Source organism: Mesoplodon densirostris, chromosome 16 (assembly GCF_025265405.1).
Source record: "Mesoplodon densirostris isolate mMesDen1 chromosome 16, mMesDen1 primary haplotype, whole genome shotgun sequence".
Lineage (NCBI taxonomy): Eukaryota > Metazoa > Chordata > Mammalia > Artiodactyla > Ziphiidae > Mesoplodon > Mesoplodon densirostris.
In genome coordinates this window covers 44,935,397-45,165,730 of record NC_082676.1, presented here as the reverse complement: position 1 = coordinate 45,165,730, position 230,334 = coordinate 44,935,397, and the positions used below count along the sequence as shown (strand labels likewise).

General features: G+C 50.6%; 19 protein-coding genes, 1 long non-coding RNA gene and 1 other non-coding gene across 48 annotated transcripts; 7 read left to right on the top strand and 14 right to left on the bottom strand.

Moving 5' to 3' along the window:
• The first annotated feature begins 6,760 nt into the window (after nucleotides 1–6,760).
• Nucleotides 6,761–11,868, top strand: TLCD3B (TLC domain containing 3B). Its single transcript, XM_060120590.1, has 5 exons — nucleotides 6,761–6,885; nucleotides 7,738–7,821; nucleotides 10,524–10,758; nucleotides 11,186–11,281; nucleotides 11,581–11,868. The coding sequence occupies exons 1-5, from the start codon at nucleotides 6,761–6,763 to the stop codon at nucleotides 11,866–11,868; spliced, it is 828 nt and encodes a 275-aa protein (XP_059976573.1).
• A 1,028-nt stretch (nucleotides 11,869–12,896) lies between these two features.
• C16H16orf92 (chromosome 16 C16orf92 homolog) lies at nucleotides 12,897–13,778 on the bottom strand. The gene is made up of 4 exons (XM_060120592.1): nucleotides 13,715–13,778; nucleotides 13,245–13,403; nucleotides 13,040–13,127; nucleotides 12,897–12,918 (listed from the first exon to the last, which is right to left on the bottom strand). Exons 1-4 carry the CDS (start codon nucleotides 13,776–13,778, stop codon nucleotides 12,897–12,899), a joined length of 333 nt encoding a protein of 110 aa, XP_059976575.1.
• A 7,786-nt stretch (nucleotides 13,779–21,564) lies between these two features.
• DOC2A (double C2 domain alpha) lies at nucleotides 21,565–26,006 on the top strand. The gene is made up of 11 exons (XM_060120585.1): nucleotides 21,565–21,596; nucleotides 22,281–22,558; nucleotides 22,918–22,997; nucleotides 23,218–23,292; nucleotides 23,423–23,532; nucleotides 24,810–24,936; nucleotides 25,018–25,077; nucleotides 25,152–25,315; nucleotides 25,446–25,527; nucleotides 25,617–25,713; nucleotides 25,802–26,006. The coding sequence occupies exons 2-11, from the start codon at nucleotides 22,294–22,296 to the stop codon at nucleotides 25,945–25,947; spliced, it is 1,206 nt and encodes a 401-aa protein (XP_059976568.1). The 5' UTR covers nucleotides 21,565–21,596; nucleotides 22,281–22,293; the 3' UTR covers nucleotides 25,948–26,006.
• INO80E (INO80 complex subunit E) lies at nucleotides 25,521–35,717 on the bottom strand. Of its 4 annotated transcripts, XM_060120589.1 has the most exons (8): nucleotides 34,820–35,717; nucleotides 34,592–34,662; nucleotides 34,326–34,378; nucleotides 31,432–31,510; nucleotides 31,220–31,331; nucleotides 30,725–30,841; nucleotides 27,513–27,605; nucleotides 26,859–26,939 (listed from the first exon to the last, which is right to left on the bottom strand). In XM_060120589.1, exons 1-7 carry the CDS (start codon nucleotides 34,898–34,900, stop codon nucleotides 27,534–27,536), a joined length of 585 nt encoding a protein of 194 aa, XP_059976572.1. In that variant the 5' UTR covers nucleotides 34,901–35,717; the 3' UTR covers nucleotides 26,859–26,939; nucleotides 27,513–27,533. The 4 variants fall into 4 exon arrangements, with proteins under 4 accessions (XP_059976570.1, XP_059976571.1, XP_059976569.1 ...); XM_060120587.1 differs by lacking the exon at nucleotides 27,513–27,605 and having other exon boundaries at nucleotides 25,521–26,939; nucleotides 30,725–30,790; nucleotides 34,820–35,716; XM_060120586.1 differs by lacking the exon at nucleotides 27,513–27,605 and having other exon boundaries at nucleotides 25,522–26,939; nucleotides 34,820–35,713.
• On the top strand, nucleotides 35,081–38,308 carry HIRIP3 (HIRA interacting protein 3). Its single transcript, XM_060120584.1, has 7 exons — nucleotides 35,081–35,688; nucleotides 35,766–35,886; nucleotides 36,007–36,121; nucleotides 36,361–37,382; nucleotides 37,484–37,652; nucleotides 37,736–37,834; nucleotides 37,921–38,308. The coding sequence occupies exons 1-7, from the start codon at nucleotides 35,624–35,626 to the stop codon at nucleotides 38,082–38,084; spliced, it is 1,755 nt and encodes a 584-aa protein (XP_059976567.1). The 5' UTR covers nucleotides 35,081–35,623; the 3' UTR covers nucleotides 38,085–38,308.
• A 395-nt stretch (nucleotides 38,309–38,703) lies between these two features.
• Nucleotides 38,704–56,484, bottom strand: TAOK2 (TAO kinase 2). Of its 2 annotated transcripts, XM_060120583.1 has the most exons (19): nucleotides 56,394–56,484; nucleotides 53,155–53,321; nucleotides 52,905–52,976; nucleotides 52,714–52,815; nucleotides 52,171–52,216; nucleotides 51,942–52,038; nucleotides 51,680–51,793; nucleotides 51,482–51,573; nucleotides 49,334–49,427; nucleotides 49,157–49,238; nucleotides 48,187–48,354; nucleotides 47,752–48,012; nucleotides 47,391–47,552; nucleotides 45,842–46,207; nucleotides 45,554–45,757; nucleotides 44,991–45,230; nucleotides 41,670–41,882; nucleotides 40,528–40,710; nucleotides 38,704–40,445 (listed from the first exon to the last, which is right to left on the bottom strand). In XM_060120583.1, exons 2-19 carry the CDS (start codon nucleotides 53,284–53,286, stop codon nucleotides 39,924–39,926), a joined length of 3,150 nt encoding a protein of 1,049 aa, XP_059976566.1. In that variant the 5' UTR covers nucleotides 53,287–53,321; nucleotides 56,394–56,484; the 3' UTR covers nucleotides 38,704–39,923. The 2 variants fall into 2 exon arrangements, with proteins under 2 accessions (XP_059976566.1, XP_059976565.1); XM_060120582.1 differs by lacking the exons at nucleotides 38,704–40,445; nucleotides 40,528–40,710; nucleotides 41,670–41,882 and having other exon boundaries at nucleotides 43,132–45,230.
• LOC132476954 (uncharacterized) lies at nucleotides 56,253–57,616 on the bottom strand. Its single transcript, XM_060079212.1, has one exon. The coding sequence runs from the start codon at nucleotides 57,408–57,410 to the stop codon at nucleotides 56,253–56,255; it is 1,158 nt and encodes a 385-aa protein (XP_059935195.1). The 5' UTR covers nucleotides 57,411–57,616.
• A 267-nt stretch (nucleotides 57,617–57,883) lies between these two features.
• On the bottom strand, nucleotides 57,884–93,423 carry TMEM219 (transmembrane protein 219). 4 transcript variants are annotated; one of them, XM_060119955.1, is made up of 6 exons: nucleotides 93,234–93,423; nucleotides 67,565–68,019; nucleotides 67,282–67,471; nucleotides 60,635–60,864; nucleotides 59,021–59,190; nucleotides 57,884–57,980 (listed from the first exon to the last, which is right to left on the bottom strand). In XM_060119955.1, the coding sequence occupies exons 1-5, from the start codon at nucleotides 93,349–93,351 to the stop codon at nucleotides 59,053–59,055; spliced, it is 1,131 nt and encodes a 376-aa protein (XP_059975938.1). In that variant the 5' UTR covers nucleotides 93,352–93,423; the 3' UTR covers nucleotides 57,884–57,980; nucleotides 59,021–59,052. The 4 variants fall into 4 exon arrangements, with proteins under 4 accessions (XP_059975938.1, XP_059975940.1, XP_059975939.1 ...); XM_060119957.1 differs by lacking the exon at nucleotides 93,234–93,423 and adding an exon at nucleotides 69,058–69,154; XM_060119956.1 differs by lacking the exon at nucleotides 93,234–93,423 and adding an exon at nucleotides 68,808–68,917.
• LOC132503494 (uncharacterized) lies at nucleotides 68,939–81,792 on the top strand. 2 transcript variants are annotated; one of them, XR_009534620.1, is made up of 4 exons: nucleotides 68,939–69,024; nucleotides 79,911–79,993; nucleotides 80,338–80,369; nucleotides 81,326–81,792. It is a non-coding gene; the product is annotated as an uncharacterized LOC132503494 (long non-coding RNA). The 2 variants fall into 2 exon arrangements; XR_009534619.1 differs by lacking the exon at nucleotides 68,939–69,024 and adding an exon at nucleotides 78,412–78,489.
• A 4,472-nt stretch (nucleotides 93,424–97,895) lies between the features above and the next one.
• Nucleotides 97,896–111,634, top strand: KCTD13 (potassium channel tetramerization domain containing 13). Of its 2 annotated transcripts, none has more exons than XM_060119961.1 (6): nucleotides 97,896–98,324; nucleotides 99,743–99,912; nucleotides 107,413–107,502; nucleotides 107,592–107,644; nucleotides 108,323–108,518; nucleotides 110,353–111,634. In XM_060119961.1, the coding sequence occupies exons 1-6, from the start codon at nucleotides 98,081–98,083 to the stop codon at nucleotides 110,587–110,589; spliced, it is 990 nt and encodes a 329-aa protein (XP_059975944.1). In that variant the 5' UTR covers nucleotides 97,896–98,080; the 3' UTR covers nucleotides 110,590–111,634. The 2 variants fall into 2 exon arrangements, with proteins under 2 accessions (XP_059975944.1, XP_059975945.1); XM_060119962.1 differs by lacking the exon at nucleotides 110,353–111,634 and adding an exon at nucleotides 108,942–110,308.
• On the bottom strand, nucleotides 108,619–114,912 carry ASPHD1 (aspartate beta-hydroxylase domain containing 1). 2 transcript variants are annotated; one of them, XM_060119958.1, is made up of 3 exons: nucleotides 113,811–114,912; nucleotides 112,307–112,420; nucleotides 111,354–111,551 (listed from the first exon to the last, which is right to left on the bottom strand). In XM_060119958.1, exons 1-3 carry the CDS (start codon nucleotides 114,688–114,690, stop codon nucleotides 111,442–111,444), a joined length of 1,104 nt encoding a protein of 367 aa, XP_059975941.1. In that variant the 5' UTR covers nucleotides 114,691–114,912; the 3' UTR covers nucleotides 111,354–111,441. The 2 variants fall into 2 exon arrangements, with proteins under 2 accessions (XP_059975942.1, XP_059975941.1); XM_060119959.1 differs by lacking the exons at nucleotides 111,354–111,551; nucleotides 112,307–112,420 and adding an exon at nucleotides 108,619–108,700.
• Nucleotides 114,913–116,761: 1,849 nt separating this feature from the next.
• On the top strand, nucleotides 116,762–135,159 carry SEZ6L2 (seizure related 6 homolog like 2). 9 transcript variants are annotated; one of them, XM_060120389.1, is made up of 18 exons: nucleotides 116,762–116,840; nucleotides 117,769–117,900; nucleotides 118,782–118,871; nucleotides 119,216–119,355; nucleotides 119,639–119,840; nucleotides 124,491–124,676; nucleotides 125,484–125,652; nucleotides 126,297–126,460; nucleotides 128,185–128,385; nucleotides 128,845–128,983; nucleotides 129,821–130,017; nucleotides 130,137–130,331; nucleotides 132,695–132,886; nucleotides 132,971–133,162; nucleotides 133,645–133,683; nucleotides 133,873–133,990; nucleotides 134,117–134,213; nucleotides 134,686–135,159. In XM_060120389.1, the coding sequence occupies exons 1-18, from the start codon at nucleotides 116,762–116,764 to the stop codon at nucleotides 134,713–134,715; spliced, it is 2,562 nt and encodes an 853-aa protein (XP_059976372.1). In that variant the 3' UTR covers nucleotides 134,716–135,159. The 9 variants fall into 9 exon arrangements, with proteins under 9 accessions (XP_059976372.1, XP_059976368.1, XP_059976370.1 ...); XM_060120385.1 differs by having other exon boundaries at nucleotides 118,572–118,871; XM_060120387.1 differs by lacking the exon at nucleotides 117,769–117,900 and having other exon boundaries at nucleotides 118,572–118,871.
• A 2,260-nt stretch (nucleotides 135,160–137,419) lies between these two features.
• LOC132476375 (putative protein T-ENOL) lies at nucleotides 137,420–140,265 on the bottom strand. Of its 4 annotated transcripts, none has more exons than XM_060078287.1 (4): nucleotides 140,122–140,265; nucleotides 139,580–139,668; nucleotides 139,130–139,274; nucleotides 137,420–137,507 (listed from the first exon to the last, which is right to left on the bottom strand). In XM_060078287.1, the coding sequence occupies exons 1-4, from the start codon at nucleotides 140,150–140,152 to the stop codon at nucleotides 137,428–137,430; spliced, it is 345 nt and encodes a 114-aa protein (XP_059934270.1). In that variant the 5' UTR covers nucleotides 140,153–140,265; the 3' UTR covers nucleotides 137,420–137,427. The 4 variants fall into 4 exon arrangements, 3 of the variants coding, with proteins under 3 accessions (XP_059934270.1, XP_059934271.1, XP_059934269.1); XM_060078288.1 differs by lacking the exon at nucleotides 137,420–137,507 and adding an exon at nucleotides 137,803–138,082; XR_009530134.1 differs by lacking the exons at nucleotides 137,420–137,507; nucleotides 140,122–140,265 and adding an exon at nucleotides 137,803–138,082 and having other exon boundaries at nucleotides 139,575–139,765.
• A 436-nt stretch (nucleotides 140,266–140,701) lies between these two features.
• CDIPT (CDP-diacylglycerol--inositol 3-phosphatidyltransferase) lies at nucleotides 140,702–145,764 on the top strand. The gene is made up of 6 exons (XM_060078285.1): nucleotides 140,702–141,168; nucleotides 141,268–141,402; nucleotides 142,142–142,295; nucleotides 142,734–142,815; nucleotides 143,402–143,483; nucleotides 143,603–145,764. Exons 1-6 carry the CDS (start codon nucleotides 141,126–141,128, stop codon nucleotides 143,746–143,748), a joined length of 642 nt encoding a protein of 213 aa, XP_059934268.1. The 5' UTR covers nucleotides 140,702–141,125; the 3' UTR covers nucleotides 143,749–145,764.
• A 5,496-nt stretch (nucleotides 145,765–151,260) lies between these two features.
• On the bottom strand, nucleotides 151,261–174,547 carry MVP (major vault protein). Of its 3 annotated transcripts, none has more exons than XM_060120306.1 (15): nucleotides 174,473–174,547; nucleotides 166,492–166,624; nucleotides 166,100–166,295; nucleotides 160,587–160,710; nucleotides 160,349–160,480; nucleotides 159,351–159,445; nucleotides 158,872–159,108; nucleotides 156,883–157,164; nucleotides 155,782–156,026; nucleotides 155,485–155,682; nucleotides 154,128–154,514; nucleotides 153,245–153,361; nucleotides 152,932–153,058; nucleotides 152,217–152,405; nucleotides 151,261–151,514 (listed from the first exon to the last, which is right to left on the bottom strand). In XM_060120306.1, exons 2-15 carry the CDS (start codon nucleotides 166,614–166,616, stop codon nucleotides 151,296–151,298), a joined length of 2,673 nt encoding a protein of 890 aa, XP_059976289.1. In that variant the 5' UTR covers nucleotides 166,617–166,624; nucleotides 174,473–174,547; the 3' UTR covers nucleotides 151,261–151,295. The 3 variants fall into 3 exon arrangements, with proteins under 3 accessions (XP_059976289.1, XP_059976291.1, XP_059976290.1); XM_060120308.1 differs by lacking the exon at nucleotides 174,473–174,547 and adding an exon at nucleotides 174,333–174,394; XM_060120307.1 differs by lacking the exon at nucleotides 174,473–174,547 and adding an exon at nucleotides 173,942–173,971.
• A 556-nt stretch (nucleotides 174,548–175,103) lies between these two features.
• On the bottom strand, nucleotides 175,104–177,948 carry PAGR1 (PAXIP1 associated glutamate rich protein 1). Of its 2 annotated transcripts, XM_060120310.1 has the most exons (4): nucleotides 177,810–177,948; nucleotides 176,962–177,463; nucleotides 176,679–176,761; nucleotides 175,104–175,303 (listed from the first exon to the last, which is right to left on the bottom strand). In XM_060120310.1, the coding sequence occupies exons 2-4, from the start codon at nucleotides 177,441–177,443 to the stop codon at nucleotides 175,104–175,106; spliced, it is 765 nt and encodes a 254-aa protein (XP_059976293.1). In that variant the 5' UTR covers nucleotides 177,444–177,463; nucleotides 177,810–177,948. The 2 variants fall into 2 exon arrangements, with proteins under 2 accessions (XP_059976293.1, XP_059976292.1); XM_060120309.1 differs by having other exon boundaries at nucleotides 176,962–177,946.
• A 37-nt stretch (nucleotides 177,949–177,985) lies between these two features.
• On the bottom strand, nucleotides 177,986–181,717 carry PRRT2 (proline rich transmembrane protein 2). The gene is given in 5 exon segments (XM_060120311.1): nucleotides 177,986–179,312; nucleotides 179,314–179,420; nucleotides 179,423–179,576; nucleotides 179,933–180,906; nucleotides 181,591–181,717. Coding segments are annotated over 4 exon segments (1,218 nt in total). The 5' UTR covers nucleotides 180,842–180,906; nucleotides 181,591–181,717; the 3' UTR covers nucleotides 177,986–179,264.
• A 1,103-nt stretch (nucleotides 181,718–182,820) lies between these two features.
• On the bottom strand, nucleotides 182,821–187,922 carry MAZ (MYC associated zinc finger protein). Of its 4 annotated transcripts, XM_060078538.1 has the most exons (7): nucleotides 187,837–187,922; nucleotides 187,121–187,207; nucleotides 186,181–187,037; nucleotides 185,708–185,771; nucleotides 185,261–185,432; nucleotides 184,225–184,449; nucleotides 183,833–183,919 (listed from the first exon to the last, which is right to left on the bottom strand). In XM_060078538.1, exons 1-6 carry the CDS (start codon nucleotides 187,870–187,872, stop codon nucleotides 184,247–184,249), a joined length of 1,419 nt encoding a protein of 472 aa, XP_059934521.1. In that variant the 5' UTR covers nucleotides 187,873–187,922; the 3' UTR covers nucleotides 183,833–183,919; nucleotides 184,225–184,246. The 4 variants fall into 4 exon arrangements, with proteins under 4 accessions (XP_059934522.1, XP_059934523.1, XP_059934521.1 ...); XM_060078539.1 differs by lacking the exon at nucleotides 184,225–184,449 and having other exon boundaries at nucleotides 182,821–183,919; nucleotides 187,837–187,920; XM_060078537.1 differs by lacking the exon at nucleotides 187,837–187,922 and having other exon boundaries at nucleotides 187,121–187,380.
• A 727-nt stretch (nucleotides 187,923–188,649) lies between these two features.
• Nucleotides 188,650–203,558, bottom strand: KIF22 (kinesin family member 22). Its single transcript, XM_060078047.1, has 14 exons — nucleotides 203,474–203,558; nucleotides 196,191–196,386; nucleotides 194,741–194,868; nucleotides 194,496–194,650; nucleotides 194,060–194,269; nucleotides 193,749–193,979; nucleotides 193,465–193,618; nucleotides 193,203–193,338; nucleotides 191,134–191,302; nucleotides 190,449–190,617; nucleotides 189,997–190,064; nucleotides 189,028–189,240; nucleotides 188,875–188,934; nucleotides 188,650–188,784 (listed from the first exon to the last, which is right to left on the bottom strand). The coding sequence occupies exons 1-14, from the start codon at nucleotides 203,556–203,558 to the stop codon at nucleotides 188,737–188,739; spliced, it is 2,022 nt and encodes a 673-aa protein (XP_059934030.1). The 3' UTR covers nucleotides 188,650–188,736.
• Nucleotides 203,559–213,160: 9,602 nt separating this feature from the next.
• On the bottom strand, nucleotides 213,161–214,551 carry ZG16 (zymogen granule protein 16). Its single transcript, XM_060079211.1, has 3 exons — nucleotides 214,497–214,551; nucleotides 214,181–214,313; nucleotides 213,161–213,479 (listed from the first exon to the last, which is right to left on the bottom strand). The coding sequence occupies exons 1-3, from the start codon at nucleotides 214,549–214,551 to the stop codon at nucleotides 213,161–213,163; spliced, it is 507 nt and encodes a 168-aa protein (XP_059935194.1).
• An 8,058-nt stretch (nucleotides 214,552–222,609) lies between these two features.
• On the bottom strand, nucleotides 222,610–222,714 carry LOC132477217 (U6 spliceosomal RNA). The gene has a single exon (XR_009530236.1). It is a non-coding gene; the product is annotated as a U6 spliceosomal RNA (small nuclear RNA).
• Between the last annotated feature and the right edge of the window lie 7,620 nt (nucleotides 222,715–230,334).

The window sequence follows — 230,334 nt, the reverse complement described above, 5'->3', positions numbered from 1 at the left end:
AGTAAAACTAGGGCCTGACCTTTACCAGCTCATGGCCGAGGACTCTTCCCTTCCTCATTCTCTGTTCCAGGGTAAGCCACAGCTACGGAGGAAAATGACTGGCCCTCAGCACCAGAGGGACCTCCCCTCTTATTCCTGCCTCTTCCTCCCCTTTCCTCCCCTCCTCTCTGCTCCCAACGTGAAAGGCAGCAGTCATGTTGACCCGAGTCTGAGTCCAGCTCTGCGATTTACTCTGCAATCCCAGGACAAGTCATTTAATTTCTCTGATCCTCAGTCTTCTCAGATATAAAATGAGGAACTTATTCGTAAGATTGTAGTGGTGCTTAAATGAGAGAAGGTAGAGAAAGTATATTAGTATTTTAGTGTCTTGTATACTGCAGGTGCTCATGATAATAGCAGCTAACAGGCCCTGAATGCTGTGTGAAGAAATTTATCCATGTTATCTCTATTTCATCCTCTAAATGAGCTTACACAGGAGTAGGGAAGGTAACGGGGCAGACTCCAGTCAGGCTGCCTAGTTTCAAACCTCAGTTCAGTAGCTTTTCACATGTTTAACGGCTGTCTACAGTTCTTTCTTTCTGACTGCATTGTCTGCCTTTTAAAAAGGTGCTTTCCTCATAACCCCACATAACGTCTTTGGCTTACATCATATTGGCCAGACCTCTAACTACCAGGGAGGCTGGGAAATATAATTTTTTAAGTAGACACATTTCAGTCTCCAACAAAATAAAGAAGGTGATAAGGACGATACTGGTTAGGCAACCAGAGTCCTCGTCTTATCTCGCTCTTGATTTAACCTTGAATTTAATTTTCAAAGGCCTATCCAGAGGGGGGGAAATGGAGGAAACAATTAAGAACAGTTAACAGAGATAAGCTCTGAAAATGTGGCTGAGGTGTCTAAATTGTAGTCAATGATGTTTCGTTTCTTTTTTTTTTCTTAACCATTCAGTTTCTTTAGGAAATGAGTTTACGAGTTTTCTATATCTGTTTAATATTAGAGAGGCCAATACAGTCAGAAAATAGGGTTGAAAAAAATCCCACCTCATTAACTCCCTGACTGTGTAACCTTGGTCAAGGTACCAAACCGCTCCGTGCCTCTGTTTTCTCATCTGTAAAATGGGTACAATAATAATCCCCATTAACAAAGTTGTTTTGAGGAAATGACTTGATATTTTTAAGCACTCGTATCAGTGTCTGGCCCATAGTAAATGCCATATAGTTAGCATTTAATGAGCTGGCATTATTATTATCCCAACTTCACAGATGAAAGAACTGAGGCCCACAGAGACTGGCCAACCATCGCTCAGGGAATGGAAGAGCCTAAGATGGTTTAGCATTTAAAAAATTCCAGGGCATCCCCTAGCGGTCCAGTGGTTAAGACTCCGCACTTCCACACATTAGAAGAGTACGCTTTGAGGACGGGTACCTGTGTAAATGCCCATGATCCATATAAGGGCATTCCCAACCCCCCAGAAGGCTCCCTGGGGTCTCCTCTCCGTCAATACCTCCCCCAAGTTAAATGCTGTTCCGATTTTTCACAGAAGATATTTTGCCTGTTTTGAACATCCTCCAAATGGAGCCTTACAGTATGTTTCTTTTATTATCCTTGGAGTCTGAATTTGAAGTCCAGATGGTCCCACCCTAGGAACTGCCATCTTAACTATTATCCTGTACTGCCTTTTAAAGCAATGACTACTTAGGCTGCTCTCATTTTCCCCACCTCCTCATCCTGTCCCCTCTTTCAGCTCCACCCCTGAATCCTAGCTGTGCTTCAAGCCATCAACGAAAGCTAATTAGTCAATTCTGTGTTAGAAGGTACCCCTCCCCCCGCCCCCCCCCGCCCCAATGCACGCCCCGCCCCCCAGCAGGCACTCTCCAGGAAGCATATGATAGAGCACATGTTGTCAAGAAGTGGGCCAGTGGGAAGATGGCATATTCCAAACCGTCCACCATTCCACCAATAGGAAGGTGATGTTCCTGCCCCCTCCCACTGCCTCTGTAGAGCTGCCTCCGCCTCATGCCCTTGCAGTTTGACGCTTTCCTTGTATCCTGAGAAGGTCCCCTCAAAGCTGCTTAAGGGGTGCAGGATGGCAGGCCCTGACTCCCTACATCTCTCCTGGGCCTTCCTCACACCTCCCCTCCCTGGAGTGGATGGGAGGGGAGGCTCTTCCAGACAAAAATAACATATATGTAAATATATATGTTTTCAGAAGTTTTCCCATGTTTTGTTTGTTTCTTTAATGGGATAATGCTTTGAGTTTTCTTTTTCTTTTTAAAGAAATATTATTTTTAAAAATTCAGTTATCTTTACAATTTGAACACCCCTCGTTCCTTTTTTTCTGAGTTCTGGGCGCTGATGAGAACCACCAGCCTCCCTCTCTAGCCTCCACCTTGCCCCTCCGAGGTGAGGACCTAGGAGAGGGGAGAGGTGACACAAAGAGCTTGCGGTCGGGGGACAGAGGTTGGGATGGGGTGAGTTAAGAAAGAGCAGGCACATACTTAAGAGCTGAAAGAGAAAGAAGGAATTTTAAGGTGTGAGATGGACTGGGGGGTGTAGACCAGCTTCAGGAATTACAGGGAAAATGAATAAAAGTGTAGGAAATGGATTGATAACCCAAAATTAGGATGTCCATTTGCTCTGGATGAGGCATATTTAAAGTGCATTAAAGATCTCGAAGAGATTGGGGAAGAGCTACGCCTGATGGCTTTTGATGGTTATGAAAGATGGATCCCATAGGCCTTGAGTTTCTGGGGTGAAGGGAGGGTCTGAGGGACACTGTGTTGAGGTGTTCTCACAGCCATCTTTTCTCACCTTCTCTACTCCAGACAGGCATGACCCTGCTCTTTGTACTGGGCTGCATCTTCTTCCCGCTGAGCTTTGCTCTGCTCAGCTGGGGTCTGCAGAACCACTCCAACCTGCGGATGGAGAGACCAGAGGCCGTTCTGGTGGCATCCAAGTAAGAGGACAGGGTGAGGGCATCCTTCCTGGGGCCAGGGCTGGTGGAGCTGATCTCCTACTTTCAGGAAGAGTTAGTGATAAGAGCAGAAGCAGACTATGCGTGTATGTGAGCGTGGGTGGGTGGGAGATATAGAATCAAAAGACACTGGCTATGGGATCTCTTGCAAGTCATTTAACCTCTCTGAACTTCAGAGCCCCCATGTAAACCCCGTGGGTTTTTTTTTTTTTTTTTAGTAGGTGTTTTTAAATTTATTTATTTATTTATTTAGGGCCGTGTTGGGTCTTCATTTCTGTGTGAGGGCTTTCTCTAGTTGTGGCAAGTGGGGGCCACTCTTTTTTTTTTTTGGCGGTACACGGGCCTCTCACTGTTGTGGCCTCTCCCGTTGCGGAGCACAGGCTCCGGACGCACAGGCTCAGCAGCCATGGCTCACGGGCCCAGCCGCTCCGTGGCATGTGGGATCCTCCCGGACCGGGGCACGAACTCGCGTCCCCTGCATCGGCAGGCGGACTCTCAACCACTGCGCCACCAGGGAAGCCCCGGGGGCCACTCTTCATCATAGTGCACGGGCCTCTCACTGTTGCGGCCTCTCCCGTTGCGGAGCACAGGCTCCGGACGCACAGGCTCAGTAGTTGTGGCTCACAGGCTTAGTTGCTCCGCGGCATGTGGGATCCTCCCAGACCAGGGCTCGAACCCGTGTCCCCTGCATTAGCAGGCAGATTCTCAACCACTGCACCACCAGGGAAGCCCCAACCCCGTGGGTTTAATAAGAATACTCACCTTCCATTCTCCGTGGAGATGTTGTGTGAGGGTCAGGTGAATTCACGTCTGTAGAATAGGGGTAGGGAATTCCCTGGCAGTCCAGTGGTTAGGACTCAGTGCTCTCACTGCCAGGGGCCTGGGTTCAATCCCTGGTCGGAGAACTAAGATCCCACGAGCCTTGTGGCCAAAATAAAATAAAATAAAATAGGGGTTGCAAACTCCCGCAAGTGACACAAGAGATGTAGGCTCTGTGGGGACTGTGTGAGCTGGAAGACTACTTTCATCCCATCCAGTGGGGGCAGCAGCTGCTCAGCTCCAGCCAGACATCATGGAGTTAAGAGTGTGGCCCAATGTTGTCTGACCTCCTGATTTTTTTCTTAAAAGAAGTTGAGCTTTTATGTGAAATCTAATTTTTAAACACTGACAAATAACTTAGAATTTAAGAAAATACTATACTGGCAACACCATACTGGCCAAACGAAACATGTTTATGGGCTGGCCTGGGCCCTTGTGCTGCAAATCTATGGCCTATTTGACAACAATTAGTAATATAGCTGTGAATTACCACCAAACCTTAGGGAGGAGAAGGCAGAACTTATCTGGGTGTCTGGAAGACAAAAAACCCATCTCTATCTGCTTTAATGCCCACTATCCAAAATGAAGCCACAGCTCCACCAGGTCTGTGGCCCTCCCCACAACTCAGCACCACCCTGCGGCCTTGCTCATCTTTGGCTCTGGAGCTATGCAGACATGGGTTTGAAAGCCAGCTTTGCCAATTCTCATAGCTAGGTTATCTTGGGCAGGTTTTTTTGTCTTTTTTTTAATCTCTAAGCCTCAGGTTCCTGTCTATAAAACAAAGATACTATCATCTGAGAAGATTAAATAAGAATGAAATAAACCACCGCACCCCGTCCCCAGCACATAGTAAACACTCAGGAAGTTGGGTCCCTTTTCCCCTTAAGTGATGCGCTGAGGTCAGGAAGCTAGGTCCACTATTGTCTCTAAAATTGTCCCCCACTCTTGCTGCCTAAGGCCAGAGACCTCTCAGGGTCTGTTCCCCCAGTACGACACTAGAGGGCAGCACAAAATTGCAAATCCCAGTCCTTCGGGGAGGTGATGGCATGGGCTTTGGACAGGCAAAGGCAAATCCTAGGGTTACTATTGAGGCGTATCTTAGGACAGGCTTGGAAACCAAAGTATGGTTTGGGTAGCAGGGCCCCACGTCACGCAGAAGTCTACAGGGTAGTTGGTTTCAGGACGAGAAGGCCAAATTCCAGGGAGGCAGCATGAAAGGGTGAGAAGCAGCTCAGAGGCCAGTGTGGTTCTGGCGGGGCCTCTGACCTGCAGCGGGACTCTGGTCAAGTCACTGGGCCTTGGTTTCCTTGCAGTGGAATGAGGGGCTTGAATCAGCCAATCCCCAGGGTCCTTTCCCACATGGAAATTGGGCTGTGAAGTTGCAGAGGAAGGGGAGCCAGGAGCATAATAAACCTGAAGAAAAAGAGAGTGACCAGGGCTTAGGGGAGGCCAGGAAGCCTAAAGGACACGGGCAGAGGCATCATCGGGCTTGAAGTGGGTGTTCAGAGAGGCAGCGCTTCCCCACTCTCTTCAAACCCTGCTGTCTAATATGAGTGGTTTCTTGTGTTTTCTGAATTATGTGACCTTGGGGAGGGTCACTGAAGGCCTCAGGACCATTTCTTGACCTGTAAAAAGGGGACACATGTGGTTACCTCAGTGCTGTTACAATAGTTAGAGATCATAGGACAGTCTTGCGGCGGAGTTGGGACCAGAGGCACCACATGTATATACACCTCAGAGTTTCCCTCCCTCCCACTGGGGTGAAGGACGTGGGGGTCTCTGAGCCCAAAGGATATTGTGTTGAGGTGTTTTTATTCCCATCTGTTCCTTAAACTCATCCTTCAGAGACAGCAAGATGCACCAACTTCTCCTGCTCACCCCTCCAGGGAATCCTCCTTCTCTCTGCGGAGTGGGTGCCCCTAAGCTGGGACCCCAAGGCCGCTGAGGGACACGTGTTGAGAGGCCTTGGCAGAGGAGGAAATGGCAGGCATTTGCAAAGTACTGGTGGGAAACGGGGTCAGGCCCATCTGGGGGCCCAGGGCCTCCTCCCAGCTGGCCAAGGAGCCCCAGGCCACCTCCCTCCCCAAGAGGAGAGCCGACCCTCCCCTGGCTCTCCCAGGCCGACCCTCCCAGGCAGCCCCCTGTGCCTGCCGCAGCGGCTGTCTCTTTAAGGGCCTCCCCCTCCCTCTTTCTCCGCTCCCCCCCACCTCTGTCGCAGCCGCTGCTGTGGTTCAGAGCTGCATGGAGAGATGCTGCTGCAGGTCCGGTTTCTTGGTGTCTGGTCGGTGCCATCATTTCCCTCCCCCTCCCTTGCCCTCCCCAAGCTGGTGACTTCCCGTCCCCCTCCCCCTCCCCACCGAGGGGGCAGGGGGCTGGGCACGAACTCTCCATAATGCCCCGTACAGCCTCTGGGCCGGGCCGCGGGGACTGGGGCGGCAGCGAGAGGCGGGAGAGCCGTGCTGACCGCTGACCACTTGCCCGGCTGCTCCTCTGTCTCCCCTCCCTTTCAGAGCTGGCACCACAGTCCCACCCCCCACCTCCCACCCCGCCTCCTCGGGCCCTCCCAGCCTCTCCACGTAAGCCCCCCCGCCACCTGCCTCTCTCCCTCCCCTCCCCCATCCGCATCCTCCTCGTCCTGTACCCCCTCCCTCTGTCCTCTCACCCGGTCCTCCCCTCCTCGGCTCTCTCCCAACCCTCTGGCTGGCTTTCTCCTGCTCCCTTTCTCGGATCCTCCCTGTCCCCGGTCTCTCCCCATTTCCCCAGTCTCATCTAACTCCCTTTCTCGGGTCCTCTGGTCTGACTCCCCAGCCCCATCCCGTCCCTGCCCTGTCCCCTTTGTGCCCCTTTCTCTTTCTCTCTCTCCTTCCCCGGCTTGGCATCCCTTCTCCGCCTCTAACTCCCTTCAGCTCGGCCTCCCTGTCCCTTCCCGGCCGCTCGCTCGGCTCCCTGCCCGAGGCCTGAGCACCATGCTGACCCCGATGGTGGCTGGAGGGGTGGTGTTCCCCGGACTCTTCCTGCTCTCCAAGAACACGCTCCAGCGGCTGCCCCAGCTGCGCTGGGGGGAGGCCGACGCGGTCATTGTCTCAGCCAGGTAAACTGCCTCCCTTCCCCGCCGCCCCAGGCTCTATGGGGATGGAAGGGACCCTTGGCCTGGTGGGGACTGGGGGCTCCTGATGTGGTCGGTGGGCTCTACCTCCAAGCTTCCCTCTCTCCTCGCTGCCTTACTTGCTGTCCCGGGAGACCTCATCCAAACCCAGCCATCTGGTCTACTAGTATTCAGACTGCTCTCCCTCCCTTTTCCATTCACCCTCCCACCCTCCAAAACAGGTCCGGCCTGTGACTAAAACATCCCGATAGGATATTAGAGGGCAAGGCAAGGGGCACAGAGCTGTGTGTTATTTGGGGCATGTGTTTGGGGGAATGAGGGACAGAGGAGTGAACAGTGGAACTCTGCACACCCTGGAATCCGGGCCAGAGTTGGGGTGGGGAGCGTGGTGGCAGGCAAGGAGAGAGCGGGAAAGTGACCAGGGGGAATCAGAGGCAACCGAGGGGCCCTGGGATAACCTGCACGATGACTGGGCAGCTGAGTGGTGCCAGAACAGGCCCGGGGGCTTCCCCTGCCATCCTGTGCTGTGCCCCCCCCTTCCCTGGAAGGGACACCTTGTCATCAGCCACTCGTGCTCAGCAGCATCTCACCTCACGATGACCTCCCTGGTGTCCTCCTGAGAGGAAGGCGACTCAGTGTCCAGTGAGGAATGGGTGAACAGAGGAGTAGCAGCCGGGCCAGTCCAGGAGCCTGAGGTGGTGTGGCTGAGTCCCGGGCAAGGCAGCCTTGGGGAAGGACGGGCGGGGAGCACCCAAGAAGTGCAGCAACTGGTCAGTAAGGAGAAGAAACCGAGGGGCGCGTCCCCTCCCTCTACTGCTGCTCCCTCTTCCTCCCTAGGCTAGTGTCCTCTGTCCAAGCCGTCATGGCCTCCACAGCTGGCTACATCGTCTCCACCTCCTGCAAGCACATCATAGATGACCAGTAAGTGCCATGAGACCACCTTAGCCCCCGTTCCAGCAGCCTGTGTGTATGTGTGACCCCTGAGTACCCCAGATCATCTAGGGGACTCCTTCAGTGGTCCCCAAGCCCTTAACTTGAGCCTGAGCAAGTCAACTGCAGTAGCTGCAACTCAACACCCAGGGATAAATTTATCCACATCCTGTCCTTAAAGGTCAGAACCAGGAGGAGAGGGAGTGGGGAGCAAAAAGGATTCTCAAAGCAGCTCCTAGGCTTCCCGGCCTCTTGGATCATAGTAGGTTCTGAAGGTTGTTTCCTCCCGTACCTCCTCCCACCCTTTCACCCCTCGGACCCCATTTCCAACCAGCACCCAACTGGGGTGCTTCTCTACTCATGCCGGGCTCACCCCTCCCCTCCTCCCAGAATCCAGGTGTCCAGCCCCAGCTCTATGCATGAGAGGGACAGATGACACAAACAAGGCCACCAATGGTTAGGCAGTGGGGTGGAGAGTGGAGGGTGAAGAGGCCAAAATTTGGCACTGGGAGCTGCTGCAGTGCCTGGTGCTTGCCAAAACCCCAGGCCTGAGAGGTAGAGCAGGAGGAGGGAGGAGAGGGGCCCTGTCCGTGGTGCTGACGGGCAGCTCTAGGTTGACCCACGGGCCGCCGCCACAGAGTTGCTGGTGAGGGTGCTGATGACGCCCCACGCTTAACTTCTGGTCCTGTTCCCCTCCTCTGGTGGCTGCTGAGCCCCAGGGACGTTGTCTGGATGCCCCAACCTAGAGACATTCCCTGTTTCCCTCGAGTTCCTTCATCTGTGAAGTGAGGTCCATCTCTACCTGGAAGGGCTGCTGTGAGGAGGAATTGACTTGTGTGTGTCTAATGCCTAGAGCAGCTCTGGCCACACAGAGTGGATGCTAAACTCTTTCTTCAGACCCCCACCCCGGGGACTTGGCTTCCTCTTGTCCTCTCCCCCCATTCCCACCCCTGGGTCCAAGATGAGGCTGGATCCCCACACATTCCCTTCTCTCGCCTTCTTACAGAGGTCACTTTTCAGTTCTTAACATTTTCTCCCCTGCCCCACCCAGTCTGTTCTTGTCCCTCCCCGCTTAATCCTCAGGTGGGTGGGAAGGATCAGGGTTAATCCAGGGGCGACAGCTGTTCCTACCTCTGAGCACCTAATTGCTGAAGAGGGTGGGAATGGGTTTAACCCTGCACACTGAAGCCCAGGGCCTGGAGGGCCTGGAGCCCCACAAGCTAGTGGTGTCACCGTGTCTGCTGTGGCTGACTCTCCAGGCCACTCTCTGCTCTAACTTCTCTTGGGCCAGTTGGACCCCTTTCCACCTTCCTGCCCTTCGTCTCTAACCTGGGCCACTGCTTCCTCTCCTCTCTCTCTCCCTCCTGGTCACACACTCCAGCATGGGTCTCTGCTTCTCTTTTCCTGAAATCATCCCTGCTAGAGTGGGCTGCCTGTCCCCTTCCAGGCCAGTCTTCCCCAGGGTTCACCTTCTGTTTCCATCTCACCCCTGGTCCTCAGCTGCCCTGCCCTCAGGTCTCACTCCACTTCTCCCTTCAGCAGCTGCTCTTATTTTGTCCTCATATTTGCGTCCCTTCTGGCTGACTTTGCTTTCATCCCTCCACCGAGCTGGGCGAGTTCCCCTGGGCCTGCCTCTTCGACGTCCCACCCCACCTTGGACCTGTCACACGACTACGGATTTAAGAGAAGGTGCTTCGTGTGCTGACTCGAGAAGAAAAATGCAATGTTGCGTATTCATGCACTTTTCATTTTTGTTTACTCTCTAAGTGCATGGAACTTTCTCTGCTCTTGACTCCTTTTGCTCAGCGTTTTCTCCTTAATGCTTGGCTGTACCTGAAAAAACAGGAGATGGGGCCACATTCAAGCAGAGCAAGCACCGCTGACGGCACCACCAACTCCCCAATGGGGCCTGTCTGTGACCCCTGTCTCGAATCTTCTAGCGGACAGCAGGGCTGAGAGGGAGGGCTGTGGATCCAGACTTCTCATGTTTGTTCCTTGGTCAGGTTACCTAGCCTCTCTCACCTGTAAAATGGGGTGACAGCCATGCCTACTTTTTACAGGCTTTCTGTGGGGAGTAAATAAGTTTGTGCATGTAAAAGATTTAGAATATTACAATAGTGCCCGCATGAAATAAGCAGTCAATTAATGTCAGCCAATATGCTCTCTCCCCACCACTCCCAGAATTACTCTTCTGCTGTAATGCGTCTTGATCTCAGCTGTTTCTCAGATCTGGTCTGGCTTGTTTTCTCACTCTATCTCGGCCCTCAGGTCTGTGGCTATCTTCTGGTCTCTCTTCCTTTTTCTCCCACCATATTGCAGAGAGAGAGAGAGAGAGAGAGAGAGAGAGAGAGAGAGAGAGATGGAGAGAGAGAGAGAGAGAGAATATGAGTAAATGAATATGAAGAATGCCACCCATTCCTGAGGTCAGTCGGTGTTTGAATCCTGGGTGGGTCCTGAGGTCAGTCGGTGTTTGAATCCCAGCCCTACTGCTTACCAGCTGTGTGATAGTGTGACCTTGGGCAAGTTTTTCACCCTCTACCCTTGTAACTTGAGAGTCCACTTCTGTCTCAGGGTTGTTACGAATATCACCTGAGATCTGACTCCCGTGATGCATCCAGCATGGACCCCGGCACCTGGCAGCTGCCCTGTCCATCCCCTTTCCTCCTTGACCCCCCTTTCTCTCTGCCCAACAGACACTGGCTTTCCTCTGCCTACACGCAATTTGCAGTGCCCTACTTCATCTATGACATCTACGCCATGTTCCTCTGTCACTGGCACAAGCACCAGGTCAAGGGGCACGGAGGGGACGAAGGGGGGACCAGAGCCCCGGGCAGCACCTGGGCCGTGGCACGCGGCTACCTGCACAAGGAGTTCCTCATGGTGCTCCACCATGCCGTCATGGTGCTCGTGTGCTTCCCACTGTCGGTGGTGAGTGGGGCTGCTGAGAGCCGGGGCCCCGTGTCCTGCTCATGCCAGCACTGCAGGAGCCTAGGAAGCCCTGGGTCCAGGTCCCAGCAGCAGGGCAGGCCCAGGATGGAGGGCCCCATGGAGGGGTTAATGAGCTCCAGCCCAGCCCCAAACAGCAAGAGGGTGGATCGCACCCAGCTGTGGTGCTTTGGAGCTACAGTTACACGCCACTGCCTCTGAGACTCAGTTTCCTCATCTGTAGTATCAGGGATACCATCTCACCTGCAGGATGGTTGGAGGGATACGGTGAGTTAGTGCTCCCAGCTTAGCTACTGTTCACCTGTGCTCAGACTTTCAGAGTGAAGCATCCCCAAAAGTGACGGGGGTTGGGGGGCAGGCGCTGCCCAGGAATCGCTCAGGACAGGCTGTTTCCTTCCTCTCCTCTCAGGTGTGGCGTCAAGGCAAGGGAGATTTCTTTCTAGGCTGCTTGCTGATGGCAGAGGTCAGCACCCCCTTCGTCTGCCTTGGCAAGATCCTAATCCAGGTGAGAGGGGCGCTGAGGGTTTTGAGCGTGACAGGAGGACCGGGGAAGGGCGGGCACTTTTAGGGACCCATTGGAGATGCTTTAAAGGACAGGTGAAGAGTCGGGGCTATAACGCGGGGTATAGGGGAGGCGTCAGGGCGGAGGGGGGCGGGTGGAGAGGAGCGGGGCCTGGGGCCCCTAACCTGGAAGGCAAGGCAGGGAGGTGGGCCGAGGGGGAGGTGGCCCAGGGGCTGAGCCGGGGGCGTGGCCGGAGGCGCCCCGCCCCTCACCCCGCCCCTGTCTGCCGGTCCCGCCCGCAGTACAAGCAGCAGCACACGCTGCTGCACAAGGTGAACGGGGCCCTGATGCTGCTCAGCTTCCTCTGCTGCCGGGTGCTGCTCTTCCCCTACCTGTACTGGGCCTACGGGCGGCACGCGGGCCTGCCCCTGCTCGCCGTGCCGCTCGCCATCCCGGCCCACGTCAACCTGGGCGCCGCGCTGCTCCTCGCCCCGCAGCTCTACTGGTTCTTCCTCATCTGCCGCGGGGCCTGCCGCCTCTTCCGGCCCCGGGGCTCCCGGCCGCCCTCCCCCTGTCAGACCCAGGACTGAGGGTGGGGCCGGGGGCCCTCCCCACCCCACCCCTACGCCGTGGGGACAGGGCTCTGGGGCTGCTGGGTGGGGGGGGAGGAGCCAGGGGCCTCTTGCTCTGACAGTCCCCGGGAACTGACAGATGGACTCCGAAGGGGTGGGGACACGTCCCCTCAGGGGCTGAGGGCTGGGACCAGGTGAGCTGGAAGGCAGGGAGAGGGGACCTCTCCCTACAGTGCCTGAACCGAAGGTCGACCCCCTCCTGCCTAGCCCCTGTCTCCATCACCTCCCCCTGGGCCCTGGAGAAGCGAAGGAAGAGGAAGAAGGCGCACCCCTTCCCAAGCGCTTAGGGCTCGAGGCTGTGGGGAGCCTGAGGGGACCAGGACTCACAGAATTGTCGGGGAGGCCCTGCTGCCAAGGCCATGCCAGCCCCCCTGCTGCAAACTCCTCTCAGCTCCCTGTCACCTGGGAGGGAGGGGACACCCTATCTAATGCCCGTGGGCTCGCTCAGGGCTGGCCGTCCCCACTGCTCCTCTCCAGGGGAGGCCGGCCTGTGGAATCTTATTTATTTTATTAATTCGTCCAAATGCAAACTCCTTTGTGGGTGTCGGGGGAGGGAGGTGGTTGCTACCCCCCAGCCTTCCCAGTGCTGTGCAACCCCGGGGGCAGGTGGGGGGCCACCCGGTCCCTTCCCCATTAGGCTGCACATCTTGCCCTCGGGCCCTGGCATGTCCCTGGTGCTACAGACCTCTCAAGGCTTCCTCCAGTCTGGGGTCGGGGGACCCTGGGAGGTGCTTTACAGACCGCTAATAAAGACGATCTGCGTGAACGCCACCAAGGCCCTCATCACCCAGTTCTTTGGGGCTGGGAAGGGAGCAGGAGCCTCGGGATAGAAAGCACAGTGACTGGTTGACCGCAGGACGGGGCAGGACCCCCCGGCTGGGTAGCTGAGCAGTCAGGGAGAAAGAAGCAAGGACTTTTATTCAGCAGCAGGAGAGGGGGGCGGGTATGGGCACTGAGGGCAGAGTCCAGGGCCCTCGTCCGGCTTTTTAGGCTCCTTTCTCACAGCTCCTATGGGGTGTGGAGATCAGAGGTGGGAGGTCACGCCGCCGCCTCCCTGGGCTTTGGGTCCTTCAGCCTCTCCCAAGGAAGGTTGAATTGGGCGGGGCTTGGGGAGGGGGACAGGCCTTACATGTGTGTGCAGAACTGGAAAAGCAGGAAGAAGAAGGCCACCACGAGAGCGCCCACCAGGATGTGATGGAAGAGCCTGGATTTGGAACCTGCTAGACAGTGAGGTTGAGACAGGGGCCCTGGACTCACCTCCAACCAAAGGGCCAAGGGCAGCTGTCCTCCAGGCCCTGGCAAGGAGGGCAGCCCCTTGTCAAGCTGGGTCATACCTGAGTTAACAAAGAGGACAGGTCTCTCTCCAATGAACTGGGCCAGGGCCAGGAGCCTGGCTTGGTCCGAGTCTGGGTAATCAAAGAAGTCAGGTCTGTCTAGGAAGAGTGGAGACTCTGCTCCCCGGGCCAAGGCCTTGGCATTCTCCAGGCTGGGTGCTGGGGACCCGGAGCAAAGTCTATGAAAGAGCCAAACAGACCCGTGCCCCCCACCCAAGAGGCTGAGGCAGACCCAGGGCCTGGCCAGGCCACAGAGCCCTAGTACAGCTGTGGAGGGCCTTGATTTTGTTCCAGGAACTCCTTGAGGGTCAGCTGAGCTCTCCATGGGAGGACCCATGCCAAGCAGGGGGGATGGGAGAGAAGCATGGAGACAAAGAGAAAAGCCCAGGCTTGGCCTCCCAGCCTCTCAGGGGCAGGCACTCCACACACCGGCCTTCCTCCTTCCCACTGTTCCCAGGGCAGCTTCCCACCTGATTCTACGGTCCCCAGCCCAGCCAGCCACATCCACACCTGCACCCACTGCCACGGCCTCATCACTCTTCCACTCCAGTGATGGGGTGAGGGCTCTGTGATGTCACTGCCCAGAGCCATTCTGATCACACACTCTAGGGTGAGGGGAGAGAGAAAGTGCTAGGATCTGGAATCCTTCCCCCCAAGCCTCCGAATCCAAAGGGAAGGGATTGGGACCCACAGAGCCTTTGGGTTGATGCTGATGATAGAGCAATAACAGTGGAAGCCCCAGGATTTACAGATAGGGGGACTTGGTTGGGCAATCTTGCTGAAAGCCGGGACTAAGGAAAGCTGCATTCGTATAGCAGGCATAGTGGATTCGCGGGGGGAGGGGGGACAGGGCTAAACATCTCCACTTACCCCTTGGATTGACCACAGATAGCATTTATTGAGCACTTGCTACTATGCCAAGTACTTTAAATGGACTGACTCATTTAACCATCACAAAATCCTATGAGTTAGGTACTGCTGCCCTCATCTTATAGAAGAGGGAGACAAGGCATAGATGGGCAAAGTGATGTGGGCAACACACACTTCCCATTGGCATGTATCTTCCTCCCTGAGCCTACCCCCTGCCTCGTGTCCTCAAATGCAGGGGCACAGGGGTCTCCTCCATGCCCAAACTCTGTCTCTCGCAGTGCTCAGCTGAGGACAGCCCTGGGGTTAGCAACCTAGACAAATAACAGACATTTCCACTAGGTGGCAGCAGTGTCCACGCCCGCCTGCTTGTTTCCCTGTTCTTGCCCAGGGAAGGCACAGCTCCCAGGCTCCAGGCCCTCCTGCCTCATCCCATCAGGTTGCATCAGGTGCTGCAGGGAAAGGTACTGCAGGCATGCGGGTTGTCAGAGGAAGTCCCCTGGCCCATCTCGGGGCAGGTCTCTTGGTCATGCACAGAGCCTTCACGGGCTCCCCCTCTCTGGGTGGACTCCCCCTCTCTGGGTGGGCTCCCCCAAGGGCCATCCCATTTCCCCTTTCTAGTTTCTGCTTTTCCCATTTGTCACTTCCCAACGGCCACTTTCACTCCTCTTCCCCCCACCCCACCAGTGGCTAAGAATTAGCTCCCTTCTGATTGGCAGGTGGGCCTATCACATATGTGTCCCGCCCCACCCAAGCCCAAGGACACTTCAGGGTCTCCTTGGTTTTATTACACAGTTGCCTATTCAGCAGCCTCTGACAGTCCCAGTTCCATGACATGCCCCACGCCAGGCATGTGTCTGTGGCGTGTATGAGGTCCTCTGTCCAATGGAAGGAGGCTCCTTCCTCCACTGGATTCGTACCCCTCATCTTTCCGATCCTCAGGGACTACCCAACCATTCTCCTCACAGCAACCCTGGGAGGTACTTGTTAGGGTCAGCTTCTACTTCCTAAACAAGGAAAAGGCGCAAAAAGAAAAAAAGGTTGGGGGCGGGGAAGAGGAGACAGACTAACATCTATGGGGCCTCCTGCAGGACTGGCTCTCGTGGGCCTCTTTTCCCTGCACTTATCTCTTCTAAGAAAGAGGAAGTGATTTACCCAATGACACAGGCATGTGAGGGGCAGCAGGGACTCAACCTGGTTCCTGGCTCTGGCCCAGGGCTCCCTCCCCAAGTCTGCATGCAGCTGCCCTTGGGGGCTTAGCTGGGAGACGGGGTCCTGGGAGAAGGGGTCTAGAGCCTTTAGCCTTTGGAGTGGATTTGGCAGTTTCCTCCATTGCCTCAAAAGAACACTGCTGTCCTCTCTACCAGAAAAGGTCCTTTGCGACAGCCTTCTGTTTCAGGCCATCCTGGATAACCCCGTGGTGAAGCTGGGCCTGCCCAACCCTAAAGCCTTACTAGCATTTGAAGACATGCTCGAGAACACTCTGAGCAGCACCCAGTGGATGAACGACCCCGAGACGGGCCCAGTCATGCTGCAGATCTCCCTCATTTTCCAGACCCTGAACCGCACGTAGGCCGCGTGCTCCAGCCTCCGGGCCCAGGAGGGGGGCCTCTTACTTCCCAGAAGAGGGCTGGGAAGAGCGGGCAGACCCTGGGGTGCCCCTGGGCTGGGGAGTGGAGAAGGGCAGGCCGGAGGGGGCCCCACCCTGGGTGTTGGGCACCCGGGCCACACTCGTGCTTGGATCTTCCTGCTGAAAAACCTCTGTGGCGGCAGCGTGCTCGGCCGTGCCTCTAGCCTCTGACAGTGTTTACAGACAAGGTCGTCAACCCGGGCAGGTGTCACCTCCCTTCAGTGTCCCTCTGGGCTCTTGAAACGCTACATGAATTGACCTGTAGGCGCTGCTTGTAGAGTCCACTTGTTATTTGAAAGATGGCATGTTTCAATCCAAAGTGTTAACGTCAAGGGTACTAACTTAACTAGAACATGCAGACGACTTTTCTTTAATAAATAAATTCCCCTTTTCCAAAAAAAAAAAAAGAAAAGGCCCTTTGGACACAAGCAGTGAATTATCCATTCATTTATTCATCCAACCATTAAATAAATGTATTGAGCCCCTGTTATGTGCTGGGCTCCATTTATGGCTTAGATAGAAATCACCAGGGCATGGTCTCTGCCCGCGGGGACCACAGGGGAGAGAACTCAGGGATGCACATCGTTAAGAGTATAGACAGGGCTTCCCTGGTGGCACAGTGGTTGAGAGTCCGCCTGCCGATGCAGGGGACAGGGGTTCATGCCCCAGTCTGGGAGGATCCCACGTGCCGTGGAGCGGCTGGGCCCGTGAGCCATGGCCACTGAGCCTGAGCGTCTGGAGCCTGTGCTCTGCAGCGGGAGAGGTCACAACAGTGAGAGGCCCACATACCGCAAAAAAAAAAAAAAAAAAAAAAAGCGTATAGACAGACAATCCCTAAGGGGCTGTCTACACTTGCTGTCATCGCTCCCTCACCTTTAGTGTATTCTTCAAACCCTTCAGACCTGGCTTTGTTCCTCCCACTCCACTGAAGCCACTTTGGCCAGGTCTGCCAATGACCCCATAACTTGCCACATCTAACGATTACTTCTGTCATCTAACGGTTTGTTCTGTCTCTCAGCATCCCTGCCTCCAGGCATGGGGGCCACACTCACCAGTTTTCTCGACTCCTCCTCCTCTGAGCTGCTCAGGCTTGGACCTTCTCTTTTCTATCTATACCCTCTCTCCCTAGGTGATCTCATCCAGTCTCATGGCTTTAAATACCATCTATATGCTGGTGACTCACAAATGCATATTTCCAGCCCAGCCCTCTCCTCTCCTCCAGACTCCCCTACCCAACTTCCTGCTTCATGGCTCTGTATGTCCAAAAACATCTCAAACTCAATAGATCCCAAATGGAGCTCTTGATTCTCCTATCTCAAACCTGCGCCCTCTTTCCCTCGCAGCAAATGGGCTCACTATTCCTCTAGATGCTCTGCTCAACACAAAAACCTAGGAATCGTCTCAAACCCCTCCCTATTTCTCTCCTGACAAACCCATAATCAAGACCTGTTGGCTGGGACTTCCCTGGAGGTCCAGTGGTTAACACTCCATGCCTCCACTGCAGGGGGCACGGGTTCGATCCCTGGTCAGGGAACTAAGATCCCACATGCCACGTGCGGTCAAAAAAAAAAAAAAAAAAAAAAAGACCTGTTGGCTCATCTCCAACCTAAATCTCAAATCCATCCACTTCCCTTCCCCTCCAGTGCCGCCCCGACCCCCTCTCATTCAAGCCAACCCTATGTCTCCTCTGGCTTATTGCAACGACCTACGGACTGCTTGATCTCTATTCCCTCTTCCCCCAGCGAGAACAAAGCAGAACACGTGGATCCACTACTTAAAACCCTCCAGTGGCTTCCCTTGGCTCCTGTGTTATTTTGAACTTCTTACCCTGATCTGCGAGACTCTTGCCTACCTACCCACCTCGGGTTTTCCCAAGTTTCCCTTCCTCAGCACACCCCAGCCTTTGCACACACCTCTGCCTAGGACGCTCTTGCCCCAACTTGACCCAGTAATTCCTCCTCATCTTCCAGGTCTCAGCTGAGATGACACTTCCCCTGGGAAGTGAACCTGAGTTTTCTGACCATCCCCTGTCACCGCATCAGTCTGATTGCACTGGAGTTGTCTGTATTTGTCTGTCTCCCCTACAAGCCTGTGAAGCCAGAGATCATTGACCTTGGACATAGCCGTAGCACAGTATAGAATAAGTATTCAATAAATACTTATTGGCTTAATGGATGGATGAAAAGCCTTTCCACCTCTGGACAAACCAGGGCTCAAAACTGTCTGTATTTTCCCCTGCAACTGGCTGGAACTCCAGCCTCATCCTTGCCTTCCTGCAACAAGGCTTTCTGGAGGTGAGCTGCTGGGCCTGAGCTAAACCCCAGGAGAAGAAAGCAGTACAGGAAGCAGGGCTGGGCTTCTTGCCCAGCTCGCCCCTCCTTTTACTGCAGGCCCAGGTCTGCCTCTCCCCAAACCCACCTGCTCCTGGACGGTGTCTCCCTTAGTCTTGCCTCCTCCTTTCTTATACTGGAGAACCTCAGAGGAAACCTAATTGTTGCCTTTATCTAAAAAAAGATATTATTTTAGTGTATTCTTTTGAGTAGGTAACATATGCACATGGTACAAAATAAATCCTCTTCCTGTCCTCCCCTGCCTCACAGCAGCCTCCTCAGAGGTCACCATAGTTACCACTTTCTTGTGCAGCCTTCCAGGAATAATTTATGCACAAATAAACATATATAAGCGCTCTTTTTTTTTTATGGCAGCATTCCATTCATGCTCCTCCTTATCTTAGTTTTTTCAGTTACCATGAGATTGTGAAGATGATTCTGTACAAGTACATAAAGGGCCTCTTTCTTTGTCATGGCTGCATGTTATTTCACTGTATGAAATTCTCATAACTGATTGAACCAGTCGTGGACATTTAGGTTGTTTCCAGTCTTTTGCCATTGAAGACATGCTGCAGTTAATAGCCTTGAACTTCCATTATTTTGCTCATGGGCCAAATCCTAGAAGTGGATTTTTTGGATCAAAGAGTCTGACAGTGGCTATGTAACTGAAAGTGGGGTCCGGCTGCTTGCTGCGCAAGAGCCAATAAAGGAGCAAGGTTGGTGCAAAGGAAAGTTTGCTTTATTTTGGATGCTGGCAACCTGTGGGGAGGGTGGACTCCTATCCAAAGGGCGACTCCCCCCCACTGCAAATCAGTGGGCAAGAGCTTTTATAGACGGAGGGAGGGGGCTACATGCAGGAACAGCACAGTCAGCTCTGACAGTCATGTTGAAATTTGTCCTGCGGTGGTCTGATCAGTGTCATCTTGATTGTTTTAAGTACAGTTAGCCTTTAGTTCCGGGGTTGATTGTTCCCATTTCTTGGAGGCCAGTTCTTGGAATTGTGGGAGCTTATGTCATGGCTACAGTCTGGTCATCATGTAGTTAACTTCTTCCACCTGGTGCGGGTTTCAGTATCTACAAGACAGCTCACTGGAGATGGCTCAATATTATCTATAGCCCTTGAGAAGGAACTAAGGGTCCTTAACTATGCTTAATGACTAAACTATTATTATTTAGTCTTGCTGGACTGTTTTCCTTTGTTTCTGCATTTTCTCACTTCTCTGATTAAACGTATTCTTTGTTTATTTATTTATTTATTTTAAAATTTATTTTTGGCTGTATTGGGTCTTTGTTGCTGCGCCGCGGGCTTTTCCCTAGTTGTGGCGAGCGGGGGCTACTCTTTGTTGCGGAGCACGGGCTTCTCATTGCGGTGGCTTCTCATTGAGGAGCACGGGCTCTAGGCGCAAGGGCTTCAGTAGTTGCGGCACGCAGGCTCAGTAATTGTGGCTCGCGGGCTCTAGAGCGCAGGCTCAGTAGTTGTGGCCCACGGGCTTAGTTACTCCGCGGCACGTGGGATCTTCCCGGACCAGGGCTCGAACCCGTGTCCCCTGCATTGGCAGGTGGATTCTTAACCACTGCGCCACCAGGGAAGCCCTAAACTTATTGTTTGGCTAAAGTTTTCCCACAGACAAAAGGCAGGCTGAGGACACGGAGGGGCTAAGACCATAGGGTCCTGCTCCGTTTCAGCTACCGAGGTGGTGCCCATTTACTCACAGCCTCACCAACACTGTGGTTAACATTTGCTTTGAATTTCACCATTTGATGGGTGACAAGTGGTATCTCAGCATAGTTTGGTTTTACATTTCTCTTACTTTAAAAAAATTGGCGTAAAAATCCACATATGAATGAATAGTTATATCTTAGCCGTTTTCAGGCACAAAGTTCAGCAATGTTAAGTATATTCACATTGCTATGCAACCTAAAATCACAATATTTAGTGATGCCAAACTAGTGCCAGGCCTAGCATGCGGCAGCCTCTGCTCCCCAGTAGTGGGGGAGACAGAAATGGAAACAGACGTGACAAACCAGCACCACCAGGGCTGAGGCTGCGACAGCACTGGAAGCTGGGGGCTGCGCTGGGGGTGGGGAGATGTTCCAGTAAGTCTCTTAGGAAGAGGGGGTCCGGGATGACCCCTGAAGAAAGGAAAGATCTTCCAGGCTGAGGAACTTGTATGAGCAAAGGTGCACAGGTGTGAGAGATCCAGGTGTGTTCCGGGAACCGCAAGTAATGGTCCTGAGAGCCAGCAAGATGAGCACGGGGGATGAGATTAGAGAAGTCAGGGTCTTGGGCTGAAGGGCCTTGAAGGTCACTGTGAGGACTTTGTCATTGGGGGCTGGCAAGTTTTGGACAACGGAGAGCCAAGATCAAAGGCTGGAGTTAGACCAACAGGCAGGTGGCAGGGCTCAGGTGAGAGACAGCAGAGAGGGGAGGAAGGCCTGCAGGGCTCTGAGGCATTCAGAGCGAAACCCCACGCTCCGCTCCACCTGAGGGTCAACTGGAGATGGGAGGGTGAGGGAAGGCGGATTCCCAAAGGAGATGCCATCCCTGAGAAGGGGACTTGGACCCTCGGGGGCTGGGTTGGGTCACAGGAGAGAAGCCTGAACAACTAAAGGAAGGAGGCGTGGGGGGAAGCCACAGCCTCAGGCCTCAGACTCTCAGGTTTCCCAGCCAGGGTCCGAGACCCCGAGATTTCAAACCAGGGACCGCAGGCGGATCAGACCCCCTTCCCCAGCCCGCTCCTGGGTCACTGCGGATCTCTAAGCCCCGCCCCCACAGGCCCCGCCCCTACGGATATTTGGTAGGGGAGGGCCAGACACCCCGCCCCCTCCTCCAAACGCTCTCTGCGGGGGAGGGGCATAAGGACGCGCGAGGTAGGGGGCGGGGAAGGAGGAGGAGCCGGCGTCGCCACGGCAACTAGGCCGGTGGTCTGCACTGGAGACCCGGGAGAGAAGCTAGGAGAGAGGGGCGGAGGGAGGCTCCGCCGGCTCGGCGCGGGGGCGGCGCGGGGAGGAGTTGGGGAACACCGGGCAGTTCTCACTGTGGGTTCCTGGCGGCGCAGGGAACCCGTGTGTCTGCGAGCGTGTGTGTGCGAAGTTCTCCAGGGTGAGTGTGCCAGCGCGTGTCTGGGTTTGTGCATGACTGTGGTGTGTGCACGTGGGCACAGGCGTGTGCGCGGGAGTGCCCGTGCAAGATGCGTGTGCCAGCCTGCCCGTGAATGTGTGTGCACCCGTGTGCGCTCCTAAGTGTGCCCGGGCGGGCGCCGGCGGGAGAGTCCCGCCCCCTCCCCAGCCTCCGTCCGCCCCTCCCCGCCCCGCGCCGCCTGCGCCGGCTGCATCCTCGCCTCCACCTCGCTCACCCCCACCCCCTCCTCCCCGCACTTTCTCCTGCTCTCCCTCCCTCTCGGCTCAGACTGCCGGACTCGGCGCTCTTCTCGCCGGCCGCCCTGGGAATCGCCGGCTGCCACCGCCCAGCTCGCACCCGCTGGCCCCCCAGTGCTTGGGCACCTGTTGGAGGCGCAGAGACAGGTGCAGGGGGCTGGGCTGCCGGGGGCGAGAGGGTGAGGGTGAGTGTGTGTTAGCCTGTGTGTGCCCCTGGGGGTGTTTAGCTCTCCGAAGGCTGTAATTTCTTGCTCCTCTGGAGAGCCAGTTTCAGGAGGAGGCATCTGAGGCAGGGGTCCTCACCTTGGGTGGCAGCGGATGGGGGGCCCAGGCAGGCGGGCAGATCCTGGGGCTGAACGAAGGGACAGTGGGAAGTGAAAACCTAAGAGGTGGGTGACCCCCAGACCAGACAAGCGCCTGGTGCAGAAGGATAGTCAAAGCCTCAGAGAGACAGAGGAGGAGGCCTAGGGGGCAGCTTCAGGGGTAGGCAGGGCCCAGGGCAGACAGAAGCCCAGAATGAGGGGCTGGCACTGGGAAGAGGACAGAGGGACAATCTAGAGGAAGGTGGGCAAGGCTGAGGTGGAGCCAGGACCTATCTGGGGGGAGTGGGCTGGCAGCCCAGCCCCGTGGAGCACAGCTTGGGGTCTGGAGGGCCCAGGCCTTCTGCCTGCCCGTCAGCGGGCACAGGCTGCCCTCTCCCTCAGCACCTAGGAAGGGAGGCCAGTGAGGGCCCACAGACCCCGGCGGGTGCCGCCTGGCCCTCAGCCAGCAGACGGGTAGGTTTGAGAAGTCAGCCCCGGGCTCAAGCTCACTCGAACCTCCCTCCCGCAGCCAGGGGTGCTGCATGAGGGGCCGCAGGGGCGACCGCATGACCATCAACATCCAAGAGCACATGGCCATCAACGTGTGCCCGGGGCCCATCCGGCCCATCCGCCAGATCTCTGACTACTTCCCCCGCCGGGGACCAGGACCTGAAGGAGGTGGCGGGGGCTTCGGAGAGGCCCCTGCTCATCTGGGCCCCCTGGCCCTGGCACCCCCTACAGCCCTCCTTGGGGCCACCACGCCCGAAGATGGAGCTGAGGTGGACAGCTATGACTCGGATGATACCAGTGAGTCTGTGGGCTTGAAGGGCCCAGGGTGCTAATGGGGGCCTCCAGGCTTGTGGGAAGGGGATGGGGCCCTGCTGGGGGTGGGGAGGCGGCGGGCACCGCCACCACAGCTGCAGTCAGAGTGGAGATTACAGGTTCAGCTAGGCTCAATATTCAATATTTCTGCTGAGGCACTCAACCACCCACAGAGCACCAGTTGCAGCCCAGCCAGGGACCCAGACGTGCACACACAAGCAGGCTGACAGGCACAGACACGCACAAACCTTCACAGCTGGCACACGTAGCAGGCCTGCCCACCTGTCTCTCACACACACCTGTCTTTACACACGGACTCAGGTTGCCTCTTCCCTCTTCTCCAGCCGCCCTGGGCACGCTGGAGTTTGACCTTCTCTACGACCAGGCTTCCTGCACTCTGCACTGTAGGATCCTCAGGGCCAAGGTGGGTACTCCCTGCCCCCCGAGAGCCCCGGCCCTGTTTGCCTCCTACCCTGAGAGGGGTGCGTTTCCATCCTCCCTTCCCTTCCCCAGGCCTGACTCCTGCTCCTCTCCCAGCACCCATCTTGGCTCTCCAGCCCCCAAGGGTCCACACTGCAGAGAGAGAGGGAGGGAGGGTGGGCAGGCTGCAAACTCACAGCTCTCTTCCCTCCCCTCATCCCTAGGGCCTCAAGCCCATGGATTTCAACGGCCTGGCCGACCCCTACGTCAAGCTGCACCTGCTGCCTGGAGCCTGCAAGGTAACGGCCTCCCCCTACCCTCGCCCCCCAGCCTGACCCAGCTTGTGGGTCTGCCCCCAACCTTCGTCTGCCTCCAGCCTCTGTGGGTCTGGGGGACATGTACTGTGAACACTTCGTCCCCACACCTAAGGCCAATAAGCTAAAAACTAAGACTCTGAGGAACACGCTGAATCCCGTGTGGAATGAGGACCTGACGTACAGCGGAATCACAGATGATGACATCACCCACAAGGTGCTCAGGTGAGGGGTCCGTCCTCCCGGTTACCAACGAGTCCAGCTCAGCACCTCCTTGGGGACAGCTGTCATTGGAACCTTCTTTGGTTGGTCGACCCACCTCCCATTAAGCCCTCGGATGCTGTAGAACCATCAGTGGCTCCCTGTCCCCTTCGGGAGCAGGCCAGAATGTTCCCCTGGGTTCCTGCCCTCCAAATAGCTCCTACTGCTCCTCCAACAGAGGACCGCCCTCTTGCGACTGGTCGGATTCCTGTCTCCTGACCTTTGCCTGTCGTGTCTTTTCCTGCTTCCTCTCTCTGCCGGCCTAAATCCCACTCATCATTTGAGGCTTTGCCTTCTCCTGCAATCTCTCCCTGCTCACTGAGACCCCTTCTCAGAGCCCCTGACTTAAGTCAGACCGGTGCAGCAGAGGTCTGCCCATTCTGCTGCCCGTGTCTCCCTAACATCTCTAAGGAGTGGACAGAAATGGGAATGAGGCTTAGGGAGGTTAAGTGACTTGCTCAAGGTCATGCGGTTGCTAGGTGGCGGAGCTGGGAATTGAACACCTCTGCATGACACAACTGCTCGAGAGTGTCACAGCAGAAGCCAGGGAAAGGGGCTGCAGACCTAGACGGATGGAAGTAAAAGCAATAATCTCTTAATTGCTGGGTTCATGAGTCTCTCCCAGGCTGGCTCCCTGCTCCACACAGGAAAGGACAAGGGCTCTAGGGGGAGGTATGCGCTCCTGGTCCGACTCCTTCAGGCCCTTCTAGCTCTTACATCCTAGACCCGTGACCCACATCCACCAGTGCACACCCTCTGCATGTTCAGTTGGATCCTGTCCCCAGGCCTGAACGGTGTGTGTGTGTGTGTGTGTGTGTGTGTGTGTGTGTGTGTGTGTGTGTGTGTGTGTGTGTGTGTGTGTGTGTGTGTGTGTGTGTGTGTGTGTGTGTGTGTGTGTGTGTGTGTGTGTGTGTGTGTGTGTGTGTGTGTGTGTGTTTTCCCAAGATTTGTGAGGGCTTCCTCAAGGAGCTGAGCAGGTCCTAATGGGCCAGGGACAGCCTGGGCAGCTGGAAAGGGAGGTGCAGAGGAACAGGGCAAATCAAAGCATCCTCCCCCAGCTCCGGGCCTGGTGCTCCCCACACAGCCCTGAGGCAGCCCATGTTACAAGTGAGGTGTAGAGTATTTAGGGTAGAGCTGGGACCAGCCTCGAAGTGTTCAGACATCAGTCGGAGGACCTTTCTCCCAAACTGGAGTGGGGCTCAGGTACCCCAGGGGGCCTTGACCCTGCAGTTCCCTACCAGGATCTCCGTCTGTGACGAAGACAAGCTGAGCCACAACGAGTTCATCGGGGAGATCCGTGTACCCCTCCGCCGCCTCAAGCCTTCACAGAAGAAGCATTTTAACATCTGCCTTGAGCACCAGGTCCCGGTCTGTGCGGGGCTGCGGGGTACCACGGGAAGGGGGCCCTGGGGAGATCAGGTTTCCAGAACTTTCTCTCTGCCCTCTCAGCTGGCTTCACCCTCTTCCATGTCTGTGGCGCTGAGGGGCATCTCCTGTTACCTGAAGGAGGTGAGCCACCCACAGGGACTGCATCTGGGCGGGAGGTGGTGAGGGTGCCAGCTGACGCCCGCGTCTGCCGGCAGCTGGAGCAGGTGGAGCAGGGGCCTGGGCTGCTGGAAGAGCGCGGGCGCATCCTGCTGAGCCTCAGCTATAGTTCTCGGCGCCGCGGGCTGCTGGTGGGCATCGTGCGCTGTGCCCACCTGGCTGCCATGGACGTCAATGGCTACTCGGACCCCTACGTCAAGACGTGAGCCCTCGCCCTGCCCCGAGGCCCACCCTCCCCTCCCCAGGGACTTGCCACCAGCCCCATCCTCTTCTGGGCCTGGCCTGTCCCTGACTGATCTGCTCCCCCACCTGTCCCTCCTCCCCCGCGGCAGATACCTGAGGCCGGATGTGGATAAGAAATCCAAGCACAAAACATGTGTGAAGAAGAAGACTCTAAACCCGGAATTTAATGAGGTAAATGGGGCAGAGGCCAGAAATCGAGCGGGGCTGGGGCTGGGAGTGGGGGCTGCGCCTCATGGAAGGTGTCGCTTGCCCTGTCCCAGGAGTTCTTCTACGAGATGGAGCTCTCCACTCTGGCCAGCAAGACTCTGGAAGTCACAGTCTGGGACTATGACATTGGCAAATCCAACGACTTCATCGGTGAGGGAGGAGCCTGCTGGGTGGTGCTGATGGAGGGCAGCCCGGCAGTGAGCCCGGCCCTGATCTTGCCTGCCTCTACTGCTCCCAGGTGGCGTGGCCCTGGGGCCAGGCGCCCGGAGAGAGGCCCGGAAGCACTGGAGCGACTGTCTGCAGCAGCCGGACGCAGCCCTGGAGCGCTGGCACACCTTGACCAGCCAGTTGCCCCCAGCAGCCGGAGCCCTGCCCTCAGCCTGAGCAGGACAGTGGCTGCCCAGCACAGGACCCTTAGGGCTGGGCCCAGTAGGCAGCCTTCGCACGAGTGTGTTGCACGTTTACACGGGGTGGAGGCCCCACCCCGCACTACTTGTCTTGTTTCGTGAGCGTCTCCGTGACTGTGGGTCTGTCTTCTTGTGAGGGACTGTGGAGATCTATATTCACATATGCAAACTTCCTCCTGCCTGACTCGCTACAGCAGACAAATATGCAAACCACCCATCCAGAGCGCACCTGCAGGGGGGATCCCACAGTGCCCCTGCCCCAAGGACCCGGCTGCTGTTCCTCTCTCCTGCCTCTCCAGGCTGCCCGGCCCCCTCCCCTCCAGGGAGGAGGTCGGATTAGGGGGGGTTTGGAGGAGGAAGTTTCCAAAGATGAAAATGATACACAAAAAAAGAACCACTCCTTTAATGCAGAATCTTCATTAAAAAACACCACCACCGAGCCCTGTACAGCTGCCCTTTTAAGTGGGGGGCCACCGCAGGGTCTCTGCCTCTCTGAGAGGTGGCAGATGCTCCTGGCCACTCATTTAAATAACTGTCCCCTGGATTGGGCTGGGATGTGAAGGCAGGGCCCCTGCCCTCCCTGGAGAGGGCCCACCTTCCGGGGGACATTCATGCATGTTTACGCCTTTTCTGATTGTGTCAGTGGCCACAGCATGGCAACCGGGCGTCAATAAACGTCTCTGTGGAAGCTGGGGGCTCACGTGTGCTGACACAGAGGGCGCTGGGCAGGGGGTCGGGCAGAGGGGTTCACTCCGGGATGTCGATCACCAGGTCGTCATCCCCGTCCAGGGCGTCGTCCCCGCTGCCCGCGTCGCTGAACATCTGCCGAGGGACGGCGCTCAGGATCGTAGGGGGAGGCATCTTGGGTGGGGGCAGTGGGGCCAGGGCTGCCCCCACGCCGGCCCCAGAACCCCGGCCTGGGAAGGTCAGCGGCCCTCCCACGGGGCAGTCGGGGGGTCCTACCGCCATCTGCAGCAGTGGGGAGAAACACAGGGAGGGCCTATCAGGGAGGCACTGGGACCTCCAGGAGGCTGGCACTGCCCCGTAAGACAGTTCCAGGGGATGGGGAAGGGGGCAAAGGCTCATTCAAGGGGTAGTGGACACAGCCAGACCAGCCACGGCTGGAATCAGGGAGCCTGCCCCACCTCAGCCCTGCAGAGTCTCACACCAGCAAGTGTGTGGGGGTGAGGGGTGGTGATGGAAGTGCTGATGAGGGTGGCGGTGGAGGGAGTCTCACAGGAAACCAGGAGGGAAAGGCTGGGCCCTGCCCTTGCCAGTAAGGCACTGTGGCTGCCCCTGGGATAGCAGCCAGAGCCAGAGCCAGAGCCAGCCTGGAGTGCCTGCCTGCCCGCCTCCAGGCACCTCCAATACCACCTGCCACACTGGCCTCCTCTCCCTCCTGAGAGGCTCACTGGTTCGGTGGAAGGTGTCAAAGGTCTTCACCCCCTGCCATGGGAGGCTTCTACCTCTTGTATCTGGGAGGGGCCCCTCTTTGGGATCCCCACAGCCACCGGCCTAGGCCAGGCCCTCCTCTCAGCTCACCTGGGCTACAGGACCAGCTTCCTAACTGGACTCCCTGCCTTCAGCCTCTCCAAGATCCAGCTCCTCCTCCGCACTGCAGTCAGAGTAAGCTCTCTAAAACACAAACCTGAGTGTGTCACTCCTCTACTCGGCCTCCGGCTCCTCGTTGCACTCAGGACAGGCACTGCCTGAGAACACGCCAGTCCTTCCACCTGGACTGTCCTTTTCTATTTGTCAAAGGTCCTGCCTTGTGCTCTGAGGCTGGGAAGTGGCCTCTGTCCTGCCCAGCCCTCCAGCCCCACCCCTGCCAGGTCCTTCTGAATCCTTCCCAGAGCTCTGTGGGCCTCCTGCTTTGCCTGTGGGCACAAACTGAGCACCTACTATGTGCCAGGTGACTTCCATTAATGATCTCTCACCATTCCGACCACCCTGGAAGGGAGGAGAGGTCATCAGCCAGAGGAGGAAACGGAGGCTTGGAAATGGAGGTTTGAAAGCACAGGCCTGCCAGGTCCCCACCAGGCAGAGTCCAGTCTGGCCCTGGGTGGGGAGATGGCAGTGGTCTTCACAGTGGCCCTTCTGATTGCCTTAACACATTCGGGCCCCTGTGGCCTACTCTCTGCTTCTCAAGGCGGGCCCCTCAACGCCGCTGTTCCTAGGGTGGCATGGAGGGCCAGAGTGGGTTTGTAGACAGACAGGAAGCCCAGCTCTGAACAGCGCCCTTGCACCCAGTATCAGGCACTCACGTGCACACACGGGAGCAGATGCGCACGCACGACTGAAAAGGCTGGCGGCATGACTGTCCCCCTCCTCGGGCCACCACCTTTTGATTACCTACCCGAGGCCCCATGTCCTACCCCTGCTTGGACTGACTTCATGGCCTCCTCAGCGTGACCCACGGTAGCGAATGCTTATCTGTGGCGTACTAGGGACAAGGCACTGGGCTAAGTGTTTTCTCTCTCTTAACTCATTTTATCCTCACAACGACCCCACAGAACAGAGAAGCAAGTGGAGGCTCCGAGAGTTAAATGATGCGCCCAAGTCGCATGGCGAGTGCGTGGAGGAAACTCAGCTAAAATGGGTGAGGCCCAGGCTCCTGACTGACCTGCTTCAGTCTTCACAGCGTCCCCTCCCCTCTCCTCACACCACCACACCCAGAAACTTCAGGGACCCCCACTCTCCTCACAGGACACCCAGCCTTCTATGACCTGACCCACCCTATCTTTGCTACGCTGTTCGCTCTCACCCCTCCGGCTCCAGCCCAAACACCACTTTTGCCGCGTCCCGCCTTCCTTCCACAACTGCCTCAGGCTGAATATCCAAATCTCACCCTGGGCTCAAATGTCACCTGTTCTTTGAGGCCATCCCTGATTTATCCCCTCCCCCATGCACCGCCATTGGTTTGGGCCCTTTCCCCCTGCCTGCCCCGAACTAGCTCCCTGACACGCCTCTGCATCTCGAGCCAGCACTTCAGAGCCCTGAACTGCCAAGCGCACACCACGCCGCACCTTCACGCTCGGCTCCAGGTTTCTCTGGCCCGTGCCTTCTCCACCAGTCCGCCCGGCCCAGGAAGCAGAACCCCTGCCAAGTAGCGTGAAGCAGGAGCTGAGCAGTATCGTCACCCATTATCTACTCATCTTCCAGGCTCAAGGGCCAAGGTCATGCGGGAGGAAGTGGCAGAGCTGGGGTTAAAACTCCAGAACCCACACTCCTAATCACCACAAGCAGGGCTCCCATTCCACTTCTGGCTCCAGAGTCTCGAGTCTACAGTTCACCCAACTTGAGAGCTGCCAGCCCGGTCCTTATTTCACTTTGACTCAGAGCTGGAAGGGCACTGTGCCTTCCGTGTCCTCATCTCTCCCGGGGCTCAGGGTGCAGAGACCTCTTCTCCTTGCCATCCACCTCCCTGCCCGTGACTTCCAAATACGCCCCCCGTGCGGCCCAGGCTCACGTTACCCAGTTGTCTCGTTGACATTTCCAGAGAGCATCTCAAGACATCCAAAGCCAAACTCACCTTCCTTCCCAAACCTGTTCCTCCCAATCCTCCCCGACTCAGAAAAGGGCCACTTCTTTGGCTGCTCAGGCCAAAACCCCTGGAGTCACCCTCAACGCCCCTCTCTCTCACAGCCCACACGGCTCTTCCTGGGGCTCATTCTTTGAAAGAGACCCATCACCCACTTTTCACCCGTCCCCCTTGCTGCCTGGTTGACTGCAGGAGCCTCCTCACTGGTCTCCCCACTTCCATCCTGACCCCCCACCCACCAGCCTATTCACTGCAGTGTCAAGCAATTTGCTTAACACGTCAATCAGATCAGACACCCCTCTGCCCCACCTTCTCCAGTGGCTCCCGTTTCACTCACAGTACCAGCCAAAAACTTCCCAACACCTCCGAGGCCCTCCACAGCCTTGCCCCCTCAGGTGCTGTTCTGACCTGCTCTCTGGTCACTCTCCCTCTCCCTCTCCTCCGACCACACTGGCCTCCTTCCTAGTCCTTGAAGAAGCCGAACACGTACCCACCCCCAGGGCCCCTGTGCTGGTTCTTCCTGAATGAAACACTTTGCAGAGAGCCAGAGGGCTTTGCTCATTTCCTTTAAGTCTCTGACCACCCCACTGTAAATATCAGCCCCATGTACTCTGGTGTTTTCCACGCTCTTTACCTGAATCTATCTTTCTACACTGTCACCTTTTTATCTTGCTTGTTTCCTGCCTACCTTCAAGAACGTGGGCTCCATGAAAGCAGGGATTTCTGTTTTGTTCGCTATTGTATCTGCAGCACCTAGCACGGTGCCTAGTACACAGCAGATGCTCCACAACACTTGCTGATTACACATGGTTTGATCACTCACTTTACAGACACACAATCTGAGACCTAGAGGGTCATGGTCACATGGTTTTTAAGTGGTGCAACCTTGACTTGATTCTAGACCCCACAACTCTGCCCCTCCTTGGGGGCTGCCTGGCAGTACAGAACACTTGTGAAAATGAGCCTGGCCCCCAGCCATCTTCACTCTGAGCTCCCCCAGCCTGGGCCTGCCCTGACTGGTCTCACAGGGAGCCTGTGAGCCAGGACTTCTGGGACCCGCCCCTCAGTGCCTAACCCTGGGCTGGGTCCCCATCAGCAGCAGCCCCAAATCAGCCCTTCGAAGTTCTCGGACAGGCCCCCAGCCGTCCTGAGCCTCCCTCAGGTGGCTGTCCTGCCATTCTGGCCCCTCCCTAACGTCCCCCAAACAGGGTACCTTGAGTTTCCGGGGCAGGCGGGGCCGTTTCTCCCGCTTGGGCCTCAGGGGGCTGGGCTCGGGCAGCTGCAGGGCCAGGTAGTCAGAAGGGAATGGGGGGTAGGTGGGGGAAGCCAGCTGCAGGCAGGAGTGAGGGGATGGAGATGGGAAATGGAGTGGATGGGGTGGGGGCAGAAGGAAGAAATGCAAACAGGAGGAAGAATGGAAAAACAAGAGATGGTGATGAGTGTGGCTCCTGAGAACAGACGGGAGGGGACAGCAGCAGGACTGTGTCCTGGGGTCTCCTCTCCTCAGTCACGCCTGTCCCCCGTTCCTACACCAGAGAGAAGTAGGCAGCCCCGACTCACACCCCTCCGAGGGACGCTTGCTGGCCACACCCAGACAGATGTTCTTGGTGCTGGGCTGGCTTCACCCTGAGGCCTGGACCCTCTGCCCAAATGATGCCCACCTTATTCCCAGGCATCTGACCATTTCCCACCCTTGACCCCAACTCACCGAGCTCAGGTATGGGGAGGGGGCCCCAGAGGCCTGAAGGGGAAACCCTGTTGAAGGAGGCAGGGAGAGGCTGGTGGGGGAGGGGGCACCCCCCAGCGGAGGGCTTCTCTTCCTGGAGAAAGGACAGGGGAGGGGGTCAGAGGCAAGAGGCAGCCCAGGTACCCTCTCCAACCCCCCCCACCCTCCAGGGAAGAATGATGGCTTCTTCTCACCTCTTAGGGACTGGCGTGTCCGACAACTTGGGTGTCCCCTCTGTCTCGCTGTTATCTGAAGATGCAGTGGCATCTGAGTCTGTGAGGGGGAGGGCTGGTAAGTAGTGGGTGGGAGTCCCGTCTACCCCAGAGGGGCATAATCTCAACTCTACGGAAGGGTTCTGGGGAATCTGAAGGGCACACAGGTGCTATTCTGGGGAGGCCCACAGCTTCCCCAGCTGCTTAAAATGTCCTTTATGACCTACTTCCTGCCTGGACTCCTCCACGGTAAACATACTGTCAAGCATTTTCTATGTGCCAGGCTCTGAACAGGTGCTTGACATTCACTGCCTCTCCTTGTCTTCAGAACTATCCAAGGAGGAAAGGGAAGACGTCACCTCCGCTTTTCAGATGCAGTCACGGAGGCTGAGAGAGGAAGGTGTTGGACTGGGACTTGAGCCCAGGCCTCCGACTCCTGACCATTTTATGCTATTCTCTCCTTATTCGCCTCTAAGCTGTCCAGCGCTTACCTCTGCCCCACTCCACATATGCAGGGTCCTGGTAATTTGCCCCCCAAGTCTCTCCTACCTTCACCCACTGCTCCCCATTCCAACTGTCATGAGGTCAGGTCACCACCATGTCAAAATTGCCTGCTAAGCAATCTCACCTCTCCTGCCACCCACTGTCCTCCCCAACCGCAGAACAACCTAAAACACAAAACTGATCATATCCTTCCCAATGCCTGGAAGCATTTGAAGTGCTTCTTAATATAGCCCCAACCCACCTTTCTGGTCTCCCAACCAAACTGTATTCTTCACATCACACCAACCTATTTTCTCAAAACCAAAATTCATTCCCCAGATTTGTGCCTCTATCTAGAAAGCCCATCATTCACTTAACAGATAACCATTTGCACGTAAAATATGCTATTCCCGATTTCTCTGCTCAGATAGATTCTTTAAGAAGCAGATTAAATGCCACCTCTCTGAGAAGTCTCCCAGAATCCCTCAGGCCCAGTTGATGGCTGACTCTTCCAGAACCCTCTACCCTCACTGGTCAGGGCTCTCCTCACTCTGCTAGGACGTGTCATATGTGGGTGTCTCCCTGACCACACTGTGGGCTTCTCCAGGAGATAAGTGGTGGCTTATGTCTCTGGCTCTTGTTTCTCAACTATATCCCACTCTGATCATAAACAGGCTGGGTTCCCTCAAGCCTCCTATCCTGAAGTCCCCCTCCAAAAGGAAGTTTAACTGAAAGACCTCCAGGAAGGAACACGAAGGCAATGAAAAGTTAGAGTGAAAGCCAAATGTTTTGCCATGACCTACATGAGTTGGCTCCTACCTACTTCTTTGACCTCATCTACTGTCTTCCTATAATATGTAAATAAATAGGTGTTGCATGTTCTAATAAAACATTATTTACAAAAACAAGCAATCTGGGGACTTTTCTGGTGGGGCAGTGGTTAAGAATCCGCTGGCCAATGCAGCGGGCATGGGTTCGATCCCTGGTCCGGGAAGATCCACATGCCGTGCAGCATCTAAGCCCGTGAGCCGCAACTACTGAAGCCCGCGCGCCTAGAGCCCGTGCTCCACACGCAACAAGAGAAGCCACCGCAATGAGAAGCCCGCGCACCGCAACAAAGAGTAGCCCCCACTCGCTGCAACTAGAGAAAGCCAGCGCGCAGCAATGAAGACCCAACGCAGCCATAAACAAACAAACAAACAAACAAATAAATAAAACAAAAACAAGCAACCTGGCTGTTTGCTGACCCTTGCTCTAGACACTATGGAGAGAGGTGATTGCGTGTGACATGGCTTATGAGAAAAACTGGGCCACAAAGGCCCACCTTAGGACTTTTTCAAATTGTGGGTATCAACCCAATAGTGGGTCACAAATTCAACTTATTGATTTACAACCAGCATTAAATGGAAAAAAAAAAAAGCAGTCTAAACAGTATCAGAACTGCACATAGGGCTCTTAACATTATTTCACTAAATTTTGTTTTATAAGCAAGTAAGTACGTGGGGGTTGGTCACGATATAAAATATATTATTGGTTATAAACCGTGCTCAAAAAAAGTCTGAGAACAGTGCTTTATGTGCTTCAGCCCTTCTCCTCAAAAAACCTGGTACGTTTTTACCTCAGGGAATCTGCATCTGTGACTCCCTCTGTGGGAAATCTCTCACTCATCTTCATATCTTCTTCTTACCTAGGTCCCAGCTCCAACATTACTTCCTGAAAAAAGCCTTTCTTGAATTCTTTATTAAGATGTTGCCTGCCATCTGCTTTTGTATGGTCTGTAAACTAAGAACGGCTTTTACATTTTTAAATGGTTGGGGGAAAAGAAACTCCAAAGAAAAATATTTCATGACGTGAAAGTTTTATGAAATTCAAATTTCAGTCTTCATAAATAAAGTTTTATTGAAACACAGCCATGCTCACTTATTTACACCTCACCTATTGCTGTTTCTGCACTACAAAGGCAGAGCTGTATAAGAGCAACAGAAATTGTACGTTCTGCAAAGCCTAAAATACTTATTACTTGGCCCTTTACAGAGAAAGTTTATCAACCCCCGTTCTACTCCAATCACTACCACGTAACCCTGATTTTCTTCCTCAAATCTAAAATTCTAGTTTATTTCTTTGCTTACTTACTACCCCCAACAAGAATACAAATTCCAAGAGGCTTTTATCCATCTTGGTTACCACTGTATCCTCTGTGCAAAGCTCATTGCCTGAAATACAGCAGATACTCACTCATACTTGAGTGAAAGAATAGTGAGGAGGAGGATAAGCGACTAGGCTTAAGAACCATTGGAGGCTGTATTGGCCTCCGAGGCCTAAAGGGAGGGCCCAGGAAGCTTGCTGGAGTGCCAGGAGCATGTCCTCCACCAATTTTTCATGACCTTGCTCACCAGAAGAGTCTTCATCCACGTTCTCGTACTGCAGAAGTCGGTCTAGGAGGAAACTGAGGGAAGGGGCGGAGAGAACCAGAGTGTTTATTCCCATCTCTGCAATGTTCTCCAGGGCCCTCGTCCCTTCCAGCTGGCCTGTTGGAGCCTCACAACAGCTCCGAGGCAGGCATCATGCATTTGTGGCCCATTCCAGGATGGGGTCCGAATGCAGATCCATAGGAGCCACATCACCCACTGGCCTCCCTCCTCCCCTCAACGTGTCTCACCTCTTGTCCCGGGACACCTTCAGCAATTTCCTCTGCGCCTTCCTCAGCTCCTCCTGGAAGCACTCGTGTTCCTGTATTACGGGCAAGGTGGGAGCTGAGCCAACGGTCGTCCGTAAACGGAGCCCGGACGCCGGCCACAGCTCACCCTACTCTCTTCACACAAAGGTAAACTGAAGTCCTACGGGCACCAGGCCTCACCCCCCACCGCCTTACCACCCCAGCACTCACGTAGATGAGGAATTTGAGCTTCCGCTTCAGGTTCCGGTATTTCTTCTTGTAGTCCACTTCGCCGTCAGCCGGCCCGTTCATGACCCGCCCCGAGAGAAGCGCCCCAGCACTGGCCGGGAGCCGGGCTACCCCGAGCCGGCTCAGCCCGGCCTCTCCCACCTCCACTTCCGGAGAGTCGGCAGGGCTGTGTCCGCTGGGACTACAACTCCCGGCGTGCCCCGCGCCCAGGGATCGGAACCACACCGGCAACCCTCCTGGGGAATACCGGGAAAGGAACGTTGCTTCCAGGGGATACGCTAAAAATGGCGCCGCGCCGACGCGATGATGTCACAAAGATGGCGGACGCTGGAGGGCACCCTTACTGATTCGAAATGTGCTTAGCGATTTGAAGCCACGAGAAGACATTCCTCCTGGGGTTCCTAGTCTCCTGGCGAGGACGCCCTTTTCCTTCCGTCTTTCAAAATCACAGATGCCTAGTTGCTGCCCGTGACCACGAACGGAGGCAGCGTCGCGGGTTGATTGTTACATCCAAAGGTGTAGCCGGTTCCCAATCGGTTTCTAACGAGAATTCTCCTTCAAAAGAGATTCGTTCTAAGAAAAGGAAGGAACCGCGAGACTCTCCAACTGCTCGGGGAAGGCAAGTTTTGTCTCGTAAAGTTCTGGGTCCAAGCGGCCCGTAACGGATACTCAACGGTCCTCCACCTCACGGCGCCACGATACTGCGCGTGCGAAAGCTCCTGTCAAACGCGTGGACGGAGGCCGAGAAGAAAAAAGGCGGGAGCCGCCAATATCAGGTGGAGCAAAATGGCTCGGGAGAATGAGATGCAGGAGTTCACCCGTAGCTTCTTCCAAGGCCGCCCGGACCTCAGGTGCACCGGAGGTTGGAGGCGGGGTTGTAAAGGGCAGGGGCGGGACGGGGACTCCGTCGTGACACGTGTTTCCGCAGCACGCTTACGCACTCCATCGTGCGGCGGAGGTTCTTGGCTCACGCGGGCCGCGACCACCTGGAACCCGAGGAGAAGCAGGCGCTGAAGCGGCTAGTGGAGGAGGAGCTGCTGAAGATGCAGGTGTGGGCCCGAGCCTGGGCCACCGCAGGGGAGGGGGTTGTGGCCGTGGAGGAGGGGCCTGAGAGCGGTGGGGCAGAACACAACCTTGGTACACGTGATGCTCTGTTGATGCACACACAGGTGGATGAAGCCGGTGGCAGGGAAAAGAGGCTCGACGTTGCCAAGAAGGCCAAGAGGTCTCCCATCCCCTGCCGTGACCCAGCGAGAAAAAGGTTCCGTTTCAATTCGGAGTCAGGTTAGTGCCTTGTGCATAGTTGGTTCATGCTAAAGGTATTTATTGTGCGTGTGTTATGTTCCAAGGCCTTAGGTGAGGGTGCGTGGCCCGTGAGTCAGGAACCAGGAACAGGGTGGACTGAGAGCTGTTTCCTACTGCCCTTCCCTCCATCAGAGCAGGATTCAAGGCAACCAATCCCAAGTGGAGGGAGAAGGGACAGGAGGAACCTGTCCCAACCTTCTCTTCTCTCCACATTCCAGAGCCCAGCTCTGCAGCCTCCAGTCCAGACTGCTTCAGCCTCCCAGCAAAGAATGGGATGGCAGCAGAAGTCAGTCCAGCCGAGGATGAGAATCCAAAGCGAGCCTCAAAGAAAGCAATTGAGAGCAGTGATGAGGAAGAACAGCAGAGGGACCTGACTGCAAAGATGGGATTAGAGAAGGAGGTGAAGGGGAGCAGTGAGGAGGAGGAAGAGGGCTCTGCCAGAAAGAGTAAGGTCTGGAAAGAAGAAAGCAGTGAGGAAGAGGAAGATGAGGAAAAGGAAGAGAAGGAGGAGGAGGAAAAGGAGTCCAAGGGCAGGACTAGGAAGAAGCCTGGGACAAAGAACAAGCAGGCACCAGGCAAGGCCTCAGCCAGTAGGAAACAGGCCAGGGAGGAGAGTGAAGACAGTGAGGAAAGTGCCCAGGGGCCAGGAAAGAAGGCAAAGGGAAAGAAAGGAGCTAAAAGCCACCAGGAAAGTGAAAAGGAGAGTGAGGAGGAGGAGACCCTAGCCAAGAAAAAAGAGAACAGAGAGGAAGAAGAGGATTGGAAACTCACAGCCCAGAGCAGTGGAGGTCAAAGGTCCTCCTCTCCGGAGGAGAGGAGCTGTAAGCAGAAAAGCAGGGCAGCAAGACTGCTGGGATACCCGGGGGACAGAGAGGAACAGAAGGGAAGATCAGCAGCAGGCAGCGGGGATAGCAGTGGGGAAGATGAAGAGCCCCTAGTGCAGAGGAAGAGCAAAGACAAGACCCAGTCGAAGGGTGGGAAAAGGCAGAGTGGAAGCAGTGAGGAGGATGGGGAAGACAGCTGGAGGAAGATGACACCAACTACTGGAAAGACAGCCAACGTGGGCAGTATCAATGGCGAGGCAAGTGACTCGGAGAAGGAGGTGAGTGACAGCGAGGCAGAGGGGACCCCCAAGAAGGAGAGGAAGAACCGCTCTTCCAAGAAGAGCTCCAAGAAAGGCAGGACACGAAGCTCCTCCTCCTCTTCCACAGATGGCAGTCCAGAACATAAAGGCAGGAAGGTGAGGGTTGAAGATGGGGTGGGAGGCTACCATCAAGGAAGAGGGAGACCCTGACTCAAGCCCAAGAGGCTTGGCCTTCAGCTGCTATCTTCCCTTGCCAGGCTGGCTCTGGTCGCCCTGGTGAGGACCACCCGTCTGTGATGAGGCTAAAGCGCTACATTCGGGCCTGTGGGGCTCATCGAAACTACAAGAAGCTGCTGGGCTCCTGCCGTTCACACAAGGAACGCCTGAGTGTTCTCCGGGCAGAGCTGGAAGCCCTGGGCATGAAAGGTGAGGCTGGGCGTGCCCTGGGGGCTGCAGGAGAAAGCCTTGGCTGCTGGGCAGGAGAGGACCACGAGCTTCTTCTGCCCCAGGTAACCCTTCCTTAGAGAAGTGTCGGGCCCTGAAGGAGCAGCGGGAAGAGGCAGCTGAGGTAGCCTCCTTGGACATTACCAACATCATCAGTGGTTCAGGTGAGGGGCTTCCTTCCACTCTCCAGGAGCAGATGGAGCATGGACTTTCTCAGAGCACTCATCTCCTGCTTTCTCCTCCCCTCTAGGCCGGCCACGCAGACGCACAGCCTGGAACCCTGCAGGAGAAGCAGCCCCACCGGGGGAACTATACCGCAGGACCCTGGACTCAGAGGAAGAGCGGCCCCGCCCCCCACCCCCAGACTGGTCACATATGCGTGGCATCATCAGCAGTGATGGCGAGAGCAACTGAGCTCCCCGTCCCCAGGACTTTCCACTTGTAGAAAGCATATATAGCATACCCACCCCCAACTCTGCCTGCAGAGCAGAAGCAGCTTTCTTCGGAGAAGACTCCCAGCTCCCAGGGACACAAGTTATTGGGATTCTACTTCTCAGCTTCACATTCCCAGTTTAAAGTGTTTACAGGGATTTATTTTTAAAGACTCAATAAAGGAGTGTTTGAATCACCTCATCAAAACTGGTCCCCCACTCTCACCCGCTGTACTTTGGTCCAGGAAGCTGAGGAGTAGCCACTGTCCCCTTGATCTGGTTCCCTTTAATTTCCCCCAGATTCTCCAAAGAAAGTCCCAGCCTCCTGACCCTGCCATCCAGTCTGCCACCAGGCTTAATTCAGAGTGTGGCTGCTTTCTCCAGCCTGACCAGTGGGCCCCTCTGACCACCCCGCTTTTATTTATTTACTTAGGCCACGCTGTGTGGCATGTGGGATCTTAGTTCCCCAATCAGGGATCAAACCCTTGCCCCCTGCAGTGGAAGCAGGGAGTCTTGATCACAGGACCACCAGGGAAGTCCCTGACCACCCTGCTTTTAGTCTGATAACCTAAAGCTTAGTTGGGAGGAAGATCTGAATAACTGGCCTTAAGAAGAATGTGAAGCACAAAATGAAAGGTCTTGGGAACAGCTGTTGTTTATGTCTTTCTTCCCCTTTCTGGAAACAGCCACTTAGTCCACGGGCTGACTCTTTCAGCCTTAAAGCGGTGGGTACAGGGTCTAAACCTGACCAATCAGAGCACCCCAGGCCTCTGGCTACAGATCAAACCAACGAAGTCACTTCAAGATTGCTGGAATTCTTGCTGTTGAGGTTGTTGGTAGGTTGTAAGGTTGGAGCTGCCAGGGGCCTGTGGGTAAGGTGAACCTTCTGAAAATGTGAAGCCAAAGCAAAGGGAAGCAGAGGTCCAGACTGATGACTTCCATTGAAGCTCTGGATTCAGTCATGTCCAAAGTCAGTAAAGTCACTGAAATTTCTAGTTACACAGCCCAGTGAGTTCTTTTTAAATACAAGTAACACTATCACCTGCCACTGAACATTCCTTAATATACACCTTAGACAGAAAAGGTGAGTCCTGGGATCTGTTAGAATAACCAACAGTTTATTAAAAGCTTGCCATGGGGCTCTGTGCCAGCCCCGTAGCTGGGAGGGGCTCTCATGACTGCCCCCAGGCCTGGGAGCAGCCCCTTCTAAGGTTCTTATTTTGTTCCCCTGCCCCAGCTCAAATCTCAATTAAAAAAAAAAAAAAAAAAAAAGGATAAAGGACAAGACGGCACAGGACGTCAGACAGCAACAGGGGAATGGAGAGACCCAGGCATCCTGACCCCAAGACCCCATCCTGATCTTTCTTTCAGGAAGAACTTTTCCTCCCGTTCTCCCCACCCCAGGCCCCAGACCTGCTCCGTCACATTCCAGGTCTGGGGGGCCTGGCGTCCCCAAGTCCATGGCCCCATTCCAGGGGGTAGTATAGTTCTCTTTATATAATATATCTAGACCCACCCTTCCCCTCCCCCAGGGGACTAGATGAATATTTGACACGCGTATCTCCCTCCTTTCCCGAGGCCGTGATGGAGAGAAACCCTGGCACCATGGTGGGGAGGCAGGGGCTCCTGGTCAGCCTTGAGGCACCTATGCCCAAGCTGGCCTTGGGCCACTGGCCAGCCCAAGAAGCTCATGAGATGAGGTCTGAGGGGAGCTGGAGCCAATTTCCCGTCCCCCACCCTTGGGTGGACCTCAGGCTTACAGCCCTCCAGGATCAGGCTCCACCCACCCCTGCCTCATTCATTGGCTTATCCACCTTGTACTTCAGGAATAGAAGTGGGAGGAACCATTGAGGATGTGGGAAGCGACACTGGTGCTGCGGCTCAGAGGCCCAGGCACTGCAGCAGCAGGTGGGCCCACACTGTCACTGCCACTGCCTCCCGAGGCTGCTCGTCGCAGGGGCTGGGGGCTGTTTCTTAGCAGCAGCAGGGCCCCACCACGGGGTGTCCCACTCTGTGCTGGGGGCCCCAGCCAGCTTGGGGGACCCGGGGGAGCCAGGAGAGAGGGCTGACGCCAGGCTGGGGGGGGCATGCCTGGTGGAGGAGGGCCATGGCTCCAGTGCGCCCCTGAACGGGGAACAGGACGGGAGGGCCAGGCGGGGGCAGGGGGTGGAGCAGGATAGCCCTGGGCAGCAGCCTCAGCTGGGATGCCCCCCAGCGCCATACTGGAGAAGCCCAGCCTCATGCTCTCAGCATCGAAAGCCTCGATCTCACGGGCCTGCCGCTCGAGCAAACTCCGGATTCGCTCTGAGCGCCCCGTCTGCAGGGCCAGCAGCTCCTCTTCCACCTGAGGCACCCAGAATAGAGGTCAGAGGGTCTGGGGTGGGGGCTGCCCTCCCCACCCCATCCTGGAAGCCCAGCCCTCTTACCCGCTGCTCCAGCAGTGCCCGCCTCAGAGCTACTCTCTGCTCCAGCTCCCGTAGCTCCCTCTCGTGTTGACTCTCCGTGCGGATCTTGATCTTGCTCTGGTAAGCATTGAGCAGCTCCAGCTCCTGTTGAAGCTGCTGCCGTAAGGCCTGGAACTCTGCCTCCTGGGTCTCATCAAGCCGCAGCTAAAGATTAGGTAGAGCAAGTTTTCAGGGCCTCCTCCCCTACCCCCACAATCCTCCCCTGCCCCAGCAGGCCTGGGCCCTCAGGTTTCAAGAAGCAGCCAGTCTCAACATCTATCAAAATGAAAGGTCATCATACCCTGTGACACAGCAATTACACTTCCAGGAATTTATCCCCCAGGTATACTTGCACATGTGCTCGAAGGTGTTCACTGAAGCGTTGTAATAGCAAAATACTGGAAACAACCTAAATGTCCACCAGTAAGGGATGGGTTAAATAAATTATGGTATATCCATACCATGGAAAACTCTATGCTCTTAAAAAATGAGATATGTGTACTGACATGGAAAGATGTCCAAGAAATACAAGGTGGAAAAAGAAGTTAGAGACCAGTATATAAAGTATCATTCCATTTTTGTTTAAAATTTTTATATAATTTTCTAAATATGCATAGGAAAAAATCTAAAATACAATTAATTGTTAACAACAGTTACCTCTGAGAGGTGGGTTAGGTGAGGGAACGGCAATGAATAAGGACACTTTTACTTTTTACAGTGTTATTTTAAGTGGCCTATTCCAGTGTGATGTGTGATCACTTTTAGAACAGCAACCTTCAAAATCCTCCAGAAGTCTGGGCAAATTGGCCTGAGGGCCACAATCATTTTTATTTGTTCCCTGTTCACAGATTAAACTAACTCAGGCCCAGGAAAAAATTACAGCCACTCTTTCCTTGGTGGTTCTTGGTGGAGTAGGCAGGCTGGCTTTGTCAAGACCTTAAGAAAATACTTAAGAGAAATAATAAAACCATTGCAGAGAATACCAACAGTGGAAGAATATCTGAGTTTCCCAAGAACAAAAAGCCCTATCTCTGTCTACAGCCCCCACCTGCAGTGCCCACGGCTAAACTGGAAATACAAAGGCCAACCTCCACCATGCTCCCTCCCTGGACCCCAGGCCTCACCGCCTGTGAGCTGAGCATCTCTGAGATGGACTGGTCGTACTGCTCAGCTAGGATTGCCAGCTTGCGGGTCTGTTCTTCCTTGAGCCGCTTAAGGAGGCTCTTGTGCTGAGCTTTGGGCGTGGTCTCCAGCAAGTGTGCCCGCAGAGCCTTGTACTGCCGAGTCTGGATCTTACACGTCTCCTGGAACTGCTTCTTGATCTGCAGCTCCTTAGACTATGCAGTGGACGGACCAAGGGGAGATGGGGGCAGGGGGAGGAGGAGGAGGAACAACCAGGGGAAAGGGAGAAGAAAGAGAGGAGGAGAGGAGACAGAAGCAGAGACAAGAAGAGGGAGAGAAACAGAAAACATGTTAGACAGAGGGGGCGGGGGGAGCTGTATACAGACAGACATGGAGAGGTGCGATTGTGTTGAGAGAGATCAGAAAGATTCTCAATGGGCAAGAGATGCAAAGAAAACAAGACAGCTTCCAAGAGCACGTTCACAGAGTTGGGTGGAAAACTCACAAGAAACAGCAGGAGAGTTCATGGACAGGGAACTGAGAATCTTTAGAGTACTGAGTGCACACAAGAAGCTTTGACCATGCAAAGAGGGAGAAAATATAACCTAGAGATAGACGCTTGTGAGCAGATACAGAATATGCACAAGTGAGAAAACTAAGTCACTCAACACACACATGGAAGACAGCAACACAGCTGAGGAAAGACAGAGGAAGTCCCAGGTTCATCACCTCAGGGTGGGAGGGAGGGAAGGATAAGCACCAAGCTAAGAAATGGATAAGATGGGTGGCCCCATCTCGGGCCACATAAGGGAAAGGGGCAAAGGAGGCGGCCAGAAAGGGCCCGACAAGTTCAACAGGCCAGCAGCTGCCACCCTGACCAGATAACCACATTCCAGCCCGGCCCCTTGTGTACTCAGCTCCCACTCCAAGCCCACAACCAACCCCATTTCCGCGGCCCCCACACTCTGTCTGGGCCCCCAAACTCACCACCCCCTACTGTGGACGGTTTGCAGTCCCATCCCCCCAGCCCTCTAGGGTAATGCCTGACGCCAGGAGAGAAACTCAGCTCCCAGACAGAAGGCAACCACGTAGGGAGTGGGTTGGGAGGAAAGGCAGTGAATGAGGACAAAAGGACCCAGAACCTGAGGACTCTCGGGGAGGAATCCACAAACAGGGGAACTGTGGGACCAAGAAGTTCTGGGGAAGCTCAACAGGGGCCCAGACCCCTGAACTGGTGGTGGTCATGGTGCAACGAAGCTATGAAGGTAGAGAGGATGAGGCTGAGGAGTGAAAGGGGTTGAGATAACGTAGATGGGGTGAAGAGGTCATGGAACTGGGGGCCAAGGGTCCAGATTGGGGGCATACCGGGGAGGCTAGGCGGCAGGACAAAGCAGACAGAGGCAGCCTGGGCCAAAGGTACAGTTCCGCTCAGATATTTTATTTGTGTTTGTCTTTTTCTTTTTTTGGTGGGGGAAAGGGGACAGGTTGGAAGGGAGACAGAAAAACAAAATCAAAGAGAGAAAAAAAAAACATGACTCTTCCCACCCACTGCCACCCCTGGCCCCAGGCCTGAGTCGATGAGGGTGAGGATGAGCACACACAGTGGGAGAACAGCAATAACTTAGGGTGTGGGGGGGAGCATCAGGAGAACACAAAATATAATCTCCGGACTCCACGGTGGAGGAGGCTGCCTGTCTAGAGGCCCAAAGGGCTAGGGGGTGAGGTGGGGAAGCATACCGAGGAAGGAGTGGTAAAAGGGAGGAGAGGACTGGGACTGGAGAACTTCACTGAGTAGTGGGAGATAAAGTGCTCAATGCTCTAGATTTGGGCTGGGGAGGAGCTAGAGTTGGTTACCTCCAGGGAGGCAGGGCCCGGGACTGGCGGGTTCGGGATCTCCGCCCAGCTAGAGTCTCTGGTGGTGGTTGGTGGGAGGCAGGGGGGCCTAGCCGGCGCTGGCTGCGTGGTAGCAGCCGGGGGATACGGCTGGGCCGCTCACCCCGAAGCAGGCCCCAACTGGCCAGTGTGTGGATGGCCCAGGGGGGCAAGCGGGTGGCTAAACCTTGGCTGGCCCGTGCCAGGCGCCAGTTCCAGCCTTTGCACAGGGCCCAAAACCTTGCCAACAGGGCTAGTGGGTGTCGGGCAGTGCGAGGATTACCCCGCCGGGGCCCAGGGACAGGCAGACGGCTGCGGAAGCCATCCTTGTTGGTCTTGGGGTAGAGTGCAAATAGGCCCCGATCCCCCACGGCCCCACAGCCCTGTAGGGCCCTGAAGGCCATGGGCGACAGACGCAGCAGAGCGCGCAACCAGAGTCGAGAGATGCCCCGGCGCATCCGAGGGCCCTGCTGCCGCACCCATTTGCCCCCAGCTGCCAGAGCTGCCAGAGGTAGAGCCAAGCCTGGCCAGGCTAGGAGCCAGGCAGCCCCAAGGCCCAGAGGGACACCCATAAGACCTCGACGCCAGCTCAGACTGAGGACGGCCCCCAGTGCTGTGCCCTGAGCCAGGAGTAGGAACAGACTGGGGGGCAGGTGCAGAGCTGTACAAAGCAGTAGGTAGGAGGCCCCCAGGCCCACCAGCCCCACCTCAAGGGCCAGCAGGGCTGCCTGCAGGCCACCCCCACCCTGGGCCGCCAGCAGTGGGAGCAGCAGCAGAAGTAGTAGGGGCAAGAGGCCAGAGGAGGACCCCACTGCAAAGGAGAGTCCAGCCAAGAGGCCATGGGACAGGAGTCCAGGGAGCTGGCTAGTAGGGCTGGGCCTCAGATGTGTTGGAGGGGGTTCAGGGGGGATGTCTGGTGAGGGACAGCCATCTCCAGAATCCCTCGGGGTCCTAAATGGAGCACCCTCCTCCTCTTCCTCCTCTTCCTCAGGGACTGGGGTCAGTGTTGGACCCTGGACCCAGCCAAGCTCAAACTCCTCATCCAAGAGGCTACCATCCTCCTTCCCCCACAACCTCCATTCCCCGGATGCCTCCTGGCCCACAATGCTCCTCTCCTGGGGTGCCGGGGATGGAACTCTAAGCTCCTCTATCTCCTGCTCAGGTAGCCCCCAAACTTCTTCATCGACCAAGCTCCTATGTTTCTGTGGACTGGGACTAGGGGTTCCTGACTCTTCCCCCAATATCCTCTGCTCCTCTGGCTCCAAGGCAGCCCCTTCCTTCCCCAGAATCCTTCTCTCTGGAACTGCTTCCTCCTCCTCTCCCAGAATTCTTTGGTCTGCCTCCTGGCCAGATGAGCAGGACTGCTCTTCTCTAGGGGTGCCTGTGTTAGGTGGTCCCAGAGCCCCAGGAATGGGGAGCGGGAGGCCCAGGGGACGCTGGCCTGCACGTACTTTGAGGCTCTTGGGCTGCTGGCGAACCTGGGCCGCATGCTTCTGCCGCAACTCTTGCTCACGCCGCTTATTGTACTCCAGCTGGTTGCCCAGCTCCGTCTGGTGCTGCAGGCGGGTGAGCTCAGCCCGTGTGCGCTGTACGGCCTGGAGCTGCCGTAGCTCCAGCTCCCGTGTGGCCTCATGCTGCCGTAGCAGCAATGCACACTCCAAGTCCTTCTGTGTCTGTTTCTTGTTCAAGTCCTGAGGCAAAAGGGAGGCAGGGCCCAGAAACTGGTCAGAAAGCCTTGTTGGTGTCAAGGAAGTGAGAGCCCCAGGACTCCTTGACAGAGGGAGCCGAGGGTGGGGAGATGAGGGGTATAGATGAGAGGTGTAAGGGAGCCAAGCTCCTAGCTGGCCTGGGAACTCTAGCAAGGTCTAGTGGGCACGAGAAGCGAGAGAGGTGTTGAAGAGAAGCCAAGCTGTGACACGAATGAGGGCAGAGGGGAAAGACAACCACAAATGAGGCAAATGGAAAAGGGTAGGTGCCTGGGATCTGGGAGGGGAACTGGGAGGGGGTGGCCTACCTCTCGAAGCAGGTCCTGGTCCAGGCTGTGACGAGCCAGCAGCATCTTGCGCTTGTACTGGCGACACTGCAGCTCAAAGTACTGGCGCTGCCGCCGCAGCAGTCCAGCCTCCTCCTCCGCCTGGCACTGCTGTAGCTGCTCCTTCTGCCGCAAAAGCCACTCAGCCTTCTCTCGCTTGGGTGTGCTGGGGTTCTCCTGAAGCTCCTAGGCAAGGGCAGCAGGAGAGCAAGGAGGTCAGTCCCGCCTCAACCTCCATCAACCCCACCCACTGCTGCAGCCCTATCCCACCTCCTTCAGCTGCTCCTTCCGAAGTTTGTAGGTTCGCTTCTGCGCCTCCAGCAGGGCGGCCAGCTCCTTCTTCTGCTGCCCAAGGATGTGCTGCTGGAACTTACGCTCCTCAGCCTGGGCAGCTCGCGCCTCCTTCTCACCGATAGCCTGGTGCCGCCTTGACAGCTTTTCGGCCTCAGCCCCAAAGCCAGCCCGCTGTGCCTCGAGCTCCCGCTGCAGCCGCGCACTGTGCTCCTCACGCTCACCCCTCAACCTCGACTCCAACGCCAGCAGCTGTTTCTGGTGCTGTCGTCGCATCCGCTTATAGCCACTCAGCTGCTCCCGCAGGGCTGAGTCCTGCTCATGCTCCTGGATCTGACGGCTGACCTGGGGGCGGGCGAAAGGATGAGAAGTGGGGCACAGCCCTGGCCCCCATTTTATTAACACACAGTCTTCGTGCCCTATGGGGGAAGAACGTGAGTGTTAGCCTCATGGGTTTAATTCTCATCTGATATCTTCCTCACACGTAACCTCTCTGCGCCTGCCACCTCAACTGGATCATGGCGATATCTCCTTCAGAGGTTGGTGAGACTGAAGGAGACAAGAAAAGGTGCTGAGCACAGGGTCTTGCATAAAAGTAGGAACAATTCAGATTAATTCAAAAGAATAAAAGAATCAGACAGACCTGGGACCAGATCCCAGCTCTGCCACTTACTAACCATGTGACCTCAAGCAAGTTAATGCTGCTAAGCCTTAGCTCCATTAAATGGGACAATAACACCTCCTCACAGGGGGCTGGGGAGATTAACTTTGATACCTATGTAATAGTGTCTAGAACACTCTGAACCAGTAAGTGATGGTTCCTTCCCCTTCAGCAAACACTGAAGACCCTTTACAGCTCAGATACGGAGCCAGAATATGGACCATGGAACACTGGAATAACAAGAACACTGGGCCTGGATGTTTTCATCTGAAGTTTGAGCTCAGATCCCACTGTCAAGGGGCTATGTCAATGTACCCCAAACTAGTCCAGGTGGCCAAACCCCTGGAGATCACAGACCTCTCTGCACAGTACCACAAAGCACCAAGCATCACAGGGTCTGAAGAGTTGTCCTAAAAGAACAACCAGCCATAAGCAGAGGCTACAAGAACATACTAGACCAACCAATGGCCTCCAAGGGGACCATCGAAGCTTACAGCTAAACAGGAATGTAATCTAAAAGTTTATTAAAAGTATGGACGAGGGCTTCCCTGGTGGCGCAGTGGTTGAGAGCCCGCCTGGCGATGCAGGGGACACGGGTTCGTGCCCCGGTCCGGGAAGATCCCACATGCCACAGAGCAGCTGGGCCCGTGAGCCATGGCCGCTGGGCCTGCGCATCCGGAGCCTGTGCTCCGCAACGGGAGAGGCCACAACAGTGAGAGGCCCACATACCGCAAAAAGAAAAAAAAAAAAAAAAAAAAGAGACAGCAACACAAAGTGAGGGTGGAATCCGGACTTAATCATATGCCACAGGGAGAAAGTCATTTCTGGACTTAGATAGTCTGGGGCACCCAGGATGGCTGCACTTACCAGGGAGGCAGTACGGATGGTGGCAAAATGGTCCCGGTTGCGGCAGTAGGCCCGTCGGCGGGCAGAAGAGGTGGTGGATGTGGGAGCCGGGGCTGCAGGTGGCTGGAGAGGGCCTGGGGTCATCTCTGGCTGGTAGGGGTCATCATAGAGGTTGTCAGAGCCCTAGAGGAAGGGAAGGTGGAAGGAATGCCCAAGGCTCAGAGGTCAATGGGCCCACAGGGAGTTCCCTGGAGACCCAGTCAGACTTAGAGAAGGAGCAGTCACACATGGGAGGGAGAGCAGGGAACCAAGGCGATTCCTGAGAAGGAGAGCTGGGGCTCGGCCCTGCCGCTGTCAGGCATACTCAGGGTGAGCTGCATACCGGCAGCCGGTGGATGATGGAGCTGTGGGAGGTGACTGTGTGCTCGCCCTCCTGCATCATGGCCATCTCCCGGGCTTCAGGGCCTTCTTCTTCCTCCTCCTCCTCCTCCTCCTCCTCTTCCTCCTCCTCATTGTCAGAGGCATCTGCTAGGCTGTTGACTGAGCTGCTCTGGCTGGAGGCGCTGATGGACATGCTGGGCACTGAATGGCTACTCTCTAGACTGGTCAGCGTCCCGGCCCGGTGCATGTAGGGCTCTGCCTCCTGTGGACAGGACACAGGCTGTTGGGCAGGGAAGGTGAAGGACAAGGGATGTGCATACGGAGGTAGCACAAAGAGACAGGGGGTATGGAGAAGGGTGGGGAGGGGCGCCAAGCAACCGCTAGGAGGCAAGCACAACATGGTGGTGAAGAAGGGTGGCAGGGCAAGCCGGGTCACCTCCTCCTCCTCTGGGGCCTCAGCACCAGGGCCATTGGGCGCCTCTTGGAACAGTATCTTCTTCATTTTGCGGTACTGCAGGTTGTCCAGCTCCCGAACAGCATCCTTGGTCCTCTGGATTAGGTCCATGATGACTGTGGGTGGCCGCTCCCGGAGCACAAAGCGGTGCTGGGGGAAGAGAACACTGAGGCCTGCCGCCAAGCACCTCCTGCATCCCAGTATCCCGTGGATCTTGGCACTCCCTCTGGCCTGAGGCACTCCCCTGGGGCCCATGCCCACCACAGGTTGATGCTGGCCTTGATCCAATCCCTCCTCCTACATTAATTTTTACCTCCCCGTCTCTACTCCCCACACAGTCTCTTGTTCCTCCAGGCATGGCTGACCGGCAAGAACAGCCAGGAGATCTGGATTCTAGTCCAGGTCTTCTATCAAAGTGCTCTGTGCCCCTGGACACATCATGAGGCCTCTCTGGGCCTCATAAAGCATCCCACAATTATAAAACAAGTAGGTCAGGGTAGACAATCTAAGTCAGTTCCCAACTAGGGGTCCTTAGGCCCCTATGGATCTCTGAAGGGAATGGGGGCCCCTCTACTTTTGATAACTCAAAAAACACCTAAGGGAAATCATACATTTACCCACGACAAGGCTACACAGGCTTTTGGCTTGAATTACATCAGATCAGTGTGGTAACCCTGGTTATTGCACACTGGCCAGAAATTCTGGCTGGCAATTATATATATCTTTGATTAATAAAAGACAGGAAAACAAATGATTACTTAATAAATAAAGGCAATGTGGTAGACAAAATCTTGCAAAACACAGAGTCCACTGGGCACTGGGAATGGGGGTGGGAATTCATAAATGAAGTTCTCAGTGGAGGAAGAATCAGGAATCACTAATTTCACTGAGGGGTTTCTGTGGCTCCAACAAGCTACAGTTCTAGGAGAATGCTAGGCCAGTGAGCCCTCACCTTCAGAAGAACCTCTGAGGTTGGTCTGTCTTGAGGGATTTTCTGAAGGCAGGAGTCGACAAAATTCCGGAAGTACTCAGACCTAGAAGTCATAGCAGGGTAAGGATTGGGAGGGCGTGAGCCAGGCAGCCTTACCCCTGTGGCCTAACCCCTGGGCCCAGGAATCCCAGTCCTCACCAGTGTCCTGACTGGAGCACGGGGGACTCGTTCTGTGCAATGTGGTATAAGGCACTCATCGCATTCATGTTAAACAGCGGTGGTTTCCGTTCCGCTACAGAGAAAGGTCAAGGGGGAGAAGGTGAGAGGTGGCAGGTGGGCAGAGGAGACTGGAGTGGAAATCAGAAGACTTGGGTTCACACCCCAGCTCCCTGACTTCCTCACTCCATGACCCTGAGCAATTCCCATAATCTCAATTAATTCCTTCCTCTGTAAGACGCAGCACCCATCCTCTCCACTGCACACGGGTGGAATAGGTATCAAAGAAAATAACACATGCAAAAGCACGAATGAAGGCAGAAGAAAGCACATTCAGTTGCCGGCCCAACTAATATTTATTAGGTGCCAAATCAGAGCAAAAAACTCGCTTAAGTATTACGGGAAAGATGAAAAACAATAGACAGGCCCTGTCCTCAAGGAACTTCCAGTCTAATAGGGAAGATTAAATGGGATTGAACAAATAGCGTCAAGTTCAAAGTGCTAATTGGCACAAGAGGAAAACAGGTAAATGGCTGGGAAGCTGGGTGTGTGGTGGGACTTCAAGCTGGTACATTCGCAGGGGATTCAGGGAAGCTATTTTGGAAAAAGGGATATTGGAGGCAGGCCTCAGATCAGAAGTCACAAGCTAGAAGCCCCTTTGGCCCAGAAAAATGCTTTGTGTTGGTTTTGGTTTTTGCCTAAAGAGTGATTTTTAAATTCTGATAGTAATAATGAAATAATAACCTAAATTTCCAGTTTCTCTTAAAAAATTAGATCTGGTGAAATGGAGCCTACATTCCTGCATAACAATGGGCTGGAGCTAAGCAACAGCTGCCCTCTTCAGGTGGGAACAGCAACCTCCAGTTTGTTGTAGTCTCCTCCATATTGCTTCCCTGATACTGACTATCAGTTGCCATTTATAATAAAGATTGATGGGTTTTTTTAATAGTAGAGAAATAGTTCCCTGTACCCATGTCTCTACCAAAAACTAGGAATAAAATGGACAGCTCTAGGTTTTTCTTATACCTGGCCTGCTTCACATATGTCCACCGCCTATCTGGTCATGGCCTTAAATGGTAAATGTAGACATGTGTAGATGGAGGGAAAGGCAAGTCCAAATCTCCAACCTTGGGCACAGGAAACAATACAAACAAAGGTAATTAAAAGGAAAAACTCAGAACTTGTTAAGAGGAAAGCCAGCCTTTAGGAAGCAGAGCCTTTAGCTTGGTGTAAGCAAGGATGGGGATGGCTTCAGTCTTGAAGGCAACGGGGAGCCACTGACGGCTCTGAGGAGAAGAGAAAACAACAACACATCTCTCTGATGTAAAAGAGACTGGAAGGAAGAAGAGGCTGGCAGTGGGAGAGATCACTGCAGGAAATCGTTGGTAAGAGTAACTGATAACTTCTCTTTCTTGGGCAACTATTTTGTGCCTGGCACCGTGTTGGGGGCTTTACAAACATTATCTCACTAAAACAGTTGTTTCAATAGCATTGGCTGGCGGAGATGAGAACCTCAACATGGCTTCAAGACCTCGTGAACTCACTGAGCCGAACTCTCTGGCCTTATCACTCACTGTTCTTTGTTAACACATGCAATATTCCAAACAACTGAGGCTAGTCTCAGCTCCCCAGGTATGCTCCTCTGTCTGGAATACTTTTCCCTACAGTCTTTCAAAGCTACCTATTATTTGTCTTGTGGTTGTTTAGAAATCTCTGCTACAAGGAGACCTTCCTCAGCCCCTAACTAGTTTTTTGGTTGTACTGCTCCCGTATCTTCTCCATTCAGCTTTTCTTACATTTAAAGAAAACATGCCTATTTCCTCAACTTGAATGGAAGCTCCAAGAGGGCAAGAACCTCATTCACTGCTCTACCCCCAGAACCTACTAGCACAGTGCATGGCACTCAAAACAGACTTAGAACTAGAGCAGTGGACAGGAAAAGACGCTATGAAACCTTCAGGTCTAAGAAACGGCAGGATTTGACAGCTGCCTGGACTGGGGATCAAGGGTAGACTCAAAATGGACAGATGCTTGGAGGCCTCAGAGGATGGGGTGGTGTGGGGATAGTAAGAAAAACAGAAAGGAGTGGAGAGAAAAGAGGATAAAGAGCCAAGAGGAGAATGTCCTTACCCAGCTCGATGCAGGTTATGCCCAAGGACCAGACATCCACCTTGCCATCGTACTGCCCCTCATCCATTGCCAGGATCACTTCTGGAGCCATCCTGGGAGAATGGTCAGGAGAGAGAGGCTAATCACCCGCCCAGACCCTGCCAACTCCTGCTCCCAACATCCTGGGAGCTCTCTCCATTCACCATCACTCCCACTCACCAGTACGGGGTGCCCACGAAGGAGTTGGCAGGTGCCATGATGGATGCAGAGCCGAAGTCCCCCAGTTTCACCAAGCCTGGCTCTGACAGCAGGATGTTTCCAGCCTTCACATCCCTGCCAAAGGCAAAGCACAAAGATAAGACGTGCGTCTCAGAAAGGCTGGGCAGGGGCTTTTGCACCAAGTTTCCAAGAAGACTGGAGCCCAGCAGAATGAGTGGTGTAAAGAGCACCCCCTCCCAGCCATTGTCAGTGCTGCTTGTACCTATGGATCATGTTGTGGGAGTGCAGATAAGCCAGGCCCTGAAGGGCCCCGTGGGTCACAGCTGCAATCTCCACCTCCTGAAGGGGCTTCTTGTGCACTGGGGAGTAAGGGAAAAACATCAAACTGAGGGAGCCCAAGGGTGGGACTGGAACTATCTTCCCTTAACCCTTCCCCTATGGCTCCTCTGCCCTTCTCCCTTCTCCCACTTGTTGGCCAAAGAATCACTTACCTTCTAGAAGGTCAGAAGCTGAGCCCAGGCAATACTCCATCACCAGCTATGGAAGGGTCAAGGGTCAGAGATCAGCAGATCTGGCCACCCCTGGCCTATCTCCCTTGGAGAGAGATCCAAAACAGAGGGCCTCCTTGCCTAGCCTCTACTCAAGCAATGGTCCCAGGGTAATAACAGGGAGAAACGACAACTGAGGAAACGAGAGGGTGGGGAGAAGTCCCTGGAGTCAGGGCCTCCCTTAGAAAGATCCCAAGACATCACTACCATCTCCATCTGAATCCCATCGTTCAATCTGCAGCTCTCCCAGCCCATGTGCCCCCTTTCAACTGCTAATAGTTTATGTCACTCTTCAGCCTCTCCCTCTGGACACACAGTGCTGCTTATGAGTTTGTCTGAGGACTGCAGAGGTTGGGAAAGATTTCCTCCTTCCCAAGATCTGCCCAACAACACCCTGAACAGGGCCCACCTGAGAGACTAGACCAGGATAAGGATGGGCCTGAGTACTGAGTACAAAGATCAGGGCAGAGTCAGGGGCCAGCTCACCCAAGCCGTGTGCTCCCTCAGGTAACAGCCCCGGTACTGAATGGTATTGGGATGCCGGAGCTTCTGTAGGAACCGCACCTCCTTGATGATGTCCTGCCATTTCTGAAAGGTCAGGGGAGGAGAGGCTTACTTAGCCTGCATCTTGAGTCTGGGGTCCCCTGCCTCCTACCAGTCTGTCAAGCCTGACCTACCTCATTTGACTGCTTCCCACTATAGGACATCTTCTTGATGGCCACCACCTCACTATTCCGGACATCCCGGGCCTAGAGGACCAGACCAGAAGGTAGTGAAGGCCCCCAGTGAGCACTGGGTAGCAGGAAGACTTGCTGGCCCAGCAGGAGAGGGCAGGAAAGCCTGGTGTAGTGGAATAGTGTACAGGGCTGTTTGGAGGTCCACAGCAGGAAGACAGTCCCTGCCCCACCCTCCCAAGCCTCAACTCACAAAGTACACAGCTCCAAAGCTGCCATGGCCAATTTCCCGGAGGTCAGAGAAGAGCTTTTCCGGGTCATCCTTGAAGAAGAGCTCAGCCACATCAGGGTCCTTCAGGCTCCCGGCCCGGCCCCCAGCTGGCATGGTGGCCCCTGGGGGCCCTGAGAGTGGGGCTTGACCTGGTGAAAAGATGGGACTCTTAGAACAAAGATGGGGCTCTCAGAGAGAGAAAGGGCCCGTCCTCCCCTAGTTCCGATGAGGGGGAGGCACTACCAAGGAAGGGCATGGGGAGATGAGGAACAATATCAAAGCTCAAAAAAAAGAAAAAAGAAAAATGAAGTTGCCCTGGCAATGACTGCACTAGGGCCGGGTCTCTGGAGTCCCTAAAACTAAAGGAAGACTGGGAGTTCAGCATCCTCACCAACCCCTCAGCCCTCAACAAGTTCCGTTTCCCTACAACCCCTAAATCTCCCCTCAAGAATAAAAGATTCTGCCTCCCAGCCAGAACCCCAGATCCCCAAGTGTCCTGTCCCACAAGTCCCACGTCCCAAATATTTCCAGGTACCTTCCTGTTCCCCTTGGCGTTGAGGCCCCCTCCTCCCTCAACCTCTCACACTATGGAAGAGAGCAGGAAACAGCCAAGGCCGGAGGCAGTGGAAATCCGGCCATTGTTACAAGTGGGTACTGGCCCACAGGGGCCAGGAGACTCGCTCTCAAAAAGGGCTAGGGACACTGTGGCAAGCAGGAGATCTAGAATGGGAAGGACAGGGATAGAAATGGTGTCTGGCTCTGGGGGCCTGCGATCTGGGCTGCCTTACTTGTCCAGTCCAATGGCACACGCAACACACACAGGTACAGGACATTTGCAGTACAAAGAACGTTTATTAAGCATATATAGTAAGCACCTTACATGCATTATCTCTCATTCAATCCTCACCACAACCTTATGGTGTTACTATTACCCCTATTTTACAGATGAGGAAAGGCACTCAGAGGGGTTAAGTGACTTGCCCAAAGCTGGTCCTCTACCACTATGCTTTCAAAATAGCCCTATGAAACAAGCAGGGCAGGATCAGGGTCACCATTTCATGGATGAGATCGCTGAGGCATAGAAAGGAAGGACTTCTCCAAGGTCAGAGAACAGGATCTTCTCCTCTCCAGTCAGGCCTGTGTACTCATTACTGTCTCAACAACTCACCCCAAGCTCAGCCCCCTTCTTTAGGAAGCCTCCCCTGACTACCCCAAGCCCTTGGGGAGAAGAACTCCTAGAGCACCCAGCCAGAAACGTACTGAAAACTCCAGCAGTACATCAGAGCCAAGACCTCCTGAGGGGATTCCAAGCCAAGCTCCTGGATAAGCACTTGTTGGAATTTAGGCACAAAGGAGTTTTTCAGCAGAGCTCAGCTCCCAGGGCAGAGTTCTAGCTCCTTAAAAGCACCTAACAATTCAGCACGTAATTATATTCTGTCACACATTGTTTCCTGTTGTGTTGTTAATTTTGTCTCCTCAGCCCCACTGGAAGCTGGAGGGCAAGGAGTAAGCCTGACTCCCTGGTGGGCCCCCAGGGTGCAGAGGCCTCAGAATAGCCTGGGAGATTGATTGATTGCCCTCAGCCCAGCCCCAAGCAGCTCCCAGGCTGCTCAGAGCAGGCCCCTTTCTCCATTCTTCTGCCAGCAACCCTGCCAAGCACCCCTCACCCCCACCACACACCCACACACAAAGGCAGGTGCTCACAACTTGCCAAAGGAATCTTCTTGACCTCTTTACCAGCACCCAACCAAGAATGCCAACTGAGGACCCCAGGTCACATATAAGAGATGCCAGCATAACATCATAAGGGGCCTCTTCCTCAAACACCAAACATTTGAGTGATTACCAAGGTCTGTGCTAAATCATAACCACCTTCTAAAATGGACAATGTTACCTCCATTCTACAGATGAGGAAACCCAAGCCTGTCCGCCCTAAGCTTCACTACCGGTGCATTTCATCTGCAATATACAGCAACAAGGCTTTGAGTAAGTTCCTTACACTTGGTCTTCTCTTCAGTAAAACGGATTACAGTGTGGAGCTGTTGTGAAATTTTTAATGAGATCTCGTACTTAGGAACACTATGCAGACACTCAGCATATGGATTTTTCCTTCCCTGCCTCCAGAGTCGCCACGACAAGGCTTTAATACTTTGGGGATCATCCTACCCTTCGGCAGCTTGGCTTTAACTGTTAAGAGACACCACTGTCATTTGTCAGAAGAGATGGGCCTCTCAGGAACCCAGGCCAAAGACTGGGATCAGGGTAAAGATGAAGGTCACAGTGGAGAGAAAAATCCATGAGGCAGAAGGCAGGGGCCAGAGCCTCCCATCAGGAAAAGCTTCTGAGTATAGGCCTCCTAAAAAGGAAGCTCTTCTCCCTTCCATTCTTAAATCTCACCCCAATCCATTCTCTTCTGGACCCATGGCTAAACCTAGGCACAGAAGAAAAGAGATGCCAAGAGACAGGTATGGAGCACAGGCAAGACTTGTTCAAGGACCTGGGTTCCAATCCTATTCTGCCGCTGTGTGACCTTGGGCAACCTCTCTGGGCCTCAATAGCCTCAACTGTAAAATGGGAAGAAGGCAATAAAAGAGCCCCCTCACCAGATGAATGAGAGGGGGAGAGGTCACAGAAGAGAATGGATGTACAGCACTTTGTAAATGATAAATTGCTTGACAAATTAGATTACTTGTACCATCACAGCAAGAGGCTGGAAGGTAACAATAGTTGGGGGAAATACTGCCAAGCACCCCTAAACACAAATGCACATATACACTTCCTTGAAAGGACAAGAAACCCAACCAGACCATGCCTAAAAAACAGAGAAGCAGACCCACCATGGGGACCAGAGGCACGGGAATTAACACCCCAGAGGAAAGAGAGTTATAATCACGAAGGGGTAGCTGTGAGGGAGAAAGTGAACAGGGAGAAAACCAGAAGGGTGCAAATCCATCTGATTAGCTCAAGCACCTTAGGGTGTGACCCCCGTGACATCAGAGACCCTGTCACCTGAGGTCCCTCATCAACCAGACATAATGAAGGGAAAAGGAAGGGGAAGAGGGTGGCAGCAGAAGGCACGGCTAGCCAGAGGCTGACCACTGGCCCAGCTCGGCTTCCCCATCCTGGGGAGAGAGCCTACCCAGGCCCAGCTTCCCAGAAAGCAGCACCCTTTCTTCGCAAGCTAGACACAGGGACCCGCGCCCCTGCACCCCGTGTCTCACCTGGTAGGGGTCACTATGGTGCCCCAGCGCCTCCGCCTCCTCCTGGGGTCCTCCAGCGGCTCTGCCAAGCAGGGAGAGGGGCAAGGAGACCTTTCCCCTTGCCACCTCTTCCTCGGCTTTCGCCCTTCCTAAGGGGCGGGCCCGGGAAGCCTCCCCTGGAGGGGAGGGGGTGACAACCTGATCTGACCTCGCGGTCCAGTCCTCCTCTTCCTCGAGGGCGACAGTTGCTGAGTCCCGGATTTCTGATTGTGGGGTCTGAACTCCAGATATTTGAACAGGGGGAGGCCGAATCTGATATTTGAACTCGTGGGGAATGAACCCCGGATACTGGTGCACGCAGGGTCCTGAACCCCAGATATTTGAAATCCTGTGAAACAGAGCCCCAGGTTTAGAGAGGTTGGGACCCGAATCCCGGATATCTGGAATCTCAGGGGCTGAGACCCGGATATTTGAGAAGCGTGGGGTCAGGCCCGGAAATTCGGGACCGAGGGGACTGAGCCCCAGGTCTTCGGCCACCGACAGGGGGCCTACCCCGAGGACGTCCAACCGCACGGCCCCTCTCACGCCGGGGTCCGAGGGTGACAGCCCCCACTCCCGCCCCGGCCCCCTCCCTTTCTCCTTCTCTTCCCCGAGGACAGCTGAAAGACTGTAGCTAAGGGCGGTCCCCGTGCCCTCTCCCCCTCTCCTCTTCTCAGTCTCAGCCTCTCCGCACCACAGCCCCAGTCTCGTCCCAGTCTCCCTCTCCCTCTTCCTCCCAATTCCAAGATGGAGACCGGGCGGGAGCGCGCAAGCGCGGTATGGACGCCGGGCCAAGGGGGCGGGGCCCCAAAGGAAACAGCCCCGCCCCTCTCTCCTTAAGGATGCGGCCAGAGAGCTGGGCAGCAACCCAGCCAGAGTGCGCGCGCGCCCCGCCACGCGGACCCTGGGTGGGAGGAGGTGGGGAGCAGGGCTAGTCTTGGAGAAGGAGGAGCCCAGCGCGCTGTCCGACAACTGGTGGTGGAAAGAGCTGCCGCGCATGCGCTCGCCCCGCCTTAGCGCGGAGCCCGAGCTTGTTGCTAGGGGAAGCTTTGAGGGGGCGCGGGTGGAAGGAAATAAGAAGCCGTGATCTGCGCCTGCGTGCAGGGTAGAGGTTGGGAGGGGTAAGGGAAGACTGCTACTGGGCGCGGAAAAGGCGGGAAAACGGACTGTCCTGGTTAGTAACTATCCAGCCTGGTCGTGGGCTCCCAAGTTCGAGGAATCTTTGCTGAGAAAACTCAATCTGGCATATCCCTTCAGGAGACTGAGGCCCTTCACAGCAGCATGACCTGCACAAGGTCACAATGCATTTATGTCAAAGCATTTCCATGACCGTACCCAAGAGCTGCAGTAACCTTATGCCCTATACCAACCCAAACTAGTGTCAACAAGGAAGAATTCCCTAAACCTCCCGAGACTCTCTACCTTAAAATTCCCACCTCAATCCAATCCCCAATAAACACCCTGGGAAACACTGGACAAAAAAACCTTTTATTTCCCCCACATTCCAGCTCTCCACTTTTGTAATATCTCTTCCAACTCAGAATCAAGGCCCAAGAAGTTGATTCACACCTGGAGAGAAACAAAATAAACAAACAAGGCAGGTCAGAGGGCCTTTGGAGGAAGCTCTGGTATGGCTGCAGAAATTGGGGAAGAAGCAGAGGAAGTGACAACTAGAGATAGGTACAGGCACTTATTCCAACTGAGATGGCCTCAGGATCCCAGGATCTGCCAGGAGCCAGAAAGCCTTCCTTTCCCAGTCTGCTCAGATCTAAGAAAGGCTGAGAGGGTTCCACCTGTTCCCAACCCAAGTAGGTGGCTGGAGCAGTCAGGCCTAGCCCTAAGCAATATAAGCAAAGTTGATCTTGAGGGTCCAGCTCCTCTGGTCAGCACCTCCCCTGGGTCTGAGCTGTTTCCTCTTCTCCCACAGTTATTTCCTAGGGCACAGCAGCCAGCTGAAGCTGAGAACAGTTTAAGAGCTGGGTGCACAATATATGACTCTCGAATTATATGAGACTCACCTGAAAGGGTGAGATTTTTTTATAGAATGTTTTTTTTTTTTAACCTTAGTGAGCTGATGGACTAACCAGTTAGCCAGTATGTCCTACCCCTACTTTGGAGGCTGTGTCCCTGCAAAGATCCTGCTAGCAGAATCAACTTTTTCTAATGCAATGATGGCTAATGTAAAAGATCAGGTGCATGTGAAGTGCTTGGGCACATAGTATGTGTCCAGTTAAAGGGCATCATCAATCCTTTTGAGCAGTTCAAGATGAATTTTACAAAATTTGCATCATAAAACTGGGTATCAGAATTTCAGGACAAAAGCAAGACAAACATGATTCATATCCAGGACACATCATCAAATGTGAACCCCCTTAATTCACCGCTGTTGCCAAAAAGCTTGGATTTTGAACTACAGCTATGGATGAATCTTAACATCAGAATGTTAACTGAAAGAAGTCAGTCGCAAAAGAATATGTATGATTCCACACATATAAAGTACAAAAATAAGTAAAACCAAACCATATTGTCTAGGAAAAGCTCTGTCTCAGTTACAACTGCCACTCACACCCCATCCCCTATTCCCACAGGACTGAGTCAGAGAACCTTACCTGAGAACGAGACGGGAACTAGGCCAGTGCCCTCAGAACCGGGTTCTAGACCAGTGGGACTCCCGGCGTGGGTGGAAGCACACAGCAGTGAGACAGCAGAGAAGGCCACAGAAGAGAAGCAGGAAGGAGCCCAAAACCAGCAACCTAGAGCCACACAGAGCCAGCTCCTCCTAGGGGTAGGGACAGGAAGGGGAGGAGGAATGATGGAGAGAGAAGGGACTGTGGAGAATCTTCCCTTGGGAAGATATCTTAGATACCCCCAGCCCAAGGGCTATAGAAAGAAGCCTCCATGGGGGAGAGGGCTCTCCACATCCAGGGAGCAACTAAAGGGAAAATTCTATTCTTATTTGCATGCAAGCTAACATTTGTCTCAATGGTCTACAAACCGCTTTCTTGCCCAAACATATAAACTGAACCCCTATAATGACTCCAGGAGATAGGAAAGTTCACTATTGTCTACATTTTGAAATGTGCAAGCAGGGCCAGGTCTGGAAACCAAGGTCTCTGATTCCAAGCTCCCAGGTCATGCTCCTCACCAGGGTCTTTGCAAATGTGAGGGAACAGTATGAAGCAGCCTCCTAACTGGTCTCTCTCCTCCACTTAGCCAGTCTTGTCCACCCAGCACCAGTGACTCCCATGGCCTGCAGTATCAAGTCACAGCATCTTAGCCAGGCCTCACGGTGCCTCATGACCTGGCCCCTGCATCTCTTTTGTCTCTTCCCCTATGTCATGCCTAAGCCTTCGTCGTGGAGTGCTCCTGAAGCCTGAACACTTTTCAATCCCTAGGCCTGTGCTCATGCTGGTCCCTTTGCCTGGAATGTATCTCCCCTCTCCTGAACCGCCTCTACTGCATTCCTGCTCATGTCTTGCTCATTCTTCAAGGATCATCCTGACAGAGCAGAATGAGCCTGGGACGTGGAAGTCAGAAGGCTGTAAGTTGCAATCCTGGCTCTGCCACTTAACCAGTTGTGTGGCCTGGGGCAATTCACTCCCTCTAAGTCTGTTTCCTCATCTGTAAAATGAGATAATAACAGCTACCTCATAACAGCCTTAAAAAGGCTATTTTAAGATCAAATGAGATAATGACACTGAAAGCACTTAGTAAGGTATAAACTACTGTAAACAATTCCCTTTTCTTAAATGCCACCATCTTGGTGAAGCACTCTCCATAAACGTTCAAGTCAGAGTTAATTGGTCCTTACTCTGTTTGAATAACACTTTGCTCACACCCCTATGATAGCAATTAGCCCATTCTGCCTCTTATTACAGCTTCTGAATTCCTTTGAGGTGAAGATCATGTTTTATTGTATCTATAGACAATTGTTAATAGTAATCGCTGTCATTTATCCAATCTCTATTATGTACCAGGCACTTTACATTCATTCTCATTTATCCTTATTTGTTGGTATTAGGAGAGAGTATCATGTTTTCTATTTTACAGCTGAGGAAGCTGAGGTTCAGAGAGGCCCACATGCTTGCTCAAGGCCACAGAACCTCTGAGGCAGGATTATAAAGCCTGTGCTTTTTCTACTAGGTAAAATTGCCTCCAGAAGCCATCAAGACACAGCATTCAGCATGGCAGTCTATGAAACCCCAACAATCTGAGGCTCTTACGGAGGTGAGCAACTTGGTGAGCACAAGACCTTCATGGCTCCAGACACTGACACACTCCTCAGCCATCCTAGGGCTCAGGGTGGCATTTCCTGCTCCCTCTTCCGAGCAGGACATGGGTGGCTGGCTGGAGGGCAGGATTCCTGGAGCAGCACTAAAATACAGGCAGGTTCCTGGTGTCCTTTCTGTGGTCACCCTGGCTGTAATGAGGACCAGCTCTCCTGCAGAAGATCCTATGAGAGGCACAGGGGAGGAGATGGAAGAAAATGTAGGGTGGGATGGGAGTCATCAATCTTTAGACAGCTATTCATTTATGTAGGCTTCCTACTGTACCAGGTATTTTGGCATTGATTCTATTCAGTAAAGTCCTCTAATACCATCATTTGCATCACTGAGAAATGAAAATAGCTGTGTACCGATATAAATAAAAATTAATTTAAATTAGCTCACAATCAATAAAACAATCATACCAATACTCGGAAAGCTGCAGCAAAACTGGGGTAAATACACATTGCTGATGTCAATTTGTATAACCTAGATCGTTCTTTTTAAGAAAGCAGTTTTCCACTACTACCCAAATCCATTAAAAGGTTCACATACCATTTCAAATTAGTGGGAAAGGGATGGCCTACTCAGTCAATGGCCTTGGGACAATTTCCATTTGGGAAAAAAAAAGTCAGACTCTTACCTCACACTATAAAGTCCAGATGTATTCAAGACCTATGCAAATAAACTAAAACAAAACAAAACAAAAACCTAAGCAAGTATTAAAACAAAACACAAATATTTTCTAACTTTAAAGTGGGAAAGAAAGGCCTTCCAAAAAAAGACACAAAACCTAAAAGACCGTGTAGAGGACAAGAGCAATAAATTTCATAAAAACTAAAAGCAATGAAAGATAAGTTCTATCTTATCTTAAACTATACAATTAAAGTTAAAAAAAGAAGTCACACAATGGCTGAAAATACCTATAACATATTTAATTGGCAAAAGGATTTACTATCCAGAATGTAAAAAGATCTTCTAAAAAAATTCAGAAGATAAAGACAAATAACTTAGAAGAAAAATAAGTAAAGGATATGAATGGGAAATTCAGAGAAGACATGAAAATGGCCAATAAACCTGCAAGAAGATGCTCAACCTCACTAGCAATCAGGAGAAAGTAAAACAATCAGGTAATTCCTTAGACCATTAAATTGGTAAAAATTAAAAAGACTGACAATAACAAGAGTTCTTGAAATGTGGAGAAATGCGTGCTCTCCACTGGTGACACTTTTAGAAGACAATTTGGCTGTTTCTGTTGCAATTTTATATTTATTTATTTGTTTGTTTGTTTGTTTGCGGTACGCGGGCCTCTCACTGTTGTGGCCTCTCCCGTTGCGGAGCACAGGCTCTGGACGCGCAGGCCCAGCAGCCATGGCTCACGGGCCTAGCCACTCTGCGGCATGTGGGATCTTCCCGGACCAGGGCACGAACCCGTGTCCCCTGCATCAGCAGGCGGCCTCTCAACCACTGCACCACCAGGGAAGCCCTCTGTTGCAATTTTAGATGAAGACAGAGAAGGACTGAGAGGATGCCCACCAAACTGTGGACTCTGCAGAGAAGGTAAGCAGGACTTTTACATTTGCTTTGTACACTTCTGTGTAGTCTGAATCCACAATAAAATGAATTTGTGTATTAAAAAAAAGGTCCATACTCTTTGACTCAGTAATACCACTTGCAGAAACTAATCCTAAGAAAAAGATTCAAAAGAAAAGTGCACAGTATACCAAATGTTTATTGTGTTTTCATAAAAAATACCAGAAAATAATAAAAATGTTTATCAATAAAGAAAGCATTAACAAATGATGGCCTAACCAATTAACAGATCAATTTACATCCATTAAAATAATAATGTTCTGGCCATTCAGTAATACAAAAAACACGATGTCATGAAGTGAAAAAAGAAATACAAACCAGTATATACATCATAATTGCAACTGAGAAACATACATGTAAAATTCAGTAAGAGAATTCCCATTCCCCTTTCTTCTATGTTCCCCTGATCAAATCTGTCACCAAATCCTGTCCATCCCACACTTCTATCGACTCTCTCAAATCAGTCCCCTTCTTTCACACCACTGTCTTAGCTCAGATAAGTCACCTTTTTATCGCAACCACCTCCTAACTGGTCTTTGTGCATCTGGACACATTCCTTCCAGGCAGTCAGCCAACAGAGTATGATCTTTTAAAAACAAACAAAAAAATCTTTTAATAACAAAATTCTATTTTCCTGATCAAACTCTTTGAGGTAGCCAAATATCCTGGATAAAGTCCAATTACCTTGTCTTGGCACAAGGGACTCTCCATGGGATTCTGCCTGCTTCTTCAGACCCATCTCCTGCCACTCATTCAACACTCCTTCCCCTGCACCAGTCAAACTGAACCCCTGGAAGTTCCTAAATGTGCCATCATAATCCCATCTGCATGCCTTTGCATATGCTCTTCCCTCTGGCTGGAAGGGCACATTCCTAAGCCTCCCTCAAGCCTCAGCTCAAGCCCCGTATCCTTGGAAAAGCCTGTGTTCACCATCCCTGCCTGATGGACTTCTGAGTACTCTCACTGTACCTTGTGTTCTACTGCACACACTGAAAGGTGTTTACTTCTGTTCACATCAGTATCCTTGCTAGATTGTGAGTGACTTGTGGTGAGGATCCACATCTTACAGATCTCTGTATTTCCCATGCTTGGTACATAGTAGGTGCTCAACAATTACTGATTAGATGATGCAATCATATGTGATTACTCTCACTTGGTCCAAAAATCTTTGATGTTATAACTTTGTTTCTAACCATGAAGAAGCAGAAACTGACAAGCTGATCCTAAAATTAATATAGAAGTTCAAGGGATCTGGAATAACCAAAACAATCTTAAAAAAAAAAAGAACAAAGCTGGAGAATTCATATTTTCTGATTTCAAAACTTACTACAAAGCTACAGTGATCAAAAAGGTGTTGTGATAGGCTGAGGGGAAGATGGCGGAAGAGTAAGACGCGGAGATCACCTTCCTCCCCACAGATACACCAGAAATTCATCTACACGTGGAACAACTCCTACAAAACGGTGTTGTACTAGCATAAGCATAGACATGGATCAGTGGAATAGAACTGAGAGCCCAGAAATAAACCCATATGTCTATGGTTGATTGCTTTTCAGTAAGAGTGCAAAGGCTATTCAATGAGGAAAGAATAGTCTTCTCAACAAAACGTGCTGGGACAAATGAATAGTACCTGCAAATGAATAAACTTGGACTCCATCCTCACACCATACACAAAAAAATTAACTCAAAATGGATCACAGACCTAAATGTAAGAGCTAAAACTATAAAATTCTTAGAAGAAAATACAGGAAAACCTATATTTAGTGACTTTGGGTTAGGCAAAGTCTTCTTAGATATAATACTAAAATCACAAGCAACGACAACAAAAAAAATAGATAAACTGGACTTCATCTAAATTAAAAACCTTTGTGCTTCAAAGCACACCATCAACAAAGTGAAAAGACAACGCAAAGAATGGGAGAGAAAGTCTGCAAATCATACATCAGATAAGAGGCCTGGATCTAGAAAGCATAAAAAAAAACTCCTAAAAGTCAATAATTAAAAGAAAAATTATTCGATTTTTAAAATGGGCAAAGACTCTGAATACACATTTCTCCGAAGAAGATATACAAATGGCCAATAAGCACATGAAAAAATGTTCAATATCATTAGTCATCAAGAAAATGCAAATCAAATGATGCAACCGATAAGGGCTTTTTCCAAAATATACTAACAGCTCATGCAACTCAAACCAAAAAACAAACAACACAATCGAAAAATGGGCAGAAGATCTAAATAGACATTTCTCCAAAGAAGACATAAAGATGGCCAATATGCACATCAAAAGATGCTTATCATCGCTAATTATTAGAGAAATGTAAATCAAAACTACAATGAGGTGGTTACCACCTCACACTGGTCAGAGTGGCCGTGATTAAAAAGTCTACAAACAACAAATGCTGGAGGAGGTGTGGAGAAAAGAGAACACTCCTACACTGTTGGTGGGAATGTAAATTGGTGCAGCCACTATGGAAAACAGTATGGAGTGTCCTTAAAAAACTAAAAATAGAGTTGCCATATGACCCAGCAATCCCACTCCTGGGCAGCATATATCCAGCCAACCATAATTCAAAAAGATACATGCACCCCTATGTTCATAGCAGCACTATTCACAATAGCCAAGACATGGAAACAAACTAAATACTACTCAGCCATAAAAAAGAATGAAATAATGCCATTTTTCAGCAACATGGATGGACCTAGAGATTATCACACCAAGTGAAGTAAGTCAGCAAGAGAAAGACAAACACTATATGATATCACTTATATGTGGAATCTAAAATACGACACAAATGAACGTATCTATGAAACAGAAACAGACTCACAGATATAAAGCACAGACTTGTGGTTTCCAAGGGGAAGGGGGGGTTGGGGAGGGAAGGATTGGGAGTTTGGGATTAGCAGATGCAAACTACAATATTATATATAGGATGGATAAACAACAAGGTCCTACTGTATAACACAGGGCACTATATTCAATATTCTGTGATAAACCATAATGGAAAAGAACATGAAAAAGAATATATATATATATATATATATATAACTGAATCACTTAGCTGTATAGCAGAAATTGACAAAACATTGTAAATCAACTATATTTCAATAAAATTTAAAAAAAAGAAAATGCAAATTAGAACCTTAGTTAGGTATCACTTCACACTGACTAGAACAGCTATAGTCAAGAAAACAGGAAATAACCAGTGTTGGTGAGGATGTGAAGAAATTAGAACTCTCATACACTGCTGGTAGGAATATAAAACGATACAGCCACTTTGGAAAACAGTCTGGCAGTTCCTCAAAAGATTAAACATAGGGACTTCCCTGGTGGCACAGTGGTTAAGAATCTGCCTGCCAATGCAACACAGGTTCGATCCCTGGTCTGGAAAGATCCCACATGACGCAGAGTAACTAAGCCCTTGTGCCACAACTACCGAGCCGCACTCTAGAGCCCGTGAGCCACAACTACTGAGCCTGCGTACCTAGAACCCGTGCTCCTCAACAAGAGAAGCCACCGCGATGAGAAGCCTGCGCACCACAATGAAGAGTAGCCCCTGCTCGCTGCAACTGGAGAAAGCCCACATGCAGCAACGAAGACCCAATGCAGCCAAAAATAAATAAATAAATAAATAAATAAATTTATTAAAAAAAAAAAAAAGATTAAACACAGTTACCATATGACCCAGAAATTCCACTCCTAGGTACACACCCAAAAGAAATGAAAACATATGATAGTGCAATAACTTGTACATGAGTGTTCAGACCAGCATCGTTCGTAATAGACAAGAAGTGGAAACAATCCAAATGTCAATCAACTGATGAACGGATAAATAAAATGTGGAATACGTGTATAGTGAATGCTCTTCAGCAATGAAAAGAAATGAAATACTAACATATGATACAACATGGATGATCCTTGAAAACATTATGCTAAGTGAAAGAAGCCGGTCACAAAAGGCCACATATTATATGAAATGTCTGGAATAGGCAAATCTGCAGAGACAGAAAGTAGTTATTCGTTGCCTAGGGCTGGAAGGTTAGGAGAAAAAGGGAAGTGCATGCTAATGAGAACAGGATTTCTTTGTCAGGTAATGAAAATGGTCTAGAATTGACAGTGGTGCTGGTTGCACACTTTTGTGAATATAAAAAAGCCATTCACTTGTACATTTTAAACAGGTGTACTTCATGGCATGTGTATAACTTACCTCAATAAAGCTATTATGTTTTTTACATAAAAAGAACAGGAGAAATTGTCCTGAGTCTATATAATCAGACACATTCCTTTTCTCTTGCTCTCTGATCACACACATGTACACTTGGCAATACAGAGCCCTACTCTCACCTGGCAATATGCGTATGTGTGCCTACACACACATACACCTATTGACTCATAGGAGAATCTTAGAACGACAGTGTTGGAAAGGACCTCAGAAGTCTAAGAATTCCACCTTTCTCTCCTCCTTCTTCATCTCCACATTTTTTAGATGAGGAACTTGAGGCCAAATCTCACACAGGAATTAATGGCACCCTCTGACTCACTCTCACTCATCATCTTCCCAGAAGACTCTAAGCAATTTGGGAATGGAGGATGTCTGATTTTTCTGTATCCTTCATAGCACACAGAGCTGTGCTAAGCACACAACAGGAACTAACGACACCAGTTTAAATAAATAGAACATGTTTCTCTGATATCCCTGAGGAAAAAGAAGGTGCCTCTAACAGAAGCCCCAAGGGATGAAGAGGGTTGAGAAAGAACTTTAGGTCAAATCTTGCCCATCTCATCACACCTCCAAGGATAGAATCAAAGAACCTCAAAGTTGGAAGGGGAGAGAGAAAACATTTATAGAGACCCTACACAGTGGCACTGTGTTCACTGAAAGTATCTAGTCCTATTACAGCAGAAGTGACTAACGCCCAGAGATGTGCCCAAGGTCACCAGGATGGTGAGGTCAGGGGCAGGGCCCACCTCTGAATGTTCTGATATCCAACCCCACAGTCCTCCTTGGTCTCACCTTTCAATCCCATACGACTACCCTGGACCTGGGCTTGGAATGTCTGGGTCTTGTTCCTGTCTCGATCATCTCCAAAGTTCAAGGTGGTCAGTAAGCCCACGACGTGAGACCCACGCCACTTCCCTTTGACTGTCCCATTCATGGGGCACAGGGTCAGCTGGCCAAAAGATCTCAAGAAGGAGACCCAGTCCTGTGTGCAAAAGGAAGGTGGGGAGAGGTGAGAGGAGATCAGCAGCAAGAGCTGGCCTGCAGGGGAAGGATGAGCAGGAGGGTGAGTACTCACCTGAGGGATGTCAGGGCTGCGCAGGCCAGTCTTGTGGGTGAGGAGGAAGCCACCAAGGCCCAGGCCAGAAAGGCCAAGAAGCAGCAAGATCAAAGTGGCACAGACCAGAGGTGGGTGGTGCGCCAGGCAGAGATGCAGGTTGTGCCCTGCCTGGCAGCTGCCCATGGGGAGCAGAGGGGTCTGGGCCTCCAGGGAGAGCCTGCTGGAGGACAGGAAGGGAGACCTGGACAAGAGCCTGCCAGTAAGAAGGCACTTACCCATCTTATTCAAAGGAAGTGAAAGCACCGAGAAGACAAGGAACTTGGCCAAGGCCACACAGCCAGTTAGTGGCACAGCCAGGACAAGAACCCAAGGCTCTTGACTCCAAGTGTTCATCTCCAGGCACCACTCAATAAATGTTTGCTGCATTTCATTTCTGAAGTAATCAAGGTGGAAGCAGAGCAGAGCACGCTGTACTGGAAAAAGGAATTCGAAAATGAGAATTCTCAACGGGAGAAGTTCAGGAAGCAGCTGTTCTGGGGCTAGGGTTTGGCTGAAGAACAGTTCCAGCTGATAGCCCAGACAAGGGAAGCATCTGATGAAAAAGAACTCCACTTTGGAGCTAAACTCAATTTGAGTCCTCCTCTGCCACTCACTGGCTATGTGAGAAAAATCAGCGAACCTCTGCGAGCTTAAGAATCTGTGAAATGGGAGTTCTAAGAACATCGAGTAGTGAGGACTAAATGGAGCAGATAAAACAGTTTGCATAGTACTTGGCCCTGCAGGAACTGAACAAATGTCCATTTCCTTTCTATTCCTCTGGGTCATATTGATCTTCAAAACCAGATGAAGCAAGGCAAAAAGACTGTGGGGAAAACTGAGGCTCGGGCACTTTAACAAAGGAGTGGTAGGGCCAAGGTCTGAAACCCGTCTCCAGCTTCCAAGTGGAGTGCGCTTTCCCTGGCGAGAAGCAAGAGCCTGATGAAAAGGAACATCTGGAAGGCAAGATAAACATTTGGGATGGGAGAGAAGGAGGGCTCCAGGGAAATGCAGGTGTCACAAACGCACAGCCCTGGCCCTGCCTCCCGTCCCGAACATCTGTAAAGGGGGGGAAAGGTAGGAAGGAGGAGGATAGAGCCTGAAGGTCGGCGGCTGTTGGTGCACCTAGGCCTCCCCTCCCCCGCAAAGCCCCTCGAGCAGAAACTCAACACCCATATCCCTTCCCGCTGTAGCAGCGTCGAGTCCGCCCGCCTCTCGCTCTCACCGCTCGCAGCCGGGCGGAGGCCGGCGCCCCCCGCGACGTCACGCGACGAGTCGCGAAGGGGCGGGGTCCGTGCTCCCACCCACCCCACCCCCAGTCTGCGGGATTCGCATGCGCAGTGCCCACGCGGGCGGCCGCCTCGCCCCTCCTGGTCAGGGTGGGGGCGTACCAAGAGGACATCCAATGCAGGGCCAAAGGGGAAAAAATAACACCACGGGAGGTGAGTAAAAGGGAGAGAGGCAAGGTAACTAACCCTAGAGACGTTGTGAAACTGTCAACTCTCCATCCGGAGAGACCATGGGGGGCATTTCAACGAGACTCGCGTCGCAGGCCATTTTCTTTTGCTCGTCTCCCACCCGCACCAGTAGCACAGCCCAGCCGCGCCCTGGTTCCGGGTAAGGACTTGGGGTCCGCCCGGGGGCGGGGCTCCGGTCCTAGGACTCTGGCCTTCCGGGCTGGCCTTGGGGTTTGGGTTCCGTTCTTCTCTGCAGTCTAATAGTGTTTAACGTGTACACCTCACGCTTGGTCCCTGGCTTTTGGCGACTCCTTAATGCATAGCTGCCAGGATCCTACATAGATCTGCATAGATCCTACAGCTGCAAGGCTGCTCAATAGAGACCTCTCATTTCACTTCTGCCCGCATTTTAGAGATGAGAACACGAGGTCCATCTTAACCTGAAATAGCAGGACACGTGGAGCCAAGAACTTTGGGTTCAAATCCTGACTCTGTCCCTGCCCCTACATAAGACATAACCGTGCTCTTCTGGGGACTGAGTTTACTCCTCTGTTAAAGGGGATCATCTTATCTATCTCACTTGTTGGATAGGAAGATTAAGAGGTAAAGTGTGGGAAAACATGAACCCACTGAGCACACAACCAGCACTGGACAAATGCTGTTTGAAACATAATCTGAGTATTCAATTCTACTGGGGCTTTCTTAAAGCAGAGACCATATCCTTCTGTACGACCACCCAAAATACTCTCATATATGGTCAAATGATATTCAACAAGGGTGCCAAGACCATTCAGTGGAGAAAAGCTTGTCTTTGCAACAAATGGTGTTAGGAAAACTGGATATCCACGTGCAAAAAAATGAAGTTATTAAATTCTTACTTTACACCCTATGCAAAAGTTAATTCAAAATGCATGGAAGGGGACTTCCCTGGTGGTCCAGTGGGTAAGATTCCTGGCTTCCACTGCTGGGGGCACCAGTTCCATCCTGGTCGGGGAACTAAGATCCTAAATGCCGCATGGTCAAAAAAACAACCAAACAAAAAAACACCCCAAATTCATGGAAGAACTAAATGTAAGAGCTGAAACTATACAACTGTTAGAAAGAAACATAGGGGGAAAGCTTCATGATGTTGGATTTGGCAATGATTTCTTGAATATGACACCAAAAGCACAGACAGCAAAAGAAAAAAATAGATAAACTGGACTACATCAAAGTTTAAAACTTCTATGCATGAAAAGACGCAACAGAGTGAAAAGGCTATCCACGGAATGGGAGGAAATATTTGCAAAATGTGAATCTGCTAAGGAGTTAATATCTAGAATATATAAAGAACTCCTACAACTCAACAACAACAGCAAAACCAACTTGATTAAAAAACGGGCAGGGGCTTCCCTGGTGGCGCAGTGGTTGAGAGTCCGCCTGCCGATGTGGGGGACGCGGGTTCGTGCCCCGGTCCGGGAGGATCCCACGTGCTGCGGAGCGGCTGGGCCGCTGAGCCTGCGCGTCCAGAGCCTGTGCTCCACAATGGGAGAGGCCACGACAGTGGGAGGCCTGTGTACCGAAAAAAAAAAAAAAAAAAAAAAAAACGGGCAAAGGGGCTTCTTGGTGGTGCAGCTGTTAAGAATCCTCCTGCCAATGCAGGGGACATAGGTTCGAGCCCTGGTCGGGGAAGATCCCGCATGCCGCGGAGCAACTAAGCCTGTGCACCACAATAGTTGAGCCTGCGCTCTAGAGCCCATGAGCCTCAACTACTGAAGCCTGCATGCCTAGAGCCCATGCTCTGCAACAAGAGAATCTACCACAATGAGAAGCCCACACAGCACAATGAAGAGTAGCCCCCGCTTGCTGCAACTAGAGAAAGTCTGTGTGCAACAACAAAGACCCAACTCAGCCAAAAATAAATAAATAAATAAATTAATTTTTAAAAAACGGGCAAAGGACTTGAACAGATATCTCTCCAAAGAAGATATACAAATGACAACACATAAGAAGATTCCCAACACTACTAATCATTAGGGAAATGCAAATCAAAACCACTATTAGATACCACTTCATAGCTATTAGGATGGCTACTATCAAAAAAAAAAAAAAGAAAAGAAAAGGAAAATAACAAATGTTGACAAGGGTGTGGAGAAAGTGGAACCCTTGTGCATTGTGGGTGGGAATGCAAAATGGTACACCTACTGTGGAAAACAGACCAGTGTATCTTTGAAATTTTTTAAATAGAATTACCATATTATCAAGCAATTCCACTTTGGGGCATATACCCCCCAAAATTGAAAGTAAGGTCTCAAAGAGATATTTGTATACCATGTTCATAGCAGCATTATTCAAAAGACATAAAAGGTGGAAGCAACCCACGTGTCCATCAACAGATGAATGGATAAAAATATATGATATATACATACAGTGGAATATTATTCAGCCTTACAAAAGGAAGGGCATTCTGACACATGCTACAACATGGATGAACCTTGAGGACGTTATGCTAAGTGAAATAAGCCACTCACAAAAAGACAAATATTACATGATTCCACTTATATGAGGTACAAAAAGTAGTCAGATTCATAGAGACAGAAAATAGAGTGGTGGGGGAGAGGGGAATAGGGAGTTATTGTTTGATGGGTCGAGAGTTTGAGTTTTGCAAGATGAAAAGCATTCTGGAGATGGATGGTGGGGACCACTGCACAACAAGGTGAATGTACTTAACATTACTGAATTATACACTTAAAAATGATTAAGATGGGGCTTCCCTGGTGGCGCAGTGGTTGAGAGTCTGCTGCCGATGCAGGGGACACGGGTTCGTGCCCTGGTCCGGGAAGATCCTGCATGCCGCGGAGTGGCTAGGCCCGTGAGCCATGGCCGCTGAGCCTGCGCGTCCAGAGCCTGTGCTCCGCAATAGGAGAGGCCACAACAGTGAGAGGCCCGTGTACCACAAAAAAAAAAAAAAAAAAAAATGATTAAGATGGTAAACTTTATGTGTATTTTGCCACAATTAAAAATAATGATTAAAAAACCTTGGGCGGGGGGGACTTCCCTGGTGGTGCAGTGGTTAAAAATCCGCCTGCCAATGCAGGGGACACGGGTTCGATCCCTGGTCTGGGAAGATCCCACATTCTGTAGAGCGACTAAGCCTGCGAGCCACAACTACTGAGCCCACGTGCTGCAACTACTGAAGCCCACACGCCTAGAGCCCCTGCTCCACAATGAGAGAAGCCACTGCAATGAGAAGCCCACGCACTGCAATGAAGAGTGGCCCCCGCTCGCTGCAACCAGAGAGGGCCCGCGTGCAGCAACAGACCCAACACAGCCAAAAATAAATAAATTAATTAAAAAAAAAACCTGGGGGGGATTTATGGCACAGTCTCCTAGGATATAGTGGGTGTTTTATAAATGCCATTGATTGTTGCAATTCCAAGTGTAGGAAGTATTTTCTTCTCAAAGGAAAAATAAGTGTGGCTGTCAGAATTTTAGAATCTAGGAATTGGAAGGCACTTAATAACTGAACAAGTTCAACAATACCACCACCCTCCTTTATTTTCCAGATGCTAAACTGATGTCTGGAGAAGTTAAGGGACTTGCCCCAAGTCTCCCAGCCAGTTAAGCCTCAGCCAGAACTAGAGCCCAAGTGTCCCAACACTGAATCCAGTCCTTTCCCACTAAATCCTCCTTTGTCAGCCCTGCCAGGAGATCTCTCCTGAAAACCTACAAAAGTCTCTGCCCATTCACTCTCAGTCATGTCCAGCCCAGTCTGGGCCAACTAGGTAAACTTTCCCCAGTCTTGATCTAGTCTCCCCACCTGCACCTCAGTTCCTGGAGTACTATGTTCTCACAAGCCCCAGGTTTTTTTTTATAGTTTGAGCACAGAGTATTCACTCAGTAAATATTTGTTGATTAATTTACTAAAAACAGCTTCATACAAGCCAGTTTCCCTGAGAACTCACCCATTTTCAGTCTCATTTTATGGTTGGGAGCATGTCTGCCCATGCTTGAATGTTTGTGAAGTTTAGGTTAAAATGTAAAAGAAAGTTTATTTGGTCAACAGTTATTTTTTTAGTGCCTTCTATGGTCCAGGTACAAAATTAATATCCAAATAGCAAATATTTTGTTAATGCTTCTACTTAATGACAAGTCTAATTTGTAGGGTAAGATAAGGCATGAAAGTGCCCAGTAGTGCTGGTATACAATAGGAAGTCAAGAAATGATTTCCCCCCATTATTCTTGTGCTACAGAGTAATTAGGCGTATTTGGACAGCAGTTTCCATAAATGACAATAATTGATATTTACTTGCCAAACCAAACAAATCCTATGGACCGGTAGAGGCAGACTGGTTAGAGCAAGAAACTGCCTTGAGGTCTGAGAATCAGGGTAAATGGATGTGAACAAATGTCTTATATATTTAAAAAAAAAAGTTGGAGGAGAGCAGGTGAAGACACAAAAATTGGTTGCACACTATAATGCTCCAGCATTACACCAACATTCTGAGTTAATCCACTTAGCAGGCCCTCAAAGGATGTTATTGTGGAAACCTGGTCCTAGACATGTTTAATATAACCAAGGTCACACAGATAGTAGGTGGCAGAAGTTGGCTTATGATTCAAGCTTGACTACAGCCTATCATGTGAGAATCAGAAAGCTGATGGATAAGGGAATCGACCAGTTCCTTGAAAGGAATCTCAGGAGGGATTCCTCAATCACTCCACAGTGATAAATTCCTCTCAGAGCTCTGGCCCAGATAAAGCTTCTCTCAGGGATCTGTTTGTTTTTTTTCCTTCCAAATTATTGTCTTAAAATTTGGGGGGACTAAAGACCCTTTTGAGAATCCAATGAAAGCTTTTCATTTAGTCAGCCAGATATTCATTCAGTAAACATCTGTGAGCTGCCAGGCTCTATTCTGTGAGCTAGGAATACAATGGTGAACAAAGTATTCAGGATCCCTGGCCTCCTGGAACTATAATCTGCTTCTGGACCCTCTCCCTGGAAAAATGCACTTTCATCTAAACATTTGCATGCAGTTTAAATCAGTGGAACTTCAGTCCTCTTGGAGCTCATCCTTGGACAAGAGCCCCTAGATACTTAATAACGTTCCTTCTACCCTAGTTACACCTCAGTTTTGTGTTTAGTTTCATATCAGAACTGCTTGATAACATTACTGCTTTCTCCCTTTATGACTTGGTTTCATCCATTCAATCAACCAATTCATTCATTCAATAAATATCTGAACACTTGCTAACTGCCAGGCACTTGGTTAGGTACTAAGGGAAGCCATATTTCCTACCAATGAAATGCCTTAGTGAAAGAGGCAGACACACAAAAAATTATGATAAAATGTCTAATACTGTAATAGATATATAATCACATAACATATAATAACAATAGCTACCCACTACTGAATAACTTCTAAATGGGTCAAGCATTTAATGGCCTTTAAATGTTACCTCGTTCAACCATGCCAATAACAAAATATTATCCCTACTTTACAGTTGAAAAAACCAAGGCTTAGCAATGTTAGGAAACTTGCCAATGGTCTCCAGCTAGTCAATAGCTACATGTAATACGCACACACACACACACACACACACACACACAATAAAAATATTGGAGAAAAAAGGAAAACATGTCTATAAGCCTGGGATAAGAGATACTTTCTCAAGCAGGACACATATATACAGAAACCATACATGAAAAAATTGATAAACTTAACTGTTTAAAACTTCTATATGATTAAAAAAACATGTAACTGAGAAGTGGGAGAAAATAACTGCAATATTTATTAATAGTCAAGAGATTAGTAGTAACTGATATGTTGTCCCCCTGAGGTAAAATTTACATAGTGTGAAATGCACAGATCTTAAGTATAAAATTTCATAAATTTTAACAAATGTAATGCCCATGAAAACACCTCAATCAAGATATAAAACACTTGCATCACTCCCAGAACTTCCCTCATTCTCCTTCACTCCCTACCTTCTCTGTCCAAAGGCCATCACTATTCTGATTCTATCACCAAATCTTTAATTTTTTTCCTTAAAATGTCCAAATTCTCTTACTAGGTTGTAAGTTTCCTTAAAGGAGGACCTGTTTCTTTTTCTCCTTTAGGTTGTGTGTGTGTGTGTGTGTGTTAAAATATATATAACATAAAATTTGCCATTTTAACCATTTTGAAGTGTACAATTCAGTGGAATCGGTTACATTCACAATGTTGTGCAACCATCACTACAATTTATTTCCAAAACTTTTTTATCACCCCAAACAGAAATTAGGTAACCATTAAGCAATAATATCCCCCCCCGACCCAGACCCTAATAACCTCTTATTTACTTTCTATCTTTATGAATTGCCTATTCTAAGATATTTCATATAAGTGGAATCATAATATTTGTCTTTTTGTGTCTGGCTTATTTCACTTAGCATCATGTCTTCAAGGTTCATCCATTTATAGCATGTGTAAGAATTTCTTTCCTTTTTAAGGCTGAGTAATATTCCATTGCAGATACACACTACATTTTCTTTATTCATTCATGTGTTGGTGGACACTTAGATTTTTTCCACATTTTGGCTATTGTGAATAATTCTGTTATGAACACTGGTGTACAAGCATCTGTTTGAGCCCTTGTTTTCAAATCTTTATATGACTAGGAGTGGAATTTCTTGGTTATATGGTAATCCTATGTTTAACTCTTTGAGAAACTGCCAAACTGTTTCCCACAGCAGCTGCACCATTTTACATTCCCACCAGCAATACACAAGAGTTCCAATTTCTCCACATTCTTACCAACACGTTATTATCTTTTTGATAATAGCCACCCTAGTGCTTTGGAGGTGGTATCTCATTGTGGTTTTTATTTGCATTTCCCTAATGACTAATGGTATTGAACACTTTTCACGTGCTTATTTGTCATTTGTATATCTTATTTGGTTAAAAAAAAAGATATTAAATTGTCTAGAAGGACACACAGGGCCAGTCATTAACTTTAGAGAGGTAGGTGGCAGTAGTAATTTTGCTTTGTCCTAAAAAGGAATTTATTTGTTACTAATGTAATTTGAAAACAACTTCTTTTTCATCAATGGCTTCAGTTAGTGTATGATTAGTGTATGATGATGCTATACACTAATGATTCAAAAATCCCTATCTCTAAGCCATACATTGAAGTTTAATGTCCACATTTTCATATTTTTACTATAAAGCTCCATTCATTCAACATACATTTGTTGGGTACCCACTGTGTGCCATGGACTGTTCTAAGTGCTGGGGATCCAGTAGTGAATGTAACAAACAGATCTCTAGGCTGAGGAATTTATATCTTTATTTACACTTGGTGTCATCTAGGCACCTCACTTAGCATGTTCAAAACTGAACTCAGGGAGTGACATCAGTGAAAAGGACAGAGTAGGTACCTCTAGTAGCCTATACCTCCCCAGAATTACTGAAAAAACCTGGGAAAAACTGTCAGAATGAACATATCAGAACTCTTGGAGATAGTCAAAGGTTTATAACAACTAAGTGAATGCTTAATCAAGAGAAAGGTCACAAAAACAGGGTAGGAGAGCTTTGTGGTGTTTTAATGTTAGCTTTGCTCCATTTCCCTCCTGGCACAGTGGCAGTCTTAAAGATAGAAGCCTGTGCTCCTGGTTTGGGTATCTGGCCCCAGAGACAACCGAGTGAATCTTGTTCCCAGGAATTATGTTTGTTTGTTCTGACCTACCCATGGGTTCCCTGAAGAACTGATGCACCTGTTTTGCCTAACTCAGAACACTCTCAGGGCAGAGACATACCTTCATGGAGAATATTCCTAGAAAACATTAAAAGCCAAATGAACAAGTCAATGCTATCCAAGACAAAAGAGATCAGGTGAGACAAACAAGAGATATACAAAACTCCAGAGAGGAAAAAAAAAAAGGGAAATGAGGATCTTTGGTAAATAGGGCTTTGAAAAGCTCCCACATCCAGGACAGGATGCATGCTCAGAAAATACCTGAGGGCTTCCCTGGTGGCGCAGTGGTTGAGAGTCCGCCTGCCGATGCAGGGGACACAGGTTCGTGCCCCGGTCCGGGAAGATCCCACATGCCACGGAGCGGCTAGGCCCGTGAGCCATGGCCGCTGAGCCTGTGCATCCGGAGCCTGTGCTCCACAAGGGGAGAGGCCACAACAGTGAGAGGCCCACGTAACAAAAAAAAAAAAGAAAATACCTGAGAAGACCATAGCTTTCACCTCTGGCTGGTCTTTAGGTTCAGCACAGCAGGAAGTGAAGGCTAAGACAGAGCTGTAAATGGCCTGGTTAAGTGTTGAAGGAGTGCACCAACACAGAGACAATCTGAAAAGACCTGGAAAGTATTTTTTCTTTTCCTCTCCTCTCTTCCCCACCCCCCTTTCTTCTCCTTTTCTCTCTCTTTTCTCCACAACATAATTTCAAAATGTTCAGTTTTCAGCAAAAAATTAGAAAGCATGCAAAGAAACAATAAAATACAGCCCATTCACAGGAAAAAGAAAGTAATAGAAACTGTCCCTGGGAAGCACAGATTCTGGACTTACTAGACAAAGACTTTAAATCAACTGTCTATAATGTGCTCAACAAGCTAAAGACATGGACAAAGAACTAAAGGAAACCAGAAGAACAATGTCTCAACAAATAGAGAATATCAATAAAGAGGTAGAAATTATAAAAAAAAGAACTAAATAGAAACTTAGGAACTGAAAAGTACAATAATGTTTTTAAAAAGTACAATGATGTTTTAAAATGTACACAGAATTTGTTTTAGTTGGGTATGATAAGACAACAGACACAGAAATTAATGTCACGAAAGGAGAGGTTTTTATACTCAGAGATACCTAGAAGCAAAAGGCAAAGCACACCACACAGGGCAACATGGGGAAGCACCAGGGTCAGTCAGGAGGCAGTGGGAGTGGGAAGAAGATGTGGGGCAAGAGCCCCACATTTTCTGGAAACATGAGAAGGAATGGATGAAGCAGGGAAAGCATATTCTGGATTGGTTAGTTTGAATAACTTCACTGGGTTCTTGGGTGTTGGAGCTGTTCCTGTTCTCTGGTATCTGGCCCTGGGGTGATTAGGACAGAGGGATAGTGGCCTAGAGTGTAAGAGATTTGATAAAGGAGGTGGTTGGGGGTATAGGCTTTGGCTTGGTTGATTTGCATATGAAAGACACACTTGCAGATGAGTCCTTTACTCTCTCTAGGAACTGGCTAGCCCTGGGAGGTGCAGTATCTTCCAGGTCAGCAAGACCCCAAATGTCAAAGCATCAGGAAATACTAAAATGAAAAATTCATTAGAGCAGTTCAACAGAAGATGTGAGCAGACAGAAGAAAGAATCAGTGAACTTGAAGATAGGTCAAATGAAATTATCCAATCTGAGGAGCATAAAGAAAAAAGAATGAATGAAAATAAAGAAAGCCTGAGAAACTTGTGGGGCACCATCAATAATACCAATATGTAAGTAATGGGAATCCTACATGGAGATGAGAGAGAAAAAAGGGCAGAAAGAATATCTGAAGAAAGAGTAGTTGAAAATTTCCCAAATTTTATTTTTATATATGTGCACCCAAGAAGCTTCATGAACTCCAAGTAGGATAAACTCATAGATCCACACTGACACGTTATAATCAAGCTGTCCAAGGCCAAAGCTAAAGAGAAAATATGGAAAGCAACAAAAGAGAAGCAACTTGTAATGTACAAGGGATCTTCAATAGATTAATAGCCAATTTCTCATCAGAAAACATGGTAGTCAGAAATCAGTAGGATGACATACTTAAAATGCAGAAAGAAAAAAACTAAGAATTCTATATCTTGCAAAATTGTCCTTCAAGAATAAAGGAGGGATTTCCCTGGTGGTCCAGTGGGTAAGAATCCACACTCCCAATGCAGGGGGCCCGGGTCTGATCCCTGGTAGGGGAACCAGATCCCATATGCATGCTTCAACTATGAGTCTGCGTGCCACAACTAAGACCCAGCGTAGCCTAAAAATAATAATAATAATAAAGGAGAAATTAAGAGTCCCACATAGGGGCTTCCCTGGTGGCGCAGTGGTTGAGAGTCTGCCTGCCGATGCAGGGGACACGGGTTCGTGCCCTGGTCCAGGAAGATCCCACATGCCACGGAGTGGCTGGGCCCGTGAGCCATGGTCGCTGAGCCTGCACGTCCGGAGCCTGTGCTCCGCAACAGGAGAGGCCACAGCAGTGACAGGCCTGCGTACCGCAAAAAAAAAAAAAAAAAGGCAGAGATTCGCAGAATGGATTTAAAAAAAGAAAAATCTATATGCTATTTACAGGAGACTCATTTTAGATTCAGAGACACAAACCAGTTGAAAGTAAAAGGATAGAAAAAGATATTCCATATAAATAGTAACCAAAAGAGAGCCAGGGATGGCTATGCCAACATCAGACAAAATAAACTTTAAGTCAAAAATTGTTTCAAGACATAAAGAAGAACATTATATATTGATTAAGGGGTCAATTAATCAAGAAGATATAACAATTATAAACTTTATACACACCTATCAACAGAACTCCAAAATATATGAGGGCATGGGACTTCCCTGGCAGTCCACTGGTAAGACTTCACGCTTCCAATGCAGGGGGCATGGGTTTGATCTCTGGTCGGGGAACTAAGATCCCATATGCCACAGGGCACAGCCAAAAAAAACAAAAACAAAATACAGGAGCCTGGAGCTCCTGCCATAGCAGCAACGTACACTCCAAGTCCTTCTGTGTCTGTTTCTTGTTTAAGTCCTTGATTAAGTTCTAGAGATGGATTGTGGTGATAGCTGCACAATATGAATGTATGTAATGCCACTGAACTGTATACTTAAAGATGGTTAAAACGGTAAATTTTATATTCTGTGTATTTTGCCACAGTAAAAAACTGGAGGAAAAAAATGAAGCACCGACACATGCTACAACATGGATGAACCCTGAAAACATTATGCTAAGTGAAAGAGGTCAGACACAAAAGTGCACATATTGTATTATTTCATTTATATGAAATATCCAGAAATGGCAAATCCATAGAGACAGAAAGCAGATTAGTAGTTGCCAGGGGATGGGCAGAAAGGAGACTAGGAAATAACTGCTTAATGGGTTTAGGGTTTCCTTTGGGGTGATGAAAATATGTTGGAACTAGATAGCTGTGATAATTGCACAACACTGTGAATGTACTTAATGCCACTGAACTGTACTCTTTAAAATGGTAAATTGTATATTATGTGTATTTTGCCACTATTAAAAAAACTGAGCTTATTACTTTTCCTTAATATATACTCCTTTTACTGCATCTTCATCTCAGGTAACAGGAGAACCATTGACCCAGTCTCCCAGGTAAGAAACCTCTGAGTCAGCCTTGACTCCACCCTCTCCCTTTACCCCACCCATTCCATCCACCATCAGAATTGTCTCTGGTACCCTTCCCCTCCTCTCCATGCCTACTGCCTTTGATTGTTTCAGGCTCTCATCTCTCATCAGGACTACTGCAGCTATCTCCTAACCCTTCTCACTGCCTCCAGTTTCTCCTCCCTTCAATACATCACGCACATTGCCTACTCAATTAGCTTTCTAAAAGAGCAATCTTAAGGTTCCGCTGCCCTCCTAAAGACCTCTGCTGACTCCAGGAGAAAGTTCCACCTCCTGAGACATCCTTCACAACCTAGCCTCAACCACCCAGCATCATCTTTCCATTTTTCACTCCAGCCACATAAACATCTTGCGATTCTAGCTATTCCACACCACCATAGTTTAGGCTAGCACTGTACTCTTCATGGAACACACTTCTACCTTGTACACAGTTTCTCTTTCTTCAAACCAACCTCAAAGGTCACAGCCACTGTGATGTTTTTCCTCCACCCTCAGAATTGAGCCTCCACCCCCATCATGCTTCCACAACACTCCTTTCATTACAGTACACGGCACCCTGCATTTTAACTTTCTTGTAGAAAATCTATCTCCTTTGGGTTGTGAATTCCTGAAAGGCAAAGACTGTGTCACATCCTCCTCATCTCTATAACCTCAACACTCAACATAGTACCTGGCACATGGTAGTCTAAAAATGTTGGTGAATTCTCTCTCCCATTCCCCCCAGCAACTGTTCTAAATCTCTCCCACTCTCCTCAAATCCTTTTTCCAACCTCTGGAACGTCCATCTGAACTGTCAGCAGATGACCTTACCAGAAAGAGGCCATCACTTATGAAATCCTTTATCATCTACACTTGTCACACACCCCTTCACCCTACATACCCTGCATACCTGTCCAAACTTTCCTCCTTGTCTCTGTTCACAGAGGAAGATGTGTCCCTCCTCCAGCCCAAAGCCAACCCCTCCACTGTGCTCCAGATCCCCTCTCATCTCTCATTGCTTCCTCAGTCATCCTTCTCGGACTTTCCTGTTGGTGCAGTGGTCAAGAATCTGCCTGCCAATGCAGGGGATACAGGTTCGAGCCCTGGTCCAGGGAGATCCCACATGTAGCAGAGCAACTAAGTCCGTGCACCACAACTACTGAGCCTGCACTCTAGAGCCCACGTGCCACAACTACTGAACCTGCATGCTGCAACTACTGAAGCCCGTGCGCAACAAGAGAAGAGCCCATGCTCCGCAACAAGAGAAGCCACCACAATGAGAAGCCTGCGCACTGCAACGAAGAGTAGCCCTTGCTCGCTGCAACTAGAGAAAACCTGCACGCAGCAACGAAGACCCAATACAGCCAAAAAAATAAAAGAAATAAAAAGAAATATTTTTTTTAATGTTAAAAAAAACAACTATATTCCTATTAAAAAAATCATCCTTCTCTCCTTTTCCACCCATATTCATTCAGCAAATATTTACAGAGCAACTCTTTGTGTCTGGATGCTGGGCTTATAATGGCGAATGAGTTAGATAATGCTCCAGACCTCATAAAGCTTCTACTGTAGTGAGAAAGATAGACAAGTAAATCTGAAATGGATATAAAGAAAATGAACATGAAGATACAGGGAATAAGAGACAGGTCACTTTAAATAAGAAGATCAGAGAAGGTTTTTTTTTTTTTTTTTTTTGTGGACGTGACATTTGAGCTGATGCCTGAAGGATGTGAATGAGTTTTCTGTGAAGGTCTGGGGGATGAGGATTCCAGGTAGAAGGAACAGCAATGCGAGGACCCAGAGAGAAAAAACAAGCCAAGGTTGTCTCAATGGCCTATAAGGCCCTCCAAGCTCCATCCCCCTACCATCTCTCTGACCCCATTTCCTACTGTCCTCTCCCTCCCTCAGTCCACGGCCCTCCTTGCTGCTTTTCAATTATGTCAGGTCTACTCTCATCCTAGAGCCTTTGTGCTGCTGGCTGTTCTCACTGCCTGCAGTTTTCCTTAGATATCTGCTTGGCTAACTTGCTCACTTTCTTCAAGCCTTTTCTCAAAGGTCACCTTCTCGACAAGGGCTACCCAACTACTTTACTTAAAATTGCTATTCACGTCCCCCTCCACCACAGACACTCCTGATCCCGTTACCCTACTTTGCTTTTTATTTTTCTATAGTGCCCATCACCTTGTAACATACTACATAATTTATTTATTCATTAAGTCTACTGTTTACTGGCTGCCCCCTCACTAGAACATTAACTTCATGAGGGCAGGAATCTTTGGCCACTAATGTATCCTAAGGACTCAGACAGTGCTTGGCACATAGAAGGCGCTACACACAAATTTGTTAAATAAATGAATTCTTCAGAGCTTATTTCAGATATCAGGTTCTTCACAAAGTTTTCCCCAGCTGTGAACAATCCCCACTTTTCCCCAAACATGAAATTAACCCCTCCCTTCTTTGGGCTACCTTTGTACCTTGTACCACTGTTGCATTTTCCAGATAATATTATAGTTTGAAATAAAAAATTACAGTTTGTATGTCTATATCAAGGCAAGGTTCGGGACCCATCTAATTTATTTCTACATTCTTGTAGAATTATTATTATTTATTTTTTTATTTTTTAAAGGTTAGGAGAAGCAGCTGAGATGACAGCTAACCTGACAGCCCTGCTGCTGCTTTTTTTTTTTAAATTAATTTATTTATTTATTTTTGACTGTGTTGGGTCTTCGTTTCTGTGCGAGGGCTTTCTCTAGTTGCGGCAAGCGGGGGCCACTCTTCATAACGGTGCGCGGGCCTCTCACTGTCGCGGCCTCTCTTGTTGTGGAGCACAGGCTCCAGACACGCAGGCTCGGTAGTCGTGGCTCACGGGCCTAGTTGCTCCGCGGCATGTGGGATCCTCCCAGATCAGGGCTCGAACGCGTGTCCCCTGCATTGGCAGGCAGACTCTCAACCACTGCGCCACCAGGGAAGCCCCTAGAATTATTATTATTGCCATCTCAGGGCCTGGCAATAATATATGTGTATTATTTTGATGAATAAACTAATAAAGCCACACCAAGATCAAAAGTCTGGAAATACTCTGTTGGTGAGGTTGTGGGAAAATAGGCCTGCCCATGATGTTGATGGGAGTGTAAACTGACTGACTTATGCTCTCTGCAGGACAAAGTGAAAATATCTATCAAGCTGAACATAAATTTTGACCCAGAAATTCTACTTTTAGGAATTTATCACATTTACTCATTCAAGTATTCCAAGAAATATTACAAAGATATTCACTGAGACATAGTTTATAATATTAAAAAAAAACTTAATTGTCCCACCAGTAAGGCCTTATACAAATTATGGTATATCCATAATAGAATACTACTCTGAAGCTGCTATATGGGATGAGACATATCTATTTGTACAAACATGGAATAAGCTCCAAGATATGTCAAGTGGAAAGAGTATAATGCAGGGAAACGTATAGTATGCCAATATGTGTGTTTCACAAAAGGGAGAACATTAGGTACACACGTGCTTGTATGTACACAGAATATCTTGGAAAGATAAACAAGAAACTCTGAACAGTGGCTGCCTCTAAAGAGGAGGACTGGGGCCTCCCTGGTGGCGCAGTGGTTGAGAGTCCGCCTGCCGATGCAGGGGATACGGGTTCGTGCCCCGATCTGGGAGGATCCCATATGCCGCGGAGCGGCTGGGCCCGTGAGCCATGGCCGCTGGGCCTGCGCATCCGGAGCCTGTGCTCCGCAACGGGAGAGGCCACAACAGTGAGAGGCCCGCATACCGCAAAAAGAAAAAAAAAAAAAAAAAAAAAAAAAAGAGGAGGACTGGAGTATTAGAGGTCAAGGTGAGGGGAAAACTTATTTTACACTGTATACTCTGCTACTGTTTGAACTTTTTATCATATATATTACCCTTCCAATAATAATTTAAAATTTTTTAATGATAAAAGAAGCCTCAAAGGTGCATATTGGGCAAGGATGGATAAGGATTCAACCCTCCATTGCCTTAGGTGATTGATTGATAGAAAAATGTCGCATCATTTTTAGGACTTTCTGTCTTCAGTCTCTCTGTCTCTCTCTCAGTGAGAAAGGAGATAAGAGTGGGACTGGAGACTTGGACTGGGAACTTGATCTTGCCACTGAGCCACTCCTTGAAAGATGGTGGCCATGGCCCACTGGACAGTATCCAAAGTATCTTGATTCAGGTGTTAAGATCCATATATTATGTGAGAGGCAGTCAGGGGTTCCCTGTAGTGGCTATATTCTGAGTAATCAGTCTCTTCTACAGTAAGGCCCGGACTGACATTATGAGCACAGGAAGGCTGTATTGAGCCCAAGAGCCAGCACTGGCCAGGGGACTCTGGGCTGCAAAGGGCCTGGGGCTAGCTCCAGTCCTAGGGAAACTGTTTTGTCATGCAGGGAAACTGAGGCAGAAACCTTGGCCCATGAAGCAGAGGAAAAGGGAAAGGCAGGGGTTTGATGGGCTTAAGGGTTCCCAGGGCTCACCTCAGGTAGTCAGAGGAAGGCTAAAGTCCCTGGGCTTTTTGGAGAACAGAGTGAAGGATGTATGGTGTGAGGAATGGCAGGCATACAGAAAGGAAGTGAGTTAGTGGGGTATAAACCATCACTTAGCCTAAAGCCTTTTTTGTTCCTTCCCATCTTCACAGGCCAAAGCAGATATCATAGAACTGGGTCCCTTGCTCCTATGATTCCAGGGCTGGCAGAGTCCTTAAAGATATTTTAGCCAACGTCCTGAGTTATGCTAGAATCCTTCTAGGCTCAATTCATACACTCACAGAACTAGCAATGCCCTCAGAGACCACAGGACCTGGTATACAAGGCTCTTCTGCTTTCTTCTCAGGAGAAGCAGGCCTGGAAGGATTTTCCCCACAGCCTTTCTCTGCCAGGCTCAAGTCCCAGCTCCCAGTAAGAATCCCACACCTGAGACAGCTCCACTTTCTTCTCCTCCAGAGCCAGCTTAAAGTCAGGAGATGGCACAACGCTGAGAAGCCCAGAAAGTCCCCCAGATTCCTCTGTGATCAGGCCAACTTCATTAAAATGAAATTTGTTCCCTGAGGATTCGATCACGGAGGTGTTATTGTTTGCTTGATCACAGTTCCTATGGCTACCGTGAGAAGGGAACAGGTATACATCAGCATCTTCCTGTAAAATAGGGATCTGACCTCATTTATAGGCAAACAGGCAGCAGTCAACCTTGTAAATGGCACACCATGAATAGAATCAAGAGAGTTCTGAATGATTTAAGTAGAAAAGAACATTAAATGAAATAGTACATGTGAAAGTATGTGTTCTATCCCTGGTTCAGCATACATCCTGAAGCTGTTAACCATTCACAGCAGTATCAACCTTCATATCCAGAGGGGAGATCATCCAACTGAAAGGTTACAAACTGGCAGCCCTCAGGCCAAATAAAACCCATAAACCTAGTTTGTATGATTTCATAGTACTTAAAACTTGTTTGGGGAGATTGGGATTGACATATATACACTAATATGTATAAAATAGATAACTAATAAGAACCTGCAGTATAAAAAATTAAAATTCAAAAATTCAAAGAAGAAAAAAACTTGTTTTGAGTCAACTTTGAAAAAATCAGTATCTTTTCGGGACTTCCCTGGTGGTCTAGTGGTAAAGAATCCTCCTTCCAATGCAGGGAATGGGGGTTTGACCCCTGGCCAGGGAACTAAGATCCCTCATGCCACGGGGCAGCTAAGCCCGCCGGCCACAGCTGCTGAGCTTGCGCGCCTCATTGAGAGAGCCCGTGTGCCGCAAACTACAGAACCCACACACTCTGGAGCCCACGTGCCACAACTAGAGAGAGAAAACCCACATGCCACAACTAGAGAGAAGCCCGAGCACTACAACTAGAGAGAAACCCATGTGCCACAAAGAAAGATCCCACATGCCTCAATAAAGATCCGCGTGCTGCAACTAAGACTGGATGCAGCCAAAAAAAAAGAAAGAAAGAAAGAAAGAAAATAAATAAATTTAAAAAAATCAGTATCTTTTCAGTGAAAAAAAGTCCAATTTGCAGTGTCAATGCCCTCCTGTCAAAGGCTATCAAAAACAAACCTATAATTCAACAAAGTTGGGTTTACTGACTCATTGCAATGAGGGAGACCACACAATACGAGAAACTGTGAGGCATCTCAGTAAAAGATGTTGTAAATGACTTATTACAGGATTTGAGCTTGTGTTAGGTTTCTGGGAAGGATTCAAGGAAAGGGGCTTTGTTCTGATTTGGATGCTGTGAGGAGGTGGGGAATAGTTCTATGATTGGTATCTTAAAACTTTTTATCTAAATGGTGGGAAGAAAGGAGCAAGATTAAAGCTATCATTGATAAAGAAAGTGAAGTAATTTATATTAGGCGGGATAGGGATACTTGGCATTTCTGTTGTTTGGATAATGTTCTTGTTTTTGACTGTGTTCAGACATAACGACAGGGTGGTCTTGTTTTTATCTTGATCCATCACAGTGACAGAGTGGCCTTGTCTTTGTGATATTGGTGTTCTGTCAAATTGTTTATGTTTATCAAGAGAAAACAACAGTCTAGCTGTGAGTGTCATACTAGCTCCTATCAACACCAAGGCCTAGATGACAGTGCCAGGCCAGCTCCAGGCTGTCAGAGGATGCTTTCTCTTTCTCTGTCTCCCTCTTAGCCAAAGGCAGATGGAGTCAAGCCTCAGAACTTTAGCCTACTAGCCAGCTCTTCACCATTGCCAAGATTTTGTTCATCAGGAGACTGTCAAGAGAACATCTATAGTGAGCCTATGGTTAGTCTTTCCTTCTCCTATTGTTGCAGAATGAGTTCTCAAATCCTCTGACATGATGATGGTTGCACAGTAGCATTTAAAACTCTGACCAGAATACATCAGCCACAGGAAATTACCAGAAACTAAACAGTTATTAATCCTTGTAACAGATCCTGAAGACAGGGGCCTAGAGTATCAAATCCAGGCAATGAAAACATGTCCCAAAGTCCAGCTTGCCTTTTTTAGCGATTCAAGTGGCTTTTTTTTTTTTTTTTAGCATAGTCACAGGCTGCTCAACTTGACCTGTATTTATATAGGTGCAGCAAGCAGTGTTTACCAAAGCATAAATTTCCCCTTGGTTAATGAATTTAAATTTAAACTAGTTGTTGGGCTTCTGAGTAGAAGTTGGCATTTATGATGTCTGCTGAGGTTAGAGGCAAGATTTGGATCACCTTTTCCAGTACTATTACCCCTCTCTGGGAAGTATAGCTCATACAGCATACATGATAATGAAGTAGGTTATCCCTCCTGGGAGTTCTCCTGAATAGCCTGTTCTTGAACAGCCTGCCTCATTTTGGAGATTTCTGGAGAAGTGGTAATTTAAAATATCTGAAAGGCTCTTAACCATTACTCTGAATACACAGGATAAGTTAGAGTGCAGCAGACAGGTAAAAGCCTGATGTCTGCATAGGAAGTCGGACCCTACTGAGGCATAGGTTGTACTGGGAGTACCTAATTTTTGAACTATTGAGGTGGACAGATTCCTTGAGTGGAGTTACATAGTGCTTGCAAATAGGTTGGAGTGTCTCAGAGGAGAATAGACTATTATAGCAAAGATAGCCCCAACCTTATATCCCATTCTTGATGACCTAGGTTTTATGGGTAGGGTTATAATGACCTCAGCAGAAGCATTTCGTTCAAGTACAAGTTTGTAAGACTGAACTTTGGAATTAATTATGTGAGAAAAACTTAAGACAAGAAAGGACTTGTAGAAGGATATCTACCTTCTGAAGTGTTTGAAGTTATTACATTTTTTTGTCAGCAGGATTAGATGGGGAGGCAACGGTTCCAGGAATGAGTTAAATTCAGAGCAATACCTAACGTCTGAGAAACACACACCGGCATATTTTTTTTCCTTAAGCAGTGAAAGGAGACCACAGGGGGTCAAAAGTAACAGGAAGAAGATAGGGAAGACCATATTAAGATAACTTTTAATCAGTTAAAGAGGATGTTAAAGACAATAATAGGCAATATTACTAGGAGAACAAAGGGTATGGAAGAGGGCACTGAAGAAGCAAAAAATCTTGTTCTGCAGAAGCTATTCACATGTGCGGTTAGCACCTTTTTCCTTCATCTTGGACAGAAGCTGCCCACAGTCAGCAGCTTCCAGAAAATGTCTAACAATCCTCAGTTTGAGGTCCCCCAATGGACTGGATGCCCAGTACTCTGGAGTAAGTGATGTACATCTTTTCACTTCGGAAATATGAACCGAAAGATCAACAACTTGGAGTTTTATTGTTATGTCAGTTATCTGTTAAAGGTTCTTTTTGTAGAGGCTCAAGGGCAGTTTTTTTCTGATTCTTTTCCAGAAGACCAAATCTCCAGGTTTCAGATCATGCAGAGCTGCTTAGGTGGGTGTTTTGGAAGTGCAGCTTATATCTATTGGTGCTAAATCTGGAGGTATTATATGAATCCCTGAAGAAGTTAGTCATGTAACTATAATGGGGTCAGTCTAGGATTGGAAGTGATTCCTAAATGCATGGAGCAGTTAACTCAGAAGGAGATAACCTGTGGGTCCTGGAGGGACCCACAATTGATCTTATTTTATCAAGGGCAATGGCAAAACTTTGGGTTTCTGAGAGTTTTGATAATTATGAGTTTTTTCATTCCTTTAGTTCTCTTTCTTTTTGGTGAAGATAGTGGATGATATGGACAGTGTATTTTCCAAGTAAAAGGTATAAAGAATTTTTTAAAAAAAATAGTACCAGTGAAATATGTCTCTTTGTTACTAGAGAAATAAATTGAGACCCCTTTCCCCAACGGTGGGAATTTAAAAATCAAGCAATTTTTTCTCTGCTAATATGTCCATAGCTCTCCAGCAAGAAAAAGTCTCAATCCACCCTGAGAATAAACAATAACTAGAACATACTTATAGTTTATTTGGAGGTGTTCACAGAACCTCAAGGCTTTGGTTCTTGTCCATGTCCTACCTTTGCAGTCTTACCATGAATATGTCACTGGCTGGTAAGATGTGCATTGGAAAATCCTCAGCAATACCCTTAAAGTTACCCCCCACCAATGTTGGTTCAATGTTGTCAATTTATCTCTACTATTCAGGCAATATCAAGAAGCATTCTTGCTAAGCTCCATTTTTACTATGGCTACTTCCTTAGATAACAGAAAAACATCTACAAGTTTTTAATTTGCTGTCCATTTTCTACAGACTACTATAGATGTCAGGGAATCTCTCTTTCTTTCTTTCTTTCTTTTTGGATTAAAAAAACTTTTTTGAAATAATATTAGATTCACAAGAAGTTGCAAAAATAGTATGAAAAGGGTACCATGTACCCAGTTTCTCCCAGTAGTAACACCTTACATAACTATAGTACAGTATCAAAACCAGGAAATCGACATTGGTACAATCCACAGACCTTATTCATATTTCATCAGTTTCATATACATTCATTGCATTTGTGTGTATATATACAGTTATATGCACACATGGAATTTTATCACATGTAGATTTGTGTAACCACTACCACAATCAAGATACAGAACTGTTCCATCACCACAGAGATACCTCGTGTTATCCCTTTATAGTCACACATCCCCTCTCCCCACCCCACCTCGCCCCAGGCTTGTCTTAACCTTTGGCAACCACCAATCCATTCACCATGTCAATAACTGTGTAATTTCTAGAATGTTGTATAAACAGAATCACACAGTATGGAACATTTTAAGATTGACTTTTTTTCACTCAGTATAACTCCCTTGAGGTCCAACTAATTTTTTGCATGTATCGATAGTTTGTTCCTTTTTATTGCTGAGTAATATAGTAACCAATAGCTGAGAAGCCTAACAGGAGACTGTGAGGCAACCCCAAAATTAACAATAGAAGAAAGCTGTTACCACTCCTGGAACTAGAGGAACAAAGGGCAGTGTTACCAGATCCCAGAGCCAGGGTCACCTGTAGAAGCCAGAATTGTGGCCAACCTTTCTTGTGGGAGCTGGACCCACGTGAGAGCTATTGCCATAATGGGGGATGATACTTAATGTGGAGATGGGAGTTGGGGTGGAGGAGGGTGCTGGTAGAGAAATGTCCTGGCTTCTCCCTTCCCCCTGCTTTTCATTCTCTTTCCACGGACTTGCATTTGCTGAACCAACTGGAAGCCAGCTGACGTGGCTGCCTGAGACAGGTAGCCTGCAGCAGTCACCTGCCACAAAACTGAGCGCATCAGGTTTTGACAGTTCCCTAACAAAGAAAAACAGCCATGGGCTTCTCCTTCTTCACATTAGGAGGGTGGCTGGGTTTACAGAGTTGCAGTGATGGACAGTGATATGTAAAAGGAAACAATAATATTTCACAGGCAGATAGGCCACCAGCTGAGAAGTACTGAACATTTTCTGTCAACAGAAGAATCTTTAGAATGGGTAACCATTTTAGTTAGTAGAGACCTTAGAACTAAATCAAGGGAAAATTTCCCATACTCTGCTATTGTTGCTGTAGTTCTTAGATGAGGCATCTATGTCTTGGCTACTGAGTCTAATAAAAAACTGAAATAAGCAGTAAGCCTCTGATGATCCCCATGTAATTGACCAGTACCCCAAATGCTTGTCCACACTTTACATGAACAAAAAGGGAAGGGGCTTGTGAATCTAAAATTCTGGAAACAGATCTTTTTGTAGACAGTTATCATACCAGTCTTTGTGCTTAAATATGTAGGCTTTATTTTTTAACTTGAAAAGTATACAATTCTTGACATATATTCATATTAATATACTTTACTTATGTGTAAGTAACTTAGAAAGATAACCTCTCTTTTCAATTTATTATTATTTTTTTAAATTGTGAGTTTAGTAGACCAAAGAGCTCTCACAATAGTTTTGAATTAATTAAATTTGGTAAATTCCAGATAAACCTAATGATTCCTATTGTTCTTTTTATAGAAAAAAGGAGCAGATCTTTGTGCTATTTGATGGCTATTTTAGGAAACCCAAACATAGTTTAGGCACAAAAAAAAATATCCTAATAGTTTTATTAGTCTAAATTTGGGGCCTGAATTTAGGAAAGGCAAAATCAAGAATAGTTGTAGAGGAAACAACATATAAGTAATAAATAAATATCTAAAGAAAAGATATATTTATAGGCAATATTGTAAAAACACACAGCAATGAACAACAATGGTTATTAGGAGCTTAACTTTAAAAAAAAAAACTCTTTTCAAAAATGATTTAAGGACTTCCCTGCTGGCGCAGTGGTTAAGAATCCGCCTGCTAATGCAGGGGATACAGGTTCAAGCCCTGGTCCTGGAAGATCCCACGTGCTGCGGAGCAACTAAGCCCATGCGCCACAACTACTGAGCCTGCGCTCTAGAGCCCGTGAGCCACAACTACTGAGCCCACGTGCCACAACTACTGAAGCCCATGTGCCTAGAGCCTGTGCTCCGCAACAAGAGGAGCCACCGCAATAAGAAGCCCACGCACCGCAACGAAGAGTAGCCCCCGCTCACCGCAACTAGAGAAAGCCTGCGCACAGCAACGAAGACCCAACACAGCCAAAATTAATTAATTAATTTTTAAAAAATGATTTAAGAGTATGTCAAAAAGCACCAAGAGTTAATAGGATATTTTTAGTGACAAATAGGAAAGAGTAGACTTTCCCTGCTCGCCACAACTAGAGAAAGCCCATGCATGGCAACGAAGACCCAAAGAAGAAAGAAAGAAAGGAAGGAAGGAAGGAAGGAAGGAATGAACGAACGAACGAATGAACTTCTACTAGTCTGGACATTAAAAAAAAAAAGCCCCAATTCTCATTTTCCTCCTTTTATATATTATTCATGTAACAATTTTCAGTAAATGATTTATTAATAAACCTTTACATATATGTGTATTTAGGCATTCACAGATACATAAATACACAAATAGGTAATAAATTGAAAGCCTTAAAACATTATTAGGGACTTCGCTGATGGCGCAGTGCTTAGGAATCTGCCTGCCAATGCAGGGGACGTGGGTTCAAGTCCTGGTCCGGGAAGATTCCACATGCCACAGAGCAACTAAGCCCGTGAACCACAACTACTGAGCCTGCGCTCTAGGGCTCACATGCCACAACTACTTAGCCCACGTGCCACACTACTGAGGCCCACACGCCTAAAGCCCATGCTCTGCAACAAGAGAAGCCACTGCAATGAGAAGCCTGCGCACCGCAACGAAGACCCAATGCAGCCAAAAATAAAAAAGTAAAAAATAAATAAAATTTTAAAAAAAAGATAAACAAGTTCTGGGGATGTAATGTACAGCATGGTGAGTATTTTTTAAATTTCCAAAGGTAAATCATATATTAAAACTAAGATAATTTACTTAACTTATAAAATCAATATAAAAAGTAAAAAGGTTTAAATCATAGGAAAACTAACCCTGATCTTGTACAAACCAAAATATTGTGCTGGCATTATTTTTACATGGCAAATTAAAATGCAAATACACTGGATCACACCAAAAACTCTTCTTTTATCTTGGAACTAAGGCCTTATTTTATCTATAACTATAATTACAAAGCCTATTACATAAATATACTTTTCAGAGCCCAAAAAGGAAACATATATAGTTTAGCAATTCTTTCAGACATTTTTGATTACAGTTGACCCTTGAACAACGTGGGGGTTAAGGAACTTAAGAAACAACACCCCCCAGTCCCCCACCCCCCAAGGCACAACTGACCCCCTCCTCAAACTTAGCTACTAATAGCCTTACTGATAATATAAACATTTAACACATATTTTTTATGTTATATGTATTATATAATGTATTCTTACAGTAAAGTAAGCTAGAGAAAATGTTATTAAGAAAGTCATACCAGGGAATGACTGGTGGCGCAGTGGTTGAGAGTCCGCCTGCCGATGCAGGGGACACGGGTTCGTGCCCCGGTCCGGGAGGATCCCACATGCTGCAGAGAGGCTAGGCCCGTGAGCCATGGCCGCTGAGCCTGCACGTCCGGAGCCTGTGCTCCGCAATGGGAGAGGCCACAACAGTGAGAGGCCCGCGTACTGCAAAAAAAAAAAAAAAAAAAAGAAAGTCATACAGAAGAGAAAATACCCTTAAAGTACTGATTGTATTTATTGATACTGATACCATGTTTACATGGTCTGTTTACAAGATGAATCATCTGTCAGTACCTACGTCAATACTGTCTTATGTTACACAAAACATTGTAGATAGTAAATGTATTAGTAACACTAGACATCAAAAATGAAGACAGAATTCCCTGGTGGTCCAGTGGTTAGGGCTCCATGCTTCCACCGCCAGGGGCATGGGTTCGATCCCTGGTCAGGAAACTAAGATCCTGTATGCCGCACAATGCAGCCAAAAAAAAACAAACAAAAACAAAAGATAGTGTGAAAAAGAAATTTATATTTATTTACAGATAAAACGATTCATGCATTGATAATGAAGCAGCAATATGACTGCCTTCTGGTAACCTAGTGTAATCGATAGTGCCATGTATAGTCTGTAAATGTTTGTGTGTGGGAGTTTCGATAAATTTTTACTTCTTCTTTATATATATATATATATTTGGCTACGTTAGGTCTTCATTGCTGTGCATAGGCTTTCTCTAGTTGTGGCGAGCGGGAGCTACTCTTTGTTGCGGTGCGCGGGCTTCTCATTGTGGTGGCTTCTCTTGTTGCGGAGCACAGGCTCTTCTCTTGTTATGTGCGGGCTTCAGTAGTTGCAGCACGCAGGCTCAGTAGTTGCAGCACGTGGGCTTCAGTAGTTGCAGCGTGCAGGTTCTAGGGCGCACGGGATTCAGTAGTTGTGGCTCACAAGCTCAGTAGTTGTGGCTTGCGGGCTCTAGAGCGCAAGCTCAGTAGTTGTGGCACAGGTGCTTAGTTGTCTGCGGCATGTGGGATCTTCCCAGACCAAGGATCGAACCTGTGTCCCCTGCATTGGCAGGCGGATTCTTAACCACTGCGCCACCACGGAAGTCCCAAATTTTCCCTTTTTATAATAGATTTGGTATATTTTATGATAGTAAATGATAAAATACACTAGTATCTGTTTATAATTTATGCATTCATGATATACCTTTCTCTTAATTTTTTTTGATATTTTTAGGCTACATGTTTTCTCAAATTGTTACAAATACCCCCCACAATTTTTTCCAATATATTTACTGAAAAGAATTCACATATAAGCGGACCTGTGGAGTTCAAACCCATATTGTTTGAGGGCCAAATGTATTTAACTGGATTGCGCACATTCAATGAAATATTTTTTTGATAAGTTAATCTTTAAACTTTTCCAAGAGAAGAAAATGGACAGCAAAAAAAGTGAGAGGGAGCTACTACAGACAAATATGAAACTATCACTCTAAAAAGCTAATCCATGTTCCCTCTGCAAGTAAAGATAAAACAGTTTAAATGCAAAAACCCTCCAGATTTTGACATATACACACAAACACACAAAGAGTGACATTCCACCTAATTTTAAAAATATCTTAGGCACTTGGCAATTTCAAACAACTATATAATTTAAAAATCAGTATTTATGAATCTCCAAAGTAGGGAAATGAAATATCACCTATGTTAAACAAAATAATCTCTTTTTGACAACAAAGACAATCTCCTCATGAGGGTTTCTTATCTTTTTGTTCTAAGGTAACTCTCAAATAAAGAATCTTGTTCTTGTCCCAAGTTCCCCAAAATGGCCACTGCAATTCTAAATTGTCCCTAGTGAAATTGGGTCAGTTAGAAAGATAAGGGTACGAGTTAGTGTAATTGTGAGAAAACATGAAGGAATCAGGTTATTTGGCCCAGTTTTAGTTGAGATAAGAGTTCATAAGGCCAGTGCTGTGCAACCTTGTATCTCTAGAACTTGGCCAAAGACCAGTCATCACTGATCAGAAGCCAGAGACAATGACCTGATTCTCGGCAGAAGAAATGAAAAAAAGGAGTTCTCAGGGACACAGACAAAACTGAGGAAGAAGTACTTATAAAGGTTTGGAATGGCAACCTGAGGCAAAGTTTATTCAAAGGACACTGGTTTGAGGATACCTTCTGAATTCCACAGTCTCCAGGGCTGGCTGTAGGACAGACTTATTGGGACTTGGTTGATGGAGTGATTTGTCTGGTTAATTCTGATAACAAATGACACTCCAGCATGCTAACTAGTTACATGACCCCTGAGCGGCTGGCATCCCCAACTTCTTAGAGGGATAAGTGGTGTTCAGCCACCAGAGACTGAGCAATAAATAACAGATTCATGTTGCCCTGAGACATCCAGGGCTACATACACATCCTTTCCCTATAGACTTTTCCTCTTATAGACAAACAACATTCAAAACACTAGATGGGGGGAACCATGGGAGCAGATAGATGTAGAAAGCCAGAAAACAAATTCCCCAAGGAAAAATAAAAATCTAATTGGATAACCAAAAAAATGGAAGAGGACCTTACTCCAAGGAAAATAAACAAAATAATCCCAACACTCAAGGGTCTCAATGAAACATCAGAGCTCAATTCAGCAAGAACTTACCTCCCAGCCATGGGCAGGATGGCACCTCAAATAGTTAGAGACACGAGGGGTCTCAGATGTGCACATTATTACCAGAGTCAAGGGTTCCAGTCCAAGGTAGTGAGGGCCTCAGCTGAATCTCTGTGGATCCTCCATTTCTGATAATGCCCTCCAGCCAAAGACTACCAGGAACACACCTGTAGTAGAATGAGGGAGACCGCACACCATGGGGAACCCATTCTGGGCATCTCAGCAAGTGCATATTAAAAAGGACTTATTACAGGATTGGGGATTGTGTTAGATGATTTTCTAGGAGGGTTTGAGAAAGGGGAGATTTCCTCTAGGTTGGATGCTGTCAGGAAGTGGGGATAATTCTGTTTTCTTTCTTTTTTTTTTTTTTTTTTTTTTGCAGTACGCGGGCCTCTCGCTGCTGTGGCCTCTCCGGACGTGCAGGCTCAGCAGCCATGGCTCAGGGGCCCAGCCGTTCTGCACCACGTGGGATCTTCCCGGACCAGGGCACGAACCCGTGTCCCCTGCATCGGCAGGTGGACTCTCAACCACTGCGCCACCAGGGAAGCCCCTTTCTGGTTTTCTTAATAATTCTTATCTAGAAGTTAGGAGGAATGGATCAGTGCCAAAGCTGTAGTTGGTAAAGAAGCAGCAGTAACTCAAACTGTGGAGAGGGTTGTGTTTGGTCATTTTTGTGGTCTGGACAATGTTCTCGTTTTCGTGTTCAGGCATGATTATGGAATGGTCTTTCTCTCCATCCATCAGCGACTGGTTTTGTCTGATGTTGGTGTTCTGTAAAATTGTTTATGCTCAACAAGGCAACACCACAGCCTAGCTAATAGTGCCAGGCCCCCTACTGGCAACACTGAGGCTTCTGAAGGAAGAGTGCAAACTAGCTCCCAGTTGTCATGAGCTGCTTTTCTCTTTTTCACCAGCTACATTTGAAAAATCAGAATTGGCAATCCTTTTGGTAAAACATGGGCTCTTCCAGTCACCACAGGACTCATGACTCCCCAGTACCTTGTAACTGGTCTGCCCCACTCATTTACACTCCTGCCTTGTCTCCTGGCATTTAAATTTGCACCCCTCACTAGCAGAAAAGGAACCAAGCAAGCCCAGAGAGAAGTGACTTGCCTGATCATCCAGTGAACTGATGGCAAGGCGGAAACTACAACTTTGTGTTTAGTTTTCCCTCCAGAGGATCCATCTGCTAGACATTCAGGTCGATTGTTAAATCTCTGAGGTATCAGCCTCTCAACTGAATGTGGATGGGATCGGATAAAAACACTTCTCACCACACTTTATCAACAACGTGTTCCCAGCTTACTTCTCCTTTCTTTAGGGGTTGGGTGTCTCACGACATCGGCTGGGATTCTAAGGCCTTTGCTCAGCTGCTCCAGCCACCCCTGACCTTCTTTCTGCTTCTCAAATATGCCAAGTGTGTTCCGGCCTGAGGGTCTTTGTATTTGCCCTTGGCTCTGCCAGTAACTCTCGGCCCTCACACCTCCACGGGGCCGCTTCTTCTGAGCTTCAGCTCAGTATCACCTCCTCAGGGAAGCCTTCCATGACGACCTTACCTGCTCACACCCTGCATGCCCTAGCACTACCGCCATCTCCTCTGCGAGGCCACATCCCTCTAGCCTCCTTTAAGTGCGTCCCTTGGTGCCTCTTTCGCAGCTCCCCTCAGTCTGTCAAATGCGCGGGGATGGGAGGCGGGAAACTGTGCCCAATCCCCTGCTTCTCTGGGCCAGTTTTCCCTTTACGCCCACGAAGCGCTCTGAGAGCAGAGACACGCGGCGGAGACACCGGTTTCCACAACAGGCTGGTGGCCAAGCGCCTACTACATCGGCTCTCCAGGACTGGCGCCCGGACCGCACTTCCCGCGGCGCCCTGCCCCGCCGCAGCCGGCGCTCAGCACCTCCCCCAGCCCAAGGCCACTACGCATGCTCCGCACTTCCGGCCCCGCGAGGTCGGGGGCGGGAGCTTGACGCGCCTGCGCAGCTGCTCACCCGGCTTCCGGGCGGTGGAGGCGCTATGGGACTGAGGGCTAGTGTCTTCGCGTAGCGGCGGTGTAGAGGCGTGCGGGCCCAGAGGTCCGGCCCGAGGGCTCAGGACCGGGGTCTTTGGGAGAGGCCGGGGGTCGCAGAGAGAACCTAGGATCGCTGCCCACCGCCACCACCAGGCATGTCGGCCGAGGCCTCGGGCCCGGAGGCGGCCGAGGCCCCGTCCCTGGAAGTCCCTAAGCCCTCAGGTCTCGAGCCTGGCTCCGCCGCCTACGGTCTCAAGCCACTGACCACGAACAGCAAGTACGTGAAGCTGAACGTGGGCGGCTCGCTGCACTACACGACGCTGCGCACCCTCACGGGACAGGACACCATGCTCAAGGCCATGTTCAGCGGCCGCGCGGAGGTGCTCACTGACGCCGGAGGTACGCGAACTGCCCTTGCTTACTGTCCTGCGTCCTCCAGATCCACGTCTCCCTTTCTCGTGGTCTTTCCTAGCCCAGTCTCCTCATGTCCGTTCTCTGCCACCGTCCAGTCAATTCATTCTCACCCCCTCCAGCCCCCACATCCCGTCTCATCTCGCCTGGCTCGGTCATGATCGCCCTCCTCCCCCGGTCTTTACCCCCAGCAGTAGTAACCAACATTCATGGACATCCCTCCCCCCGCACCATCCCCCTGCCCCTCCAGCTACTCTGCCGGGCGCTGTAGTAAGTGATTCAACATGTCAGCTCCCAGTTTTCATGACTGCTTCCCACTGACTCTCCCACCCTTCACGCCTCAGCTCAAAAGACTTGGGAACCAGCCCAGCTGCCAACATCCTTCCAGGCACCCTTCATCAGTTTCTTCCACCTGCCCAGCCTTTTGTTCCCCTCTCTACCTCAGCGCTGCCAACAGCCATCCCCGAGAGTTGGAGGATCTTGTCGGTCTCCGTTCCCCTAACGCAGGTTCCTGTACACTCTAGGACTCCATCTGTAAATACAGACTGTAGAAGGAGAGGGCAGCTTTGGGTTTGCCAGGGACGCCAGAGCGGAGAGTGGACAGTTCTGTTTGGCAGGCGAGCCCCTTACCTTCCCGAAGTGTTGCATTCAGGTCTGGGCCCCATATGCCCAAGTGGAACCTTAAAGTTTGGTGGCAGGGTTGAGGGTGGTGGAGGTGGAGTGGATTCAGAAGGGGTTAACGAGGGTTGTGAGAGCAGGAAAGTAAAATTTGGGGAGGTAGAGCTCAGCCTTCAAATACCTGAAGGTGAAGAATTTATTTGTTCAATAAGTATTTGTAAAATGCCAGTGCGGGAGATAGTTTGGTACACAAATCTGATAAGCTAAGCCTTATGGAGTTTTCTTTTTTTGTGGGGGCAGGGGGAGAATAAGCAAGTAAACATGCTAAAACAAAAGCGAAATATGTAATTTCAGATAGCAATAAGTATATTATGAAGACTAGAAGGAAGAATATATATCTTTATATTCTATGAAGAATATAAAGGTTAAAATGGTAGTAAACTGGACGGTGGGGTGGACATTCTAATTAAATAGGATGGTCAGAATTAGCACAAGAGGTTAGAGGTTTATTGATAAGGTAATCTGTACGAACTCTCTGATGGTGAGAACCTTCTCAGTGTAGCACAGACTTGGGAGGGAATTAATTCTCTGTGGCTGGCTGTGTTAAAAAGGGGCTTATGGGAGAACTCACTGGAGATGTTTTAAAGGGATTTTCTTAGCTATGGCACAGGCTTGAGACAGATCAGTATTAAGACTTGTGGCTTTTGAATCCTTCTTTCATAAAAATTCAGTAGCTCCACAGCCTTTAGCAAAGCCATCCTTCCTCCTGCCTCTCCCCACTGCACCAGGTTGGGTGCTGATTGACCGGAGCGGCCGCCACTTTGGTACAATCCTCAACTACCTGCGGGACGGGTCCGTGCCACTTCCTGAGAGTACCAGAGAACTGGGGGAGCTTCTGGGCGAAGCACGCTACTACCTGGTACAAGGATTGATTGAGGACTGCCAGCTGGCACTGCAGGTGAGGGTCCCTTCCCCCCGTCCTGAGTCCCACCCCTATGCTCATGTCCCTGGGAGAGCTGCCCAAGCAGTTAGCTATTAAGATATTAAAGAAAAACAAAAGGAAGTCTGGGGCACTGCCTGGAGGAGTTGCCTCTGGCCTGGCTCTGACTGGCCATGACACCGGAGAATTTGGGGGTACTCTCCTCTGCATTTCTGCTCTCTCAGGCAGGGCCCCCCTTACCACCTCATGCCAAGACTACTGCAGTGGTTAAATGACGACTGTCTCTGTTTCTTGCTGTTTCTACCCAGCCAATCCAGCTGTTACACTAGCACCTGAATAATGATCCTTAAACACAATCCCAATTTATTCTCTCCCTTGCTCAGAAATCCCAAATAATGCCCTTGTCCCACTAAGGGAAAAAAAAAAAAATCTGAATTTAAATTGGAATATAATGACCTCCATGATCGGGTCCTATCCTGGGAGGCAGCATTCCATCCCTCCCAGGGCTTTAAATAATTCTTTTTTTTCTAGCAGTGAAATACAATAGAAGCAGTCACACCCAATAAAACAGGGTTGGGGGTTCCAGGGCCCCACCTGCTGGGCTTCTTTTCTGGGGATCTCTTAGGATTCTTTTTTTTTTTTTTTTGCGGTACGCGGGCCTCTCACCGTTGTGGCCCCTCCCATTGCGGAGCACAGGCTCGGGACGCGCAGGCTCAGCGGCCATGGCTCACGGGCCCAGCCGCTCCGCGGCATATGGGATCCTCCCAGACCGGGGCACGAACCCGTATCCCCTGCATCGGCAGGCGGACTCTCAACCACTGCGCCACCAGGGAGGCCCCTCTCTTAGGATTCTGAGGAGAAGAGTTTGGAAAGCACAGCCAGGAGATATGGGTTAAGTGTCACCTCCACCGCAGCTGACTGAGTGACCTTGAGTGAGTCAGTTCCTACCTCTGACATTCTGTTCTCATGTTCCAAAAGATAGGGAAATGAGAAAAATATGTGCAGTGTAGTGAGTTTCACATAAAGCCTTTTATTCTGTTCTATTTTTACAATGTTAAAAGTGTCCTTTTATGATACAATATTAATAGGAGATTGTAAGAATTTCTTTTTTGATGCCCTTTATATTCAATATATTAAAAAGTGGCAACTATGAACAAATTTCTGTTATCTTGGGGAATACTTATTGGACCTTGAAATCCAAAAGTATAGAATTCCTTTGGGCAATATCCATGTTTTTCAAGCTTTTTGACTACATCTCATAGAGAAAAATGCATTTTATACTTGCATATATATGACTGAAATAAGTTTTATAAAATGATACTTTTAGTGAAATACACTCTGAGATATTCTGTTTTCTTTCTTTCTAACGCCGTTTGGGACCCATTAAATTTATTTCATGACCCATTAGTGGGTTACCACTTGCAGTTTAAAAAACATCAAACTAGATGATTTTGGAGGTGCATTCCTGTTCTGTAACTTTACATTTATCTAATGTTATCTCACATCCACTGTGTGTTAGGATTGGTTCTGTTACCTTCTTGTACCCCTGTTTGACATAAAAAGAAACATGAGGGAAGCTGGGGATATATTCAAGGTGAAAGAGCCGGTAAGCAGCAAAGCTCAGAGTCAACCCCAGGTGCCTGACTCCCAAGTGCAGTGCTTTTTCTTCTGTGCTCAGCTGCCTCCTTTCCAAGCTTCCCCGAGACCATTCTCATTCCCCACTCCACTCAGCTAGAATATGCTTGCTTGTTTGGAGGTTTTGGGTTTGGAGGTTTTTGTTTGCTTGTTTCTTTCTTTCTTTTTGGCCCCCCCGCGTACCATGCGGGATCTTAGTTCCCCGACCAGGGATTGAACCCGTGCCTCCTGCAGTGGAAGCTGGGAGTCTTAACCAGGGAAAGCTGGACCACCAGGGAAATCCCGTTGTTTTTAAGATTCTGGTACAGAGAATTGAGTTCACCATACTTCTCAGTGTGTGGCACTTAAACATCATTAGTCTATGCAGATCTTTTCTCTTTTTATTTTTTCCTTCATTCCCAGTCCCCTGCCCACTTCCCTTTTCCCCATAGGTACCCTTCCAGTTCTAATGTTTTAATATATTTCCTTGGATTATGTTTGTACCGTTAAAAAACTAAAACATTGTTTTGTATACATATGTATTTTAAATTTCCATAAATGTCATTGAGCTATGGATTGTGTGTTCTGTTTCTTAATTCAACACTTTTTCCAAGTTCTATTCATGCTGCTGTATGTACATTTAGTTCTTTGCTTCTGACCGCTGCACAGGGATCTATGGTGTGCATTCAACCATATTTTATTTATACATTCCCCTGAGGTTGGAAACCTAGATTGCTTCCCGCTTCCTGCCCCCACAAACGATGCCACCATGAGCATCTTTGTACGTGTGCCCTTGTGGGCCCTGGGTCAGTGTTTCTCATGATTGTAGCTGGGAGTGGAATTGCTGGGCCGCAGGACACATGCAAACGAATTTCAGCAAGTATCATCAGATTACTCTCCCAAATGGCTGTAGCACCTTGTACTCTTGATGAGCAGTGCATAAGGAATCCTGTTTCTGCATATCCTCAGCAACTCATGGCATCACCCAGCATTCTAATTTTGCCAATCTGATGGTATAGAGTGACTTCATTTTAATTTGCATGCTTCTGATTACTAATTAGATTGAGCATTTTTTCACATACTCACTAGCTTTTTTGGTTTCCCCTTCAGTGAATTGCCAATTCATATTCTTTACCAAATTTTCTACTGAGTTTCCTATCTTTTTCTTGTTGTTTTGCAGGAGATTCTTACATATCTTAGCTTAGTTCCTAGGGAGAATTAAGCCCTGTTACTCTAAGGCATGTATTTTACATAATAAATTAACTTCTCCTGTGCATCTAGAATGGTGCTATTTATCTGACATTCTCAGAAGAGTTGAGAAAATAGTTACTCAAATTATTTGCTGGGTTTTGATATTCAGTGAGGAAGCCCAGTTGAGAAAGTCTGTTTTAGATAATAATTTCTAGTCAGTTTTAGATGTTGCCAATAATTTCTCTTAGAATGTCACCTGTCTGTGGCATCTGTTGTTGAACAGAAATTATTTTTTTAAATTATAAATAAATGTTTATTATTTTTAAAGCAGTCTATAAGTATTGTAGAAATTTAGAAACCACAGATCATCAAAAAAATAAAAGCACCAAATATCCTTCCAGGTCTTTTCCTGTGTGTGTGTTTGCCAAAATATGATTATGCTCTATGTGCTGTTTTGTAGTATGCTTTTTTTTTGTTTGTTAATAATTGCCATCTTTCCATGTCAGTGAAATTTTATGTAACATCAGGGGCATATACCAATTTCTCCATTTGTTCCAGAAATGTCTTTTATAGATGGTTCATCTAAACCAGGACCCGATCTAGATCCTTGCATTGCATCTGGTTTTACGTTCTTTTTCCAACCCAAGCAGTCCCTTTTTTCTCAAGATACTGACTTTCTCATAATACTGACCATCAGTTGTCCTTCACAGTGACCTACTTTCCAAATTCGCCTGATGTGGTTTGTTACCCTACCCTATCCTGAGTTTTCTCTAAATCAGATAGTAGATTTTAAAGCTTGATATTAAACATTTTGGTTGGAAAACATGTTAAGTAATGTTACATATATCATACTGTGTTATATCGAGACCTACAATGTTGTTAATATGACCCATCATTAGTGATGCTCAGTATTGGCCCCTAGATTCAGATGATGATGGTTTGATCCCTCCATTGTGGTTACATTTCCTTGTTGCTAACTATAAAGTAATTCAGGCATTTTATGAATGGCAGTTACCTATCAACCACACATCCATTTATAATTCTCACCTGAATCAATAATTTCATTAGGGTTGTAGAATAATTATAATTCCTTCAACATTATTACATGAAATTATAAAGTCATGCTTTTCATTGTCAACTGGAGAGATTCTTGATTTTAATAGAGTCACATTCCTCTTTTTTTTTTCTAATGGTGTATCCTCTTAGGATCTTGTTTAAGAAGTTTATTCTACATTTTTTATTAGCTTTATAGTTTTACCTTTTGTATATGGAATTCACTGTTGTAAATGCGAATTATGAAGGGATTCAACTGTTTTTTGTCCTCTGTGGAGTGAGCTAGTTTTCTCAATGCCATCTACTACACAATCTGTGGTAGCCAGCATCCAAGATGGCCACCGGCAATTCTTGCCTCTTGCTTATTCAGGCTCTTGCTTAGTCCCCTCCCACACTGAATAGGGCTGACCTATGTAACCAGTAGGAGATTGCAGAGATGATAGTGTGTGACTTCTAAAGCTAGGTCATAAAAGACCAATAGCAGTTTCTGCCTCTCTTGGATCACTGACTCTGGGGAAGCCAGCTGCCATGTGAGCATATTCAAGCAGCCCTAAGGGAGAGGTCCACTTGGTGAGGAACTGAAGCCTCCTGCCAACGGCCAGCACAGACTTCCAGCCAAATTGGTGAACTATCCCAGAATTGGATCCTCTAGGCCCAATCAAGTCTTCAGATAACTACAGCCCTGGTCAACATTTGGACTCCAACTTCATGAGAGACCCTCGGCCAGGACCACCTAACTAAGCCAGTCTCAAGCCCCCAACCCACAGAAACTGTGTGAGATAATAAATGTTTATTGTTGTTTTAAGCTGCTAAGTTTGTACTAATTTGTTACCCAGTAACGGATAACAGATTTTGGTATCCGGAGTGGGGTTCTGCCATAACAAAAACCTAAAATGTGGGAGCGGCTTTAGAACTGGGAAGAGGGCAGAAGCTGGAAGCACTTGAGAACAGTGTTAATAAAAGCCTATAGAGCTTTAAAGAGTATTCATAGAAGTCTGATGACCTTTGAGGAGGCTGCAGTGTGGAACATGTTTACTGGAAGGGGGTGGAAAGGGGATCCTTGTTATATAGTGGCAGAAGTAGCAACACTGTCTCCTACAGTAATGTAGAAAGTAGAAAACATACTAATGATCTGGGTGATCTAGCTAAAGAAATTTCCAGATAGAATGTTGAAGTGCCACAGGTTTCTTGTTGCTTATAGTGAAACAGAAGAGGAGAGGGTAAGCTAAAGGAAAAATAATTGAACAAAAAGGAGCCAGGAATTTTGGGGGCTTGAAAATTCCCAGTCTCAGATAACAACTGATGTTAAAATTAGCAAATGGCTTCCAGGCAAAGATCAAACACAGGGCATTCTCAGTAAAACATGGTCTAAAGATGAAGCTGAGGATGTGATTGTAAAATCCTTTAAGACCTCAGAAATATCCAAGAAGATGCCTCAGAGAACCATTCAATCAAATAATAGCACTTCTAAGAAGCTTAAGGCTACTGTCAGGCAGCAGTCTCAGCATAAGCCTAAAGTAGAGAAGAGCTTATCTCACAAAGATGTGTGGGTGAGACTTTTGTCTAAATGAACTGAACCCCAGGACTCACAAGACACCCATTAAGTTTTTAAGAGAATTATATCGGCAGAAACACTGCCAGCTTAGACTGGAAGGGACAGAGACAGTACAAGAGGAGAAGAAGCCTTTGGACCCTCGAAGTTCTACAGGCAGAAAGCAGGCTAAGGAAACTATGGAGCTGCAAACACGGACTGTCTTTCATGGTAATGGAAGGATGACTCAGGTCAGAGCCAAGAGCCATAGAGAATCATTCCTGGACAGGAGTAGACATCAGAGAGCTCCCAATATTTGTCCAACTGGATTACAGAATTTCTGTGAAGCAGTGACTTCTCTGTGCCTCCTGCACCCCTCCTCACCTTTTGAACAAGAGTGTTTATCCTAATGCCTGTTGCACATGTTGCATGTGGAGTGTGTGGAAGAGATAACTAGTCTCTAGTTCACAGGTCATCAGATCCAGAGAAAATGTACCTAAGGAGCTATAGTTAAGGAACACCTCCCAAGGAGCATTGTCCTCACCTGAACCTGATTTAGATGACCAGATTCTGTACTTCAGTGCTGTAATAGGATGAGACTTTGGGGGATCTTGGGAGGGGGTGAGTGTGTTTTGTGTATGGGAGGGATTTGAATCAATGGGAGCCAGAAGGTGGACTGTGGAGCCAGCCTCCAAGGCAGTCCCCAATGATTCTTGTTCCCTAGTACTCATTGCCTTGCGTTGTTCCCTCCCACACTGAATAGGGCTAACAAAACTAGGTCATAAAAGACAGTGAGGCCTCCACCTTGCTCTCTCTTGGATTATTTGCTCTGGAGAAGCCAGCTGCCATATTGTGAGGACACTCAAGCAACCCAACGGAGAGGTCTAAATGACAGGGATCAGATATTTCCTGCCAATAGCCAGCCTGAACTTGCCAGCCATTTGAATAAGCTTTCTCAGAAACAAATCTTCCAAACCCAGACATGCCTTCAGATTACTGCAGCCCCAGCTGACTTGACTATAACCTTGTGAGAGACCCCATGCCAAAAACATTCAGCTGAGCCACTCCTGAATTCCTGAATATCCATTCTGACCCACAGAAATGGGTAATAAGTATTTATTGTTGGTTTAAGCTGTTCAGTTTGGGGACAGTTTGTTATATAGCGATAACGAATACACACTTGCCCCACTGATTTGTGATGTTCTCTCTATAAATATCAGTTCTCCTATGTACACCAGTCTGTTTCCAAGTTCTCTATTGTGTTTCATTGTTTTTGTTTGTTTCTGCAGCAGAACTACATTGTTTTCATTATTATGGCTTTGTAAGATATTTTAATATCTGGGAGGGTCAATCTCTTCTCTTGCTTGACTCTTTTTAAAAATTGACCTAAGTAATAGTAGACTTATTCTTCCAAATTAATTTTAGAAAAAGTCTTAGGAGTTTCTAAAAAAAAAAATCTTCTGGAATTTGTATTAGAATTGCACATCTAGTTTTTAGGTTGGGAGAGGTGAGAGGGGTTTTGGCATGAAGATTCTAGAAAGCAGAGAAGAGGAAAGAAACCTATGTGTCTGGTTCTGATTCTCCCTCCAATCTTCCACCTAGCCCAGTTCATTCGTTCACCAGATATTTATTGAGCATCTACTGTAAATTGGTACTTATTGTCTAGGAAGAGACCATGAGCAAATATACCAAAAAATGAGAAAATGTGAGGAACTGAGTGCCATGAAGAAAGTGAACTGATAGTGTGAAAAGGAAGTAGAGGAGGCTGCTTAGCCAGGGAGCTTAGGGTGGAGGACCAGCACCCTCCTAGGGGCACTGTTTGGGTTGAGATCTGAATGGTATGAAGGGGCCAGCCATGCAACCGAGTGCAGGCTGTTGCCGGCAGTAGCAGCTGCAAAGGGCCTGGTGGGCACAAGCTGGATGCGCGAAGGAACAGGTAGGGCTGAAGTCCAGCAGGCAGGGGAGAGTGGTAGAGCCGAGATCAGAGAGTTTGCATCCTGCAGTCTTGTGTGGACTACTAAGGAGTCTGGATTTTTTCCCCAAAGGCAACAGCAGTTTTTGAAGGCTTTTAGGTTGGGGAGTGAGTGACCTCTGGTTGTGCTGTTAATCACCTTCCGCTTCTTCTCCAGCAAAAAAGGGAGAACCTGTCCCCGCTGTGCCTCATCCCCACGGTGACATCTCCCCGGGAGGAGCAGCAGCTCCTGGCCAGCACCTCCAAGGTGAGGCCCCTGAGCCCTGTAGGGTGGAGGCTGGGGGCCTATCCTGGCAGCCTGACCCCCACCCTTCTCCATCCTTTCTCCCCCAACAGCCCGTGGTGAAGCTCCTGCACAACCGCAGTAACAACAAGTACTCCTACACCAGGTGACCCCCTCAGGGGCGGGGAGGTGCAGTGGGTGGAATCCTGGGCTCAAGCACAGCTCTGCTCCTGGCCCAAGGGGAGGATTATGGCCGCATGGGGGTGGGTGGGGTGGGGGGGCAAAAAGAATCCTGCCTGGATGCAAATTCTAGCTCTGCCACTTACCCACTGGGTACTTCGGACAGGTCATTTTCACTTCTGAGCTTCAGTTTTATCATCAGTAAACTGGGGTCCAGGTGAGGATTAGATGATAATTACTAGCATTTCTTATAAGAGGCATGGCTCTAAGTGCTTTACATATATTTACTCACATAATCTTCACAATTGTTTGAAGTAGGTATTGTTGTGATCTCCATTTTACAGATGAGGCAACTGAGGCACCGAGAGGTGAAGTAACTTGCTTAGTGTCACTCAGTTAAAAAGTGGTGGAGCTAGGATGCCAGGTGAGGTAGCTTGGCTCCAGAACCTGCATGGGGTAGCCACTCTGCTTTGCTGGGATTTGCTGAGCAAATGCTGCTTCCATTCTGAGGCCTCCTTAGCCTGGCCCCAGGGGTGGAGGAAGCTCCATTCTGGGCACCAAACTCCTAGGTAGGACTAGAGTGCTAGATATCTGGGCCCCTAAGCTTGGGGGAACAGAGGGAGGAATCCAGTTGTGCTGAGCCTCTTGGCCCCCTGGTCCTCAGCACTTCAGACGACAACCTACTTAAGAACATCGAGCTGTTTGACAAACTGGCCCTGCGCTTCCATGGGCGGCTGCTTTTCCTCAAGGATGTTCTGGGGGATGAGATCTGCTGCTGGTCTTTCTACGGGCAGGGCCGCAAAATCGCCGAGGTGTGCTGCACCTCCATTGTCTATGCCACGGAGAAGAAGCAGACCAAGGTCAGAAGGGGTTCAGGGCCTGGTCAGGGAGGGCTGTGGTGGTGGGCAGGACGAGCACCCTGGACAAAGGCAGCTCAACAGATCAGGCAGGGGAAATCCATCACCGGAGTTCTAAGTTCTGGGGTCTTAGTTCTGTAACCTTGGGCAAGTCATCTGGCTTCTGTGGGTCTCTGCTTCTCTACCTGTGAAAGGAGGGTGTTGGATTAGAGTGGGGTTCTTAATCTAGGCCAGTTGGGTTTCAAGCCTATCTTGAAAGAGTGTGCAGTTTGGGGAGTGGGTATGCATTTTTCTATATAGAAGAACCATAGTTGTCATTAGAATTTCAGAAGGCTCCATGACCCAGAGTAGGTTCTTAAAAGTTCAGGTGCTTAGAACACACTGAGATTGTAGGCCCTGAGTCATTAACATGGCAATCATCAGCAGATACTTCCTGAGCACTGCAAGAGGCTTGAAATCAAGGTGAATAAGATGCTGAGTAAAGTACAAGCCCTCTGTCATGACGTCTGGCCCCTGAAGATCTTATCAGCCTGGTCTCTTCTGACCTTGACATGAAGGATGTGCCTCAGATACAGTGGAGATCTTGAAAGTCTCTAAGCACCCAGTGCTATTTCACACACCCCTACCTTTGCACACACTAATCCCTCTTCTTAGAATTATTTTTCCTCATTCCTGTCTGCCTAATGGACTTGTGCTTAATCTTTAAGACCTAAGCCAAGCATCACTTTCTTTGGGACACCACTCATGAACTTTCAACCCAACAACCCCAGACAAAGTTGGTCATACCCCCCTGTCAGCTAAACACAATGTTGATTGTAGTCTGCTGGGGATGGGGGAGTAGGAGTGTTTACTTCAGCAGCAAGGAGTTAGCTTCTTGAGAGTAGAGCGGAATCTTTTTTTTTTTTTTCCCCTATCTCTGTAGCACTAGCCAGGCCTTTATCACGCTGCAGAAGCTAGGAAACATTTATTGAATGCATGAATGAGTGAATAATCCAGTTTCCAAGTAGCTTCCTCTGTAATTGGGAAGACAGGAAGATAAACCAGTAATGGGAATGCAGCTTGTTAAAGTTTTTTTGTTTATATTCCTCCAAGCCACACAAGGGGAACCCCTAACTACCTCTTCATCCCTTACTACTCTCCTTCACTCTGCCTTGTTGCTTTGGCCTTGCGCTGATCTTCAAATACACTAAGCGAATTCCTGACCCCAGAGCTGTTCCCTTCCCAGACTGATCTTTCTCGAGTTCTCCATCTGGTTCCTTCCCTCCTTTCCTTTGGCTATTGGTCGGCTGTCACCTTCTCAGTGAGGCCTTCTCTGAGCTCCCTCTTTAAAGTTGTAACATTCCTGGCCGTGGCTATCCCCACACCCTTTTCCTGCTATAATTTTTCTGTAACATTTATCGTCATCTGACACTTTGTATCTTATTACATGTATGTCTGGGTCCTCGCCCTAGAATGTAAACTTCCTGCGGACAGGAACTTTGCCTGTTTTGTTCACTGCTATATTCCCAATGCCCAGAACAACACCTGGTACAGTGCAGTAACTCAGTAAATATTTGTCAAATGAAAAGATATACAAAGAGACTTGGCAACAAAGGACAGAAAACAAATAACTCTCTGCCTGACTTCAGAGCTGGACCTTGAAGTGTAAGTGTGACTTAGCTGAGCAAAGAAGTTGCAAAGAGGACAGTCCAGGCTAAAGGAAACTGTGACTGCAGAGGCTAGGAGACTGCAGAGGCTATAAGAGTGGAGAGACAGTGCAGGAGCAGCCTGGGGGAGGGGATGGCTGCGTAGTAGTCAAGCCAGAGGGAGGGAGCTGGGGGTTGCTGGCCTTTTGCAGGTGGAATTCCCAGAGGCCCGGATCTTTGAGGAGACCCTGAACATCCTGATCTACGAGACTCCCCGAGGCCCAGATCCAGCCCTCCTGGAGGCCACAGGGGGTGCAGCTGGAGGTGGCGGGGCAGGCCGAGGGGAGGACGAGGAGAACCGAGAGCACCGTGTCCGCAGAATCCATGTCCGGCGCCACATCACCCACGACGAGCGTCCTCATGGCCAACAGATTGTCTTCAAGGACTGAGCTTTGCCCCGAGTCTTCCTCTGGCCGCTGGGACCCAGTCCTTCTCTCTCTTCCTCCCCTTCCCAGACCTTTGCCCCGGCTTTGCTGGCCAAGTCGTGGGTCCTTCTTCCATCCCTTCATTGCATGGTACAGTTCACTTTGGCCCTTTTCCATCCATTCCCACCTCATTGCTAACCACAGAGTACATTCCAGCCCCTCCCCTCAGAGGCCTTCAGAAGGCCTACATTGGTTCCCTCCTCCCCATCCTTGTCCTGCCCTCTTCCCTCACCAGCTGGTTTAGAAGGATTTAGAATTCCCTTTGTCTTTTTTTAGTACATTGTACACACCAAAGTGTCAAGCCAGCCCTTAAGAACACCCACCACATTCTGAGCCACCTCCTCACCATTGTGCAGGGCAGTTTGCTTCCCTCCTGCTTCCCCACCATCCTCCCTACCTCCTTAACTTTGTACTAGGTGGGCCTGGGCCTGCACCAGGTCAGCATCTTTTCAATTTTTTTCATATTATTTATTATTATAATTTTCTATTAAATTATTGAAATAAAGTTGAGTTGAGGGTCTGGTGCTGGCTCCCAGGGAGAGGGCCAGGTATATGGCCTGTTAGGGAGGTGCCTGGCTAGTTGGATGGGAGAAGACACAGACCCCTGCCCCAGCCTTTCCCTGGGCTGGTAGCTGGGAAGAAAGTAGTCAGGAGTTAGGAGAGGATTTAAAAATCTGTATTTCGGTGTTCACTGGCCGGTTCCCACCCTCAGCCCCACCCCACCCCCTGCAATGGAGAGGTGGTCCTGGCTACCACTCAGGCCATCCCCAAGTGCAGCATCTCTCCAGCCCAGATGTCTGAAGGGAACACCTTCCTTCAAGGGTCTGGTGCGAAGACAAAGTCGAGGGCCTGGCGTTCGGCCCCAGCCACGTTGGGATGCCAAAGGTCCACGATGAAGACCACTCGAGGCCCATCTTCGGGAGAGCCTAGGGCACATGCGGATGGAGACAGCTGAGCAGCTGACGTTAAGTACTTACATGCCAGGGCACTCACCAAATACTCATAAATGCAAACACTTTGTAAATAAGTGCCAGACAGTGTTCTAATCCTTTACGTGTATTAACTCTTAATCAGCAAAACAAACTGTGAGGTAATACCATAAGTATTCTCATTTTATGCAGAGTAACTGAGGCACAAAGAGGTTAAATAACTTGCCCAAGGTCACCCTGCTAATGCCAGAGGTAGGACAGGAACCCAGGTGGTCCAGGCCCAGGGTCTTGTGCTATGAACCACTGTGCTGTGCACTTACATTAACTTATTTAATCCTTGCAGTCACTTGGTAAAAGAAGGTGGTTGCCCTATTTCATGGGTGATTGGAGAAATCATGTGACTTGTTCAAGGTCATGCAATTAGAAAATGGTGGTGTAGGACAGGAAGCCAGTTGGGCCCGATTCTGCAGCCTCTAGTCTATTCCCCTTCACTCTTTTTTTTTTTTGCGGTACACGGGCCTCTCACTGTTGTAGCCTCTCCCGTTGCAGAGCACAGGTTCCGGACGCACAGGCTCAGCGGCCACGGCTCACGGGCCCAGCCGCTCGGCGGCATGTGGGATCTTCCCGGACCGGGGCACGAACCCGTGTCCCCTGCATCAGCAGGCAGACTCTCAACCACTGCGCCACTAGGGAAGCCCTCCCCTTCACTCTTTAGTCACTCATCCCTCCTAGCAGAATGGGAGCCCCATTACCATTATGAGCCATGGTATGCAGGAAGGAGTCATCCACCAGTAGACAGTGTCCCTCAGCCCAGCACTGGGGCTCACCGCCGACCACCAGCTCACAGCCAGGGGGGATCTTCAGGCCTGTAAGAGATCCGGGCCTCCAACATTCCTGCCTCCATCGAAGGGGCCCACCCCATTCAGTCAAAAAGCAGATCTGAGAGTCTTAAATGCCAGGTTCTATGGTGGTCCCTCCTCGTTCTCTGGAAGGTGACCCACGTAAAATTACAATACAGTACTGGATGAAAGAAATGCTAGGAGACAGAAAATGCAGTGCAAAGCACAATCTGTTCTGTTTCAGAGAAGAGGGAAAGCTTCCTGAAGGAAGCAGCATCTCCTCTTGGGCTTCTGACAGTTTAATTCAAGAACCTACTGTGTTAGGCCCTCTCTCCCCAAAAGGTATAAAACATGGCTCCATCCTGCCAAGGACCACACAGTGGGGTACAGAAAACTGAGGAGCCAACTTAAATGATGGGGAAGAGGAAGACATTCCAGAGGAGGTGTGGCATTTGAAAGTGTGAGTCCTGAAGGCTACGTAGGAGTTTTCCATGAGGTGATAAGGGGGAAAGACATTCTAGGTTAACAGCGTGTGTGTGGCATCTGCCAGGATCAGCCAGAAGGCATTCATGATTTAGGGCATGGTGGGAGGGAAGGGGAAGAAGGGAACAGGTAGGAGATAAGGAGAAAAGATCTGGCCTTGCTCCAGATCTCTTCAAAGCCAGGGTGCTTTGAAGTGTAGAACACATTCAACTGGTAGCACAAGAGATGATTGTAGGCAAAACAAAGTCATGGCATTAAACAACAATCAGAAAACAAGTCTTTTTCTCTCCCCATTTTCTTTCAATCTCTAAAACATTGAAAAGAAAATCTCAGTTTGTTGCTACCATAACTTTAACATCCCCCCTAACATTGCCCTTTTTATGTTTATTTTTTCTTTGGGGCCACGCCCTGCGGCTTGTGGGATCTTAGTTCCCCCACCAGGGATCGAACCCAGGCCCTCAGCAGTGAAAGCACAGAGTCCTAACCACTGGACCACCAGGCAGTTCCCAACATTGCTCCTTTTTAAAGGAGGAGAGTGGAGGCTTCAGCCTCAGACTAGGATACTTTGCTAGAATTTTTAAAGCTTTCTTTTTTTAAGTTTAAACTTATTTTTATGAATAATTCCTATTTAGGTCAAGTAATACTGATTGTCATTTTTCTATAAAGATTCCTTTTAAATAAGTAAAACAAAACATTGTGGGGAGTCAATATGAAGAAACAGTACAGGTGGTAAATGACTATGGAAAAGCTTATGAAGATGGTTTGCAGATCATTGAAGCTCAGGAAATGCTGCTGTGGGCGACAGGGAGTCAAGGAAGATTTCCAAGAAAGGCATGATCAGAGTCACAGTGTAGAAAGCTATGATGGCAGAGAAGAGAGTCTGGAGGGGGAATTGTGGAGGCGAGGAAGCTGTCTGTAAGCAGCATCCACTTACCCAGGTGGCATCTGACTCGGGCATTGGTGGGCCCACAGCGGCCCTCAAGCCGGGCCCCAGGCAGGAGGACGGAAAAGCCAGCATTGCCGAAGGTGTTGGCACTCATAAAGCTTCGCAGCCCCCTCAGTGCCCGATAGGCCCCCGGGCACCGGCGGCAGTTGCTGGGTTGGCACCGGCCTGCTTGGTATAGCAGGAGCTGGTAGCACCCAGGGGCCAGTGGTGGGGACCAGCCCCGAGGCAGAGGGGTAGTCCCTGAGAAGTCCCAGCTCACAGCCCCAAAGTCCCTCAAAATGGCAGGGAAGCTGCTCTCCAGGAGCTCCACATCATGCCGCTGGGCATCCCGTGGCACGAAGGGGGCTGAGGGCAGGTCTGGCAGGAAAAGCAGGCCTGGGCGCTGAATGCCCAGGACCCCTGGCCCTCCCCCAGGGCCTGGGCTACCCTGAGCCGCCCGCCTCACCCTACCCATCCCTGCCCAAGAGTAGCGCCTGGCGTAGGCCCGAAGGCGACGGCTCACTACGCCTTCTGTCCTAGGTCCTTCCACAGACTCCCCAGAGCTCCGTGGGCTTGGTCTGCCAGCCTCAGAGCACCCTCCAGGCCTACCACTGACAGCCCCAGCCCGACTCCCAGCCCCTAGGGCCTGCATATCTTGGGAACCCAGGCGGTAGCAGTACCAGAGGAAGAGGGAAGTGAGAGCTCCAAGGAGCAGGGTAAGGGCAGATGAGGCCAGAGGCAATGGCCATGCAGGCATGATGGGCAGGGAGGCCCTGGCCAAGAGGCCTGGGGCATCTTCCAGACCCCAGTTCCCTTGTCCCCCCAGTTCTCCACTGGTTCCTTCCATGGCTGCTCCCTGGTTACACCCTGGGCTGTTTCCCTTCCACATTCCTACTCTTGGTTCTCTCTCCTTCTGAGGTCCTCTCTCCACCTTGTACCTCCTGCTTTCTCGCTTCCTTCATGCACCTCTAACTCTCCTTTCCTTCCTCTCCTTCTGCCTCTCTCTCCTCTCTCCTCTACTTCTTCTTTCTCCTTCCAACTCTCTCCTCCTCCTCTTTCGCCTCTTTCCTCCTCTTCTTTCTCCTTAGAGCAATTTCCTCTCTCTCCAGTTTCCTGCCTCTCCCGTCAGTCTCTCCTTTCCCCACCCTCTGTCTCCCCGTCTCCTTTCTTCTCTCCTCCCTCCACCACCGCACCCCCGCCCCTCTTTTCGCTCCCTCTTTCCCTCCCCGCTCTGCCTTTCCTTCTAGCTTCCCCGGACAGCAGTTCCTACCCCACCTGGACCCGCAGCCCTGGGAACCGCAACCAGCAGTCCTCTGCAGCGACTTCTCTCTTCTTCCTCCCCCTCTCTCCTTCCTGCCCTCGCTTCTCTCTCGACCCGACCCACGGGTTCTCTCTCTCTCTCTCCCCCTTCCCCCACTCGCTCCTTCCTTGTCCCCCACTCACCCTGACGTCACCCTCCCCACAGTCCTCTCAGCTTAGCTACCCCCGCCCTCGCCCAGTGGCCACCGCAACTCAGCCGGGTTGGGGGTGTCGTCTCCGGATTTGCCACCCCCGGCCCCGACGGGGCGCCACGTGGGGCTCAGGGGGCACAGCGCCAACTTCCAGCGCCCCGCAATGCGAAAAGAAAGGGCGGGGCCTGAGAGGGGCGTGGCAAGTAAGGGGCGGGGCGAGCGCGCGAACTGATGGACAAGACCGGCGCTCGCAGACTGCGGACAGGGACGCTGCGGCCTGTCCGTGGGTCAGCCGATCCTTCGACCAGTCGACCTGTGACTCCACCTCCCCCTTCGCCTTCACAAGAGCCAACCCCCGGCGGGAGCCCGATTGATAATGAAGGCGGCTTCAGCCAATCGCCTGCAGCGCCGCGGGCCGGGCCATCTCAGGCGGGGCCGAGAAGAGCTGTCCTTTCTGGTGGTGCTGAAAAGGGTTCTCCAGCGGTCTTGCGAGATGAGGCCAGGAGAAAAAAAATCAAAGTTGAAGCCGCCAGACAGCTGGCTGGGGTCATGTACGTAAGAGGAGGGATCTCCCCTCCCCAGATCCTGGCCTGTCACCCCTTAGACTTCTCACAAACGTAGGAACTTGTCATTCTTCTGGAGGAGGAGGTAGCGCATTCCACATGAGCTTCTCTGAAAGGGTCTGGAAGAGGGCCGGGGGCATATTGGGGGCGCTGAGCAAGCGCAAACCCAGCTATGCTGCCCCTCAACACCCTGGGAAGAGAACATTCCGTTTCCAAATGTTCTGGAATGGTTGCGGGAGGGGGCATAATTACTGCTAGGACCAGAGTTGCCTTCGTTTCCCCTAGGGGCCGTGGGAGTGAGGATTACGACCCTGGCTCATGTGGTCCCTCCTTCCTCCATCTGCACTTCCTCCTCCTCCCTCCCCCCACAGCCCCCAAATAAATCCCAAGCCCCTCCCTTCGCCCGTCCCCAGGATCTGACGTGGGCTCGACACCTTTCTCAGCTCTCCCTCCCGCAGCTCCAGTGCCCGAGCCTCGGCTCTCCAGGTTCTGCAATCCCCTCCTCTCCCCGCCAAGCCCCACTAGAGCACAGTAGGGACCCTCCCTATCCTCGACCCCACCCTAGGTCCCCGGAAGCTGTTTTGCCTCTACCCACTCCCCCAGCTTAGAATCCAGCCAGCCTGGCGGACCCAGGTGCCTGAACCAGAGGGTAACCCAGGCGACCCAGCTCCTTCGCCCTTCTTGGCCCCACCCGCTGCAGCCGGAGCCGCGCCCCCTCTCCCGCAGACAGGAGAGCAGAGGACAGAGGAGACTGGCCAAAGAGGGGTGGGCTCCAGGCGACCCCCAGCCCAGTTCTGCCCCTCCGTCCCAAAGGCAGAGACATTGTCTCCCTTGCTAACTGCCAGTAGGAAAAAAAAATTATAGGAAAGATAAAAGAAGACGGAGGAAAGGTGACAGCTAGATTATTTAGGAGAGGCGCAGAGGAGAGAAATTGGTGTGAGTCGCCATGGGGACTCCCAGGGCCCAGCATCCGCCGCCTCCCCAGCTGCTGTTCCTAATTCTGCTGAGCTGTCCCTGGATTCAGGGTAAGGACTTGGGTGCGTGGGGTTGGGCCCCCGGGAAGGCCCCCAGCGGGGTCCTATACCTTCCTTTCTCCGAACATCCTGCGCCTTCTGAGCTCCTGGGGGAGGGGAGGGGCACAGCTGACGGAGAAGGGGCAAGCCAGGGCTTTCCAGCTTGCACCTGGAGCCCCTAACCCCATATATTGAGGAGTTGGGGAAATTAATGAAGGGAGCTTTTAGCAGCGTCTCAGGGATTAAATCCAGGAAGAAGGGCTGGGGACGTTGTGGCGGGGCGGGGTGGGGGGGATGTCTGCGGAGGCGGCAGAAGCAGGCCGGGTACCAGGGTGGGAGATGGAGGTGCCGGGAGAGATGCCAGGCGCAGCACACACAAATATTCTTGGACGTATGGACAAAGACAGATGAACAGAGGCAGTGCTCAGAGGCCAGATATTCAATCCCCAACTCTGACCCCCCAGCGAGACTCCAGGGAAGGGGGCAGAGACTGCAGAGAAAGAGAGGGAGGGAGGGAGGGAGGGAGGGAGGGAGGGAGGACCACACTGCAGAGACAGAAACCTAGAGAGAAAGCTGGACACTGCAGAAGCAAGGGCTGGGAGGTGCTGCCAGACCCTCCGCAGAGCCCCGGGGTTGGGGGGAGAGCATCACCGAGGGGAAAATGAAGGTAGCGCCCTTCCTCTTCTCTGCCTGCTGGCTCTGTCCGAGGTGCTCACCGAAGGCCCACACAGCCTGGGGGAAAAGGGAGAGAGGAAGGGGTAGGAGTGTGATGGGCAGCTGGGAGCCCCTCCTCCAATCTTGGCTCTCAGCCCAGTCTGGGACCCTCTGAGCTCCTGCTGGCCCAGCTGACTGAGGAGAGAATAAGAGCTCTGGAAAAGATCTTTCTGGAGAAGGAAGGAGTGTGGGGCAGTGGAAGAGCTCGCACAACTTCATCTCCCAGGTCTGCCCCTGAAGGAGGAGGAGGCACTGCCGGAGCCTGGAAATGAGACCCCCACTGTAGCCTCTGAGGCCTTGGCGGAGCTGCTCCATGGGGCCCTGCTGAGGAGAGGCCCGGAAATGGGCTACCTGCCGGGTGAGGCCCCCAGAGTGGCAGGAGCAACATAGAGGCAGAGGGAGGGACATTAATTCAGGGAGATGGGGAGCCAGGCCAGTGAAATTCAGAGAGACAGAGAGAGATGGTTCGAGAGAGTCAAAACTGGACATAGACAGAGAGCCAGAGAAATTGAGGTAGAATGATCAAGAAACAGCACAGAAAAACAGACAGAGAGAAAGACAGATGGAAACTCAGAGAGCCAGAATCAGAGATAGAGTGGAAAAGAGACACAGAAAGAGAGAGAAATGCAGAGATTAGTAGATCTAGAATCATAAAATCAGAGAGGGATAAGAATACTAAACATAGACCAAGAGTTCTAGAGAGTGCAAAAGAAAAAGAGGAAAGAGAAAGGGGTAACCAGGACAGGGAGCCAGATCTGAATGGGGAGACAGAGAGAGAAGCTCAAGGAGGCTGTCAGAGGGGAAGGGCCTGGACAGAGAGAAGAAAAGAAGGGGGTGGGGGGCAGGCTGTGGAAGCCTTGGGAGGAGGGGGGCAGTTTGGGTGGGGAAGGGAGAGGTGGGGGGCCTACGCCTCGTGGGGGAGGTCTTTTGGGTTCAGTGGGGAACTCGCAGTGTCTCTCAGCCCTGCTCCCCAACCAAGGCCCATCAATGTGCTCCTCCTGTTCCCTGACTTCCCTCGCACTGTCCCAGGATCTGATCCAGACCCCACACTAGCCACCCCTCCAGCCGGCCAGACTCTTGCAGCACTCTCCCTGCCACGGGCCACTGAGCCGGGCACAGGGCCTCTGACAACAGCCGTAACCCCTAAGGAGGGCAGGGGGGCAGGCTCCACCGCGCCGGAGCTGCTGACCCCGCCCCCAGGAACTACGGCCTCGCCCCTTCCCGGTCCCGCCTCCCCAGGCCCGCCCCTCGGGCCTGAGGGAGGAGAGGAGGAGACCACGACCACCATCATCACCACGACAACTGTCACCACGACAGTGACCAGCCCAGGTGAGGTGATTGAAAGGGGATGTGGGAGAAGAGGAAGGTGTGGATGGGGGAGAGGCTTCCGGGAACATGTGGAAGAAGAAGGGGTCTAGATGGGAGAGGGGCTTCTGCTTAATTATAATAAAGGCTAGCATTGATACACCCTTACTATGTGCCAGCACTGTTCTATGTGTTTTATCTCTTATGACAGTTGAGGAAGGGAGTTCTGGGCACAGATGGGAGAGTGAGCATTGGATAAAGATGGTGAGGGGTGCTGGGGAGAAGACAGATGAGGACCCCCAGGGTTACTTGGCTGGGAGGGCAAGAACACAGAGATTCTCTCAACCCCAGCACTTATATCTCTTTAGTTCTGTGTAATAACAACATCTCCGAAGGAGAAGGGCATGTGGAGTCTCCAGATTTAGGGAGCGCGGCCAGCCGCACCTTGGGGCTCCTGGACTGCACGTACAGCATCCATGTCTACCCTGGCTACGGCATTGAGATCCAGGTAACCGGACTTAAGCATATGATTGTGAAACCTCCCAGCCCTTCCCTCCAGGCCCAGGGGTGTGCACGGGTTTGGCCTAGGAGCCAGAGAACTTGTTTTCTGACTCAGATGGACCTATTTTCTGAGGATCTCACAGACTCTCCTAAAGTTCTACAACTTGGCCAGAGTTACTGTGGTTCTTGGTCTGCTACATACCGGGGAAAGGAAGGCAAGGGGCGGGGGAGCTTAGGGGGTCACACACCCTGGCTGACTTCCCTGGTGGGTCTGAGTCTGGCTTCTTTAGGTGCAGACGCTGAACCTGTCTCGGGAGGAGGAACTCCTGGTGCTGGCTGGTGGGGGGTCCCCAGGACTGGCCCCCCGACTCCTGGCTAATTCCTCCATGCTGGGAGAAGGACAGGTCCTTCGGAGTCCAACCAACAGGCTGCTCCTGCACTTCCAGAGCCCACGGGTCCCAAGGGGTGGTGGCTTCAGGATCCACTATCAGGGTGAGGAGTTTGGAGTGCTGGTGGGAGGGCAGGGGCCACACTGGGCACAGGGAACATCTTTAGGAACCTTCTGAGCACAGGGTAATGTTGGGGCCTTTTCCTCCTGACTAGGACCATGGGGGGTAGAATCCTCGGAGGAAACCTATACACACTTATCTCACACACTCACAGACCTGTGCCTGGGTGTGCACACATCCAAGTGACAATTCATCCATTCACTCAGCAAATGTTTATTGAGTGCCCACTTCATACTGGCCCTGTGTTATCCTTGGGGAGAGGAATAAACAAGCCAGATGTAAAGGGAACTCAGAATCTAGGTAGGGAGATGGACAAATAATCAGGATGATTATAATTCAGTGAGATAAGGACCCCCATCCCTATGATGGAGGAACCACTGTCAGAGGGAACAAATGTCAAAGGGACCTAAATTTCGCCTATAAGGAATATGGGGACACCTCCTTGGAGGAGGCGATGACGAAGCTGACACCTAAGATGAGTTATAGCCAGGGGAAGGGTGGGAGGGAGAGAAAGAGGAAGGCCGATGTCTAGGTGGATGGAAAAACACGTTCCAAGACCCAGAGAGGAGGAAAAATATGACCCCCTTGAGGAGTTGAGATAATTCAGCATGGAAGAGAGAATTGTCTTAGCTGTGTGACCTGGGGTGAGTTACTTAACCTTTCTGTGCTGCATTGTCTTATCTGAAAAATGGGGATCATAATACTTACTTTGTGGTATTATTAGGAAGATCAAATGAATCAATACACGTCAAGCGCTTAAAATAGTGTCTGGTACGCAGTGAGGGCTCGAAAATGTCAGTCATTGCTATTACAGTAAAGCACAGAAAGTGCTGGGGAAGTAGGCTAAGAGGCTAGACTGGGAGGTAGGTTGGATTTGGATGACAAAGGGCCTTACCAGCTTCAGTGAGGAGTCCTCGGACTACTTTATCCTGCAGGGGAGGAGGAGACACTTTGAAATGTTTTAAGCAAGATAGTGACAGCCTCAGATTTGTGACCTAAAAAGATCCTGCTGACTTCTGGGGGTAGGAAAGAGGGGATGTATCTGCGCATGCTTGCATTTGCAAGCACCCACCCACAGACAGCCTACACACACGTGTACTTGCCTGTGTGTATGGAAACCTTCCCACGATGCAATGTACATTCTAGCATACACGTGTGCATGAGGCAAGGGGCCCAGCCCAAGGTCCCATTCCAGACACTGCTGCCATCTCCAAAGCCCCTTCCTTTGCTCAGAAACAGAGAGGGAACTGTGTGTTGGGCCAGTGTCCCCTTCACTTCACCTCATGGCCTTGCTGCCCGCTTGTGAGCTCTGCTGACACCATAACCCTTGTGACTTTATCCAGGACACAGACAACCCGTATCCCTTCCTCACACACTCTCCAGCCTCTCCTGAGGCCTCTGCTCTAGACTTGCCCCAGGAGGTAAGGCGTGCACGGTGGAGGTGCCCAGCAGCAGACCTACTCCTGGAGAGACCAGTGAGCTGGGGGACATGTAGTTAGTGGTCAGGGCCCGGTTGTTGGGGAGCAAGGGCATGCCTTGAAGGCCCAGGGCTGAGGGCTGGGCTTCAGGTATTATAGGATGGCTTCCTGCTGGCTCCTTTAAGCAGCCACTTCCCTAGGGAATTGAAAATAGGACTCTTTAGACGAACTGGAACATTTGAGGAAGCAGGGCTATTGCATAAATGGGCCTTCATTACCTGCCTTGGTCTTCCCTGCTCTGCGGCTTCTGCAGGCACCTTTGGGACGGAGGCCCTGTTTAAGCCCTTCCCAATTTGCACTAGCTGGGCCCTCCAGTCCACAGCGGCCTCATTAGCTTCTCTGGAAGGTCAAAGGCTCCATCACCCCTCACCCCAAGTCCAGCAAACTTTCCCATTTACAAAACTCTTTCATCAACTCTTGTTTTGGTTGCTTCTCACAGCAGCCCTGGGGGTGGCCATTGTCAACTCCATCTCTGAGAGGAAGACAAAGTCTCAAAGCTTATATGGATTGCTCAGCCACCAGCAAATTCATTGCAGAGTCAGAAGTCAGATCCCCAAGTCCCTGACCCCTGGTCATTTATTAATTGAAGCTGAGGGGTGGGAGATTAACATTTTCTGAGTACTTTCTATGTTCCAGGTGCTTGATTCCAGGTTTCTTTTCTTTAAGGCCAATCCTCAAGGATAGGAATTGTTATTGCCATTTACAGATGAAAGGTGAAGTCACCTGCTCAAGGCCATACAGCTAATAAGTTGTGAAACTAGAACTGGAACTTAGGTCTGCCCATCTCCAAATCCAGTGCTCTTTGCACTGTTCCACATTGTCTCTTGGCGGCATCAATTGATCAGCTAGTCTAGGTTTTTAGGAGACAAAAGAAAAAACATTTGATTCAGTCTCACAGTGGCAATAGGCGGGTGTTAATGTGATGATAAAATTATGCATGTGGATTGTGTATAGGCAAAAAGAAAAAAAAAACTAACTCTGTGGGAAAGGGGAGGGGTCAGGAAGACTTCCTGGAGGAGGTGGTACTTAAGTTATTCCTTGAAAGATGAGAAAAAGTGAGAAGAGAGCCTTTCAGGTAGGGGAAATTGTGTGGAAAAATATGGAAGTGGGACTGTAAGGAGTCACAGAACTGTATCGTGTAAGATATATGGGCCGTGGGTGCTGAGAACTGAAGCTGGATGGGATGGGCTGGAACCAGTTGTGGAAGGGGCTTGAATGTCAATCTAAAGCATTCAGACTTGATTCTGTTGGTCGTGGAGAGCCATCACAGAGGCTAAAGTTTATTCAAATCACTGTGGGGTTTTTTGGTTTGTTTTTTGTTTGTTTTGTCCACTGCTCGGCTTGCAGGATCTTAATTCCCTGACCAAGGATTGAACCCCTGCCCAGCAGTGAAATCGCCAAGTCCTAACCACTGGACCACCAGGGAATTCCCAAATCCCTGTGTTCTAAAAGGCTGTTTTTATGTCTATCTTAGTAGACCATGAACTCCTGAAGGCAAGGCCTCAGTCTTTTTCACCTCTGACCCTAGGACCCAGCCAAGGAAATGCTTGTTGAATTTTGAAACAGGGAGAGACCAGGTCTCTTACAGAATCACTCAGGACTGGAGAGTCAGAAAAAGCAAAGGCCCAGGCAAGCTGGACCCTCTGCTAACCAGAGCCTGCCCCTTGTACAAGACCCAGCTTTGATGTACTTCCTCCAGGAAGCCCTTCTTTTTTTTTTTTTTTTTTTCTTTTTGCGGTATGCTGGCCTCTCACTGTTGTGGCCTCTCCCGTTGCAGAGCACAGGCTCCGGATGCGCAGGCCCAGCGGCCATGGCTCACGGGCCCAGCCGCTCCGCGGCATATGGGATCCTCCCAGACCGGGGCACGAACCCGTATCCCCTGCATCGGCAGGCGGACTCTCAACCACTGCGCCACCAGGGAGGCCCCAGGGAGCCCTTCTTAATGAACTCTGCCTAGTCTTAAACAGACACACAGACACACAGACACACAGACACAGACACACACACACACACACACACACACACACACACACAAACAGACACACAGAGCTCTGTCAGGATCAAGTTCAGAGTCTATCACTGATTACCAAGTCACTTTCTATTTGTTTGTTTTATCTCATATGTTTCCGCAAGAATTTCAGGAGGCTTTCAAAAAAGAATGCAAACAATAAGATTAAATAGAATAAGTAAGAGGGAGTTCCCTGGCAGTCCAGTGGTTAGGACTCAACGCTCTCACTGCCAAGGGCCGGGGTTCGATCCCTGGTTGGGGAATTAAAATCCCACAAACCGTGTGGCGCAGCCAAAAAAAAGAATAAGAGAAAAATTGGCACCAGATAATGCTTATTACATTTGAAAAAAATAGAATGTGGATAGACAAGCCATTGTTACTAGGGACAAGCCTCAACCTGGTTCTGGGCTTCCTAGCAGCCAGTATGAAAAGACAGATTACACAGTTCTCATTGCAGGAAAAAAGACAAACCAGTTCCTTAAGGAAAGCAAAGCTTTCCCTAGCACTTCACTTTCACTGGGGGATTCATTTAGGGGACACTGGGTATTAAGGTCTTTAATGACAGAATAGTCTGTTTCTAAAGGAGTTTCTTGTGACTCCTCTGGATGAAAGCTGAGGTTATAATACCACAGTGACACCTCAGTGGAAGAAAGTCTGTGTGTGTGGAGGGGAGAAAATGATCTGAGGCACTTAATAACTTGGAGCCTCAATTTCCACACCTGGAAAGTGGGTCACAGCCTTTCTCTGACTACCTCAAAAGCACTGCGTGAACTCATTTTGGAAGCTGAACAAGCTCTGCAAATACTATTTGCTATTATTAGAGCTGAATGGGGTTCAGAGTGGTCAATTGATTTGCCTGAGTTCACACAGTAAATGGGTGCCAGGGTCCAAAACTTCTTTGAGTCTCAGGTTTCTCATCTATAAAATGGGGGCCAAAGTGGGTAGATTACAAAGATTAGGGGAGATAAGGGATGTTGACATTACCTCTTCATGAGACAGTGTGTCCATGTAAGGACTCCAGTATGGAGCCAGTTTGTGCCCTGGAGGGTGAGGGGGACCTGGAAAGAGGGGAGGAAATGCTGGGGAACCAGTGAGAGAGGATGGCCTGGGAGAGTGAAACCTCCTTCTCCTGCCCTGCCTGATCCAGCCTACCTCTTGAGCTGCGGCTTCCCTCCCCGGCCAGCCCATGGGGATGTGAGTGTGACAGACCTTCACCCTGGAGGCACTGCCACCTTCCACTGTGATTCGGGCTACCAGCTGCAGGGTGAGGAGACCCTTATCTGCCTCAATGGTACCCGGCCAGCCTGGAGCAGTGAACCCCCCAGCTGCATGGGTGAGTCTCTACCACAATAGGTGTGGTTTTCTGTCCTGGGAGCCCCACTGGAGGGTCCTACCTTGGGGGTCTCTATCTTTGGGAACACCCATCTTGAAGGGGTTTTTACCCTGAAGAGTCCCTATCCTGGGGTCTCCATTTGGAGCTCTTCACCCTGAGGGTCTCAATCCTTGGAGTCTCCATCCTTGGCGGGGGTGGGCTCTCCATCTGGGGAAGTGCCACCTCGGTGGGGGGGGGGGGTTCCTTTTTTTTTTTTTTTGGCCGTGCTGCATGGCTTGTGGGATTTTAGTTCCCCGACCAGGGATCAAACCTGTGCCCCCTGCAGTGGAAGCGCAGAGTCCTAACCAATAGACCACCAGGGAACTCCTGGAGGGTTCCCATTTGGGGAGTCACCATTCTGGAGGTCCCTGCTTTTGGAGACTCCTCATCCTAGAGGAAACCATTCTTGGCGTCTATATCTGGGGGTGTCTATCCTGGAGAGTCTTCATCCTGGGATCCTATCCTGAGTATTTTCCATCTGAGAGCTTCAGTTTGGGGGACTTCCCCATAACTCCCCACCCCAGGGTGTTCACATCTGGGGAGTCTTCATTTTGATGGAATCTCCATCCTGGGGGGTGGTTCCATCCTAGGGTTTTTCTATTCCAGGGCTGGTTCCTCACCTGGTAGTGGCCTGAAAAAAGCCCTGGGGTGAGCCTGTAGGGCAGAGGTCATCCCAAGGCCAGGTCCCAGGCAAAGGTGTGGGTGCAATAGCTCTGCAGATGGGAAAAGGACAAGTCACCTTAACCTGCCCCCCCGCACCGTCCACAGCATCCTGTGGTGGCACCATCCACAATGCTACCCTTGGCCGCATCGTGTCCCCTGAGCCTGGGGGAGCTGCAGGGCCCAACCTCACCTGCCGTTGGGTCATCGAAGCAGCTGAGGGACGCCGGCTGCACCTACACTTTGAGAGAGTCTCCCTGGATGAGGACAATGACCGGTGAGGGTCTGGGCCTCGCGTCAGAGGTCCTCACTTCAAGGAAATAGGGAGGCTGCAATAGACAGTCAGACAGACGGGGTGGGGGGGGAATCCCAGTTGGGACCTATGTCAAATGCAAGTTAGTCCTTCCTCTTTCTTAGGCAGTGTAGCTGTGCAAACTGAGACAAATCACTTAACCTCTCTGTGCTTCAGTTTTCTCATCTGTAGAATGGAGATAATAGTACCTCCCTCTTAAGGTTTCTGTGAGGGCAAATGCATTAAGATATGTAAAGTGCTTGGAATGGTGCCTAGCACACAGTAAGAACTATAAATGTGTTTGCCATTGTCATCATCATTATTCTCACCCTTTATCTAACAAACTGGTATTCCAGCTCTGACATTAGTTGCTATGTGTAGCTGGACAGGTTACTTACTCTTTCTGTGCCTCAATTTTCTCATCTATAAAATGAGGGATAATAATAGTATCTAACTCAAGGGTACTTGTGAGAATTAAGTGAGATAAAATGTGTAAAAGCTTAGAAGAGTACATGGCATATAGTTAATGTTTGAAAATAATAGCTATGAAATTAAGTTAGGAGAGCAGGCAAGAGGTGAGGCAGCTTCTGAGGGGAAGCTGAGCTCCTGGCCACCTCTGTCCATCCCAGGCTGATGGTGCGCTCAGGGGGCAGTCCCCTATCCCCGGTGATCTATGACTCGGACATGGATGATGTCCCAGAGCGGGGTCTCATCAGTGATGCCCAGTCCCTCTATGTGGAGCTGCTTTCAGAGACACCTGCCAATCCCCTGCTGCTAAGCCTCCGATTTGAAGGTAACTGCCCTTCCCCTGGGGCCCCAACTGCCGCACCTTCCCCTCTTCCTACACCCAGGCATGGTCACAAGCACATAATCCATCTCTGCTTATCTCCACGTTTGGATTCCTGAAAACTGACTTGTCTCCCCATCCCAAATCGACAAGGACACATTCTAATTCCCCGAGGTGGTCTTTTCTGCTTAAGCTTCAGGTGTGGCTGGATCCAGGTACACAGCCAAGAGACCATTTACTTAAATCTCTCCATTCTTTCCTCTTGGTTGGCTTCATTCTCAGGCAGACTCTCAGTCTGTTGCGTACCTAGCAGTTACAGATTTACATACCAACAACTTTAGTAACTCCATCAGAGAGAAAGCATACCACTTTCCTAAGAGCTTTAAAAAAAATGCCAGGAAAGACTTTCATTGCCCTGGCTTAGGTCATCTATCTATGCTTGAGCCAATCACTGTAGCTAGGGGCAGGTGGTGTTATGATTGGCAGATCCACATCACATGGCCATCCCTGGTTGGCTCCAACTGAATCTCATGGACTGGAAGTGGGGAGGACATGTGACCCAAAATGAAAATGGGAGTGCTGTTAACAGACAAAGGGGACTGGATGCTGGACAGGTAGGAAGGAAGGAAGTCGGTGATCACGGGAGGAGGCATTTGAACTGGGACTTAACAGGATAGAGAGAATTTTAAAAGAGGAAGATTGGGAATGAGCATCTCAGGTGAAAGGAACAGTGTGAGCAACAGTAAAGAGGTAGAGAAAAGCCTGTTATGTTTGGGAAACAGAGTTTCACTGTGGCTGGAGCAGAGGATTTGTGTAAACAGTAGCAGGAAAGAGACAAAGAAAGTAAAATGCTCAGAGATGGGAGGGGCTAGTTTCTGGTATGAATCAAGGGAGAAAGGGAATTGGCACTTGGCCCTGATGGATGCGTAGGATTTGGACATGACACCTTACCAGGTTAAGTAATGGTGAAACAGAACAGTGGATCTGAAAAATAAATTGCATTTTAGATTCTGAGAGTGCAAAGAGAATTTCTAGGTTTGAGGCCTGCCTCCATAGTTGTGGGCCACTGCTGCTCCATGGGCTTCAGACTCTTTCTGTATCATAGGCACCTGAGCCTTTCCTGAGTCTAAGATATGATCAGATGGGCAAAAACTAAAACACTCTACAAATGTTAATTTTTTTGCTGACTTAGAACAAAGTTAAAACTGAGTAGCTTTTGTGTTTGCCTCACTTTTGGATTCTAGCCACAGTATGGTTAATCAGGGTTGATCAGAAACCAACGGTTATATTTGAGGAGCAAACACACCTACGTGAGCCAGGTCTCCCAAGGCACCGTTTCCCCCCACCCCATTGCAGCTTCCAGAGCCAAGTGACTCTGGCTGGGAATCAAGTAATCTGGGCTTGAGGTCTGGTTCTGCCACTGCCCTACTGTGTGACATGGAGCACGTGGCTTTTTGTCTGTGGACCTAGTGTCCTAATCTGTAGAATAGTGGCTGGGACTTGACTGATCTTGGGGTTTCTGTCCAGAGGCCAGGGAGCTAACATAAATATGTGAATGAGGAATGTTAGGGTTTGGGGGAAACTGGAGAGTGAAAGCTAAGCCCAAGGACATTCCATTTTAAGTAGCCCACTGCGGGACCAAACCACACTTGAATTCAGCCTGGTTGCCCAGTCTGAGATCCCTGGAGGCCTGTCCTAATGCTTAATTCCTGTGACTGACTCCTCTCTAGCCTTTGAGGAAGATCGCTGCTTTGCCCCCTTCCTGGCACATGGCAATGTCACCACCACGGACCCTGAGTACCGCCCAGGGGCACTGGCCACCTTCTCGTGCCTCCCAGGATATGCCCTGGAGCCCCCTGGCCCCCCCAATGCCATCGAATGTGTGGATCCCACAGAACCCCACTGGAACGACACAGAGCCAGCCTGCAAGGGTGAGCCCGCCGCCTCCCCGCCTCCCCAGGACATCCTTCAGTTCACAGACTACCCCCTGAGCTGGGGATCCTAGGAAGGCCGTTCAGGAAGGAGACCCTAGTAAACTTAGGATCAATCCCTGTCCCTTTCAGAGGCTTAGTTTTCTTAGCTGATTAGTTGATGGGCTTGTTACAGAATTCAGGAGTCATAACCCAAATATCTTCAAGAGCTAGAACTGGAGTTGGGCTAAGTCAGGGATTGGGTGGTGATGCATAGGCTGGAGACGGGGCAGGGTTAGTTAAGAGTGGGGCTGGAGATTGGACACAACAGGACTAGACGTGGCAAGAATCAGGTGGGTAATAGATAATAGGAAACCGGGGAGGCAGTCTGGTGCACACAGTTGGGAGTGGTGAGGATTGTAGCGAAATAGAGACTGCATGCCCACCTGGGTCCTGAATCTGACACCCTTTCTATCCTAGCCATGTGTGGAGGGGAGCTGTCAGAGCCAGCTGGTGTGGTCCTCTCTCCGGATTGGCCCCAGAGCTACAGCCCCGGCCAAGATTGCGTGTGGGGTCTGCATGTCCAGGAAGAGAAGCGCATCTTGCTCCAAGTTGAGATGTATGTTTGAGTACCGCAGAGGGTGCAGTGGGTGTGGGCTCAGCCAAGTGTGGTATGACAATGCACTGGCCTGCATTATGAGCCTGGCTGGCTCGAGCGTCTACACGAGATTCAGTGAATATATGTTCGGATGAAAGAAGTGGCTAAGGATTCAGGATGGGGGTGTGGGACATCAAGTAGACCCAGGTACAAATCACTTATTGGTCAGGCAACCTTGGACAAGTAAATGGGGTAATGCAGCCTTCCTCGGGGACTATTGTGAAAAAGGGGCTCTGGCCTGAAGTCACTCTTTGGCTGTTTCTGAGGCCCCCGTGGAGTGATTTCCAGGGACCCAGGCCCAAGCTGTTGCATCAGCAGCATCACACAAGGTGGGCATGGGTGTGGGGGAAATCCAGTGAGCTACTTTGGTGTGAGGTGGTCATGTGCCTGGACAGAACCAGAAGTGGGCGTGGCTCAAAAAGCTTGTACTCGGTTGGGGCCTAGAGTTGGCCTGGGTGGTAATGAGCATGGCCTGTGATCGGTCAGAGCTGGAGTTGAGCCTGGCTGTGCGTCACCTGGTGATGGAGGAGGGACTAGGAAGTGGGAGGCGTCAACAATGATCAGGGTTGGGGATTGGGAAGCAGGAACCGGGAGGAGCCACAGACCAAATGGAACCTGGAGCGACTAGCGTGGAGGAGAAGCCCATAACTGATCCAAACTGAGGGCTGGGACAGGAGAATGTAGGGCGGGACTGGAGAGTAGGTAAGGTTGCTAATGAGCTGAGTTAGTGATTGGGCAGAACCAGATGGGAAGGGCCGATCGTAACCCAGCCCCCATATCTGGTCCCACTCCCTCCAGCTTGAATGTGCGCGAAGGGGATATGCTGACACTGTTCGACGGGGACGGTCCCAGCGCCCGAGTCCTGGCCCAGCTGCGAGGGCCTCAACCGCGCCGCCGCCTCCTCTCCTCTGGACCCGACCTCACGCTGCAGTTCCAGGCACCGCCCGGGCCTCCAAACCCGGGCCTGGGCCAGGGTTTCGTGTTGCACTTCAAAGGTACAGAGGCCTAGGGTCCCGAGATGCGAAGGGGTCCCGCAGGTCAGAGAGGCCCCCGAGGCTGGAAGGGCGCCCTGGGTCGCAGGACAGCCTCCAAACTCGCCGTCTCTCCCCTGCAGAGGTCCCGAGGAACGACACGTGCCCCGAGCTGCCGCCCCCGGAATGGGGCTGGAGGACGGCTTCCCACGGGGACCTGATCCGGGGCACTGTGCTTACTTATCAGTGCGAGCCTGGCTATGAGCTGCTTGGGTCGGACATTCTCACCTGCCAGTGGGACCTGTCCTGGAGCGCAGCGCCACCCGCCTGCCGAAAGAGTGAGCCCGGGCCCCGCCCTAATCCTCTCGTGGCTCCGCCCCTGCCCACCTGGGTTTCTCGACTCTGCTTGGGCCGTGAGGGTGCAAGGGGTGTGGGCTCTGCTATGCGCCCCGCCTCCGTATCTTCTTGTTCCCGCCCCTGTTCTGTCTGGACCCATCCCTTCGCTCAAGGTCCTGCCTAGATCTTCCTCAGGCCCCAACCATACGTCCAGTGGGTTCCACTCCTCTGTTCCTCGGTGTCCCGAAACTTTACCCTCTGGTCCCCACTCTCATCTTCCTAGGGCTGCATCCCTCTCTCTTGCACTGTTCTGGGTCCTGAACCTGGTTCTTCTGGGTTCCTCCCCCATCGTCTCCTGGCCCTGCCTCGGCCCAGTCTGAGTCCCACCCCCCTGCCCTCCTGCCCCCTGCCTGCCCCGTCATCTCTTTTCTTGTTCCAGGGCTTGCTCCAGTCTCTCAGTCCCCAACCTTTGACATTATGGGGAGTCACTTTGCAGGGGCCTAGGCTTGTTAGAGAACTCGGTTTATTTTATTTTATTTGCTTTTATTTTAAAAATAAATTTATTTATTTATTCATTTATTTATTTATTTATTTTTTGCTGAGTTGGGTCTTTGTTGCTGCACGAGGGCTTTCTCTAGTTGTGGTGAGCGGGGGATGCTGTTATCCTGCGGTGCACAGTCTTCTCATTGCGGTGGCTTCTCTTGATGCGGAGCATGGGCTCTAGGCGTGTGGGCTTCCGTAGTTGTGGCTCATGGGCTCTAGAGCGCAGGCTCAGTAGTTGTGGCGCACGGGCTTAGTTGCTCTGCGGCACGTGGGATCTTCCCGGACCAGGGCTTGAACCCGTGTCCCCTGCATTGGCGGGCAGATTCTTAACCACTGCACCACCAGGGAAGCCCGTCGGTTTATTTTAATTCAGTTATTAAAGTCCCATGATGTGTTGGGGCTGGAGTTATGCAGAGGTGTTGGGGACTCTCCCTACCCTGACAGAGCTCACAGTCTGGGACAGGGACAGATACTTAACTCAGGATATTAGAGTGGTAACCGCTGGGTGACTTCAGGCAAGGTACTTAACATCTCTGAGGCTTTGGCTTCTTCCTCAGTGAAGTAGGAATAGAGGATTGTGAAAAGCAAATGAAAAGCTTTTCACGTTAGTGCCTGGTGCAGGTAAACAATGAGTAAGTAGTAGTTGCTATAAGTATGAAGAAGGGCTGTAGGAAGAGGGGTGGGTTAATTGTCCCAGGGATAGGGCAGGAGATTTCACAGAGGAGGTGACATTCAAAGGAGCTGGGAGAATTTATCTTTTAGAAGAGCAGAAAGGGGTGGCATCTTGTCATTTCCTCCAAAGTTTTGGAAGCCTGTCACCAGGATATGGGATTGTAGGTCTTTCACCTGGCCCCTAGGAGCAACGGTGGGACCAATGAGGATAAGTTTCAGGAAGCCAGATTTGGACTGGACACAAGGAAAACTTTCTAGTTGACACAGATCCCCATCCCTGGAGGGAGTCACAGGATGTCCAATCTGGAACCCAGACAGCATGGGGCAGGGACAGGAAGGGATGGAAGTGGGGCCCAGAGGGGATAGGGCGTGGCCCAGCTGCCCAAGACTCAGTAGGGAACCTGCCCAAGGCAGCACATGGAGCCTTCAGCTGAGCTGAGACCTAAGTCTCTGAATCTCAGCCCAGTGCTCCCTGGCTGTGACCCTGAACAGTTCCAGCTTTGCCACTCCCTGGCTGAGTGACCATAGACCAGTCATTTGACTGCCCTGAGCCCTGAGCCCCGAGCCCCAAGGGAGGTGATAGTGACGCTGACCTCTCAATATCACCAGGGTATATGATATCATGTTTGTAAAACATTTTAGCGAGGTGCCTTGCGCAGGTCTATATATAAGAAATGGCTTTGACTGGGATTCTTCCACAGCAAGGTTGTAAACAAATGCCCGCAGAGGCCAGGCAGGCAATACAAGTGAGCAGAATGGGCTGGGGATGATGGGAATGAGGGGAGCAGGAGGGCTGGGCCCCTCTAAAGAGGGCAGCTGCTCTTCTGCTGATGATTTGCCATGCAGGGCTGACACGGTTGGGATTTAGCTGGTTTGCTCTGGTTGAGTGGTTCAGTATTTCAAATTTCACCCTAGGATGGGGGCCCAGGTTGCCCCAAACATTCTGTTTTCTGGAAGAAACCTGATATGTAAAATGCATTGAATTTTAAGTTTTCCAACTCCTGCTCGTTCATTCTGAGGAAGGAGTGGGAGGTGTGTGCAGAGTGTTGCCCAGAGGAGATGGCCCACGACTCAGGCATCTCCCAGCTCTAAGCTTCTGGCAGATCTTTTAAGGCCCTGGCTCCCCCTGACTTTGCCCTCCTGCCAACAGTCATGACTTGTGCCGATCCTGGTGAGATCACCAACGGGCACCGCACCACCTCAGATGCCGGCTTTCCTGTTGGCTCCCATGTCCAGTATCGCTGTCTGCCGGGGTACAGCCTGGAGGGGGCGGCCGTGCTCACCTGCTACAGCCGGGACACGGGCACGCCCAAGTGGAGTGACCGGGTCCCCAAGTGCGCCTGTGAGTCTGGGGACACCCTAGGATGGGTGGCTGGGTGGCCTGCTCAACAGTGCAGCTGGCCCATGACTGACCTCTTCCCTGCAGTGAAGTACGAGCCGTGCCTGAACCCCGGGGTGCCAGAGAATGGCTATCAGACATTGTACAAGCATCACTACCAAGCGGGCGAGTCTCTGCGCTTCTTCTGCTATGAGGGCTTTGAGCTCATTGGCGAGGTCACCATCACCTGTGTGCCCGGCCACCCCTCACAGTGGACCAGCCAGCCCCCACTCTGCAAAGGTGCCTGGGCAGGCAGGGCAGGAGGGGGCACAGCAGTGTCCAGGACGTGACAGGGCTGGGAAAGTCAGGTAGCAAATTCGAGACCCTGCCGAGCTCCCCATTCACCTCCTATGGGCTCTCATCATCAGAGGTATAGCCAAAAGCCCTGGAGAAGTTCAAGGTCATGGAATTATCCTAAGGGAAGTAGTAGAGGGGGCTTTGGCTTGGCAGTCCCTTGCCCTCTGGATAAGTCTCAGTTTCCGTATTTTTGACAAATCCTACAGACCTGGTTGGTTTAGACTGCCCAGGAGTCTGGAGGAGGAGGACCGAGGCCCTGCTCTGACTGTTCCTCCCCTGTCCCCAAGGGAAGGATCGAGTGTAGGTTGAGCAGAGGGCAGAGAATCCAGGCTGTCCAGCCCAGCCCCACTGGGCTCCCGGCCCTCTACCCAGCCTCCTTCCCTCCCTGGCTCAGACCCCGTCCCCTCCTCCTCCTCTCCCTGCAGTGGCCTATGAGGAGCTCCTGGACAACCGAAAACTGGAAGGTCAGTGAGGGCACAGGTGGAGACCCAGGCCTGGCCAAGTTGGGAGGGCAAGGCAGAGGCCGGGGGCAGGAGGCCAGGCCCCCGGTGGGGTGAGGCCCAGGGTTCAGGGTTCAGGGCCCAGGGCAGGAGGCTGGGAGAGCCCAGGGCTGGGCCCAGCTCCAGATCACTGGCCTCTCCTCCTCCTTCCAGTGAGCCAGACCACCGACCCGTCACGGCAGCTAGAGGGTGGGAACCTCGCCTTGGCCATTCTGCTGCCCCTAGGCTTGGTCATTGTCCTCGGCAGTGGTGTTTACATATACTATACCAAGTAAGTACCTAACTCAGGGAGCTGCTGGCCAGGGCAGACGTCCTGCCTGCCTGGCACAGAAGCCCAGGTGAGGGGGGGTTGGGGGCTCACTTCTCGATAAGCCCCTCTATCTCCTTCCTTTCCCAGGCTACAGGGAAAATCCCTCTTCGGCTTCTCGGGCTCCCATTCCTACAGCCCCATCACGGTGGAGTCAGACTTCAGCAATCCACTGTATGAAGCTGGGGTGAGCCATTTCCCTACCCCTGGAGTGCCACATCCCTCAGCTCCCCTGGGACTCCATAACCTTCTCTCAAGGTCTTTGTAATATCTGTCTTGGGAATTGCAAACTCAGCTGCCTACAAAGGCCATGTCAATGAACAAAGCCAAGTCAGGTGGGCCAATCGGGAGTGGTGAGGACTGTGACCAACTGGAAAGCTTGTGCCCCATCCAGTCCATGGAGGAAACCTAGGCCCAACTGCCAGATCTTCCAACTGTTCAAGACAATCCAGAAATTTAGACTTTTCTGTGACTTTAAGATACTGTAGGATGAACCAAATACATCCATTGGCCAGATTCAGCCCCATTCCCACCCCATGGTCCCCAAACTCCCAGTGATCAATGTTATTTTAAAAAACACAGAGTCTTTTCCCTTCCTTGTGGATGCCTCCTCCACCTCCGTCCCATTCTAGTGACTGATGCCATCTCTCTGTTTCCAGGATACACGAGAGTATGAAGTTTCCATCTGAACACCAAGACTAAGGCTGCAGGACCCAGGACGCCCCTCCTCTCCTCATTCTGGGCAGGAAGGAGTACAGGACCTGGCCTCTGGCTCCCTTCCTCCCTACTGTGTAAATAATCTCCTGGTCCCACGAGGGGGCTTTGATGGCCCTGGGGACCCTACAGTAAATAAACCAGCATCCTGTGCCCAAAGCCTCCTCTTCTCAGTTGCCAAACAAGGGGTCTGCCCCCCACTCACTCTACCCGCTTTTGGACCCTAGGAGGGGAACTCAGGCTCTGATGCAACTCCTGGGGCCCCTCCAGCTCAGGGCATCCCACAAGGACTACCCAAGAGCTCTGCTGTTCCCTTGGTCATGAAGGCTCTGCCCTTCCCAGATGCTCTGTCCCCGGGCTTAACCTCTGACCCTTGGAGGGTCAGAAGAAGAGGGACGAAGGGGAGAGCTGGGACAAGGCCCCTACCCCCTTCCTGCCATGTCCCCTACCCACAGTCTCCCCACCTTTGCTTCTGGATTTTTGTTTTTGAGCAATAAACAGAAAATCTCCGTTTGTAACTGGGCTGGTGGGGTGTGGGAAGGTGAGTCATAGAGCACTGGAGACGGTGATGGTGGCCTCTCTGGAAAGAGGGCTGGGGAGAGGGGAACACTTGGGGAAAAAGATGGAAATTTAAGATTGCAGACAGGGCAGTGTTGAAGGGGCTGGCCTGGGGTCAAAAAGCCTGACTTTGGGCTCAGCCTCTGGAGGAGCAGCTGGGCCCACTCCTGGCCTCAGCAGTCTCTCCACAGGGCTTGGCGTTTCCAGGCTCTTCTACCTGGGTGATAAATGACAGTAGCTGCCTCTCCTCCTTCACTGTTTGGCAGGTGACAAACAGCGTTCAATTTGTTTCATGACCAGTTGACCTAGAAGTCAACCCCCTTTTGAGAAATCTTGTACCCATCCAAGTGTACCATTTTTTTCCCCCAATCTTTTTGGCATTTATTTATTTTTGGCTGCGTTGGGTCTTCGTTGCTACGCGTGGGCTTTTCTCTAGTTGTGGCGAGCAGCGGCTACTCTTTGTTTGGTGCGCAGGCTTCTCATTGCGGTGGCTTCTCTTGTTGTGGAGCAAGGGCTCTAGAGCGCGGGCTTCCGTAGTTGTGGCGCACGGGCTTAGTTGCTCTGCGGCACGTGGAATCTTCCCGGACCAGGGCTCGAACCCATGTCCTCTGCATTGGCAGCCAGATTCTTAACCACTGCGCCATCAGGGAAGTCCTTTTTGGCATTTTAAGCATATCTGCCGTTATGTGTCTACCAAGTATTAGATTTGCAGCTTTTCATAAACAATGAGCTTGTTTGGTTTCCCACGGGTGTCCTTTTCTACTTTACTTTTGAACGTTATAGGGAATTTACAGCCTGTTTGTCTTTTTTTTTCTCTTTTCTCTTTTCTGCATTGGGTCCTCGTTGCTGCGTGCAGGCTCTCTCTAGTTGTGGCAAGCAGGGGCTACTCTTCGTTGAGGTGCTTGGGCCTCTCATTGCAGTGGCTTCTCTTGTTGCAGAGCATGGGCTCTAGGAGCGCAGGCTTCAGTAATTGTGGCACACGGACTCAGTAGTTGTGGCTCGAGGGCTCTAGAGTGCAGGCTCAGTAGTTGTAGCGCACGGGCTTAGTTGCTCCGCAGCATGTGGGATCTTCCCGGACCAGGGCTCGAACCCGTGTCCCCTGCATTGGCAGGCGGATTCTTAACCACTGTGCCACCAGGGAAGCCTCAGCCTGTTTGTCTTAAAGTCTTTCTCCAAATCAACTGCATTTTCCTTAATTAAAATTTTATAATTAAATATAATGAAACATTTTTAGGACACTCAAAAGAGGATTGGATTTTAGAACACGAGGCAAACTGACCTTGATGATAGCCTAAGTTTTTTTGGCATTTATTCTGTGCCAGGCATTGTGATGAGCACTTTGTATGCATTATGTTTTTAACTCTCACAAGGCCCTTGTGAGACAGGGACAATTATTCCCATTTTTCGGATAAGGAAAGAGAGGCTGGGAGATGTGAACTGACTTCCTTAGGAGGCTCCAATAAGTGGCCAGACTGGGATTTAAATGCAAACGTCACAAAGCCTACTGCACTGCCTTCTGGTTAGTAACAGGCATGATGTGTTCCATAGCCATGCGGCTCCAAAACGTGGAGGGGAGACCTCAACACTGACACTGGTGGCCGGAGGGGCTCCTCAGAGGCAAAGGTGGACCTTCTCAGATGCCACAGGCACCTTAAGGTGCTGGAGTTTGGCTGGGAGGCTGGGTCTGGACCCATGAACTCATCTCTGCCAACAGGTTGATGGATAATAGGTTGATATCTGCCTGAATTAAAGCCATTCCACAGGCTTCCCTGGTGGCACAGTGGTTAAGAATCCACCTGCCAATGCAGGGGACATGGGTTCGAGCCCTGGTCCAGGAAGATCCCACATGCCGTTGAACAGTAAGCCCGTGCGCTACAACTACTGAGCCTGTGCTCTAGAGCCTGCGTGCCGCAACTACTGAAGCCCGTGCGCCTAGAGCCCGTGCTCCACAACAAGAGAAGCCACCGCAATGCGCAGCCTGCACACCACAACGAAGAGTAGCCCCCGCTCTCCACAACTAGAGAAAGCCAGCGCGCAGCAATGAAGACCCAACGCAGCCATAAGTAGATAAATAAATAAAAAATTTAAAAAAAAATCCATTCCAGGGGAATTCCCTGATGGTCCAGTGTTTACGACTCCACGTTTCCACTGCAGGGGGTGCCAGTTTGATACCTGGTCTGGGAAGTAAGATCCCACATGCCACGTGGTGCTGCGAAAAAAAAAAAAAAAAGAAAAATCACTCAAAAAGAAAAAAAAGCCATTCCAATAATATGCCCAAGAAACTAACACACCATTGTAAAGCAATTATATTCCAATAGATGTTAAAAAAAAAGGGAATAGGAACATTGTAAAACAATTGTACTCCAATAAAGATGATTTTTTTAAAAAAAGGAATAGGAAATAAATAAATAAATAAAATAATATGCCCACATATCTGGCAAAAAGGGGGAGGGGCACTCCTCCCACATCACCCCACAGAGAGCACTGCCCAGCCTGAGAGGAGGGAAGGATCTCTGTCACTTTATTAAAGTTTTTGATTTCTGGTGGTGTCCTTGCTAGCTGAGGGTGGAGAGGTGTGTGATGGTTCCAGAACCCTTTGGAGGCTTCAGGGGTGATGTTGCTCATGACCAGGAATCACCCCAAAACCGAACTGTTGAATGAGTTGTGAAAGAGGAGCTTTGATGCATGTTCTAGAGGAACAGAGCAGGGGGAGGGCACGAGAGGCCAAGAGCAGCACCAGAGTTGGGATCATCCTCCAGATGTCAAGTTGCTAGGCAGAGCTACCTAGAAAAGAATAAGAGTCTTTTGACTTTAGATTCAAGGTTCATGTCTTTTAATCTTTCCATCCTTCACCTATCCATCCAACCCCTATCCCCCATCCATCTATTTATCCATCCATCATTCCCCACCTATCCATCTATCCATCCACCCACCATTCTCTTTCCATCCATCCATCCATCCACAAATCTACCCATCATTCCCTATTCATAACAGACACCTAATAAACATTTGCTGAGACTTCCCTGGTGGTGCACTGGTTGAGAAACCGCCTGCCAATGCAGGGGACACAGGTTTGAGGCCTGGTCCGGGAAGATCCCACATGCCGCGGAGCAACTAAGCCTGTGCGCCACAACTACTGAGCCTGCACTCTAGAGCCTGCGAGCTGCAACTACTGAGCCCGCGTGCCACAACTACTGAAGCCTGCGCGCCTAGAGCCTGTGCTCCACAACAAGAGAAGCCACCGTAATGAGAAGTCCACACACCACAACGAAGAGTAGCCCCCGCTCGCCGCAACTAGAGAAAGCCCGCGTGCAGCAACGAACACCCAACACAGCCAAAAATAAATAAATAGATAAATAAATAAAATTTTAAAAGTCATTTAAAAAAAATAAAATAAACATTGCTGTCAGTTCCTTCTCTACCTTCTTCATGAACCCCTCTCTCCTCCTCTGCCAACCCCTTACTTGGAGAGGTTCTCCAAGGCTCCATCCTCAGCGCCCCTTATCTTTCTCACTCTGCACAACGCTCCATCCCCCCACCCCACCCCCCACCAGGGCAACTGCACACCCTTCAACTGCCAGCTTCCTCCTAGATCAGATCTCTATCACCAGCCCAGACCTTGTCACTGAGTTCTGAAGCCATATTTCCAACTGTCTACAGAGCATTTCCACCTGGAATTCCCAGGGGCCCCTCACACATCATCTGTCCAAAGGCAGGAGTGTGCCTGCCATGCCCCAGGAAGAATGAGAAGGCTGGCATGACTGGCAGCAGGGACTGGAACTAGGGGTATCGGAGGGTCTCTGGACACAAGGGTCCTGGCGTGGGGTTCACCGTGTTGGGATATCTGAGTCCCTTGGTCTTGTGTCTGTTTTTCCTTGATGGGCACAGGATTCATGTGGTAGGCAGCGACAAACAAGGCCTCGTCAGTGAGTTCTGTGCTGATCTGTGTCAGGAATTCCTCAGAATGGGAAACCTTCTGGAAAAGGGAAAGACAGAGGGGCTCAGCCTGGGAGTTCCTACACGGGAGTCCTGGGTCTGGAGGCTCCCAGGCTGCAGGCTCTGGGTCTAAGGAGTCTGGTATTGGACGGCTGGGTCTTGCAATTTGGCCTGGAAGGTCCTGGAAGTGGAGGGCAGCCTTTGGGGACCTCAGGGGCCTAGTGCTGGGGGCTCTGGGCTCAGGGCTGAGGCTAGAGTTTCCAGGCTGGTGGTCTCAGTGCCCTAAGCCTAGGAGCTCTCCACTTCACCCCCACCCCAAGAACTCCTCTCCAATGCTCACCGGACCTTCACCCAAGGAGGCTGCAGAGGCTGTAGCTTGGGATTGCCCGCTGCCCCTTTTCTCCACATTCCTGGTAGCAGTGGATGCCATCCCCCTGGGGACAGTGGAAGCTCAGGTTAGGCTGCGAAACCAGCCCACTTCTCCCAGACCCAACACACCACCATTCCCCGCGGCCTTGGAGAACTGTGTCAGTTCTCTCTCTGAAAAAAAGAAAAAAAAAGAAAAGAAAAGAAATCGTTGCCTTAAATCTTCCTGGGGAAGGGAGGAGGTGGGACTCCCACAACACCCGCCTCCCGCCCCCCTCACTTCGCCCAGCAGGGGCCTCTCTTCCCTTCTCCCCACCCAAGACCCTTCCCAAGACAAGGCAGCCCACTTGCCGCCCCCGACCTGGCAAATGGGTCGAAATCTTGGGCTACTCGGCAGGAGGGGAGGCGGGGAGGTCTAAGGAGCCCTTTTATGGGCCGGGGGCCGGGGGATTTGGGAGCTGGGGAGGAAGGTTGGAAAGAGGGGAACCCGGATTGGCGCCGCTACCCGTTGCTATAAAAACCTTGGCGTCTGCGGAGGTTCAGCAGCACCATTGCCAGGAGACTAGGGATTCTAGAACCAAAGCTGGGAGGGCATTTTCCCAGCTTGTCGCATTCGCTCCTCCGGCCTCTCCTCCACCCCCTTTAGGTCCCTCCTTGGGGGCAGTGACCCCCGCGCCAGTGGCCTTGAGAAACTTGGGAAGATCACGTAGGGTGGAGCCTGGCACCTAACCCTCCCACCACTAGGGGCACGCGAGAAGCAACCCCACCCGAGGCCGCCCTGCAACCTCCCTGGCTGTCATCTCTTGGCGTGGAGCCTGCGAGAGAAAATGGGGGCGGAGAAAGGGGGGTGGGGAAGAAAAAAGTGTGGGCTGTGCCAAATAACCTGGCCTCTCGGGGGTGCAAAGAATCGGGAGGGCGGGATCTTTTTTCCTTATCTTTGTCTTCAGGAGTCATATCCTCCTCAGAAAGGAAAGTAGAGACATTTTACCTAGGCCTCCTTCTCTTTTGACCTCTCCTTTTAAGTTCCTTCCTTTGCTCAGCGTTGATGGTTCTTTGCCCCCTCTCCTCCCTCTGTACTTTGGTACGAACCGATGGAAAGGGGCGGAAGGAAGAAAAGGAAAAGGAAGAGGGCAGGTCTTAAAGGGGACGCAGCCATTTCTTAAGCCTCTTCTTCCTTTCTCCAATTTTTCAAGGACGAACGCTGAAGAGTAGGTTCCGGAAGCTAAGCACAGCTGGAGGAACAGGGGCCGCAGCTGGAGGCACGAGCGCCGGCGGGGCAGGCGGAGGCCAGCGTCTGCCCAGAGGAAGGGCGTGGTGTGCGCGCCCTCTGTGCCCCGCGCACTGCTGTGTCGGCCCATGTTACGGCAGGCAAAGAGCTTTAACATCTGGGACCCGGCTGGGGCAGCGGGGACCTGCGCGCAGTGGGCGCGGCCGATGAGCCGGGCTGGAGGGTGAGCCTTCTGCCGGGGCTGGGAGAGAGCTGGCACCTCCAGATAAGGCCCAGGGCGGCCAGGGGACCTCCGCGATGCCAGGCGAAAATATCTTCCTGTTTGTGCCTAACCTCATCGGTGAGTGCTACCCGCGGCTCCGGGCCGAACGGGAGGGCTAGGGGCCTTGGGCAGGCTCCCTGATCCTGCCCTGTCTCCCCCCGCCGTCTCAATCCCAAGGTTATGCCCGGATTGTCTTCGCCATCATTTCTTTCTACTTCATGCCCTGCTGCCCTCTCACGGCCTCCTCCTTCTACCTGCTCAGCGGACTTCTGGACGCTTTCGATGGACACGCTGCTCGAGTCCTTAATCAAGGTGACAGACACCTTTTCTCAGCCAGCCTTGAGACCCAACAACCCTCAGCCCCCTTTTCCTGCTTCCTCAGGACCTCGGGGTGGGCGGGTACTCGGGAATCAGAAGGCTCTGTCATTCCCATCTCTGTAGAAAGCAGAATAGAATGGCTGATTTTGTAGCAGAAGGAATTTAAGCTCGCTGTGGAGAAGAACTCATTGATAGCGAGGGGTGTGAGATACCAAGACCCGGCATGGCAGTGCAAGTGCTGGAGGCCTCTCTGAATAAAAATCCATTCAACAGGTGTTTTGGGGGCATCTACTGTATGCCAGGCACAAGCCATAAGGATTCCAGAAAGCATGTTTAGAGGGAGGATGGAGAGGGAAGGGAGATGGTTTCCGGAGAGATGATTAATTTTTTAATCTGTTCTTCAGACCCACCTCTAAGACTTCCCTAAGACTTCAGGTCTCCTTGTCTTGAGACCTGGGTCCTTGGTTCTGGGATTGATGCGTTGTAGTGCTTCCTCACTCCCTTCTACACTGTTTTCTCTACACTGCCATGCTTCCTTGTTTTATGGTGTGGTGACCCTTGACCTTTGACCTTCGTATTCCAACGATAGCAGTCTGCTTTCCTCCCCAGGCAGTGGATTGTGGGCCTTTTCTCTCTTAGACTCTGCATCAGAGTGATACACTAAATATGGCCTCTGTCACAGATCCATTGCCCCCTTACAGCCCCCGTCCACCTAATAGTTGCCATTTTTCAGGAACCCGATTTGGGGCCATGCTGGACATGCTGACAGACCGGTGCTCCACAATGTGTCTGTTGGTCAACCTGGCCCTGCTCTACCCTCGCGCCACCCTTCTTTTCCAGCTCAGCATGAGCTTGGATGTTGCCAGCCACTGGCTGCACCTCCACAGGTCAGTGATTCTGGGGGTGTTGACTGGTTGAAGAAGACACTACGGTGGGGAGGGGTGAGACCATATGGGAGGTGTCTTCAGGCTTCTTGGGAGGTCTCCTTTTTAGCTTTGCTTTGTTGAAGGACCCTGGGCAAATCGCTGAATTAGCGACAGTCCTGTTTTACAGTTGGATTAAGTAATCCCTAAAACCCTTCTGAGGATTCCAAAGAGTTAACATCCCTTGGGAAGGGGCATGGGGCTTTTGAATCCTGATTCTTCCCCCAGCTACCCAGCTAGGTAGTGTGACTTCGGGCAAGACAGTGGTCCTCAGCTGTGCCCCAGTCCCTCCTCTGTTCAACAGAGGCAATCCCAGTACCTACTTTGTGTGGGTTGAAATGTGGATTAGGTGGGCATTCGTAGTAATGAAAGCTCATGGATTCCGCCTACTTTCTCCCCAAGTTCTGTGGTCCGAGGCAGTGAAAGTCACAAGATGATTGACCTGTCTGGAAATCCAGTGCTTCGCATCTACTACACCTCCAGAGTGAGCATTTGCTGCCCCTCCCTATTCACTTAGCTTACGGGCAAGTCCTGGGCTGAGCCCTGGGCCCAGGGTGGGACTGGTGGGAAGGGCTCCTGGGCTGAGCCCTGTGAATTGCTGGAGAAAGCAAGTGGGCCTGAGGCCCAGGTGCGCCCAGGGAGAAGGAACTGAGTGGCTTGAGGGGAGACGGAGGGAGGAAGAAGCCAGAGAGGTGTGCAGAACCAGCTCTCAAAAGGCCTTAGGCCGTGAGAAGGAGTGTAGTCTTTACCCCGGGTGGGCTCGAGGGTGTAACACCTCCAGGTAAGGCCCAGGGCTTCAAGGGGGCAGCCCTGTAAAAATATCTTCCTGTTGGTTTGTAACCTTGTGGTGTGGTGAGTGCTGCCCACAGCTCCGTGCGGAAGGGGAGGGTGAAGGGCCTTGGGTAGGTTCCCTGATCTGCCCTGTTCCCCCTATGCCCACCCACATCCTACCCGTACCGCCCTGCACCCCTCTTTCTGCAGTACAGTTCCTGGCCCCCCGGCCCCTAGTTGGGGGATCGGGGGCACTACCCTACCCTCTTGCTTAAGCAGCCTTTTTGCTGTCTGTGCAGCCCGCTCTGTTCACCCTGTGTGCTGGAAATGAGCTCTTCTACTGCCTCCTCTACCTGTTCAGTTTCTCCGAGGGACCTTTAGGTAGGAGATGAGGGGCTGGGCAGGAGGATGGGAGGGGGTTGGGCCTGCCCGGGGAGTCGAAGGCCCCTCCCTCACCCACATCCTGTTTTCTCTGTATCGCCCTTGCTCCCTTCCCACAGTTGGCTCTGTAGGTCTTTTCCGAATGGGCCTCTGGATCACAGCCCCTATCGCCTTGCTCAAGTCCCTCATCAGTGTCATCCACCTGATCACAGCCGCCCGCAATATGGCTGCCCTGGACGCAGCAGATCGTGCCAAGAAGAAGTGATCCTGGAACCTCCAGCCCCTGGCTACCCACCTGCCCTGGGAGTCTCACTGTGCCACGCGGCACCCCTGTCCCTCCTAGGAGGTCCCAGGCTCACGTCTTCCCAATGTGTCGTCCAACCTGCTGGGAAGGGGGACCAGCCTCTTTGGTGATGTCATGTTCTCCGTAATCCTGGGGACGAGTCCCACCCCTGTGATCTCCAGGGACCTGGACTTCAAATCAGGAAGGATGCTCAGGAGGCCCCACCCACACGGGCAGTGCTCCCGGGGCCCCAAGAGAGCTGTCTGAGGATCGGGCATAGTCACACCTGCTGGCTCAGCCCTGGGATCTGGCTTGGCTGAGACCTTAGGGACACTTGAGTAAGGGAGGTGGGGTAGGGGCCAGGTTTCCCAAAAGGCAGGGGTTCAGACCTCTGCCCCTGGCTAGATAGAGGAAGCCTGTGGGTACCATGGCCCAGAGAGAAGGTGCTGTCGAGATCCCCATTGCAATCTCTGTCCTGGCTCCGAAAGCCTTGATTATAAAGGCGGGAACATCACTGTTCTGGACTTGGTTTCCTTTGAGATAGTCCTGGACCAGGGCCTGGGTCGAGGGGAGCTTGGGGGAAAATGATGATCCATCTGGATACTTTGCCCGCAGTATTTTACTGGCTGGCTCCTTCCTGTCATTCCTCAGTGACCTCAGAGAGATCCCCTCCCTGCCACCCAAGCGCATTCCATGTCCTCTGCCCACCTGCTTTATTTTCTTTACAACACCGTCACTGGCTATCTACCTTTACTTGTGTACCTGATATTTTCTACCCTCACTAAAATGTAAACTCCACGAGGGCACAGACTCTTCTTGTTCTTTCTCTATCCCTACAAAGAAGATTAACCTTGACCTGACATATCGTAGCGGCTTAAATACTCACAAATAGATCGGTTGGTTTCTCAGAGTGTGGTCCTTAGACCACCTGTGGGATATTTCTTGAAAATTCAGCTTCTTGGACCCTGTGCCAGACCTTCAGAGTTGGAAATTCTAGGGATGGGCCTAGAAGTCTGAAGTTTTAATAAACTCCAGCTGATTGATTATTCTTCCCAGTTACACTGAGAATCACTGTTCCCTCTTAAACAGTTTTTTGGGTACTTATCATAGGAGACATTGTCCCAGGCATCTGTCCCTGGCAGCTATCCCTGCTATCTGAGCAGAAAGCTGTCTGGCACCAGCTTTCTTTTTAAGACTGCATTGAGCCTACCATATATGCCAGACCCTGTGCTGGGGCTTCTTTGCAGATATTACTTATTTTGTCCTTGTAATCATTTAGCCAAGAGGGCCTCATGTCTGAGAGGGCTGAAATTTATCAGATGTGTATTGAGGGACTTCCCTGGCAGTCCATTGGTTAGGGCTCCACGCTTCCACTGCAGGGGGCACAGGTTGGATCCCTGCTCAGGGAACTAAAATCCCACAAGCTGAAAAAAGATGTGTATTGAGCTTCAACTGCTCTAGGCCCAGGGGATTCAGTGGAAAGGAGGCCACAGTATAGCCAGAAAGGAGATGATGCAGTTAGGGAGGTGCTTGTTGGGGGATAGGGTTAGAATGTGCTGTAGTGCTTTGGGTGTCTTAAGTAGAAATCTGGTAGTAGTAATTGGGGCGGGAAGGGTTAATGCAGAGGAGAGGATTGATTCTCAGCTGAGGGAGCCGGGAGGCCAGAGAGCGCCCTGAGCAGTTGCCAAATGGAAGCGACTGATGTGCTGGAACACCGAGCACTCGGGGTTGGTGGCTGGAGAGCTGAAGAGAGGTGGGGTGGAAGCCTGCGGCAGTCTGAGGAACCCAGGAGGGCTTTTGGACTTCACCCTGAGGGCCACACGGAGGTGCTGAAGGAATCTTTCAAAATAATGGGTAAATTATTCACATGTCAAAATAGTAAATTGCACACATTACAGAAGGATGACGAAGTCTCCTGCCACTTTAAGCTCCCAGTTCTCCCCAGAGGCAACCACTGCTACTCACTGATTCCGTGTCTAAATAAATTCTTCACGTCTACGCGTATTCTGTATTTTAAAATTCATTTTATATATTGGCTGGTCCGCTAATGAAACCCAGCAGGACCCTGTGGGGCTCCCAGGTACAAATCCTTTCTGTGTCTCCTGTTTCTTGTTTGTAGGAAATAGGCTTCATTCAGCCTCCCTGACCTTCCCTGAGTTCCAAAGGGCAGGTTCAAACAGTTGCTAATCAGAGAAGGGAGGGAATGGGGAAACAGGGGAGGAGATGTCAAGAGACAATAGTGCAGCCTTGGGGCAGGGTCCTGGTTCCTCCTCAAGGAATATAGGTAACAATATCTTTTTTTTAAATTAATTATTCTACTGCACGCGGGCTTTTCTCTAGTTGCAGGGAGCTGGGGGCTACTCTTCGTTGCAGTGCGTGGGTTTCTCATTGCCGTGGCTTCTCTTGTTGCGGAGCATGGGCTCTAGGCGCGCGGGCTCAGTAGTTGTGGCTTGTGGGCTGTAGAGCACAAACTCAGTAGTTGTGGCGCACGGGCTTAGTTGCTCCACGGCATGTGGGATCTTCCGGGACCAGGGCTCAAACCCGTGTCCCCTGCATTGCCAGGCGGATTCTTAACCACTGTGCCACCAGGGAAGTCCCAAGATAGGTTATTTTTAACTCATGTTAAGGCCTAATCAAGAGCTCCTGACTGGGAGCTCCTGAAGCAGAGATTCAGGGACTCAGGCTCCTCCTGACTTACAGTTCTGTGATTTTCAACACAAAGCTTCCAAGAGCACCCTGCTTGCCTTCATCTCATGCAGGCAGAGGTGCACCTGGAGGACTGCCCGAGGCTGGTTTATGGGAAGGCAGGGAATTGGCACGTGCTACCGCCACTCCCGTTCCATTGGCTGCAACTCAAGTCACGTGGCCACATCTACATGCAGGGGAGGTTGGGAAAGAGATTAGTTGTGGGACTAGGAGGAAGAGCAGATAGATTTGGTAGGCAGCGTCTTACCATACAGAGTGTGGTTTTGCTGTTTAAAGACAAATTTTTCTCATACAAGGCGTACTTCAACAAATCAATTTATTTGGTATTCAACCAAAGAAAAGCCATTTGCTCCAGGGCTGGAGGAAAACAGTCTGTGTTGATCTTCATCACAGATCACACCATTCTGTATTTAATGGGCAATTTAAGGGAACTTCAAGGATAAATGTGGTACCAAGGGACTGACTGAGAATTGGGCTCCGGTGTGAGCTGGAACTCCACTGTATTTCCAGCAAGGCCTGTTTTCCAACCACAGAAGTATATCTTGTCTCCCCCACTCTACAATAAGTGCTGGGGAGACAGTGAAAACCTGTCTTCATTAAAAAAGCTTCTATTACCTTATTGGATTTCACAACTTTATGAGGTACATGTAGTCAGGATAGGCTAGATTATGCTGTGGTAACACCCCCCCCCTCCGCTCCCCTGCCAAATCTATTACTTAATACAGTAAACATTTCTCCCACCTGCTGCATGTCTATTGCAGGTCAACTGTGGCTCTGCTTGGACATTTTTCTCTGGGACCCAGGCCAATATTGGAATATTGCTGGTTAACATGGACAAGGAAGAAGGATGGTGATGTCACTCCCTCTTAGATTTCATTGGCCTGAATAGGTCATATATGTGGCCAAGCCCAATGGCCATTGGAGATCTATGTGGAGACATCAAGTCATCAATTGGAAATGAGCTTAGAGCTCAGGGGTGAGATCAGGGATGGAGAAATGGATTTTTGAATATAAAGCCATGAGACTGGCCAAGAATGCAGCTGAGTAAGAGAGCAAGGCTCTGGGAATTCCCCGGCAGTTCCGTGGTTAGGACTCTGCACTTTCACTGCTGAGGGCCTGAGTTCAATCCCTGGTCAAGGAACTAAGATCTCACAAGCCGCACGGCATGGCCGAAAAAAACCAAGGCTCAGAGTGACTCATATTTAGCGGCTGAGCAGAGAAAGTAGAGCTGGCCAAGGGAACTGAGACACAGCCAGGGAGGTGGATAGAAAAGTGCAGCAGGCTAGGTCACGGGAGCCTGGGGTGGAAGAGGGGTGGCCAACTGTGCTGAATGATGGGAGAGGCTGAACGAGAGGACCTAACTGCTGGGTTTAGCAACAAGGGCATCACTGGTGATGCCGAACAGAGCCATTTCCATGAAGCAAGGGGTGGAGCCAGAAGCTAACTGGAGTGGTTTGAGGAGATAATGAGAGGTGAGGCATGGAAACTGAGGACTTTGGCCGTGAAGGAGGACATGTGGCAGCTGGAGGGAATGTAGGGCTGAGAGAGGCGGTTCTCCGTGGGAGGGAGCAGAGCACGTTTATATGCTGGCGACACCGATCCAGGAGACGGGGAGAAGCAGACGGTGCAGGAGAGAAAGGAGGTGGGGACGGAGGAGTGGACTCTGAGGACCTGAGGAAAAGGGGGCGAGCTGGGGTCAGCGGGACACGGCCTCCGTGGGAAGAGGAGGGAGGACAGAGTCCAGATGGGGTCGTTTGTTACATGTGATGCTGGAAAGGGCCTTCCTGCCCCACGTGCTTCTACTTTCTCAGAGGTGAGAGAAAGTGGGCAGGGGTGTGGGAGGTGGAGAGGAGAGGGGGTGTGAACAGCTGTTCTGAAGGGGATCTCACGCAAGCTAGACAAGCAGAGCCAGAAGCCCTTAGGTCTCTCGAGATTTTGTTGCCGTGAGTTTCAAATGAGATCAGTCAGTAGGTGGTGTGTTCTTCCTCCAGGAACACGCAGCTGGTCAGGGAGGGCGGAGGGGGCAGTAGCTGGTTCAAGTCGGGATGGGGCTTTTTCCACTGAGTATCGTGGGGTGGGGAAGAGGCGAGGAGGGAGGGAGGGGTTTTTTTAAATTGAAGTATAGTTGATTCATTTTTTATTTTTTTAGCTCTCATTACTTAGGATCACTTCTCATACATAATCTTAGGCAATCAGTCATGGAATATAATTTTTAAAACCTTTACCCTATTGCCCCCCTACATCTAATCCAGCTTCCCCTCTGGCCACCCCAGGGTGAGAGAAGGGAGATTGCCATCCAAAGACATCTGGTTTGGAATACAGGGGGACAATCAAACATCCTCAGTGGGATGTCAGCGGGGATCTGCCACCACTCAAAACTCAGCCCTTATGTGGTCTTAAATTATTCCTGGCTGCTCCATGTAGGGGCAGATCTAGGCAAAATTGTGTAGTCTGTCAAGTCTGGTTTCTGCACTTCTTCTGTGGCCCCCAGAGCTGCGCTGCTGTTCCCTGCAGCTGAGTCCTCCCCTGTGGCTTGTGCTTCACAGGCAGCTCTGAATCAATATGATGTTAATTTCTGCTGTACAGCAAAGTGATTGTTATACATATATATGCATTCTTTTAAAATTATTCTCCATTATGGTTTATCATAGGATATTGAGTATAGTTCTCTGTGCTATACAGCAGGACCTTGTTGTTTATACATCCTGTATATAAAAGCTTACATCCGCTACCCCCAACCTCACACACCATCCCTCCCCCAACCCCCTCCCCCTTGGCAACCACAAGTCTGTTCTGTGTCCGTGAGTCTGTTTCTGTTTCATAGGTTCATTTGTGTCATATTTTAGATTCCACATATAAGTGATACCGTATGGTATTTGTCTTTCTCTTACTGACTTCACTTATGATCATCTCTAGTTGCATCCATGGTGCTGCAAATGGCATTTCATTCTTTTTTATAGCTGAGTAGTATTCCATTGTGTATATGTACCACACCTTTTTATCCAATCATCTGTCGATGGACATTCAGGTTCCTTCCATGTCTTGGCTATTGTGCATAGTGCTGCTAGGGACATAGGGGTGCATGTAGCTTTTTGAATTATAGTTTTGTCTGGATATATGCCCAGGAGTGGGATTGCTGGACCATAGGTTAATTCTGTTTTTAGTTTTTGAGGAACCTCCAAACTGTTTTCCATAGTGGCTTCACCAACTTACTTTCCCACCAACAGCATAGGAGGGTTCCCTCTTCTGAGGGAGGTTTTGACTGAGAATGAGTGAATTACACAACAGACGACAAAATCGAAGCTGGGCAAGATTGAAACGAAATGGGCGTGGGGTTCAACGTTGAGAAAGTGGTTGAGAACAAGGTCACTGAAGCCTGGAGTCGGAGGAATGTTTGTTGGAAGGCGAGGATGAGGCGGCACGAGTTGATTTCAGAGGTGCTGTGGTTATTAGTAATGACAAGGTCAAAGGATGGCCGTGGTTATTAGTAATGACAAGGTCAAAGGATGGCCACGGGAGCCGTGGCCAAGACAGGAAGGAACTTACCCTCCATGGGCAACCTTACCTGCTGTCACTTATCCCCAGAGGCCCTTGGCTATAAACAGTGCTAACACAGCACTTAGCACATGCCAGGTACCAGATGAAGAGCTTTAAATCAGTTACCTCTCCTAAGGGAAGATGTAGGGGATTTGCAGGAAGCAGGGGTGGATGAGCTGACCCCTTTGCCTATTCTATCCACACTGAGATGACACCACCAAGTGCTGTGGGCTAAAGACAGCCCCCGGCCCCAACCAGCTCAGACTTGAGTGGAGCTACTGGTCACCAATGCAACTCGAGCTGGAAGGAGACAAGAGCTCATGGGGCCAGGGCCCAGTGGGGGAAAAGGAATAAGACCCTAAAAAAGCTTTAACCCTGCTCAGGAGGGGAACTGCTGGCCCATTTCACAGATGAGGAAAAGATCAGGGAGGTTGCATTCTCGTTGCACAGCTAGTACACCCAAGCTTCTCTCTCTACCTCGAGACTTTTTTGCTTCCTCAGCAGAGACCAGGCAGGCCTGGCACCTACAGCTCTACCTGGGTGGGAGTGCTGGTGCACCTTGCAGCCTCCATTTGTGTGCCCAGACTGATTGTACCTGGATCCGTCCCCCAAATAAGGGCTCCTCACTGATCATGGGGGAGGGGGAGAAGGGGGCACCCCTTCCTCAGTGCTCCGAAGAGCCCAAATCAGAAGCCCAGGGAGGTGCTCCAGTTCCTATGGACCTGGTGCAGTAACTTCCTCTCAGATCTGACACCCCCATCTGAGAAGGGACGCATGCACAGACGCCACGTGCAGGTGTGTGATTCAACCAGCAGGTGGCGCCAGAGAAAGCCTCCCAAGTGCCGGAGGTGGGGAAGCCAGGATGGATACACCCACAGCCAGAGGGTTAAGACTCCAGAACTCCCAGGCCAAGCTGGGGTCTGGGAGGAAAGGGCAGTGAGAAGAGATGGCACAGGAACCATCCCAAGGGGTACAGGCCCATCCTCTCACCTGTGGCATCATCTCCCCCAGCTAGCGTCTAGGAAAGCTGACTGCCAAAAGGATAGTCTGGCTGTTTGGCAGCCAGATTTTGGGCCCACACTCCCATCAGCCTGACTGGGTTAGTCTTCTTCCTGCCTCAGTTTCCTCTCCACTTTACAGATGAGGGTAGCCTCTAGTAATTATCAAGATTTCAGGGGTACCTCTTGCCCACCACCATTAAACTCCCTTGTGATGTGGACTTACGGCAACAGAAGAGGGTTTAAATGCCCAGAAGTGTCCGTTTTATTTGTCAGTGCAGTAGGGAGCTAAGGCATGACCTGGTTGCTTCCAAGAGTTAGAGGGCCAGTGGTGGAGGGGAGAAGCAAGCCCTCGTGGGCACTGGGCCCCGAAGCTGCCTTCTTGGCTGTGGGCTGGGCCTCAGACCCGAGCCCCAGCAGACCCAAAGCTGTGTTGAAGAGGTTGATGGGGGCAGAGCCATCGGTGATGAGGGTTGATTTTAGGCCCAGGCTCTGGAGCAGTTTTACCTGGAAGGAGCAAGAGGCGGGCGAAAAGATAGTCAGACCCTGGTCCCTTCTATCATCCCCTCGGCCGCCTCTCCGGGGTGGGCTGCCCCCCTCTCTGGTCTGACATTGTAGCCCAAGCCATCCTCATAGGACTAGTCAGTGACAAGCAAGGAACATAAGGGGAGCCTGAGGGTTTCATCCCCTCCCAGGCCTCGTGGGCCTGAAAGCTCTGGGAGCTTTCAGCCAGGTTGCAGCCGTCCAGTCCTTCCTGCTCCTTAAATGCACCAGGTTTCATTCTTTGCACTTGGACCCTCTCCTGGGAAGCCCTCGTCGACTCTACAGAGCACTTAAGTATCCCCTCTTCAGAGGGGCCCTCCTTCCCCAGCTAACTTGACATGTCACCTCCCCCTTCACCATATCACCCTGTTGACTTCTTTCGAAGGGCTTGTCACAGACTGATGTCCCATCAGTTTACTGCTCTCACAGGAGCTTCTGCTCACTGCTGAGTCTAGTACTGTGCCTGATAGGACACCATGCTCGAATGACATGGGATACAGAGACGGTCCAAGTTACCACCTCCCCTCGCCCGTCTGTCCCCGACATCTTTCTAGGTGTTGTGTTTGCCTCCCCGGCTCTGCCTTCTTGGTTCCAAATATGGTCCCAAGACATACACACAAAGACATATACACACACACCCATGCCTGCACTCTCCCCCCACCTCACCTGCATCTCCGGTCCTGCCACAGCGAGGTCCCTGATGGTGCTGGGACCCAGGGCCTCTGTCATCTGCTTGAACTTCTTCACCTCTACCTCAGCCAGCTGCTGGGCCTTGCTCACCTCCAGCTCCAGCTGGGCCCGGGCATAGACCAGTTCGAGCTCTCGCACTTTCTTTACTCGCTGGAGCTCAGCCTCCTGGAAGGGGAAAACCCAGCATTCTTTTGATCGTGTGGCCCCTGGACATGTCCAGCAAGTCCCCCAGCCAGCAAACCTGAGGGAATTCAGATGGAGGGGATGGAACGGTAAACTTACCACCATCAGTTAGGGGTGAACCCTGGCTATGCCACCTTTTAGCTAGTGACCCTGGGAGCCCCTTAATTCAAGCCTCGGTTCCCTCCTCTGTAAGATGGAGAGAACTCCTACCCTTAATGGGATTTCAAGCATTAAATAAGATCTTGCATGTAAAACACGGGCAATACCTAGCATGAAGTGGGCCAGTATTGGAGCACATGTCTGTAAGACGGGTGTAATCATCATCCTTACCTTCAAAGCAGGTATTAAGTAAACTGAAATAGGGCAAAAGACTTTGTAAACCACAAAGTATTTGGACAGGGCTTTCTGTTAGGGTACTTGGTTTCCCACATGGCTTCAGGGACTGCAGCCATCTGGCTTCTTCCAGACCCCAAGGCCACACCCTTCCACGGGCATCTCCCCCACTCACCGTCTCAATGGCCAAGGCCTCTGCCTTGAGCTTGGCCTGGATCACGGAGCCTTCTCCCTCAATGCGCGCCGCCTCTGCTCGGGACTCGGCCTCTGCCTTGGCGGTCCCAGTGCTCTCCACCGCGGTGCTGGAGACGGCACAGAGTCAGGGAGACCCAGGAGGAAGCCCAGCCCTGCCCTCCTCTGCCCTTGACTTATGCTGTAGCAGCACGAGGATGCCTGCGCGCTCACGCACGCACGCACGCACACACACCCCTCGCATCAGCTGCTCTTCCAAGGACCCCTGCCATCTTTTCTTCTAGTTCTCCACCCACCTCAGAGCCTCCAGCTCCAAGAGCTCCCTGCGAGCTTTTTCAGCTTCTGATTGGTCTAAGATCTTCTGTCTCTCAAGCCGGCCGCGGGCTTCTTGTTCTAGTCTCTGAGCCTCGTGCCTGGGTGGGAGAGGGGATAGGTAAGACGCTGGCATGGGGCCAGAGCTGCAACAGGAGCTCCAAGGGCAGGGACCACTGGCCCATGGGAGGCCCTTGACGTGCAAATGAAAGCACAGCGTGTGCACTGTGCAAGCCAAGTGCGATTCTAGGTGCAGGGGCATGTGGCTGTGACCGTGAGTCCTGCTTTCACACGAGTTACTTTCCAGTGGGGAAAAAAGGACAAGTAAACAGGGATGATTTCAGACAGTGACAATCTCCTTGGAAAATGGGTGCTACAATAACATGACTGGGCAAAGAGGGTGCTGCTTCAGTTGGGGTAAAAAAGGGCTCTATGACGACATGACCTTTGGAGGCCAGAAGGAGCCTGCCCTGAAGCGCAGGGAGAACATTCTGGCCAGAGGGAACAGGCAGTGCTGAGTTCCCACCTTGAAGAGCAGAAAGGAGCTGGTGGGCCTGGAGCATGTGAGCCTGGGGAGAAGGCTGGAAGGTGAGGAGGGGGAGGCAAGGCTGGACCCCAGAGTGCCTGGAGGGCCACAGATACGAATCTGGGTTCCAGCACAAGCAAGGTGAGAAGCCACAGAAGCAGGGGTGGCATCTATTCCCACCTTAAGTAGCCCAGGCTCTCTGCTGGGTAAGGAGGACAGCAGGCTGACCACCAGGGTGCCGTGTTACCCAGGTCCTGGCAGCAGGCTAGAGACAGGGACCCTGGAGAGGTCGGGGCCCACAGTGGGCATCGTGGAGAGCCAGGCCCCCAGGCCTCACTCACTTGGCAGCTGCTTCCTGGGAGTTGGTGGTGATCTCAATGGCCAGCTGGACGCTGCGCTGCAGGGCGTCCCGGGTCCTCTGGTCCACGGGCTCCACCGACTGCACATCCACACTGCTGACCACCAGCCCATTTTGGGGGAAGACAGCCCGGTCCCGGGGCTGGGGCAGGGCCATGCTGTCAGACCCCTTGGTTTCTGGGGGCTCAAAGCCAAAGACAGCAGTGCGAATGATGTGGGCTGAGTTCTTATGGAAGTCATCAAAGGTGACAGAGGCCACAGCCCCTCGCACCCGGGACGCAATGGCCTTGCAGGCGTCACCCACGAAGTCGGGCACTGAGAAGAGCTTGGCCGTCTCTTGGGGGTCCTTCCGGTCACTCAGCTCAAAGTGCCTGTGAGCAAAGACAACTCTCTCATCTTCCAAAAGGACACTGACACCCACCTTCTGTGGTTGGGAAGGGTCTCACGACAGAGAACGCTAATTAGCATCTGCTATGTGTTAGGTGAAGTCCTAAGAAACTTACATGTTCCCATTTTATTTGCTCAGCCACACTATGAGGTGGGAATGAGCATTACCCCCATCATAGACAAGGAAATAGAGGTCCAGAGAGGTTAAGCGACAGACCCTAAGTCACATAACAGGTGCCAAGCCAGAAAGTTGAACCCAGGCAGTGTGGCTCCAGGGTCTGTGCCCCCAAAGATATCAGTGCCCAGCTGCCTTTGTCACAGTCCTGGCCACTCAGTCAAGAGGTGAGAAACGCGCTTGGGAGTTGTTGAGTACTGCTTCTGCATCTGACTTATCTCCCCCAATTCTCATCACTGCCATTTGAGCTCTAACTATGGACCGGTCACAGTTCTAATTCTCACAGCATCCTTTCCACAGCCCCATTAAGTTGATGGTTATGTCCTTAACGTCATTTTACAGACTGGGAAACTGAGGAAAGCACCCAATACTTGCCCAGGCCCACAGCTAGCAAACGGCAGGGCTGGGATGCACACCCATCAGCCTCAGAGTACTTGCTCTTGACCACCCGGCCACTCCCACCAGTTGGGTCTGATTAATCTTTTTAAAACCTTGTAGTTACATGTTTGGCTGAAGTCACGCTAGGAGTTTAGCTGAGGAGTGTCCTCCTGCCGTTTCCCCCCAAATTCTACCCCCAGGTGAGCCCTCATCTTTCCTGTCGTTCCCCTTGGGCGTCAGACTGGATTTGCCTGAACCCCTGGGTTTCCTCCTTGACCGTGGCTTGGAGTCAGGAGTTCTGCCCTGATTGTGAGCTCAGCACTCGAGGTGGCATCTCTTCTCTTCAGGGTGCCCCCGGGGCTGCACCAGCAGGGGCCCTGGCCCTCCCCTCTGCCCCTCACCAGTTGTAGGCAAGCTGCAGCTGGAGCCTGGCGTGGTCTGCGGTTTCGATGGTGATGATGTCCGTGAAGAAGTCAGGCCCCAGCAGCAGGCAGAGCACGCGGCGGGCGTGGGGACGCTTGGGTCGCCCAGCCGAGAGGGACAACACTGTGAACTGCTCCTCGGGACCCAGCGACACCAGCTCTGGCCCAAAGACCACGCTGCAGAGGGAGCCGGGAGTCAGAGGCCCGGAGAGGTTGTCCCGCCGCAGCCCCACACGGCGCAGCCCCACACGGCGCAGCCCCCAGGCCACCGCTCACCGGGCTCTCTTATCCCGGTAGTCGTACACCTGCACCGCGGCATTGTGGGGCACACGGTAGCTGACCACGTGGGTCTTGTTCCGGGGGGCGGAGGGCCTAGGAGTCTTGCATGTCTCTTTCTCACCCCTGTCCGCCAGAGGGTCCTGCCCCTTGTTCAGCAGCTCCTCCACCCCCGGAGGCAGCTCCTTCTCCCACAGGACTTCATCCTGGGTCAGCATGTAGGTGCTCCCGATCACAGCACGCACCTCAAGAGAGGAAGACGAGGAGGAATGTCACCGGCAAAGGGAGGAAGGAAAGAGCCCTACTCAGCATCCCTAAAGCGGAACTGGTCCAGGAGGTAGGACAGCATCGTGGTTAAATGTGGCCTCGGGAAGGAGGCTGCATTCAAGTTCGCTCTCTGCAAGTTCTGTCACCTTTGGCAGCTCTCTCACCCGTGTGCAAAATGGACATGATAGTGGCAACCTCATAGGGTAGAGGAATGAATGACATCTCACATGTCTAGTGTCAAGAATTTGGCATATAGTAAGTTCCCGATAGTATTTCTTCTGGAATCTTCCTTCATGGGGCAGCCTGGAGGGCATCCCAGGGACAGATGCAATCCTAGGAAATAGGTAGCACACACTAACATTTCCTAGGATTCTGAGCTCTGCTTGTAGGTTGGATTCTTAAAGAGGTTGGAGATGTGGTCCTAGGTCTAACCAAGATCAAGGTTTAGGTGAGAGGCAGAGAGGAGGGATTCCACCAGGAAAAGGGTATGGGAGGGAGGTCAGGTCTTACTGTTCCTAGGCCACATCCCAGTCAGACCTTTATGCCGGAGGCCAGATCTGCAATGGGGACTAAGTTTCCATCTTAAAATCTGGTTCATCTTCTTGCTTGAGAGCTCTAACATTTGAAATTAGATATTTAAGACAAAGGGAAGGCAAAAACTCCAGAGAATGCCCTCATATTTAGCAGCCGGCTGGCTTGGATGCTACTGGCAACACTGCTGAATCCCTTCTGTCACCTCCACCATGCATCTCTCCATCAGCATCACCCACTTGCCCAGACCAAGCCACCACCAGGGCCACATGGCAGCGATGGTGCCCATCCCTCAGTTCTTACCCTTCCGGTTTTGACATCCTGCACGTAGATGCCCTCGTTCTCATCCAGCGGGATGGCCTGACGCTCTTCTACCACCTCCACCTTGGCAGGTGGCACGTACTCCAGGGGTCCACGGATGAGCCAGCGGTCCCCCGCCTGGTGGGAGACCTTCTCCTCGCCCTCCCCCTCTTCCAGGGGCCGCAGGGCCCTCAATAGCAGCCCCTGCTGTTCCGACAGCACATATACGTTCTGGATGCCTCGTTCCAGCTTCTCCCCGGGCTGGAGGAAGAAAGACTTCTCCCCCTAGTGGGGAGAAGCGGGTCAGGAGCAGTCGCCACCCAGGGCTGTGGGTGCCTCTGATGGTACCTCCTTCAGCTCCATGTGACCATGGGCTTGTGCTGAGGACAGGAGCCCACAAAAGCACCCTCCCCACACTTACATCATACAGTGAATCATTATCTAGACTGTGAGGGACTCTACAAATGCCTGTAGATCTGGTCAAACCTGCCCTGGGACTTCCCTGGTGGCGCAGTGGTTAAGAATCTGCCTGCCAATGCAGAGGACACAGGTTCAAGCCCTGGCCCAGGAAGATTCCACATGCCACGGAGCAACTAAGCCTGTGTGCCACAACTACTGAGCCCACGTGCCACAACTACTGAAGCCCGTGTGCCTAGAGCCCGTGCTCCACAACCAAGAGAAGCCACCGCAATGAGAAGCCCGCGTGCAGCAACAAAGACCCAATGCAGCCATAAATAAATACATTAATAAATTTTAAAACCTGCCCTGAAAATTCTGTAAACTGTCAAGGTCTGGGTTCTCACAAGCTCAATAGTTAAGAATTAATCTATTATTGCTTTATTTCTCCCATACTTTGTTGCCTTGGGATGGTGTAGTCCAGAGTTGGTAATCTCTGATCTTTGGGCCAAATCTGGCCTGCTGCCTATTTTTAATATATAATATAAATACACATATGTGTATATATATATTTGAGAAATAACCCACATATTAGAAAATACACCTATTTAAAGTATACAATTCAGTTGTTTTGGTATATCCAGAGCTGCCCAACATCACTACTGCCTAACCCCAGGACATTATAGTCCTGAAAAGAAACCCTATACACAGTAGCAGTTACTGCCCAGCCCCACCCCACACACTATGCATGGATTTACCTATTCTGGACATTTCATGTAAATGGAATCATACAATATGTGGTCTTTCACGTCTGGCTTCTATTGCCTAGCGTGATGCTTTCAAGTTTGTCCATGTTGTAGCACATATTAGAACTTCATTTTTGATTTTTACCTTTTTTAATCATTTCAAGAACATGAATGCCCTCAACCCCAGAAAGATTATCTATCATCCTTTTGACTGATATTCCATTGTATGGATATACCATATTTTTCATCCATTCATCAGTTGATAGACATCTGGGTTGTTCCTATTTATTCTACCTCCTGTTTTTGCAAATAAAATGTTACAGGAACACAGTGGCACTGGTTCGTTTACAAGCCGTCTACGCTGCTTTCACGGCACAACAGCAGAGTTGAGTAGTTGCAACAGAGACCATATGGCTCACAGAACCTAAAATATCTACGATCTTCACAGGAAAGGTGTGCCCAGCCCTGCTAGTCCCACATATAGTTCAGAGAGGGGATGAGGTAGAGGATGCAGAGAAGGGTAAACCAAGAGATTTGTTTGATGCAGGATGACAAAGTTTCCAGAGCAGAGGGATGTGGAATATTAGAGAGAGTTTCCAGGTTTACAGACACAGTGCAGGGCCAGGGAGGCACTCACAAGAGAGGCCATGTGTGACCTCAGGTCAGGGATGCCAGAAAGATCAATGAGACAGTGTCTCAAGGGATAGAGACAAGTGTGCACAGAGGGAGCCAAAACAAGCTTGGTGTTTCGAGAACATGTACCGAGGGGGGGAGGAGGGCAGGGGCTGGGGTCCAAGGGCCTTAGGCCACTCCAAAGGCATTCACCTCTGGGTGAGGTGGAGACACTGACCTTGACCACACGCTTTTGCCCCAGCTGGTTCTTGCCATCTGGTCCCACCGGGTCGAGAATCACACAGTAGTTGTGGGGACCCAAGGTGGTGATGGACACGACCCCCATCACCTCCTCATAGACATCTGGTACGTGGGCGTCTGTGTCCTGCGTGGTCACCAGCCACTCCTCCCCAGTGCGGTGGGTCACTCCCCTGAAGTCTCGGAAGTTCTGCCGAGCCCGGAGGTGCAGGGCTGTCTGTAGAGCGAGATGTCGGGGGGTTTGAATAAACCCACCTCTAACTTCCTCGGGGGATCTGGGAACCCTACTGGCCACTAAATGATCCAGGTCTAAGTGACAGTGTCTACCAATCCAGGAGGACTCCTTAAACCCTTTCAGGTGACCCAGGACACTCCTCAGGTGACCTTATTTTCACATTCTCTGACACCATTCCCTGCCACTCTGAGAGTCTCCCACCCAGGGTCCTCCAGAGCACAAACCTTTTCCGTAAGGATCACAGCATCCACCACATCGAGAACCTCCTCAAACACTGCAGGAAGGTACGCACCCACGGAACGGACCAGCCATTCTTCTCCTGGGCCAGGGGCAGAGAGGCAAGGGTCAAAGGTCACACAGCCTGTTCCCCAGATGCCCCTTCCTGCAGCCTAGACAACAGGACACCCGCAGAACTTTGTGGGCCACTTTGAGATGCCACTGCCCCTATGCTCAAGGGTCTGACAGGAGTCATTGTTTTCCTTTTTTGAGGCCAGAGGAAAACCAATCCCTACCCAAGAAAGATTAAAAAAAAAAAAAAAAAAAAAGCCCTTCCAAGTGCCCAAGTTGCTACATTCCAATACTCTGCTAGGCCTTCTCTAAGCTCCAAAGACCGACTTTTTTCCTTCCCCTAAAATGGGCAGAACTGCCTTTATTATAGCTGCAGAGGTCATTGAGCCTACTGGAGAAGCAAGAGTGCTGGGGGAAAAGTTCCAGTCTGGCCCTTCCTGGCCATAAACCCAGGCCTCAGTGATGTCATAGGGAAAATGGGAGTCGTGGTGCCTCAAGGTTGTTGGAGGACTAAAGAAGTTACCGTTTGTAAGGCATTTGAACCACACCTGGCTCAGTAAGCACGGCCTTTGTGAAGACCTTATTTAATACATCACATTTGTCAAACACAATTACTAGTTGTATATGAACACCTGCTTTGTTGACCTAGGAACAGACATGGCCGCTGCCCCCAGCTCATGATAAAGGGTTGGGGGGAAGAAAAAGCCATGTCAGCATGATCGTGATCACAGGATCCGGGTAGAGCCTCCTGAAGGGGGTGCGGGGAAGCAGCAGGGGGCAGCCCAGAACAGCTGGCAAGAGATACCAGGGAAGCATTTCCTCCAGGCTACAAGTGTCTACCCCCAAACTTCCCCACTTCCCCTGTGGTTGAGGCACGGCCTGCCCCCCCAATCCCACCCACCCACCCACCGTCAGCATCCCTTCAAGACCCCACCTGTCACTCTCTCCTTCCCCTCCCGGTCCCAGCATTCCTTGCGGGCCCTCAGCCGCAGGGCCTGGTTCTGCTCGATGATTGTTGCCTGAATGATCTCCACAACCTCCACCTCCTTCCGGGGGATATACGTGCCTGGGAAGGGAAGATGAGATGGGTGTTGAAGGTCAGAAGATATCAGGGATAGAATGCGAGGGCAGGAAAACTCTGACCCTGACCCGGCTGGAGAGGAAATACTTACCAGGTCCTTCAAATAGCCACTCATCTCCTGCCACCACCTTGTCTCCATTCTTATCCTCAAAATCCAGCAGCGCCTTAAGATGGAGGGCGGTGTTGGGCAGAACCACCTGCAGTGGGGTGATGTCCTAATAGGGGAAGAAGGGGGGTCACGGGGTATTCAGAGCTGGGACCCCTGGAGTCAAACCTGACACCGTGAAGGTCAGAGTCCACAGCATCAATCTCTCCACGTCCCAAAATAAGACTCCGAGTGTAATGTACAAGGTAGGTGTGCCCCCCAAGCCATCTGGTCTGAAGAGCTAAGATGGAGTTGAGAGCAAGAGGCTGCCACTGCTGATGGGCCAAGGACACACCTTCCTCTGCAGAAGTGCTCAGATCTTGTTATGAACTAGAAATCCAGGTGGGAAACTGGGTAGAGGGCTTGATGGGAGATGTGGGAGAAACATCTGAGAAGCTGAGTAAGTGAATATCTCATGGCCCAGTGTGCACTGGGGCTCTCAGGAAGTATAAGGTGGTGGGAAAGTATAAACTTCTATAACAGGCACATTTGAAGCATGAGGCTTTGTTTTCAAGGTTGCCTCATGGTCACAAGACAGCCATTGTGCTCCAGCCATCACATCTCCTTCCATCAGGAAGAGGGACCCAGCCACAAGCTGCCAAACCTTTTTAGAGGTTTGTACAAATATTTCCTACAAATAGGATTTCACTTGATCTTTGATCTGAGGGAAGCAGGAAGGCAAGGAAAGAGGCTCATAGAGGCTAAGGGACATGATCAAGGTCACACAACGAGTAAGAAACAGAATCAGGATTTGAACCTCAGCCTTATCGAAGCCTACCTGCCACTCCTTACACCAACTAGAGTAGCCCCCTGGGAGGAGAAGCTCACATAACTCTACTTCACCCACCGACCACACTCTGGGTTGGAGAGGCCAAGCTGGAGGTTTACTGCCCAGGCAAGCCTTTGCCTGGACACCTTCTATGTGCACGGCGCTCGGCTGGTTGTGGTGGAGTCAAGACATACCCCCATCTTCGTGGAGCTGAGGTTCCAGTGGGTGATAAGACAAACACAGACCAATGCCTCCAAGCAGACTGTGGACTGGGTCAAGGGGAAGAGGTTGCAGAAATCCAGGTGAAGAAGTTAGGAAAGGCCCTCAGAGAGTAGCATTTGAACTGGGGCTCAAAGGAAGAGCTGGCTTTTGATATAAAGGTGTAGAAGGAGGAGGAGGAAGGTGTGAGCATTCTGGGAAGAGCGTGTAGTCCAGTACGGTTTTCATTTCTCACATATACTCCATCGTCACTTCCTGTCTGTCCATTGCAAATCCAGGTCCACCTTTATCTATCCCTGCCACACCCTCACCTAAGCTGCCAACATCTCTTGCCTGGATGATGGAAATATCTTCCTAACTGGTCTCCTGGCTGCCTCCTTTGTCTCCTTTCAGTTTGTCCCCGCTGTTACAGGCTTTCAGCTTGAGTGACTAGGTCCAGTAGTTATCACTAAGTGAGACTGGGAATATGGGACAAGAACAGATTTGGGGGTAAGGGGAAGTGTTAGGTTTGGATAGCCAGTATGAGGCGACTGTGGGACATCTAGGAGAGGGCTTCCTATAGGCAGCTAGGGGACTCACAGCCTGTAGTTCCCAGCTGAGGTATAGAGTTGGGTGTCTTCAACACAGACGAAGTGATCAAGGCCATGGAAAAAAAAAAAAAAAGAAGGCACACAGGATATTCAGGACAGAACCTGAAGGCAGAGGGGATGGGGAGAAGATGGGGAAAAAAAGATGTCCACAGAGTAAAACACAGACAAGTTTTAGTAAGAGGGCAGATCAACAATGGACGTGGCCAAGAGGGTCTGTGAGACACAGAATGACAGTCCACTGGGCCTACACTTAGGATGTCTTGGGGTTTTGCCAAAGTGGGGTCAGCGGAGGTGGGGGGCCAGATGCAGGGGCTTGTGAGGCACCAGGGCAGAGAACATCAAGTTGTCAAAGTAAACAGGAAAGATTGTAAAGCAACTATACCCCAATTTAAAAAAAAAAACTAAATAGGAAAGAGAAAGCAGATAGCTAAAAATTAGATTGACAGGGCCATTCATAAAAGCCCATACAAATTTAGTGTGCATATCCTGGGACCCAGAAATTCTTATTAGTTTCTACTCTTAAAACAAAAAAGAAACTAGGGCTCCCCCGGTGGCGCAGTGGTTAAGAATCCGCCTGCCAATGCAGGGGACATGGATTCGAGCCCTGGCCCAGGAAGATCCCACATGCCGCGGAGCAACTAAGCCCGTGTGCCACAACTACTGAGCCTGCGCTCTAGAGCCTGCGAGCCACAACTACTGAGCCCACGTGCCACAACTACTGAAGCCTGCATGCATACAGTCCGTCCTCTGCAACAGGAGAAGCCACCACAATGAGAAGCCCGAGCACCGCAATGAAGAGTAGTCCCCGCTCGCTGCAACTAGAGAAAGCCTGAGCACAGCAATGAAGACCCAACACAGCCAAAAATAAAAAACAAACAAATAAATAAATTTATAAAAAAAGAAGAAAAAGAAACTAGCATGCACAAGGAAACACACACACAAGGATATTCACCACAGCACTGTTTTTCCGTATAAATTGGACACATCCTAAATGGTAACTCAGGAGAAGGGCTGAACCTCTATCTATCATATGGAATTACAAACAATTAAACAAGAAATGACTTATGCACCAAGATGAGAAGTTCATTCAAAATACACTGGCAAGTGACAATGTGCTAGCCCTTATGCAAATAAGTTATAACCAATACTTTTTTGGATACATACTTACATGGATGCACAGATGTATCTGGAAGTGTATACCCTGAATGGATGACAGTAGATACCTCTGGGGATGGAGAGCAGATACTGGTGGTGGAAGTCAGACAGGACTTTACAGTCTTACGAATGCATTCTTTAGATGAAAAATGTGCACAAGTAAGCCTTCAAGGCCAGAAAAGGATGGAAGAGGCAGAGCACGTTTATTGGCCAAGAGAAAGGCGCCAGTAACGGAGAAGTTAAAGACAGGAGAGAGAAGCTCTAGGTGGGGATATAAGATCAAGAAATAGAAGGATGCGTCTTCCTGGGTCCACGGATGCAGGGGAACCTCCTAGAGGCTCCAACAGGTAGAAAGGAGACACAGGGAAGGAAAGGGGACACAGACCCAGATCCTTCCAGATGGCCTCAATTTCTAAGTAGGTGACCAAGCTGTTTGAGAGTGAGAGGGCAGAAAACAGGAAGAGAGTCGAGAATGATCAGTATTTAGAGACATGCAGGGGGGAAAAGAAGGGAGAGAAAGCTGGTTGGGAAGGAAACATTAATGAGCAGGCTTGGGTTGGAATGAACCACTTACCCCACTAGCTACTTATAATACTGCTGGGGTGGATCTACCTGAGTGAAAGGACAGAAAGATCGGGGTGGAGGGGTAACACCGATCGAGGACAGGGTTTGGGCGCAGGTCTAGCACACGAAGAGCGTGTGTTAAAACGACAGGGTTCCGCTGGGGTAGGGAGAGACCAGGAAGAGAATCTGAAGGAAAGAAGTGGGATTCAAAAGCCTGGAGGCAACATGACAGCAGAGGAGGACTAGGAAGGGGAGACTGATGGCTAAGGAGGAGCTGGGTTTAATTTCAGAGGTGGGGCAACAAGGACCTACTGCATAGCACAGGGAACTATACTCAACATTTCGTAATAACCTACAAGGGAGGAGAATCTGTGAAATAGATATGTATGTATGTATAACTGAATCACTGTGCTGTACACCTGAAACTAACACAACACTGTAGATCAACTTTACTTCAATAAAAAATATAAATATTTTAGCTAAAAAAAAAACTTCAGAGGTGGGGCAGGTGCGGGAATAAACCACCCAGTCCAGAGTGGACATGGCACTGGGCAGGACTGAAGCAGAAGATGTGAGGGCCAGACTTGAGGTCAAGAAGGCCAAGATGTTGACAGGGTTATCGCATGGACGTTAGTGAGGCTCCCAGGAGGGCCGGGGAAGGGAGGCCCGAGCCAGGTGGCGGCTCAGTGAAGGGAAAGAAAGTGGTGTGGGTAGGGGCCAGTGCCTCCAAGGAGGGCGAGTGTCGACTCTCTGGTAGAAAAGGAACATCTTGGTGGCACTGGGCTCAGAGGAAGGGAAGGCCCTGCCTTCCTGGCCTGGAGCACGTGGGGTCTGAGAATAAGCCGCTGTGAGCTGGGGCCGCCGGGGGAAGCACAGGTTAAAGAGGCAGCGATGAGGAAAGCTCTCCACCCTAGGGAGCTTTTTTTTGTGTGTGTGGTACGCGGGCCTCTCACTGTTGTGGCCTCTCCCATTGCGGAGCACAGGCTCTGGACGCGCAGGCCCAGTGGCCATGGCTCACGGGCCCAGCCGTTCCGCGGCATGTGGGATCTTCCCGGACCGGGGCACGAACCCGCGTCCCCTGCATTGGCAGGCGGACTCTCAACCACTGCGCCACCAGGGAAGCCCCCCTAGGGAGCTTTTAAATGCTGGTGCCCACCCCTCCAAAAAAGGGGGAGTGCTTTCCCTGGCGGTCCAGTGGTTAAGACTCCATGCTTCCACTGCAGGGGGCACCGGTTCCATCCCTGGTCAGGGAAATAAGATCCCACATGCCACGTGGCCGGAAAAAAAAAATTCTGGTGCCAGACCACCCCCAACAGCTCCCTCCAAGAGAGGGATTTAGTTTGTCTAAGGCAGAACCTGGATATGGGTGATTTAATTTGTGACAGGTTGAGACTTCATAAGAGTTGCAAGAATACTACAAAGAATTCCCTTACACCCTTCATCCAGATTCCTTAAGGGTTAACATCTGAATCATTCTTCACCACTTAGTATCTCCACACACATTTTCCCCAAAGTGCCTGCAGCTAAGTGGACAGGAATGCCTCAAAGCTCCGGGGTCGTGCTCTTATGCTTCCAGGATCAAGAAGCACTGCTTAGTAGAGAAGCCCAGAGTAAACAGTGTAAAACGGCAAGGAGGTGAAGGTAAAGAAATGTTACAGAAATGAAGGCGGGGTGCCCTCTCACTCCGGCCCAGGGCCTTAGGGCAACATGGACGAGGGCCTGGCTGGCACTACAGGTCTGTGATGACTTCCCATGGAGCAGCCACAGGCGTCCCGAGCCTGGGCCTCACCTGGTCCACCACTGCTGTCACTGCCCACTGGCATCTGGCACTGTTTGAGAGAATGAAGTGCTTACTCTTGGCACAAGTCATTTAGTGTCAGACTGGCCAGGAGCTTCAGGCAGGCTCTGGAGCCTGGAAGATTAGGTCCGGAGATGGGCCGACAGCTCTCAAAGGTCTGACCTGGGCATGTGAAGAGGAAGGGGATGTTTGGGGAAGGTGAGTGGAGGGTCAACAAGTCAATTCTGTCCCAGTGAGAACCAGCAAATGTCACCTCCCACCCCCTCCCATGGCCCCAATTTGTTTTCCCTCCAGAAAGCAGTGCTGAGCCCTAGGTCAAGGTAGCAGGACAGGTAGAGCGGGTACGGGAAAGGTGAGCAGGTACCTTTTCCAGCACCTCCCCTGGATACAGGGGGAAGGGGTCCTGGGCCAGCCGGATCTCTAAGTCAGCGTGGCGGAGCCGTACTTGTCCTGTGACGTCGAACAGCACGGCGTTCTGGGCGTCCCGGGCCACCGGGTTGGTTACTGTGCAGTAGTGGCGTGGGGGTATCGTCACCATGTGCTTGGGGGCAAACAGGACCCTGTTGGAGGGTGAGAAGCAGTGTGAGGACCCAGGGGACCCCCCGTTCCTATCCCCGAAGGAGGCGGCGAATGAGAAAGAAAGCTTCCTGTCACCCAAGCCAGGGAACAGGAAGGAGGAGATGGACGATCATGCCAGCCAGGCTACCAGGCCCTCCTTGGCCCCAGGTGCCCACATAGCCCATTCCCAACACCAACCTCTCATTGTCCTGCCGGATGTAAGTCTTTGGCCCGACCTCCACGTGGGACACGTTGCTGTTCTGGTCCAGCACATGGATGTAGTGGTATGGTGGGATGCGGATGATGGACTCTTCAGCTGCCATGGTGACTCCTGAGCCCAAGGCAGCACAGAGTGTGAAAGACAGGTGGGGAGAAGACAAAAGATGAGTCCAGGGGGCTCGGGATGAGGTGGGCATGAAGACTGGCTGGCGCTGGGGGAATGGGCCCTTCCTCCTCCGGCTCAGATTATGCCATCCTTCACTGTCCCCACACCCATCTGTTCCTTTCTTCCCACCCAGGGCAGCCCATCCAGACCCCACCCCTGCCAAGAGATGCTTGATGCAGTTAACCACAGAAGCCCAGGGTTCTCCGCCAACTCCTTTCCCTCATTCCCATCTACTTTACCTCCCCCAAGCTTCCTGAAGTACTGGGAGGGGCTTAAGCTCAAAACTTCCCCAATCTCTAACCCCCAGAGTGTAGGAGGCGGAAGCACACCAAGCTGGGAGAGGTGGTCAGCCTCTGGCGGTGCTGTGGGTCTTCCCCAGCACAGTGCGGGGCAGAGGCTCTGAAGAGCTCCCTGGCTCCTCCAGGGGCAGGCTCCTTTATTTCAGGGGATCCCAAGGGCCCCAGCTGTATGTAAACATTAGCCCATAGCCCAAGAATGTTTGCATGATCTTTGCAGCCCTCCCCCCTTGTGCTTTAAGCAATCCTGGGATGAACTGTTTAGATGTGGGCCGCCTCTCAAGGAAGGGGTCCCTGATGGAACTGACGCTCCCATAGAATCAGCTGGATTAGAAACATCACAAAGGGGACTTCCCTGGTGGTGCAGTGGTTAAGAATCTGCCTGCCAATGCAGGGGACACGGGTTCAAGCCCTGGTCCAGGATGATTCCACAAGCCATGGAGCAACTAAGACCATGCGCCACAACTACTGAGCCTGCGCTCTACTGCCCGCGAGCCACAACTACTGAGGCCCGCGCGCCTAGAGCCCGTGCTCTGCAACTAGAGAAGCCACCACAATGAGAAGCCCACGCACCACAACGAAGAGTAGCCCCCACTCGCCACAACTAGAGAAAGCCCGCGCGCAGCAAAGAAGACCCAATGCAGCCAAAAATAAATAAATTTTAAAAAATTAAAAAAAAAAGAAACACCAGAGTATTCTAGTCCTTTCCTCCCCAGTTCTCTGTGGTCTGTTGCCACCTGTGACTCCCTGCCATCATGGGTAGGGGTGGGTGGGAAGGAGAAAGCGAGTAAATGAGTACTGCATTCTGTCCACCCCCACCCTAACTGCTTCTGAATCCTGGGTGGTTACCTCCAGTGCTTGGCCTGTTCAGGAATGTCACACCACCTACTTAAACCCCATGCCTGCCTCCAGCATGCCTTGGACTTTGGACATGTCCCCTGGAGTCACACAAAGGGAACCAAGTTTACTAAGTGATTCAAAGCCTTGCCCTCCGAGACTCTGGTCCAACTTTTTTTTTTTTTTTTTTTTTTTTTAATTTTTTGGCCATGCCTGCATTGGAAGTGCAGAGTCTTAACCACTGGACTGCCAGGGAAGTCCCGGTCCAACATTTTTGAAGCCACCACCAAAAAGGAGTGGTACCCCATCTAGTCCACCATCCATCCAGCTTCCAAACTGGGTGACAAATGTGAAGTGAGAAGGAGGAAGAGGGAGTGGCTTGGCACAGGAAAAAGAGGCCGGAGCCACAAAATTACAGAATCAAGGCCCAAGAGTTTTACTTGATCCACACAATCTGTAAAATTTCTTTTGTTTAGAAATTGTGAGTTACCACAAACTTCCAATTCCTGCTTCTCTTGAAGAATGAGGAGCCAGGCCCTACATTCCCACGTGGCAAACTGATGAGAGCCACATAGCAGCTGAGCCCTTTAGACAGGCCACAAGCTTTCCTGCTTAACCATAGTCCCCACCACTCCCAGTTGTCTTACCCCTGGTGCTGATGCACTCACATCACCTGTGTGGCTCCTCTCTAAAACCTTCCAACTCAGCATCATCCAAAAGGACTTTCTACAATGATGGAAATATTCTTAATCTGTGCTGTCTTTGGACTGACCACATGCAGCTATCGAACTCCTGAAATGTGGACAGTGTCACTGAGGAACTAAAATTTTAATTAATTAGTTATTTTTTTTCAGTTCAAACTCATTTCCTTTTTTTTTTTTTTTTTTTTGGCGGTATGTGGGCCTCTCACTGTTGTGGCCTCTCCCATTGCGGAGCACAGGCTCCGGACGCGCAGGCTCAGCAGCCATGGCTCACGGGCCCAGCCGCTCCGCGGCATGTGGGATCTTCCCAGACTGGGGCATGAACCCGTGTCCCCTGCATCAGCAGGCGGACGGACTCTCAACCACTGCGCCACCAGGGAAGCCCTCATTTCCTTTTTATTAAAGTCCAAGTTATGTTACATGGTTTGGTACTCAACAAAGGAAAACTTGTTCAAATAAGGTAATATGTTATCATCAATATTTCCAGGCGACTGTTTACAATCAAGTAGCGCTATCAATAAATTCTCGGGAATCCCATCCATGGGGTTTACACTTTGTCAAGGCCCAGTTCCTCTGGAGTGGAGATTTTCAGTTCTTTTAAAGTTGGTCTAAGTTCCTGGATGACATAGGGTAGATTTCCTTATGAGGTTCTGCTTTGTCCTTAACAACCTCTAGGATGCGAACTGCACTAGCAAAATCATTTAAGCGTCTGCATGCCTGCAAAGCAACATCAGTGATTTTGGGTTCTGGAACCAGATCATAGCCAACAATCGTGTTCATCCCTTTACGCAATTCCCAAGCATCAATATCTGGCTTATTGAAGTATGTCACCCAGCGAGCAGCAAACTCCTCCATCTGTCTCATGTGACCCATGGGAGTAGCAGCGAATTGACTGGGTAACAGCGGCGGGACCCGGGGGGCTGGTCCGGGAGACTGACTGCTGCTACCGAGCAGCGCAGCGGCAGGCAGCAGTGCCTAGCATAACAGTGATGGCGGCACGCAGGTTAAGGCTGAGAAGCCGGGTGTGAGCTCAAGACCGCTTGGGAGCTCGTGTTTAATTTTAATTTAAGTAGTCAAATGTGGCTGGTTGATCCCATATTAGACAGTGTGGCTCTAATTAGTTGAGTCCCAGGTAGGGACAATGAGTCATTCAAGGCCACACAGCAAGTTGGTGGTACCATCAGGATGAGAATCCCGATGGAATGCCTGGTCCTGTTTCTCTCCAGTGGCAGTGCAGTACAATGGTTAGGGGCATGGATTCAGCCAGACTACCTGGGCTTATTTACAATTCTGATTTGCTGCTTTGCCTGGTACTGTTTCCTAATGTCTTACCTCATTTTCAAAGAGGTTACAGTTTTGATCTGTTTTCTTGGTACACTTTCTACATCAGGGGGCTATTATTCTGCTCCTCATTCTTTTTCTTGCAACTTTGTATGGGATTTGACCTTGATACTTTTCTGTTGCCTGTTTGTCAAGTTAATTTCCCTTAACTTTTCTAACATCAGAGCTCCCTCTTCTGTTGATTTCAGGGAGTGTTTGAAAATCCAGGTGCTAGTTTTCTGCTTTCTGTTCTCCCCACTCTTACCTGGACCTTCACTTTCCTTCCTCTCTACTGCCCATCCTGCTCAGCTGTGCTTCCATTCCCCAGGAGAGGGCCCCACAAGAGCACCCCACCCGCACCCTGGGGCTAGGACTGCCTGCATCTTGGTTCTAACCCTTACTGGATGGGTGATCTCAGACAAGTCCTTTGCCCTCCCTATACCCGTTTCCTGGCCTGTGAACTGGGGATAGATAGGTCATCAACCCAACGTATGTGGACTGAGTTAATCATAAAGCGCTTGGAACAGAGACTGGCTCTTAGCAGCACTATGTGTGTGGCTTACAGCTGAGGGCCAGCTTCCCTATCCAGCTGGAGGATGTGACCTAGCACCAGAGGCTCCCTACCCCATCTGGCATCTCGGCCTTAACCCTCACTTGTTTACTGATCAGGAAGGTGGCAGGTTTTTGTGTCACCCCAGCTGTGGGCCTAGAATAGCAAAGGAGCATCTGACAGCCCAGTGAAGCCTCTTCCTGGTTCTCTGCAGGGCGGAAGCCTGGCCAGGAAGCCAGATGGGGGAGAGGAAGGGCTAGGGCTGCAAGAGGAGGGTCTGTGCGGCCCCACGGGGAAGATTTAAACTCTAGAAGGCCACACAAGGCTGGGAAGCAGCCTCCAATGGCTCCTTTGGACGATCCCTCACCCCCTACGGCTGAGGCCTCTCTACCATCTGTCACCCCAGCTGGGCCCAGTCAGGGGGGCCGAGAGCTTCGTTCGCCCAGCTCACTGACTCAGCTGAGAGTCATCCTTAAAGCTAATCAGGCTGGGCTCCTGCCTTATTCCGAGGCCATGCCCTTGCCAACTACCCTTGTTTCAGTACCAGGACCCTGTCTCACCTCCCTGATCACCCACCTACCCAGCCCTAAAGCTGTGCCTTCCATGTAAATTCACCTGCTAAGTTCACCCAAGAACAGGTTTTGCCTTTTCAATCTTGCCATCCCCAGAAGTGAGCCTCACTAGAGGTCTCTCAGAGATCCAGGGGGACCACCTGACTCAGGCAGCATGTTTGTGTCTCAGATTTAGACTTCCGTGGTTTACCAGATAACGTGTACAGTTAGAGCATTTCACTTCCAACATACCAAGGTCCTCAAAAGACAACGGCTGGGGCTTCCCTGGTGGCACAGTGGTTGAGAGTCCGCCTGCTGATGCAGGGGACATGGGTTCGTGCCCCGGTCCGGGAAGATCCCACATGCCTCAGAGCGGCTAGGCCCGTGAGCCATGGCCGCTGAGCCTGCGCGTCCGGAACCTGTGCTCCGCAACGGGAGAGGCCACAACAGTGAGAGGCCCGCGTACCGCAAAAAAAAAAAAAAAAAAAAGACAATGGCTAAGGATCATGTTGACCTTTGGAAGGTCCTGCCCAGCCCCGAGTTTGGCCCCAACTCCCTAAATTCATCGAGACCTCCCTTCAGTGTCTGCTTCCAAGATCTGCCCCCTAGTCTGCTCTCTGGGTACCTGTCCAACCTTGCCTGATTACATTGATCCTCATGTGTCACGAGGCTCCTGCCAGAACCAGTCAACTTTTACCCAAAGTCTCAGAGACCAGTGGCTCCCCCACTGCACCCCACACACCAAGAAGGGAGGGGTAACGGCTAGATGAGCAGAGAACAAAACAGCCTGTAAGAAGAAGCTGGCTTCATCCTCTAGTGAAGAGGCAATTCTTGCCGTTTTGGCTCAAGAGTAAACTTGCTAGAGCAAAATTTAATTAATGGATGAGTCATATCATTACGTATCAGATTTTCAGTGTCAACTGTGAGTGGCTGACAGTGAATCTTAAACAGCAGATGCCCAGGCGACCAGCCACACTGGGTATCGGTCTGCAGCATCAGCATCACCTGGAAGCCTGTTAATAATGCAGAATCTTGGGTTCCCCCGACCCGAGAGCTGCTGAATTAGTCAGTATTTTAACCAGATCCCCAGTGATTTGGGCATACATTAAACTATGAGCAGCTCTGGTCTATAACAGCCTCTCAACTCTGCCTGGCTGTACATCAGAATCACCTGGAGATCTTTTAAAACCACCCATCTCTGGGGATTGATTTAACTGGTCTGGAGTGGGGTCCTAGCATTGCTATATAGAAAAGTTCTTCCACTGACTCTAATATATAGCAAAGATTGAGCTCTGTCACTGCCAATACGACCTCGGGCCACGTGCTAGCCTCCAAGCCTTACTCTCTTAGACTGGAGTGGGAATAAAAGTGACTGTTTCCTGGGGTTAAAGGGGTTAGAGACTGGAGCATGTCTAATACACAGTAGGAGCGCGACAAAGGATAGCCTGGAGGAGGAAGACCAAAGATGAACCCAGATGGCAAACTGTTCCTCAAAAGCAGGGAATGTCATGTATTTTCCCCCAGTTCCTCACCCTCAGGTCCAAGTAGACCCCCAGCCAGCACAAGTCCCCTTGTCCCAAGGCCTGGGCAGGCCTGAAGTTGGAGGAAAGGTTGGAGACAGCCTTGCCATCATCACGTCTATCAAGCTTAGGTTTAGGAAAATGCACAGGAAATTCAGGACAGGGAACTCATCTTTGCAGTTTCCCTTCGCTGATTTTAAACATTCTAGTCTTTGTTTAGAGAATGCAAGAGTCACATTTCTCAGGGACTGCAGAGAGGCTGTTTTTACCAGACAGCTTCCCAATTTAGGAAAATGATTTCCTGCTTTGGAGGACTATAGTGGAAATTCTTGAGACTTTGTTTCACATAAATCACTTCTTTAGTAGCAGCAAAGTTTTAGGACCTTTTCTTCCTAGGAAAAATCTTATCTGAGCTCTAGCCCAACTGGGCCACTTTTCGGGAGCAGCAGCTTTTTCTGGGGACAGAACAGCTCTGCCAGCTCAGGATGATGCTTGTCCTATTTCTATCCTACCTCCAGATGCTGCCAATTAATGCCAGTCATTGAAGGCGAAGATTGGCTAGATTGGAAATGACCCAGGAACCAGGTTTCAGAACCCCTGTTTTCTAAAATCGCCCAATCATAGGACTCAGCTGGTCGTATTGATGCCCAGGCCTCACCCCAGACGCACTAGGCTAAGGTTTCCAGGAACGAGACTCTGGAATTTCTATCTTTGGCAAGTGCCCCCCGCCCCCATTACAGCTCCCACTTATTAAGAACTTAATCTGTGCCAGGTATTGTGTTAAATGCTTTTAATTAACTCATTTCATCCCCCTAAGAACCTACAAATTAAGGAATTTGCTCAGGATCACACAACGATCAAAGGACGGAGCCAGAATTCCCCCTCAGGTATCGTGACTGCAGAGCCCCCAGACCAAGAAGTAGTGTGGTCTCCGGCAAAAATGGCAGTAAGATTCTAAACTAGAACAAGGACTTAAGGACCTGGGAGGGGCTGGGTACTCTCCAGGAGACAGTGCCAGTGCAGTTCAAAGGTATCTTCGGTAACCCAGGAGAGCAGCACCCAACAAGGAGGCCAGAGTAACCTTGAAGCTCCCTGGCTTTCCCTGGGCCAGCCATTCAAGGTGGCTGCCCCTAGGTTCCCATGGCTTTAGAGAGCTGCCCTGTCCAGAAAGCCTCGCCCTCAGGGGAGGCTGAGTATACTGTGTGCCAAGGGTGGAAACAGGCAGAAGTTTCTGGCAGTTGGCACCCGTGACAGCCAGCCTTTCTCCCCATAGTATCTAGGGGCCCACCCAGACAGGAAGCAGAGAAAACAGGGCACACCTGCCTCTACTACTATCCCCCAGCCCTCCATGCTGCTAAGATCCCCAGAATCTTAGAAGCATGGCGGGTCCAAGAGAGCTTCCCGTTTTCACTTCCCAGTCCCAAAAAGAAAAAAAAAGAAAAAGAGCCTTGTTCACCAAACTCCATGCCTTCTGGAAATCAAGCCTACCTTAAGATTACTCTGCCAATGATTTCTCAAATGATCTGCAAGTCCCACAGCTGGCATAGCCCTCAGTGGGGTAATAGGAAAGCTTCGATGTCTGCAGAGTTGAGGAATCTCAACGGGGACAAGTCACATTCTAAAAGCTCAAAGGGACAGGCCAGAGCTCAGGTCCCCAGGCGGAGTCTAGCAGGGACCAATCTCACTTCAGGAGGGAGTCTAAATGAACTCCTTAAGTTTCCTCTGCCCCTACTGCTGATGGGGTAGCTTAAGGTCAGAGAGGCCTGAGATTTGGAGGGGTGAGGGTGTTGGCAAGATGACACGTTCATCTACCTTTACTTCAGAAGCCAGAAAAAACTCCAAGGAAAGCAAAGCCTCCCAAGCCTAAGCTTTCACCCACCTTCTCCCGTTTCTGGTTCAGAGACCACCTGCCCCGGATGAAGCAAGCCCTAGAAGGCAGGACAGAGCTAGAGAGGGTCTTGAAGGACACAAGGTCCCACCAACTGGTTTGGGGCTTTGAGGCCTGTACGAAGTACTCACATCCAGAAGTGTGGCTGGCTGCAACAGAGTCCTCAGATCAGGAAACTCCTTCACCCAGCCCTAGAGATGACTTCCCAGTAGGGCAGGGCAGACTTGGGGGTGGGGCTTGGGCATTTAAAGGGCCCTTGCAGCTGGTTCTCATTTGTTTGGTTTTGTTTTTTTCTCCTCTGGGCTGCTCCTACTGCAGCTGAAGGCACTGCAGCTCATTCAGTGCTCAGGAATTCCCACCTCAGAGCCAGCTGGCTGCACTGGCATGGCACTGGGAAGGGTCCTCGGCCCGAGGCAGGGGGCAGGTGCTGACTGAGTTCACTTCTACCCCATCTGGCTTTAATTTCCCAATCTGGGTGCGTACAATTTTGCCTCTCCATAGCTGTTTCGGTTCCAGCTGCAGTCCCTCCTCTAAGAGAAGGTAACTTGGTATTTTTTATTTTAGATTCAGAAAATTCAGCCCAGGTCTCCAAAGAGATGTTCAATAGAAAACATAAACACATACACGTATGTCCTCTTTCTGGCAAGGGGCCGTGTTGGGAGCTTGGAGTGTCTCTCCTCTTCCCAAGTTTCCCAGCGGCCTGGGTTAGGGAAGAAGGGCCAAGGCCCCAGCAGGTAGACTGCACCCTAAGGGCAGCAGCACTCAGTATTTCCGCTGCCGGGGGAAGAGACTACTTCCTGAGGACCGGAGCGGGGGGCTGGTGGGGCTGGCATCCTCTGAGTCTAGGCTGAAGAGGTCCCTGCCAGTACGAAGGATCTGCTCCTCCAGCTTCTTGTGTCGCTTCATGTCTGAGAGGACCTTGTCCAGGCGCGCTTCCCGTTTCTGGCTCCGGGCTGAGCTTCCTGGAGAAGGGGAATGAGAGAAATGTGGAAGCGAGTGAGGCAGCGTGCACCAGACCTGCCTGGATCTTACTAATCACTTGGGGAGCTCACTGAACAGAGATTTCCAGGCCTGTCCTGGAGGTTCTGAGGTTTAGGGAAGGGGCCTCAGATGGGGTGGGCAATGAAGATCTGAATTATGAGAAGGGGCTAGAAATATGAAGACTGGGGAGGAGCATCCCAGGTAGGGGACGAGCAAGTGCAAAAGCCCCAGGGCAAGAACAGGGAGGTCTGTTCAATGAGAAATGTAGAGCTGGGGGAGACAGGAAAGATAAGGCCAAAGATATGACCTACAGGCCACAATAAGGGGTTTGGATCTTTTAGTTTACATGGAATCCCTGGGGGGGGGGTTGGATTCTCAGTTGACACACTCATACACCACCATCCCCCCACCCCCCAGAAATGGAATCCTTTGGAGAATTTAAAACAGAGAAGTGACACAATTTATGTTTTGAAACATAAACCCGTCTCTGGCTGCTGAGGCTGGCGACAGGAAGACCAGTTAGGAGCTACCACAACTATCTAGGCAAAAGAGATGGTGGCTTGGATAAGGGTGCAGGCAGAGCTCACAAGACTTGCTGCTGGCTTGAATGCTGGGGTAAAAGAAAGACAAATCAACACTGGCTCCGAGGGGGCACTGCCTTGGTGGCACAGTGGTTAAGAATCCGCCTGACAATGCAGGGGACATGGTTCGAGCCTTGGTCCGGGAAGGTCCCACATGCCGCGGAGCAATTAAGCCAGTGTGCCACAGTGTGCCGCAACTACTGAGCGTATGCTCTACAGCCCGCGTGCCACAACTACTGAAGCCCGTGTGCCTAGAGCCCGTGCTCCGCAACAAGAGAAGCCACCGCAATGAGAAGCCCGCACACCGCAACAGAGTAGCCCCCGCTCGCCGCAACTAGAGAAAGCCCAGGTACAGCAACAAAGACACAAAGCAGCCAAAAATAAATAAATAAATAAATTTATTTAAAAAACAAGCAAACAAAAAAGGAGTGGCTCTGAGGGTAAATTCTAGGAAGGCACATGGGATGGGAAACTGGGTCAGATTAGGAGATGTACACAGTAGTGTAGGGATGTGGATCTAGATAACAATGATAATGACTTGGCCTTCTGGGGAGACTGAGGTCAAAGGAATGGGAAGCATGGGAATTATCTGCGGAAGATAGGGGACCACCAAAGCTGGAAGGATGGCACCACTGGGTGCATGCTCTCTCCTGAAACAAGTTCTGTAGATATCAAGGCACTAAGCAAAGGCATCTTTTAGGGAGTCACTTTCTGAGTAAGTGGGAGCAGAGGCCCTTCACCGCCCCCCCCCCCATTTCTCCCCTCTTGTCTGTACCTGGGGTGCGTCTCCGGTCAATCAGGGAGTCCTTTGGTGTCACTGGCTCATCATCAAAGTCAAATTCTGTGGGCATGTGCGGTCTGGGACAGGGGGATAGAGAGTGGAAGGTGAGGGTGGTCCCCCGCAAACACCCACACTTCTCCACAGCCTGCTGGCTCTTCCTCTCCGGCTCTCTCCCCTCCCTCCACTTCCCATGCTCCTGGGTCCCACCTCCCCTCCCTACTTCCTCCCGGCATCAGGGGAGCAGCCTCAAGGACAAGGTGTAAGGGTATGCCCTCACTTTTCCTCTTCCTCCTCTTTGGCCTCTGGCTCCTCATCGGATCTCTCCTCTTCACTCTGGGCCTCAGGTGTGGGTGGCCGGCGGGGTAGGATCTCAGCCTGTAGCTCCAGGGTACCGTGGGCAGCCAGCAGTTCATAGAGCCTTTGGATTTCCGAGGGGGGTGGCATCCAGGACTGCCCATCCGCGGGCAGCTCCACCTCTTCATCGCTGCAGGGCACGCACCAGTCCTCGGATTCTCCCTTGGCATGCTCTTCCCCCTCAGTGCTGGGGGCTTCTCCCTGCACCTCCTCGGCCCCGGACCCCTCATGCTCAGCCTCCTCCCGGCCTCCTTCCCCCTCTTCCTCGGCTTGATCGGCCGAAGCAGAGGGGCCTCCGGTATCCTCCACGGCCAGAGCCTGGAGGCCGGAGGTCACTTCCCCTTCTTCAGACAGAGGCGCCGCCGTGGTGACTGCAATGTCTCCATGGCCCCGGACAAGGGACATATGTCACTAGGGAAGGGGCCCTGCGATGATAGGAGATGCTGGAGTACTGAGCTGGGGATCCCCCAACCCCAAGGGTTGGGCTCCCCAGGGGTTTAGGGAATGTCTCTCTAACCAATCAGGCTCCAACAGCAGTCCCTGCGGATAGACCGCCTGTTCCCAAGAGGGGGCGCTCCGTCCCCTCCAAGGACCCCGCCCCCACGGATCGAGATCCGGTACTCCGGTGTTCCCAGGGACCGGCAGAAACCACTTTCCAGGCGGGAGGGGGCGGACCCGCTCTTCTCGCCTTGATACCGCCCCTCTCTACACCTGGATCCGGCACCCTCTCCCCAGAACTCGAAGTTTCGCCACCTCAGCTGCCATACGCACCTAGGAGCTAAGGCCCGCCTCCCGGGCTGCGCAGGGTCACAGTACGCAGGCGCACAGAGATCGCGCGGGAGGCTCAGTTTTAGTCAAAGCTACTTGGAAGAGGAAAGCAAGGGAAGGCTTGCACATGCGCAGATAGGCGCTCCGGAATGATAGGCTTCGGCCCATAGTAAAGATGGCCACCGGGGCGGCGCATGCGCAAACCACCCAATAGGTTCTGCCGAAAGGAGGCAGTACCTCGGGCCCCAGCGGCGCACGCACGTACGGACCAACGGAAGCTGGAGGCGAGTCTCATGCAGTCTCCGTTTATTGGTGTTTCAGACTCATGCAGCATCCGGCATACAAAAAGGGAGAATCTGTTTGGTGTATCCTTTTGTTTTGTTTTGCTTTTAGACTTTTAGGTTTTTTCCCTACACTTTTCTTTTTCTAGGGGGAAAAAAAACCCCGCCAACTCGGAACCGCGTTGTGGTTCGGTCCCCGCCCCTCAAACCTCTCTCGTCCTCTTAAAAAATAATCATAGACCTCTCCGCCCCTCCCTTGCTCCCTGCAGCTGGGAGCTTTGGTCCTATTTTTTGGGTTCTTTCGTTACAAAGCACGTGAATGACCCCAGCCCCAACGAGTTCTCTGATTGGGTTAAAAAGCCCAGGTCGGGTAGGTCAACTCAGGCTGACCGGGGAGGGTCAACAGCCGCGCCCCTCCCTTCTCCCAGGTGTGTGTTCGGAACAGTACTGGCCACCCCTGCACAAGTCTCCAAACGAGGCCTGGCTTGCCAGCGCTGCGACCCCGAGGCACCATGGGGGCGTCCGGACCTGGGTGGTCCCAGCTGAGAACAGTCGGAGCCCGGGCTAGGGAGCCCTCTCCTGACACTGCTCCCCTCCCCCAGCCTGATCTAAGTGCTGGAGTTTTTGCAGAATGAACGGTGGAGGAGGGTGGAGGAGAGGATGCTGAGGGGCGATGAGGCAGCAGGAAGAAGAAGGGGGTGGAGGATGTGGAGAGGTAAGGGAGATGAATAAGGAGAGAAGGAAGAAAGGAATGGGGGAGGATGCTGAGACAATGAAAGTTGGGAAAGGGAGACCAGGGTTGAGGTGCAGGAAATTCTCGGGAGGTTGTGGTGCAGGAAGGTGGGGAGAGATGCTGGGAGGCTGAGAGCAAAGAGAGTTTGGGAGATGTTCAGGGAGGTTTCCAGAAGTGCAGGGATAGGGAAGCCAAGAGGCTGGAGGGGATGCAGGCAGGAGTGCAGGGAAGTTGGAAACAGTGCAGGGAGAAGGGAGGCCTACGGTTGGCAGAGGAGCCTGGCAGGATGCAGGAGCAGGAAAGAAGCTGTAAACAAGGCCGCTCAGGCTCCCTTGGTCCCTATGGGTGCGGGCCTGGGCCATGGATTGGGCTCCCCCCAGGGGAGGATGGGCCCAAGGCAGCTCCCAACAGGAAAAAAAGTCTTGGAATGCAGGGCAGAGCCCCTCACTTATACACTGTGGGAGAGGAGAGGGAGGGACAGACAGAGACAGTTGGGGGGGAGGGGAGACAAGGAGAGACAAAGAAGTAGGGAGGACAGACAGGAGAGATCAGGGGCAGGGATTAGTAAAGCTGCCCTTGCCAGCCCTTCCATTCCTCCCGGCCTGTCCCAGACCCCCACTCACCGCCTAAGTTGATGACGCAGGAGGCGATGATGATGAGGACCCCCCCTACCAGCGCCACGATGCTTAAGAGCTTGGCCACGCGACCCAGACGCTGGGCCCCATCCACGTCCCCCTGCTGCAGGCTGTTCCGGGACTGGGGTTAGGGTGAGGGGTGGGGGCACCAGCCCAGCCGGGATCAGGTGTGAGAGTCGTCCAGAGGAGACAGGCCAGTTGGTAGCAGTGGTTAGGGGAGGAAGGGGATTGGAGAGGCAGCAGGAGGAGGGCACAGGTCAGTAAGGCTGTGTGAAATGTCTCAACTTCCCTCCCACCTGAAGGGGTAGGGCTCAGAAGGTGAAATCCTAGGAAGAGGCAAGGAAAGGCCCTGTAATTGGGAAGTGAGGTCCATGCAGAGAGGGGAGGGAAGGCAAGGTTACTCCTGGGGCTCTGTCCCAGCACTGGCAGGAAGCTGGGAGCCACAGCAGGCCTGGGCCAGGGTCCCTTGGGGCTCACCATGACGGCATAAGCGAAGGCCACGATGTTGACAGGCCACATGGGGCAGAAGCAGGACAGGATGGCGAGGATGATGTAGTCCCGAGGTTTCTGGGTGCCTTCACCCCCCTCCACCCCAGACCCTGCCAGCTGGGAACTAGGGTGGCGGCTCAGGCTACCTCGGGGAGATCCTGAATGCCCACTGTGAGCCCTTCCTAGTCTATCCTCCTCAACCAGCTGCTGCAGCACACGGGGTGGAGCCCCATTGGCTGGGGGGGGTTTTGTTGAGGGTGGTGAGTGAGGCTGGGGGGCTGGACCCCCTTCCCCGTCACCATCACCAGCCTTCAGGGGAACCACTGCCCCATTCTCCTGCTTATCTCCCACGTTCTCAGTCAGGACCTCAGAGGTGGGGTCCTCCTGGGTAGGGGGCTCTGGCTGAAGGACTGGCTTGGAGGCGGGCTGGGAAGCTGGCTGGGGGTCTGGCTGAGGGTCTGGCTGGGGGTCCAGCTGGGGAGCAGGCTCTGAGGCTGGCTCAAGTGGGGCTGCGGATTCCAGGTTGGACCCCTGGTTTGCAGTGGCCTCTTTGCTCACTTCTGGTTTAGATGCTAGCTCTTGGCATGTTTCTTCGGTGCTGGAGTTGGCCTTTGATTCCTCTCCTGGGCTTGAGCTGAGGTCTCTGGCCTGAGCTGTTTCTGGGGCCACGGTTGGGATCTCTGTGGTTTCTGGAGCCAGCCCAGCCTTGGGCTCTTGGTCCACAGGGGCCCCAGTGATGTCTGGGCCTGGCTGCAGGGTCTCTGGCTCATCTAGGACCCCAGCTGGGATCTGGGGAGGACCAGTTCCGGCTTCAGAATGGCTAGGCCCTTCTCCCTGGGTCTGGGGACCCTCCTCTACCCCCTTCATCTCAGAGACCTCAGAGCTGCTGGCTGCCATCTTGAGATAGGAGAGGGGAGAGGGCCTCTGTGGGAAGGATAGAGCAGCAGAGACAGCAGCAAGTCCTGGAATAGGAGGAGACAGGCTTAGTGTGAGGAGGGAAGAGGTAGCTCTCAGCACTGCAGCCCAAGAGGGCAGTGCTCCTATCTCAGGGCCAGCCTTGGGCTGCCTCTGGGGAAAGGAAGAAAAGTTGGGGTTTCCTTTGCGTTGGGGCGGGACATCTCTGGGGAGGAGTGCTCTGCTCAGTCTTCTGGTTAGAGAGCCCTGGGAAGATGAACCCTTTTGTAAACAGGATCCTCCCCATGGTCTCTTCCTGGGTCCACCCAACAAGATCCAGACTCTCAGATCCTAGTAGATACCACAGCACCCCCAAATCAACAAGCTGTTCAGAGACTCATGCACTCCGATAGGCAGACTGGGCAGAGAACCCCGAAACTCGCATTCCACTCCCTCTGCATCCATCCTTCCTCCCTGGGCGCCCAGCGGTGCGGTTTGCTTGATGCGCCTTTGGGGCGTAGACGCCCGCGCCCCTCCCTGGGGGACCTGGGCATCTCCTCTGAGCCCCTTCCCAGCCCCTCTCCCAGGTATTTCCTCGCCCCCGGGGGACCGGCGCCGCTTCCTCCCATTGGCGTGGTGCGCCCAGCACCACCAGCCAGTCCGCCAGGCGCCCGAATTCCCGTACAGCCCTCCCGGCGTCCGCTGTCTGTCCGTACACTCCTACCCGCAGCCTCAGTCCATTCCCGTCTCACCTCGACGCCGGCCTCCAAACTGCTCCCGCTGCTGCCGCCGCCGCCGCCGCCGCCGCCACCGCCGCGGTTGCAGCAGCCGCAGCCCGGGAGGGAGCAAGTCAGCGAGCGAAGGGAGGGAGGCGGCGGGTCTCCCTCCCCTCTGCTCATCCCCTCCTCTCAGGTCCCCTCCCCTACGCTCCGCTGCCGCGCACCGCCCCCGCCCCTTGCACGCCTCCCGCCCCTCGCGGCCAGCCGGAGGGAGCCACGCGTGCCAGGCCCCGCGTTACCTGGGCAACCGGCCGGGGGACCACTCGCGCCGCTCCCTGGCCCTTCCCCCGCGCGCCTCCTGGGGGTGCCTCCTTCCCAAGCCCCGGCCCCCTCCCGCCAACGGTCACCGGGGGTCCTGGCAGAGGCAGGGGAAACGGAGAAGGGTCTGCGAGAAGACAGGACCAGTGGGACAGGCAGGACCAGGTGGAGGCACCCCTACAAGCAGAAAGAAGGGGAGATGAGGCAAGACTTGGGGAGGCTGCAGAGGATGACCAGGGTGGGGTTTCAAGAGAAGGGAGCCTGCAGAACAGGAAGTCCCTCTACCCCCAAGGAAGCAGCAGCAGAAATGGGTACTGGAAGGCTCAAGAAAAGGTCCTTGGAAGGGTCAGAGCAAGGACTGGGAAGGGAATTGCAAGGGGCAGGGTAGAGGCTGCAAGGGCAGTCTGGAACAGCAGGAGCCCGAGTAAGAGCAGGTTGGACCACACCAAGAATGAAGAGGACAAGTGGGGAGAAGTGCAGTTTTTATTCTCAACCTCATTGTTCCCAGTCTTAGGGCTCAGAGTTGCCCAGTCTTTTTGCAGCTACATCATCCACCATCAACTCTCAGGGCCTTAAGGGTGTGCAGGTATTTGGCTGAGCAGCAGGCAATCGGTCTGGATGCGGGAAGGCAGCATTTATGTCCCACAACTGTTTGGGTTTCTGACCCAGGCCTCTTCAAACCTCCAGGGGCTATTCTGGGCCTGTGCAGACTGGGTATTCCCCAGAGACTTCGGTGTCCTGGAACGTGCTCTCCACAGTCACCGGAGCCTCAGCCCCACCCTGAATCTGGACTGCAGCCACTGATACTGCCTCTGGGGAGGAAGGAGCCAGAGCCCCAGAGCTGCACAGGGCACAGCAAGACTGGGACAGACAACAGGCCTAAGAATCCCCTTAGGGGTGGGGACAGGGAGCTTGGTGAGAGCAATTCATTCATTGAGTCAGAGACAGGTTTTTATTTAAAATTTATTGTAATGGGGTCCGCGCAAAAGGAGGGGGTGAAGGGTGGGGAACATGCAGGGGACACAGGAACACGATGACATGGCCAGGGCCACAGCTTCTGTCGCGGGGGGAGGGATGAAAAGAAAAGGCCAGGGATGGAGCTGGGGTGGAAGAGGGAAGGGGGAGACACTGTGGCTGCATTCCCCCCACCCCCAGGAAGCACCTCTAGTCCCTGGATCCCCCCCATTTACCCTGGCCCCCTAAGGTTCCATCTCTTGTCCTGCCTCTGGCCCTAGTGGCTCCTTCTTTTGCTCCCCTTGACTTGTTTTCCCCTGACAGATTCTCAAGCAGGATGATGTTTAGGGCCTGACCCCAAACCACCCCACCTTATGAAGGTATAATCTCTGCCTTCCCTGTTTCTGCCCCTCCTCAAATCTCACCTTTCCCCCTCTCTGGGACAGAATCTTTGATTTCCCTCCTTCCTCTCCTCCCTCCCCGTGGGGAAAAAAAAAAAAAAAAAAAGCACCAACTCCCCAGGGAGGGGCAGCAGACAGTAGGGGGACACTGGAAGGAGGAGAGCAAGAAGGACCATCGAGGGAAAGGCTCACAAATCCCTGGAAGGGCAGGGCAGGGGATTACAGAGAGGAGAGGAGGTGAGGGCAGTAGCTACTCCTGTCCTCTGCCACCCCTGCCCACTGTCCAGGGGGCCTCAACACAACCGAGGGGACAGGTGTGTGTGGGGTCAGGTCTGATAGGGAGAAGAGAGGAGCAGGAGAAACAAATCATTAAAACCTAGCGAATTCCCCTAAGAAAAACAATTCTTCCTCCTTTCCTTCTGGAGGCTCCTTGGTTGATGGGGGAAATAGTGAGGAATTGGTGGGAAGAGAGAGGGTAAGAGGAGATGGTACCAAGGGACTTTCCTCCACTCTCCCCTCTCCCCCCCACCAACTTGGAGCTCACCAGGGCTGGGAGGGAAGTGGCTGAGAGCTCACAGGCACCCCCTCGGCCCCCGAGAGGGAGCCCACAGCTGTGGGAGGGGCTGCCACTGCCGCTGCCGCCGCTGCTGCCGCCGCTGCCGCTGCCATTGGACAAACCTCACCTGTACCTGCAAGGTGAGAAACACCAGATCACAGTGCAATCTGAATGGCAAGAGCCTTGCCCCTTGCCCCAGACTCTTTCCCAGACAACCTCCCGTGGGACACAGCCGTTGCTCACTTCCTGTTTGGTCCCCAGAGATTTTGGCCCGCATCCTTACCCAGTTCTCCTGAAAGGCCCTCCCTGTCCCCAGAAGTCTCCCTAACTTGGGTAATAGATGGGCATCCCTGGCCTTCCTAAGATCCCCTATTGGGCCCTTTGAGCCCCATCCCACACGCCCCATCCCACCCCCCCCAGCCATGCCCCACGCCTTGCCTGGTGGGTGCGGGGGTCCCCCTCAGCAGGTGGGCTGTGGCTGGGGGGCGTCTCCCGGGACAGGGGGGGCGGCCCCCCCCAGATGGGTCTGCATGTGGCCGGCCAGCTGGGCAGGGGTCTTGCAGTGCACGCTGCACAGCTTGCACAGGATGCGGTCAGCCCGCGGGGCCTGGAGCCCATGGTCCTTCACCGCGTGGATGCGCAGGTATGCTGCCGTGGTGAAGCCTATGGTGGGGGTGGATTGGGGTGGGGGGGGTGGGGGTCAGCCAGGTGGAGACCCCAGAGACGGGGTTGTTCTCCTAGGCTGGGGACACCCTCCTCAGATGGCCCTGTCCTCCTCCCACCACATCCTTGGTAGCCTGGGGCCAACTACTCTGCTGGGGCTGGTGGGGCATAGCTCCTCTGTGAGCTTGAGAACTGGTTGAGTGGTGTTGGCTTTTGGGCCTTGGTATCCACAAAATCCATCCTCTGTGGCTGGGGGATCTCTCCTGGGGTGACCGGACACTGATTCCTAGCCACTTGAAGAGTTGACCCTCAGCAGAGACGGCTGTGTCCCCTCCCTCCAGTGCCCCATGTAGTCTCAGACCGGTTACTCAGTGAAGAAGTGAATTTGTTTAAAAGCAGCTTTCTCTACTACTGAGGCAGGGCGAGTACTTGTTAAATCCCTGCCATTGTACTCCACTTGCCCCAGGAGCCGAAGACAAGAACCTGTGGCTGCACAGCTGAAACCTTGCCTTCTGACCCTTGGGAACTGGCTCTTTTGACCACTCCTTCCCCAAAGCAGTTGTGTCCCCCTCCCATCTCCCCACACACACCCAGAGGTGGATTCTTTCTGGTAGGTCATCTCCTCAAGCCATGACCTCTTCGACCTTAGTGATGATGTTTAGTCATCCCAATGTTGCTTCATTTGCTTTCTAAAGGGCTCTAGATGCCACGAGCTCTTGGCTACAGCACCTTTAACCCACATCTGTGGAAGGGCCTCTGGTTTTGTCCCCACCCCCCCACCCCCCACCCCCCGGCACCTCTCAGCATGTACCTTTGTTGCAGAGCTCACAGACATGGTGAGGGCCCTGGCTGTGCACCTTCATGTGGTCCGAAATATAAGCCGAGCTCAACATCTTGCCACACACATGACATGGCACCTTCTCCTCGTGTCGTACTGTGTGGGCCCGCAGCCGATCCTTCGTAGCAAAAGCTGCCTCACATTTCTGGGGAGGGGGGAGGGGCGTGGGGGGTGTCAGGAGAGTTAAAGCTTTGGGGAGTAGGGAGAGGGGGGCAAGAGGTTAAAGGAATCAGAGCCTTGGGGATCTTTGATCTGTAGGAAATGGGAGTGAGATGATGAGGCCTTGAAGAAGGGATGAAAAAATGGAGTGAAAAAGCAAAAAGAAGAGAGAGAAAAAGGGGGTCTGAGAGGCTGAACTCAGACAACTACAATGAGGATCAAAATCATGAAAACCAGGACAGGAGGAGGCGGGCTTCCTACCTCACATTTGAAGGGCCGTTCTGTTGAGTGCACTTGTCTGACGTGACTGTTGAGGTGATCCGGCCTGGGGATACGTTGGGGTTGGGGTTAGGGCCCCGGAGTGTGGAAGTGTCCCCGAGTCTGCCTAACAAAGTACAGCAGGCCTTTCCCTGGGTCCCTACATTTTCTCCCAAGCCCGGGGTTTCAGAGTCCTGGTAAGGCAGGAAATCCCTCCTCTGGCGCAGGGCTGCCTCGGCCTCCTCCCACTCGAGGCTGTTCTACAACCCAAGGACCCACCTCCTTTGCTAAGTACCACCCCCTGCTCCCTGGTAACCAGGAGAGGCTGTCCGCCCTCCTCCCTGGGAGTGGCTCCCTGTCCCCATTCTCAGAAGCCTCCCTCCCTCCCTCCCCACCAGCCAAGGCCAGGCCACCTCCATCGCCGACCGTCCCTCCCTCCCCACCCGCCTAGTGGGCGGCCGAAGCCCCGTGCACACCGAGAGAAGCTCTTGCCACAGTGGGAGCAGTTGTAGGGCTTGTGCACAGCGCCGTCATGTGAGCGCACGTGGTAGCTCATGCGGTCCTTGCGCTTGAAGCGCTGCTGGCACACCGGGCACTGGTAGGGCTTCTCGTCCGAGTGCGACAGCTTGTGTCGGTTCAGGTGGTAGACGTCGCGGAAAGCCTTGCCGCACATCTCGCAGGCGTGGTTCTTCCGGATGCGCTTGCCCGAGGCAGTCGTGGTCACCACGCCACCGGCGGCCACTGCGGCCGCTCCGCCGCCGGCACCCGCTTCTCCCCCTCCCCCGCCGGCTCCGCTCAGCTGGGGCACGCTCAGGAGGCTCAGGGGCACCATGGTGGGCATCTTCATAGCACCCGAAGGGACCCGGCCGGCTTTGGCTCCCGTGTGGATGGCCTCGTGCCTCCGGAGATTGTAGCCGTTCTTGAACTCCTTGGCGCACAGGGCACAGATGTAGGGCCCCTTGCTCTTTGTCTTCTTCTCCAAGGCAGATGCGACCGGGGCCACGGCGACCGTCGAGGTTGGGGCAACGACGGCGGTGGCCGCGGCTGCGGCGATGGTGGCGGCAGAGACAGGGGGCGCGGCCTCAGCGGCGGGCGCCGACACCGGAGGGGGCGGCGGAGGGGGCGCCGGGGGCTGCTTCAGAGCCGCTGTGTCCACAGTGGAGGCGGCGGCCGGGGCCGGGGGCGCAGCAGCAACGGCGGCGGCGGCGGCAGCGGCGGCGGCCGCGGCTGCGGCGGCGGCGGACTCCTGGGCGGCGGCAAGAACCGGGAGCAAGTCCACCTGGAGGGGCTCGGCCGCCGGGGCCTGGGGCGTGGGTGGGGGCGCCGGCGCGGCCTGCGAAAACAAGGCGCCGTGTGGGCCGCGGCCGCGGGTCGGCGCCCTCCCAGCCCGGCCCGCCACGGCCGGCCCCTACTCACCTGGAATGGACTCTGGGCGCAGCCCTGGGAGGCAAAGAAGCGGGACTGGAGCTCAGCCCCGACCTGCAGGGGGTTCTGGGCGTGACCCTGAGGTGGCGGGAAGGAGTTCATGAGGCCGCCCACCCCCCGGGAGTCCAGGCCCAGCACGGGGAAGGGGGGGGCCAGCAGCGTGCAAGGGAACACGGGGAACATGGCCTCGGCCACGGCGGGGCCCCCGGGGCTCAGCGGGGGCCGGGGGCGCGGGCCGCGCGGGGCCCGGGCTCGGGGCACCGCCCCCGGCCGGCCGGGCTGGGCCGCGCCGAACGCATGGCCCGCGGGCCGCCCCGCCGCCCGCGCACCCCGGCCGGCGGGAGGGAGGGAAGGAGGGCGCCTGGCGGGCCGCGGAGCGCGGCGGAGACGGCGGCGGCGACGCCCCCTGGGTGGGGGCGGGAGGCCCCGCGGGGCCGGGGGCCGGGGGCGGGGGCCCGGGCGGCGGCGGCGGCGGCGGCGGCGGCGGTTGGAGCCTGGCGGGGCGGGGTGGGGGGAGCGAGGGAGCAGCCTCGGCCCCCGCCGCGCGCGCGCCCAGCCGGCGCCTCGGGGAGGGCGGGGGAGGGCGCGAGGGAGGGAGGGGGACAGCTGCGCGCGCACCGGGCGCGCGGAGGGGGGGTGGGACGGGAGGGAGGGCGGGCGGGAGGGGGTGTGGGAAGGGGGGGTGGGGCGGGGGAGGGGGTTGTTACCTGGAAGATGAAGCTGCTCCAGTTGCCTGGATCCATGGCGGAGGGAGGGAGGGAGGTGGCTCGCGCTCACCCTGGGGCGGGAGGAGGAGGAGGAGGCGGCAGTGGGGGAGGGGGAACCCTGGGAGGAGGCGCGCGGGGCGGGCGGGAGGGGGGGAGGAGGAGGAGGAGGAGGGTGGGGGGGAGCGGAGCACACTGCGCGCGGGGAGGGAGGGCGGGCGGGGGGCGCGAGGACACACAAGAGGCTGGAGCGGGCGCGAGCGCGAGCGCGCGCGGGGCCAGCGGGAGGGGGGAGGTACGAGAGGGACTCTGGCGGGAGGAGGGACGGGGGGAGCCACCCAGCAGCTGGAGTCGCCCTAAGCGCGAGACCCCTGAGGCGGCCGCTGATTGGCTGACGATGGCGCAGGTGGTGGGCGCGCGGGAGACGGGGCGGCTTCTCTTTCCCCCCTCAAAGATTCCACCCCCCGCCTCCCTCCACCAGCGGCCGTTATTTCGCGCGCACGCGCACAAGCTCGCTGTCGTTGCCGAGCGGGAGAGTAGGGGAGCGCGCGCCGGGGGTACGGATGGGGCGGGGCTAAGCTCTAAGCGCGCGCCCGCCTAACGGTTGTCGTCCTCGGACTCTCGCGGTAGCTTTTTGTGTCCTCTCGGCCACCGTCCCTTCCCCCTCCCACTCCAGCGGTTTATTTACAATCCTGCGCTGCTTCGTGTTTTCCCAAAGATGGCGCCCAAAGAAGTTATCCCGCAAAGCTTGTGGCCCATCCCAAGAGCAATTATACCCCGGCCCCGCCCTCGCAGTCCCAAGAATCAGGCTGAAGCAACGGAGTGAAAACTGTATTTACAAGACAAGCAATTACACAAGGATTTAAAAAGAAAAAAAGGCAGAGTGAGGAGGAGAGCCGGCAGTCAGGAGGGTCCACAGCGCTGGCCCGCGGCAAGACCCAGGATGTTCGCCTGCAACACAGGAGGGAAAGGGAGAGCAGCGTTAGGGCCGGGCAGGGCACAGGCTAGAGGGAGGAGGGGGCCCGAGTCTCGTGAGCTCACCTTCAGGAACGACTCCATCTGTTTCCCGGATATGCCCTCCACGCGTTCTAGGTCCTCCACCTGGCAGGACAGCAGCGATGGGGAAGGGGTCTAGGGAGTGCCAGGCTCCCCCCACCCAACTCCATTCCGGGGCTGTCCTCCCTGGGATATTACCTGGCTGAAGGGCCCGTGGAGCTCTCTCCAGCCCACGATGAGCTGAGCCTTCTTTTGGCCAATGCGCTGCAGGCTGCGCAGATCCCGGGCTGACCCTTCATTCAGCAGATCTAATATTTTTTGGCGCCCATGGGCCAGTAGCTCCGGGCTGATCTGTAGCTCCCAGCAGTCCTCACCCTTCTCCTCCGGCTCTGAGGCATCCAGGGACTCCAGCTATGAGGCAGGAGGAGGTGAGTGACAGAAACAGCAGTAAACCACTCTGGACTCCTCTGCCAAGGATAGGAACCTAACAGCACCTACCTCCCCGCCCTCCCCAGCCTCTCTTTCCCTCCTGTCCAGTGTCTCTCCCAAAACCCTTCCCTCTGGTCACTCTCTGGGTTGATTGTCATTTTATCCGACTTGTGAAAGAGTAGAATAGTGTTGCTGTAAAGATCAAATGAGTTAATGAATGTAAAACACATAGTAAGCTCTTAAATCTGGTCCCTCATTTCTAAAAGGAAAGAATATGCTCTTTCACCCCTAGGAAAGCACATAGAAGGTACTCAACAAGTGACACACTCCCGATGTCATCTCAGTTTTTAGGTAGGTCTTTCAGTGTTGTTTCATTTCTTGACTGTTTAGGCTGTTTGCCTAAATGGGCTCTGAAGTTTGTAGAGGGCAGGACCCAGGCTGCACACTGTACCTAGTAAGTAGCTACTGACTGAGAGTAAGAGCCATCACGAAGAAAGGAAAGTAACAGGTAATGGACACCCACCCCACTAAGTACATTCCTATTACTGCATTTCATCCTAAATGCCCTATGAGACATCACTGCATTCAGAGGGTAAGCAACTTGGAAGGGTTGTAAATAGCTGATAAGTGTTCTGACAGGCCATGTAACTCTTTGGCCAGTACTCTTCTCACTAGAGCTCTCTACCCCTTAAATTCTCCTGGGTTCTAGGTATAGCCTAAGCCTTCGGCTACTCTCACCTTTCTCTTCCGGCCTTTCTTCTTCAAGATATGGATCTCGGCATTTGGGTATGCTGCCTGCTCCTGAACTGAAAGCAAGAATTGTGAGCTGGAATCACAGCAGAGGCCACTTTTCAGCCCCCCTGGTAGCCACTTGGTTCTTCCATTACTGATTCCCCAGTTCCCCTCCAGCCTGAGTTAATCTTCTTTTGTTCTGTTTCCACACGACCTTTCTTATACCTGTATTTGAAGCTAATCTCAGTTGGTCTTGCATGATAATCAGTCATGCACTGGTCAGTTTACCCCATGGTACTAAATGCCTGAGAGCAGTGCACCCAGCTCTTATTTCACATCCTCCTCCCCCTTCCCATGGTGGGAGGACATGAATGACATGAGGACAGCTGCTCCAAACACCTCCTTCCTTCTAAGATCTCTGTTATCTGGGCCCTCCTGGCCGCCAGAGCCAAACTTACTCAGTTGTAGGGGCATCACCACAGCCTTTTTGAGGGGCTTAGCCACTGTGACTGTGCGGCGGGCAAGGGGTCGGAGCATTGTGGGAGAGTAGTTCTCTTTCTCCTTTGGGTCTGCAGCCTCCTGGGCCAGCACCTTGGCTTCCAGTTCTTTTTGCTTCATCTTAAGCCTCTGTTAGAAAGGATCAGGGAGAGATATGACCCAGAACCAACTTTAGGGCAGTAGATGAGGACAGTGAGTGTGCAGGGCTCTGAGGCCTTAAAAGGGCAGGGCGAGGACCAACAGGAGAAATTACCAGGAGACAACTGGAGCCCAATGTAATTAAGGGCTTTCTAATGATCAGGGCTGTCCAGAGGTGGAACAAGCTTCCTTGTGAAATACTGAAGGGAAGTTCAAGCAGAGAGTCCTCACTTAATATGAACTGAGTTTTAGGAAATGGCAATGTCTTGCATTTGTACTTTTACCTGGAATTTTTTTTTCTCTCACCTCCTCACATCTGACCTCAATTATTTTTCAAAGTTCAGCCATGTTAAGGACATTCAAGCAGAAGCTGGAGAACTGAGGGATTCCAGTGTTGGGTGAAAATTGGATGCTGGTCCAGCCTTTCAGTGTCCTTCCCTATCTGAAGATCCTCGGGCTGCTTCTCAAGGCCAGTAGGAATCCCAGCCCCAACCCCCCAACACTTACCTCAATTTCCAGATCCTTCGCCTCCACTGTCTTCATAAGCACCATCCGCTCTCGCCTCGGGGTGCTCAGCAGAGGGGTCCCCTGGCTCCCCTGGGAGCCCAGCAGACGGTCCAAGGTTAGAAGGCGCTCCACCATAGCTGGGTCCATGCTATTTAGCTTCTGTAGGGGGCTGAGCAGACAAAGAGGTTACTCCCCACTTACCTCTTCTCTCATCACCCTCTCCAGCCGCAGATTCCCCTCATCCTGCCTTAACTTGGTGTTTCTGTGGTTCCAGAACCCTGGTGTTAACTTGCTAGGCAACCCTGAACAAATCATCGAGACTCTCTGGGTGCTGTGCCTTCTTCAGGCGAAGGGGGATTGATCACTACCTGCCCAAGTAACTTCTCAGGGATGCCAGGAGATCAGATGAGAAGCAGCATTTAATGAACACCTGAGTGGCAGGTATTCATGGGGTCTAAGACACCGCCCTGCCCTGAAGGCACTCACTGTCTTAACAAAGTAAGAGACCGCGATAAGGTGACAGCAAGGGCCAGGTGCCTGTCCATTTGGAGGGGCAGTCGGTGAAAGATTCACAGAGGAGGTCATCTTCAGCAGGGCTCTGAAAACCACTGAAGACCTCAACTGCCAAGCCTTTCTCCTGTGAGCAGTAGGAAAGGCCCATTCAAACAGAGTCCTGACTTAATCTGAATATGATAATGCCTAACACTTGTTCCTTCTGTCTGGAATTTTTCCCCTCACACCTGATCTCAATTATCATTCAAAGTCAGTTTGATGCCCCCTTTCCCACAATGCCAGCTTGATTGTATATCTTCTTTCTTACACTGTGAACTAGCTCCTCGAGGACAGAGACTGTCCTGTTCTTTGTGTGTAAGTGCCTAGAAGATCAGGATCAGAAAATACGGGTGAACACATAAGTCATTTCTTCCTTCCCGGCTCTCACAGAACAAGAGGATCCTCCTTCCTTATTGTGCTCTGTACTATCAACCTTGCATCATATACTGATGTTCCCATCTTGCTTCCTCAACTGAAACTTGAGCTCCCTGAGGTCAGGATCTGTCTAGGTCTGATGTGCCCCATTCTCTTGAGATTACCCAAGGTGCCTATCTGACAGAGACCTTGCCTGTTTCACACACAATACAGATGTACGGGTGTGTATGTTTCTCTGAGTCTGTACACATAGGAGAGGGGACTGCTGACAAATGGCTTAAGAAGGACAAGGTTGAGAGATGGGGTTCCAAGCGAATACAAGCACCAAGCACCTTTTTATGTATGCCATCCTTCCTTAACTACAATAGTCCCCTGGGGCAGACTGTACACGAATTCTTGGCCGCCTCAGGTCACATCTAGTCTTAGGACTTACAGAGTTTAGAGAAGCTTTATTTGGGCTAGGGGTAGAAAAAGGACAAAGTTCAAACTGCAGCTGGTTCCTTGAAGGGCTAGGTGGCCAGACACAGAAAGCAAGACCACTAAACAGGTGACCTGAATATTAGTGCATACTGGGCCATGAGGTGGGGCTATCAGAACCAGGGAGGGAGGCCACACACCTCCCTGGTTTAGAGAGGCTTTGTTTGGATTGAGGGTAGAAGCAGGGCAAAGTTAGGACAGCAACTGACTCCATGGAAAGTCACAGAAAGGTTGGACTCTAACATACAGACTGAGTCTCAATGAGACATCTCTCTTCATCTCTTATCTCCTTTGCTTTGCTCTTACCCTTGGGACCTGAAAGACCGGGTCCTCATTACTCCTTGAACCAGAAGCAAAAGTACTCATCCTTGAAACATCGGTGCCAAAATGTGAGACTTTGCTGACTGCCTAAAGGGGTTGGAAAACAGAAAGGCGGGGCTAGGAGCTCAAGGGGGAGCCTCCTTATGGCCCCCAGCTGCAGCGTCAAGGCTGGAGGTTGATCTTAGCACTTCAGTGAATTCAGTAGAGTAGGATTTTGGGTGAATCCAGTGGAAGAACAAGTTTACAGCTCAAGCATCCGACAGGCTAAACCCAATGCTACTCTGCACCCAACCCAGACACAACAGGAAAGGGAATATGCCCAAGACCCCTCCCTCTCTGCTCACCTGAGTTTCTGGGAGGCAGAAGATGGAGCTGCTGGGGGTTCAGGACTCCCAGTCTCCTCTTCCTCAGGGCCTCGGGCTCTCTTTGCTTCTGATGGGCCTAGCAGTTCTTTCTTAGACAGTTTAATAGGTGCCAAGACTAGGGGAAGATGGCAGGGTAGGGGAAAAAGGGGGTGTCAACTTCTATGCTGATGCTTGGTGGACTCAGCAAACTCCCCAGCTGTCCAAACTGGGCCTTTCCACTCCTACCAACCCCGGTCCTCACCATGAAGCTGTAAGCTCTCATTGGTAAAAGGTCGATTGATCACCTCCTTGGACCTGGCTGCAAAGTTGAGTGCAGAGACTGTGTCTAGGTAGAAGCGTCTCTCAGGGGCAATGTTGGCGATCAGGATGCTGTGGGCTGAGCCACCCAGAGAGTCCTGAGGGATGGGGCAGGGTGGGTGGGTCAGAAGCCCCACCTTCCCCTTCCCTGACTGCTGTTCCCCAACACCCCAGCAGGCCTGAGAACCCCCTTCTCCAGCTCCTTTAACCCGAGATGGGAGGCCTGACCTGCAACAGGCGAGTAAGCTTGCTGTCCCGGTAGGGCACCCGAGGGAGGCCCTGGTTCAGCGCATCGACCACCTTGCCCAGTACAAAGAGGGAGGTGTTGATGGCTCCACTCTCCTTCAGCCGCAGGCCCTTGTTGCCTGTGCGCCGGTTGTCCTCTGAGCCAGCCAAGTCAATCAGGTAGAGTTTTCCCTCCCGCTGGCGAAATGGGGCCAGACGTTCCCGCTGATCCACCTGGGGGTAAGAGCAAGGGCTCCAGTTTAGCTTAGGCTCCAGGGGCTTCCCAGGTCCTCACCCCTGTCAGTGGGCCTCACCTTAACCAGGAGCACAGCGTGACTGCGGGAGGAGCGCTGGTTGAGCCGGGTGGCTCCTACTGTCCGATTTCGACTGGCTGGCAGGAAATGCTGCTCAAAATCAGCAAAGCTATTGATGGGCTTCTGCGTGAGGCCCGGAATCAGGATGTTTCCTCGGCAGTCTTCTCGGATCACCAGGTCTCCTGATGAAGGTTCCAAGAGGTCTAATACCTGTTTGAGCAGTGGGAGGTAGGGCCAATCCTCCAGTTACAGGCTGCTTACTTCCTGGCTATCAGGCTCCTTTTCTCTGCTGATTCTCAGAGTTGTGCCATCCACTACCCCAACCTCTGTCTTTCCAGGTCTTATGCCTTCTTGCTAGAGCAGAGCTTCATGTTCCAGAACTGGGTCTGATTTTGACCCTTTGTCTCTTCCCTCCCCGATCAGAAAGGGGCCTCACCTTTTCCTGGTAGATCTCTAAATAGGACATAGTGACAGAGAGGGCCCATGGTCGGCCCTCAGCGCTCTCCTCCCTTGTGAGCTGTAGGAGGTCCATGAGAGCCCGGGGAATCACCCCAGGTTGCTCTGGGCTGCCCAGCATTGTGTGCGTCTTCCCTGGAAAAGGAGTGGAAAGAGCTGTGAGAATTTCTTCCCCACTCCCGAGCCCTTTCTGACCCATAGCTGTTCTGTATCTGGCTTCCTCACCTGCTCCTGTGGGCCCATAGGCAAGCACACTGGCATTCTGCCCTTCCAACAGGTGCCTTAGGATGGGCTGCACTGATCCTGCATAGATGTCCTGCTGAGAGCTCCTCTCCCCATAGAAAGCATCAAACCTGCAGGCAGGAAGAAAGGAGGGGATTAGTGGAGGGTTCCATTCTCGCCCAGACCTAGAGGATAAAACTGGTCTCAGATTTAAGAGTCTCTATCCTTTTTCTTGCACAAAGACCTAAGAAAGCACCCACTGAACACCGTTCCATCCCCGTCTCTGTATTGGTGTAGAAACACAGAGATGAATTTGATGTCCCTGCTCTTGGGAGTTCTGCAGCCTGATGGCATAGATAGATACCCATACTTTGCTGCAATTCAGGAAACGAAGATGAGAACGCACTTGGAGTAGCACTCTGCCTGGGGAAGGAGGATTTTGCCAGAGAAGAGAAAGATACTCTAAGTATCAAAAATAGCACACAAACAAGACATGGTATGAAAGGGCAGGGTATATCACAGGATATATAGAAAGTAGTATTTGTACACTGTAATGGAGTAAAGAGAGGATGCTGCTTATGACTAGATGAGACTCAACACACCTGTAGTCCATTCACTGCACTCCAGCGGAGAAGCTGTGGCTAAGGCCACAGCAGGGATTAGTATACGTGGAGTGTAGCATGTGTTAGGGTGAATGAGGCTGGAAAGAAACTGAAGCCAAATTGTCAAGGGCCTAGAACAGGGCTGGCAAACTTCTTCCATAAAAAGCCAGATAGTAAATATTTGGGGCTCTGTGGACCACATGGTTCCTTTCACAACTACTCAACTCTGCCGCTGCAGTCAGGCAGAAAGCAGCCACAGATAATATGTAAATAAACGAGCGTGGTTGTGTTCCAATAAAGCTTTATTTACAAAAAGATTCTCAGCAGATTTGACCTGCAGACTGTAGTTTGCCACCCTCTGGCCTAGAATAACAGGCCAAGGAGGCTGAACTTTAAATCTCCAAAGGAATTTTAAAGTAGCTGCCCTTGCGAGTTCTGTCCCCAAACGTAGGTGGTTGCCTCCAACACCACCCAGCTGTAGCCTGGGTTGGCTAGCTGGTCTGTGCTCCCCCAACCCTTCCCACACCTCCCCAAGACCTGAGGTGGGGCTCTCCAGGATGCTGACCTTTGCTGCTCCTTCCCCACTTTGTGCCTATTTCCCCTGTAAGACCGTGAACAGTAACTTGTGTCTGATTCAGCCCCCAGTCTTCCCCACAGTATCCTACAGAGAACCTATCACAGTGGGCACCTATGAACATTTTCTGAATGAACAAACAAAGGTGTGGTGAACAAAGCTGTGCTAAGGAAGGAGCAAGGATCCTGAGGAGGAAGGTCTGAGAAACTGTTTGGGCAAGTGATAGTGTGAGCAGGCCTAGAAGAGAGGATAGGAGGTAGAGTGGCCTGAACCTTACTGGTATTTGAGAGTCTCCTGGTGGTTCCTCCAGTTGGCAATCTCTAGAGAAGAGCTGTCCAGGCCCCGTACACAGGGGGTATCATTTTCTCCAGCTGCTCCATCCACAAATGGCCGCAGTCGCACAGCTACCCTTACTCGAGCTGGAGGTGGGCGCCGGCCAGCTCCCACCTTGCTTAGCCGACAGCGACCGGCTCCTGGAAGAAGATAATCTTTAGGTGTGAAGTATGGTGGTAGCTTTGCTGAGAAGTAAGGGTAGCAGTCTCGGAGGAGGAGGTAGTTAACTTAGCTGACCCCTGAAGGATGAGTAGGGTCACTGCCAAGCATGCCAGGCAGAAAGAAAGGCACGTGCAAAAGCCTGGAGGTGTGAAAGCACGGCCCCCTTGGAGGACTGGTGAGGCAGGAGAACTGTGTGTTCTGTTGGTGAGGGCGAGCACAGAAGGGCAGGATGGAAGAAAAAGATGAATCAAATACATGGTCTTGGGCAGAGTGCAGTGGGGCGGGGTGGGGCGGGGTTTGAAGGAGAGAGATTATCTATAGGCTGGGACTCTAAACCAGATCATGTACTTAGCAAACGTTAATATTTATGAAGCACTGACTACATGCTCGGCACACTTTAATCTCCATGGTGTCACTGAGAGGTAGCTTCCGTTAGTCCCATTTTACCAGTGAAGACGCTCGTAGAGGCACAGCAGCTCTTCCAAGCACCTCAGTGTTTTATGCCTGGAGCCATGCGGCTATTACTTTATCTTGTACCATAATCTACATTGTGTCTTTTTGCTCTTCAGAGGAATAAGCAGAACAAAACTCCAGCATCTTAGTAGACTAGAGACCCCCGTAACCTTGACAACAGAGGCAGGGAAGGAGGCCTGGAGGCTGGGGTCCTGCGGATACCACTGGGAGGGCTGGGGCCACAGCTCATTTCAGGGGAAGCTCTTTCCACCCGGGCCATGCTGTGGGTGTCCCCAAGCTTGGCCTCATTTCCTATCCCACTCAGTAAGTAGGTCCAGTGGGGTGTAGACTGTAATGCATACACAAATAACCTGGAAGATCTAGTTAAAATATGAATTTGGCTTCAGTCCCTGGGGAGATGCCTAAGGTTCTGCATTTCTAGCAACTCCCAGGTGATGCTGCTACTGCTGGTGGGACACACTTTGATCAGTCAAGGTGTAGCCGACCAGGACCTCATGGGGTTGTTCTAGGATTAAGAGTTGACATATGCCCCTATCTAAAATCAGTCAATGAACTGCCTGACCTTTTTTTTTTCTTTTTGCGGTATGTGGGCCTCTCACTGTTGTGGCCTCTCCCGTTGCGAAGCACAGGCTCCGGACGCGCAGGCCCAGCGGCCATGGCTCACGGGCCCAGCCGCTCCGCGGCATATGGGATCCTCCCAGACCGGGGCACGAACCCGTATCCCCTGCATCGGCAGGCGGACTCCCAACCACTGCGCCACCAGGGAGGCCCCTGCCTGACCTTTTTGTGCCTTTGTTTCTTACCTGGAGTTTATTATACATATAAATACATACATACATCATATGCCCCCTGCAAAACTGTTAATGATGGTTTTCTCTCAATGGAGGATTATGTGGGTTTATTTTCTATGTTACCCAGTTCTGTAATGCTGTAATGTTTGCATTAAAAAATAATAATAAGGGCTTCCCTGGTGGCGCAGTGGTTGGGAGTCCGCCTGCCGATGCAGGGGACACGGGTTCGTGACCCGGTCCGGGAGGGTCCCGCATGCCGCGGAGCAGCTGGGCCCGTGAGCCGTGGCCACTGGGCCTGCGCGTCCGGGGCCTGTGCTCCACAGCGGGAGAGGCTGCGGCGGTGAGAGGCCCACGTACCACAAAAATAATAATAATAATAATAATAATAAAAAATAATAATAATGACACTGTGGACATCTTTGGAAGGGATAAGGTTAAGAGGCAGCCCCCAGTCCCTTTCTGTCCCAGCTCAGTTTGCAAAGGCGCTAACATGCAATCATCTATGGTAAGCTTTCTGTTTAGTTTGCTTCCCACAATTAAATCTTAAGTCATTTGGTGGGGGGCTGGGGGGGATTATGAATTATTTTTATCATCAGAAAACAGTTAAGATAAAACTAAAAAAAAAAAGAAGCCTCTATTTCTGTGAGGATTGAATGGGCTGAAAAAAATCTTACGAGGAGGGTATTTCTCTGTTTTATATTGGAGGATACCATGCTATAACTCACAGCTAACAGCAGAATTCAAACCTAGATCTCATCTCTAAAAATCTGCTTTTAATGAGGATGTCGTATTGCCTCCCTGTCATGTACCAGCTGGGTACGTAGGAAAGTTCTTGGTAGCTCTGACTCTCTCCTTTTTTGCTGGTGGTAGCAGCTGATTGTTGTGAACCACAGGCCTCATATAAGGCAAGAGGCTGGCCAGCACAGAAACAGCAGGACAAAAAGGTGGACAGACTAACCCTGGGAAGAACCTTATGCATAAGTAAGGTATACACATAGCAGACAGTCCATTCCAAAAACTGGGCCTCGGACTTCCCTCGTGGTCCAGTGGTTAAGAATCCGCCTTCCAATGCAGCAGACGCAGGTTCGATCCCTGGTTGGGGAACTAAGATCCCACATGCTGCAGGGCAACTAAGCCCGCACGTCACAACTACTGAGCCCATGGGCTGCAACTACTGAGCCCGTGTGCTGCAACTCTGAGCCGGTGCACTCTAGAGCCTGCATGCCACAACAAAAGATTCTGCGTGCTGCAAGGAAGATCCCACATGCCGCAATTAAGACCCAACACAGCCAAATAAATAAATAAATAAATAATTTTAAAAAACCCAAAACTGGGCCTCTGTTCCTCCATATGACAAATGAAGCTAGTAACACCATTTCTCACTTTAAGGTTTACAAAGCACTTGGGCATCTAGTTTTCACTTGACCCTCATAGCAATCCTAAAAGTCAGAAGTAGAAACCTGCAGATGCACCTGTGCAGATAAGAAAGCTAAGATGCAAAGAGGTTCACTAACTTGTCAAAAATGTGTGCAGGAGCCTCTCCTTTCCTATCTTTCCCAGGGTTTTTTTGGTGAGAACAGAGAAAGATGGCAGATACAGAAGCACTTAAGGAAGTTCAGTTATCAGTACAAAGGGAAGGGGAAGTCTGGTGTTGAAGAAAGAGTATAGACTCTGGCTAGACAGGGCTGAATTTAAATTCCAGCTCTAACACTTATTAGCTTGTGACCCTGGGCAAGTGATTTAATATCCATATGCCCCAGTTTCCTTGTCTATAAAATGGGGTGGGGAGGGCCTTGGAAGAGCTTAACAAGGATTGAAAGAAGTAAAATGTCAACAGAGTAACTAGTATATAGTAAGTAGGTTGGTAATAATTCAAGGTTGGAAAAAATTCAAGGTAAGATGGCCTGGGTTCTAATCCCAGCTCTGCCACTTACAACTAACTAAATAACCTGGGGAAATGATTTTCCATTCCTGTGCCTCAATTTCCACACCTGTAAAAGTGGGAATAAATAAAAATAACTACTCGTTGGGCTGTTAAGGCAATAATAATAAGGTAATTCATGTAAAAGTGCTTAGCACAGCACTGGTACTTGATAAAAGCTCAGTGTTTTATTATATATTGATCCATTTTCCAAATGAGGAAACGTCAGTATAGAGAGGTTAGCTAGGTTGCCCATAGTCAACAGCTAGCTAGTGACAGTTTCAGATGAAGGTCTAACTCCAAAGTTCATTATGTGATTCCTTGGGCCTTCTCAGCCCCTTCATCTTTGTATCCCCATGAGCCTTAGAGTTGGAGACAAGTTCCATCTACTAGCTGTGTGACCTTGGGAAGGCTTCTTAACCTCTTCAAGCGTTAGTTGTTTTTTTGTTTTTGTTTTTGGATAGTTACCTTTTTTTTAAAATTAATTATTTATTTTTGGTCATGTTGGGTCTTCGTTGCTATGCGCGGGCTTTCTCTAGTTGCGGCGAGCTGGAGCTACTCTTCCTTGCGGTGCGCGGGCTCCTCATCGCGGTGGCTTCTCTTGTTGCGGAGCACAGCCTCTAGGAGCATGGGCTTCAGTAGTTGTGGCACATGGGCTCAGTAGTTGTGGCTCAGGGGGCTTAGTTGCTCTGCAGCATGTGGGATCTTCCGGGACCAGGGCTCGAACCCGTGACCCCTGCATTGGCAGGCGGATTCTTAACTGCTGAGCCACCCGGGAAGCTGAAGCCTTAGTTACTTGTTATAAAAATGACAGTATCTACCCTCATAAGACCGTGAGGAGTCAGAGAAATACTGTACATACAATGTTTAGCACAGTGCTGGCAGTAAGTATTCAGCAATGTAAGCTATTGTTATTGTTATTATTACACTCTTTCTCTTGCTACTCACTCCCCTCAAGGCAGCAACTCACTTCTGCCCTGAGCAGGGTCACCAATGACCTCCTTACTGCTAAATACAATAGGCAAGCTCAGTCCCCATCCTGTTTGACTTCGCAGCAGTATTCAACACCCTTGATCTGCTTTCCTTTGGGAAACGTACTTTTCCCTTAGTTTCCCTGCCACCCACCAGCTCTCTACTCACTCCTTCTCAGTTTCTGCCAGTCTTAAATGTTTTTCCTAAACTCTTTCTATCCTCTCTCCAGATCAGGGTTGCTCAATTTCTGCACTATTGATATTGGGGGCTGGACAATTCTTTGGGGATGGGGGCCCCCTGTGCACTGTAGGAAGTGTAGCACATACACCCCCTGCCCCATCAGTGTAACAACCAAAAATGTCTCCAGACATCACAAATGTCCCCACAGGGAACAAAACTGCCCCTAGTTGAGAACCACTACTGACTGACTAATCATGGGCAAGGTCACCTGCTGTCTTGGCTTCAGTTACCACCTCAAAGCTGATGACTCCTAATTGACACCTCCACACCACAGGCTCTCCTGAACTTCGGATCTGCATTCCCAGCTGCTGCCCTGACACCTCTTCTTACATGGTTCTCAGGTTTTTCAAACTCCACCCATCTTAAGCTGAATCCTTCCCCATCTCTCTGCAACCCCATCTTCCTTCTATGCTCTCTAATGTAAATAAATGGAACCAACCCCAAAGATGGGAGAGTCTTTCTTAACTCCACCTTCTCTCTCATTTCCCACACCAGTTCTTCATTAACATCTGTCAAGTCTACCTTTTTAAATGAGTCTACTTCTCTCCATCCCCACTGCACAATCTTTGCCAAGGTTGTCTTCATCTCAACAGCCTCCCAACTGGTCTCCTTGCCTCCAGTCTCATTCCCTTCCAATCATTCTCCCTCCACTTCCTTCCTTGTATTGTAAGCTCTCAGTCAAATGAATTTCGTTCAATTCCTACAACACACCAAGTTCTCTCACACCTTTGGGCCTTTGCATATGCTATTCTCTCTCCCTGGAATATCTTCCTTACCACCTCCTGCCGCCTCCCAAGCAATTGAGGTAAATCCTTACACCTTACTTCCTCTAAAAAAAACCCCTTCCCTTGTAAAATTACTGCCCCATTAAGGCTCTGTTAGGTAAGCCCATGGCTCTCCATGGGCTCTCCATCCAGGCACTCATCACACTCCACTGTAACTGCATATCTGTCTGTCTTCTCCAAGTAACTGAACTCTGCTCACCTTTATATTCCCAATGCCAGGCACAGACTAGGCTCTCAGGAAATATTTGCTGAACAAATTAAGATCTGACTGACTAACATAAAACATTGGCTTGTTCGTTTCCTGTTTTCTTCATAAAAGTGGCCACTGCCATTCTTGCCTCAAAGCTCACAATCCAGGGGAGGACAGATGGAGAGTCACATGCACACATCTGCCAATGGTAGAAGAGTCTATCCCTTTCATCATAAAAGCAACTTCGAGGTTGGGCAAAGCTAGCACTTCTAATTATTTCTCCTAATTTTCCCCTCTCCCACAACTCCCAAGCTTCATTCAACTTAACTCTTCTTTTACTGATGAGGAAATTGAGCCAAAGAGAGCATCTTTGGACTCTTTACATCATAAATAAGAAATCGATCATTTGGTGGTCTTTTCGTCCCACCAAAGCCTGGCAAACTCCTATCCAACCTTTGAAACCCACTTCAAATATCATTTTCTTAATGAAGTCTTCCCAGAATACCCAAGGGTTTACTTCAGCTTCTGCGCTCCCTATAGCAGGTTATACATATCTCTCGTTGCTTTTCATGTTATAGATTTATATGACTATCTACTGAAACAGACTATAAGCTCCTCTAGGGAAGGGACAATGTTCATTCAAGCATTTTTATGATATCTACTATGTACCAGACACAGTGGGTCTTAGAAGGGTGAGGGGGTGTTGTGCTCAGACAGCAGGAATATCATGTGCTTGGGCATAATGGTTAAGGGCAGAGGCTCTGGAATCAGACTGCTTGGGTGTGAATTCAGACCCCAATATTTACTAGTTGTGTTAACTTTGGGCAAGCTTTTTAACTCATCTATGCCTCAGTTTCTTCATCTGTAAAACAGGAACAATAACAGTAAACCACCTCATAGCATTGTGTGGAGATTAAATGATTCATCATCATAAAGTACTTACAACTGTGCCTGGCACCTAGCAAGGGCTCAACACGTGTTTGACATCCTACTAGATAGCTGTTTCTTCACAGGGGCTGAAAAACACTAAGGTCTCAAATACATTAGTATGGTGCCCATTATAATCACTGATCAGAATTCAGTCTACAGGAACAGAGCAGAACAAGATTCTGAATGTCCTAACAGCCTTTCCAACCCTAAAATAGCGCTGACTGCCAAGGCTAGAGCGTAAGGAAACAAACAGTCCCTTATTTCCCTTTTCTGTGATCTCAGCACATCCTATGCTGTCAACTCACACCCAGCTGCAGCCCGTCTGAAACTCTTACCTCTCTCAGGGATCTCCCTGCACCCAAACAACACGTCATACATGAACCCTTCCCCCAGACGCGCATCCAGCTCCCTTTTGTCCCTATGGTTAGAGTATTAGCTACTCTTCGCTCGCTTACTCTTGTAATCTGAGATGGATCATTGTCCCCATTTTACGAAGAAAACTGAAGCTCACAAGGGAAAAGTGCGCTGGGCTCAAAAGTGCGCCGGAACCAGGTCTCAACCCAGGTCTACAGATCTGCGTCGAGAGCAAGAAACAGTGAGGAGGAAGCAGCCTACGACTCCCATACCCCCAGCCCCCCCCACGCCCCCGCCCCCGCCCTATTCCTGGATCTCCTGGACAACTCGCAGAGCCGGGACCGGACTCCGACCTATCGCCCCACAAGTCTCCAGACCACGGCACCCACCCTGCCCGGGCTCGCGTACCCGAGGTCGCCGCCGCCATCTCGCGTCGCCTCCGCGCTGCGACCCCAGCGTCCATCCTACTCCTTCCTTGGGCCCGCCTCTCCATTCGAATTTCCCGCTGCCCCGCCCTCTTTCCCGGGCTCCACCAATCACGGCTACTTGCCGCCGGAAGTCCCAGCTTGTGCCTCGCCCCTATTCCGCCCTCTAGGGCTCGCCTCCGGGTCCTGTAAGAAAAAGTTTCCCCTGGAGTAGAATGCATGCGCGCACGTCGGCTACGCGGCCGTTGACGTCCGACTGGCGCTACCGCGCAAACTCCGGAGTCCGACGCGTTGGCGACAGTGGCCGTCGGGGGAGCTGGTGAGCGCCGCCCGGCACTGGGTTCCTTTTACCTTCTGGGTTTCGAGGCATAGATTTGCATTAAGTGTAGAGTTTTCGCCTCATTTTTTTACCCCCTCAAATAACTACGAATTTTGGTACGAATCAAGCAGAGGGGGATCGAAGGCACTTCATCGATTTCTCCAAAAATTTCTCTGAACTGAATACAATTTTTGCTATTCTAGTGGCATAATAAGTCACATTATAGGAATAAGGAAGATGTTCGCGGAAACGGGATTATTCTAAACGACTAGTAGTGGTCTTCGGTTTTAAAATTTCTTGCTTCAGAAGTTGTTTCTCGCGCTTGTGAGGCGGGAATTGTTTTGTGGGTTTGGGGACTTGCCCTCAGGACAAGTCAACGGTGCTTTAACGTCTGGTCACTAATTTAGGTCAGGACCAGGCTGGCTGGATTGTGGACAATCACGCTGCACTCACCTCTTGCTGAGCCCACAGCCACTCAGGGGTGCAGAGGCCAGGTGACATTTGTGTCCCCTTATGTCGCATGTCTGAGCCGAGGAGACCAGCTCGGATGTTCTTTACTTTGTAACTCAGCACTCAACACGTCGGAGTTAGGGTTAAAGCATTGCTCGGTCTGTTACTTAGTCAACTTCACCCTTGGTCCCATGTCCTGTGGGTTTAGTCGTCTGTTAAGTAGTTCCCTATCCCTTCTGGAAGCTAACCGGGGATGATCATCCCATCTTTGAGCTTCTGGTAGGGCCCTGATTTAGACATTATGTCCAGCCTATCAAAAAACAAATATTAGACCAGTGGTTCTCAAATTTTGGGGCCTTGGAATCCCTTTGAATTCTTAAAAATTGAGGCCCCAGAGATCTTCTGTCTATATGGACTTTATTTATCCATATTTACTGTGTTAGAAATGAATACAAGTTTAAAACGTGTATTAATGCACTTAAAAATTACAGAAACAAATATGTAGAGACAGAGAGTTGATTAATGGTTGCCAAGGGATGGTAAGGGGTTGATGAACTGGGACTGTTGCTAATAGGTATGGAATTTCTTTTGGGGGTGATGGAAATGTTCTGGAATTAGACAGTGGTGATAGTTGTACAACATAGTGAATGTACTAAAAACCACTAAAATGTACACTTACAAATGGTAAGTTTTACGTTATGTGAATTATATCTCCATTAAAAAAATTGCCAAAAATTAAAATAACAAACCCATTACATAGAACATAGAAAACATTTTAATTTTAAAAATGACTATTTTCCAAAGCAAAAAAATAGTAACAAGAGTGGCATTGTTTTACATTTTTACAAATCTAATGTCTGATTCAAGACAAAATACCAGGATTCTCATGTCTGCTTCTGTAGTCAGTCTGTTGTAATACCACACATCATATAACCTCTTGAAAACTCGGCAGTATACCCAAGGAAGAATGCAAGGGAAAAAGTCAAATGGCATCTCAGTTTTATTATGAAAATAATTTTGACCTTGGAGACCTCTGAAAGTGTCTCAGGGATCTCCAGAATTTCCAAGACCACACTTCGAGAACTATTAGATGATTAGCAGTTTGGTCTTCCCTGCACTTTACACAGGGGCTCTTCATGTTTTCACATTTGTTGCCAGTTCCCAGATATTTGGTAAGATACCTGCCAGAAATAGTGGAAAGAGCATAGGTCAGGGAGTCAGGGCTTCTGAGGTTGAAAAAATAGCTTATGTACGGGGCTTTGTTGCCAGGCCGCCTGGGGGTAGAGATATTTAGCCTCTTTGTGCCTCCATTTTTTCAGCTCTTGAAAGGGAATAATGGTTGGATCTTTCCTAGGGATCTGCATCTGCCTGGTGGAAATTAGGATTGTTAAACAACTGATATTCAAAGAGAAAGAAACAGTAATTTTTTAAAAAACTTCCAAACTAGATCCTTAAGTAGCAAAGGAGAGCAGAGGAAAGTTGAATACAAGAGCTTACACCATAAAAATTGGAAAGAGACTAGTGGATGAAGCAGATAATTCTGTCCTTCAAGCCTGGGAAGATTAAATGAGGGTCATCTGGGACAGCAGGCATAGCAACAGTGATGAGGAAGAGAACGCGGGCTGGAAAAGAGAGAACCAGACTTGGGGGGCGAGGTGGAGAAGGAGTCCTCAGATAATAGAGCACCATGGGTGTCCAAGAAGCCATGCCAGTCTCCCCCACATGGACACCCTTTCCTTCATTTCATGTACAATTAATTATATAAGAGCCACGGTGGGTGGGGTGGACACTACCCAGAGGAGCTCCCGGGGGTCCGGCCGAGCTGTACACAGGCCCTTTCCTAAAGGCACTGAGGTCACCTTTGGTGGCTGCTGTGCATGGGCAAGTTTGCTGTGCTCACTGGAATGATGAGGCTTGCTCTGCAGAGGTTGCCTTGAGAAGACAAAAAAGAATATTAACATTTAAAACAAAACAAAATATTGTAATCGCTAGAGCAGGTATTCTCTGGTCCTGGGGGTCCCTGGTCTCTATAAAGTTAAAACTATTTTCATAACAATACTAAGATGTTGTTTGCTTTTTCACTCTTATTCTCTCATGAGTGCAAAGGCTACATGATATGTAATAACAGATTGAATGCAGAGCAAGCTGAACTAGTCTGTGGTGACAAAGTGAGAAAAGTGATTGCCTCTTGAGAGTTGGGGGCAGGAAGTGGCTGGGAAGGGCCCAGAGGGAATTTTCTGGGGTGATGGTAATGTCCTATATCTTGATAGTAGTTTGGGTTACACAGGCATATGCATTTGTCAAAATTCGTGTGTGGAAGCATGACATGACTTCCCAACTGTGTGATCCTCATATTGGCATTCCTTGTAAGATTTTGTTTCTAAGATATTTGAAAATCAAGGACATGTGAAAAGTGCCCAGGTTTTAACATCAGAAAGACCTGAGTTTAATCCTGACTTTGCTACATACTATGTTTGTGACTTTGAACAGGTATAATAACAACATTTAGCAGAGTGCCTGGTACATCACAGGCACCTAATAAATACTTGTAATATGACCAAATGAAGTAACGTAATTTTTCTTAGCTCTAATTTTGTACTAAGGATAACAGATCTCATTTTCATTTGCTCTACTAAGATTCATAGTGTTTCTGGGTGAATTTCCTTTTGATGGCAAACTGAAGCAGAGAATTGGAAAAAAAAAGTTTCTTTTTGCTTGGGTTTGCTCAGTTATTAAATAGTAATGGGGAATAGGCAAGGGTGTAAGTTTGGGAGGAGGGGACACACTGAGGGGACACAGTGAGGGGACACAGTGACCTCTGATAGCTGTCCTTGTGACTCTCATCGCCTACAAACATATCAACTGCCTTCTGTCTTGGTGACTTCAACTGAAAAATGGGAACAATGCTACTACTTTCCAATAGAATTGTAGTCACAATGAAATGAGGTAATTTTGAAGAGTACCGAACTTATAATGGATGCCCAATAAATGTTAGTTGTCTCTTCCATTTTTTCTCTCTCCCTACTGTTTTCCCTGAAATAGATAAACATGTATGACATGTTAAACATGTAAACATATTAATATAGTCTTCCTACCTGAAGTCATCCTTAATGGTCTCTCATATAGCCTATGTTAATAATTGGTCTGGGCTTCCCTGGTGGCGCAGTGTTTAAGAGTCCGCCTGCCAATGCAGGGGACATGGGTTCGAGCCCTGGTCCGGGATGATCCCACGCCGCGGAGCAACTAAGCCCGTATGCCACAACTACTGACCCTGCTCTCTAGAGCCCGTGAGCCACAACTACTGAAGGCGCCGTGCTCCGCAACAAGAGAAGCCACCGCAATGAGAAGCCCGCGCACCGCAACAAAGAGTAGCCCCGCCTCGCCACAACTAGAGAAAAGCCCGTGCACAGCAACCAAGACCCAACGCGGCCAAAAATAAATAAATAAAAATTTAGGGGGAAAAAAAATTGGTCTGTACTTGCTGTCTTTCCCCAGCACATACAGGTCCACATTCATGATAACACCAGAACTGCACACTTTCATTAGCTAGACTTGAATTTTTTGGACCAAAAACTTTCTTGAAATCCATGAGCTGTAGCCTAAAAGGGAGTCTTCTGTTACTAGAGAATTGGTTCTGTTGGGATGGTTGTTTAGGGATTTGACCTCAGCTGTCTCCTGGATGACTGCATCAGCTTGTGCAGCTTGAGGCCTCTCTATTCTTGGGGCTGCTCAAGAGGCCTGGCCCTGTGTCCCCTTGACATGGCTCTCCCTGTTGCACTCTGCAGTGGGAGCTTGGGGACTCACTATGTATATCAAATCATCACTTTGAACACTAAATATGTTACAATTTTTATTTGTCAATTATATTTTAATAAAGCGGTAAAATTTTTTTGAAAAATAAAATGAAGTTACTAAAAGTGTAGGTTTTGATAACCTAATAACGTATTCTGAAGGGAAAAAAAGAGCCAAATTGAGGTTTCCCTGAGGAAGAAGAAATTCCACCTGTAGACTGCAACATCTCCTCCTGCCTGGAAGTTTCCAGATTGCTGGCCTGCCCTACAGATTTCAGACTTGCCTAGCCAGCCTCCACAGCTGCATAAACCAATTATTTGCAATAAATCTCTTTCTGTATGTATATATGTACGTATATCTCTTCATGGTTCTTTCTCTTGTAGAACCTGACTGACACAGCAAGTAACTTTACTTATTTAACTGAACAAGTAAAGGCTAGGTGTTAACTCCCTCAAGTTTCACTCTTTACCTACTCCACATACAAACTAACCTATACCTTCACTCTATTTTCTTCTCAAAGTTTCCTGCTCCAACACCTACATAAAGCATCCTTGCCAATCTCTTCTGAGACCTTGCTCCATCAATTATCTCCTCTTTCCTGAATCTTCAGCCTCTACTCTAACTCATGCTCACGTCTCCCTTGTCTAGGAAAAAAAAAAAAAAACCTCCTTCCTTACATTCCCCATAAATATTACTTACATATTTTCTCCCTTTCTAGAGCCAGACTTCTTGAAATATTCAATTCTTGCCGCTGTGTTTCCTCACTTCCCATTCATTCCTTAACCAATTTCAGCCTGGCTCCAACTTTCAGGTTCCAGCCAAAAATTTCTTTGTCAAGATTATAAATGACCTTCTGATTGCCAAAGCTAAAGAAACTGAAGTCTGTCCTTTTCTTGACTTCTCAGAGGTATTAACCACTCCTTGAAATTTCTGTCTTGCCTTTGAGTGCATCACTCCTCCTTCCCTTCACCTCCGAGCCCACTCCATCCCTATTTCTTTTTTTTTTTTTTTTTTTTTTTTGCGGTACGCGGGCCTCTCACTGTTGTGGCCTCTCCCGTTGCGGAGCACAGGCTCTGGACGCGCAGGCTCAGCGGCCATGGCTCACGGGCCCAGCCGCTCCGCGGCATATGGGGTCCTCCCGGACCGGGGCACGAACCCGTGTCCCCTGCATCAGCAGGCGGACTCTCAACCACTGCGCCACCAGGGAAGCCCTATTCTCTATTTTTTTAACTGATTCTTCTTCTTTGGACCAACTGTCAAACTCTGGTGTCCCCCAGTCCTCTCTGACTTCAGCCTTTTATCATTTTATATGCCTACAGTTTCCCTGGGTGACTTCTTACACACCCATCACTTGAACTTCATTATCTATGTGCTGTTGACTCCTGAGTCTAAGCCCTATATCAAACTGATATCAAAGCTTTATTCCCAAATATCCCTCTGCCCAATGTTGGATCCAGACATGTCCCCATTCCAGAATGTGCCACAGATACATCAAAACTCAATGGGGGAGCTTCCCTGGTGGCGCAGTGGTGGAGAGTCCGCCTGCCGATGCAGGGGACACGGGTTCATGCCCTGGTCCGGGAAGAACCCACATGCCGCGGAGCGGCTGGGCCCGTGAGCCATGGCCGCTGAGCCTGCGCGTCCGGAGCCTGTGCTCCGCAACGGGAGAGGCCACAACAGTGAGAGGCCCGTGTACCGCAAAAAAAAAAAAAAAAAAAAAAAAAGAATACGCCTGCCATTGCAGGGGACACAGGTTCAAGCCCTGGTCTGGGAAGATCCTACATGCTGCAGAGCAGCTAAGCCCGTGCGCCACAACTACTGAGCCTGCACTCTAGAGCCCGTGTGCTACAACTACTAAGCCCGCACACCTAGAGCCTGTGCTCTGCAACAAGAGAAGCCACTGCAATGAGAAGCCCGCACACTGCAATGAAGAGTAGCCCCTGCTCGCTGCAACTAGAGAAAGCCTGCTCGCAGCAACAGAGACCCAACACAACCAAAAATAAAAATAAATTGATAAGAAAAAAAAAAACCCTCAGTGGGTCCAATGAACCTATCTACAAAACAGAAACAGACTCACAGACAGAGAACAGACTTGTGGTTGCCAAGGGGGAGGGGGCGGGGAGGGAAGGACTGGGAGTGTGGGGTTAGCAGATGCAAACTATTATATATAGGATGGATAAACAACAAGGTCCTAGGGTATAGCACAGGGAATTATATTCAATATCCTGTGATAAACCATATGGAAAACAATAAAAAAAGAAATGTGTGTAACTGAGTCACTTGGCGGTACAGAAGAGATTGGCACAGCATTGTAAATCAACTATATTTCAAAACTCGATGGGTCCAAAAGCTAATTAATTTTTCTTTTGTATTCCCCATCTCATAGAGTAACAGTCTTCCCGGTTGCCCAAGCTACTAACATGGTAGTTCTCCTAGATTCTCCTTCACTCACCCTTGTGCATTCAGTTATCAAGTTCTTCTGAGCCTATCTTCCACCTCAAATCTCTCAAATTCTTCCCTTTTCTCTTTTCCTCATATTACTGCCTTTGTATAGACATCATTTCTGATCTAGAACTAGTCTCTTAACTATTTTCGTATCTCATCCTGCTTTACCTTTAGTCCATTTTCCCCACTTATACCAGGAAAATTATATATTCTTCTAAATCTTATCAATCCCCTGGGCAAAGTTTTCAGTGGCTCCCCGTAACTCATAAGGTAAAGTTTAAAGAGTTCAGTATGATATTCGCCATTCCTGCCATTCCGTGAGGCTTCATCCTTGGCCCAATTGTGCTTTGCATTTTACCTGTACTGAACCACTTGTAGTTCTCATAGCTTCATATTTCTGCATAAGCTGGGCCCAGTACTGTTCCCCTACACCACACACACACACACACACACACACACACACACACACACACACACACACACACACACACACACACACACACACACACACACACACACACACACACACACACACACACACACAGTCTTCCTTGACCTCCCAGAGAAAGTTAGCCTTCCTTTTGGCTCCTTTAGCATCCGATGAAAAATATCTTTGTCATGGCACCAATAACACAGTTTGACTAGAGGGAAAGAACCAGATCCTAGCAGCGGATATTTGGTAAATATGTGATTAGCTTAATTCAGCAATTTTAAAGGTTAAGTTTTTAAGTAAGGGGATATTTTCTTCAATCATAATCTCCTGCCAAAACCTAATGTGTAGACTAGATAAGAGCCAGTAATCCCTTCCCTTAGTCCCCTTGTGCCATGCTGCCTCTGAGGTGCCAGTGCCTTAAGTGGGCATAATGTGAAAACAGAGGCTTTCCTACAGTTGACCAGATATCTGATCTGTCAAAAGTCTGTCAGATTCAGCCATAAAAAGGACTGAAGTACTGATACATGCTGTAACATGGATAAAACTTGAAAATATTATGTTAAATGGAAGAAGCTAGACATAAAAGGCTACATTGTTGTATAATTCGATCTGTATGAAATGTCCGGAATAGGCAAATCCATAGAGACAGAATGTAGATGAGGGTTACCAGGGCCTGGGGGAGAGGAGAATGGAGAGTGACTACTTAATGGGGATGGGGTTTCTTTTGAGATGGTAAAAGTATTCTGGGATTAGAGAGTGGTGATGGTTGCACAATTTGTGAATATACTAAAAACCTCTGAATGGCACACTCTAAAAGGGTGAATTTTGTATTATGTGATTTATATCTCAATAAAAATATAATTACAGTGGCATAGTATTCCATTCCATGGAATTGAGAGAAATAAAGGAATTTTTATAAAAACAGGCTAGGCATAAGTTTGTGTAATGTTAATATTTCTTTATAAAATTACATGTGCATAACTGTTATCTTCGTCTAATTGTGAAGAAATGTGACTGGGATTCTCTGGGATGTATATAAACTTATGGGGAGCAGTGAGTAAGTTCCCCCACCCCCAATCACCACCACACACACAAAAAAGAAAACAAACAAACAAAAAACTGTCGAAAATTTAGGACCGGGGGCTTCCCTGGTGGTGCAGTGGTTGAGAGTCCGCCTGCCGATGCAGGGGACACGGGTTCGTGCCCCGGTCTGGGAAGATCCCACATGCCGCGGAGCGGCTGGGCCCGTGAGCCGTGGCCGCTGAGCCTGCGCGTCTGGAGCCTGTGCTCCGCAACGGGAGAAGCCACGACAGTGAGAGGCCCGCGTACCGGAAAAAAAAAAAAAAAAAAAAAATTTAGGACCGGGAGCTAGAGTCCTAAGAATTATTTCCAAAGCAACTTTGTATCCTTGCTCAATCTATCCAGTCACCCCAATGCTTCCCCTGGACTCTAACCAGCCCCTTCTCTTCATGGAAACCCATTATGGAAATCTCTACCCCCCACACACCCCCACCTTGGGATGCCCTTGTTTTGAGGGTAATACTGGCAGAGTAGAAGCTGTTGAGGAGGTGGTGGCTTCCTGAGGAAATAACTGCGGTCTGAGAGAGCTGAGGAAGGACACCAGGGCTTATGAGTAAAGGTGGGGAGGAACTAGGCTGGGGTAATAGGCAAAGCCCTTGGCAGGAACTTAGGCTAAATTTTGGGAGTCAGGTGGGTTCTGGGAAATAACAAAGGATGATGGCTCAGGCCACCCACGTACAGCGAGTGGGTTAAGGTCAGGAGAGTGAGGTGACAGCCTTTTGGTGGAGAGGCACTATCTCAAGGGGAAGACAAAGGGGAGAAAAGGGCTGCAGAGTGGAACATCTGGGGTTTTCGCAATAAGCCACAACTAGGTCTTACCTTCAGCCTTAGAACTCCAGTTTGGGTAAACACTTGAAAAAAAGAATTGGTGCAGGCCAGAATCTTATCTCCTCTTAATAAACTATGAAGAAAAGCCCAGGATTCTTACTCCTCTCTCCCTCATCCTCCCACTCTTCCCCAGATTGACGTCTGACAAATAGCCAGAAATGAGACTCACACATCCATACCCAGAGTCAAGAGGTGGATCCCAGCTGCAGGCACCCATACACACACTTTAGCCATGCCCTTTTATTATTTTTTTTATTGAGACAGGTGGATGGTGGTTAGTGGTGAGGGGTTCCCATACCCCCACTGCAGTGTTGCAGGACAGCTCAGCAGTTCTCGTGTTTACTGGGGTAGACATCCCAGTGGAAGCCAATGGCATTGATAATGGATCGGCCAGATCGGCCACTGATGAATCGTAGCACAGTGTTGGGGTACGAGGGGACAGCTTTGAAACTCTTGCCTCTGTCTTTCCCAAAAGTGAAGAGGCGGGACTTGTCAGTCACAAAGACCAGCTTTCTCAGGTAGTAGTTGTACTTTCCTGACACCTGGACCACTGATTCCCCAGGGTACAGGAGTATCTCCTTCAGCACTCCCAACTTGCCACCCACATAATCGCTCCACACCTTGCCGTAGCGCACCTGGAGACTAGGGGCAGGGGTGAGGAGGGAAGGAAGGGAGACACTGAGTAAGGTGATCAGAGTTCAGGACCTCTTGGTCTACAGGCTGAGACCTTCAGACTAGTGACAGGGATGACAAACCCCCTGCCAGTCCCACGGAATGTGAGGGTTGGGTAAGCCCTTGGAGATCATACATGGAACTTCACCTCATTTTGCTGACAAACAGGCTCACAGAGGGAAAACAACTTGCCCAGAATCACCCAGACAGTGAGTATCAGAGCTTGAATTTGAAGTCTACACTCCCACCAGGCCCCCACCCCCTACTTGAAACAAGAAAAGGGATTTTTCAAACATCTGAAAGGCTCCGATGAGGGAAGAGACTTGTCCATGCTGTGCTAGGATACAAATCCAGGATCAGAAGGATAAAGTTTTGGGAGAGCCATCAAGCAAAGATGGAGGCCAGAGGGGATTTAAACCTTGGGTGGGGGAAAAACTAGACAACTTCCAGGTCCCTCTGAGTTGATGGTATATGATTTACCCAAGATCACAAGTGTGGGAGTGTTAGGGGTTTCAACAGCACAGGTCTCAAATCCAAGTCCTCTAATAATTTTTCCATATCATGTTATCCCTGTGACTCGATTGAAACATGTGACCCAAAGTGACTGAGAAATTCACAATTTAGTGAGATCCTAGAAGGTCCCCAAACCACAGAAACGCAAAGAATCATACCCTATGATGTAGTAGCTGTTAACTCGGACACGAATGGCAGTGATGGGGCCATCCAGCTGGTTTCCAGAATGGGAGAATCGCTTTCCTCCACGGCCTCCATAATTTCCACTGAAAGAGGAGGACCTGGCCTGAACTGGAGGGAAAGGAGGAGTTGGGGGGAGAAATCCCCTGAGAGCTCAGTTTCTCCCCATCACCCTTATTCCCCCCACAACTCAGTTCCCACCACCCCAAGTCAGCCACTGACAGCCTTGGCCACCAGCAGTACAGGAAGCTGCTTCCCCTGACTCTAGTGCTGGGCTCCTGGTTTCTCACTTACTCTCACTGGCAGAGGCTGATGCACAAAGAAGGGCAAGAAAAGCAACGGTCAACATCCTGGGGCTGGAGTGGGAAGAAAGGAGAAAGTGAACGTTTACCCTTATCCCTCCAGAGATCATTTACCCAGGCACCCTTGATCTCCAGCTGAGGCTCGGGTTTCTTGGTCCTTCAACTCAGACCTCATCCACCCAGTCTTGGTCTTAGAAAGAATTGTCCACAGTCTCTAGTCCTGTTTCTCACAAATACTATCTTATGTGTCCTCAATCCCTCTGCCTCTCTCCGGTCTGGCTACAGCCGATCCTCCTCTTCCCTCCCAAGCCAGAAGATCAATCCTGACCTTCTATCTGGATTAAGCTGTGTCAAGCCCTGTTCCCTCCTGGCACAAAGCAGGAAAGGAGTTTCTAAAGAAGAAGTGGGGGACATCTCCAAATCCTAGAGATGGTTGAGTTTATCAAACTAGGAGTCGGAGCAAAACCTAACTGAAGTAGGCCTGTGGTAGATTGGCCCAGTCTGTGGGACATCTGGGGCATAGTTTAAATTCCTAGTTTCATCCTAGTCTCAAATCAGAAGGAAAGGAGCATTTTAGAGGTGTGGCTCTGGGTCACTTGGAGAGTGAAGGTGGTGATAGAAGAAACAGCCAACATCACTGTCCAAGCAGTTCTGGTGCAGGTGGGATAGACTGAGAAGTTGGAGAAGAAATCGGAACCAGCTTAAGATAGGAGATCCCAGGCACCTGGTCTATTTGTCATACCTCCTTCTCCACTAACACAAATCTGGCCGTAGGTGTATCCCAGGTGTCCCCAGTCCTTCAACTGAGATCCAGATATCCTTACACCTAAGACTAGCTCACACCCAGATGCCCCGGTTAGCTGACACACAGGTCTCCCCAGCCATTCAATCCAGGAAGCCTCTTCTTCAGCTCAGCTTGAATCCCCTCTAATTCAAATCCAGGCATCCCTGTCACCCCTCAGCCCACACCTCTGTCACCCCTCACCTGGCAGTTTCAAGTGCAAAGTAACCCCCTGGAAACTTGCAGGTCTTTTATACCTCGTCCAAGCCCTCCCCCTGCTCTTTTTTGTGTGAACCTCACCTCCTGAGCAAACATGATCAGACTCTTAGGGTCAGTTGTCAGGCAGGGTCTGGAACATCTTATCCTGCCCCAAGGGTTACAGGTGGCAGGGTGGGGTCAACTCTGGACCAAAGCCCAGATCTCAGGAGAGGCAGAATAAACTTGAGAGAAGATCACCAACCGAAGGGCCAGCTGCTTTGGGTGGGCAAACTTCCTAATCACCTCTGGGTGTGGTCCAAGGTTCTCCTTCCCCTGTTTGGTTTCTGCTGGTGCCCTCACCTGCAATCTGCCATCTTTCAGAATAAACATTGTCCTCTGCAGGTATTTGAAATATAGATTCTCCTGGAAAGGGATTACACTCCCAACACCTTATACTTAGGAATGCCTACTATTTGCCAGACATTTTTTTTCTCTCCCCTTATATTTTATATGAAAAAATCCAGAGTATAGAAAAGTTGAAAGAATTGTACAGTGAACATCCCTATGCCCACCATGTAGATTCTATCTTAATATTTTGCTGTACTTTCTATTTTTTCCATTCATCCATCCTCGATCTGTCAGACTCTTCACAAACTTTTTCTCTCTGAGAACGGTGACTTGAGGCCACAGGACACCTGGAGATCCCCCTCCCTGGAACAGGTAGAGTCAGTCCAGTGGGCAGGTGGGAAGCTGAGGAAGTAAAAGCAGACAGGTCCTCCTCTGGGGGCAGTTCTGGGCCCTCAGGACTCCTGGGCGCCATAGCTGAATCTTCCTGGGGCTGTAGCCCACACAGGGCAACGGCTCCCTCCTGTAGGTCTGAAACTTCCCCAGGGTTGGTGTCATCGATTTCTTCTCTTTGCCAGCCCTTCTCTTCTGAGGCCCCTCTAGAACTGGCCCTCTGACCCACTATGTCAGCAGGGCAGAAAGACAGAGCCCAAGGAGGGGCTGGAACCCTTAGCCTTGGTTAGTAATGATCAGGAGCGTGGCATTCGGAGTACCCCACCCCCTTATAGGCTCACCATCTGGGACTGAGGACTCCTCCTGGAAACACAGGGAGCCCCACCCTGAGGAGCCGGAAGTAGGGTGGGGCTCCTGGCAGGGAGATTCTGGGAGCTAGGAGGGCAGCCAAGGATGCACTGTGTGATCTCCCCTCTCCAACCTTCTGCATGTCCAAAACGAGCACATCCTGGTGACAACTTCTACTTCATTCCAGCCATTTTGTTCTCTTATGGCTTTTGTCCTTTCTTTGTGCTTGCCTTTCTTTCCTGATTCTCTCTCCTTCCTTTAATATCTTGATCTTTCCCTGACATCTCTTGCCCTGAGGTTTTCCCTTTATATTCTCTCTTTCTTGGTGCCTCTTCTCTTCTTTGTCTCTTCATCTCTCCCAAGCTCTCTCTCTAACTCCTCCCCCTCTCTCCTCTCTCATTATCATCCATCTCTTCTTCTTTAATAGGAGCACATCACAGAGTCTGTGACCAAACACAGGGAATCAAAGATGGCAGCTCAGGGAGGTCTGAGGTGAACACCTTGGGAAAACACCCTCACATTTCCATGACTGACACATCTGGGGCCCTCAGAATAGAGGCTCCTACACTTGTCATAGGTTCAGTTTCATGCCAAGATCCAGAGTCTCCTCCATGCCTGCAGACTGGTCCCTGGGTCCCGGGCAAAAGTTCCTGAGTCCCCTTTCCAGGGTGACAGAGATACCCTTCCTCCAGTGGGAAGGGTCTCAGGGTTCATCCTCTGTCGTCCTGGAGACAAGGAAGGCCACTGTGTAGCTAATGCTGGTACATCTTAGAGTTTGCTCTGATGCTGTGCCTGCGGATCCAAAAGGAAGAAGGTGAAGGCCGTGGGACACCAGGCCCCTCTCTGCTTCTACCTCATTAGCTCCTATTTAAACTAGTGCGCATTTAACCCATGTGCCAGCTGGGTGCCTACCTGCCCCAGTCCCTATAAGCAGTGGAAGGTACCCCTGCTCCAGTGCTACAGGCAGGGAAAGTCCAAAACCTTTCCAAGCTTTCTGCTGTCACAGGCAACTTACACTCACTGTCTCCTCTGCCCCCTTAGCAAAGCAACTAACTCAGCACATGTTTATGGAGCATCTCTATGTTGGAGGCACCACCTCAGATGCTGGAGAGATAGTAAGGAGGAAGAGAGTCAAATCCCACCCTCAGGAGCTTTCACTCCAGCAGGGGGAGTCATCAAATGAATGTTACTACATGATATGTGCTATGAAGAAATCATCAAAGCAGAGAGAGAATGTGAAGAGGGATGGGGAGGCTGCTGCTCTGGCTTAAAGGGTCCTCTGCTCAGGTAACATTTGCAAAGAGACCTGATTGAAGTGATGGAGAGAAATACAGATATTTGGGTGAGGAGTGGGCCAGGCAGAGGGAACAATAAGTACCAGAGCCCTGAGCAGGAAGCACATGGGATGAGTTCAGAAACAGCAGGGAGGGCAGGGTGGCTGGTGGTAAGTGAGGGAAGCCAGTGGGAGGCAAGGTCTGGGCAGCAGCCAGCGGGCGAAGGGCGCAGGGCCTGGGAGGCCATGGTCAGGAGTTTGGATTCCTTCCGAGAGTGAGAGGAGCCATTGAAGTATTTTGCCTTTTAAAAGGGTTCCTCTGGATTTTGATAGAGTGGAGAATGGACTGGGGGTGGGTGAGCCTGGGGAAGGGAGGCCATAGCAAGAGGGGAGTGACCCTCCCCCCATTTTGCTGGGTCCCTCTCGCCTGCCCTGGACTGCCTGAGAGGCCCTCCCTCCCTCAGACAAAGCAGCTCTGTCTTCTCCAAGTCTTGGTGCATGTTCAGACCCCAGGGTGAGAATCTGCCCCTTCCCCCCATCAAGGATTTTTCACAATATAGTTCCAAACAACAGCAGATCTGTTTCCTGTTAAGAAAAACAACACCCTCCACCTCCTCATTTATACATTGGGCCTCCATGGAGGTTTCATTTGAACAAAGGGTTTTACCATGAAAACAAATGTGAGCTTGCTTTTCTGCTCACCCTTCACTGTTCCAATGGATAAAGTCTAGAGAGCAGAAGTGACCTAAGTTGCAAAAGGGGGTTCTACCCTCCCTGACCCTCGTGCCCCACACGCCAGCCTCTCAGTGGCCTGCAGTTTGGTCTTGCTACTCCAGCTATTCCCAAAAACCGGCCTCTTCACCGGTGCCAAATAGAAATGCAAAGAGAAAGGAGGAGACAGAGTTTGGGGTGAGGTAGAAAAGAGTAGCTTTTATTGCTTTGCCAGACAAAGGGGGCCACTGTGGGCTAACATCCTCAAGACTGTGTGCCCCACCCCGGAGCAGGTAGTGAGGAGTCTTATAGTGTTCAAGGAGCAGGGCGTGGTCAGCTCGTGGACATTCTTCTGATTGGTTGGTGGTGAGGTAATCGGGAGTCAGCATCATCAACCTTCTGGTTCCAACTGGTCTGGGGTCTACGCGCTTGTGGACAGCGTACAGTTAACTTCTTCCACCTGGTAGGAGTTTTAGTATCTGTAAAATAGCTCAAAGGACGTGGCTCAGAATAATATCTATAGTCCTTGAGGAGGAACTAAAGGTCCTTGACTTTGATTAATGGCTAAAGTATTATTTTGTCTTGACTGTTTCCCTTTCTTTCTGCATTTTCTTACTTCTCTGATTAAATTTATTCTTTGACTAAAGTTTTTCTACAGACAAAAGGCAGGCGGAGGATATGGGTGGGGGTCTATTCTGGGAAAGTCTCCTAGGGTCCTGCTCGGTTACATGGCTGCCCAAAATGCTCCCCTCCAGACATTCGGCCCATACCACCAGCTCGGCCGCCCCCTGCGCCCACCACCAAGCCTGCTCTCCTCAGCTCCCTTCTCTTCCCAGCCCCTCACTTTGAACAGAATTCATGGCTCCTTTCTGTCAAGGTTCTGTCCCCCACTCACAGCCTCCAGCTGTGCTTCCTCCATCACTAGTCTGGTTCTAATTACCCTGCACCGTAATTTATCTGTTTACAGGGAAGCCTCCTCCACTGAAACGGGAGCCCATCCTAAGGCAGGAACTGTGTTGCCTCTACCTCTGAATTCCCAGGTCCTGCATCTCATCTGGCCCAGAGCAGGCGTCCCCTAGAAATGACTGTCAAATGCCTCGGCTGGAGCGAGACTCCTATGAAATGTTCCTCTTTTGACTCTTCACACAGCTATGTCTCTCTTCTCACAGGGCTGCATATGGGTTTTCTTCAATTTCTCATTTACACTTCCTCTGAAGAAATTCTGTATTCAGAAGAATACTGGGCATAAACACTGAATTCTGTGTTGAGGTCCTCCATCCAATATTTCTTAGCTGTGTGAATTTAAGGAAGTCACCTCATTCTTTAGAGCCTATATTCCTGCATTTATAAAACAAGAAAAAAATATCTCAAGATCAACCAAAACCCTAAAGGACAGTGTTTTTCAAATGGTAGATCTTAGCCCATTGGTGGGCCATGAAATCAGTTTAACAGCTCAAGATCAGCATATTTTAAAAGTGGAATAGAGGACTTCCCTGGTGGCACAGTGGTTGAGAGTCTGCCTGCCGATGCAGGGGACGCGGGTTCGTGCCCCAGTCCGGGAAGATCCCACATGCCGCGGAGTGGCTGGGCCCCGTGAGCCGTGGCCGCTGAGCCTGCGAGTCCGCAGCCTGTGCTCTGCAATGGAAGAGGCCACAACAGTGAGAGGCCCACGTACCGCAAAAACAAAAAACAACAACAACAAAAAAAAGTGGAATAGAAAAGAAAATAAGAGAGCAGTGCATGTAACAAGGTTAAATATTGGGTTTTTTTGTTTGTTTGGGGGGTTTTTTTTTTTTTGGTCCTGCGGCTTGTAGAATCTTAGTTCTCTGACCAGGGGTCGAATCTGGGGCCCTGGCAGTGGAAGCGCCGAGTCCTAACCACTGGACTGCCGGAGAAGTCCCAATATTGTTTTTTGAAGTAGTGCACTTAAACACTCTATCTGTGTGTAGTGGGTCGCAATATGAAATGTTATTTCCTATTACGAATTGCAGTTTTTTAACTCAAAGGGTAAGGTTCAAATACAATTTCTTCATATACCAATGCTATTTGTTCAACACTGTCAGGCTAGAAGTGGATTGGGACACATCTAGGGCAGTAACTAGAGTGGCTCTGGAGACCCAGATTCGGGTAGATAAGTGTACACTGTTAATAATTATTTTTAATTGAGATATAATTGACATATAACATTATATTAGTTTCAGGTATATAGCATCATGATTTGATATGTGTATGTATTACAAAATGATTATATATTAATCATTTTTGAAGTCAGAAACCTATAGCGATGTACCAAGAATTCGTGGACAGAATGTTGTATTATAAAGAGACATGGGTTAAAGCTTGGGTCCAGTCCTTACTCTCTTCATGACCTACTGAACCTCAGCTTCTTCATCTGTATATTGGAGATAAGGAGATCAACCGATCTCTGTTGACAGACCTGGCACGTGGTAAGTACTGGGTAAATGTTTATTCTCTTCTCTCTTGAGAATTTCACAAAAAGGCCTTCCTTTTTGGTCTCTTTCAGATAAAGATGGTGTAGGCAGCCATATCTTTTTCATCTGCAGTTAGCTTTATCTTATGGTTTAGCTTGAGTTTAGATCCTGGAGATCTTGTCAAATGCATCATAAGACTTGAAAAAGAATTTTGTGTAAGTTGGCTTGAACAACTAAAGTTAAAGTCACTTGGGAATCTGGTTTTTATTTCCTTTTATTGAGATATAATTACACGGTAACTTTTGTGTGTGTGTGTGTGTGTGTGTGGCACACGGGCCTCTCACTGTTGTGGCCTCTCCTGTTGCGGAGCACAGGCTCCGGACGCTCAGGCTCAGCGGCCATGGCTCACGGGCCCAGCCGTTCCGCGGCATGTGGGATCTTCCCGGACCGGGGCACAAACCCGTGTCCCCTGCATCAGCAGGCGGACTCTCAACCACTGCGCCACCAGGGAAGCCCCACGGTAACTTTTTTTAAGCTCTGTTTTTGCTTTCAGTCTCCACACCTCTTACTGAATTATCAACTGCAACTTTTTATTTTTTTCCCTTGTTTAGTTTATTTTTCCTTCATTTCCTTTAATTTGTTTTCCTCCTCCTCACAAAAATAATCACTCTCCAGAACATATGACAATATAATATTCAAAGGGATGAAATCCTTGTCCATCTGAGTTGTAGGATCAGCTATATCCAGTGCTCCTATATGCTGGATAAGCTATCAAAGTGGGAGTCACTCCACCAGGAAGCAGTCATTCTTGCTTTGTGTCGGGAGGAATTCCTCTAAAAATAGGAGCAGATTTGGTTTCCTTTACACATCACGTGAAGTTCAAAGTCATCTGCTCTCATGTATGATGTGTTCTGCAAATGCATTAAGACAGAGATAGTGTGATGTGCTGGTGAAGAGCACAGACTGTGTTGGAATCCAGCCACCACTAAACAGAGGGCGTGCGCCTGGGGCAAGTTACTTATTTATTTATTTTTAAACAGGAGAAAATCAAAGTTTAATAACATGTGTACATGGGAGAGACCCAGAAAAACTGAGTAACTCGCCAAAATGGGCGAAGCCCTCATCTTAAATGCCACCCTCAGCTAAAGACAGAAGAGGATGTTGAAGGTGGGGAGAGTCCATTCTGGGAGGTGAGCAGGAAAACACACAGTAAACAAGGGTGATTGTGATGCAGAGCTAAGCATTGTCTTCTCCACGGATAAGAATTTGTAGAGAGTTGGTCATAAAAATATGGAATGCTTTGGACTTCTCTGGTGGCGCAGTGGTTAAGAATCCACCTGTCAGTGCAGAGGACACGGGTTCGAGCCCTGGTCCAGGAAGATCCCACATGCCGTGGAGCAACTAAGCCTGTGCACCACAGCTACTGAGCCTGCACTCTAGAGCCCGTGAGCCACAACTGCTGAAGGCCGCGCCTAGAGCCTGTGCTCTGCAACAAGAAAAGCCACCGTAATGAGAAGCCTGCGCACCGCAACGAAGAGTAGCCCCTGCTCGCCGCAACTAGAGAAAGCCCGTGCACAGCAACAAAGACCCAACTCAGCCAAAATAAATAAATAAAATAAATTTTTTTAAAATGGAATGCTTTACAAATTTGTGTGTCATCCTTGCACAGTGGCCATGCTACTCTTCTCTGTTTCTACAGTTTTAGTATATATGCTGCTGAATTGAGCACCTGTAGCAAGTTATTTTACTTCTCTCTGCTTTTGTTTTCTCATCTTAAAAAAAAGAAGGGTGGGTGGTAACCGTACCCACCTCTTAGGGTTCACTCCAGAACACGGCCTAGTGCATGGTGAGTGCCAAGGAACTGTTTCTATATGAATCAAGTGTGCACAAGTGAAACATCAGAGTCTCACATTCTAAGGAGTGGCTCCATCCAGTGCAAATGAGAAAATCATAAAATTTCTAATTACCCCTCATGTTTTAGTTATACACTTAAATCATATATTCCTAACATTCTATACATATGCTTCGATTTTGTTTTTTTCCTTCCCAATTGAATACAGTGCAGACCAACTAAAGCCCATTGCACGTCCAACTGAGGCCGGCGTCATTGATTTCAACATCTGCAGTTCTTCTCAGCTTTGTCCCTATTGTACCAAGGCCATGAGATCTCGCACCTTTTCTCTAGTATCATCACTTTTTCATGTCCACTCATTTTATGAAAGTGTGAAGTCAAAATGGTCAACTAGCCACAACTAACCTGACACACAGGCCAAGGTAACTTGAACTTGATGTGATCAAAAGCATTTACTGAGGGAACTTGGAAAACAGAAATGAAGTTCCCCACCCTGGAGGGGCTCACAGCCTTATGAGGGGCAAACATAAAGGAATACATCTTCAGAGTGTGGTGAATGAGCACAGCAGGTGGGCATATGGGGATTCAGCCAAGCACAGAGGACGAAATGCAAATCCCACCTGTGGCCAGGGAAGTCTGGTCACTGATGCCAGGATTGCAGAGTGAAAAGAGAGAAGCAGGCTGAGGTCCATCCAGCGTTATCACTTGTCTTGGGCAAATTACTTAAAGTATCTGAACCATCATTGATAAAGGAAGGATAAGATTCTCTTCATAAAAAAAAGATACAAGTGAACTTATTTACAAAACAGAAATAGACTCACAGACATAGAAAACAAACTTATGGTTACCAAAGGGAAAAGTGGGGGGAAGGATAACAGGAATTTGAGATGAACAGATACACACTGTCATAGGTAAAATAGATAAACAGCAAGAATCTACTGTGTAGCACAGGGAACAATATTCAATATCTTGTAATAACCTATAATGGAAAAGAATTACTTTGTTGTACACCTGAAACATTATAAATCAACAGTACTTCAATATAAATAAATAAATTTTAAAAAAGATCCACTTTGGGCTCCCCTGGTGGCGCAGTGGTTGAGAGTCCACCTGCCGATGCAGGGGACGCGGGTTCGCACCCCGGTCCGGGAAAATCCCACATGCCGCGGAGCAGCTGGGCCCGTGAGCCATGGCCGCTAAGCCTGCGCGTCCGGAGCCTGTGCTCCGCAACGGGAGAGGCCACAACAGTGAGAGGCCCGCGTACCGCAAAAAAAATAAAATAAAAAATAAAAAGATCCACTTCAAAGGGTTATTTCAGAGGATTAAATGAGATAGAAAAATGTGTTCAGTAAATTGTGAGGTACATAGAAGACACAATCAGTTATGGCCGGGAGCAGTGACATAGGAGGAATAGAGACATTTTAACAGGGTAGGACGGTCAGTGGAGGGTACAAAGTGGGAAACACCTTCCTTCACTACAGGAGGAAAGTATCAGAGCAGATAGGGCTGCAAGAACCGGAGGAAGCCAGTAAGAATCCCCAGGCAAGCCATGTATGAAGCCAAGAGCAGACATGATATTTATGATTACTAATCTATCCTTGCTGGGGTGGGGATAAGGGGTAAGGGGGCCAACCCCATTCTGGGGGGCCGACCCCATTCTGGGGGGCCGAGAATCAACAAGGAAGAGAGCTGGGGCTCCTGCCGAAAACCCCAGCTTTCTTCGTGGGGAGAGAGGAAGAGATTATCAGCTGATAGAGAATTGGTGGCATTGCGCAGGTCTCTTTAGGGAAGCTGTGAAATGTTCGGAAGAGCAACTGTCGGGAGGGGAGCGAGAGTTGTCCAGATCCATGTTACAGGGCGACTAGAGGCACTGACTATCGTGGGTTGTGTGATTTTCTCCAATAGGACAAAGAGAAGGTGGTTGTATTGGCTCAAGGCAGAAGGTTTATGAGGAAGGCTGTAAGGAGAAAGGTTGAAGTGATTCACAATGAAGTCAAGGTTATAGAGGAAGTGGAGTGAGGTCAAAGAGGGTGGGTAGTCAGTGATGACCTCCAGGATATGGGCTCCAGGAAAAAGAAGTGTCAATAAGATGGACCAGCAGGTGGAGCAAGAGGAAGGGGAGGCTCAGCGCCTGGGGAATTTGATGGTCAATGCAGAGCAATCCTGAATGGTAAGAAGGTCTAAGGCGGCCCCTAGTGTGGAGGGGCAGATCTTTATGGTCTTGAAAGATGAGATGAGAAGCAATACTAGGTCAAGGTAAACGAAGACCGAGGTGCTAAATGAGGTTCTTTATATAAAGTATTTAATATTATCTCCTCAACAGCCCTTCAAGTTGGGGATTTGGGAAAAATAGAAATTCAGGCACAAATTAAGAAGATTGCCAAGTCCCTTGGAGCTATTAAGATGGGAAGCTCAGCACAGAGTACTCTGCTCAATATTCTTTTTTTACTTTTTTTGGCCACGCTGCATGGCATGTGGGATCTTAGTTCCCCGAACCTGCACCCCCTGCGTTGGAAGTGCGGAGTCTTAACCACTGGACCACCAGGGAAGTCCCTCTGCTCAGTATTCTGTAACAACCTAAATGGGAAAAGAATTTGAAAAAGAATAGATACATGTATATGTATAACTGAACCACTTTGCTGTACACCTGAAACTAACACAACATTGTTAATCAACTATACTCCAAAACGAAATTAAAAATTTTTAAAGTATATAAAAAAAAAAAAGATGGGAAGCTCAGATTAAATCCAGGGCTGACTGGTTCCAAAGCCCAGGTTCTTTCCATTTCCCCAGATTTCCCCAAAGAGGTGGCACTTGGGACCTCTCTAATTCATTCTCATCATTTTTCACAGCTCTCAAGGTTGGAATCACTGACTCTTGAGACCTTGGGCAGCCCGGTAGGTGAGACCTGGCAGGCCCTGACAGTGATAAAGCTCTCCTGAGCTCAGCGGCCCTGTCCTTATTCCCTGTAGGCATCAGGATGGCCCTGGGTAAGGGATGGAACTCTCAGCTGGTCTGGGCGCCCCTGCAGAGAGGGCAAAAGGGAAAGGAAGAGCGTCAGGAAACACCTGGATCTCTTGTTGCTCTGAATATATTTCACATGATTGACCTGCTCAGGAAGTCATTCATTCAGCAGGAGGAGGACATGGGAGATGGTGAGGTCTGGGTTCAGATTCAGCTCCAGCACTTGCTAGTTGTGTGACTTTGGAAGACACTAACCAGCTTTCTCAGTTTGCCCAAAATTAAGGGTATTTTGGGACATGGAACTTTCAATGCTAAAACCAGGACAGGCCCGGGCAAAATAGGATCGTTAGTCACCCCAGACAGGCTACTCAACCCCTCTAAGCCTCAGCGTCCAAGTATAAAATGTGCCCGTCTGCTGCCCGCTTCTCCGCTTCTCACACCTGAGGCTGCACTTTACAGAGAACACGAAGAGGGAGTACGGTTTAATTCCGTCTGGTTGGGAGAAGCTCAGGGTTGACTGCGTGTTCCTTCATCTGCAGAAGCTGAAATTCTGAAGTGCAAAGCAACTTTTCACCAACATTCTGCTTGGAGCCCTCAGCTGTGCTGATGTGTGGTCCGGAGCACGAATCAGGAACCTCCCCCACTGATCATGTCCCTGCCATTCCTGGTTGCTGCCTCTTGACCCCAGGTGGGCGTGGCAAGATCCAAACACACCTTGCTCAGTAGGCAGTGGTGAGATGTGGGTTGTGGGTTGTGGATGAAGGCCACTTGAAGCATGAAACCCAGAACTCTGGTTGCAGTAACATTGCTTTAGAAGGAGTCTTTAGGCTTCAGCCAGGATGAGTGGTGTAAGCATGGCAGGAAGACAGCACAGTCTTCCGAAGGGTTGTCTCCCCTGGTGCCTGCTGCTGCTGCTCTTCTAGCCTGAGGTTGGTGTCCTCCACATTTTGCTCAGGAGCCAGGTTCATTGAGGTCCTCAACAATGTGGAAGGGGAAGGTGTGGAGCTGTCGTTGCTGGAGGAACGTGAGTTCTGAGCAGAAAGTAAGAAGTGGATGAACTTAACAGTTATAAATTTGGCCACCCACAGTTCCTCAAAAAGTTACACATAGAATTACCATATGACTGAGAAATTCTACTCCTAGGTATGCACGGAAAAGGAACTGAAATCATATGTCCACCCAAAAACCTGGACCTGAATGTTCCTAGCAGCATTACTTGTAATAGGCAAAGAGTGGAAACAACCCACATGTCCATCAACCAAGGAAAGGATAAACAAAATGTGGTACAGGTACCCCTCACTTTTCTTCCTTTCTTTCTTTCTTTTTCCTTTCTTTCTTTCTTTCTTTCTTTCTTTCTTTCTTTCACTTTATTTTTGGCTGCATTGGGTCTTCGTTGCTGCACACGGGCTTTCTCTAGTTGCGGGGAGCGGGGGCTACTCTTGTTGCGGAGCATGGGCTCTAGGCACACGGCCTTCAGTAGTTGTGGTGCACAGGCTCAGTAGTTGTGGCGCACAGGCTTAGTTGCTCAGCGGCATGTGGGATCTTCCTGGACCAGGGCTCGAACTTTGTTCGTGTCCCCTGATTTGGCAGGCGGATTCTTAACCACTGTGCCACCAGGGAAGCCCCTCTTTCTCTCCTTTCTTTCTTTCTTTCTTTTTTCTTTCTTTCTTTCTTTCTTTCTCTCTCTTTCTGGCCACACTATGCAGCTTGCAGGACCTTAGTTCCCCAACCAGGGATCAAACCCATGCCCCCTGCAGTGGAAGTGCAGAGTCTTAACCACTGGACCGCTAGGGAAGTCCCTTCCCCACTTTTCTTGAAAGTTCACTTTATGCCACTTTGCTTTTAGGAAAACCTACATTAGTACCTGTTTTTGCTAGCCAAAAGAAATCTGAAGAGGATTTTCACTTTTACAATGTAAAAGCCAAAAGGTGAGAGTAGTATTCAGTGTCTGTTTTGCAGCTAGTGGTTATAGAGGCAGCACATACCCCAAGCAAGGGAGTGGCACAGCCAAGCTCTTTCCCCAGAAACTACACTCAGCATCTCAGCATCCAGCCACCATAGTTTTCAACTGTGTCTGTGGGCATCTGTGCTTTATCTCGGTTTATTTTGTGCATCCATTAGCAAGATGTGTCCTAAGATAATTACTTCTTCACTTTGTCATTTCAGTTTATGGAAGGTTTCATAGGAATGCTGTACTTTCAGATAGTGGGAAAGACAAATATTCATATGATGAAATATTATTTATTCAGTGATTTAAAAAAGAGTGAAGCACTGATTCATGCTATAGCATGGATGAACCTTGAAAACATTATGCAATGTGAAAGACACAAGACACAAAAGGCCACAAATTGTATGATTGCCTTTATACGAAATGTCCAGAATAGGCAAATTCATAGAGAAAGCAGATAGTGGTTGCCAGAGACTGGCGGGGAGGAGGGAATGGGAGTGACTACTAGTGGGTAATCAGTTTCCTTTTGGGGAGATGAAAATGTTCTGAAATTGGACAGTGGTGGTGGTTGCACAGTCTTGTGAATACACTAAAAACCACTGAATGGAACACCTGAAAAAGGTGAAATTTATAGTATGTGAATAATGGCTCAATAGAAACAATAATAAATAAATAAAGTTTGGCCACCCAGTGTTGCTACGTGTAGAAAGTGCAGCAATGGAGTGATGTATTCAGGATCCAGTTGATACCCCTTGGCCTTGGGATGGGAGAGCTAGAGGATGGATGAATTTGGATGGACGAGTTTTCTGGAACCAGAATACAAGTGAGTCCTCCAGCTGGATCTCAGGTGACTAATGACCCATAGAGGTAGTAATCCTTTCTGATGAATGAGACAGTGATAGTCAGGTATGTGGTAAAGGACATGAAGTTTGATGTTTTCTTTCTTTCTTTCTTTTTTTTGGCTGCGTTGGGTCTTCGTTGCTGCATGCGGGCTTTCTCTAGCTGCAGTGAGTGGGGGCTACTCTTCGTTGTGGTGCGCAGGCTTCTCATTGCGGTGGCTTCTCTTGTTGCAGAGCACGGGCTCTAGGCGCGCGGGCTTCAGTAGTTGTAGCATGTAGGCTCAATAGTTGTGGCTCACGGGCACTAGAGCGCAGGCTCAGTAGTTGTGGTGCACGGGCTTAGTTGCTCTGCAGCTTGTGGGATCTTCCCGGACCAGGGCTCAGAACCCGTGTCCCCTGCGTTGGCAGGCGGATTCTTAACCACTGTGCCACCAGGGAAGTCCCTTGATGTTTTCTTGAGAGCATCCACCTCCACCAGAATCAGGCTAAGAACCTGAGTATGGTCAGGCTCAGTACACATAGGAGTTGGGGAAAGTTGTGGTAGCCCCTTGGGCCCTCCTTTCTCCTGGAAACATCTGGTGGGCAGCGATGCATCATAGAGTGTAGGTGTTGGCCACTGAGAGCCTCAGTCTGGAATATACCTCATTAACTTTTCAAGTAGCATCATGGCAGAAAAAAAGGACCCACAAAAGCCACCTTGTGGGCAGGGCCCCCATCCCGACATACTCAGTTCAAATGATCATTTCCTCAAGATCCATCAGGTCCAGTTATCTCCAGATGGGGCTTCAGTTTAGGGCTACAGAGAACTATTAAGGTGTAGGCATGGCCAGATTAGGCAGGTGGGATCCAAGCAGAAGTGAAGCGGGTACCAGGCAGTCAGTTAGCCATTCCTTTAGCAAGTCTAAAAGTGAGCAGAACCCCAGCGGGTAGCTCACCAAGTCCCCAAATCTCTGTTCCTTTGAGGTCCACATACACTGGGCCTGGCATCATCTGGAACTTCTGACTGGAGAAGACATGGCCCAGAACTCCAGTTTTGCAAACAGATGTTTCCTCAGAGAGGCTGCACTGCTGGGAAAGCCTGCTTCTTCCCCTCCCCTGTCTGCCTGCTGCCCAAATAAATCAGGCAGTTTTACACAGGAAGCCTTCTTAATATTATGAAATATTACACAATATAGAAAAGTACAAAAAAAGAAATGTTCTGTACAATAATAATAAAGCAGTTTTTTACTTAGTAACTTTGAGTTACGTGTGGGATCTAGTTGGTTCCAGGAGTTCCTTGGCGATCCAGTGGTTAGGACTCTTTCGCTGCCGTGGGCCCGGGTTTAATCCCTGGTCGGGGAACTAAGATCCTGAAAGCCATGGGACCAAAATTTAAAAAAAAAGAAATTCCATTCTGGAACATAGTTAACAGGCCTAGGATTATATTAAATAAGCATTTGCAGGTTTCAGGTCACAGAAACCCAACCCAAACTATTAAGCACAAAGGGAAATGTATTATAAGGACGCATGAGTCCAAGGACAAGACTATAGCTGGGCATCTGGAGGGAAATGGAACCAGAGACTCAGAAATCTCTCTCTTTCTCTCCAGTGCTCCTCTCTCTGGTCTGCGTGATGGGAGAGGGAAGCACTGAGAGTTCCCAACCCTCACATCTAACAGATTCAGTCACCCAGAGACATTCAGTTTCAGTTCCAAAATTCCAAGGGAAAGAATTCATTGGTCCAGCCTACCTGAGGCATTCAATCAGC

Bases quoted from the DNA above. Each gene is read 5' to 3' on its own strand.
- TLCD3B (XM_060120590.1), top strand. From the start codon at position 6,761: ATGCTGACCCCGATGGTGGCTGGAGGGGTGGTGTTCCCCGGACTCTTC. The intron at 10,759-11,185 runs GTGAGTGGGGCT...CTCTCCTCTCAG, and splicing joins TGTGCTTCCCACTGTCGGTG to GTGTGGCGTCAAGGCAAGGG. The intron at 11,282-11,580 runs GTGAGAGGGGCG...TCCCGCCCGCAG, and splicing joins TTGGCAAGATCCTAATCCAG to TACAAGCAGCAGCACACGCT.
- C16H16orf92 (XM_060120592.1), bottom strand. From the start codon at position 13,778: ATGAGGCCGTGGCAGTGGGTGCAGGTGTGGATGTGGCTGGCTGGGCTG. The intron at 13,128-13,244 runs GTATGACCCAGC...ACTGTCTAGCAG, and splicing joins TGTCCTCTTTGTTAACTCAG to GTTCCAAATCCAGGCTCTTC. The intron at 12,919-13,039 runs GTAAGGCCTGTC...CACACCCCATAG, and splicing joins TTCCAGTTCTGCACACACAT to GAGCTGTGAGAAAGGAGCCT.
- DOC2A (XM_060120585.1), top strand. From the start codon at position 22,294: ATGAGGGGCCGCAGGGGCGACCGCATGACCATCAACATCCAAGAGCAC. The intron at 22,559-22,917 runs GTGAGTCTGTGG...CCTCTTCTCCAG, and splicing joins CTATGACTCGGATGATACCA to CCGCCCTGGGCACGCTGGAG. The intron at 25,078-25,151 runs GTGAGCCACCCA...GTCTGCCGGCAG, and splicing joins TCTCCTGTTACCTGAAGGAG to CTGGAGCAGGTGGAGCAGGG.
- INO80E (XM_060120586.1), bottom strand. From the start codon at position 34,900: ATGAACGGGCCGGCTGACGGCGAAGTGGACTACAAGAAGAAATACCGG. The intron at 34,379-34,591 runs GTGAGACACGTT...CCCTTCCCTCAG, and splicing joins AAGGTGTCCCGGGACAAGAG to TTTCCTCCTAGACCGACTTC. The intron at 26,940-30,724 runs GTACCCTGTTTG...CCACTGCTGCAG, and splicing joins GCCTGCCCCGGAAACTCAAG to ATGGCGGTAGGACCCCCCGA.
- HIRIP3 (XM_060120584.1), top strand. From the start codon at position 35,624: ATGGCTCGGGAGAATGAGATGCAGGAGTTCACCCGTAGCTTCTTCCAA. The intron at 36,122-36,360 runs GTTAGTGCCTTG...TCCACATTCCAG, and splicing joins CCGTTTCAATTCGGAGTCAG to AGCCCAGCTCTGCAGCCTCC. The intron at 37,835-37,920 runs GTGAGGGGCTTC...CCTCCCCTCTAG, and splicing joins CAACATCATCAGTGGTTCAG to GCCGGCCACGCAGACGCACA.
- TAOK2 (XM_060120582.1), bottom strand. From the start codon at position 53,286: ATGCCAGCTGGGGGCCGGGCCGGGAGCCTGAAGGACCCTGATGTGGCT. The intron at 52,977-53,154 runs GTGAGTTGAGGC...CTGGTCCTCTAG, and splicing joins GCTTTGGAGCTGTGTACTTT to GCCCGGGATGTCCGGAATAG. The intron at 49,428-51,481 runs GTAAGGACATTC...CTTTCTCTGTAG, and splicing joins CATAACCTGCATCGAGCTGG to CGGAACGGAAACCACCGCTG.
- LOC132476954 (XM_060079212.1), bottom strand. From the start codon at position 57,410: ATGCGCGGCAGCTCTTTCCACCACCAGTTGTCGGACAGCGCGCTGGGC.
- TMEM219 (XM_060119954.1), bottom strand. From the start codon at position 68,371: ATGACCCAGAGGAATAGAAAGGAAATGGACATTTGTTCAGTTCCTGCA. The intron at 67,472-67,564 runs GTGAGTACTCAC...TTTTGCACACAG, and splicing joins GCAGCCCTGACATCCCTCAG to GACTGGGTCTCCTTCTTGAG. The intron at 60,865-67,281 runs GTGAGACCAAGG...TGCCTCTCATAG, and splicing joins TAGTCGTATGGGATTGAAAG to GATCTTCTGCAGGAGAGCTG.
- KCTD13 (XM_060119961.1), top strand. From the start codon at position 98,081: ATGTCGGCCGAGGCCTCGGGCCCGGAGGCGGCCGAGGCCCCGTCCCTG. The intron at 98,325-99,742 runs GTACGCGAACTG...CCACTGCACCAG, and splicing joins GGTGCTCACTGACGCCGGAG to GTTGGGTGCTGATTGACCGG. The intron at 99,913-107,412 runs GTGAGGGTCCCT...CTTCTTCTCCAG, and splicing joins ACTGCCAGCTGGCACTGCAG to CAAAAAAGGGAGAACCTGTC.
- ASPHD1 (XM_060119958.1), bottom strand. From the start codon at position 114,690: ATGTGGAAGGGAAACAGCCCAGGGTGTAACCAGGGAGCAGCCATGGAA. The intron at 112,421-113,810 runs GTAAGTGGATGC...GATCTCTTACAG, and splicing joins CCGAGTCAGATGCCACCTGG to GCCTGAAGATCCCCCCTGGC. The intron at 111,552-112,306 runs GTAATGGGGCTC...CATGTGCCCTAG, and splicing joins GCATACCATGGCTCATAATG to GCTCTCCCGAAGATGGGCCT.
- SEZ6L2 (XM_060120385.1), top strand. From the start codon at position 116,762: ATGGGGACTCCCAGGGCCCAGCATCCGCCGCCTCCCCAGCTGCTGTTC. The intron at 128,386-128,844 runs GTGAGCCCGCCG...TTTCTATCCTAG, and splicing joins CACAGAGCCAGCCTGCAAGG to CCATGTGTGGAGGGGAGCTG. The intron at 133,684-133,872 runs GTCAGTGAGGGC...TCCTCCTTCCAG, and splicing joins GGACAACCGAAAACTGGAAG to TGAGCCAGACCACCGACCCG.
- LOC132476375 (XM_060078286.1), bottom strand. From the start codon at position 140,152: ATGGTGCTGCTGAACCTCCGCAGACGCCAAG. The intron at 139,669-140,121 runs GTTTTTATAGCA...CACTGTCCCCAG, and splicing joins GAACCTCCGCAGACGCCAAG to GGGGATGGCATCCACTGCTA. The intron at 139,275-139,579 runs GTCCGGTGAGCA...TCCCTTTTCCAG, and splicing joins TGCAGCCTCCTTGGGTGAAG to AAGGTTTCCCATTCTGAGGA.
- CDIPT (XM_060078285.1), top strand. From the start codon at position 141,126: ATGCCAGGCGAAAATATCTTCCTGTTTGTGCCTAACCTCATCG. The intron at 142,816-143,401 runs GTGAGCATTTGC...CTGTCTGTGCAG, and splicing joins GCATCTACTACACCTCCAGA to CCCGCTCTGTTCACCCTGTG. The intron at 143,484-143,602 runs GTAGGAGATGAG...CCCTTCCCACAG, and splicing joins TTTCTCCGAGGGACCTTTAG to TTGGCTCTGTAGGTCTTTTC.
- MVP (XM_060120306.1), bottom strand. From the start codon at position 166,616: ATGGCAGCTGAAGAGTCCATCATCCGCATCCCACCATACCACTACATC. The intron at 156,027-156,882 runs GTAAGAACTGAG...TCCTCTCTTGAG, and splicing joins AGGATGTCAAAACCGGAAGG to GTGCGTGCTGTGATCGGGAG. The intron at 154,515-155,484 runs GTGAGGGGCAGA...CTTTGCTCACAG, and splicing joins CTGCAGCTTGCCTACAACTG to GCACTTTGAGCTGAGTGACC.
- PAGR1 (XM_060120310.1), bottom strand. From the start codon at position 177,443: ATGTCCCTTGTCCGGGGCCATGGAGACATTGCAGTCACCACGGCGGCG. The intron at 176,762-176,961 runs GTGAGGGCATAC...CCCCTGTCCCAG, and splicing joins AAAGAGGAGGAAGAGGAAAA to ACCGCACATGCCCACAGAAT. The intron at 175,304-176,678 runs GTACAGACAAGA...CCCCTTCTCCAG, and splicing joins TGACCGGAGACGCACCCCAG to GAAGCTCAGCCCGGAGCCAG.
- MAZ (XM_060078537.1), bottom strand. From the start codon at position 187,312: ATGTTCCCCGTGTTCCCTTGCACGCTGCTGGCCCCCCCCTTCCCCGTG. The intron at 185,433-185,707 runs GTAGGAAGCCCG...CCCCCTCCCCAG, and splicing joins AACGGCCCTTCAAATGTGAG to AAATGTGAGGCAGCTTTTGC. The intron at 184,450-185,260 runs GTACATGCTGAG...CCCCCACCATAG, and splicing joins CTGTGAGCTCTGCAACAAAG to GCTTCACCACGGCAGCATAC.
- KIF22 (XM_060078047.1), bottom strand. From the start codon at position 203,558: ATGGAGAGGCGGGCCCAAGGAAGGAGTAGGATGGACGCTGGGGTCGCA. The intron at 194,270-194,495 runs GTGAGGCCCCTT...CTGCTCAAACAG, and splicing joins TAGAGATCTACCAGGAAAAG to GTATTAGACCTCTTGGAACC. The intron at 190,618-191,133 runs GTAAGTGTTGGG...CCTTTCTAACAG, and splicing joins CGAAGGATCTGGAAATTGAG to AGGCTTAAGATGAAGCAAAA.
- ZG16 (XM_060079211.1), bottom strand. From the start codon at position 214,551: ATGTTGACCGTTGCTTTTCTTGCCCTTCTTTGTGCATCAGCCTCTGCC. The intron at 214,314-214,496 runs GTAAGTGAGAAA...CTTTCCCTCCAG, and splicing joins ATCAGCCTCTGCCAGTGAGA to TTCAGGCCAGGTCCTCCTCT. The intron at 213,480-214,180 runs GTATGATTCTTT...CCCTGCCCCTAG, and splicing joins AACAGCTACTACATCATAGG to TCTCCAGGTGCGCTACGGCA.